Source organism: Schistocerca nitens, chromosome 9, assembly GCF_023898315.1.
Source record: "Schistocerca nitens isolate TAMUIC-IGC-003100 chromosome 9, iqSchNite1.1, whole genome shotgun sequence".
NCBI classification, from domain to species: domain Eukaryota; kingdom Metazoa; phylum Arthropoda; class Insecta; order Orthoptera; family Acrididae; genus Schistocerca; species Schistocerca nitens.
Window position 1 is genome coordinate 138,996,957 of NC_064622.1, and position 288,358 is coordinate 139,285,314.

Sequence of the window (288,358 nt, forward strand, 5' to 3'; positions counted from 1 at the left end):
ATATTATGAAGCCAAAATATACAGAACTGGCAGGACAGTCACATCAGAAAATTTGCCTTAACAGTAATTGCTGAATTACTTCATTACACAATCAGTCTATTTCTCAACAGTTCACTGGTAAATAATTTGTCTGCAAGTATTTTCAGAAACTATAAAAACCACCAGTACATTATTCAGATTAAATTAAATTTGGTCTATCTAGTATGTATACTCTGATTTACAAAAAAAAAAAAAAAAAAAAAAAAAAAAAAAAAAAAAAAAAAAAAAATCACTGCAGAATTTAAAACATTCACCAACCTATATATCTACATATTTACAAGCTAAAATCACTGACAAATATCACAATTCTGAAAGGAAGTAGTAATAAAAACTGTATCATTTTTGGTAGCTAGACATACTGGTAAGTTGTTCTACAAACAGCAAAAATACATTGTTTTATTTATATATACACGTACGTAATACCATACACACAAAACTTCCTAAGGCATTGGTCATAAATATACACAATATAATTCATTGGTCATAAATATAAAGAATATAATTCATCAGTATAAATTAAAATTGTAATTACATACTTCAGTAACTATTTGTACCACCTTGTGTATGTCTTTCAGTAAACAGTTGCAGCCACTTTATATCTCATTACACGAAGCAACTGTTGATTTGTCTAGTTAAAACTGTCTCATTTCAGTATAGTACAGTTTATTATCTGGTGAAAGGCTTGAGGAAAAAGTGAAATGATCAGTACTACAACATGCGGAACCACTTATGGCTCAAACTGCATGCGTGCACCCACCCTGCCTGCACCTGCACACACACACACACACACACACACACACACACACACACACACACACACACACTGAGACTATGTATGCTGGTACAATTTTTTAATCAAAATAGTTCAATATCTGGTACTATCAGTGCAATGAAAATTCACAAAAATCTAAAAATATCAGATGTTTTATACACATATATTTCTTAATATCAACTGGTATATAGCAATATTTGTACAGTTATGGAAATACGTACCAAGAACAAAGGTGAGAAAGGTCATCAAATATGCTCCATTATTCACCGATTCAAAATCTCTCATACATAAATGTTCAGAGTTGAAGAGTAATATCTGGCAACATGTAGGCACATAAATTTAATTGTAAATATACATAACTGATGCACAAATGCAGTATTATTTTTGTTTTAGGAAATTCATGTCATTTGGAGACACCCTTAAATGTTTATTGTGGGCTGACTACAAGGTATTTTTCTCTGCTTCCTTCACTTTCGTGTTTCACCAAAATGTCCATGTTCCTTTTATGTACTTTGGACTACTGGTTTTACATACACTAACCCACCTCCTATGTCACTTAAAATGGTATCTACATACACTAGGTACATTCCTGCTATGCACATTACTTCGTTTTGTAAAACAGTGGTCACAGACCTTTCTCCATGTCAAGCCACACCCACAGTGACATTTTGGCTGTGCTTGACAAGAAGAAGATCGCAATTTTTTGGCAATTGGAAGTGATTCCGCAACAACAGCTGCTGTTACAGAACGCAGAATTCTCCCTGGTTCTCTGACAGAACCAACAGTTGCTTTATGAGAGTCTGATGATGAATTCTGTGGCCACACTGACCTACTTGATGTGACCATCAGAGAAGCAGAAGGCCTTCTACGAGTCACAGCTGCATTTCGGCGTAGTTGTCCAACATGTGTGGAGGTCATTTTTCTTCTCTTTCCCCAGCGCTTCCCACAATTGTGCCCATTTCTTGAGCAACTCAATCCAGACTGAAAGAAAAAAATGGATGACATTTGTAATGTGATTCATATGAATCATAAAGAGCACACATTTCAACTGAATGAAATTTAACTATTGGTGATTATGAGACAACCACCAAGTTAGGAAGGAAAGAGAAAGTAGGGAGGGGGCAAGGAGTAGGGAATGGGGATACAGGAGAGATTGGGAGAAGGGATCTACGAGGGAGGGGAAGACAGAGTGGAGGAGGAAGGAAGAGTGAGCGAAGAAAGAAAGGTAGAGGGCATTGGAGAAGGGATGACTGTGTAGGAGGGGAAGAGTCAGAGTGGGCTGGAAGGTAAGGCAGTATAAAGGGAAAGGGAAGTGGCAGATACAGGTTTAGATGGCAGGGTGGGGGTTGAGGGAGGGGTCTCGTAGCTTTTTCCAACAAAGCTGTACCACTCTGTATAGTTCTGTACTCATAATTTCAACACCAAACCTCCCTGTAATAAATAGATTTCTTGTAGCATCTGCCACCGAGTTTTTCGAGAGCCTCTAATGCTCTCATACCTATTAAATGATCCTGTGACCGAAATGTGCCACATTTTGCTGGATTTTCCCCTAGCTCTTCTATTGATTCAAACAGGCAAGGGTCTTTGAGTGATTACCAAAGCATAAGATTTAGTCAAATGAGTGTTTTGTGACATCTTCCACAGGTGAACTGAATTTCGTTAATAAAAATTTCTTGGTTTTCCAGCCATGTCAGGTGGTTAAAAATCCACAAACTTTTGACCGAGCACACTTTGGTCATTATCAAGCAGAATGAATGCAGAGGGGCTGCTGGTATGCCCTTACATTATACTCTATCTGCTGGCTGTGACATCACTGGTGCTTGCAGCTTCACTGTGTATACAGACACATGTTGACTTATCTTTCAACCTGATGATCGCCTGATCCCATGTCATGCTGAGCTACAGGCTGCTATTTAGGGTGCCATCTGATATTATTTCAATGGCTTCTTTAATTACATAGTTCCAGAAGCTGTTAGTGTGAGCTACAGCAGAGGTCATCTCAAAATTGATCCATGACCTTTTCTATAGCCCACTGTTAAAACTAATGTTACCTTCTGGCACTGTTCTAAGTGTGCAGAGTTTGTCTGACGTAAGAGCCACCCCGGATGGTGTCTTTTAGACATCCTGTGTTCCAAGACGTGCCACAGCCGTAACTGATCCCAGCAATTACTGGATTTTAGTTGGAGGCTTAAGAATCAACTTGATTTGGTGGCTTTTTACCAGACTGCTTACCTTGGCCAATAGGGAGCCATACACTGACAAAAATTGTGATTCTTCTTCGAGATCACTTCGTTTGTTTGGTATGTGTTGAACTATTGCCTGAAGACCTTGCGTAGATGGCTCAGGTCATAAGGGCAGGTTACCTGCATCTGTTACGTTCTGTAACAATGTACCACTGTTTTTACACAGTGCACTGCACTTCTGCTATTACCATCTGCCACAGAAGTGTGCACGGGGGGGGGGGGGGGCCAAAAAAAAGTTTTTCTAGCTGTTCTGCGGCTCCGTGTCATATAAGACAGTCACGTGCGGAAGAGACACAAAATCAAGTCAATTTTCGAGCCTTCGTAAAAAAACGTGGCAATTACTTAAACCAGTTAGAGATATGACAAGTCTTGGAACACCTGAGTTCTACAAGATAACTTGTGAGTGTGACCAATCTTTTGTCCGACAAACAGTGTTCACTGTAAAATAATGGAAGGAGTATGGGAAGCTTTATCGCCTACACTACCCCAAATAGTTTTAGTTAGTAATGCTATACAGATCAAATCTGACAAAAACTGTGTCACAGTTTGCACTAACGGCTTCTGGTGCTGTGTAGTTACAGGATTTTTAAATAAAAATCACTGCTAACACCCATCAGAGAGAGTGTGCCTTGCAGCTCAGGGTGGCATGAGATCCAGGAATTATGAGGATGAAGCAGGCAAACTGAATGTGGAGCCAATGTATGGCCACATATGGTAATTCCACTAGCAGCAGTGACATCACAGCTGGAAAGCTGGAGTACATAGGGGCATACCAGGAGCCTAGAAGCTGTCATTACACTTGACAATGACCAAGGGAAGCCCAGTTGAAAGCTCGTGGTGTTTTAACCACTTAACGTGACTGAAAACCCAAGACAACATGAGAATCTGAAGTCTTAAATTACACTTCCTAAGTCATTCGATGTGAAATCCACCAATAAAAAATAAATAGAAACCTTGATGGTATAGCATTTTGTAATTTTTTGCCAGTTTATTCTGCCTATCAAAATAAGGAAATCCAAAATTATGAAGGTTTTCTGGACATTTCATTTTTTGATTGTTCATTTCTGAAGTTTCCGAAGTGTGGGATTTTAAAATGGCCACATGATGAAATTATTTGACATACAGATGTCAAATTTGTACCACTTTATTCTGTTTATTACAGGCTTTATAAATATGTGCTGTTTGACCAATTTCAGTAAAATGCTAATTTTTCCCAAACCAAACCACCTGCAAATTTTGAAAATTTCATGATCAGGTATTTTGTTTGTTTTGGAAAAAAAAAGTATGTTAACCATACACTACTACGTAATGTATGTGCCCAATTTCATGATGGCATTCGAAAGAGAACATATGGAAATACATTTTATTTTTCTGCTATTTGTATTGCTAACTGTATCTCAACTACACTTGCTTTGCAAACTGGTTCATAAAACTATTGTTAAAACGAAATTAATGAGTACCAATGAAGCACACTTCAGTTTATCATTTTAAAAATTGTACTAAACTATGGCATATAACAATTGACATAGATAATGTAAACATTATTATGCATTTTCCATTAACTTTTAATTTACTGTTGCTAAATTCGTATCTGTGGAACAACTGTGTGTGTGTGTGTGTGTGTGTGTGTGTGTGTGTGTGTGTGTGATATGAGTATATATAATAAAACAAAAACAATCATTTCTGTTGACAGTAATTCACTTCAATAGAGATGGATTGTTGACGCAGAACTAGCAAAGCACTGGCAAGGGAAAGAGAACCAGGTTGCTGTGTGGATGTACACGTCATTAAGTATATGTGTTCGGCAGAGATAAAGTGGCAGAAAAGTGTAGGTGTCATAATTTACAATACTTAATTACCCAATAAAATGTTGGAAGGCACATACTGGAATACAAGAAGTACCAAGCAGAGCCATCAAAGTGAAACATTATATCTGTTGTATTTCAGCATGTGCTGTTTAACATTTTATTGGAAAATTTAGCATTTGAATTTGCGACACTACCACATTTGTGCTAATTTGTCACCTGAGGAACTCCCTACAGAATGAAACCAGTGGCTTAATAAACACACATAAAATAAAAAAAGTCAAAGTGGCTTTCTAACATTCACATTAATCATTGTGGAAGCACAACATAATCAAATATTATCTCCCTCCCAATTGATTGATTGGTGTAAAGCATATACACCATCAGTCACTTTTTCTATGTGACAAATGATTAGTACGCACGGTGAGTTCATCTCAAAGCATATAGGTCACGAGTGAATGTCACACATTATTTCAAAGTTTTCTGAATAAAATGTATGTTAAAAGTTTCTCAAGACACCTCTCAAAAACTGAAATATTTTGATTTTCTGGTGATCTGTTAAACATTATAGACCTCTCTACATAAGAGTATTTGTGGATATGTTATAACAAAAGGGAAAATAAAAAAAATTGTAATAAAAAGCTGCAAGCAACTGAGATTTGAACTCATTTTCAATAAAAACCTTGTTAACAATACTGTCAGACATGATTAACACACGCACACTTCCGAGATTTTTTTTCTCTTTTTAAATTTGGAAAATTCAACTATGAAAATTTAACTTAATTAACTTCAAAATCAAGTTTTGAAAATATGAATAGTCACAGAATGTTAACTGTCTTGAAGAATGATAAAGTGGAAGGACTGCTAACTGTCAGCCATGACATTAATGCTTGAAATTCTTAGACTGTTAAAACATTTTTACATTTACATGGAAGAATATAAAATTTTTTCGATTCTTTAATAAATTATTTTCTCTAAAACCCCCATCCTGAATATTCTAAAAATTGCATGTTATGTTAGTTGGTGATAGTACTTATGGATTTGAGAAATTTTTACGTCAGAAATAACTACTCTCAAGGTAAAAGAAGTCCTGGACACTTAAAAATTTAAACTGATTGCTGATGTTGAGTGAATGTAATGCAAAATTGGTATATCTTAGTCAAAATAATTATTTGCAGTCTCATAAGTGGGTGGGAAAACAACTGTTCATTTTGTTCAAGAATTTTATTAAAAAAAATTAGATATATAAAACAGCTTTGTACATATATTTTTCTGTTTCTGCTATTATTCACAAATTTTTATTGTCTTCTGTCATGATTTTACTCCTTTATGATATTACATGAATTAAAACTGCTTACGCTCTAACAACACTGCACTGTTGAAATGAATTCATTTTTTTCCATCTGCTCCTCGTTGAACATGTATAGCCGAGTTGGATTCACACATGGACAAGGATGATCCAAGAAGACAGTACTTGGGAAATGGGAGCTGCACACTGACCTGCTAATGATGGCCATTTCAAAGAATTTGCTGGACCATAAGGTATCATAATGGTTACATCTTGCAGCTCATGCAGCAAAATTATCTGTCCCACCCGCCACTGATTGTAATACACACAAGAAATGAAGTTGCTCAGAACAAAGATCTCTGCATTTCACACAAAGAAACAGGATGCATTTCGTGGAGAACTGTTGTTGCAATGTACCGTATTTACTCGAATCTAAGTCGCACTTTTTTTCCGGTTTTTGTAATCCAAAAAACCGCCTGTGGCTTACAATCTAGTGCAAAGCAAGTGGAAGTTCTTAAAAATGTTGGTAGGTGCCGCCACAACTAACTTCTGCCGTCGAATATATGTAGCGCTACACAGGCATGCTTTGTAGGCACAAAGATAAATACTGGTGCCAAAACCTCTGCGTCATTAAAAAAAAAGTGGAAGACGAGCTTTTTTTTCTCCGCCCCGAGTTTTGACCACTGCGTTTTTATACATTATCCAACGAAGTAAATACAAATTTCGTATTGTTCATCTTCAAATGTAGCAGAATTTCAATGCACTACGAAAATCCGACTGGTAAGACTGTTTGGGATGTTTGTCAATATGGCCAACTCTAGGTTCTGAATTTTCTCCTACCTGTGAGAAGAGGTGGTTGCTAATAGGAACCTGATGAAATGTGAATCACATGCAGTATTCTCTTCACCATAAGAATAATTCGAATATAAACATTTTGCCATGTATTCTTTCGTGTTTGCTGCTATCTTATTTAAATCCTGTCTGCCCAATAAACTACGAAACTAGAGTGAGACAACAGCAAAAGTGGAAGAATATACATATCGTGTCATGTTTATATTCGTATTATTCTTATGCATAATAGTGATACTGTCAGAAATGAAACACGGCAACTGACTAGATTTTAAAATCTAAGATGACTAATTTCTGTGCAGAATTTGATGTACTAAAGAAGCGGCCGCAAAGATTTTCAAACGGAGAAAAATTTTCGCTAAACTCTCATTCAGAACATCCTCTATCATTAGGTTCTTGTTGATCATTATCAAAGAAAGCAGCAGTGTAAGTAACAACAAATAGCAGTCTCTTGCCATTGTTTCAATTGTAAGCGGCGGTAGCGCGCACAAAAGCAAGCCATGCCGCGAGCGGCGACAGGCCGTAAACACGCACTATCAGAATGCGACAAACAATGCATGACACAGTACAGTAATGCATTTTCAGCTTAGAGGGACGTAAACACCTATAACAAAGAAAACGGCACTTATCAGATCAAAGCAAAATAAGCAAATCGATTCAAACCAGTCGAAGCACGTGAAAAAGGAAGGGTACCCGTATAAATACGGACGGAGCGCCTGACGCATAGCAATGTCTACCTGGTATAGATTAACTGCTAAGCTTACGACTCAAACCGAACTACTGTAGCTGTATCGTCATTCATTCGACCTAAATTGTGTCTCATATTACAATGGATCAACTTTGTTTCGATTTGGAGGTGCGGCCTAAAACTTTTCTCTCCCCTCGAATTTCGAGTCTCAAATTTCAGGTGCGGCTTAGATTCGGGAATTTTTTTTTTTTTCCCTTTATTTCGAGTCTCATTTTTCAGGTGCAGATTAGATTCGAGTGCGGCTTAGATTTGAGTAAATACGGTATATGCCACTCTGGAATGTAACCCAGCAGTGACTAGACAGAATTCCTGCCGCTGGCTTCAGAGCAGACCAAACTTGTCTCTTTTTTTAAATGTTTCGTAGTAATTTTGAAATGGTCAGTACAAATATAATATCATCTCTTACAGCACAACAGTTTCATGTTGGAGATTAAATTCTGTCGCAAGATGTTTACAGGGATCTCCGAACCACCACACACACTTTTTCCAGGAGCTGTTGCTGACAATACACATTTTTTTTCTTAATTCTGTACAGTATTTTCCAAGCCCACAAAGATAAAAGTAGTTTGTAAAATGACATGCTGTACCATCCGTCACATACACATGGTTGCGAAATGTATGGCCTCTAGATGCTATGTCGTTAATTATCATGCTCATAACATGCATGTGCACCGTCATGATTGACGTCATCAATGATAATAGAAAAATAGTGTTATGTTCCAAGGAAGTGAGCAACACATGTGAATATAGACACTTGTGACGAATGCCAGTGGTCACTATGAACTTCATTCTGCAAAGAGAAGTACCAGTTCTCGGCAAAGTCGAAATGCTTCCCTGCAACACTACTAATTGTGAAACAAATAAGTTTCAAAAAAATATGTAATAAAATTCTAAGGGACCAATTTTTAAATTTGGGTTCTCCTTTTCATTAAGAGATATGCTTCTCTTACTGATCTTGTCATGTCTTTTCACTTTAACTTTTTCACCATTTTCTTTAACAGAGATAACATCAGTGTGATTAAGACTTTGTCTGCTGTAATTTTTGCCCTCGCTAAGGTAATATTCCAGAGCAACATTTAGCATATCATCTTGCAATGGATGCCCACAGTAGAAATCTGGTCATGCACCAATACCTTTTTCATTCTTTAATTTACTAGCTTTTGGAATTATATAATTTGATGCTTTATATGAAGGACCATTTAGAAATATTAATATACCCAAGACAATTACATCAAGAAGGAAAACTTTCAAATTTTTGTTTCCTTTCTTGAGTCAAAATACTTGCTACCCCCCCCCCCCCCCCCCCCCGGTCATATTAAAACCTGTTACTTCAATTACTATACAAAATGCTGTGATATAGTCTACCATAACATGTCTTGCTACGTTGTTCAAAAGCAACAGAAAATTAAGAACGTATTTCTCAGGTGCGAAAAAGGTGAATACAAAGGGTAATCAACACACCTTGCCATAAATCTCCCCTACTTAGTGGCTTTTCAACAGACCTATGATTTTGGAACTGGGCTCACGGAAGATAACATTGTGAATACACTGTGTTATCTAGTGGCTCTCTCTTCTAGTTCGATTTTGAAACCACTATTGTTTTACGTGGTTGTTAATTATTAATATGAGAGGGGCACATCATTCTAGTCAGAGCGAAACAATTTTTCATTTTCGACATTCTTGTTACTTTGCCACACTTGTCCTCAAGATGTTTAACAAAGAGTAATAGCTTTGTGGCCAAAAAGGAATCCCTGTTGGTCCTAGAGCAAACTGTATTGTGGGCAGTATTTCACCCCTTGTCACTTAGCCCTACATTCCTCCAATGGAGTAACCGAGGAGAGAAAAATTGTGGCGTCATACACTCCGCATTACGGTAATCCTTTCCTTCGGAAGAGACTACTGGGGCTGTGCAGCTCCCAGCAGAAGCAAGTTTGAGCCACTTCATCTGCGAGTCATCCAGCCTGGTGCCACAAATTCCAATCTCTCCACAGGCACCACAGCAATGGCTATATGGCTGGGCCACCATTGCCCATAGTCTCCGAGCTCCAGCCATGAAGGGCTCAGACTACTCATCAGATGGGGAATTTCCAATGCAGGTACCAATAGGAGGATCCAGGTGTGGTGTCAGGGGGCTACCACCACGCAGGTACCTGATGACCCCCCCCCCCCCCCCTCCCAGCCCACCCCAACTGGATGGCTATAGTTTTGGTTGTATTATTTTTTACTGGAAAGTAAGGGTACCAAGAAAGAAAGGCACAAAATGCAGAATGTACAGTGCATTGGGTGACCTACCCCAAACGATCCAAAATTCTATAAAATTTGGAAGAGGAATGGTAGGTCAAACACAACAATGGGGATCACAAAGTTAGGGTGAAAAGTTGTATTAAGTGCAGGGGGGAAAAAAAAAAACACGGGTGTCCAAAATCATAAACCAAAGAAGAGCCCCCTGGAGGGGGAAAGTATGGCAGCATCCTGGGGTGATGCCCCATTCTTCCGAAGTTTTGGAGAGGCACACCACTGTTACTGCTGGCATCATTGTGTTTGGAGCCATCGAGGACGACTTTAGGTCATGGATGATGGTGATTAAGGTACTCTCTGGCAGCTCAACAGTATGTTACAGACATACTGTGTTCTTGTGCTCCCTCTCATGTGGAAGAACCATAGAACTATTTTTCAATAGGACTCTGTTCGCCCACACATGGCACACACATCTATGAACTGTCTGTGGTGTTGAGGTACTCTCGTGGCCAGCAAGTACCTCAGATCTCTCACAGATACAACAAGTATGGGACCAACATGCATGTAAAGTTCGTCTCAATGGCAGTATCCGCAATATAAAGGACCAGTTGCTACAGTTGTGGACCAGCTTCCTTTGGAGAGAATACAACAGCTTAAGACACCCTTCCTAACTCAATTGGTGCATCCATCAAGGGCAAATGGGGTGGGTGCAATGCCCTACTGACAAGTGGGCTCATACTGCCAGTTTCTTTGCAAATTTGGCTTGAATTTGAGATATCAAACTTCACGTACTCTCTCAAATTGTGAAGTTTCATTACCTTCTTCCATTCTGGATGGTTCATTTTTACTGACACGCAGTGTGTATTTTAAGTATTTTCGAAAAACGTCTCAAATCATTCTACACAATGGTGCATATTTCTTTATTATAAACCTTTTGGACTCTCCCGGAAACATATATGAAGCATCTGCCTGATGTACGAGATATCAAAGATTCATCATCTTACATGGTCTATCACTGGCTTTTACACTTGAGGATCCCAATTAAAATGAATAATGATGTTTATAAATGATACAAAGAACACTACTAATTCATGAACCATGTAGTGCACAAATTTACAGACAGAAAACCTGTAATGGTTATTCACACACTGACTGTGTCACACTGTAAAAGGAAGGACAGTGTGTTTGAAACTAACTTTCTCAAATCCAAAAATTTTATCTCACTTGGAAAGTGGCGCAAACGTAATTACAACAATGCAATGTAATAACACTTCAAGTAAAAAAAACTGTACTTCAACTTCTTTTTAAATGATCCACTCGTTCTCTTACAAATAGCAAGGGATATTGTAAAATGCTGTATTGCTAACAGTCACGGCATAAAAATAATGATGGGATATCAAACAACACAAATTTATTTGCTAAATTAAAAAGTAAATGTAACAACATATTGAATAGTGGAGGCACTGAGTCACTGACAGGCCCATACACAAGGCTGAAAACTTGCTAGCTTTAGGATGAAAGTGTGTTCCATCATCTATCCGATCTACAAAACATACTGGACCATCCCTATCACATTCCCACTTCCAGACCCTTGCCACACGCGTCATTTCGCTGTGGAGGATCTAGATGCAAGACCTATCCAATTCATCCACCCAGTATACCCTACTCAATTACCATCACAGGCTTACCCCATTCCATCAGAGGCTGGGCCACCTGTTAAAGCAGCCATGTCACATCAGCTTTGCTGAAATTTCTCCACAGCACAATGTATGTGCATGTCCACCTGAACAAATGGCCACTGCCACACTGTGACTCAGAATAGAGTTCACCCAGCAGTAGAACAAGTTGCTGAGGACAACGTCCTCAATTTCAATGGCTGTTTCACAACCCATAGTATATGGAAACTTTCTTCAACACCTGCTTCTCTGAATTACATAGACAGCAGTTGTCCTTGCAATGCAACCTTTATTCTTGTAATCTTCCTGCCCACAAACTCCACTAGCCTCCGGCTCACGTTCACCTCTGCACTGCCTCAGCACCTTAATTTCACTAAGCCCACCCCCTCAACCTCTTCCTCACATCTCCTCCTGTACTTTCACCCCCTGCTCTCCTTCCCAATCCACTTCTCCAGAGCATCAGCAATGTGTGTTATACAAACTCACAAGTGTTGGTTCTCATGTGTCACATTCCTATCCTATCATGTGCACCTGCCACATACCTATTCTTATCCAATACATCTGTCGCCTCCCCCAAATTATCTGTCATCCTTCCTCAAACCTCCAACCCTCCTTTCTCCAGCCTCCCACTCTACCCAATAAAACTCCTCATTTCAGTCAACCTGCAGACGAACAGTTGCATGGGGGGTGGGGGTACATGCACACGCTTATGTGTGTATACGTACTCTAGCACAAGAAAAGGATTCAGCCAAAAGTTAGTAACTTTTCAGTCTTGTTTACATTCATATCAATGAAACAACACCTCTACTATTCGTTGAGTTGTTACCTTTGTTCTCAAGTTGTTTACATTCTGCCAGAACTTTCCATTAGTATACAAATGTACTCATTGTATTTTCTTACCTTCACTCGCGATGAGGTAACTGCATGTCTGTTATCAGACTCGCTTCCCAAACTGTGCTGTTGGTATGGAAATGATACGTTTGTTTGCTGGTCAATGGCCTGTTCCCAATTATTTCGTTGTGTTACAGGCATAACAAGAGATTGTGAAGCAACAGAGTGTCGCCTATAATCCCTAAGTTGCATTACTGATGACGTGAATGTCTTCCCATCAAGAGACTTACTCCTCCTAATGCCCTTATGGTTAACATGAGGAGAAATAATTAACTGATCATTGCTGGTGTGGTTTAGAGATGTTGCTGCCTGCAAGGCTGAGGAACATAAGGTGTCATGTGACTGGCTCCTCCTCCTCCTTTTCTTCTTCTTCTTCTGTGGAGTTGTAGAAGTAGCTAGTAACTGCCTGTCATCAGCATCAATCTTGGAGCTATTGTCATTGTTCAAAGCAGAAATATCTCTGCATGCATCAACAGACTTGCTTCTGCGATTCCTCTTAAGAATAACAGATGATGTGATTACCTTTCTGTTATCAGACTGGCTTCTCCTCCCTCTAAGTTGATTTGGAAATGAAGCAACCGATTGCCTGAGAACAGACTCTTTGCTCCAACTTCTCTTCCCATCTTTTGTACTGGCAACTAATCTTTCATTAATCTGACATTTAGTACTACTTTCCTGATTCACAGATGATGCACCATTTGTGTCTTCTGATAGGTTTCGCCTCCGCTTCTGTTGTTGAGATGATGATGCTGAAGCAAATGACTGTTCACTGTCTATGTGCCTCTTACAATTTCTGGTCTGCGTTTGAGAAACGTTCATTGTAGGTTCATCACCAGCATCTCCATTACACTTTTCCTGTTGGGCAAAATTTGTTGTGACTCTTTTCCTATCATATGACTGGCTCCTTATCCTCTTCTCTTTGGATGTGAATGTAGTAACTGTATCATCAGAATTCTTCTTACAGACTTCTTGGACTGAACATGAAGGTAACTTAAGTGTGTCTGCATCACTGCATAGCTTCCTAGAGCTCTTCTCGGGTAATGGGGGACCTGCATCTGAGAGAATATCATTAGGTTGGGGTTTCAAACTTTTCTTTTGCATTAAACGTGATAAAACCAGTGTTCTGTCATCTGAATGACTCCGTTTCCTCTTATGCTCAACAGTAACTGGTGAACTCATATTCTTGATACTATGTTTACCCCATCTGCTCCTGTGAGATGAAAGGACTGTGCTCGTATCCTCAGACTGCCTTGCCCACCATTTCTGTTGCACCAAATTTGAAGCAAATGGTACATTCTCATCTGAATGGTCTCTCATATTCGGGCGAGTTAAAAGTGAAGTAACAGCTTCTGTGTCATTCAATTGATTCCTCTTACTTTTCTGGAGTGGTTCCACCCTACTTCCCTCCAAAACAGTATCATTGTCGGCATTATTTAAAGAGCTGTTCGTTACAGTCTGCTGCCAATCCGGACAAAAATTCTCAAGTTTTGCTGTGTAGCATGTTGGAAACGTGGGAACCTGTTGTTTTGTGGTAGTGGTAGCCTTATTTTCATCAGAACACACTTTAATTTCCTCTACTTGTGCCGCAGCCAAAGATGTTTCATCTCTTCGCACTGAACGATTGTCCTTAATTGTCAGACACACAGGATCACTGAAACAAACAAAATACAACCTAATTAGACACAATAACTGTAAAAGAGTAACATGAAGTGCAGTTACTGCATATAGTTTTTTCTTTTTACATTCCTACAAATTACGGTTCTTTTAGCAAACTTAAAGGTTCCTAACATGCAAATGTTTTTGTATGTCCAACTCTGAAGATGACAACCTGAAAGTAATACACATGCCCAACATTTAAATTGAGTATATGCATAACTGGAAATGCAATGATAACACAGTATACTAAAATAATGTTGACAGAATATTCACTGATGAAAGGAATCAACAGAAATCTGATACAAAATTTTATTTTCCTAGTAAGCTGTCCTACCATGTGAATGGCAGCTGTGACTATCTTCAATCAAAGAATACATGGTAGATGTTATATTGGTGTGTTTTCAGCCAAACTGACAATTCCATTTTTGTGCTGAATATCTCTTGGACTAGCATATTAGTCATTTCAAAATTATGGGCCATTCACTGTTCCTCAACGTCTGGCTCCATTGCATACTGACTATCAGTGTACTGCACCTTAACAGAATTGGGTAATGGTAATGGTAGTGTTCTCTTATTTCAGGCATGAACATTATTGTTTGGTTGAAAAGGAACACACAAACATACACATATTTAAGAGAAAATATTTATTACATCATTTTTGGGAAATGGCAAAAGATCCATAGTATTTTCATGCCTAATGTTCTAAGCGCAGTTTTAACATACGGGAACCAGACTTCAGTGCTACAAAGCCGATTTACAGCAACAAGAATCCGCAACAGTGAATATATAAGTAAATGGTGTTCAAGGTTTCAGCAACAGGGACATGAAACACATGTTAGTAGCACTGTGTAACAATGATCTACATTTAGGATGATTACAATAAAACTACTAATCAGGAGACAGTACTAGACCTGGCAATGTACAATTAAGGGTTACATTTTCAGAATGTTCAGACGAATGTGTGACTTCCATGACTCCATAAAACACTTCATAATCAGTATTTGAAATTTCGAAATTACCAACCAAAACGTAACATAACAACAACATTTACAGATGAAAAGAAAGACAACATTCCCCTAAATTCACCAAGCTGCAATGCATTGGAGAGTCTAAGGGAGCTGTGATAAGTCCACAATTATGAAACAGGTAAGATTAATTTCATTAGAAATCAAACAAAATAAGTAAATCTAGTTGTCTTCTTGTCACAAAGTATATAATGAAAGACAGTTAAAATAATTTTTCCCTAACTTTTGGATCAAAACTGTGGTTAGGGGGTAATTCTGAAATTCAGTTCATTTTCGCAAAATAGCATCTGTAGGAAAAATGGGTATGTTTGTAACCACTGTAACTTAATTTATAAATAAATTTTATTGAACTGGCTTTTGTTGGGGGGGGGGGGGGGGGGGGGAAGAGAAGAGATCAACTACGATAGAAAACCATTACAATGCTGGAATTATGCTTACAAATATTACACATCTATAATGACAGCCTTTAGCCTTACCTAAACATTTTTGTAAATTTCATGATTTTTCACCATAATCACAAGTTTCATCATCTTAATTTTTGTTTCACATATCGTTCCTTATCATATTTTTCAACATTAAAAAAAAATCATAAGGATGTTAGCATATATAAACATATATAAATATAAGTGCTGGCAGGTCGACAGACACACAAACAAACACAAACATACACACAAAATTCAAGCTTTCGCAACAAACTATTGCCTCATCAGGAAAGAGGGAAGGAGAGGGAAAGACGAAAGGATGTGGGTTTTAAGGGAGAGGGTAAGTAGTCATTCCAATCCCGGGAGCGGAAAGACTTACCTTAGGGGGAAACAAGGACAGGTATACACTCGCGCGCGCGCACGCACGCACGCGCACACGCACGCGCACGCGCGCACACACACACACACACACACACACACACACACACACACATATGTGTGGATGGATGTGTGCCAACATACCACCTCCAAAATCTCCTGAACCTGTAAGATTTATTTTCCTAATGTGAGTGCAGATTCCAGATGCATTCTCCTAGAGTGAGACCATACTAATTTTTTGTCCATTGGGGGTGGGGGGGTGGGGGTGGGGGGGTGATGCTGTTGCAGGAGCGCATCATGCACACAGCTGAGTATGGACCAGCTAACGTACGTAGTGAAGGTGCAGCACACATACGTCAGAGGTCATTTCACGCGTATGTGGTGTCCGTGAACTCGGCACCAGTACACGGTTGTCGGGGGCCTATCGTATGTGCACAACATGCGTGTGTGGGACATAATTGTAAAACGTGCTTACCCGAAGTTTGTGTATCCTGTGCCATGCAATGGTTGGCCACGTACAGATGAAACAGTTTTGAACCATTGTAACGTGTTCTACTTTCATTGCCACAAATAGGATACAGACATAAAGGATTACGAAACGAACAGATTTGTATTGTAAATGTTACGTTATATTTACACAGACGTGTGTAGCTCAGAGGAGGGGTACTACATACGAATAGGACATAGACATTAATTTACATAATCCTGGATGTTTTTACAATGATTCTGAACTAGCATTTCGATATTTGGTGTGAAATTACTAGTCATTAGGTGCACTGCACCAGTCATATGAGCATCAGTAAGACCACTCCTAAGCTTCGATTTTGTCAGTTTCATTACGGAGAAAATACTTTCGCTGAAGTATGTTGTTCCAAAAAAACTATATACACGAGCGGTTATTTTAAGTAACAATGGAAACTGTTAACGTGTGAAACATTTGTAAAAGTTTTCCAAGGTTTCTGCAGTGTGAAACTTCTCCTTCAGCACACGTTTACATTGAAAGTCGATGAGATCCAACTGAATTTCGGAAGGCACATTTTCAACATTAACTGCCAAAGGAGTCACAAATAAATGACATCGCATTCCAGTCAATTTAAGTCTTCAAACCCACTAGAGACTGTAACATCATTACAAAGCCATCAAAAATTTCTTTGAGCCCCTCCTGCTCCGAATTGTTTTCACTAACAACTAGTCCAACGCTCGGGAAGTGTACACCCGACATTTCTGACAGTTGCTTTGCCCACAAAAGCAGTTTTCTCCTGAAAGCCAAAACAGTGTCAAACACTTTGCTAATTACCTTATTTCAACCTTGCAAAGCTTCATCCACACTATTCAGATGCTTGGTTACGTCAGATAAAAACGCATGGTCTAAAATCCACTGAGAGTCGTCCAATTCTTGCACCGGTTTTCCTTTCACATCCATGAATAACGCTGTATCTTTAGGTAAATTAAAAAATCGTTCTAAAACAACACCTCCACTCAACCAGCGTACTTCACAAAAATATGTAACATCGCCATATTCACACTAGAGATCTGCCAGGAACGATTTGAATTGTCTGTGTCCCAAATTCTGCGATCTGAGAATGTTAACTTTTTATAACCACGTCCATCACGCCAACTAGTTTGGCACATTTTGCTAGCAAATTATGACTGTGAAGAACGCAATGCATTGCTGGTAGTTCCCGCTGAACACTGACGGCTTTCACCCATTTTTTTGTATAAAAGCAATGACACCAGAATTACGACCAATAATTGCAGGAGTCGCATCTGTCGCAATCTATGAAAGTTTTTCCCAACACAGCTCGTATTTCTCTACTGTATGTTCAATGTGCGAAAATATATTGTTGGCCATTGTTTTTTAACGCATTGGCATTAAATAGAGGAGTTCCTCAATCACATTAAACTGAACATCAACTCCTCGCAAAAAGACTGCAAGTTGAGCAACATCACATACATCATCAGTCTTTTCGTCCAATGCTAATGAAAAGAACACCAAATCTTTGATCCTGTTCCTCATATGAACTTCCACATTGTGTGCCATTTCTACAATGTACCTGCAAACCATTCTCCGTGAAAGAGAAACCGTTCCAAAAACAGTAAGACATGCTGGGCACAAAACTGTTGTGACAGCAACAAAACATTCTTTCACAAATTCTCAAACGCCAAAGGGCTGTGCTGTTTTAGCTCTTATAAGAGCTACATGATAGCTTAGTGTCATCGCTGCATCATTGTGGATGATGAGGTTTTCGTACATTAAATATTTACACGAAAAGATAAAAATGATGGAAAATGCACATAACATATTATTAATAACAGTAATAATGTGAATCAAAGTCATAATTATCTACTTGTATTCGTAAGTCTTTCTCCTTTTTCCATTTCAGTTCGATAAGACTGGCTTTTCTTTCTTCATTATTGGAACAGACTATATCCTTCTCGTGAAGCAGTTGATAATGTCACTTCACATTGTACTTCTTCCGTGAAGACAATGTTGCATTGCAAATCATTTACTGAGGTCAGCTTTGCGTTCCAATAAAAAGTACTCTTCTTCCCACTGCGGATTACAGATCAAAGGACTTATATTTCAACGATTTTAACTCCTCCAAAGCCATTTTCCACCTACTAGTTCTGTTTTATCACAAACACCGAATGCGATAAAACGGCGGTAAGTAAACGGACCTAGTGGCTCCGCACGGTGCAGTGACGTACGTGGCTAGGCGAGTAGATGGTGGGGGTACTGCTGGCTGGTGGGAGAGCCGAGGGCAGGCCTTGTGGACATCTGCGAGCACCCATGGTTGCGAAACTGTATTTGCCCAGCCCTGGACTAGATTCTGACCTAACCTAACCTGCTTGCACCCGTCAACAACTGACGAATGAGATCGGGTGCACCATGACCAAACTGTCGTCTGATAGCATCTGATCGCAACAAAAAATAACCAACACTCATTCACAACTTATAGCAAAAACATCGCAACAGACACAATACTACACTAAGCATCTAAACACACACAGAATCAGCTCCCAGATGTATGCTCTACAAACTTATCACAGTACTACTTGACAAACAACTGTAATAAGGAGCTGGACATACTAATTCAGATAGCAAAAACAAAGCACATGAAATGGTGAGATGGCAATGGTTCTTCACAAAATAAAAACATTAATATATTTTATGTTAGTGAAGTTATGTGTGGTAAAATGAACCACATATGCATAGAAGAACAGAAAGAATGACATAAGCAAGAAAGAATGACATAAGTAACAAAAAACCTGAGATTAAAGATCATACCGTTTACACCAGTAACTTAAAGTGTGAGAAGTGTTGGTGATCCAAGCAAACAAAAGCAAGCAAGGAAAAAACATCATTACAGTGACCACTGAAGATGCTTTAAAATAAAGGGGAACACGTTTGGTTTTAACAAGACTTTCATTACAGTCTCAAAAGACAGTATTTAACTTATGTAATTAGTAATAATGAATAGTTTTTTTTTTCCTGCACATTACATTCTTGGTGCAAGTCTTCTGAAACTGCAATGATCTTACTTCAGTTTTCAACACTCTCCTACATTCCCATAACTTTCAACATACCTGCAAAGTGAATCTCCAACTTTTACAACACGACCAGCTGTATCTTCTGCCACAGAACTAGTGTCTCGCACTGCTGGAGGGACTACAGAGGCATCAACGTCACCATCAACAGGACTCCATGAAGGTTCATTTTTCACTCTTGCAGCTACAGGTGGAGGCCCAACCCATTCACCAGGAGTGGCAAATGGCAATCTGGAATTTTTATCAGTTTCTCTGATGCCATCAGCACAACGCTGCTGTGGCCCCTTTCGTGAAACCGAAGCACCAGCAGTTTGAGTGTTGCTAGTCTCTACATGTTCACAATTTTCCTTTACCTACAAGGACAAGCAATAGAAAATAGTTCATTCAGTTTACAGCAATTAAACTGGTAATTCAATTACTACATTCAATCACTGCAATAGGTGCAAGGAAGGCAGCAGGGGTGGACAGAATAAGCGGAGAAATACTAAAAAAAATTCTTGAGTGTGCACTGTGCCTGACCTAAGATTCCGGTTTGAGTTCTTTATAAATAATAGTGTGCTCTCAGATGAATGGAAAGAAGAGGTAGTAACACCTGTATACAAGGGTAGAGGAACAAGGGACAATATCAAAAACTGCAGACCAGTTAACCAGTAATGTAAGTAAAATATCTGAGAGACCATCGATAAATATAGAGGGTGTCCCACTTAAAACCAGCATGCCTCACATACCAGTTAATTATCTCTAATTGAATTTCCTGTGAAGTGGCAACAGTGTCTCGAAAGTTGGCTACACTGCATTTTAATGCAAAGTTGAGTGCAGCTGTGTGTGTTCACGCATCAGTAGTTGTGAGCAGCTCATGCAGTTAGAGAAGTGGCGCACTTTGCATTAGAACAGTGAATTGATACAGTAAAGTGTTACGTTAACACAGGCTCCATCAAGGAATGTAAAGAAATGTTTCAAGTGAAGTGTCCTGGTAGGAAACTTCCCATAACCAGCACTATTCAAGATCGGTACAAGATACAGAGAGTTGTAGAATCTGTTCAGAATGAGCAGAGGAATAGGTAACAGACACTGAGGAACCCTGAAACTCCAGGCAGAATTCGCGTGGACATTATAAGAAGTACCAGAAGTCAGGAAGGAGGTTATCGCATAAGGCTGGTGTATCTCTTACATTGTGTCATCATGCACTAAATAATATGAAAGTAACAGCCTTTCACGCGAGTGTTGTGCAATAGCCGAAATTTGAGTATCAGGAGATAAAGAGTTCATTATTACGACTGACTTTTAATATCACATGCTAATGGTTACTTCCACCCCCATGAACCATGGACCTTGCCGTTGGTGGGGAGGCTTGCGTGCCTCAGCGATACAGATGGCCGTACCGTAGGTGCAACCACAACGGAGGGGTATCTGTTGAGAGGCCAGACAAACATGTGGTTCCTGAAGAGGGGCAGCAGCCTTTTCAGTAGTTGCAGGGGCAACAGTCTGGATGATTGACTGATCTGGCCTTGTAACATTAACCAAAACGGCCTTGCTGTGCTGGTACTGCGAACGGCTGAAAGCAAGGGGAAACTACAGCCGTAATTTTTCCCGAGGACATGCAGCTCTACTGTATGATTAAATGATGATGGCGTCTTCTTGGGTAAAATATTCCGGAGGTAAAATAGTCCCCCATTCGGATCTCCGGGCGGGGACTACTCAAGAGGACGTCGTTATCAGGAGAAAGAAAACTGGCGTTCTACGGATCGGAGCGTGGAATGTCAGATCACTTAATCGGGCAGGTAGGTTAGAAAATTTGAAAAGGGAAATGGATAGGTTAAAGTTAGATATAGTGGGAATTAGTGAAGTTCGGTGGCAGGAGGAACAAGACTTTTGGTCAGGTGATTACAGGGTTATAAATACAAAATCAAATAGGGGTAATGCAGGAGTAGGTTTAATAATGAATAAAAAAATAGGAGTGCGGGTTAGCTACTACAAACAGCATAGTGAACGCATTATTGTGGCCAAGATAGACACAAAGCCCATGCCTACTACAGTAGTACAAGTTTATATGCCAACTAGCTCTGCAGATGATGAAGAAATAGATGAAATGTATGACGAGATAAAAGAAATTATTCAGGTAGTGAAGGGAGACGAAAATTTAATAGTCATGGGTGACTGGAATTCGTCAGTAGGAAAAGGGAGAGAAGGAAACATAGTAGGTGAATATGGATTGGGGGGAAGGAATGAAAGAGGAAGCCGCCTTGTAGAATTTTGCACAGAGCATAACTTAATCATAGCTAACACTTGGTTCAAGAATCATGAAAGGAGGCTGTATACATGGAAGAAGCCAGGAGATACTGACAGGTTTCAGATAGACTATATAATGGTAAGACAGAGATTTAGGAACCAGGTTTTAAATTGTAAGACATTTCCTGGGGCAGATGTGGATTCTGACCACAATCTATTGGTTATGAACTGCAGATTGAAACTGAAGAAACTGCAAAAAGGTGGGAATTTAAGGAGATGGGACCTGGATAAACTGAAAGAACCAGAGGTTGTAGAGAGTTTCAGGGAGAGCATAAGGGGACAATTGACAGGAATGGGGGAAAGAAATACAGTAGAAGAAGAATGGGTAGCTCTGAGGGATGAAGTGGTGAAGGCAGCAGACGATCAAGTAGGTAAAAAGACGAGGGCTAATAGAAATCCTTGGGTAACAGAAGAAATATTGAATTTAATTGATGAAAGGAGAAAATATAAAAATGCAGTAAATGAAGCAGGCAAAAAGGAATACAAACGTCTCAAAAATGAAATCGACAGGAAGTGCAAAATGGCTAAGCAGGGATGGTTAGAGGACAAATGTAAGGATGTAGAGGCTTGTCTCACTAGGGGTAAGATAGATACTGCCTACAGGAAAATTAGAGAGACCTTTGGAGAGAAGAGAACCACTTGTATGAATATCAAGAGCTCAGATGGAAACCCAGTTCTAAGCAAAGAAGGGAAGGCAGAAAGGTGGAAGGAGTATATAGAGGGTTTATACAAGGGAGATGTACTCGAGGACAATATTATGGAAATGGAAGAGGATGTAGATGAAGACGAAATGGGAGATAAGATACTGCGTGAAGAGTTTGACAGAGCACTGAAAGACCTGAGTCGAAACAAGGCCCCGGGAGTAGACAACATTCCACTAGAACTACTGATGGCCTCGGGAGAGCCAGTCATGACAAAACTCTACCATCTAGTGAGCACGATGTATGAGACAGGTGAAATACCCTCAGACTTCAAGAAGAATATAATAATTCCAATCCCAAAGAAAGCAGGTGTTGACAGATGTGAAAATTACCGAACTATCAGTTTAATAAGTCACAGCTGCAAAATACTAACGCGAATTCTTTACAGACGAATGGAAAAACTGGTAGAAGCCGACCTCGGGGAAGATCAGTTTGGATTCCGTAGAAATGTTGGAACACGTGAGGCAATACTGACCTTACGACTTATCTTGGAAGAAAGATTAAGAAAAGGCAAACCTACGTTTCTAGCATTTGTAGACTTAGAGAAAGCTTTTGACAATGTTGAATGGAATACTCTCTTTCAAATTCTGAAGGTGGCAGGGGTAAAATACAGGGAGCGAAAGGCTATTTACAATTTGTACAGAAACCAGATGGCAGTTATAAGAGTCGAGGGGCATGAAAGGGAAGCAGTGGTTGGGAAAGGAGTGAGACAGGGTTGTAGCCTCTCCCCGATGTTATTCAATCTGTATATTGAGCAAGCAGTAAAGGAAACAAAAGAAAAGTTCGGAGTAGGTATTAAAATTCATGGAGAAGAAGTAAAAACTTTGAGGTTCGCCGATGACATTGTAATTCTGTCAGAGACAGCAAAGGACTTGGAAGAGCAGTTGAACGGAATGGACAATGTCTTGAAAGGAGGATATAAGATGAACATCAACAAAAGCAAAACGAGGATAATGGAATGTAGTCAAATTAAGTCGGGTGATGCTGAGGGAATTAGATTAGGAAATGAGACACTTAAAGTAGTAAAAGAGTTTTGCTATTTAGGGAGTAAAATAACCGATGATGGTCGAAGTAGAGAGGATATAAAATGTAGACTGGCAATGGCAAGGAAAGCGTTTCTCAAGAAGAGAAATTTGTTAACATCGAGTATAGATTTAGGTGTCAGGAAGTCGTTTCTGAAAGTATTTGTATGGAGTGTAGCCATGTATGGAAGTGAGACATGGACGATAACTAGTTTGGACAAGAAGAGAATAGAAGCTTTCGAAATGTGGTGCTACAGAAGAATGCTGAAGATAAGGTGGGTAGATCACGTAACTAATGAGGAGGTATTGAATAGGATTGGGGAGAAGAGAAGTTTGTGGCACAACTTGACTAAAAGAAGGGATCGGTTGGTAGGACATGTTTTGAGGCATCAAGGGATCACAACTTTAGCATTGGAGGGCAGCGTGGAGGGTAAAAATCGTAGAGGGAGACCAAGAGATCAATACACTAAGCAGATTCAGAAGGATGTAGGTTGCAGTAGGTACTGGGAGATGAAGAAGCTTGCACAGGATAGAGTAGCATGGAGAGCTGCATCAAACCAGTCTCAGGACTGAAGACCACAACAACAACAACAATGGTTACTTGGACCCCTTGCTTTACTTCATGTCAGATGAGGCCTGGCTTCATTTGTCAGATTACGTAAACTACCAAAATTGCAGATAACAGTCAAAGGACAACCCACAAATTCTGCACAAAGACCCTCTCCACTCAAAGATAAGCATTTGGCATGCACTGTCCAGCATGCTTGTTATTGGCCCCATATTTTTCAATTGCACTTTGAAACATTGCAACATATTTAAGAGCTCTTTGACTCTTTCTACACACAATTAACATATGCAGACAAGCACGTCAGTAAAGGTCCCCAGACTTAACATTGTGTGACTTATTTATGGGGCACACTAAAAAGCAAAGTGTATGCTTACAACCCTCATACAACAGACGATCTTAAATGCAACATTACCACAGAAATTAATGTCACACCTGCAGAATTACAGCGTGTTTCTGGTAATGTAGTCACATGAAGTCAGCAGTGCCTGGACGCCCATGATCATGAGTTCCAGCATCTCTTCTAAACAAGTAACTGTTTTTAATGTTCCTTTTGCCTATTCTTTATTAGTTACTTCACTGTTACTTGAAAGTTGGATATAATGCGTACTGAATTTCTGTGGGACACCCTGTACAATAGAATGTTTGCAGGAAAGTGGGGCACAGGTTGAAGAGACAAAATGAATTCACAACACAGCTTTCATGTGATTCATAGCTAGTTGGCTTTCAGCAGGAAGTGGCTGACAGGACACGGCAATTTGACCGCACAGCCACTGATCTTTCAAAAGCTTTTGATAAGGTAAATGGCATGGTATTGCAAACAAAACTGCAAGGGCTGGGATGGAAGAGTAGTATGCTAGATGACAGAATATCTACAACACAGAAAAGAGAGTGTGAAGGTATGAGACTTCAGACCGGAGGTAGCGACAATAGAGAAAGGTGTATCACAAGGCAGTACATTATAGCCATCACTGTTTCTGATTATGAAAAAATGGCTCTGAGCACTATGGGACTTAACATCTATGGTCATCAGCCCCCTAGAACTTAGAACTACTTAAACCTAACTAACCTAAGGACATCACACAACACCCAGCCATCATGAGGCAGAGAAAATCCCTGACCCCGCCGGGAATCGAACCCAGGAACCCGGGCGTGGGAAGCTAGAACGTTACCGCACGACCACGAGATGCGGGCTTCTGATTACGACTATTTGCTCTCGATACAGTAGTTTACTAGGAAGTACAGAACTTTGAAAACTGTGAGATTCTGGAGAAAGGTTTTGAAGTCATCAGAAACTGAATCCCTAGAAATGGGACATTAGTAAAAGCAGAGAAGAGACTACCCAAGCAACAAAATAAAGAAAAATTGTGACTGATAGAAGAAGATTTGTTTATAAACAAACCTATTAATAGAAATGCTGGTGTCACATCATGTGATAAGCTGGTCCACGAGCTTAAATAAGAACACGTAATAGGCTCGTAGGTCACGAAAGATTGCCCACGCCTGTTACAGACAATAGGAAAAGGGTACATTTTATTGTACAAAAATGTATAATAATCTAGGGATATAATGTATTCACAAGATCTAAAACGTCATGTTCACCACCTTACTTACAGAATATTTATGAGCATATAAAATTATAAGTGGTATTGTAATATGAACCTTCAAATGACAAACTGAGTACATGAGAAAAATGCTGAAGACTGGCCACTTACAAGAATTTCGGGCCTAGAAAGACAGCCATTTATGTCATTATTTAAAGCATTACTGACACATATGTAATTGATGTATTGTAAGGAGTAACACACACTAAAAAAGATCAAGCTTTAAGATTAATTTTTCATGTTCACTTTAGTCTTTGACAGACTATAAATTTTAAAATAATTACATTTACCAAGAAAAAATTTACATGAAACTCAATACAGCTTTTTCTATCAAGGAATAAAACTGTACTATAAATTACCAAAAGAGATTAAGGGAATTGCAAAAATACACTTATTTAAAAAAAAACAGCTAAAAAGTACCTGTAATGCAATATATTTTATACATTGAAGGATTACTTAAACAAAACAGAGTTGGGGTTTGGTTAAAAAAAGTTATACAAATAAATAATAATTATAAAACATTCAACATTCCACATAACACCTTCACACTATGTTCTTTCCCTTTTTTCCTTTTCTAGAAAAACTTATCCCCAACCTATGGGTAGCACAATACTAACACCTCTTCCTCTTTCTGAGCTCAACATCTCACTTATTATAGAGGGATGCTGACTCAGTCTTTCTGGATAGCAAATGGGAAGTTGCAGTACAGAAAATGGCCCAGAGATCACTAGTGTGTGTGTGTGTGTGTGTGTGTGTGTGTGTGTGTATAAAGTGTTACGAAACAATGTGTGTATAGTGTGTGCAGTGACTGGTAGTGAGATATGAGTGAACAGTGTGGCATTACATTATCTAATAAGTTATTTGTAAAGAAAGTATTGTATACCAGGAGTAAATCTAATGATTGTCTAACTAGAAGTCTGTAAGTGTACGTGTATGTGTATACGAATTAGCTTATTTTAATTTATTTGGTATAAACTTGTAAATACTTTGACATGTCCTACAACCTTCTAAAAAGGGATCTACGGATGAATAAAGCTACTACTACTACTACTACTACTACTACACCAGAAAGTATCACCACCACCCTTTCAAAAAGCGCGAGTTGAGTTATTGAGCAAATTTATTCTTCTCAAGGTTTCAAAATTATTTCCTCACTCAAGAAATATGATGTATTTGTAGCAGAATTACAGCCAACTGTGAAGCCTAATGAGTACACACCCAAAATTATGTCATCATAATCAGTTATTGGCTCAGCGATTCACAACAGCAACTGTTAGGTTCGCTAATGTTTCTTTCTATGTAATTCTAGAAACTGACCACAGAAGGCAGCAACTGCCAAAGGACAGGTAGCGAGATGCCTATACATTGTTCTCCTATGAAATGAGTGCAGTTTTTGAGCGACAGGTGGCTCACATCGAGCAAATCGTGACCCAATTTATACTTGGGTGCAGTATTTTAAACACAGCATTGTGGCACAACTTATGTTCGGGCTTGGTTACCAATTTCTTAAAACTGTAAGCCAACATGACTTACATTTCTTATGACTACAATGTCAATGAGTCAAAACTGGAATCAGTTCTCATAGAAATACTCGGTTGTAACAATTTGTAGAGATGTAAAACAGAATAACCTCATAAACTCAAGTGTTACGTAAAGCAGGTGTCAGACTTCATTAGTAGGACACTTGGAAAATGCAATCAATCTACGAAGGAAATTGCCTAAACTCGTACAACCTACGGTAAACTATTTGCTGAACTGTATGGGACCCATACCAAATAACACTAACCAGGAATGTGTAACGCATAATAGTAGAATGAATGGTCACAGGTTTGTTTGATAATCTTGAATATGCTGAAAGACCTCAACTCATGGACACTTTAAGGTAGACATTAACTACTGCATCAAAGCCTACTTCCAAAGTTTCAAAAAACAGTATTATGAGAGGAATTCAAATAAGGTACTGTCAACAAACTGAACGACCTTGAAAAAATTGCTTGTGAAGTGCCAATGAAGTGTCAGACAGTGAAAGCTTGGGTATATACTGAGAAAGAAAATGTTTTAATCCAATGGATACACCAAGTTAGCTCTATGTCAATCACTCTAAGTGGAGCAGTAATTCAAGCTATGGCTCCAGAATGAGGAAAATGAAAACCAAAAACGTTACTACATCTATCTACAGATTAGTTCGATAAGTTTAAGGGATACACTGGAACTCTTCACACACAAATTGGTTTGTGAAGCCAAATCTCTGTATGAAGGCAATATTACTACAAGGAAAAATGGGGTGCTATGAAGAGTGCAGCATATTTAATGTAGATGAATTTGTACCCATTTTCAAACTTGTGCCTGACAAGTCTTCCACAATACAAAATAAAACTTTCCTTGGTGGAAAGCTCAGCAAAGACAGCGTGACGGTACTCACTTGTGACATTGCTGACATGATAGAGAAACAACATGATCACAACTGTTAAAGCTGCAAATCCTCAACACTACAAACATATGCTTAAATTGTCACCTGAATACACGAATCTGTGACAAGCCTTTGTTACATGGCTAAAAGCAATTATCAAAGGAAACTGCAAAACTATGCTTTTTATAGACAGCTGTCTATAAAAAGCATAGTTTTGCAGCAGTTGCGCATGCGTAATTTGTGTGTGTGTGTGTGTGTGTGTGTGTGTGTGTGTGTGTTCCACCCAATAAAATCAGAAAAAAAAACTTCCATTTATGGATCAAGGAATTACTAGTGATAAAAACTGCATTGTAAGCATCTCGTTCTCTGGAATCTGCAAAGCTACGGAATGTCTCATGCACTTATTTCAGCTGTGTGGGTGGGATCCTGCAGAACGAAGTCAACAAAAATATTTTTGGAAGGCCAGAGTTTTTGAGGTGGATTTGTTAGTCAATTGCAGTTTTCAAAAAAACAGTTTCTATAGCGTGCACGACTGACTACATACATTTTTTATAACAGACATGTGGAAGGATAGTTGTTGATATTGAAGATTCCAATGATGAAGGCTGGCAGGCAGGTCACAATAAGTTGGTGAAATTCCTTTAAAGACTTGTTTTCAGCTGGTGACAATGTTAAGCTATCTCAATGATGCAAAAGATGATTATGTTGACAAACAGAGATGGAATGCAAATATAAGACTGTTCCTTTGAAACATGAAGTCTTGGATGAGATTAGTATGGTATTCAATTAGATTGATTTGCAGATGCATTGAATCTGCTTGACATTAACTGTAGGCTTAACAATATACAAAACTTTTAACATTTAATTTCTGTGCTCCAGTAGTAGCAGTTTGTGTTATATTAAACAATTTGATTAAAATTTGTTTGTAACTGCACACATTTCTTTTATCTGCCATCTCTTTATGTAGATGCATATTTACATTATTTCTTACAGAAGTAGCTGCTATGGTGCTTTCTGCGTAAGATGTATCTATGCTTCAATATTGTATTCACACACACTCTTAAGAGTGTCATAGCAAAATTTTATTGCACACAAAAATTAAGTAGTGCAATTAACAAACAATATGTAAGTGAAGAAGCAGTGATATGTAGAGCCTGAAACTTTATAAACCACCCATCATGAGAAGAAATACTAACTTGTCAACATTTCAGGTACTTAACACTTTGCCGTCCGCACGTCTCGTACAAATGTATTCGCCTGGCACCGGCAGCACTAGTTCGGATTACTTGGCTTGTCGCCGGCCATTTTTGACATTATCGGGAGATTATAAATTGTTAAGTTTTACTAATCTCGTTGTTAGTTCTCTAAGATCACAACCCTGTTCCCCTACTTTCATCAAATTTCGAAGATATACACACGTAAATAAATACATAATTTGTTTGTTTCATATATTTGTTTATTTGCATTGTCTTTGGTACTTTATACTTCTCTTTCGTATGATATGCAGCAAAACAGTCTCCAAGATGTAACGCAGCTCCACAAGACTTGCACATCAAGTTTGTTGTTCTCCTTTTTTTGTTTTTGGAACATACATTGCAGTTCCTTCGTTTTCGTTTATTTGTTTTGGGAATAAGCATTAGCTGGTGTTGCTTTATGTGACTGCAAAGTCTGTCAACCGGATCATGAGATGTACGCGATGTGGCAACCCCCAAGTTTTGCTCATAAGCAGGAGCATGGTCTTTTATCCACAAATCGGACACTTTCCATTTTTAAAAGAATGGGAATTCGGAGACTGTTTTGGTCTGTATTGAAATATTGCCATGTGCGGAACACATTAAATAATGCGCAGTTAAAGAGGTACGTACATACCTTTTCTGACCATTTTATAGTTTTTCTATATACAGGGCAATAACTCAAATATTAGTCTGCCCTATCCACTCCTTTCATGTGTATGTTGTAGTCTAATACACTTTCAGGTTTTTTATTGTGTAATTGGTTTTTCTACATTTTCTTTGAGTGACAGTCAAAGTGACATTATGTATTGTAGATATCATTCGTATCGTTTTAGTTTTCGAAGCTCTCCATACCTGTGCAAGTACTTCACCTGTCAGTTTATGACAAGCTTCAAACACAATGACTTTTGCGTGCTTTAATTTTTCCGGAAATCCTATATTTTGCTGCATCTTTCCACAAACTCTAATTTTCTTTTCAAGTAACTTCTCCGCAAGTTCTACACTGTTACAATAATTATCCATGTAGAGATGATGCCACTTTCCATAAGTAGGTGTCGATAGTTCTACCACTGTTTCTGCTAAAGGCTGTCTAGCGCCGCTATATATCTTGAATGAGGAAATTTATCCCATACTCGAATCACACAGCACCCGAAAGAGTATGCCATATTTCGTAATTTTTGACAAATAGTAAACTTTAAAATTTAACTGTCCACGCCACAGTATCATTCCTTCATCAGTTGAAATGTTTTGACTTGGATTAAAGGTTTCTTTAAACTTTTTGGAAAAATAATCAATTATGAATTGCACTTTGAAAAGCCGGTCACAATTATCCGGTTTATTGTTGTTGTCAGAAAAATGTAAAAATGATAGCATTTGTCTGAATCGGTTGCGGGACGTTGTTTTTCGACATATTGGTGTGTGTGACACCAGATTTGTTGACCAATAATCATCAATCCTTGATTTTTCACGATTCCCATAAGGATAGCAAGCCCAAACCATTTTCTAAGTTCGGGTCCCGTAACGTCGACAAATTTGGCATTTTTTAATCCAGTTTCTTCAACTGCAATTTTGACTGAAGTACTTGTTGGTTTCGTTGCTAATATATTCAAATAGATCGTTCCCAATATACAGTTATACGATATCCTCAACGCTCTGTGTATCTTTTATGTTTGGACCGGGAGATCCTTCAAATTTATTATTGGTCCTAGGTAAATCAAAGTCTGACCACTGTGCAGTGTTGTCTTCCGATTCATCTGAATCAGTTGGCAACCGCAGCGTTCGCCGAATTCTTCTTGGACGTATTTCACTATCTTCTGGCGATTCTGCTTCACTTTCATATTTTTTATATTCAACGTGTCCTTCCCACTTGACCACGTCATCCATAACGTCAGCCAAGATGTCTGTGGATTCATCGTAAATAATCGTATCACCTCTTACCGTCTGCCATTACGGAAGGGCATATACTTGTTGACGTGTGTAACTTATTATTGCCTAAACAAAACACAAACAGAATGCAAAAGATACTAAAGTGCTGTCACCAATCACTGCACTATACTATGTCCACGACACCACTGTGTTGTCGCTGGCCACTGAGCGCTGCTATGCACACGACATAACTGTTGTGTCACCGGCTGTTGACCACTACTTCGTGCACGATGCCACTGTGGTGTCGCCAGATGGCATAGTATCAAGAGTAATCTTAAGCAATGAAATACTTAAGTGAGAAACATGAAACAGTGTTTCAAATCTCTACTCAAATTTGGGGGTTTAGAGTCATATGAACTATCTACAATCTGGCCATACTGACATACCTGCTTCACCACTGTCTTAATGTTAAAGCTGGGAATTGCAGAATGAATGTAAACAAAGACTAAAAACAATGAGCTATCACAATTATCAGCAATATGAATTTGGTGGAAGCAGTGATAGTGTTTCTACTATTATAAAATTTTTGTTGCGTTCATCTCTAAACAAGAATTTTATAGATACATCATTATAACTCTAATCCCCTCAAATTGTAGGTCCCTTAACTAGAGGGATGGGCCATTTCACAGGTTGGAGGAAGGGGAATAACTGTTCTTGTTCCAATACGACTAAATGTTTTATGTATTTATAATTCGTAAGAAACACGGAAAGTGTTTTATTACATTGAACAAAACTGTTATAAAAATATTGCAGGTGAAACTTACTTCCTCAAGGGGATGGTCTAACATTACTGCAATTACACTAGTGTTATCAGCTCTCATCTGATTTTCTGACCATCGTTGCAAGGCAACATCCACCAGCTTTCTTGCAGGGTTAATCCAACCAAGTTTTTTCTATGGAGGACAAAATAAAATTTTTATTACTCACATACAGAATTGTAGATATTTAATTGCAAAGTTACTTTGTGAAGATCATATATGTATATATGAATAACAAGGCACGTGAGAAATTGCCACATCATGAATGACATTTAAATATATTATTTCTGTGCTACTGACTGCATATGCAATGAATTTCATGGGCAGTATTCGCAAATGTTGCTAACTGCACCTACAAAAGTATACAATTGTACCACACACAGTACTAGAGATTTTGATATCAAACATCAAGATGCCAGGATCCACGAAAAAAATGCCAAATCATGTGTGAAATTGTAACACACTTATTCTTTACTGCTAAGACACTCAATCAACTCAACCTCAGAAAGTCCCCGACATATGGCAGCGTCTTTGACAGCTTTCAACTGTGAAGCACATATGGCTGTAGGCAAAAACGATAAGACATCTATGGAGCTGTGAGAGGTGTTGCCATAGGGACATTTACAAAATTGAGTTGTAGACACACAAGGCAGCTGTGAGTCAGCATACAAAAACCATCCACAATCATGTTTCTTAATTTTGATACGGTACTTATACATTTGTATATTATGCGAATTTCTTTGTATGACTACTTCACAATTTCGAAGGTGTTTTCACGAATACACAGAAAAAAAAAAAAATTTTTTTTTTCAATATTTCACTACAAACACAGTTCATTTTTTGCTTTCATTTCTAATAGAAAATTGGCACAACACTGCTGGGTTTGTCAGCTAGTATGAAATGAGTTTCACGCACTCTGCTCCGCTCCTCTCTCTCTCTCTCTCTCTCTCTCTCTCTCTCTCTCTCTCTCTCTCTCACACACACACACACATACACATACACATAAAAAACCAAATACTTCTACAAAACCCAGTGCTAAAATACAGATTATAACTACGCAATAGCAAAATAATATAAAGGGCGCAGGCTGATTACTTTGCACAAATATGAACACTAGCCATACTGAAAGCATATTAAAATCTCCTACTTAATAACCTATGTCTAATATTGTAGATTACACAGAACCTTAAAATATGATACACATTCATTTCAGCATCTCCTAAAATAGAGGGCAGATCAGTTGGTAATACAAATGCAGCCTTCGAATCTTGATTACAGAAATACATTCAATTACAATGTGATGTACAGTGATTGGTACACTGCAAGTGCTGCACGCTTGTGAGCCCTCTCATCATAGGAGGAATCCACGCATCCCGGGACAGTGCCCTATGCAATTGCACCTAGAAAGTACTTTTTCTTCCCCCCCCCCCCCCCCCCCCCAACCTCAGCTTGTTGTTCCTCAACTATAACCAACACTCCTCACACACAGACACAGGATCCTGCAGCTTGACAGCAAAGTATAAGCACATACAGAGGCAGACACAGAAAATTGCGTTCTCCACACATGCATCCGTAACTGCTTCATTACCCTCATTTTCCCCGTGTCCTGGTACCCAGCAGAATGACAGCTCCTTGCCCTGCCTCTGTAGGCATGTTGAGGATCATCTGAAAATATGTTTATGCTGGGTACACATGACAAATAACATGAAGGGCTCCGAGGGAGTTTGTGCAGATGAGGACTTCGGTAGCGTATCTGCTCCTCTGCCCTCAAGGTTGAATATACATTGTGAACGCACTAGGTACGCGAATTTGAGAGTACAGTCTATAAATAAAACATTGCAGCTAATGGAATTCTGCTTATACTTACCAGTGTAAACTACAACATACATGCAGTGTTCAGATAAAATTCTGTAGAACATATATCTCAAAACAGTCTGGGATTTTTTTTTGCACAATGTCAAATTTAAACTAATTCTGGCTCTCTTCATCAAGCAGGGTGGTGAACAACTCCAACTAACACAAATATGGTCTGCACTAAGAACCATTAGTATCTGCTCAGCACAAAGCCTGTCTGCCGTCGTCGCTTGTGGTTATTTGGTTATTTCTGAATAGTCACTCCACCGGAGGGCAAGCAATGGTATGGAATGCAGGTTACTTGCAGGCTAAACATGTCACAATATGATTATCTGCTACCAGTTGAAGAGTGGTGACTCACTAGCCTCAACACAAGATGCTAGAAATTAAGACTGATCTCATATGCCTCAGTTGCTGGCCTAATCCTCTCGTAGTGAACAGCACCGATGATTGTAAAATACAATGGCCTTGCTAAGCCGTAAAAGACAACTTAGCGTATCAATAAAATCCAGAAGGGTATCTGACTGTAGTCATTTTGTTATGTGAACCACTGTTTTGGGTACTATTAGGAGTGGACTTCATAAGGATAGTTTTGCATACTTTAATTACAATAACAGCAAAAATGATTATTCATTTAACAGAATCACATTGTCAGAAACTAAGGTTGGTTGGTTTGGGGAAGGAGACCAGACAGCGTGGTCATCGGTCTCATCGGATTAGGGAAGGATGGGGAAGGAAATCAGCCGTGCCCTTTCAGAGGAACTATCCCGGCATTTACCTGGAGTGATTTAGGGAAGCACGGAAAACCTAAATCTGGATGGCCGGACGCGGGATTGAACCGTCGTCCTCCCGAATGCGAGTCCAGTGTCTAACCACTGCGCCACCTCGCTCGGTAGAAACTAAGGAGATAACAGCAATTCAACAGCTGCAGGAACAGCTTTTGCATGCCCTTTCATAATTCTATAATATAAAAACAAGAACGCCATGATGACAGTCAATCTTTGGAAAAGGTAACACACATTGTAAGCAATACTACTGTCAAAAATCATAGCTGCCAGATTCAGTAATTTCCCCAGTAGCTCAGAGAGCTGAAATTGAATCGAAGTTTTTACAATAGGAGTGTTAAGAGGAGTTAGAACGGAAATTTTTTTTCACGTTTTTGGTTTTTATCTCATTATAAAATTTGAAATTTTCTGAATATATATATATATAAAAAACAAAGATGATGTGACTTACCAAATGAAAGTGCTGGCAGGTCGACAGACACACATGAACATACACACAAAATTCAAGCTTTCGCAACAAACTGTTGCCTCATCAGGAAAGAGGGAAGGAGAGGGAAAGACGAAAGGATGTGGGTTTTAAGGGAGAGGGTAAGGACTCATTCCAATCCCGGGAGCGGAAAGACTTACCTTAGGGGGAAACAAGGACAGGTATACACTCGCGCGCACACACACACACACACACACACACACACACACACACACACACACACACACACACACACACACACACATCCATCCACACATACATATGTGCGGATGGATGTGTGTGTCTGCGCGCGCGAGTGTGTATACCTGTCCATATACATGTGTGTGTGTGTGTGTGTGTGTGTGTGTGTGTGTGTGTGTGTGTGTGCGCACGTGCCCGCATGTATACCTCACATGGGAATTTTTTTTTTTTTTTTTTTTTTTAAATGTAATCTACAACGGTTGGAAATATTAAAATTTTTATGTGCATTACTTCGAGATGTAATAAAATCGGTAATTCTTTATATAGAAGCCAGTGGACTGCTGTGTTATACAGGTTAAATTACATGTTTGTATCAGTCATCTCCAGAAGAGGATGGGCATCAGGTTGAGGAAGTTGAAACAAAGTTTGAGAGACAAGAAACTTTCTGATGGTAAAACCATAAGTGGCAGGTTGACAGACAAAATGACTGATGAACTACAGCAGTATTATGGAATGGCCATAAGAAATAATACTGAGGATCTGTTGAAAATGAAGCAGGCAGTATGGGCTACCTTCTTCCACAGACTGTCAACTGATGAAACACCAGTACACCACCTTTGCCCTCCTGGACCTGATTCATGGTGCAATGCCCAGTACTCTAACAGTTCATACGGCCATAAACATTCCATCCCAGCAGCAGTCATGGATATCATAAAACCTATTTACAGAGACCTGGCAAATCCTGAATTACTGAAGAAGTGTCTGCATTGTCAGACACAAAATCCCAATGAATCGTTCAGTAATCTTATATGTACTCACTTAGCAAAAAATTTTTTGTTTGAATGAAGAAACTAAGGGGGGGGGGGGGGGCAGTGATGCTGTTATTGCTTTCAATGGTGGCAGTATTGATAGGGTGCAAGTGCTACAGCATTTGGGAATTAATCCTGCAGCAAACTTCATCACAGAACTTTAACAGATGGACAAGGTTCGCATTGACAAAGCAGAGTATGCAGCACAGTTGGCCACTAAGGAGTCCAGAAAGAAGAAAAAACTTGGAAAAAGATCAAGAGGATGATATACAGTATGGTGGAGGATGCTTCTGAGCAACTAAAAAGAAAGAATTAAGCATATATTAAGTGAGTTACAGTCTTTCAAAACTTTAGAAGCCGTTCCTGAAAATTAACATTTTCTGTTTAATTTTCCCCTAAATCTCAGAAACCACTTCGAGCAGAGTATTAAAGTTTTCAGTGACTAATAACATACATATTGTGAGTCTACTGAACTAAAAGAACAACATAAAATTATGTATAATTGAAATTATTTAAGATAAAGTACAAAAAGTACGCAAAATTTTAACCAAGTAATTAAAAAACCGTATTTCCGCAAGCAGTGGCTGTAATGCAATTATTGTAGTTCAGTAGACACAGAACACACAATTTAATGTCCTGTAAAAGTTTCATGTCAATGGCTACAGTGGTTCCTGAAATACATGGAAGCCAAGACACTAAATTTAACATGGTCAGGATAGGGTGTTCCAACTCCCCTTAATGCTTGTGACGAAAATGTCTACTGTGAAAATTATGAGTGTCTGTGATCAAAAGTAAATTGAAGAAAAGAAGGCAAACTACTGTTCTAGTACATAGTGTGTGCCGACTCGAAAAAGGAAAGGGTAACAAAATGGATTTTGCATTAAATGCGAAAGTTCAGTGGCTGCCACATGTAGATGGCAACAAATGAAACTCTTCAGTAGTAAAATGGGACACACCATATGAACCTGAGATATTTAAACAGCTCTTAATAATATGATGATGAAATGTATGTGGAATTAGTGACAAAACATGAAAAACCTATGATGTGCAGCAATTAGCTATAATAAATCTTGTAGGGAAAAGACATGGAGTTAGTAATTATCTTCATTGCTTTACTTACTGACTGACATCTTGCTATTTTTGTAGTCTACTTTTATTAGCAATGATTATGTTGCCATGTAACAGCAACTTACTCTTTCCGCATACGAGTTTTCATGTTTGTGCATACAATTCTCAAAATTTGTCTCGACACTTTACAAAACACTTTGCAGAGGAGTGGCACGGCTTTAAAAGGGTCAGTTATCTTGGAAGTCTTCTTCTAGTCCACCTGTTTGTTTAAGACTTTCATTTTACAGTGTGCCATACCTAAACAAGGAAGTTTAAATTTATTTATTCATTGAAAAAAGTTCTCTCTCCAAAAGGAGTTGTTCAGACTTGAAATGAAGCTGTGCATGTGTACGTGTCATAGACTTAATATTCTGTGATATCGAGTGTATGGAGCTAGGCCTTTCCCAGAAACAGGTGGTGTCTAAATTAAGCCTACCACACATTTTTTTCAAGTTTTGTCATTGTTCAAATGAAATATTCACCTTTAACAAGCTGCCAAATCTGTGGACCATCAAACACATGAGTCTTTATCTTTTCACATAACAGGCTAGGAAATGCCGAAATAATATGTATTTGAAACTCTGTCCTATTGAAAAAGCTTTAACAAATTGCTTCATAAGAGCCAGTTCCATATGCAGAAGTGAGAATATAATATTCTTTCTGCTAACCAAGTGGTTGATGTAGAATTTTTGGATCACCACGTTTCAGGTCAGATTTTAGCGGCCAATTTGACTGCACTCAATGCTTCTCATGAGCTTTGCTTTCCCCCAAACACAACTAACAGGGATACTTGGTTTTTCCATGTTACTGACCAAGGAGGAAACAGACCATTTTAAGGTCAATACAGATGATCCACTGGTGCATGTGGTACTGCAACCAATCAGTGACTATGTCTTCAAACTCATCACACAAGCAAACTCACTGGCCAATTGCAACTGCATCAAATAAATTTCCATTGTAGAGGAAAACACACTTTACGCTCCACTTCGAGCTAACAATGAACCACCACCATTCAGCTACGTTATAGGCCGAAATTTCCAACTCTTCCATTAAACAACACACATAGCGGTGACATAAATCTGCATCACTTCAATAGTACTGCAGTAATGCACTTACTCTTGATTGAAAGTAGGGTACCTCACCTCGTTTTTCAAGCAAGTTGTTCTCATGCGGTTTTGATGCTAACAGTTCTGAAGCTTTTTTGGATAGTCCCATATCTCACGCCAAATCATTCTACTCATGCTGCTGAAATTCATTACGAGTGGAATGATCTCAGTATCAAAATCTTCATTGTTGGAATCAATCTGATCTTCACCAGACCCTATTTCCATACTCTATTTTACATTTGTTTTTCTTGTTGCAGCCTGACTTTTCATTATACAAAAATAACAATCACTTGACAGGTCTCTGGGCTTTTGCCACATCATAAGTATACCAAATGGAAAGTTTGTCCAAACCATCAAATTGCTGAGAGATGAAGGAAAGACCACAACTATTGAGACAAGAGATGGTCAAACTCAGGACATATAAAAAATAATGTCTGGGTAAACAATGGCATAAAATCCTTGAAACAAGCATTTCTGTCCAGATTAACCACTGAAAACAATGACCCACCAGGTAAGGTGAAAAATATTATTATTACACTCACTGAGAGCAAGACGGGTTTTGTCAAAAGCTGTTTGTGGACTTTCGAATCCCAGAAGAGTGGAGATTATCATGAGGAGAAGTGCACCGATACTTCTGAGAAATAGTTTCAAGATTTTCTTCCTTGGCATCAGGAAAATCATAGTGACTGTTCTTGATAGCGCGCCATACCATTTTTGTAGAAAAGAGAAAGGTCCTAATGCGAATTCTAATAACCAAGATACATTAAACGGCTAAAATCTAAAAATCATCTCCCTTGAAGACGGTATGGTAAAGAACTAAAAGATATCATTAAAATAGTAGCGCACATGGAAAACACAGTAGATGAAATGGCTGAGAATGCAAGGAAAACTGTTCTCTGAATTACTCAGTATCACTGTGAATCACCAAGTTAGTGTGGGCCAGAGTCAAATGCTGTGTTGCAGCAAAAAACAGGACATAAAAAATTAACAAGTTCAAAAATTATTAGAACAGGCAGTGAGAACAGTAATTGCAGAAGAGTGGAACAAGTGTGTCCTTCATGTGATGAGAAGTGGGAAGCTTAAGCTCAAAATTGCATTATAAAGGAAAGAGAACAGTGCCTGTTAAAAACTTTCAGAAAAATAGTTCAAGTTTGACAGAATGAACTTATTTTTGTCATTCTTTAACCTTATTGTAACTAGTATCGTTATTAAAGTTGCTTGTATTTGAATCTACTATGCCATCTATCTGTTTATTATGCATTAATTTATTACATTATAGCCAAGGTTGGTAATACAGGGTTTCTCAAGAGTGATGTACACATTAGTATGGCGTCAGCCCAGAAGCCACCTGCACAAAGAATATTTGGCACTGTAACAACAACAACAACGTTGTACTATTGTACATATAAATTTTTTTTCTTCTGATTTTCGATAAATTAGTGTAATCGATATTCTGATTTCATTTCTTTTCTTTTCATGTCATTGTGTTAAGAAAACTGTAAACAAATTTCGATGTGAATATTAATGTTTATGTCAAATGTCAAACAATATTGTAACAGAATTGAAATGTAAGAAACGTTGAATCTGTTTTAAGATGTTAAAGTTGTAATTGTGCGTCTGGTCCATACATAGGCAAGGTATTGGGATATGTAGAATGCAAAACCTCTGGTGAATACCCTGTCTGTAGGGGAGCGGTAAAAGGTGGATGGCAGGCGAGCGCAGGAAAATGCACACGGGCGCTGCACGGCATAACGGGCTCAGCAGTAGTAGTCAGAGTTGGGCATTGGTCTGAGCCACACGTTCTGGATCGAGGAGGCTCTCCTGGAAGACGTAGTTTCATTGAGCCTCGGATGTGCCGTCCCGACGCCTATACAGCATGGCAAAATTCCATAGGCACTAAATGGAAAAGAATTGCGACGCTAAGAAGAAGCAAAGTGCCGATACATCAAGAGCCATTGCTGTGATTGTATGTGTGCCCTGTGCCTCGCCATCTCGCTGCCCGCCAACCGCCACATCGATACAAACAGGTTGAAACTTTTAAACCTGTATTCGTGTGGACCAGTGTTACTTTTGTTCCATACTGTTCCATAACAACTTAAATTTTACCAGAACTGTCCTATCATTTAATTATCCTCACAACTAACCTAGACAGGGTCCTTTCCACATGTTGTGCAATCCGAGTGTCCCGAGATGAAGATTTAAAGTTTATGTTAATAATACTTGCAGACCTAGCTATGTTAGAATGATGTTTAAAGAACTGTTTTGTTAATTAATCTATAAGTACAGGGTGTTTCAAAAATGACCGGTATATTTGAAACGGCAATAAAAACTAAACGAGCAGCGATAGAAATACACCGTTTGTTGCAATATGCTTGGGACAACAGTACATTTTCAGGCAGACAAACTTTCGAAATTACAGTAGTTACAATTTTCAACAACAGATGGTGCTGCGGTCTGGGAAACTCTATAGTACGATATTTCCCACATATCCACCATGCGTAGCAATAATATGGCGTAGTCTCTGAATAAAATTACCCGAAACCTTTGACAACGTGTCTGGCGGAATGGCTTCACATGCAGATGAGATGTACTGCTTCAGCTGTTCAATTGTTTCTGGATTCTGGCGGTACACCTAGTCTTTCAAGTGTCCCCACAGTAAGAAGTCACAGGGGTTCATGTCTGGCGAATAGGGAGGCCAATCCACGCCGCCTCCTGTATGTTTCGGATAGCCCAAAGCAATCACACGATCATCGAAATATTCATTCAGGAAATTAAAGACGTTGGCCGTGCGATGTGGCCGGGCACCATCTTGCATAAACCACGAGGTGTTCGCAGTGTCGTCTAAGGCAGTTTGTACCGCCACAAATTCACGAAGAATGTCCAGATAGCGTGATGCAGTAATTGTTTCGGATCTGAAAAATGGGCCAATGATTCCTTTGGAAGAAATGGCGGCCCAGACCAGTACTTTTTGAGGATGCAGGGACGATGGGACTGCAACATGGGGCTTTTCGGTTCCCCATATGCGCCAGTTCTGTTTATTGACGAAGCCGTCCAGGTAAAAATAAGCTTCGTCAGTAAACCAAATGCTGTCCACATGCATATCGCCGTCATCAATCCTGTGCACTATATCGTTAGCGAATGTCTCTCGTGCAGCAATGGTAGCGGCGCTGAGGGGTTGCCGCGTTTGAATTTTGTATGGATAGAGGTGTAAACTCTGGCGCATGAGACGATACGTGGACGTTGGCGTCATTTGGACCGCAGCTGCAACACGGCGAACGGAAACCCGAGGCCGCTGTTGGATCACCTGCTGCACTAGCTGCGCGTTGCCCTCTGTGGTTGCCGTACGCGGTCGCCCTACCTTTCCAGCACGTTCATTCGTCACGTTCCCAGTCCGTTGAAATGTTTCAAACAGATCCTTTATTGTATCGCTTTTCGGTCCTTTGGTTACATTAAACCTCCGTTGAAAACTTCGTCTTGTTGCAACAACACTGTGTTCTAGGGGGTGGAATTCCAACACCAGAAAAATCCTCTGTTCTAAGGAATAAGCCATGTTGTCTACAGCACACTTGCACGTTGTGAACAGCACACGCTTACAGCAGAAAGACGACGTACAGAATGGCGCACACACAGACTGCGTTGTCGTCTATATCTTTCACATCACTTGCAGCGCCATCTGTTGTTGAAAATTGTAACTACTGTAATTTCGAAAGTTTGTCCGCCTGAAAATGTACTGTTGTCCCAAGCATATTGCAACAAACGGTGTATTTCTATCGCTGCTCGTTTAGTTTTTATTGCCGTTTCAAATATACCGGTCATTTTTGAAACACCCTGTAAATAACAAAGGTCTGACAAAGTGGGAAGATAATTTTGAAATTGGTTTAGTAATGAAGTTTAATTATTTTGAGGCAGCTATAATGGTAATTAAATGAGCAGGAAATAAGCTAAAAAGAGTAGTAACTCATATAGTGGAAATTGAGTGCTTAATGATTTCAGGGTCCCCCCCCCCCCCCTTTCTTATTCATTTGAATTCTGAAGTGTTCTAAACTGATTAGACCAGCAAAGTTAAAACCAATACAAAAACCAAAATTTATCAGTGTTTTACATTTATCAAAATTGACATTGTGTGTGTGTTTCGAAAGTGCTATTTCTAGGGTAACCTATGCCCGATTTTAATCAGATCAATAGACAGTACGAAGTTTCGTAGTAAACATTATAGTGTAATGTTGTGTATTTATGGTTTATCCATATTGTTAAAGAAAGTGAAATTGTCAGTTCAGTAGATTTTCTGGTTCTAAAATTTACCATATTATGCAGTGTTACTACGTGCTGTTATGCTCGAACGTACATCAACTTGTACAGGGAAGAAACTCAGTTAATGCCTAATTAGGCTGGCGACCGTATTGTTAACAAATTGGTAACATCTTCTGTGTTGTTTCTTGTCCGTCCTGACGTGTAGTTGCATTTCGGACTTGCTTGACGTATCATTGTTATTACTGAGTGGGTGTAAGTCTGATTTGCCTCCATTCAGGAACACGCGGTCAATGTCTATACAAAAATCCTTTCTCTTAAGGTGAAGCCCGTCAACTTACTATAGTACAGGCTTTAAGGAGTATCGTGTGCACTAGCGCAGCGTTTACAGCACCACTGCTTTCACTGGAACAGGTGGTGGTCAATCACATGATACTGTTTCTGTTCTGTCCCAGCTCTTGGTGATATACAGAGAGAGAGAGAGAGAGAGAGAGAGAGAGATTTTGCCCTTGCAAGATCAACATTTAAAATGAGATGAAAGAAATACAAGTTTTTTCTTCTCTGAACACAAGAAAACATTCTTCATACAGAAGGCCCACAGTTTTGATACACCTTTCATACAAATACCATGCAGGTATTTAATGACCATTAAGAAAGAGGGTGTGGAACTGGAATATCAATCACAAATTAATTTGCATCCCAGATGCTCAAATCAGAGAATCCAAACACATACCTTTTTAATGAATTACGTTTTCCAACAATGGAAGACAAATTTTTGTTCATACTTGCCAAACAAAATTTTTGCTATAAAAATCTAATTTTTGACAGACAGAAATTAATTTACACACAGTAATGTAATACAGGGTGTTTTAATATGGACTTTACAACTTTTAAAATTCATATAAATTAACTCATGGTACCTACAAAGTTGATTGTAGTGTCAGTTTGTAATGAAACATATTAAGTTTTGTCTCGCGTTGTTTGCTAGTGCCAAACTGCACCGCAAGGGGTGCTAAAGATGGCTGCCTTCTCTGGACCTGAGCGTGCTAGCTGTGTGTTTTGGTTTGAAGAATCTAAATCGGCAATAACAGTCCAGCGTAATGTCTATGCCAAGTATGCTAAAGATCTTAATAGGCCTAAAAGTTAAAGAGTGGCATAAATATTTTATAAAAACAGGGAGCTCGGAAAGACATGGGAAGTCGTCAGGTCATCCTAGCACATCCGATGACGTCATGGAGCAAGTGAGACAACGTTTTGTCAGCAGCCTTACAAAATCGACCCAGCATGTATCTCACAAACTGCAAATCCCACATGCGACAGCTCGGAGTGTGTCAAGAAACCATTTGCATTTGAAACCATACAGACTGACGATCATACAAGCAATAAAATACACTGATACAATTGCTCCAAGAATTTCCCTGTGGATATGTTAAATCTATTACACAAGGATGAACATTTCTTGGACAAAATCATCTTTTCTGACAAGTCGACTTTTCACTTAAGTGACAAGGTCAACACTAATAATTGTAGGATTTGGGGTAGTGACAATCCACATCAAATGTTGTAACGTGTTTGTAATAGTCCTAAACTGAACATTTTTTGCACACTGAGCAAGAACAAAGTGTACGGCCCCTTGTTTTCCATGAAGGAACCATCAACAGGATGGTGTATCTGGATATATTTTAACAATATGAGGATGACCAATAACAAAATGTTTACTTCATGCAAGATGGTGCACCACTGCATTACCTGGCTGAAGTCCGGGATTTTCTCAGTGACAGCTTTCCAGATGCGCCAATTGCATGGCCCCATTTCCCAGATCTGACACCATTTGATTTTTTTTATGGGCTTCATCAAGGATATCGTATTTATACCTCCCATGCCGGCTTCTCTACCTGAACTTAGAGCAAGAATTTATGCTGCCACTGAGCAAGTTACACCTGCAATGCTACAGCGAGTCTGGGAAGAAACTGACTTCTGATGGGGTGTAGGCATGATAACCACCAGAAGCACCATACAACATCTTTAGTTTAAGGTAAAAAAGCTTTGTATGTTTCCCTATGAAAACACTAAACCCAGCTCTAGATCTTCTTTCAATAAACTTATATGTTTTAAAGTTATAAAGTACTTTTTGAAACGCCATGTATTTCTGGCAATAAAGATGGAATTCAACTTACGAAGTCAGGTTTCGGGTTTCCATCCAAAACAACATCTGCACTATTGTGTATTTCACAAGTTTGAATCACGGCTACTGCTGCATCAGGTGTGACAACGTTCCACAGACCATCAGTCCCAAAAACCAAACAGTGGTGTACAGAAACATTTAACGGTAAGACTATTACATCCGGATCAGGAGACACGACGTAAGTATTTGATGTTGGATTAAAACTCCATAAATCACCTGAAAACACAGTTTTCTGTCAGTCAGCAATGGGAAAACAAGTTCATAATGAAATAATGTTTGCATAATTACAAAAGCCAAAATTCAAAACTAACAATGAATAACATTGTGTATCAACTTACCAACTGCTGAAACACTAAATTACAAATGACTGAACAAACTCAAAAGCAAAGACTAAAAATTATTAACTATTTCACAAGAATGGTGAATAGGTAGAGGTAGTATAATTGAGTCAATGGCAATCTGAGATCCTGGAAAAGAAAAAAAGGAAGAAGGCTGTAACAAACAGTTTAAAATCTCCAATCAAACAACATTCCACTGCAGGCAATCAAAAGAACGAAGACATGTAATGAACTAAATGGAAGATTTGCAGAATGTATAGGTGATGGAGGGCACCAAAGGAAAATGCATGGCTAATGCCAGCCTGTCACTTCCAATAATCCAAAATTTTAATGTTGTTAATGCCTTCACTTTCATTTGTGCAGCTTCTCTAGGCTCCAACAAGTTCCGCGTTTATAGTTGTCACAATTCTTCCATTCATTCTATTGAGTTCTGTAAACAACTTTGTCACTTCCAGTGGCATCTTGCAAACTGATCAGGTCAGCTTGTCCAGTTAAGTTGATCCCTGTCGGGAACTTTGCAACTCTATTTGTGAGCACCTAGCTGGCCTTCTGTTCAGGGCAGACAGCAGCTGCGAAGGGGCCGCATTGAGTGTATGCAGCAGTTACCTGCGATACTGTGCAGTGAATAGATCTATGCATCAGTCAGGCAAATGCTGCAGCTCACATGTGTTTTGTGCAATTTGTAAGGTATTACGAGAATAAACTTTTTTCCTTCTTTAGGGCCAGCAGCATATGTGTGTCTGATAATTACATGATTATTAGAGTAGATACACTAAATAGCTGCTTATAATACGTAATCTTTATTTACGACAGACTGTTTTGGCTTTATTGCCATTTTCAAGTACGTCTAGATTGATGTGATGTCCATATTATGTCATTAGTGGATTGTTTTACAACTGTCACTGCTTTATTAAGATGGTAAATCATGTCAAGATGTTGAAAATAAAATGTTAATATGACATGACAGCAGTTTGACAGCTCCACTCTCAACTGTCAAACTGCTCTCACGTCGTAACTGTCATTTTATTTTCAACATCTTGACACTGTTTACTGTCTTATTACAGCAGCGACAGTTGTAAAACAGCCCACTAACAACGTAATATGGACATTACATCAATCTAGACGTACTTTAAAATGGTGATAAAGCCAAAATAGTCTGTCGTAAATAAAGATTACTTATTATAAGCAGCTATTTAGTGTATCTAATAATCATATATTATCGGAGAATACACTTAATTGTATATCAAATGTTGTGTTCTAGCAGTTCAATTGAATAGAAACAAGGGGAAGGCAGTTGAGTTCTCTCACACTTACACCATCCCCCCCCCCCCCCCCTTCTCTCTCTCTCTCTCTCTCTCTCTCTCTCTCTCTCTCTCTCTCTCTCTGTTTGTGTGTGTGTGTGTGTGTGTGTGTGTGTGTGTGTGGTTTTTTGTTTTCTCTCCCCCCCCCCCCCCCAAACTCTACAGTGAATTCTCACTTGTAACTGGTGCTGTCATGTCAACACTGTTCAACTAGAAGGCTAGTTTGCAGTTTATTTCCATTTTCATTGTTTTTGTGTTTATGTCCACTTTTATTTCATTTCAAACCATATCCAGTGTGACATGTAGTGCAAGCTTAATACCTGATGTGAAAAGGGTGCTTTTATTTGTTCAGTAAAAGGAATACTTTCACAAAGAGAAGGAAAACTCTAATTAGCTGCTGTTCACATTGGAAAGAGAGTGGCAGTATCTTCGAAAGCAAGCAAACACACTACTGTAACAATAGGGAAAAAACAGTACAATACATGCTGTGATGACACTGGTATTACAAAGCTGCAGATACTAGGAGAACGGTGATGAAGTAAGATGCATTTAGATGCACTAAGATGCATGTAGATGTGATGCACATGTCTGCCCAACACATTCCACACATGCACAATGGGATTCTAGTTGGGGGAATAGTGAGACCGCCCGTTTGGCGAATATGCTCGTTTCTAGAGCGCCTCTACCTGCGCTGTCATTCGCTGTCAACTGTATGACTAATGACATCACACGACTATTATAAAAAAGGAACATTCAGCAATTTCATCAAAACTGCTCGTGTTACTTCAGGAAGATGATCTTTTTAAAGGTAGCAAATTTTTATTTTGCATAAAGCTTGATGACATAGGTTGCTACTGTTCAATTATTAATGGGCGACACGCACTGGTGTGCAAAATGTAAGGACGAAAATAACTTTTACATGATTTGTCACTGCCAAGTAACACAGCTTGATGAAACTTTGACTATACATAGAAATAACTGTTACAGTATAGTACAGAAGGTAACAAAGAAATATGCAATGAGACGAATAGAAATTACACTTTTATTCAAAGGCCATAATTACACCAAAGTCACCACAAGTCATGTTGGTACCGCGGACATTAGAGGAGGAGGAGGAGGAGGAGGAGGAGGACGACAACTATGACGACGACGAGGAGGACGACGACTACGAAATTAGTGTTTTAACATCCCGTTGACAACTAGGTCATTAGATATGGAGCACAAGCTCGGAATAGGTTAGGATGAGGAAGAAAATCAGCCATGCTCTTTCAAAGGACCCATCCTGGCACTTGCCTGAAGTGATTTAGGGAAATCGCGGAAAATCTAAATCACGATCGCTGGACAAGAGTTTGAACTGTCATCCTCCTGACATTAGAAAAGGCAGGACATAGTTCTTAAAAGGGTGTGACATCACCAAGGAGTTGCAAAGCCTGCTCTGCAACACATTTCCTTGCCGGCCACAAGGTTAGTAAAGAGTTCTTGTGATAGGATATTCCATTCCTCCACCAATGCTGTTGAAAACTGTTGGATGGTTATTGGTGCATGTAGATATGATGGACATGTCTGCCCAACACATTCCACACATGCACAATGGGATTCTAGTTGGGGGAATAGTAAGACCACCCGTTTGGCGAATATGCTCTTGTTTCTAGAGCTCTTCTACTTGCGCTGTTCGATGCATCACGTATCATTATCCATAAAAACGAAATCGGGCACAAATGCACCCCTGAAAAGATCCACGTGGGAAAGGGGTACAGTGTCACAAAGACAATGACCAGCGACTGTACCATGTTCAAAGATTTTTAAGTCAATACCCACATGCAACATCATGCCTTCCCACATACTAATGCCTAGATAACCAAAACTACCGAGTTTGACAACGTTCTTGGGTGCATTATGCATTCCCACCTCTCACCATATAAGGTACGTGATGCACTGCCTAACAATCATTTTGGTGGTCTCTGTGTTGACGTGTTGCATTTTGTAATGCCCAGGGGACCACCATGAATTGCTGCGAGTGAAATTAATTATGTCATTTCTGGTCACTTCACTGTGTATGTCTTTCAGTTACCTTCTGTACTGTACTGTAGCAGTTCTTTCTATGTATGGCTCTAGTTTCATCGAGATATTTTACTTGGCCGTGGCCTATCATGCGAAAGCTACTTTCATGCTCAAGTTCTGCAAACCAACGTGTATAAATGGGAAGGACAGATATTGTTGCACGGGGATGCAAATTTCTGTGGAGGATGATGAGCATGTCATTAAATAATATTGTGTGGCTAGACAAAACTTATGTTATTGCAAAGTCATTCATTGTATACAAGCTGCAGTGGTTGAACACACGAGGAAATAGTTACAATCCCTGTTGGGGGGGAGGGGGGGGGGGGAACTAATTGTTGTTTTACTTGCAGGTATACCCGATAGTTAATGTTTCATTCGAGAAAGACTGATTACCTTCATGAAGACATGAATAGTCCAACTTCCCAGAACTGGTTTATGACAATTCTCACAAGGCCAGTTAGTAATTGTTATGGATAATGACCCTTATCTTTTTCAGCAGTTCACAATCAGAAAACAACTTTTGTAAGACATGGGCATAAAATTGCTTGGCTTCCTCCACATTAACATCATTTCAAAGCTATTAGAGGTGTATGGGTTCAACTAGAACAATACCTTGCCCTAAACAACAAAAAGTTCATCACTGAAATCGATAAATTTTCTTGTGGAAGATGTCAATCAAGTGACTAGTGAGAACTGGAAATTAGCATAGATAACATGAAAAGTGCAGATAAGAATGATTCAAAATCAGATCTCAACAGTGACGTTGGTAATGTTTTTCCATAACTGTAATTGCAATACGCTTAAAAGAAGATGATCTCACGAATGTCGCAGCATGCACAGTTTTTTCAGATTAAATGTATTAATATGCTGATAAATTAGTTGGCTGCACATTGTGAAATAAATTAAAATGGAAACAATAATGAAAAAACAAAATTGTGTATGATCCACAATATTGCAAAAACAGTATGCATTTCAAGCATTTCAGCATACTATATACCGAATGGTAATTTTCAATGTTTGAAGTTAATAAATTAGTACTAGTAACTGCAAATAAATATATGCACATAAATACAACTGATGTTGCATTGTTTATTTCTGCAACTCGAGTATGCAAACAGAAGGAACCAGGGTACTGTACACCATATGAGGCACTACTGGTCTCTGGCAGCATGAAGCAACCACAGTGCTGTACACCACATATGGAAATTTCGTTTGTTTTGTTTTCAGGCATAAAAACAACTAAGGTCATATGCGGCCATGTCTGAACCTTAGAACACGAATATGAAAAAAGGAGTTCAAAACAATTACATGTTCAGCCCTTTCAATAGAATGAAGATTAAATAACCTTCGCCATGTTGCTACGATGGATAAAAAGTAAAACACAGTCGACAGCCCATGCATTGTTTGCTAAAACAGCTGATGACTCAGACAGTAAACAGAACACAAATAGTTTTTTTAAAAATAATAATGATGATAAAAAAAGTGTACACAAAGGTACTACCGCTAAGTTCCATGTGAAGGTCAAGAAGCTTACAGCTATAGATCGAATTTGGAGTGCTATCCTTAGGAAACGAATGAAGTCAAAGGTAAGCAAGGACCACCGCTCGAAGACAAGGTGGTGATGGGTTTACACTCATCAGGAAAGTGGCGAGTAGCATGAAGTTTGCTACAGCAATAGCCGAAAGTGAGCTCTACGAGGTAGCAGAGAAGAAGGACGTGCCCCAAACTGGTGGGCAAAGGAATCATCGAAAGTGGCGGTATATGATGAGTGGCTGGGCATGGCAGACAAACGGCACGCATATCTGCTGAGGATAACAACATGCCGGTGTGACAGTGATAGTTTGGCCGCTTCTGCATAGACTCTCAACTGGGCCAATGTAGAAGGCGCCAGTGGCTATGTGGATTCGATGATGGTGGATTGTATTTAGGAGACACAAGATGGATGAAAGTGCAGATGGATAAACGAAACAGCCATAGCCTAGTTTCGAATGGACAAGGGATCGGTATAAATGGAGGAGGGTCGTCCAATCTACTCCTCAGGAAGTAATGGTTAGGATACTTAGGATATTGAGGGACCGGGTGCAGCAGGCAGCCAGGTAAGATGTGGGAAGACCAAGAACATCTTCTATCAAGCATAAACACCTGGAATTTCATATTTTCAGCGAACAGAAGAGGAACAGATGTGGCACGTAAAGATGGTGGAAGAAACCCATTGTGCCACCAGAAATTCATACAAACGGTTTTGTCAGTGGAAAAATTAAAGCCATTGTCGATCTCCACAAGTAAAGGTGATAGAGACAGCGCTGAAGGCACCACTCAAGGAGACAAGTCCGTGGAGAACTGAAATAGATAGCAAAATCATCAATGGAAAGGGAGCTGGTGGCAGACAGACCACAGTAGGGTTAATGGCTATAGCAAAGAGAACGACATTCATGACAGAGACCTGAGGAGCTCTGTTCTCCTGGATAAAGGTGTCTGACAAGGCTAAACCCACATGTACCTTACAAATTCATGTCTTTTAAAAGCTCCTGAAGGAAATGGGACAGGCACCCTCAGAAGCTCCACTTGTACAGAGTACAGAGTATACCACTCCTCCAGCAGATGATGTAAGCTTTCTCCAAATGAAGAAACACTGCAGTCTGGTATTTCCACAGAAAACTGTTCACGACATGGGTTGACAGAGTGACAAGATACTCAACTGCAGAATGGCACGCTCTAAATCCACGTTGTGCAGTGGTTAGTAAGTAGCGGGACTTGATCCACCCTATCAGCCGGGCATGAATCGTACATTCCATCACCTTACAAACACAGCTGGTGAGAGGAATGGGGTGGTAGGTACAAGGAAGGTGTAGTCCTTACAGTGCTTAGGTTTGAGTATGACAGTTGCTTTACACCGGTGTCTGGGAAACATTCAATCTGCCCAGATGCAATTGTACTTATGAAGGAGAAAGAGCTTGCATTCAAGAGAAAGGTGCTGCAACATCTGAATGTGAACATCGTTCGTTCCTGGGGCGAAAGATTGGGATGAAGCGCGAGCATGATCCAGCTCCTTCACAATAAAGGTGGCATTCATGATTCTGAAAGGAGAATGGTATCACCCTAGCCGCCTCCACATTTCTGATGTAGGAAGGCAGGGTGACAGCGAGTGGAGCTCGAAATCTCTGCAAAATACCAATTAAGGTGTTGGAGATAGCAATGGGGTCCACAGTGACATCGTCTGCTATGGTTAGGTAGAAAATTGGAGAATGGATGTTGGTCACAGAGAGCAATCAGAGTTTGGGCCACACAACGGAAGAGGTAGCAGAAATGGAAATTTTGGTCTCAGGCCGTGAGAACTGTTCTTACCAATCATTCACCTCATGGACTACAGAATGTACGCCAATTTACACACCTCTATCTTCATTTGATTATTTGATTATTACACACCGCAATAATTACACACACCTTCAGTTTCAAAGCCAGTACTACTTAAGTGCCCCACAGCAACTGTATCTCCAGTAATTTCTGAAGGAAGTGACAAGTTCTTCCCTGTGTACACAACCAAATTACAGTTTATATCACAATTCACCTCAGTTTACAAAATACTACTTACCCAATGACCTTGCAACAGCAAGAAAAGGTATTTCCTCGCAGGGTGGTGCAGAACGTGTCACAGGACCCGTATGGCAAACACGAGAACGATTCCAAACCACTCGACAAATTCCAGCTTTTATTTGCACCTTACCACCACTCCTTTCTATCCTCTTATATTCTTCTGGATCTTCAGGTTTGTGATCTCTAGTTAAGGGTTTCCCTCTCCATTCAGCTTCCCCTGGTAAAAGAAGAATAGTTGTACAAGGTACAAAAATACAGTTTTTTTCCTAAATACAGAGTGTGTGTGTGTGTGTGTGTGTGTGTGTGTGTGTGTGTGTGTGCATACACATATATATTGCCAAAACACTTTCAAAACAACAGTTCTTCCTCAGTGAAACTTTTCACTTGTTTCTGTGCAGAACAGTCTTGTTTGCAACACAGAATGATTAGTTTGTGTTGTACACATATGGCTTCAATTCAATCGTGCTGTACAGTTATAATGAATACCTCCTTTAGCATTACTGGCTGGTATCAAGCTCTAGCTCATAGGCTTAAGTACACAAATGAACAGATATATCCTCCTAGTAAGAAATATCAAATTCACATGTCATGCCCTTACTCGGTTAAAATTAATAGGTGCATAGGGAAGACCGAAAAATGAGGGGCAAGTTTCATGATGATTTCATTTAGTATGTGCATGAATGTCATGGAGATCTCGTCAAACTCCACTGGGAGACAATAAAAGAGAGCTGTTGAGATGTTTCTTGTAAATTTTCAATTATGTATGTTCAAGAATAATGAAGGAACACATTACTTCTTCCCATATATATCTTGCAAAACAGATATGCTCGTAAAATCAGAGAAATTCAAGTTCACATTTAGTGTTACCAACAATTGGCCTACCCAAACACCATTGGCAAATGCAGCAAGGAAGAGGGGAAACTGGCTTGCAGAGTAGACATGTTGATGGATTCAATACTACCCAATTGTGGGCACACCCACAAAATTAAAAAGAACAAAATGGAATGACAGTATAATAAAAACAACTACACGATCCATATTTTCATCACATAAAATGCTATTAAGGTAACAGAGTAATCACCAACAAACACCTATCAACATGAATGTTGAACACTAAATTAATGAGAGGCTTGTTACAAAAACGGGACAAGTCTCAAAACCAGTGGTGGCTCGTGAGTATACATTCTGGACATTCTCAAATTTTTAGATTCAGACGAATATAAGTGTGTGAAATTAATAGCATCTGCTGTATAACAATTATGCTTGTCAGTATATTTATACAACTACAGCCCCTGCCACTAATACTAACAACAACAACAACAACAACAACAACAACATGAACAACATGAACAAGTTGTTTGAAAAAAAGAAATAACCGTTTTTATGGAATTTCATTGTTTTGTGCAAAATTAAACACACTTTGAGGCAGGAATGATATAATGTTTAAGTACCCCATGTTCTCCTATTCGTATTTCTGCACCAACAGGAGTTTTAGTGCTTTCTCATTTTTTCAGACTAATGTAAAAGGTCCCTACCACAAGTATTAGTTAACGAATAACCTTCTCGGCTCAAAATGATTCACACTTATGTTGCACCCACAACTTACACTTATTGTACACTTCTATGTTAAATGTTCGCTTGTAATCATGCTCGTTTGATTTTGTCACATCCTCAGACAACGGATCTGGTCTGAGAGGCCCAACTTCCTCTGCGTCTAAGTTTTCCTGGTAATCTTTTCTGTCAGCACATAAAAAATATATTCAGCACTTAAAAACAGATTCAACGGAGTTCATGTTTACACTGCACACAAAAGCCAAACCCTGCAGTAAACAACCAACGGAAACAGAAACTGCCATTCACGGAAATAATTACAGTCATAGTACTGTCTACCAACATGGGCATGTGGCTAGCAAGTAGACGAGGTGCTGAGAACCATAACGGCCAAAAGCATACGGTCTTCCATCCCACATTGAAGTGAATACCAGAAAAACCAGTGAGACAGCTTTTCGCTTTTCGTGAACATTCATATGTACAATGTGGGCCTTGGGCCTACAGCACAGATTGACACCCCCCAAGATCAACAGATGTCAGATACATGAATAAATGCTACAGTCTCACAACTGACAGTGATGTGCTTTATGTTTCTCACTGCCTCAAATGGATTACTGTATGATAAAAACCAAAACTTAATATATTTCACCCCATTCAGAAACTCACAAAATAGATTTTTCTATTAGAATTTGAAATATACTGATGTCTGATATAATTTTACTACACAGAGTGAATTGGTATACCAGAGGAGTGTGCTACCGTCTAGCGGGATTAATGTGAAGCAAATGGGGATTAACTCTGTTGCAGTGTGCCACCATCTTGTGGCATTGATGTAAACTGGTAGCTGAGTAGTTGGGACCAGCTGTGCAAGCCGCCAACCATGCACATTGTTTATCAAAACCTTATGTATTTCGCCATAGGGCAATCACATCACGCCAATTGCACATGCCGAAAGCTCCTTAAAACCTGCACAACTGAAGGTGTGCTTGCTATCCCGATGCCAAGTTTCACAGATATCTAGAAGAACAGCAACGTAGCATTGTGCAGTAGATTTAGTGCGATGTATTTCAGATTACCACATCTGGGTTGTGACGGTGTGTAACGGCAGTCAAAGAAAAATAATGAATAAATACGCAAGGTGTCAGTAGTTAGGGTGTTCATGTGCTCTTACACAACAGCCGCCACTGAGAAAAACATACTTTTCTATCACCACCTATATTTCACAATGGAAATTGTTATTGCTACACCCATACATATACAAAGAAATACCCATTTGAAAATATTGCTCTTCCACAGAAAGCATACTAGTCTCTTATTATTTCCACGAAAGCCGGTAAGTCCAAGACGTTCCCATTGGGGGGGGATATTGTGAGGCGCAAAGGCAGAATACCCTACAACATTTTAAAGAGTTTAACAACACGACAGATAAAAGTATACTGGACTGATTACATAGCACCATATTTAAAGGAACACACACACACACACACACACACACAGGATTGCAGATGAATGATGTCGTAATCATGCAACTATATTTTCCTGAAAGTTGAAAACTGAAGGTAGGGATATTCCAATTTCTAACATAGCATTCCTTAAGTTTCAGCATGTCATACACAGCAAGATGTTGCAAATTGGTTACATGTCGCTCAAAGTGTTTTTTGTGGGATTTTAGGGCGCTCAACTACTGAGGCCATTAGCGCCCAGTCACAAATGTAAGTGCACATATAATCTGGTAAAACACAAGGGGAAGGGGGGGGGGGGGGGGGGGACACATCAGAAAGTTCTTACAAAGACGCAGATAAAATAATTAAAAGAGATGTCTTTGGACAAGTCTGTCAACGTAATAAAACGAAGAATACGAGCAGCTGTTCAAGCGTCATCAGCTAAAATTTCCTGTAAAGTAGATTGCAGAGACAGGACAACACGAGATTGATTAAAACGGGGACACGACAATAAAACATGGCGCACTGTCAATGCATGACCACAAGGGCACTGCTGCGCAGGGTCACCGGATAGCAGGTAGCTGTGGCTAAACCGGCAATGCCCAATCCGCAACCTGGCCAAAAGGACCTCCTCTCGCCGAGATGGTCGGGAGGAGGTTGTCCAAGCTGTTGGGAACGGTTTTATGGCCCGGAGCTTATTTTCTTGAAGTGGCGACCAAGTATCCCACCATAATGACAAGCCTCTAACAAACAACCCCACTAATGTCAGACGATGGGACACAAAAGGAGGCTGGCCAAGGCAGGAGGACTGCAGCCTTGGCCGCAGCATCAGCAGCCTCATTCCCAGGCACTCCTACATGGCCGGGAACCCACAGAAAGCTGACAGGAGAGCCACCCTCAATGAAAGAATGGAGGGACTGCTGGATCCGTTGCACCAAGGGATGGACCGGATATGGAGCTCCAAGGCTCTGAAGAGCACTGAGTGAATCAGAGCAGAGTACATACGATGAATGGCGGTGGCGGCGGGCATACTGAACGGCCTGATGGAGAGCAAAAAGCTCGGCCGTAAAGCTGGAACACTGGTCGAGGAGCCGGTATTTAAAGGTGACGGCCCCGATGACAAAGGCACAGCCGACACCATCGTCAGTTTTGGAGCCATCAGTGTAAATAAAGGTGTTACTGGCAAGTCGTGCACGAAGTTCGACAAACCGTGAGCAATACACTGCATCCGGAGTACCCTCCATCGGGAGCGAGCTGAGGTCAAGATGAATATGAACCTGTGCCTGGAGCCAAGGTGGTATTGGACTCTCACCCTCTCTGAAGGTAGTAGGCAGGGCAAAATCCAATTGTCGGAGCAGGCGACGAAAGCAGACTCTAGGGGGCAGCAGGGCAGACACATACAACCCATACTGACGGTCGAGAGAATCAGCGAAGAAGGACTGATAAGAGTGGGGAGGGGGGGGGGTTGGGCATTGACAACAGCCGCGAGGCATACCGACAAAGCAGTACGTCACGCTGGTAGGTCAAAGGTAATTCGGCAGCTTCAGCATAAAGACTCTCGACGGGACTAGTATAGAATGCTCCAGTCACAAGACGTAACCCCCGATGATGGATAGAGTTGAGACGGCGTAAGAGGGATGACGTAACCCCCGATGATGGATGGAGTTGAGACGGCGTAAGAGGGATGGCCGAGCAGTCGAGTAGATGAGGCTCCCATAATCCAGCTTTGATCGGGCTATGGACCGATATAAGCGAAGCAGGACAGTGCAATCCGCTCCCCAAGATGAACCACTAAGAACACGGAGGATATTACATAAGTGTACAACGGGCAGCCAAATAAGAGACATGCGGAGACCAACAAAGTTTCCTGTCCAAAGTAAGCCCTAAAAACTTTGTTGTCTCCACGAATGGAAGAACAACGGGACCGAGATGTAAGGATGGTGGAAGGAACGCTTTATATCGCCAAAAGTTGATGCAAACCGTCTTCTCTTCAGAGAACCGGAAGCCATTAGCCACACTCCATGAGTATAGGCTGTCAAGACAACACTGAATGCAGCACTCCAGGAAGCATGTTCTCTGGGCACTGCAGTAGATCGCGAAGTCATCGACGAAAAGAGAGCCCGAGACGTTGAGTGGAATGCAATCCATAATTGGATTGATCACGATGGCAAAAAGGGCTACGCTCAAAATGGAGCCCTGAGGCACTCCGTTCTCCTGGAGGAAGACGTTTGACAATACGGAACCCACACGTGCCCTAAACATTTAATGTGTTAAAAATGAATCAATAAAAAGGGGCAGGCGACCACGTAGGCCCCACCTGTGCATAGTGCAGAGGATAACTCCTCTCCAACAGCCTTCTCCAAATCGAAGAACACAGCTACCGTTTGGCGCTTTCGCAAAAAGTTGTTCATGATGAACATCGACAAGATCACAAGGTGGTCAACAGCGGAGCGGCGTCGACGAGAGCCGCATTGAACATTGGTAAGTAGCCGTCGAGATTCAAGAATACAAACCAACCGAGCTTTACCATGCGCTCCATCACCTTCCAGACACAGCTTGTAAGAGAAATGGGGCGGTAACTAGAAGGAAGGTGTCTATCCTTCCCGGGTTTGGGTATAGGAACAACGACGGCGTCACGCCAATGCATGGGGACTTGACCTTCAGTCCAGACGCGATTATAGGTACGAAGAAGAAAGCATTTGCCTGCCGGAGAAAGGTGTATCAGCATCTGAACGTGAATGGCATCTGGCCCCGGAGCAGAGGACCGGGACAGTGCAAGTGCACGTTCGAGTTCCCGCATGGTAAAGGGGGCATTATAATCTTCCAGATTCAGCGAGTGGAAGGAAGGTCGCCGAGCCTCTTCTGCCTCTTTTCTGGGAAGGAAGGGAGGGTGATAATGGGCGGAGCTTGAAACCTCCGCGAAAAACCGGCCGAAGGCGTTGGAGACATCCACAGGGTCCTCATTACCAGAAGTCAAGCCAGGTATCGAGGAGTGGGCCTTAATGCCCGACAACCGGCACAGGCCACCCCAGGCGACAGAAGAGGGAGTAAAACTGTTAAAGGAGCTTGAGAAAGAGGCCCAACAAGCTTTTTTGCTGTCTTTGATGACTCTACGACATTGCGCTCGGAGTCATTTGTAATCAATACAATTCGCCAGCGTAGGATGGCAGCGAAAGATGCGTAAAGCATGTAGTCTAGCACGGATAGCGTCTCTGCAAGCCTCATTCCACCAGGGGACTGAAACGCGACGTGAAGAAGAGGTATTACGAGGAATGGAACGTTCAGCAGCATTGATGATAACAGCCGTGAGGTATTCGACCTGACTGTCACAGCTGAGAAAATCTTGGTCCGGAAAGGTCGCCAGGGAGGAGTAAAGTTCCCAGTCAGCTTGCGGTATGTTCCTGCTCGAGGGACGTGGTGATGGGGTGTGGTGCAGGAGACGAACGACACAGGGGAAATGGTCGCTCGAATAGGTGTCAGAAAGGACATACCACTCGAACCGACGGGCAAGAGTGGTAGAACAGATCGAGAGGTCCAAGTGGGAGTAGGTAAGAGTAGAGTCTGAGAGGAAAGTCGGGGCGCCAGTATTGATGCAGACAAGATTGAGATGGTTGAAAACATCCAAGAGGGAGCCTATCTGACAGGATGCAGGAGAACCCCAAAGGGGATGATGGGCATTGAAGTCGCCAAACAATAAAAACGGCGGAGGAAGCTGAGCAATCAGATGCATCATGTCAGCCTGACTAACTGCGGATGACGATGGAGTGTAGACAGTACAAACAGAAAAAGTAAAGGTAGAAAGAATAATACGGACAGCTATTGCTTGGAGTGAAGTGGTCAATGGGATGGAATGGTAATAGACATCGTCCCGAACGAGCAACATGATCCCACCATGAGCTGGAATACCATCCACAGGGGCTAGGTCAGATCGCGCAGAGGTATAGTGGGTAAAAGCATTATGGTCAGTTGGGCGTAACTTCGTTTCCTGGAGACCAATGACGAGCGGACAGTGCAGGCGGAGGAGCAGTTGTAATTTCTCCCGATTAGATCGAATACCTGTTATGTTCCAATGTAACAGAGCCATCGCGAATCAGAGAAAGGGGGACCGAAACGGGTGGAGAGCTGGTCACCTCGACGGCCGCGGAGGGCCAGGTTTCGAGGGAACATCGCTACAACCGTCAGGGAGCGGATCCTGTTCCATCGAGTCGTTGTCAGCTGCGGCCACATTCCTGGGTTGTGCAGGAGGGGCAGCATCGTCCACCGACGACAGGCCAGCTGAGCGCCTGGCAGCAGAGCGTCCCGGCAAAACTGAGGATGGCCAGGAGCAGCGACTGTCGGATGGAGCATCAGACTAAACGCGCCAGGGTGGAGAGGGGGATAAAGACTTCTTCTTTGAGGCCTTCTTGAAAGACAAATGTGTCACAGCGATGGTGGGCTGTGGGGGCTGGACCCGAAAAAAGTCTTCACGCTCGGGGTCCTTTTTGGAATGCTGGACTTCAGAAGCCGGGGTCGTAACGTTTCCCCGATGGATGCCTGAGAAGAGGATCGCTTCTCAGGCGGCGGAGAAGGAGGAGGAGGAGGAGGAGGAGAAGGGTGGCCCCAGGGGCAGAGGGGGCAGGGGCTGCGAGGGAGGAGGATTTTGAAGGGAGGGATTTGGGAGGCGGAGGCATAGACCCCGGATGGGGTGAGGAGGTGGAGGGGGGACAGGATAGGGGTGAGGATACTACGGAAGGAGTGGACACGACCGAAGCAAACGACGTTGTCAACATCACGGGATGGAGGCGGTCATATTTCTTCCTGGCCACAGAATAAGACAGACAGTCCAAGGTTTTCAATTCTTGTATCTTCTTTGCCTTCTGATATGCGGGGCAGTCGAAAGATCTAGGTGAGTGGAGGCCACGACAATTGACGCACCGAGGTGATGGGGTGCATGTATGTCCCTCACGAAGAGGACGTCCACAATCGCCACAAAGGGGCTCAGCTTCACACCGTGATGACGTGCCCGAAGCGCAAACATCGAAAGCATCGCATAAGAGGCGGGACGTAAGGTTGCACGTCACACCGGTAGCACATCACCTTTACTTTCTCCGGGAGAACATCCCTCTTGAAGGCGAGGATAAAGGCCCCAGTATGGACGCGACGGGCTTTGGGGCCGCGCTGGACTCGCCGGACGAAATGCACGCCACAGCACTCCAAGGTTGGCCCTGAGCTCCTCAGGAGATTGCAGCAGGAGGTTCCGATCGAAAATAATCCCCTGCATCCTACTGAGCGCCAGATGTGGGACAATGGACACTGGGATGTCCCCTAGTTGGTCGCATGCCGCCGCCGACTGTGTAGCGGAAGTGGTCTTTATGAGAAAGGACCCCGAACGCATTTTACTAAGAGCCTCGATTTCTCCGAAGTTATCCTCGATATGCTGTACAAAGAACATGGGCTTGGAGGTGGCGAATGTCCCCCAATCGGTCCGAGAACAGACTAAATAGTGGGGGAAGTATTTCACCCCAGGAAGTGGCCAAGGGGGAAAAGACAGAAGTACCAGAACCAGAGACACAGACAGAACCTTTCCTCTTATAATACGCGGCCGCAGAGCGACCTGATGCTTGTTGACGTTTCATCTGCGTAACGTCCGCCCCGATACCACCCACTCTGACCAGGGGCTCTCCCCACGGGCGCCACCCAGCCTCAGCAAGGGCCACCTGGCAGGATGACCGTTGCCGGGAGTCCTGATGCCCCAGGCAGACAGGCATCTAATCCTCGGCTGATGTGGGGAGGGTGCAGCTCAGGTATCGGCAGTACGATCCCTGCGTTTTCAGGGGCTACAACCTAGAGGGTACATGATGACCCCACCACAATGGGCTGGCTACCGTGCTGGATTTTGGGTGCCATGGAAAGTCCATCATGATCATAGGTGCAGATGGGGATGCACTATGGGCGTAACTTGTGCAACCCATCAGGTGTTTAGGCCCAAACTGATCAACAGTGGGTGCAGTTACGATGCCGTTACGATGAGTGCGAAGGTCTTAGTGCACTGAGGACCGGTGATACACCACGTAGTGTCCTTCCCCAAAAGGCTCGTACATCTGTAGAATTTTGAAAAATGGAGGTCAAATTCCAATGGGGACCATCACATTGAAGGCTGAAATGGTTGAAACTCCTTTTAGTCGCCTCTTACGACAGGCAGGAATACCTCGGGCCTGTTCTTACCCCGGACCTGCAGGGGGGGCTCAAAGTGGTGTATCTAAGGTGTGGAGAAAGTACAGAAAGATGGGAAATGTGAACGATAGATATTGCAGTGATCGCCCTCGTATGACAACACCAATGCAGGATTGTTTCCTCGAACTGTCTACTTGCAGGTGAGTAACATCAACTGTCAGAAATATTGGAAATGACTTCTCCCAGGTAAGAAGGAGTCATATCTCTTGCAAAACTGCACCATTGCAGATTGGATTAATGTCATGTTTGCTGATGAGAACAGGATTGGTTTGTGACTGGACATTACATGTGTTAGGGTTTGGAGAAGCAGTAGACAACACCAGGAATGCTGAAATGTTCAAGAAGGCCATCTGTTTACAGGTGGAAGTGTAAGGCTCTGGATGGCAATAATAATGGGATGGCGGACCACCTAATTCCCATCTACAGCAATTTGACTAATCCCTGATACCTCTGAGAGCTCCCATAAATGATTGTTAAGGTCTTACAGACGTGAAAAAATGATTAAAATGGCTCTGAGCACTAGGGGACTTAACGTCTGCGAAGTTATCAGTCCCCAGACTTAGAACTACTTAAACCTAACTAACCTAAGGACAGCACACACATCCATGTCCGAAACAGGATTCTAACCTGCGATCATAGCAGCAGTGCGGTTCCAGACTGAAGCGCCTAGAACTGCTCGGCCACAGCTTACACATGTGAAGTCTGTGACAACTTCATCCTAGTCAATGACAATGCAAGACCCCATTGTAGTCTAGCAGTATCTCATTATCTTCAAAGATGCAGCACCAATCAAATGCATTGGCCAACAGAGTCCCCAGACATGAATGCAATTGAGCGTGCAGGCGTCCGAATCTTCTGGACCTCACTGATGCCACCACTGAGTGGGACCTCATACCCAACATAAACTTTATAGTCTCACTCAGAGCACACCTCACAGAGTGGAAGAACTCCTCTGTGTGTGGGGAGATCATATGCACTACTAAAGACTGATAATCAGTCATTGTAATCGTAATCACCACCATCACCATCGTGAGATAAAGATTTTAACTGTTTTTATTTTCAAGGAGAGAGCCTATTTTGTTTTGTAATAATTTTTTGTAACTAACCAGAACTGTTCTTGTCTTCAGAAAGAATTTGTTTGCTTTGTGGATAAGGTATTGCACAAACCTCAACGTGTGTACTATAAAATGTCATTGTAGTAAACACTATGACATTCCAAACTTTTGTTAAGGTGTGTATGTCTCATCAGTGGAGATTCATTTATCAGTTCTGATTAATGTATACCATGGAGGTTCCCTCTCACTAAGAAATGTTCTACAGGAAACGAGTCTATCCAGTGTATGGTCAACTATTATTTTAAACTTCTGCCATAGTTCCTCTACAGGCTCCCACCCTGAGCTGAAAGTTTCGAGTTTCTCATTGAGACATGACACTACTAATTTTTATCTAGTTTACTGTACATATTTACCTTTCTATTTGTTTCAGTTGTCCTTTGTATTTTTGTACTTACTGTTGCCACAGCTGCGTCAAGGTCATTGATACCAGTTTTGATGTGGACATCCTCAAACAGGTCAGGCCTATTTGTTGCCATTATATCCAATACATATCCATCACGAATGGAGTTCCTAACTATGTGTTCTACATAGTTTTCTGAGAAGTCATTTAGTAATGTTTCACACGATCTTTTATCATGCCCACTGCTAACAAAACTAATTTTTCTAATTAATTGTTGGATGATTAAAGTCTCCACCCTAGATTATAGTAAGTTCCCGGTTACATCAGGAGATGAGTCTGGTGGGCGACTGAAGGACTATTATTTTATGACCATCCCTCACACTGAGTCTTGTCCAAACAATCTCACATGCAGCCTCAATTTGTATCTTAGCGGATTTGCATTTATTGTCCACTGCGACAAACACACCTATTTGCCTATCCTTTCAACATATGCTCAAATTGTCCCCAAAAATTTCACTGCTATAAATTTCAGGTTTCAACCTGCTTTCAACGATTAATGTAGCAGAATATTGTCAAATGATCTTTCATGAAACCCAAATAAATTTTGGTCGTAAGTATAGGTTGTTAGTGGAACCAAAGCGATTGTCCAGTCCTTAGCGAATGAGATGGAATCTGAAATTGACGGCAGCAAATAAAAGCTGAAATACGTAACTCTGTTTTCAAATGTTCTTTTAGAATGAAAAACCCATGAGAAATACCACAATTTAAGCCTTGTACCATATGAATGAAATAAGTATTAGTGTCAGTGGTGTTCCAGATGAAGTCATCAAAATTGCACAAAGCTTCAGGGCCTAGTGGAATCGCTATCGCTATCGGAATCTATATTGAATTTGCGGCAGTTAGCCCCTTCAACAAAAAAAACGTACCCAGTTCTTGGAAAAAAGCGCAGGTCCCACCTGTCTACAAGAAGGGTAGTGGGAGTGATCCACAGAACTACTATCCAATATCCTTGAAATCAATTTGTTGAAGACTTTTAGAACATATTCCGAGTTTAAACATAATGAGGTATCATTGAACAGAATGACCTCCTCGATGCCAATGAGCACGGATTCCAAAAACATCAATCTAGTGAAACTCAACTCGCACTTTTCTCACATGACACACTGAAAGTTTTGGTTCAAGGGAGTCAAGATAGATGCAGTATTGCTCGATTTACGAAAAGCATTTGACTCAGTACCACACCTACACTTACTGTCAGAAATATGACCATATGGGATATTAAAAAAAAAAAAAAAAAAAAAAAAAAAAAAATACGTGACTGGATTGAGGCCTTTTGGTAGGGATGCGTGGCATGATATGTTAAATGAAGAAACAATGTCAGACGTAGAATTAACTTCAGGTGTGCCACAGGGATGGGTGCTGAGACTAAGTGTTCATGTTGTATATTAATGACCTTACAGACAATATTCATATTAGCCTCAGACTTTTTGTAGATGACGCAGTTATCTATACTGAAGTACTATCTGAAAGAAACTGCATAAATATTCAGTCAGATCTTGATAAGATTACAAAATGGCACAAAGATTGGTAAGCTGCTTTAAATGTCCAGAAACGTAAAACTCTGAACTTCACAAGAGAAAAAATTGTAGTATCTTGTGACTATAATATCAACGAGACAATTTTGGAATCAGCCAGCTCAATACAAATACCTGGGTGCAACACTTTGCAGGGACACAAAAAGGAATGACCACAGAGGCTCAGCTGTAGGTAAAGTAGGTGGTAGACTTCAGTTCATTGGTAGAATACTGGAGAAGCACAAGAAGGAGACTGCTTACAAATTATACCCACGACCTGTTCTGGAATACTGCTAAAGTTTGTGGGACCCATACCAAATAGAACCTAGAAGGGATACTGAATGTACACAACAGGACAGCACGAATTGTCACATGCTTCTAATCTGTGGCACAGTGTCACAGATGTAGTGAAGGAACTGAACTTAAAGACTGAAGACTCTTTAAGATAGACGTAAACTATACCGAGAAAGTCTATTCACAAAATTTCAAGAATCGGCTTTAAATGATGATTCTAGAGATATACTACAACCCCTTATGTATTGCTCACATAGAGGTGATGAAGATAGGATCAGTATAATTACTGCATGAACAAAGGCATTCAAACAATCCTTCTTCCCGTGCTCCTCATGTGAACAAAATGGGAAGAAACCCAAATAACTTGTACAGTGGCATGTACCCTATGCCTTGTGCCTCATGGTGGTTTGCATAGTATAGATGTAGATGAAAATAATGCAACAAAACACAGACAGTGACAGCAAAGCACAGATCAACAACAAAGCAGATGACAACACAATCAACACCAGTGAATGGTAAGCTGCACAGGTGGCTATGAACATCTGCAGTTCACTATGGCATGAAGTCTCTTGTCTGCTGCCAATCTGAACTAAAATCAGAACTAGGGAGTCCGCATGCCAAGTTATAGTTCCCACATAGCATGAACCCATAGAGTAAACAAAAAATACAAAAATTTCATACACTTTTCATATACACTCTGCAACGTGAAAATTTCATTCTGTAAACACTCCACAGGCTGTGACTAAGTCATGTCTCCGCAATATCTGCTCTCCAACAGGCTTGCAAATTTTGCAGAACTTCTGTGAAGTTTGGAACATAACAGAGGAAGTACCGGAAGAAGGAAAGCTGTGAGGACAGCTTGAGAGTCGTGTTTGGGTAGCTCAGTTAGTAGAACACTTGCCCACAAAAAGCAAAGACCCTGAGAAACAAGTCTCTACCTGGCACACAGTTTTAAGGTGCCAGCAAGTTTCACTTTGCAAATTGTTGTTTACTTTGACAGCCACATGACCATGAGCTCAACCCATATCTGCACATGTTGCACAATATCCAGGGATCAGCACAGTTGGTTACAAGCAGCTTCTAGTCACATGACAGCTTTTGATATCACTAAAAAGCTAGCACTGATATGTTCAAAGTTTCCAGGTAAGGTACCTATGAAGACCTCTTCCATAGTTTTGACAGCACTTGATTCTTGGCATTGAAAGTGTTTGTTCCTTTGATTTCTGCATCTGTAGTGGAGCTGTTTGGCAACATTACAGTGTTTTAGCACATTAAAGCACTTTCCTGCACTAATTTCATATTGTTTACAAAATAATATTTCCCCGCCAGTGCAGAAGAACTTCTCTCCAAAATCATGAACAAAACTGCTCAACGTCATGCTGTTGGAGCACTCCACTTTCAGCTTGTTGAACCAGATTGAGTCCCTGCGAGAGGCCTGCATGGGGGTCTTCCACACATTCATAGTCTCCTTAAGGGCACGCAGTTTCTTGTGCATACTGAGATTATGCCATTCCGTCTCCCAAAGCTGAAAAACCTTGATGCGTAATAATGATCGAAGGTCAGTTACAGGGATGCCGATCTCCAGAAGTTGTTTCTGTGTAGCCTGTTTGGCCAGCCTGTTGGCAAGTTCATTTCCTCGGATTCTGACGTGACCTGGGGTCCACAGAAACACCACAGAACAGCTGGACCATTCCAGGGCATAGACGGACGCCTGGATGGTCACTACCAAAGGTTGGCGTCGATAACTTGTAGGCTGCTCAAGGAGTCTGTACAGAGAAGAAACTACTCGCCAAGGCATGAGCTGATGCACTCAAGAGCACAAGAAATGGCAGCCAGCTCTAGGGGAATTATGGGAGGCACCAACTTTGACACATAAAGTACATAGCGATAGGAAATTTTGGATAAAAATCGGGAGCGGGTCCCCAAGACCCACTCATATAATGTAGCAAGGATATGATGTTGCCAGGTCGTGTCATACGCTTTTCGTAAATAAAAAAAGGCAGCAACCAGGTGTTGGCATCTGGAAAAGGCTGTTCGGATGGCAGACTCGAGGGAAACTAGATTATCAACCATGGAGGAAACTGCCCTGGCATGGAGCCAGTAGGTCACCTGACTACAGGACCCAACACAACTGCTGACTTACCATACATTCTAACAGCTTACAAAGAACATTGGTGAGGCTGACCCATATCAAGCAGGTTTTTACAGGGTTTGAGCACTAGAATTATGGTGCTCTACTGCCACTGCGATGGAAAGACACTATCGCACCACATCCGTTTAAGATGACAAGGAGATGTCGCTTATAGTCAGACGAGAGATGTTTGATCTCTGACTGTGGATCTGATCTGGCCCAGGATCTGTGTCGAGGCAACGTGCAAGGACACTGAGGAGCTCCCACTCAGTAAATGTAGCATTATAGGGATCACTGCAACGTTCAGTGAACAAGAGGGCTTCCCTTTTCATCCGCCGTTTGAGGGTGCGAAATGCTGGGGGATAATTCTCTGACACGGAGGCTCAAGCACAGTGCTCGGCAATTGCATTTGCATCAGTAGATAACACACCATTGATGTTAATGCGAGTATCAGCTGTCGGGGTCTGGTACCCACAAACACATCTGATCTTCACCCAGATATGGGAAGTTGACGTATGGCAACCAATGGTCAAGATGTAGCTCTCCCAACAAGCCTGTTTCTGTCTTTTATAAGCTGGCAAACGCGGGCACGGTGCTATTTACAAGCTATTAGGTGCTCTAGGGAATGGTGTCACGTATGTCACTGTAGAGCTTGCTGAAGCTCCTTAATGGCCTCAGCAATTTGTGGCAACCACCAAGGTACTGACTTTTGCTGAGGGCACCTTAAAGAGCAAGGGATAGCGTTTTCCGCCACAGAAACAATCGTTCTAGTGACCTGCTCAACTACCACATCGATGGTACCAAAGGGGAAGATCCAACGGTGACAGCAGAGGTGAAAGCGTCCCATTCTGCCTTGTTTAAAGCTCATCTTAATAGAAGTCCGGGGGAATGGCGCTGGGAGGAGCGACAGGAAGATGGGGATGTGGTCACTACCACACAAGTCATCGTGCGCTCTCCAGTGGACAGATGAAAGAAGTCTTAGGCTGCAGAAGGATAAATCAATGGCCAAGTAAGCGCCAGAGCCACACTGAAATGGGTGGGGGCCCCAGTATTTAAGAGGCATAGTTTGAGTTGAGCCAGTAAAGTTTCGACATCTCTACCTCGGGCAGTAAGCACAGTGCCACCGCAGAAGGGGTTACGGGTGTTAAAATCTCCTAAAAGTAGGAAAGGTTTATGGAGTTGTTGAATCAGTGCAGGCAATGCGTTCAGGGGCACTGCACCATCTGGAGGAAGATATATGTTTCACATATTTATTTCCTGCATCATCCTTATCCTGATAACCACAGCTTCAAGGGGGGTTTGAAGGGGCACAGAACCACTACATACCGAGTTCAGGACATACACACAAATTCCACCTGACACTATTATAGTTCTTGAAATATCCCCTATAGCCGCGAAGGGCGGGGGTCTACATTACCGAGAACCAGGTTTCTTGGAGGGCAATGCAGAAAGCAGGTGTACAGCTTAACAGTTGTCTTAGCTCAGCCAGGTGGTGGAAAAAACCACCGCAATTCCACTGGAAGATGACCGTTATCATCAGGCTGGGAAGGCATGAAGCATGCAAGGAGGCAAGTTACGCCTCGGAGTCACCTTCTGCCAACGATTGAGTATTTGTATCCATTCCTATTGTGGATGAGGCATCAGTGAGATTCAGATCCTCAGGGGATGCTGAGATCTCCACCTCATCCATGGTGCAGAATTGGTAGGGAGTAATGGTGCTGGGGCCACTGGAGGGTCCTTTCTCTTAGCAGACTTCTTTGTTTGCTCGCCCTCTCGCTTCTCTTTAGGAGCTTGCTGGGAGGACTTCTCTGAAGTAGCTTATGCACAGAGGAAGACAATGAAGCTCTTTGTCCAGCAGCTTTTGGCTCCTTTAGCCACTGGCGAGTGTCTGCTGTGGCATTAGTGGAGACGAGAGGGTCCCAAAGGACCCCTTCCGCACAAGAGGAGCCAGAGAAAGCTGTTGCTTCTCCGGCTGGGGGGAGGGGACCGATGTCCCTTGCATTTGGGGGGGGAGGCTTGCTCCCAAAGTAGGTACTCTGGGAGCAACGGAAGGAGATTTTCCCCCTACCACCAAGGGCACAGATGTATTCTGGAGGCCCAGAGGGCCCAATGTTCGTAACACAGAGTGTGGTACAACTGGTACTTGTGATGACGATGGTAATGTAGCTGCAGCGTATGTGGACGTCAACCAAATGGGGTGTGATCGTTCAAATTTACGTTTAGCCTCATAGTAAGTCAACCAGTCCAGGGTCTTTTACTCCATGATCTTCTGCTCCTTTTGGAGTACTGTGCAGTCTGGCGAGCAGGGGAAGTGCTGCTCTCCGCAGTTGATGCAAGTGGGAGGAGGTGCACAGGGAGTATCTGGATTCAGTGGACATCTGCAGTCTCAACAGGTGGCGTTGGAATTGCAGCCCGAATTTCCATCACTTAAAGTAACGCATAGGGGGAGGGACATATGGTTTGACGACACAGCCGTAAACCATCATCTTGACCTTTTCAGGCAATGAATCATCCTCAAAGTCCAAGATGAAGGCAAAGGTAGCAACCCTGCTGTCTTTGGGTCCCCTGTAAACGCGACGGATGAAATGAATACCCCACCATTCTAAATTGGCGCAGAGATCGTCGTAAGACTGTAAGAGGAAGTCACGATGGAAAATAATTCTCTGGACCATGTTGAGGCTTTTATGGGGTGTGATGGAAACAGGAATATCACCCAGCTTATCACAAACAAGTAATGCCAGCGATTGGGCTGGGGATGCTGTCTGAATCAGGACTGCACCACTTCTCATCTTGGACATCACTAGCACTTCCCCAAACTTATCCTCAAGATGTTCAACAAAAAACCGAGGCTTCATAGGTACAAAGGAGTCCCCGTCCATTCTGCTACAGACTAAATTCTGAGGCGAATATGGCTCTCTTCTTTCTGTAGCCCTATGTTCCTCCCATAGTGTAGTGATGGAAAGAAACGATTTAGGATCATATCTGTCAGCATTGTACTCAATCTTGCCCTTCTTAGACTCTGCTGGTGCGTATGGTCATCAGCAAGAGATGACTTAGTCCGCTTCATTGTGGGTCATCCACCCCGATGCCACCCACTTTGATCAGGGGCTCTCCTCACGGGTGCCACCCAGCCACAGCAAATGCCACCTGGCATGATGGCTGTTGCTGGGAATCCTGATGCCCCAGGAAGGCAGGCAATCTACTCCTTGGCATACATGGGGAGTTTACAGCTCAGGCATCAGCAGTGTGGTCCCTGTGTTGTCAGGGGACTATCACCAAATGGGTACATGGCTTCCCCACCAAAACAGACTGGCTACCGTGATGGATATTCGGCGCACAGAAATTCAATAGACATGGGGGCGAAAGAGGACAGGAGACAGTTGGCTGGTTGGTTTGTTTAAAGGCGGGAGAAGCGGCCACTCTAAGAGGTCATCAGTCCCTTGTTCCTAATAAAACAATGCCAAGTGTGAGAATAAAATGGACAAAACATATAACACAAAACGGAAAGAAAGAAAAAGCCACAAGAGCGAAGAAAGGCAATGAACACTATAAGGAATAAAAGAGAACAAGAAAACAACAGAGAGCTGCTAGGAACAGAAGAGAGTAAAACATGAAAGCAGATTACAGTGACTGGCCAACCACGAGAATAAAAAGGGAAAGCCAGCCACTCTGCAATACATTAAAACCACCACCCTAAAAGCACTACAGTGGAGGACATGCAGTGACAAAAGGACATGCGCTAAAACCTACATAGAAGTATAAAACCCACTCTCATGGATAAAACGTAAAACTAAAGCTGCTGTGGAGGAATTGTCACTCAACACCCAAGGCAGGGTGCTGGGAAAGTTAAAAGCCTGCTGCAGAGCGCCTAAAAGTGGGCAGTCCAGCAGGAGGTGGACGACTCATTTGGGAGCCACTGCGACACTGAGGTGGGTCCTCGCAACAGAGTAGGTAACCATTCAACCATGCATTAGCCACCTATGGCCAAAGTGGAGACGACAGAGGACAACTGATTCCCTGGAAGAGGCTTGCATGGAAAACTTCCACACATTCACAGTCTCCTTAATGACACGCAGTTTGTTGTGCGTGCTGTTATGCCATTCCGTCTCCCAAAGCCGGAAAACCCTGCAGTGTAAGACAGAGCGCAGGTCAGCTTCGGAGGTGCCTATCTCCAGAAGCATTTTTGCGTCGCCTGTTTGGCCAGCCTGTCGGCAAGTTCCTTGACAGGGATTCCAACATGACCTGGGGTCTTACACAAACACCATGGAATGGCGGGACTGTTCCAAGGCATAGATGGACTCCTGAACGGATGCTACCAGAGCGTGGCAAGTGTAGCACTGGTCAATAGCTTGTAGGCTGCTCAATTAGTCAGTACACAGGAGAAATGGCTCGCCAGGGCATGAGTGGATGTGCTAAACAGCACGAGATATGGCCGCCAGCTCTGCAGTGAAAACACTGCAGCCAGCTGGCAAGGAGTGCTGCTGAATATGTCCTCCATGAACATATGCGAAGCCTATGTAACCATCAGCCAATGAATCATCAGTGTAAACCACTTCAGAGCCCCGGAACAAGTCAAGAATCGAAAGAAAGTGACAGTGTAGAGCCACAGGGTTAACGGAGTCCTTAGGGCCATGCAAAAGGTCCAGACGAAGCTGCGGCCGAGGCATACACCATGGAGGAGTACATGAACCTTCCCTTTAGGGAAGGACTCCAGTTCAGAAAGAGGGGACCGCATGTGAACCGCAATCATTAGCCCCGATCTGGGCCGCCGATGCGGGAGATGGACTGCCGCGGACAGGAAAAGGAGACAGTAATTCGGATGTTCACTATGAATCTGTGCTTCGTAACTGGCAAGCAGTTGCGCATGTCTGATCTGCAGTGGAGGGACAGCAGCCTCCACCAGGACGCTGGTCACCAGACTCGTCCTAAAAGCTCCTGTTGCTAATCAAACCCCACAGTGGTGCACAGGGTCGAGTAAATACAATGCTGAAGGCACTGCCGAGCCATAAACCACACTCCCATAGTCAATTCGGGATTGGACAAAAGCTCTGTAGAGCTGCATCAGCGTACAGAGATCTGCACCCCAATTGGTGTTGCTCAGGCAACAGAGGGTACTGAGGTGGTGCCAGCACTTCTGCTTAAGCTGACGAAGATGAGGGAGTCAAAGTCAACCAAGCGTCGAAAACCAGTCCTAGGAATTGATATGTCTCCACTACAGTGAATGGATCATCATTCCAAGGTTAAGTGCAGGTCCTGGATGAACGGTACGATGCCGACAAGTGCATGACACACGGATTTGAGGCTGAAAACTAGAAGCCGTGGGCTAGAGCCCATGACTGCACCTTGTGGATGGCTCCCTGGGGGTGTCGCTCTGCAACAACAGTACTGGAGCAGCAGTGTGAAATGCAGAAGTCGTCTGCATACATAGAAGGCGAGACGGAGGGCCCGACAGCTGCTGCAAGACTGTTAATGGCCACTAAAAATAGAGAGGCACTCAATACAGAGCCCTGCGGGTCTCCATTCTCCTGGATATGGATGGAACTATGAGAGTCACCTACTTGGACACAGAAAGTACGGAGCAACAGGAAGTTCTGAATAAAAATCTGAAGTGGCTCCCGGAGACCACATCATACAATGTGGCAAGGATATGATGTCGCCACGTCGTGTTGTAAGCTTTAAGTAAGGCAAAAAAGATGGCAATCAGGTGTTGCTGTCTGGAAAAGGCTGCTCGGATAGCAGACTCGACAGGCACAAGAGCATCAGTGGTAGAGTGACCCTGGCGGAAGCCGCCCTAACATGGAGCCAGCAAGCCACATTGACTCCAGGATCCAACGCAACCGCCGACATACAATACGTTCCAGCAACTTGCAAAGAATGTTGGTGAGGCTGATGGGCCAATAGCTATCAACATCAAGCGGGTTTTTACCGGGTTTGAGCACCGGAATGATGGTGCCCTCCCACCACTGCTATGGAAAGACACCATTGCACCAGGTTCGGTTGAAGATGACGAAAAGATGTCACTTGTACTCAGATTAGAGATGTTTAATCATCTGGCTGTGGATGCAATCAGGCCCAGGAGCTGTGTCGAGCAATGTGCAAGGGCACTGAGGAGCTACCACTCTGTAAACGGGACATTATAGGATTCACTGCACTGCTTAGTGAATGAGAGGACGTTCCCTTTCAGGCGCCGTTTGAGTGTGTGAAAGGCTGGGGGGTAATTCTCAGACACAGAGGCTCAAGCAAAGTGCTCGGCAATCGCATTTGTGTCGGTACATAACTAGTCATTTATGGTAACACCGGGGAAAGTTGTTGGGGCCTGGTACCCGAAAAGACGTTTGATCTATGCCCAGACTTGGGCAGGTGACATGTGGCACCCAATGGTGGAGACGTATCTCACCCAACACTCCTCCTTCTGTTGTTTGATAAGGTAATGAACACGGGCACGGAGCCATTTAAAAGCTATGAGGTGCTCCAGAGAATGGTGCTGCTTACATCTACATCTACATCTACATTTATACTCCGCAAGCCACCCAACAGTGTGTGGCGGAGGGCACTTTACGTGCCACTGTCATTACCTCCCTTTCCTGTTCCAGTCGCGTATGGTGCGCGCTCTAATCTCTCTAATTTTACATTCGTGATCTCCTCGAGAGGTATAAGTAGGGGGAAGCAATATATTCGATACCTCATCCAGAAACGCACCCTCTCGAAACCTGGACAGCAAGCTACACCGCGATGCAGAGCGCCTCTCTTGCAGAGTCTGCCACTTGAGTTTATTAAACATCTCCGTAACGCTATCACGGTTACCAAATAACCCTGTGACGAAACGCGCCACTGTTCTTTGGATCTTCTCTATCTCCTCCGTCAACCCGATCTGGTACGGATCCCACACTGATGAGCAATACTCAAGTATAGGTCGAACGAGTGTTTTGTAAGCCACCTCCTTTGTTGATGGACTACATTTTCTAAGCACTCTCCCAATGAATCTCAATCTGGTACCCGCCTTACCAACAATTAATTTTATATGATCATTCCACTTCAAATCGTTCCGCATGCACACTCCCAGATATTTTACAGAAGTAACTGCTACCAGTGTTTGTTCCGCTATCATATAATCATACAATAAAGGATCCTTCTTTCTATGTATTCGCAATACATGTCTATGTTCAGGGTCAGTTGCCACTCCCTGCACCAAGTGCCTATCCGCTGCAGATCTTCCTGCATTTCGCTACAATTTTCTAATGCTGCAACTTCTCTGTATACTACGGCATCATCCGCGAAAAGCCGCATGGAACTTCCGACACTATCTACTAGGTCATTTATATATATTGTGAAAAGCAATGGTCCCATAACACTCCCCTGTGGCACGCCAGAGGTTACTTTAACGTCTGTAGAAGTCTCTCCATTGATAACAACATGCTGTGTTCTGTTTGCTAAAAACTCTTCAATCCAGCCACACAGCTGGTCTGATATTCCGTAGGCTCTTACTTTGTTTATCATGCGACAGTGCGGAACTGTATCGAACGCCTTCCGGAAGTCAAGGAAAATGGCATCTACCTGGGAGCCTGTATCTAATATTTTCTGGGTCTCCTGAACAAATAAAGCGAGTTGGGTCTCACACGATCGCTGTTTCCGGAATCCATGTTGATTCCTACATAGTAGATTCTGGGTTTCCAAAAACGACATGATACTCGAGCAAAAAACATGTTCTAAAATTCTACAACAGATCGACATCAGAGATATAGGTCTATAGTTTTGCGCATCTGCTCGACGACCCTTCTTGAAGACTGAGACTACCTGTGCTCTTTTCCAATCATTTGGAACCCTCTGTTCCTCTAGAGACTTGCGGTACACGGCTGTTAGAAGGAGGGCAAGTTCTTTTGCGTACTCTGTGTGGAATCGAATTGGTATCCCGTCAGGTCCAGTGGACTTTCCTCTGTTGAGTGATTCCAGTTACTTTTCTATTCCTTGGACACTTATTTCGATGTCAGCCATTTTTTCGTTTGTGCGAGGATTTAGAGAAGGAACTGCAGTGCGGTCTTCCTCTGTGAAACAGCTTTGGAAAAAGGTGTTTAGTATTTCAGCTTTACACGTGTCATCCTCTGTTTCAATGCCATTATCATCCCGGAGTGTCTGGATATGCTGTTTCGAGCCACTTACTGATTTAACATAAGACCAGAACTTCCTAGGATTTTCTGTCAAGTCAGTACATAGAATTTTACTTTATAATTCACTGAACGCTTCACACATAGCCCTCCTTACGCTAACTTTGACATCGTTTAGCTTCTGTTTGTCTGAGAGGTTTTGGCTGTGTTTAAACTTGGAGTGAAGTTCTCTTTGGTTTCGTAGTAGTTTCTTAACTTTGTTGTTGTACCACGGTGGGTTTTTCCCGACCCTCACAGTTTTACTCGGCACGTACCTGTCTAAAACGCATTTTACGATTGCCTTGAACTTTTTCCATAAACACTCAACATTGTCAGTGTCGGAACAGAAATTTTCGTTTTGATCTGTTAGGTAGTCTGAAATCTGCCTTCTATTACTCTTGCTAAACAGATAAACCTTCCTCCCTTTTTTTTATATTCCTATTAACTTCCATATTCAGGGATTCTGCAACGGCCTTATGATCACTGATTCCCTGTTCTGCACATACAGAGTCGAAAAGTTCGGGTCTGTTTGTTATCAGTAGGTCCAAGATGTTGTCTCCACGAGTCGGTTCTCTGTTTAATTGCTCGAGGTAATTTTCGGATAGTGCACTCAGTATAATGTCACTCGATGCTCTGTCCCTACCACCCGTCCTAAACATCTGAGTGTCCCAGTCTATATCTGGTAAATTGAAATCTCCACCTAAGACTATAACATGCTGAGAAAATTCATGTGAAATGCATTCCAAATTTTCTCTCAGTTGTTCTGCCACTAATGCTGCTGAGTCGGGAGGTCGGTAAAAGGAGCCAATCATCAACCTAGCTCGGTTGTTGAGTGTAGCCTCCACCCATAATAATTCACAGGAACTATCCACTTCTACTTCACTACAGGATAAACTACTACTAACAGCGATGAACACTCCACCACCAGTTGCATGCAATCTATCCTTTCCAAGCACCGTCTGTACCTTTGTAAAAATTTCAGCAGAATTTATCTCTGGCTTCAGCCAGCTTTCTGTACCTATAACGATTTCAGCTTTGGTGCTTTCTATCAGCGCTTGAAGTTCCGGTACTTTACCAACGCAGCTTCGACAGTTGACAATTACAATACCGATTGCTGCTTGGTCCCCGCATGTCCTGACTTTGCCCCGCACCCATTGAGGCTGTTGCCCTTTCTGTACTTGCCCAAGGCCATCTAACCTAAAAAACCGCCCAGCCCACGCCACACAACCCCTGCTACCCGTGTAGCCGCTTGTTGCGTGTAGTGGACTCCTGACCTATCCAGCGGAACCCGAAACCCCATCACCCTATGGCGCAAGTCGAGGAATCTGCAGCCCACACGGTCGTCGAACCGTCTCAGCCTCTGATTCAGACCCTCCACTCGGCTCTGTACCAAAGGTCCGCAGTCAGTCCTGTCGACGATGCTGCAGATGGTGAGCTCTGCTTTCATCCCGCTAGCGAGACTGGCAGTCTTCACCAAATCAGATAGCCGCCAGAAGCCAGAGAGGATTTCCTCCGATCCATAGCGACACACATCATTGGTGCCGACATGAGTGACCACCTGCAGATGGGTGCACCCTGTACCCTTCATGACATTCGGAAGGACCCTTTCCACATCTGGAATGACTCCCCCCCGGTATGCACACGGAGAGCACATTGGTTTTCTTCCCCTCTCTTGCTGCCATATCCCTAAGGGGCCCCATTACGCGCCTGGAGCTCCCAACTACCAGTAAGCCCACCCTCTGCGACCGCCCGGATCTTGCAGACTGAGGGGCAACCTCTGGAACAGGACAAGCAGCCATGTCAGGCCGAAGATCAGTATCAGCCTGAGACAGAGCCTGAAACCGGTTCGTCAGACAAACTGGAGAGGCCTTCCGTTCAGCCCTCCGGAATGTCTTTCGCCCCCTGCCACACCTTGAGACGACCTCCCACTCTACCACAGGTGAGGGATCAGCCTCAATGCGGGCAGTATCCCGGGCAACCACAGTCTTAGTCCGATCAGGGGATGTGTGGGACGAGCTGGCCGTCCCCGACAAACCCCCATCCGGACCCCCACAGTGATGCCCATTGGCAACAGCCTCAAGCTGTGTGACCGAAGCCAACACTGCCTGAAGCTGGGAGCGAAGGGATGCAAACTCAGCCTGCATCCGAACACAGCAGTTGCAGTCCCTATCCATGCTAAAAACTGTTGTGCAAAGAACGTCTGAACTAATCTACAGAGTGCACAAACAAATAGACAAAATTTAAACCGTTATTAAAATACAAGATTGCCTAGTAAATGCAGTAATGCTGCTACTTGCGCACTGCTGACACACTGCTCGGCGGCGGAAGGAGACTACGCGATTTTACACTATTCAGGTACTAAAACGCGATGCTACAACTCTCAAATACTATAATACGCCCGATATTTGTGAATTAAACAATGCAAGTACCTAAAACATGCAAAGAAATTAAGAATTAAACTATGTAACAAATGAGTGAGCTAGGAGTATATGACTTGCTGCTGCAGCTGCTTATCCAACGGCGGCAGGGAGCACACTGAAGAGCTCGTCGTAATTGCTTCAGCGACTTCCGGTGACCACCAAGGGACTGCCTTATGCCTCAGGCACCCTAAAGAGCGAGGGATCGCGTTTTCTCCGCAGAAACAATTGTGCTAGTCACCTGCTCCACCATCACATCAATGTTACCGTGTGGGGGAGATTCAGCGGTGACAGCAGAGGTGAAAGTTCCCCACTCTGCCTTGTTCAAAGCCCATCTGGACAGGCGTCCGTGTGCCTGACGCTGGGGCAGTGACAGGAAGATAGGGCAGCGGTCACTACCACACAGGTCGTCATGTGCTCTCCAGTGGCAGGTGGGAGAAGTCCTAAGCTGCAGATTGATAAACCAATGGCCGAGTAACTACCATGAGCCACACTGAAATGTGTGGCAGCCCCAGTATTTAAGAGGCAGGGGTCGATTTGCGACAGTAAAGTTTCGACATCTCTGCCTCAGCCGGTAGGCATGGTACCACCCCACAAGGGGTTATGGGCATTAAAATCTCCCAGAAGTAGGAAAGGTTTAGGGAGTTGATCAATCGGTGCAGCCAATGCGTTCAGAGGTACTGCACCATCTGGAGGAAGATATACATTCCAGAGAGTTATTTCCTGTGTCTTCCTTATTCTGAGAGCCACAGCTTCAAGAGGGGTTTGAAGAGGCACATGTTCACTATAGACCGAGTTTAGGACAGACACAAACTCCACCTGACACTCATTTATAGTCGCTACGGTTCCTGTAATATGCCTTACAGCCGCAGAGGGCAGGGGTCCGTATTGCTGGGAACCAGGTTTCCTGGAGGGCAATGCAGATAGGAGGTGTAAAGCTTCTTCTAGTCAAGTTGTGCCACAAACTTCTCTTCTCCCCAAACCTATTCAGTACCTCCTCATTAATTATGTGATCTACCCATCTAATCTTCAGCATTCCTCTGTAGCACCACATTCTGAAAGCTTCTATTCTCTTTTTGTCCAAACTAGTTATCGTCCATGTTTCACTTTCATACATGGCTACGCTCCATAAAAATACTTTCAGAAACAAATTACTGACACTTAAATGTATACTCGATGTTAACAAATTTCTCTTCTTCAGAAACGCTTTCCTTGCCATTGCCAGTCTACATTTTATATCCTCTCTACTTCGACCATCATCAGTTATTTTGCTCCCCAAATAGCAAAACTCCTTTACTTACTCATTTCCTAATCTAATTCCCTCAGCATCACCCGACTTAATTCGACTACATTCCATTATCCTCGTTTGGCTTTTGTTGATGTTCATCTTATACCCTCCTTTCATGACACTGTCCATTCCGTTCAACTGCTCTTCCAAGTCCTTTGCTGTCTCTGGCAGAATTACAATGTCATCGGCGAACCTCAAAGTTCTTATTTCTTCTCCATGGATTTTAATACCTACTCCGAATTTTTCTTTTTTTTCCTTCACTGCTTGCTCAATATACATTTTGAATAACATCGGGGATAGGCTACAACCCTGTCTCACTCCCTTCCCAACCACTGCTTCCCTTTCGTGCACCTCGACTCTTGTAACTGCCATCTGGTTTCTGTACAAATTGTAAATAGCCTTTCGCTCCCTGTATTTTACCCCTGCCACCTTCAGAATTTGAAAGAGTATTGCAGTCAACATTGTCAAAAGCTTTCTCTAAGTTTACAAATGCTGGAAATGTAGGTTTGCCTTTCCTTTATCTAGCTTCTAAGATAAGTCGTAGGGTCAGTATTGCCTCACGTGTTCCAACATTTCTACGGAATCCAAACTGATCTTCCCCGAGGTCCACTTCTACCAGTTTTTCCATTCGTCTGTAAAGAATTCGCATTAGTATTTTGCAGCTGTGACTTATTAAACTGATAGTTCGGTAATTTTCACATCTGTCAACACCTGCTTTCTTTGGGATTGGAATTACTACATACTTCTTGAAGTCTGAGGGTATTTCGCCTGTCTCATACATCTTGCTCACCAGATGGTAGAGTTTTGTCATGACTGGCTCTCCCAAGGCCATCAGTAGTTCTAATGGAATGTTGTCTACTCCCGGAGCCTTGTTTCGACTCAGGTCTTTCAGTGCTCTGTCAAACTCTTCACGCAGTATCTTATCTCCCATTTCGTCTTCATCTACATCCTCTTCCATTTCCATAATATTGTCCTTAAATACATTTCCCTTGTATAAACCCTCTATATACTCCTTCCACCTTTCTGCCTTCTCTTCTTTGCTTAGAAATGGGTTGCCATCTGAGCTCTTGATATTCATACAAGTGGTTCTCTTCTCTCCAAAGGTCTCTCTAATTTTCCTGTAGGCAGTATCTATCTTAACCCTAGTGAGACAAGCCTCTACACCCTTACATTTGTCCTCTAGCCATCCCTGCTTAGCCATTTTGCACTTCCTGTCGATCTCATTTTTGAGACGTTTGTATTCCTTTTTGCCTGCTTCATTTACTGCATTTTTATATTTTCCCCTTTTATCAATTAAATTCAATATTTCTTCTGTTACCCAAGGATTTCTATTAGCCCTCGTCTTTTTACCTACTTGATCCTCTGCTGCCTTCACTACTTCATCCCTCAGAGCTACCCATTCTTCTTCTACTGTATTTCTTTCCCCCATTCCTGTCAATTGTTCCCTTATGCTCTCCCTGAAACTCCCTACAACCTCTGGTACTTTCAGTTTATCCAGGTCCCATCTCCTTAAATTCCCACCTTTTTGCAGTTTCTTCAGTTTCAATCTGCAGTTCATAACCAATAGATTGTGGTCAGAATCCACATCTGCCCCTGGAAAAGTCTTACAATTTAAAACCTGGTTCCTAAATCTCTGTCTTACCATTATATAATCTATCTCATACCTTTCAGTATCTCCAGGATTCTTCCAGGTATACAACCTTCTTTTATGATTCTTGAACCAAGTGTTAGTTATGATTAAGTTATGGTCTGTGCAAAATTCTACAAGGCGGCTTCCTCTTTCATTTCTTCCCCCCAATCCATATTCACCTACTATGTTTCCTTCTCTCCCTTTTCCTACTGACGAATTCCACTCACCCATGACTATTAAATTTTCGTCTCCCTTCATTACCTGAATAATTTCTTTTATCTCGTCATACATTTCATCTATTTCTTCATCATCTGCAGAGCTAGTTGGCATATAAACTTGTACTACTGTAGTGGGCGTGGGCTTCGTGTCTATCTTGGCCACAATAATGCGTTCACTATGCTGTTTGTAGTAGCTAACCCGGACTCCTATTTTTTTATTCATTATTAAACCTACTCCTGCATTACCCCTATTTGATTTTGTATTTATAACCCTGTAATCACCTGACCAAAAGTCTTGTTCCTCCTGCCACCGAACTTCACTAATTCCCACTATATCTAACTTTAACCTATCCATTTCCCTTTTTAAATTTTCTAACCTACCTGCCCGATTAAGGGATCTGACATTCCACGCTCCGATCCGTAGAGCGCCAGTTTTATTTCTCCTGATAACGACGTCCTCCTGAGTAGTCCCCACCCGGAGATCCGAATGGGGGACTATTTTACCTCCGGAATATTTTGCCCAAGAGGGCGCCATCGTCATTTAATCATGCAGTAAAGCTGCATGTCCTCGGGAAAAAATACGGCTGTAGTTTCCCCTTGCTTTCAGCCGTTCGCAGTACCAGCACAGCAAGGCCGTTTTGGTTAATGCTACAAGGCCAGATCAGTCAATCATCCAGACTGTTGCCCCTGCAACTACTGAAAAGGCTGCTGGCCCTCTTCAGGAACCACATGTTTGTCTGGCCTCTCAACAGATACCCCTCCGTTGTGGTTGCACCTACGGTACAGCCGTCTGTATCGCTGAGGCACGCAAGCCTCCCCACCAACGGGAAGATCCATGGTTCATGGGGGGGAGAAATGTTGTAGCAGCGGCATTAGACGATCATACGCACAGGATGCATGCGTTCCAGGAGACACCGGCAGATGACATACCTCGGAAAGTGTCCACGACCAAATAGTTGAATTGCAGGTTGTGAAATAACGCCTCCCATGACTCAGTAGAAATAATTAATTATTTATGTCAAAGGAAAGATATATTTTGCGTTAACTAAAGTGATCATGTAATGCTGATTGAGTGTTAATGTCAAGCTTACTGTGATCGGCACAGCAATAACATCTCTGTTATTGCTATAAATTACGATGCGTGACCGATTTTGCGCTTTCTATTGTTCTAGCGCTTTTCTGTTAGCCTCTCTAACTAACAGATTCTATTTTGTCAGACATTTTAGCTCTAGTGAACTCAATTTCTTAATACTGTAATTATTATTTATGTTTTACGACTTATTATTCATCGCAATTACTGCTATATTATTATTTCTCACAGTGATTTCCTCTGCTGATGAGCATTCTAATTCCTAAACAGGAAATATTAAACTTTATTAACGATAACTAATGTTTGCCGTCAGTTGGCAAATTCCACTGTGTTTTCTTTGCAGATGATGTCTACCATGAAACAATTTTTCTAAATAATAACCTCAATTATTGTAAAAAAAAAGCTGTGGGGGGGGGGGGGGGGTATTTAGTAGTAAGATTTCCAGAGTCTCAGATACTCTGGATCATTAGTTAACCCCACTTCTGGACACTAATAAAAAAAAAAAAAATTCTTTGCAAAGTTTTAACCTGCTCTTTAAAAGCTAGCCATCATAAAACCAAAAACGATATGTTTACCACTGAATGACTGCTTCCAGGACTTCGCTATAGAAACTACAAAAGGTAAATTTCATGTTGCTAACTTAACTTTATAAAAGTTACTATTTACTGTCAATAGAAGTTATCTCAATTATAAAATATTCTCTCTATCTAACAAGATTTAACATTCATTCAAGTAATATAAATAGTTATATTTTAATATATCTAGAAACACAGATGTTGTGACTTACCGAAGCAAAGTGCTGGCAGGTCGATAGACACACAAACAAACACAAACATACACACGAAATTCAAGCTTTCGCAACAAGCTGTTGCCTCGTCAGGAAAGAGGGAAGGAGAGGGAAAGACGAAAGGATGTGGGTTTTAAGTGAAAGGGTAAGGAGTCATTCCAATCCCGGAAGCGGAAAGACTTACCTTAGGGAGAAAAAAGGACAGGTATACACACACACACACACACACACACACACACACACACACACACACATGTACAGACACAAGCAGACATATGTAAAGGCAAAGAGTTTGGGCAGAGATGTCAGTCGAGGCGGAAGTACAGAGGCAAAGATGTTGTTGAAAGACAGGTGAGGTATGAGTGGCGGCAAATTGAAATTAGCGGAGATTGAGGCCTGGCGGATAACGAGAAGAGAAGATATACTGAAGGGCAAGTTCCCATCTCCGGAGTTCTGACAGGTTGGTGTTAGTGGGAAGTATCCAGATAACGCGGACGGTGTAACAATGTGCCAAGATGTGCTGGCCGTGCACCAAGGCATGTTTAGCCACAGGGTGATCCTCATTACCAACAAACACTGTCTGCCTGTGTCCATTCATGCAAATGGACAGTTTGTTGCTGGTCATTCCCACATAGAAAGCTTCACAGTGTAGGCACGTCAGTTGGTAAATCACGTGGGTGCTTTCACACATGGCTCTGCCTTTGATCGTGTACACCTTCCGGGTTACAGGACTGGAGTAGGTGGTGGTGGGAGGGTGCATGGGACAGGTTTTACACAAGGGGCAGTTATTACAAGGGTAGGAGCCAGAGGGTAGGGAAGGTGGTTTGGGGATTTCATAGGGATGAACTAAGAGGTTACGAAGGTTCGGTGGACAGCGGAAAGACACAAACCTTTCCCCATATGGCCCGCACTTCTGTAGAATTTGGAAAGTGGCAAGTCAAACCATAAAATAGGACCTGAAGTTATAGGGCCGAAAAGTGAGACACTCCTTTTAGTCGCCTCTTACGACAGGTAGGGATACCTCGGGCTTACTCTAACCCCCGGACCCACTGGAGGGGGGGGGGGGGGGGTCATGTTTGTTTTCACAAAGTGTGTAACACTGCATCATGAAATACAATAAGGACTTACTAACAATACTAATGTGACAGATGCATATGAACAGAATCTGTGTTAATCTCTGCACACTGTTCTGCATGTTAGAGAGGAAACTGATTCTTAGTCATACTGTATGGTAGCTTTAGCATTCTTCCGGGATGTTGTTTGGCTTGTGGACTGCTCAACTTCGCAGCTGTCAGAGCCTGTATAAATTCCCAAACTTTACACAGTCCAATCTCGCCACTTTCATGAATGATGAGGACAACAAAAACACCCAGTCCCTGGGCAGGGAAAATCCCCAACCCGGTCAGGAATCAGACCTGGGACCCTGCGATTCAGAGGCAGCAACGCTAGCCACTAGAACCACATGTAGTGGACAGCATTCTTCTGGAATACACAACTCTCCCTCCCATAAGCAGTGCTTTCTTTTCAGTTTATAGGTTGTTTGTACCTCCCCAGCATCTTCTCTCAAGTACTATTATGTGAGCAGATTAATTAACTTTAAAGAGCTCACGTTTACACTATATGATCAAAAGTATCCGGACTCCCCCAAAAACATACATTTTTCATATTATGTGCATTATGCTGCCACCTACTGCCAGGTACTCAATATCAGCGACCTCAGTAATCATTAGACATCTTGAGAGAGCAGAATGGGGCACTCTGCGGAACTCACCAACATCAAACATAGTCAGGTGATTGGGTGTCACCTGATTCATATGTCTGTATGCTAGATTTCCACACTCCAAACATCCCCAGGTCCTCTGTTTCTGTTGTGACAGTGAAGTGGAAATGGGAAGGGACTCGTGCAGCACAAAAGTGTACAGGTTGACTTCGTATGTTGACTGACAGAGACCGTCGACAGTTGAAGAGGGTCGTAATGTGTAATAGGCAGACATCTATCCAGACCATCACACAGGAATTCTTAACTGCATCATGATCCACTGCAAGTACTATGACAGTTAGGCGGGAGGTGACGAAACTTTGATTTCATAGTCGAGCTGCTGCTCATAAGCCACACATGCCGGTAAATGCCAAACGACACCTCTCTTGGTGTAAGGAGCATAAACATTGGATGATTGAACAGTAGAAAATGCTATGTGGAGTTACAAATCATGGTACACAATGTGGCGATCTGATGGCAGGGTGTGGGTATGGCAAATGCCCGGTGAATGTCATCTGCCAGCGAGTGTAGTGCCAACAGTAAAACTCTGAAGCGATCATGTTATGGTGTGGTGTGGTTGTGTCTTTCATGGAGGGGGCTCGCATCTGTTGTTGTTTTGTGTGACATCATCACAGCACAGGCCTACACTGATGTTTTAAGCACCTTCTTGCTTCCCACTGTTGAAGAGCAATTCGGGGATGGCAATTGCATCTTAATGCACGACCTGTGGCAGAGTTTTTTTTTTTTTTTTTTTTTTTTTTTGTGGGGTTTAAGGGCGCTCAACTACTGAGGTCATTAGCGCCCAGTCACTGTTGTTAGAGCACATGGAATCTAGTAAAACTCAAGGGGAGGGGTAACACCAGAAAGACCTGACAAAGATGCAGATAAAATAAGTAAAAAGGTTAGATGTCTTTGGACAAGCCAGTCAAAGTTATAAAACGCAGAACACGAGCAGCTGCTCGAGCGTCATCAGCTAAAATATCCGGTAAAGTAGATGGCAGGGACAGGACAACACGAGATTGACTAAAGTGGGGACACGACAATAAAACATGGCGCACTGTTAATGCCTGACCACAAGAGCACTGCGGGGCTGGGTCATCGGAGAGCAGGTAGCGGTGGCTAAACCGGCAATGCCCAATCCGCAACCTGGTCAGAAGGACCTCCTCTCGCCAAGATGGTCGGGAGGAGGTTGTCCAAGCAGTTGGGAGCGGTTTTACTGCCCAGAGCTTGTTTCCTTGGAGGGATGACCAAGCATCCCACCACAACGACACAAGCCTCTTACAAACATCCCCACGAACGTCAGATGACAGGACATAATGTGAGGCTGGCCGAGGCAGGAGGACTGCAGCCTTGGCTGCAGCATCCGCAGCCTCATTCCCAGGCACTCCTACATGTCCGGGAACCCACAGAAAGCTGACAGGAGAACCATTATCAGCGAAAGAATGGAGGGACTGCTGGATCCGTTGAACCAAGGGATGGACCGGATAGGGAGCTCCAAGGCTCTGAAGAGCACTGAGTGAATCAGAGCAGAGTACATACGATGAATGGCGGTGGCGGCGGGCATACTGAACGGCCTGATGGAGAGCAAAAAGCTCGGCCGTAAAGCTGGAACATTGGTCGAGGAGCCAGTATTTAAAGGTGGCGGCCCCGACGACAAAGGCACAGCCGACACCATCGACAGTTTTGGAGCCATCGGTGTAAATAAAGGTGTGACCGGCAAGTCGAGCACGAAGTTCGACAAACCGTGAGTACCCTCCTTCGGGAGTGAGCTGAGGTCGAGATAAATATGAACCGGAGCCTGGAGCCAAGATGGTGTCGGGCTCTCACCCTCTCTGAAGGTGGTAGGGAGGGCAAAATCCAATTGTCGAAGCAGGCGACGGAAGTGAACTCCGGGGGGCAGCAGGGCAGACACATACAACCCGTACTGACGGTCGAGAGAATCGGCGAAGAAGGACTGGTAAGAGGGATGGTCAGGCATAGACAACACCCGGCAGGCATACCGACACAGCAGTACGTCGCGCCGGTAGGTCAATGGTAATTCGGCAGCTTCAGCATAAAGACTCTCGACAGGACTAGTGTCGAAGGCTCCGGTCGCAAGACGTAACCCCCGATGGTGGATGGAGAGTTGAGACGGCGTAAGAGGGATGGCCGAGCAGGCGAGTCTCCCATAATTCATCTTCGATCGGACCTTTTTTTTTTTTGTGGTTTTAGGGCGCACAACGTCAACGGTCATTAGCGCCCAGACTACTGTAGAAATGCACCGCGAGTCACAAGTTTAAAACAGCAACGAAACGGAAAACACGATGAAAGACATACTGACAGGCATAGGATTAAAAAGGAAAACAGCATAATCAAATGTCCTTTGAGAGGGTTGTCAAATTGATAAAATGAAGAACGCGAGCAGCTGCTCGTGGGTCATCCGCTAAAATGGCTTCTACAGTACATGGCAGGCCAAGATAGAGACGCAGGGTGTTAAAATCCGGACACGACGTTAAAATGTGGCGGACCGTCAGCAATTGCCCACATGGGCAGAACGGCGCCGGCGCAGCCGTCAGCAGATGGCGATGGCTGAACCGGCAGTGGCCAATTCGCAACTGGGCCAAAACTACCTCCTCCCGCCGACAAGGGCGTGAGGAGGACGTCCAAGCCACGGGAAGAGCTTTCAAGGCCCGAAGCTTGTTGTCTGGAAGTGCAGCCCAATCGGCATGCCACAGCGATACAATGCGCCGACAAATTACCCTGCTACAATCTGACGAAGGGACACAACAAGAAGCTGTCTGAGGCTGGAGGACCGCAGCCTTGGCCGCGGCATCTGCAGCTTCGTTCCCAGGGATACCGACATGGACAGGAACCCACATAAAGCTAACCGGAGAACCGACGTCCACCAGCTGCTGAAGAGAGCGTTGGATCCGGTGCACGAAAGGGTGAACCGGGTACGGATCACCGAGGCTCTGGATAGCGCTCAGGGAATCGGAGCAGATGACATATGCAGAATGTCGGTGGCGGCAGATGTAAAGGACAGCCTGGTAGAGGGCAAAGAGCTCAGCTGTGAAGACCGAACAATGGCCATGGAGCCGGTATTTGAAACTTTGTGCCCCAACAATAAAAGAACACCCGACCCCGTCATTGGTCTTAGAGCCATCTGTATAAATGAAGGTCATATTAATGAACTTCGAATGAAGTTCGACAAAACGGGAGTGGTAGACTGAACCGGGGGTAACCTCCTTCGGGAGCGAGCAGAGGTCAAGGTGGACGCGAACCTGAGCCTGGAGCCAAGGTGGCGTGTGGCTCTCGCCCACTCGAAAGGTGGCAGGGAGTGAAATATTAAGGTGTTGAAGGAGGCGACGAAAGCGAACTCCAGGGGGTAGCAGGGAGGAGACATACAACCCGTATTGACTGTCGAGAGAGTCATCAAAAAAGGAACGATAAGACGGGTGGTCGGGCATTGCCAGTAGCCGACAGGCATACCGACAAAGCAGTATATCGCGCCGGTAGGTGAGTGGCAACTCACCAGCGTCAGCATGAAGACTCTCGACGGGACTAGTATAAAACGCTCCGATCGCAAGTCGTAAACCCCGATGTTGTATGGAGTTGAGGCGGCGTAAGATGGATGGCCGTGCAGAGGAGTATACGAAGCTCCCATAATCCAGCTTGGAGCGGACGATCGACCGATATAGGCGAAGTAGGACGGTTCGATCCTCTCCCCACGACATACCACTGAGAACACGGAGGACATTGAGAGAACGGGTACAACGGGCAGCCAAATATGACACATGTGGAGACCAGCTAAGTTTCCTGTCAAATGTAAGACCTAAAAATTTTGTTGTCTCCACGAATGGGAGAGCAACGGGACCGAGTCGTAAGGACGGTGGGAGAAACTCTTTGTAGCGCCAGAAGTTAATACAGACCGTCTTCTCGGCAGAAAAACGGAAGCCACTGGCGACACTCCAGGAGTAAAGACGGTCAAGAGAACGCTGAAGACAGCGCTCCAGGAAACACGTATGCCGCGCGCTGCAATAGATGGTAAAATCGTCCACGAAAAGGGAGCCTGATACATCTGCTGGGAGGCAATCCATTATTGGATTGATCGCTATGGCGAAGAGAGCGACGCTCAAAACTGAGCCCTGTGGCACCCCATTCTCCTGGCGAAAGGTGTCTGACAGGACAGAACCCACACGTACCCTGAACTGTCGATCCATTAAAAAGGAACGAATAAAAAGAGGGAGGCGACCGCGAAGGCCCCATGTATGCATGGTGCGGAGAATGCCCGCCCTCCAACAGGTGTCGTAAGCCTTCTCCAAATCAAAGAACACAGCCGCGGTCGGGCGCTTCCGCAAGAAGTTATTCATAATGAAGGTCGACAAGGTAACCAGATGGTCAACAGCAGACCGGCGCCTACGAAATCCACATTGTACATTGGTAAGGAGGCGTCGAGACTCGAGCAGCCATACCAATCAAGAGTTAACCATTCGCTCCATCACTTCAGAGACACAGCTGGTAAGCGAGATGGGTCGATAACTGGAAGGCAAGTGCTTGTCCTTCCCCGGCTTAGGAATCGGGACAACAATAGACTCGCGCCAGCATGCGGGAACATGTCCCTCAATCCAGAGGCGATTGTAAGTACGAAGAAGAAAACCTTTACCCGCAGGAGAAAGGTACTTCAGCATCTGAATATGAATAGAATCAGGCCCTGGAGCGGAGGACCGTGATCGGCCAAGTGCGTTTTCGAGTTCCCGCATGGTGAATGGGGCATTATAACTTTCACGATTCGAGGAGCGGAAGTTAGGTGGCCTAGCCTCCTCTGCCTGTTTGCGGGGGAGGAAGGCAGGGTGGTAATGAGCGGAGCTCGAAACCTCTGCGAAAAAGCGGCCGAAGGCATTGGAGACAGCCTCAGGGGCACACAAGGACGTCATTCGCGACCGTCAAGCCAGAAACTGGTGAGTGGACCTTAGTGCCAGATAGCCGGCGCAGGCTACCCCAGACAACAGAAGAAGGAGTAAAACTGTTGAAGGTGCTTGTGAAAGCAGCCCAGCTGGCTTTCTTGCTTTCTTTAATAATACGACGACACTGTGCACGTAATCGTTTATAACTGATACAATTCGCCACTGTACGGTGGCGTTTAAAGGTGCGTAAAGCACGTCGACGAGCACGTAAAGCGTCTCTACATGCTGCGGTCCACGAGGGGACCGGTACGCGACGTGGAGAAGAAGTAGGGTGAGGGATGGAATATTCAGCAGCAGTGAGAATGACTTCCGTGAGGTGTGCGACCTGACTATCGCAGCTTGGGAATGTTTGATCCTGAAAGGTCGCCCTGGAAGAGAAGAGCCCCCAGTCTGCTTTGGAGATGTTCCAACTAGATGAGCACGGAGAGGGGGTATGCTGCAGGAGATGGATAACACACGGGAAGTGGTCGCTCGAATATGTATCAGAAAGTGCATACCACTCGAACCGGCGTGCAAGTTGGGGAGTACATATAGAGAGGTCTAAATGGGAATAGGTGTGAGATGTGTCCGAAAGAAAAGTAGGGGCGCCAGTATTGAGGCAGACAAGATTGAGCTGGTTGAAAAGGTCTGCTAACAGGGAGCCCCTCGGGCAGGATGCTGGAGAGCCCCAAAGGGGATGGTGGGCATTGAAGTCTCCAGTTAACAAAAACGGTGCAGGTAGCTGAGCAATAAGTTGCATCATGTCTGCCCTGGTAACCGCAGACGACGATGGAGTGTAAACGGTACAAATGGCAAATGTAAAAGTGGGGAGAGTAATGCGGATGGCAACTGCCTGCAGGCCGGTGTGCAACGTGATGGGATCGTAGTAAATATCATCCCGGACCAGCAACATAACCCCTCCATAAGCTGGGATACCTACCACAGGGGGTAGGTCAAAACGCACAGAGGTGTAGTGTGCCAAGGCAATTTGATCGCATGGGCGTAGCTTCGTTTCCTGGAGGGCTACGACGAGCGGACGGTGCAAGCAGAGCAGCAGCTTCAAGTCCTCTCGGTTGGAGCGAATGCTGCGAATATTCCAGTGAATAAGTGCCATCGTAAGAAAAAAGGGAAGATGAAAGAAGGGGTCACCTCGAAGGCCGCTGAGGGCCTGGCTTCGAGCGAGCACTGCCGCTGCTATCAGTAGACGGACAGTCAGCGTCCGTTGGGTCTATAGGTTCATCGGCCATCTTGGGAAGATGGCCGGGAGGGGGAGCTTCCTCCGCCGGTGAACGGCCAGATGTTTGGCTACCAGCGGTGCGGCCAGGCGAAACGGATGACGGCCTGGGGCGGCAACCGCTGGGTGGCGCAGGAGAAGAAATGCGCCGTGGCGGAGAAGGAGAACTGTGCTTCCTATTTGCCTTCTTGGAAGGTCGTTTGGTGGAAGTACTGGTCGATGGCTGGGAGGTTGAGGTACGTAGGAAGTCTGCACGGGACAGTTCCTTCTTGAAGGCCCGTGCATCTGACTTCTGGGTCTTCGTCTTAGCAGAAGCTGATGAAGGGGCTGGTGTCTGTGGGGTGATGGGAGGAAGAGGAGACGTCGACCGCGCGATCTTAGCACTGGCCGAACGGACGACCGTGGTGCTGAAGGTCAGATCGCAGGTCTGGGTTGCCACCTCCCTGGTAGTCCGAGGAGAGGCGAGGACAGTACTGTATTTCCCCACTGGGAGCAGCGTGGGCTTCCTACTAGCCAATAGCTTGCGAGCAGCCGAGGTGGACACTTTCTCTTTGACCCGAATTTCTTGGATACAGCGTTCTTCCTTATAGACAGGACAGTCGCGGGAGGATGCGGCATGGTCACCCTGACAGTTCACACAACGAGGAGACGGAGGTGGACAGTCACCCTCATGGGCATCCCTGCCACAAGTTACACATTTAGCCGCATTGGAACAAGACTGGCGAGTGTGATTGAAACGCTGACACTGGTAGCAGCGCGTAGGTGTCGGGACATAGGGGCGAACATAAGTAACCTCGTAGCCCGCTTTGATGCGCGATGGCAGCTGAACACTATCGAAGGTCAAGAAAAGTGTCCGGGTCGGTACAAGGTCATTGTTGACCTTTTTCATGACCCTGTGGACAGCCGCCACGCCCTGCTCAGCGAGGAAAGATTGAATCTCCTCGTCAGTCAAGCCGTCGAGGGATCTAGTATAGACCACACCACGAGACGAGTTCAAAGTTCGGTGAGCCTCCACCCGGACAGGGAATGTGTACAGGAGTGTGGCCCGAAGCAGTTTTTGTGCCTGAAAGGCGCTCTCAGTTTCGAGTAATAAGGTACCGTTACGCAACCTGGTACAAGATTTGACAGATCCGGCTATGGCATCGACGCCCTTCTGGATAACGAAAGGGTTGACAGAGGAAAAATCCTTTCCGTCCTCAGATCGAGAAACGACGAGGAACTGTGGGGCAGGCGGTAGTACTTATGTCACTGGTAGCTGGTCACGTTTCCGTTTTTGGGCAGAAGTCGAGAGAGATGGATTGAAATCCATTGCGGAGGAATCCCCCATGATTGCCAGCGTCTCCGATGGCGCGCTCCTTCCTTGTGGGGACCCTCTCAGAGGGCACTCCCGCCTTAGGTGAATGTTTACACCTCAGGTCACACCTCCCGAGAAACAGACGGAGGGACCAATCGGCATGGTCAGAAGGTATCAGCTCAGGCAATCACCCCTCCCCGGGCCTGGCCTGTACCAGGGGGTACGCGCGTGCCTTACATGTCTACCCAGGGCGGGGAATTACGCGTTACCCCGTCACCGGCTACGCGTGCGAACGCGTGGGTCGGCCTTCAGGCGCGCACAGGGAGGAAGGAAGAAGAGGAAAAAGGAGAGAGAGAGGGAGAGGGAGGGGGGGAGAGAGAGAGAGAGAGAGAGAGAGAGAGAGAGAGAGAGAGAGAGAGAGAGAGAGAGAGGACAGTGTCTCAAATGCCGAGGCGGAGACCAGAGAAGGCAAGGAGAAGGCAAGGAGAAGGCAAGGAGAAGGCAAGGAGAAGGCAAGGAGAAGGCAAGGAGAAGGCAAGGAGAAGGCAAGGAGAAGGCAAGGAGAAGGCAAGGAGAAGGCAAGGAGAAGGCAAGGAGATTAGGCAGGAGAAAGAGTAAGGAAGACAGTGAGGTGGAGAAGAGCAAAGAAAGGAACCAACCAAAGGAAGGAAGAAACGAGAAGTGAAAAAGCAAAATGACCGCAAATAGAGGTCGTGGAACCGTCCGTCTCCGGACGCAGGCGCTAACTACCCCCGTGAGGGGGAGGGACTCCTTTTAGTCGCCTCTTACGACAGGCAGGAATACCTCGGGCCTATTCTTACCCCGGACCCGCAGGGGGGTCGATCGCACTATGGACCGATACAAGCGAAGCAGGACAGTGCGATCCGCTCCCCAAGATGAACCACTAAGAACTCGAGGACATTAAGGGAACGTGTACAACGGGCCGCCAAATAAGAGACGTGCGGAGACCAACACAGTTTCCTGTCCAACGTGAGCCCTAGAAACTTAGTTGTTTCCACGAATGGGAGAACAACGGGACCGAGATGTAAGGACAGCGGAAGGAACGCTTTATATCGCCAAAAGTTGATACAAACCGTCTTCTCTTCAGAGAACCGGAAGCCATTTGCCACGCTCCATGAGTATAGGCTGTCTAGACAACGCTGAAGGCAGCGCTCCAGGAGGCATGTTCTCTGGGCACTGCAGTAGATCGCGAAGTCATCGACAAAGACAGAGCCGGAGACATTAGGTGGAATGCAATCCATAATTGGATTGATCGCGATGGCAAAAAGGGCTACGTTCAAGACGGAGCCCTGAGGCACTCCTTTCTCCTGGAGGAAGACGTCGGACAATACGGAACCCACACGTACCCTAAACTTTCGATCCGTTAAACAGGAATCAATAAAAAGGGGCAGGCAACTGCGTAGGCCCCACCTGTGCATAGTGCGGAGGATACCTCCTCTCCAACAAGTATCATAAGCCTTCTCCAAATCGAAGAACACGGCTACCGTTTGGCGCCTTCGCAAAAAGTTGTTCATGATGAATGTCGACAAGGTCACAAGGTGGTCAACAGCAGAGCGGCGGCAACGAAAGCCGCATTGAACATTGGTAAGTAGCCGTCGAGATTCGAGAATCCAAACTAACTGAGCATGAACCATGCGCTCCATCACCTTACAGACACAGCTTGTAAGAGAAATGGGGCGGTAACTAGAAGGAAGGTGTCTATCCTTCCCGGGTACGGGTATAGGAACAACGATGGCGTCACGCCAATGCATGGGGACCTGACCTTCGGTCCAGACGCGATTGTAGGTACGAAGATGGAAGCTTTTGCCCGCCGGAGAAAGGTGTGCCAGCATCTGAACGTGAATGGCATCTGGCCCCGGAGCAGAGGACCGGGACAGTGCAAGCGCACGTTCGAGTTCCCGCATAGTAAAGGGGGCATTATAAGTTTCCAGATTCAGCAAGTGGAAGGAAGGTCGCCGAGCCTCTTCTGCCTCTTTCCTGGGAAGGAAGGCAGGGTGGTAATGGGCGGAGCTTGAAACCTCCGCGAAAAACCGGCCGAAGGCGTTGGAGACAGCCACAGGATCAACGAGGACCTCATTACCTACGGTCAGGCCAGGTACCGAGGAGTGGGCCTTAATGCCCGACAGAGTAGAGTCCGAGAGGAAAGTTGGGGCGCCAGTATTGAGGCAGACAAGATTGAGATGGTTGAAGACATCCACCAAGAGTGAGCCTCTTTGACAGGATGCAGGAGAGCCCCAAAGGGGATGATGGGCATTGAAGTCGCCAAACAATAAAAACGGCGGGGGAAGCTGAACAATCAGGTGCATCATGTCAGCTCGACTAATAGCGGATGACGATGGAGTGTAGATGGTACAAACTGAAAAAGTAAAAGCAGAAAGAGTAATACGGACAGCTATTGCTTGGAGTGGGGTGGTGAATGGGATGGGATGGTAATAGACATCGTCCCGAACGAGCAACATGACCCCACCATGAGCTGGGACACCGTCCACAGGGGTGAGGTCATACCGCTCCGAGGTATAGTGGGTAAAGGCAATACGGTCAGTCGGGCGCAACTTGGTTTCCTGGAGACCAAGGACGAGCCGACAGTGCAGGCGGAGGAGCAGTTGTAATTCCTCTCGATTAGATTGAATACCTCGTATGTTCCAATGTAACAAGGCCATTGCTAGTCAAAAAAGAGGGGGAATGAGACGGGGGAAGAGCTGGTCACCTCGATGGCTGCGGAGGGCCAGGTTTCGAGGGAACAACGCTACAACTGGCGGGAGGCGGATCGTGTTCCATCGAGTCGTCGCCAGCTGCGGCCGCTGTCCCTGGTGGTGTAGGAGGGGCAGCATCATTTGCCGACGAGAGACCAGCTGAGTGCCTGGCAGCAGAGCGTCCCGGCGAAACTGAGGACGGCCGGGAGCAGCGACTCACGGATGGAGCGTCAGACGAAACACGCCGAGGTGGAGAGGGGGATAGAGACTTCTTGGAGGCCTTCTTGGAAGTCCGAGGAGGCACAGGGATGGTGGGCTGGACCCGAAGAAGGTCCTCACGCGCGGGGTCTGTTTTGGAATGCCGGTCCTCGGAAGCTGGGGTCCGGAACATTTCCCCGATGGACGCCTGAGAAGAGGATCGCTTCTCAGGCGGCGGCGGAGGGGGGGGGTGGCCCCTGGGGCAGAGGGCGCGGGGGCCACGGGGGAGGAGGATTTGGAAGGGAGGGATTTGGGAGGCGGAGGCAGAGGCAGAGACCCCGGATGGGGGGAGGAGGTGGAGGGGGGACAGGATAGGGGTGAGGATACCGCGGAAGGAGTGGACACAACTGAGGCAAACGAAGTGGTCAACGGCACGGGATGGAGGCGGTCATACTTCTTCCTGGCCTCAGAATAAGAGAGACGATCCAAAGTTTTGAGTTCTTGTATCTTCTTCTCCTTCTGATATGCGGGGCAGTCTGAGGATCTAGGCGAGTGGATGCCAGGACAATTAACGCACTGAGGTGGTGGGGTGCATGTATGTTCCTCACGAAGAGGATGTCCACAGTCGCCACAAAGGGGCTCAGCCTCACACTGTGACGACATGTGGCCAAAGTGCAAACACCGAAAACAGCGCATAGGAGGCGGGACGTAAGGTCGCACGTCGCACCGGTAGCACATCACCTTTACCTTCTCCGGGAGAATGTCCCCCTCGAAGGTGAGGATAAAGGCCCCGGTGTCGATGCGACGGTCTTTGGGGCCGCGCTGGACTCGCCGGACGAAATGCACGCCTCGGTGCTCCAGGTTGGCCCTGAGCTCCTCATCAGATTGCAGCAGGAGGTCCCAATGAAAAATAACCCCCTGTGTCCTATTTAGTGCCAGATGCGGGACAATGGACAATGGGATGTCCCCTAGGCGGTCGCACGCCTGGAGTGCCGCCGACTGTGTGGCGGAGGTGGTCTTTATAAGAACGGACCCCGAACTCATCTTACTGAGAGCCTCGATTTCCCCGAAGATGTCCTCAATGTGCTGAACAAAGAACATGGGCTTGGAGGTGGCAAACGTCCCCCCATCGGTTCGAGAACAGACCAAATAGCGGGGGAAGTACTTCGCCCCAAGCCGGCGGGCCTGTCCCTCCTCCCAGGGAGTGGCCAAGGGGGAAAGGGCAGGAGAACCAGAACTATAGACAGTACCTTTCCTTTTGAAAGACTCGGCCACAGAGCGACCCGATACGTGTTGACGTTTCATCTGCGAAACGTCCGCCCCGATACCACCCACTCCGACCAGGGGCTCTCCCCACAGGCGCCACCCAGCTTCAGCAAGGGCCACCTGGCAGGATGACCGTTGCCGGGAGTCCTGATGCCCCAGGCAGACGGGCATCTACTCCTTGGCCGACGTGGGGAGGGTGCAGCTCAGGTATCGGCAGTACGATCCCTGTGTTGTCAGAGGGCTACAACCTAGAGGGTACATGACGACCCCACCACAACGGGCTGGCTACCGTGCTGCATTTCGGGTGCATGGAAAGTCCATCATGATCGTAGGTGCAGATGGGGACGCACTATGGGCGTAACTTGTACAACCCATCAGGCGTTTAGGCCCAATTCGAGGAATAGTGGGTATGGTTACAACGCCGTTACAATGCTGAGTGCCAAGGTCGTAGTGCACGGAGGACCAGTGAAACACCACGTAAGGCGTCCTTCCCCAAAAGGCTCGTACTTCTGTAGAATTTTGAAAAATGGAGGTCAAACCCCAAGGGGGACCATCACATGGAAGGCCGAAACGGTTGAAACTCCTTTTAGTCGCCTCTTACGACAGGCAGGAATACCTCGGGCCTATTCTTACCCCGGACCCGCAGGGGGTCTGTGGCAGAGTGGTTACATGACAATAACATCCCTGTAATGTACTGGCCTCCACACAGTCCAGACCTGAATCCTACAGAATACCTTGGGTACGTTTTGGGATGCCAACTTCATGCCAGGCCTCACTGACTGACATCGATACCTCTCCTCAGTGTAGCATTCGGTGAAGAATGGGCTGCCATTCCCCAAGAAACCCTCCAGCAACTGATTGAACGTATGCCTGCGAGAGCGGAGGCTGTCATCTGTCATAAGGCTAAGGGTGGGCCAACACCATATTGAACTCCAGCATTACCGATGGAGGGCGTCACGAAATTTTAAGTCATTTTCAGACAGGTGCCCGGATACTTTTGATCACATAGTGTATATGGCGCACTTATTTTCAGTTTATTAAATGAGCATGCATTTGCTGCTGTTAAGTGAGCTCCTATCTTCAATAGGTTCCTATGAACAATGGTGAGAAGTCAATAATATTTAAGTGTGATGATGTCAGTGATCTTTGTAGTGTTATTGGAAAAGGGACTGGATTTGTAAATGTGGTACCATGATGGCATCTTTCGTTGACAGCGTATTGTGGAGCCACATAAGTAGCATGTAGTCGCTTGGTGGTGAACTTCTGAATGACAGGAAGTTATTGCATTTCTCTCACCATTAACTGTGTTATTGGTAGACTGCATAAATCTCTTCCATTCAGGAATTGCCGGCACTTTTAGAGTAAGCTACACTCCGTGGAACCACTTGCCACACATCCACAGAATATCTTCCAAGATGGGTGTGACTATCTCTGATTGTATGGGACCGATCATGTTCACATTTAAAATAGGAATCTGCTGTAACACATTGATTGACATATGCTAAATATCTTAAGTTCTAGAACACCTAGGTGACCTACTTCTGCTGCAGAGGGAGACAACTTAAGCCTCTGGGCCTCTCCAGATGTTTGGAGAGCTGAGACTGGGGTGACGCATTTGATACAACCTATGCTGTGAAAAGTATTCCACTCAGTGGTAACTGATACAGCAAAATTGACATGTCGAATACATACTGACAATCTGTTTGTTACAGTTGGGACAGACTCTTCACAGCAGTAGATTGCTAACAGCTCCAGCTGATGAATCTTTTTACACAATAGCTCATTTAGCAACTGCAAACAAGTGCTGATTTAATAAAATGAAAATAATTCCACTACATAGACATGAACACAAGCTCAGTGAAATAATTTTGTCTATTCACATAAAGAACTAGGGGAGGTATAGTTTGTGCAAAATGAAAAACACTCGTGGTGCGTGCGGTTGCCTTCCTTCAGAAGACCACTACAGCTGTGGTACAGGATGACAGTCAATTTCCCCTCTAGCAGTGTAGAATAGTACTTAGAGATTTACAATTCTATTCATAAGTGTTAATATTGGTGCACACATTTAACATTTGTTCTTAACTCTTTTCATTTAAAGGTAAACAGTAACTTCATACCATTAAAACAGTAGTCTTAATAACCTACACTTTTTCCATCACCTGTAACCCGGAAATGTTAGTCCTACAGAAAAAATAAATTGGGCTTTTTTATAGGAAATTTTATGTAGTTTAATTTTATATTGGGAAACATTTTCACTAGAAGCCGTGATTTTCAAATTATTTAAAAAACTTTATAAGCTCCCTCTCCCACGCCCATTGGTGGGGACTTTTTACTATGTTGTTCATGTCACTCCCTCTTACCTACATAAAAAAATTTGCAACTAACCCCCCCCCCCCCATTTCAACCTTTTTTTGTCTTTGTTGATGGGCAACGAAATGTTTTCAGCTCTGTGTTCACCAATAATAATATCCACTTTCAACTAGGCATTTTCAAGCAAGTAGGGACCCAACACACCCAATTAAAAAACTGCACACCACACAGTTACTTTTGGTCTATGAAGTGGACATCTCGGAGGTTATTTTCGACCTATATCTGAAATTTTGTTTGTTTACTGCACCTTAAAGATGAAAATTGGCTTTGACAGTAAAGAGATGGCACTTTAAGTGCACATTTTGAATAATATCCTGGCACATTCTCTGCCTTACTGTAGCTTAATTTTCCTGTCCTGATGCAGTGTGAGGGCGACCAGGAGTTGTCCTTTTCAAAGCAGAACTTGTTTCTCTAAAATTCTGAATCCCTGTGTAAATCATTTTCTTATCAGAAGGGGGTCATGTTGACCAAGACTGAAGTGGACACAAAAACATCACTGTGTTGCTATCAACAATTTTCCCATTTCTAATGAACTCCTCAACTACATGCATACATACAACAATCACCAGACCATGCCACAGATGACACTAAAAATGACACATAAACAGCTGATGACAGACATTCTCCCACCACTCTGCACTATTTCCTGACAGCTGTGTGGTTTCAGAATCAAAATTTTCAACACATTATTTCAGTACACAGTCAACTTCAGACCTACAATGACACAGGCCAACAATGGAAAAACTTTCCTCATTTCTTCACATTTTACAATTAAATTTATTAAATTTAGCAATTTTTTAAAGAATTTAACAGCTTTTATATAGTTAAAATAATTTAAAAAGGAGGTTAATGAATATAGATGATGTTGGTATCACTGCTGAAAAACATTTTCTGGCAAAAAAAGGTCGATTCTATTTTTGTGTTAACAGATGGTGTTTTGTTCACTGTCAACCTAACCTCACATGTACATGTGCTCTGTACAATGTCTAATCATAGTTCTAAAAACTCTGCTGACAGTTTTTGTTATATTTGTGGTGAATTTGTGATTAAAAAACACCAAAGAAAGATTACAGAATTTGTGAAAAAGGTTTATCTATTATCCTTTGGATCTAAACTTGGTAATGAAGATAAATCTTGGGCGCCACATAAGGTATGTTACGTGTGTGTTGAAGATCTGAGAAAATGGAGCAAATAGGAGGGAAAAAGCCTTTAGATTTGCTGTTCCTATGATATGGAGGGAGCCAAGAAATCATTCCGATGATTGCTACTTTTGCAGTGTTGATATTACTGGTCATAATTTGAAAAGAAAGGTGGTCATAAGCCATCCTAACCTTCCATCTGCCATCTGACGACCAGCAGTGCATGGTGTATATTTGACTGTTCCTGAACCACCAGATGATTTAAATTCTATTCCAACAGAAGTATTTTCTGATGTACAATGTGATTTATATGAACCAGATGATGATGAATTCCATTGTAATTCAGAAAGTCTAGAGCCCAAATTGTTTACTCAGACCGAGCTTAACGAAAGAAAAAGCTGAATTGCTTGGCTCTAGATTAAAAGAAAAGAACTTATTGGCAGCTGGAACCATCATATATATGTATAGAAAGAGAAAGCATCAATTTTTCAAGCTTTTTCAACATAAGGTGATTTAGTGTACTGTTCAGACATTCCCCATCTGATGAATGAGTTTGGTATTCAATACAAAAAGGAAGAGTGGAGGTTGTTTATTGATTCATCCAAAACTAGTTTAAAGACTTTTTTTATTACACAATGGTAACATGTATGCATCTATACCTGTTGGACATTCTGTACATATGAAAGAAAGCTATGAAAACCTAGAAATAGTGCAAAATAAAATAGGCTATTCTGCTCATGGTTGGATGATATGTGGCGATCTAAAAGTAACATCCATGCTCCTTGGTCAGCAAGGTGGCTTTGCCAAATTTCCATGTTTCTTGTGTGAATGGGAGAGCAGGGCTAGGAATCGACACTGGTGCAGAAAGAACAGCCTGTGAGGGAGTCTTTAAAACCTGGCGAGAAAAACATTCTATGCCAAAATCTTTTAGATCCAAAAAATGTACTCCTAGCGTCTCTACATATAAAGTTAGGCCTAATCAAACAGTTTGTAAAGGCTTTGCCTAACGATGGACCATGCTTTAAGTATCCCTGCCAAAAGTTTCCACACCTTTCAGAAGCTAAACTAAAAGAAGGCGTCTTTGTCGGACTTGACATTAGAAAATTGATGTTTGATGTTAACTTTGAATCCACAATGATCTTAAATGAGAAAGAAGCATGGGTATCATTCCAGTGAGTCATTACAAAGTTCTTAGGACATGAAAAATACCCAGAATAGGTTTCTATTATAGCTACAAAGTTAAAGAAGTTTAAAACTTTAGGATGTTTAATGAGCCTGAAAGTTCACTTTTTGAACAGTCACTCTGATTACTTCCCGGACAATATGGGAGATGTTAGTGAGGAGCAAGGAGAGTGTTTTCACCAGGTCATTTAAGTGATGGAAAAACGCTGGAACACCAACATGATGGGGGACTACTGTTGGTCACTTCACCGAGAAGTTCAGCAAGCGACTCATTGTAGAAAAAGCTATACAAGAAGCTTCAAAGAAAAAAGAGAAAGAAAATACAAACCAATTCCAGCTGACAAGCGAAACCTCTATTAACACATATCATTGTTTTAAGTAGCTTACTGTAAATACAAACCATGCTTATGTTGTAACAAAGTGTTTCACAAATTTTCCCATTTACCGTGTATCATAGGATTTTTATGCTATGTAATAAAAAGCATATTGCTCGAAAACTATGGGTGATACAAAAAAAAAAAAAAAAAACTAAGGCTAGATTTGGATTCAGCTCATAAAAATCTATAAAGATGAGCTATCAAAGGAAAACAAGTTTTCCAAAAAAAAAAAAAAATTTCATTTGCCTGTGTGACTAATAACAGCTACATTTTAACTTTATTGTTGATATAGCTTGAATAAAATAACTTTGTGATTGATAGGCTGCAGTGCCAGGGGAAAGGTGAAGGGGAGATGACAGCGCTGCTGGGCAGTGGGTATGCAGCCAGCCCCATTTGACAAGGCTCTGCTTGTACCTACAGAATGGCAACACAGCGAGCATGTGGTGCTTAAGAAAAAACAATTGGCCTGCAGCTGGCCTCTACCACAACTTTCTTATATGTCCATCACAAATGTAGTTTCATCTGAGTATACCAGCAAGAAACTGGAAAACTCTGCCAATTCAAAATAAAATTAAAAATATAACTTGGTAGACACCCTTTCTATGGGTTATCTGAATATTTAGATTCAGGTACTGGAAAGTACGCTTAGTTAAAACAAGTAGTTATATTCATTGTAAAGCGCCATGAATTGGTAGCAATGTACAGTAAACAAGACTCAGTATTTACGGAAGTATGTCTATGTTCTCTTTGGGAAATACCATTGCAACGAAGTTAATTCACTACTAATAGCACATAAACAGCAGCTCCCTAGTGTAACTCAGAAGGCAGCAACCGTTTTTTGAAAGTAGCAGCTTAGTTTACAATTTAATCAACTGAATTTAGATGAGATAAGCACAAAGAGCATCAAGCAGTATAGTGCTAATACAGCATAGAGATTATTTGTCTACTTTTTGTTTTGTCTCTTGTTAATAAATAACATGACTTATTTCACATCCCTAAAGGCTCTCCTTCTTAATGGGGCCTATGGAACACAATGTATTGTTGTATGGATAGTTGACTGACTGCAAACCGTGTCCTATGAGTCTTCCCTGGCAGCATGTCTCACTAAAGACTTCAGCTTTCAAGCCGCGTCAATTAAAAAAAATTCGAGCTTTCGATGGCTATTTCCACCATTGTCATCAGGAGTAAAACCACATACTGCTAGTGCTGGCATGTTTTTCCACTTATATAGGTACAATTGCAGCCTCTGGCACCAATCAGAGGGGGCCAGAATGATGAAGGTGTAGAAGGAGAGTTGGGCATCTCATAGCAGAACCGAACGAAGTCAGGTGGCACAAGGGACCGGTGCCTAAATTGAAACTGCCACTACCGCCTCCCTACAAGCGTCAAGCATCCGCCATTGCTTTTTTTCGACATCCAAAGGCCGCCCGCACACCCTACTAAGTGTGTACCACTGCTCTCTGTTAAAATTGCTGTGGGTCTTTCTAATCTCAGCCACCTACTTTATAACTGAATCCCAACGTGTTGCTGAATGAGCCAAGACTCTCATGTTTTCAAACTGTATTTTGTGTCCGTTTTCTGGGCAATGTTGAGTTATGACTCACTTGTCAAGCTCTCTTAATTTGTCACTTGTGCTCGGTACAATGCTCTGTAACTGTGCGAATTGTCTGACCTATAAAGATGCTGCCACATTCGCAAAGGACACCATAAACACTGGGAACACGAAGAGCTGTGTTGTCTGTAACAGCGTACAGCATATCTCTTATCTTGAGAGTGGGTCAGAACAAGGGTCTCAGTCCATGTCTCTGCAGCACATGTCCTAACTTCCTGCTTGTTGCTTCACAGTATGGCAGGAAAGCAGTCAGCTTGGCCTCTTCTGTCAATTCACAAGGACTCCTCCTTCAGTAGCACCATAAAGTGTTTGCAACATCCCTCTTGTTGTAGCCTTAGCCATCAATAGCTCAAAAATTTTATTTGAATCAATGCAGCCTGAAAATCGAGATTTTATTCAGTCACGCCACTGCGAAAGATTCTGAGGACACACATCTTTCCTCTACGGTGAGGACATAATGCACAGCAAGAGACTGCCGGAAAAATTACGGAAAAGGAAATCACATTTGCTAAGTTCTTTAGTCTTTAACATTTTTGCAACACTACTTGGATAAGGCAGTGACTTCACGTTTTGCTGTAGTTAAGCACCACATTCAAACTACTGCAGTGGACAGAAGTTTGAAGAGGACAAGTCAAACCATAGTGAGACAGTGAAGGGTGATCTTAATGCCGGAAACCTATTTGACTGATCAATTTTTGTCATCAACTTTGTCGCCATTCAACTGCAAGTGGGTGCATAGCCACAGCAGCACAACAGCATGTCAGTGTATGCAAAACATCTAAGCAATGTAACAAGTTTGACCACTTAACTCACGGAGGACCTGACATGGAGAATAATGAGGCCTATAGAATAGTTGTTAATCTCTCCAACCAAGAACTGGATGATGACTATGGCAGAACTGAGTAAAAGCCTAACTTTTCACCAGTCCTGCCACGTCTGCCAATTTCGGATACCGTTAGTTGAACAGAGCAGAGAATTTGATATCTCTTGTATGATGCAGCTAAAGACGTCAGACTAACCACCAGCTGTGTATTGGCAAAAGCTAAGCCACCGAAATCTAATATGAGCCACGAGAAACGATTTGGCTGATGTATATTGCACGAGAGCAAGGACTTGGTTGTCTTGCCAGCCAACGAAAGAAATGCTACTGTGGTTCTGAACACTGAAAACTACCACATGAAGGTGCTACATTTATTAGATGATGATGCATACCAGAAGCATCTTGAAAGAAGTGCATAAGGCGGGGAAGAGTTGTGTAAACCAACACTATAGATGACCACCAATAAAATGTGGATTCCACTATGTTTGTTATTGTCAGTTATTACTCACTGTGTTACGTCTATTATTTACTCACTGTGTTACGTCTATTATTTTACAGGTATTGTGTGATTTTTCTTTCAAGAAATATACGAGTATGTACCCTACAAACTGCCAGTGTCTACCGCAATTTTCTTCTTATCATCCATACTTTCTAATACATAAACTACTTTAGAGGTGCCAAAATCTACTAGAATAAATAAAATGCCTATAAAACACCACACTGTACACTGTACTTGTGGTGTGACAGTCGCAATTCCTGAAACTCATCGCCTATCGCCTCTAGCCTGTCGAGGAACACCACTGTCCCGAGGTCCATAATCCGCCCCATTATGTCACACACAAACAGAACCAGCCTGCAGGTAGATCAGTTGACACTAGATTCAATGGGCAGGGCTTGCCCATTAGTGGGAAACAATGGGCTTCAGATTGGCAGAAATGGCCTACAGTTTTGGAGTGTTGTGGAAGTCCACTCGTGTGGCCAGCTATTCATGTGTCACAGACACCATGTTGATAAAATGAGACCGCAGTGATTAATCTACACAACAGATAACTTGCGCAAATACTGTGAGAATCAGTATTAATGAGGATAGGTAGGAACTCACCATAAAGATGATTGCTGAGCTGCAGACAGGCATCTCAGCAACCATCGCAACCACAATCTCAAAACTGAAGTTTTGGGCGTAGCCTTTGTCAGAAAACAAGACCGCATACGTAATCTCACAATCTCTCAGATACAACTCATGCACACTTTACCGCTGACTCCGGCTGCTGCATCAACAATCTCTGAGAACCAGATCCAAACAAACCACTGTTCACATCTCCCTGTCTCTCATCGGCAGCTGCTAGGCTAGCAGCAAGAAGTGGATGCAGCATTGACTGCAAGCTGAGGGGAGTGGTAGAAGGAGAGAAGCAGTAAAAATGAGGGAATAGGTAGTAGCCTGTGACGATGCATGACATTTCATTTCATAAACAAATCATTTCATCTACTAAGAAAATGAGATTTTCCCAGTTTTCCCCCCAAATTTCTCTGATTTCCCTGACAAGTTTGGAATTCCCCCATTTCCAAAACTTGTGACAACCTGCTAACTCACCTTCCACGCATGCACCATTTGGCCCTTTCTGACTGGTGCCAGAGGCTGCAATCACGCCTACATAATCTGAAAACTCAGCGAGCACTGGCAGTCTGTGGTTTTACTCCTGACGATGATGGTGTGGATAGCCGTCGAAAGCTTGAGAATTTTATTCGAATTGTGGCTTGAAAGCCTAGAAGATTATATTCTGAATGCAACCTGGTCATTCTTATGATATTTGCTGGAAACTACCAACAAATCAACTGCAATGCTGTCTATGAACTTGTGTGGTTTCCACTAATGCTTGAAAAAATACTTTTGTAGGAAAGCTTGTGTGATTGCTGTTTATTACTTGTGACTGTGTTCCTTGCTTATCATCTACAGGTGAAAATAATCTATTCCCTTTTTCAAATCTTAATCATGAAATTAGTAATTTTTGCATACAAGAACAAGTTGAACATTATGTTTTAGTACACGAGCAGGCACCAAAAGTAGTAATTTCATTTAATAGGCAAGTTGAAGGTGACTCAAAGAGCCCCTTTCAGATCACTGTACAGAGACTACTCAGAAGGATGTAATTAGAAAGAGCAAATGATTACAGGATGGAATGGGACATCCCTTAATTGTGAAGGTAGATTAGAAAGATTGGAAAGAGAAATGAGCACATTAAGAATTAGATACAGTGGGAAATTATGCACTGCAAGGACAGGGAGAATCGATTTTCCGGCCAGGTGAGTATATGTTCGCCAACGAAGAAACCAAAGAAGGGTAATGCACGTAAGTCTAATTATTATCAAAAAAATAGGAATGTGAGAGTATTCAACAAAGTAAATGGATCGTCTCAGCCAAGAAAGACAAAAGGCCATGACCTACCATAGTAGTACAAGTGTGTATGCTTACTAGCTCGGCATGTACAAAGAATGGAAAAATGTATCAGTTTGGCACCCAACAGCCTGGAACGTGTGAAGGTCTGGCACCATCCCATGTATTACAGTAGCGAACATAAGTATTAATAACCTGTGGAAGTTTTATTGACAAAAAATGATAATTTTCTCGAAACCGAAGCTTCCTTCAAGTTCTAAACCAAGAGAAAAACACGTAACTCTGACCATCAACCAGAAACTTGAGATCATCACACACCTGCAGAAACACGAAAATACAAACATTCTGATGAATAGATTTAATGTTGGCTCATCAACCATTTAAGACATAGAAAAACAAAAAGATTAACTAATGGAATTTGCTTCTCAATCAGTAACACATGAAAAACTGGCCTCAGGGGGGAAAAAAAAATTTAAAAACCTGAACCTGGAACAATTCAACAGTGTACTATAGAAATGGCTCAGTGCAGTATGCTCCAGTGGAAATCTCAGGGTCAATGGTTATTTAAAAGCAAAGAAATTTGGATGAGTTTTACGTGTTACAGAAAGCAAATGCAATTTTTCTGACGGTTCGCTCAGAATCTTTCAAGTTTTGGCATGGAATTCAGACTTTATGTAACTGGAGAAAATTTCAGCAAGCCAAAACTCCTCAGAAAAGTACAATGATGAGTCTGAAGAAACAATCACAGGTAATAATGTAACAGCTGATCAGATTTACGATGTTGATGAAACAGGCCTGCTGTGGCAGTACTTACCACCGTCTACCTGAACGGTGAGAGGGGAAAGGCAGCTAAAGGATTAAAAAATGTGCTAAGGCTTGTGGAAGCCACCAAATAACTCATTCTGTAACTGGTAACTCTGGAAAACCAGAGGCATTTACGAACTTGCCTGTCCAGTATGACACTCAAACAAATGCTTGTGTGACCACAACCCTTTCCAAAACCTGTTTTTCATTATTTTGTGCCCAAACTCACACAAAGCTTCAAAAACCTTGGTCTACCAGAAGACAGCAAAGCCATCCTTTTGGACTATCACAAAGTACATCTGCCAAGTTAGTTACTGAAAACACACTTGCTACAGTGTGTTAACTGTAAGACGGCAGAGTTGTGAGGGGTGTGTGGGGAGAGGAGGAAGCAAGCATTGGCTGGCGAGGGGAGAGGAGCCGTTGGGGGGAGGGGACAAAGCACGCCTACCAGTTGCAGTGCTGGCACTACAAATTGTGCGTCATGCTTACACGAAAGCAGACGAAAGGCTTGGAAGTAAAACTCACTTTAAATGTTGTTCGTAAACGAAACTGAAACTGTCATGTACATTAAAATCTATATATATATAAAAATGAATGTATGTATGTTTGTCTGTCTGTATTTTGCGAGCATCGCTACGTAATACTGCGTTTCCTTCTAACCGTAGGCCTACCGGTAGGGGTTGTTGGCGACTCCCGAGATGGGCCAGCAACTGCCTCTTCACTCATTTTGATAATGTTTAGCACAACTGCACAATAAAAACATGCAGAACAGTACAGCGCAAAACAATAACGAAGCAGACAACAATGGCTACCTTGTACAACACAGTCAGCTACGTAATGTTGGCATCAGTCGAAACTGCGTGCCTACCGAAGCCTCCCGACGTTTACCGACTTCTACCGATTCAGGACTAGGGAGAGGTCTGCCATCTTAAAGTTTACATACTGTACACTTCTCTCATCTAACGTTAGTCTCTGATTCAACCAATAGTTCAAGAGGTAAACCAGAATGTTTAATGTTTTTATTGAAGCTCTTTCGTTTTCACATTTAAATGCTGAGTGTGATGTAACTGACTTTCAAAAAAAAGTTTAATGTACGAGATGCCACCTATGATGTCGCACTGTTTTGGGCTCAAGTACAAAAGGTTACTTTACAATGGGTCTGTAGAAAAATTTTGCCAACTGCAAATCCCACATCTGATTCTACACCGCATACTATAGATGAGGGATAACATCCCAAATCAGTGTTCGAAGTTTTGGATGTTGGAAGAAGTGTAATCAAAAACAATCCTTTCGAAAACATGTGAAGGGTCATTCCCTGTAAACAAGGAATCATTATCAAAAATTACTTCTTCTGATGGTATATTTTCCCTTGTTACAAATGTAGGTTGGACATTGAATTATGTTGGCAAGATTGATTTTTCCCTCCAAAACCTATTGTTTACTTGTAGGAGCCATTGTTTTGAAGACTATATTGTCGAGTTTGTTCATGCAGAAGATTTGATCAATTGCAAAGTAAGGAAAAAAAAATCATGAAATTTATAATAATCCTTTATGGTTTATATATCACTTTGAAGTGGATAACTTCTTATTCGTTTTGGTATATTTCTAGAAGCAAACAATTTAAGCATGATAAATACAAAAATATTTATATAACCTAACCCAAAATGTTTAACATGAGCTACCAAATGCAAATTCTTTTAAAATTTTCACAAAATACATTGAAGTACAGAAACTTATATGCCAAGCTGTCCTTCACATAAGTGTACCGATAATTTGGTGTCTAAAATTTCCTCCTTGAAACCTCCTTCTGGTATAGGATATTTAATTCACACAACATGAGTTACCTTTATTTATGTAACTTGAGTTACTATAGTTTTTGTTGGGGTAGTTATAATTCTGAGTAGTCAGATTGGTTCTGAATCACATACAACACAACTAACAATATATTTCAACATATTTAATGTTTTTTCATCTCCATATGCCACATAAAATCCCATACGGAATAGCTATTTCTACTTTACAACAATTTGCAATTTTTGCAGCATGCCTTTAAGTGCAGCTGAAAAGATTAGAACAAGAAGGCAGAAACTGAAAGATGAAATCACATATGAAGAGTATAAAATCACACAAAAGGAAACTGAAAAAATTAAGGAAAAATAAGCAGGAACAGGAAAAATGTTTGAGTAAAAGAGAACAAGAATGGATTGCTGCAGACAGGATTGAATGTTAGAGAAAGAGTTGCCAAGTACAGGAAGCAGCTAAAGGAAGTATCTTCAGCTACACCAAGTAGTTCTGCCTCACCACCATATAAAAATATGGTCTTCACTGGGAAAAGTCATATCAAAAGTGAAACGTTTACTTCCAGCATCACCCAGAAAACAAAAATGTGTTATTAGAAGGTTGTATCATACATTTGTTGAACCTTTAGAAGTAGAAAGAATCTTTAAATAAAAAATAAGTGATGAAATAAGTGCAGTGAGCAAATTCTATAAAAGGGATGACATTAGCAGCCAGGGCCCTGGACGTAAAAGATGTTGTGACGGTAAAAGCTGAGAAAGGTAAGAGTAAGATGCAAGTACGACACTATGTTTTCTTTGAAAGAAGCCCATGCAATTTTTTGTGAAGAAAATGGAAAATTGATTACCAAGTAAATTCACAGAATTAAGACCCAAACATGTCATGCTCGCCAATAAACTTCAACACAACGTGTGTCTCTGCAGATATCACGAGAATTTCATCTGTGCTATTAACTCTCTTCATTGCATAGTACCTCAAATACACCAGTAACTGGCTAGAATTTTTTCCATGTGCAGAGCCTACAGCCGACTATTGGTTGGGAAAGTGCATGAAATGTGAAGACTTATTAGCCAGTTAAACTTCCTGAAGAGCACTGCTACTTTAAGAGAGAACAATCAAAGGACTATAAGAGTGATAAGGAATCACTGCCTTCTGCAATGCCAACTGCCATGATGCAAATAGATTTTTCCGAAAATTTTACATGTGTAAGTCAAAGCGCACATTGGCAGCAAAATCAAATTAGTGCCATGATTTGGCAGTAAGGTACTTCTCACCCCTATGTGTTGGTATCTGATAATCTGAACCACACAAAAAACACTGTCATTCCCTATGTTGATAGACTTCTTGAGAAACTACTAAAAATGTTAGAGAAGTTAAAAACATACATATTGCAGAGGCTATAAAAGTTCAAAGTAAGAGTCATGCCAAAAGAATTACATGGAAGTACTTTGCAACTTCTCATGAGAAGGGGCCAGTGGATGGAATTGGTGGGGCTGTCAAACGCCAAGTTTTGTCTCCTGTGAAAAGCAGGAAATGTGTTGTAAACAATACAACAGATTTTGTAAAATCATTGTTGAATTCTTCTTATAATGTGACAGCAGTTCTTATGGGTGAAGAAGACTTTACCCAAAGAAGGAAAAAACTACATCTCTCAGCCTTAATCACGAACTGCATCCTTTCTTGAACGTTTCTAAAATTCATCACTTGGAACTCTATAATAATGTAGTTGTAGGAGACACCACTTAATCAGCTGCAGAGGAAAACACTAACAGAACAGAAAAACCACTAGATATAAAATTAGATGACTGGGTGGTGGTGAAATATGACTATTCATATTTTCCTGGTAATGTTACTAAAATAGAAAATGGTGAGTTTAAAGTTGATGTTACAATGAAAATGGGAAGTTTTGAAAGTGTTCAGAAATTAAGGATGAGATATACTAAATACAAGCTTGTTCAGAAAAGTGAACCAGGCTCCAAGTGTTATAAATTCCCGTGGTTATTTCAGGTTTGACTACGATCTTGAGACAAAGTAACGTGAATTACCGTATGTTGTAACATAAGTTACCTGTTCATTGTGTTTTAATATTTATTTTATTGGAGATTAAAGGTTTGGAACTTTGTTAAAATACTTATAAAATCTTCTGGTACTGTGTGTAAAACTTACAAGAAATGTTCACATAAAACAGAGCAGACTTTGTATATTCTTTATCATATGCAAAAGCCATTTCTTGGAAATGTAACATGAGTTATCAAGAATAATTATAAGATTTGGTTTTATAAATATGGTAAAGTAAAAATTAGTGTGATATAGGTTTATAGAGTATAAAAAAATATTTAATAGAAACATTTACTTCTGTTAATTGTCCAAAACTTATAATATAAACATCACTTTGTAACGTGAGTTACCATGGAATGACCCTGAAGAGGAACTCTTGCAGTGGATTCCAATGGATATCAAAGAAACTATTGAGCAGGCGTTAACTGATGAGGACATTATTCAAAGTGTAATCAACCTGTACACAATCTTACAGAGAGTGATTCAGACAAGTAAACAGAGAATCAGCTGTACAGGAGCCGCAGTGTCTCTAAATAAGTTCATTACTTTTTCTGTTTGTAATGCTAAATACAATGCCTGATTTACACATCATTAGAAGTAACTTTTATTCCTAGTAAAAACAATCTCTAAAACAAAAAGATACTTGAGAGTTTTCTTTTTTTAAGTCAAACTAAAATGTTGCAAAGTGCAAGTATGTAAAATAAACGTTTTGAATAAAAATCTGGCCTAATTTTTAGCTACGGTTATTAACCTATTGATTCTGCTAATCAACATTTTACTGTACGGCTTAGCATATACCAGTAGTAACAGTTACCGTCCAACAGACGGAGATTTTCAGTAATCCAGGACTGGGATGGTCCCAAATGTGACAGACTTTTACTGTATTGAGTATGTTAAGGAAGCTGAAATTTTAATTATCGTGGAACACAGGACTCCATTACAAGGGAAAGGAACAGAAGGAATAATATGTTAACACTAACATTTTGAAACTGTATTTTTACCATAAAAAAATCACTCTAGACACACATACTAATAGTACACCTTAACTTGGGCCCCACTATGATAGAAGAAAGTCCACAGACTTTGTGCCACTTTTGAATGTTTATGCTCATTGCCAACCTTATCTACATAACAGTATTGTATGCCTTGGCAATAAGCAGCCAGCATTAATATATTGTCGATTCACTAGTGTTGTTGTGGAATTCATTATTTAGTAGCAATAAGATCCCATATATGATTACTTACGCATTAAAGTAATGCTCATTTCTGTGATGCACTTTTCTTTTATAAACTGTAAGCTGGCTGCTGTGGGAGAAGGCGGCGGCAGCGGCAGGGCTTTTCCAAGCAGCCAATCACAAGATTCTGTTCACAGCATGCTCGCGAAAGTGGCCAAGTTAGGTGTATACAGAGTACCGGACACACCAAAATTTATTAGTTATGAAATGCTGACTGGCTTAAGAATTCAGGAAAGAAAGTTAGAAAGATGGGAACTGGCAAACTTTAAATCCAAGATTAGGCAATGACTGACGGAGGCAAAAGAAATACAATAGAAGATAAAAGGGTAGCTTTGAGAGATGAAACAGGGCAAGCAGCAGAGGTACTAATCAGCGAAAGTACACAGGCTTGGTAGAAATCTTTGAATAACACATGAGATATTAAAAATAACTGCTGTGACTAGGTGCAGAGGGTTCACACTTGGTAAAATATACATATCAGAATTTCATGTGACAGGTTGTACAGCACGACCACCATGAACCTGCAGAAGGATATCTCTCTTTTTTTTTTAACCAAATGTTAGCACCTTAACTGAATGGGCACAGAAATCTAAATTATTTTCTGGTCCATAAACTCTGGTGCCAATTGAGGTACAGGGTATTAAAAATAGGGAAACTTTGGTGCCCATTTGGCTTTTGTGGCAACTTTAGAGGCTAATATTATGGTAAACACATTTGTAGAAAAGTTGGTAAATTATTAGTTTTCTACAAATCAGACAGACAATATGCTGACAAATTATTATGTGTCCAGCTTCTTTTATTCTCTACCTATTCATTATTAAAATCAGAAAAATTGATCCAAACACAAGTTTTCAAGCCTGAAGAGCAATCATGCCATGGACACTGCTTTTCTAACCTTTGTCGTGTTCTACCTTTATTATGTCAGGAACAGTGCCTTGTTGAACTCTTTATTTTTTCTAAGCATTTACAGTTTTGAAGAAACAGCCTGAGACGAAACTCGGCAGAAGCTCATAAAGTCCCAATACTTGAGTAATAAGAAGATTCCCAAAAGCCACCGGTAGGCTACTGTTGCCAGCTTTAAAATGAAAGCGTTAACGGCTGCATGCAAAACAGAAATCACTTACATGGCTGCAACCATAATGAGATATCCCCAAAGACACATTTACAAAACTACATTACATGATTGGCTGAGGTAGGCACATGAAGCTGCTACACACTGGCCACTGCAATGATAGATTCTTCTTACACTGACTTTACTGAAGATACAGTCTGCACAGTTTTCAACAAATTTGAGCTGGGACAGCTACACTGCTCGACATGGAAGAATCTTTGCATTCTCAAGCCATTTTGTTAGCTTGTCCACAGGATCTCCAAAACAATACCTCTTCTCACCCACTAAAGCTTTTTCTTTATAAGTAAAAAGTAATAATATTTAGAAATATAACATCTAAGTATATGCAAATTTGGTGAGATAGTTTTAGATGAAAGCTGGGTCGACAGAAGCGTCCGACCCCACGCATCGGCTTTGACCCGTGACGTAAGGGTGTTGTCGTGTGTGACGTCATGACGGCGCGGAGTTTGGTTTGAGTGTGGCTGTCTCCAGTTCTGTTTTATCTTATTTTATTTAATTTTCTGATCTGTTCGTTCTATCTCGTGAGATTTTTTTTTAAATTTAAAAACACTTATTACTTATTTTAATTATCTGTTTCCTCCAATTTCTGTTTTAGTTTACTATATTTATCTTTCTGATCTGTTCGTTCTATCACGAGAGATTTTTTTTTTTTAAAGACAAAAAATACTAATCAGCTACTGAAGCACCTTTATCTTCTATGGGTTGCAGGGGTTACGACCCCTGGGGAGGTGGGTGGGTATTCATGAATGGCTGTCTTCACTTACACGTTGTAGCTACGCAAGGTGTCTAAATTTGTTTATATTTAGTTTGCCCCCCACCCAAAACACCCCATTTCCCGTGCTTGTCCCGTTAGTGTCATTAGGCTTCTTGTGGAAAGTGTGTGTGTTTGTTTTTGTTTCCGCCATATTTGTGACGTCATGGGTCAAAGCAGACGGGCGGGATCGGACGCTTCCGTATTTCCGTTCTCACACACCATTTGTGTATTGAACTGGGACGATGGGCAGAAAAATACTGATACTGGAAGATCCTTCCACTGTCCATAATACGGTGGTTTGCAATGTATAGATGTAGAATACACACAACAGCAGTAGCCTGGTAGAATTGATAAGAAGTAAATTCTCTATGAAATAACTATAGGCACTTCATATAGGCCTAGATTGGGAAATTTAGTCACAATTGATTTTTCCTCAATTTTACCTCATGCAGGACAAAAATAGTGTTTGGCAGAGCATTGAAATTTCAACATTTTGTGTGAGCACAAAACATTACACAGCTAATAAAAATGTCCCGGTCGCATTGCTATTGGTTTCAATTTTGTCTTTATCTTGCCTCTACCATACTGTTGTTATGCTGGTATAACATTTAGCAGTTTACTCTCATTCCTTAGCCAACATCTGCGCAAAATTACAAATTAACTGAAAATGGTCAGTTTGGGATCATTATCCAATTGACATAGGTTGACCAATTTTATTTCATGACGAAATTATTAACATAGGCCTATCTCAAAAGGCAGTACACATACTACATTAACAAATAAAGTGGTTTAATTTACAAATTTACCATCCACACTTAGCTTCGTCTACAGATAAGATATCCTATTGACAATTTTAACTGCAATGACAATTTGTAAATATATTCTAAATCACAGAGTATGGGCAATTCTGAAACTACTACTGAACAATTCATGCTACAATAGATGAATGGAAATCTCTTTCGGCTACACGAAGTATGTAATCGGCCGAATCAGAAATTTAATATGTAACGACTATACCAACGGCAAAGAGCAAATAGAATAGCAAATCGAGTGAAAACAGTTCGACGACTTTTTACTCCAAGTTTAAACATATATGAACTTAAAAAAACTAACTCGTTTAAATGCCATTAATTAACTAACAGATGACAGCACACATTTTCGTGAGACATCAGAATAATTACTTCAAGTAAGAATGAGTATGCCAGACATTTCATTCCCTCGTTCGAATCGCTGACCATTCCAGGAATGTGTGGAAATGCGTTGTGTGTTTGCAGTAAACAAAATGTTAGACCCTTTTTTGTAAAATAAACACAGAATACAACCTCTCCCCCCAATCACATTCGTACAACTTCGTGGCTAAAAACTTATTTTTGGTTGTCCTGCAATTCACTTGTCAAAATCAAGTCTAAATTAACTGATGCATGATTGTTTACAGGGAAACAATGAAATACAAACATACATACAGACAAGTTTTAAATTTCACGCATAGCCAAACGACATGTCAGCTTTATGGACACACAGTTTCTATAGTAGGTAGAGGAAGCACAAACGACGTCTAACTCTCTGTGAAACTAATTCGCACAGTGTAACAAAAGGAAATCAACGTTGAACGGTCCGAGAACAATCACTTCGTTGAGTAAAATTTTTGTTTTTTAAAACAGCATGTATAATTATTAAACAATGTTACTGTAAAATATCGTGGCAACAATAAGAAAAACTGAAAACCTTTTTCCTTATATCCAAGAACGACTCCGGAATCTCCGACGTGACCTATATACAATTTGCTTTTCTTGACGAAGCATATTGTGGCAGTTGTACCCGCTGTGCTAGTATGACCAGAAGGTGTCTTTCGCCAATTACCTGAAAACATTGTGAACATAAACTTCAGGCGGAAACAAGAGCGACAAAATGCAGGGAAGTAGAAAGAAAGATGTCGCACAACGCTGGAAGTGTTTAAGTCTTACCTACATCACGCCACATTGCTTCGTGAGTATCGAGGAATCCTTTCCTTATGGCTCTCTTAATACGAGAATCTTCATCAGACCAGAAATCTTCTTGTGCGATAATGTAATTCAGTAAATGAATTCGTGCAAACGTCGATGCTTCCTCACCACCATGGCCATCGAAAATACCAAAGTAAGCGTACTCTACGGAACCATCTCCGAGAGGATGATAAGCGACTGTGAATGTGTCTTCCATATAGCGACGGCCTCCTTGACTACAACTGGCCGTAACGCGCAAAGAAACACCCATACCAGTAGCCATGTTTCAACAACTTACACTGAAAACACACGCTATTTAATCACATACCAAACACACTCTCACGCATACACAGAAACACGTTGCATGACGGGAAGACTACGATAATGATGCGATTGGCAAATCCAAGTTTACGTAGCAGGAACGCCACGTTTTGTTGCCAACATAACGCCAACACTATTTATTTCAGTAGTACAGCTGTAAATCTAGCCTTGGTTTTCAATTATGTATTCAGTAAGATTCAGTGTCAAAATTGATTAATGTTGTTCAATTAGCATCACTGTGAATCGGTATTAACTCTGAAATACTCCAAGTAACGTTTTGTGAGTTTGTTGCGGTCGCTTCGTAGGTTGTCAGCATTTATGTCGGGGAATGTAGCTCGGTTTCAAATGGACGTATTTTGACGTGAGAGAAAACGTTGTCAAGCAAGTAAGTTTGGAATCTATATTTATATCTCTATACTACTTAGGCTTTCACTTACTGTTCTGTACTATACCAAAACCTAAATAACTGTTTGAAAGTTACAATGTCATTAGTCTGCTTTTAACGGAGTTATTATACACATATCTGCGTTACTATTTTGCTATGATGAGCTCCTGGAATGTCAAGAATATGAATTTTGGATATTTACCTTTGTTGTTGAGGCCACTGTTATGCCCATAGTGAAGAATATTATATATATGTTACTGTTAAGTAGAAATTATTCGAGTTTCACTCACTGTAAAAGTGGTGGAAGTTATTTTGTCTTGTACTCTGCACAGAGCACATCTTGTTATTAAAATTGAGATTTATGTAGTGAATCGTAGAATACCTTCTCGCTTGTAACCTAATGGGACTTATCTTTATCACAGTTGCTGAAAAATGAAACTGTTCCAACACCATCGTCAACAGTATCAATTAAAGCAACGTCACCTATGTACTATTCTGCTGTACATACATATGATATACTCCTTCCGTCTACTAACTGCCCTGCTGTTCATTTTCCGATGCGTTAATCGTGTAATCGTTCGTTGTGTGCCCCGATTCTTGAGTTTCGTGTGGTCAAAAACATTTTTAAAAAGGAACGGGGGGAAGGGGGTGAGATGTAGTGTACTTAGTCGTACTGTATTATTTGTATCTGTTAATGAGGACCAGTTAACAATCGTTTCACTTAGATATCTTGAGGTTGGTGGGAATGTTGCTGGAGTATATTACGTTAAAATATTTTCACAGAATTGGTGAGAGTCAGAACAGGTACCAGGGCTGGATGTGTGATTGGCTCCATCTCCAAATGTAGCTATCGAATATTATTGTGATTTTAAAGAAAGTCTGACACGATTTAAATATAATTCGGAGAATAGTGGAGATACACAAAAAATACCCATTCGGATGAAATATAGAATAAATGTAATTTCTTATTAAACACTAAACGTATACTCTCAAGTGCAAGTTGTACGATGCCCTATATGAAATATTGTCCGCGGAATTCCAGCGAACTATAACAGTTATTTATGGGGCAATAGGTTAAATTAGTGTGCGGTGGTATACACGCGTCAATCAAACCACTATTTGGTTGCATGTCGGAGGCAGTGTTATCTTGCATTACCGAGCCTATAAACATTCGAGGAAATTATACACACTGTGAGATGCCATTGCATTGTATTTAGAAAGCAAATGAGCCAGAAGAAATCGCGCGAGCAGGAAGTTCATAAATCGGTCTATCATCTACATCTTCATCTATACTCTGCAAACCACCGTGAGGTGCAAGGCAGAGGGTACGTCCCATTGTACCAGTTGTTAAGAGTTTCTTCCCGTTTCATTCACGTATGGAGCGCGAGAAGAATGATTGAATGCCTCTGAGCGTACAGTAATTATTCTAATCTCATCCTCATGATCCCTACGTGAGCGATACTTAGAGTCACCATTTAAAGCTGGTTCATAAAATTTTGTGAACAGTTTTTCTCGGGATAGTTTACCTCTATCTTCAAGAGTCTTGCAGTTGAGTTTCTTCAGTACCTCTGTAACACTCTCCCACAGATTAAACAAACCTGTGACCATTTGTGCTGCCCTTTCCTGCATACGTTTAGTATCCCTCTTTAGTCCTATTTGGTATGGGTCTCACACACTTGAGCAATATTCTAGAACCGGTCACACGAGTGATTTTTAAGCAATCTTCTTTTTAGACCGATTACACTTCCCCAGTATTCCACCAATAAACCGGACTCTACTGCCTGCTTCACCCATGACTGAACCTATGTGATCATTACATTTCGTACCCCTACGAATTGTTACACCCAGGTAATTGTATGAGTTGGCCGATTCCAGCAGTGACTTATTGATATTATAGTCATTGGATACCATGTTTTTCGTTTTGTGAAGTCCACAATTTTATATTTGTGAATATTTAAAGCAAGTTGCCAATCTTTGCAACAAGGTTGAAATCTTATCAAGATCTGACTGAATATGTATGCAGCTTCTGTCAGATAGTACTTCAGTATAAATAACTGTATCATCAACAAAAGCCTGAGCTTAGTATTAACATTGTCCGCAAGGTCATTAACATATAACATGAACAGCAGGGGTCCGAACACACTTCCGTGGGGTGCACCCGAAGTTACTACTACATCTGACGATGACTCTTCATCCAAGATAACATATTGCTTCCTCCCTACCAAAAAATCCTCCGTCCAATCATAAATTTTACTTGATTCGCATATGATCGTACTTTTGACAATAAGCGTTAAGTGTGGTCAGGGTCGGACGGCGACGTAAGGGCCCGATGGCTCCCCACAGGCCTTGGATAAGGGTAGATGGGATACTATCTAATGATAACAAAAATATACAAATTATTGATTTCCAGTGATATATATTATTAGGTAAATGTAGCTCAGGTTACCTATAATAAACAAATCAGAAGCTGGCCAATCAACGTTTATTTTGTTTCTTTTTTTAAGAGGAGAAGTTTCAACTAAGCTGTTAGTAACTCGATCGTAAAAGCTGCTGTTTTCGTCATCCTTGATTATATCCCACCATGTGTTTAAGATAATCAACGAATCCAACAGTTCTTGCTCTAGAAAAGACTGAAATCTCGTCTTAATGCCCTTCAGCGCCGAATATCATCTCCCACAAGTAGTGATGTGGGCCGAGCAAATGTCCAGTGGGCGAGACGTTTATAAATGGGCATTTGCCTGGAAATTTGCCCTAAACAGTTTAAATGCCCAAAATCTGGGCATTTATAGAAAAATTACTTATTAAAGTTATTACTGCCAGGATGTATCATTTACCAATTAAAAAAAGAAGTGGGATGATACTCCCGATATTAAAGGTTAGTAAATTTTTACACTTAAACCTACGTATTTATAGTGTTACCTGTTCTACTCTTTACTCTCGGTCTCTCTCTGTCGCACACGCACACACACACACACACACACACACACACACACACCGTGTTGAACAGCTGTGTAGTGGTAAGCCAGTTTAAGAAAACATTGTCCTTTGTGTAGGAAAATTTTCGTTACCAGTCACAATATTGTGACTGGTAGCGGAAATTTTTCCACACCCTATAAAGGACAGTCACGAGTTCAATAGCATCCACTATGGATAAAATTCACTTAATTGTCCTTTGTAAAGTAACACACGTTACAGTCCGTGTCAAATCTCTGAATATTATTGAATTGAAGAATGATGATAGCTAGTTAATATAAACTTTACTTTATTTCAAAAATTACTTGTAAACTTGAATGTTGTTTTACTTTTTTATTATGCACTACTTCAGAAATTGATCTAATTAAAAATGTAAAAAGTTATGTTTATAGTCCAATTTATTTCTCGTAATGACGCTCCCCTAACTCTCAAGCAGCTTTTTCAACTTGGTTATACAACCACTACAGAGGCAGTGTTGCAAAACACCTTTTCCAGTACAAAATATCAACTTAAATGTTTTTATAAGCACCGCTTTTCAGTTAATCTTTAAAATGCATAAATGCCTGGGCATTTATGAACTTTGGGCATTTGCCCTGGCATTTATCCTGGGCATGTGCCTCTACTTATAAATGCCCATGCATTTTACAGCACTACTCACAAGTCACTTGCGTGAACGAAATTGTGAGTATTACACAATAAGCAACATAGAAGTTGGAGTTACGTACTGATGTGCTTGTTATATTGTGACAAAAGCTTACATACACCTTGTATGCAACTTTGGCAGGCGTCTGATCCGCTTCGGGGAAAACAAATGGTGTCTTTGCACTTTGGTCTAAGACATTTTCGTTACGTTCGTCGTTTTGTTCCTCACTCTGAGAATTTGAGACATCGACGCCTTGTTGCCTAGGTGGAACGTGTTCATAACAAAGAATTTTCGACAGTTCATTAAAACTTTTTGCAAAAAGATTCTTTTGACAGCAATTCTCGATCTACAGACGTAATGCGTCATTAAGAATCCCACTTCTGATATTTCATGAAGTTCAGCAGATCCAAACAGGTGGCATCTTTCATTAATTGTTCGTTGCAACTGAATTTAGCATATATTTTCACTAAAACTGCGTTGATAATGGCTTTGTAGACAGGAAAGGAAAAGAATATGATCTCTTTGAGTCCGCAGACAGTAATGCCACTTCGTCCTCGCAGAACTCATCGTGTTTTTTTTTTTTTGTTTTTAGAGAGTCGCAGTAATAGCAGCGTGGTCTATATGTCGATCTCAGTATTTTTGACTTGCATTAATTCTTGAACTTGAGTGCAATCAAAGTTGCAGCTCTGAAGACGTCGTCAAAATTATGTAATTGTTTTCGCAAATTTATCTACAAGCTTTTGATAACCCCCGGAGCCTTAAGGTAGGCTAATGTAGGAGTTTGGAGACATTGGGTACCGAGATTGATAGGTCAAATATTTTCCCGAATGCGAAGGCTGTCAGTCTAGTTTCGAATTTCAAACGGGACTCCATGAATGCTTCGCTTGAAACGAAACTTTTGGCTCGAACTCTCCATGCTCGAAGCTATGGCACTCAAAGCTTGAGCGTAAGAGTGCGTGAAAATTAATTTTGGTGCTTCTTCCTTCAGTGTCGCTTGAAGAACAATAAACCTGCCTGCCATATTTCCTGCCGATCAAAGGATACACTAATAAGATCTTGCAAATTTCAGCCTATTTGGGCTAATTCATGAGTTACAAGAGCTCGATAAGCTACTCCTGATGATTTACAAACAGGAACCATGCTGATCGCCCGTACTTGTGGGATTCCATTCGTAACATGCACTCCGTCTTCAGGCCACAAGTAGCCCATCGGGACCATCCAACCGCCGTGTCATCCTCAGCTGAGGATGTGGATAGGAGGGGTGTGTGGTCAGCACACTGCTCTCCCGGTCGTTACGATGGTTTTCTTTGACCGGAGCCGCTACTGTTCGGTCGAGTAGCTCCTCAATTGGCATCACGAGGCTGAGTGCACCCTGAAAAATGGCAACAGCGCGTAGCGGCCCGGATGGTCATCCATCCAAGTGCAGGCCATGCCCGACAGCGCTTAACTTCGGTGATCTGACGGGAACCGGTGCATCCACTGCGGCAAGGCCGTTGCCCCCATTCGTAACATAGCGTACCCAAATTACAGCCTGATCAACAACATCCTGGCAAAAATTCACATTGAGGCTAAAAGATTTCGCCGTCTGGATTTCTTTGACAATCTCTTGTTCAACTTGACGTATACATATGTTTATTAATTTATTCAAAAAATGGTTCAAATGGATCTGAGCACTATGTGACTTAACTGCTGAGGTCATCAGTCCCCTAGAACTTAGAACTACTTAAACCTAACTAACCTAAGGACATCACACACATCCATGCCCGAGGCAGGATTCGAACTTGCGACCGTAGCAGTGGCGCGGTTCCAGACTTTTTTGACTAAAAGGTAATAAGACCACGCTTACCTTTTGCTGGCGCTTTTCTTTTCTTACTTTCAACAGTTACCTAGGATATGTAGGTTTTAGGAACTGGATCACACTTCGATAACAGGACAACTAAATTTAGAAAGTTTCCGTGATTCTTGTTTTGGCCGTCGTCGATATCCGTCAATGAGTACAAGGCTCCACGTTTTCCACGATAAGCAATACCTTGTTTAGATATATAAAAGGGGCGTTCAAAAAGAAAGTATTGACCCTGGCTGTTCAGACACTTGTCCCTCTGTGACACAAGCCGGTGAATGGCGGTTTCATAAAATTCCCGGGACTGCGATGTGAACCAGTTCCGCACGCACAGCTGGACGTTGTCGTCGGAGGTGAATCGTTTGCTACTCAGAAGAAGCCTTTTTAAAGGGACCAAAAATGGCGTAATCACAGGGAGAGAGGTCCGGACTGTATTAAGGCTGACCGAGAACCTCCCATTTGAATTTGTGCAGGAGTGCCGCGACCGTGTTGGCCGTATGAGGCTTAGCATTGTCGTGGAGCAGGATGAACCCACGGGTGAGAATGCCTGGTCGTTTTGATTTGATCGCTTGGCGAAGGGTGATCAAGGTTTGCGAGTAACGCTGGGCATTCACTGTTGTCCCGTGCTGCAGGAAGTGAATCAGAAGGGGGCCATCTGGGACAAAGAAGAACGCCAGCATAACATTTCCTGCACTCGTGTGGACGACGACCCTCAGTTTCAGTTGCTATCTAAATCACTACGTTTGCATGCGAAATTTCGGAACAGTTTTTCGCAGTCGTGTTTACGTGTTAAGGTCAGAAGTGGATTTGCTATCCCAGTTAAATATAGCGCCTGGAAAACAGCTGTTACAGTTTGATTAGTCAGCACTATCGCTAATTCTCTTCAGGTAGGTGAGGTGTAAACAGCTTCAGTCGAATATTTCTACTGAAGCTTCACTGTATGAAAAGTCGCTCCGTCTGTGTTAGCCGAAAATTTTTAAAAACAGTACGTAACCTCACAGCCCAAGCACTTTCAGAACCAGTTGCGGTTACACGGGAGCGAAAATCGATTGCGAAACTGGAAAACCGGCAGCTAGAAGCGGATTTCCAGTATCGATTTTGAAGTGTTTACCTGACCATCCAATTCGGTATTGAGAAATCGGGTTACGAAATCTGGTTTTGAGAGGCCCATACGAACGGTGTGATTTGCTAGGGACTAACATAAACGTTACTCATCAATAATATAGTGTTTGCAAATGCTTCATTTTCCGTACCAAAGCCAGATTTTAGATGCTTTTATTGCAGTTGTTATTCTTACCACGGAAACAATGAACTCTTGGAGTTATTGTTTATTTATTTGGCCTCCTGGCGCTAACGGCCATTTAGCCAGCTAAACGATAAATAAAAGACATGTAATACAACCAATAAATTGATGAAATAACAGTGATGCAAGTATAACAATATAAGGATTAACATTGTTGTGGCACAAATATCAATAAGGTTACACGTATGCGTTTAACAAAGTTGTTGAACATGCCGCGCATCAATTTCACATGGCACCACAAATTAATAAATATAACTAAAAAATAGGAACTCAACTCTAGAAATACAACTTTCAGAGCCTAAATCAAAATCTTACACACATAAAACACGCATTAAAATAACAGTTAACATACTTCCCACTGCTGGGTTATTATTACAAAGATATCTTGGCAGCTTGTCAAAATGTGAAAAGCTTTTTGGTATGTGCAGCATTATTCAAAGAAAGTAGCTCTCGTAGGAAACTCTACTTTCACATGACGTAATTGTAAAAAAGATTTGTCTTTGCCTCCCCCGTTTTGCACCTGCAAAGAGGACGTGAATGATTCCATCTTCTGCAATGTTATTAGAGTCACTGAGCGGGGTTGCAGCAATTCCAGTGCGGTGGAGGTGCATTGGAAAGTTTCCGTGATTGAATCTCATACGGCAGACAGCAGATTCATCCATCTAGGTAAGCGAAGATCGTGAAACCAGGGTGTACGGTGGATAACAAATTGAACTTAGGCGTAATATACTGTATTTACCTGAATGACTGAAATACGTTCCAGCCCTTTTGCCATTGTTGGAAGGCATTTCGCGTGACCAGAGGGTACAGTTCAGGGGACGGAGGTTTGAGGTCGGCGAAAGTTCTGGAGTGTGTGGCTTCCTTAGCAGTAATATCGTCTTCTTCGTTGTGAACTATGCGGCAATGAGGTTTAACCCACAGGAATTCTATTGTCTCCCTTTGGATCTCAGACTGGATGAATTGACAGATGATTTCCAACATGAAGTTGCTGGTGTTAAAATTCCGCGTCTTATGCCTTAGAGATTGTAGAACGGACTTGGAATCAGATAAAATCAGGTCCGTGGAAACATAAAAGGGGGCTGATGTATTTGAGGCTTCTAGTGAGGCTACCAGTGGCGGATACAGAAAAACTTCAAGGAGGGGGCGCTAAAGATATCTTGAGCTACCTTTACTTTTACTGTAATAAAAAATAATCAAGTCACATGCAAAGTATAGGAAAGTTTTATACTAGACAATGCCATTTTATGATATAAAAAAGTTACAACTGTGGTTCTCTTCCTTAAATGATTAATTCTACCTGCCTATTCTTCCTGGCAAATAGGTTAACTACGTCGTCAATACGACAATCAATGTCAAGGTGAGTGTTCAACAGAGCTAAGCCATTAAGTCGATCCTCCTTCATTGTCGACCTCAGCCATGTTTTTGTACGCAGCAATGTTGAAAAACTTCTTGTTACTGTAGCAATAAATAATTCGATTCAGTGGAGTCGACTGACGAAAGAAACGAAAGAGTAGCGTGCGGGCTGACTGGCCCCGCAAGGGGGCGAGGAGGCACGCCCCCTCATATGTCTCCGCCACTGGAGGCTACAGCTTCCGCAGAAAAAGGCGAAGTTTTCTTCGGCAGTTGAAACATTTTTGAGACATGTCTCTGTGAACAGGGAAAGGCACATCGCACATTTTCTCCCTCTCTTAATGTGGAGCCATTTATATGTAGAAAAACACAGGCCGTATCTGGTATACAAGGCACTTTATATCACGATAGATGAGTGGATTTTCCGTTAGTGACACACCGTCTGAATGTATACACACTTCATGAGAGAGGACTGAATAAATGTCCATATAGACAGATATCGAAATGGTGCTGAGTATTTCTGTTAACAGGTGGCCACCAAACTCAGGAGTGTGATCGGATAGTACTAACGGTTTTCCAGTCACTTATTACATGATTCATGTTAGGGACCCATGCCAACCGAGAATCAAAGGTGACGCTGAAGAATCGAGCCTACGATGACACTGGGTGACATACAGAGTCTAGAGCCATTTTGTCGAGAATATGTGGAGAGGAACGCTTGGAAAATACGACAAGCTGTGACTTATCAGCCGAAGCTTCCATTCCGTGCGCTCGGGTCAGCTTTTCTGGCGGGACGTGACAGAGGAAAATCCAGTTTCACATTCCGCAAAGGAATGCAAGGACAACAACGAACTACTCAGGATGGTTTGATAACAGTTGCTAAGAATGTGCCCTAAATATCACACTGGTGATGCAATTAAGTCCTTCCAGCATTTTTATTACATTATACAGTTTCCTTCATCCCAATACAAATTCAAAACGACGCATTACTGAACATCACTTTGTTGAGAAAAATGTTTAATTCCTTGCGTTCTTTTATTTCAGGTAACTAGAAATAGTTAATGTGGTTCTCCTTACATAATGTTCTGTCGCAGTCTAAATCATTTGGAGTCTAAATCATTTGGAATGCAGTAAAATAAAAAATGTCGTAAAATGTCTCCACTTTGGGCTTTGAAAGAACTAATACACTAATCAAACGAATCACGAATGAGTGCGCAAAGGTCAAATAATCGAAAAAGAATACCAGCGCCATTGTTCTTTCACGGACGGGGAGACAGAAAGACTAGTATTAAGACTGGTATGAAAAGGTAGTAGCGGAAACAGTTATCGGGCTCCCCAAGACCAACTGGATGACAGCTCCACCCAGACCTACACGGCAATAAAGAAAATTGATACAACTGACGAACTTAACAAGTTCAGCTTCCGAAGTTACTCAATAATGAATTATTGTAAAACATATGTACGCACTATAATTTTATTTTTTAAATTGGTGTAATTTACTTTCACTTCACTGTAAAACAAAAGCATAAGTATTTTATTGATTTGTACATTGACGAAATGTCTAGTGCCAGTAAAGCTGCGATATGTAGTGTTCTGGCCCCATTCAGTAAACAGACATCAGGAAGTCCACATGTAATCCACAGTGAGTCGTGCAACGGATAGTATGTTATAACCTATTTGCCTGTAACACTGTCAGTGGCGTTTTGCGAGCCTTTTGTTAAGCAAATGTGTGAATCATAGCATCCAAGCCTAGTTGCCTTATCAGGTTATATTCAGTTGCCAAGATCCCCAAATTTGTGAGACGTTGGTGATGCGTATTTGATCTGAGACGATTTTTAACACGAGTCAAAGTGCTGAATGACCTCCAGCTTCGGTTACTAGCCACTGGAAGACAGTAAAAGATGCGCAAAGCTATTCATTCAGATAAAAATCTTGAAATTTTAAGCTTGTACGTTTAATGGTTGAAGTTTTAAGTAATTCGAAGTTTTAAGTAAGAACTGTTACTTAATTTATTCTTCTAAATCTGTTCTGACAACATTATGTTATTCTTTGATAAATAGTTTTCATGCCTGAGCGACCCGATTGTCAGTAATCTTTGAGTATTTTCATAAAAACCCAGTTGTTTCATATAAAGTCTTCACTGTTTCATATCGGCTTTTCAAGTTAGACCCTAGACTGTGAACAATGACGTAAACACATTTTTATCTTGAATAAATGTTCGGAATTCACATAACTGTGTCACTACATTCGTAGTTTCATCATAAAATGATTTGCTCCTCTTTGTGCGCAATCTGGAAATTCAGAATCGATATTAATTGACACAAAGCTTTACACCTCGCCACGGGCTGTTAACACCGACATTGGACTGTTGATGATTGGAAACATGGTGCCTGGTCGGACGAGTCTCGTTTAACATTGTATAGAGCGGATGGACTTTTATGTCCTCCTCGATACTGTAGATTTTTGTACCATGGGAAGCAAGGGAGAGGATGTTGCTTGATGGTCGGTATCCTCTTTCTACAACACAACTGCACACATGTATTAACAGGGTTCTTTATTTACGAGAACAGGAAGATATTTATATCTAACCAAGTCCATGTGTTGTGGTACAAGGTCTTCCATAATAGTCCATATTAGCCTCACTGCTGGTGAAGTACGAGATAGTAACTGAGACTCACTGACTGAGAGACTGTCTGAAACTGCAACTGAGCCACCCAGGCCGCAGCGGCGATCTAAATACTTGCGGTCGAGAGGGCGTTGGCGGCTCATTGCTTGCGAGTCTGTCTTTGGCCTCTCTCCTGATAGGCGTGTTTGATCCAGCGCCAAGTATCTACTCGCAACCTCTTTGCTTGACCAGTGTGCTGGCGACAGCTTATGCCAGCACATGGACGTTTACAGGTAGGAGACATCCTCATAAATCCATGGACCCTGGATATCAGTAGGGGACTGTTAAATCTGGTGGAGGCATGTGCCGTTGGATTGATATGGGACCCCTCAGACATTTAGATACGACTCTGATGGGTGGCACATATGTAAGCATCCCATATGACCACCTGCATCCATTCATGTCCATTGTGCATTCCGATGGACTTGGGCAATTCCAGCAGGACAATGCGACACTCTACATGTCCATAATTGCTACAGAATGGCTCCAGGAACACTCTTCTGAGTTAAAACACTTCCGCTGCCCACCATACTCCACAGACATGAACATTATGGGGCATATCTGGGGTGCCTTGCAACGTGTTATTCAGAAGAGGTCGCCACCCCCTCGTATTCTTACGGATTTATGGACAGCCCTGCATGATTCATGGTGTCAATTCCCTCCAGCACTATTTCAGACATTAGTTGAGTCATGCCACGTCATGTTGCGGCACTTCTGCGTCCTCGCGGGGGCTCTACACGATATTAGGCCGGTGTATCAGTTTCTTTGGCTCTTTGGTGTAATATTAAAAAAAAAAAAAAGAAACGAATCCCTAGCAGTGAATGCGTTTCTTAGTTCGTAGTTTGCTTAAGGCAGAAAAACAAAAATAGCTACGACAGCTACAGTGGAGGAGAACCGCTGAAATAATATTCCCTGCTCTTTATTTATGGTGTTCGAGTTGCAGTCGGTGCACCTGCATATTATTCGTAACTACGCTTTAGACCCAAATCATAGTTACAGAAATGCGGATAAAACTCATTGACCTATACTAGGCACTTGTCTTCCTAGACAATGCAGTGGCAGCCGGTAACACTGCATCTTCGAAAGGAGAGCTTTCCCGATGCCATCCAGCCAGCACATCGTCTGAGCGACCGTATTCTGCCTGTCGCTAGTCTAACGGAGAGTTGGGAACATTGTAGAATATGTTTGGCAGCTCTGTGACCGTCGATGTACTTCCTGGTTTGGATCAGAATTATCATTGTAATTTCACTTCATATTTTACTGCAACGATGAAATATTCTGAATTATTCTCACTTAGTTTTGAGTTCAGGAAGCTCGTTCCAACAGGAACTGCAGCCTACTTCGCCATTCCGTTGTGAATTTACTGTCTCAGCCATATCTGGGACAACAAGGGAGCGCTTTTTGACGCAGTTTTATGCTAGCTTGGTGCTGCTTTGTAAAGCGATGTCATTGCGCTAACACAGGCAAGTAACATCAAATGTGGACTGCTTTTCATAGACTTCCATAAGACATTTGATCAAATGAATCACCATTGTGTGATAGACACAATGCGCCGAAAGGACTTCCTACAAAAAACAATCGGCATCGTCAGAAACGTGGCTATGGCATAGATCTCCGTTAATTTTCAACTAACAAAAAAAAATTTAAATAAAAAGGGGCATTACCCAAGAAAGTCCCTTATCAGTGCTGCTGTTCTTATATCTCTGGAACCTTTCCTGAGACAGCTACAGCATAGACTGACAGGCATTACCATTCAGGAAACAAAGACAGTGGGAGATACCTACGCGGACGATGTAGACGTAATCGTCAGAGAAAACGCAGAAGTGGGCGAACCACTTTAGCGAAGACAAGGGAGACAAGGCTTTTGGAATAGCACTGCCAACTTCTCTTTTAAAAATGATAGCAATAAACTGGCGGAATGTGACAAGGAGAATCAAAAATGGTTCAAATGGCTCTGAGCACTATGGGACTTAACTGCTGTGGTCATCAGTCCCCTAGAACTTAGAACTACTTAAATCTAACTAACCTAAGGATATCACACAAATACATGCCCGAGGCAGGATTCGAACCTGCGACCGGTCGCGCGGTTCCAGACTGTAGCGCCTAGAACCGCTCGGCCACATCGGCCGGCAAGGAGAATCAAGGGAGAATTGACTGAAAATTGTCAACGTAGCATAGACCAGTTCCAGAGAATACAGTTTATCAAAACGTATATTTTATGCAAGGTCTACTACATAGCACAGGATCTACCCATCCCATCGTTGAGGGCGAAGACGATCACGTGCACCTTGCGAAATTTCATTTGGAAACGGGAATTGTTTCCAGAGCCTGTAAAGGCAGCAACGTTGGATCCAAGCAATGGAGGAATGGGACTAACCGACATCAAGTCTAAAGCGATGGCACTGAATGTCAAACGAACATCGAACATAATGTGTAACAACCCAGGACGGGCCGTGAGTCGTGCTTGGGTAGCTCAGTTGGTAGAGCAGTTGCCCGCGAAAAGCAAAGGTCCCGAGTTCGAGTCTCGATCCGGCACACAGTTTTAATCTGCCAGGAAGTTTCATATCAGCGCACACTCCGCTGCAGAGTGAAAATCTCATTCTGGAAGCATCCCCCAGGCTGTGGCTAAGCCATGTCTCCGCAATATCCTTTCTTTCAGGAGTGCTAGTTCTGCAAGGTTCGCAGGAGAGCTTCTGTAAAATTTGGAAGGTAGGAGGCGAGGCACTGGCAGAAGTAAAGCTGTGAGGACGGGCCTTAGTCGTGCTTGGGTAGCTCAGTTGGTAGAGCACTTGCCCGCGAAAGGCAAAGGTCCCGAGTTCGAGCCTCGATCCGGCACACAGTTTTAATCTGCCAGGAAGTTTCAACCCAGCAAAACTATACGATCTTGTCAGGCCGGAAAGTGTAGAACTGGCGATCAGTATACAGAAAATAACTTCAGCAAGAAGCTTTTAAAATCCAAAAAACATTATAGGGGAGGCGATTTTAGAAGAAAGAGCGAAACGTGAAAGGAGAAATACCATAGTAACTAAATATGTCGGGATAGCATGGAATGTAGTCTGGCAAGACATCAGTAGTAATATTCCTTCGTCTGACGTGAGAACAGTGTGGTACAGGTTGTCAATAACATCATTAGCAGAAATGATCGTCTCTTTACCATCGGTTTAAGTGGCATTAACCTTCGCAGTAAATGCAACATAGCTGACACTATACCTCATCGGTACACGTGTGGCGATCGTATTATCAACTGGAGGTGGACCAGGGAGAAAACTTCCCAAGTAACAAGAACTTCCACAAATAATATACCGACTAACATTTTCTATAGACAAGAAGAAAACTGCTACCCTCAGGCGAAAAATATCGCAGTGATCTGGTTAATGGGCAAATACACAAGCTACATTTGTAACAGTATTGGAAGCGATGAACATCTTGAGTACAAAATGTATATGGAAACTGAATTTGGAAAAAAACTCTTAAGTGTCCTGACCGCAATAAGAAATATCGTAGCATACTCCAAATTGCCTCAATAGAGTGGGAATACGTTAGGGCTACGTGACTTGTGAAGGGGGATGGGTTGGGCAACGAAGCACTAGCACTGCTGCGGAGAGGCCCCCCTGCTTCTGCAGCGAGTTCCCTACCTTTACTCTCCCAAAAGTCACACATGAAAAACAAATCAGTAGTACAGCAGATATAAGAATATGAGGCAAACATCTGGTGTATGTTAGAAAGCAAATTTCTAAATTTCCTAAGAATGCTGTTAGGAGGCTGAAACTGACAAGAGTGACAAGGCAGGGAAGGACTTTGCAACTCTGCCACTCGAGACTGCTCTTCTGTCTCCCTAATGTACTCTGGGGAGACTAGGGCGCTTACATCAAGGATTTACGGAATGATTAACTTGGATCTGGACATAGATGAAGAGGAAGCTCAAGCTACAGGAGAAGAAAATGTGGCTGCTGAACTGCCACCAGTTGAGAGTGACAGTGAAGATGCCTCTCGAACGGGGGACATTGTTAAATTTGTTTCCGTGTGCTAGTGTTGAAGACTGAATGTCATTACGAGTTCTATGAGTGCTGTCACTGGTGACTGGGATTAGCTGTTACCATATTTATGTCATCTCATTGCAAGCTAATCATTTGTATTATTGTCTTTGTTTAAAAAAAAGTACGGCGAAGTGTTTGCTTTAGTTATCGATCCTAATCTCCTTGGAGACAAGATTTTTACCTCTTTTCTGAAAGAGACATTAGAGACAGACAGACAGTTAGTAAAAAAAAAAGGAAAAAAAATGTCCCAAGAGCACTTTTCCCCGTAAGTCTTGTCGGTACCTTGATTCTGTACCCTGTATATAAGCTTCTATCAAGTGTATTGACATAATTGTGGCACTGAATAGATTGTTACTGGATTTTGTTATTTGTTAAGTATCTTTTGCTGCGTTTGCATACTTTCATAGTAATCCTGTAACGCTACTTCAGTATGACTGTGGACTGGACGTAGAGACATACCATTTCGAAGCCGAAAGTGCGTATTATTCTGCTAATTCGTGAAGATTTTGGATACTTAGTTTTATTAATAAGTTTTTTTTCGTGACATTAGCATGATAAGTTGTAATTCATTTGTATTAGTGCAGTGCATACTAAATAGCGTTTTTTCCTTAGTTTGTTGAGCACAGCAGGCAAACATGTGAGATAAATAAATCGGCAGCTGTATAGTCACCAACGTTACGTGAAACAGTCTGACAATGTTTGGATAGTTTTTCGACTTCATATGTGTAGACAATATGTTGATAGGGCGTCATGTGCTTGCATTTTATGCTGTGTTGACAGGAAGTAAAGCTGTGCAGGTGTGCATAACGATGAGGCGAGGGGTCTCGCAAGTTCTATAACCGATTCCACCTTTTTCATGTCATTTCATTTCCTCACTTCTACGATTCTTTCAGGACCAAGGTAGATATATTTTATTTTTTGTTTACTCTTGAATGGAAAATATTTTCCGTGTATTTCGTGTAAACACATTGTGCTGGAATCACAGCTGTTGCCGTGTACATTTGTGGGGAAATGTTTTGATAGGATTTCTAACAAGTTTAAAGAAAGCGCATTTTCGACTCCCTCACAAAATGGTTATAATGCACGATGTCTTGAGAAAATATTGTACATTCAAGATTAAACACGAAATAGAACTGTATGGCTCAAATGGTTCAAATGGCTCTGAGCACTATGGGACTCAACATCTTAGGTCATAAGTCCCCTAGAACTTAGAACTAATTAAACCTAACTAACCTAAGGACATCACACACACCCATGCCCGAGGCAGGATTCGAACCTGCGACCGTAGCAGTCCCGCGGTTCCGGACTGCAGCGCCAGAACCGCTAGACCACCGCGGCCGGCGGAACTGTATGCAATTGGACTGTAAGAATCATAAAAGTGAAGAACTGGAGTGGAAACAAAGAGTCGGATTGGCTGTGCTGGCAGAAGGGGAATGTCCTTTTATTTATTGCTAGCTGAGTTCCCAGCGTTGCCTGGGTATGTGTTTATTCAAATTTATTAGTCTAGTAGTAGTCAAATTGCAGCCTGAGGGCCACATGCCGCACGAATGATGTATTCAAGGGGCCCTCGGTTCTCAGCCGTATTTTGTGATAACGGCGTCTAAAACTAACAGCTGAGGCAAAAACTTTAACTAATGTTAAGAGCTTGTTAAGAGTTTAGTTTTGTTGCTCTCTACCAAACAAAAATACTTACAGTGACAGTTATATTTCAAGATGTGGTTCATTTTAATCGACGTTGGTGAATACAGCCACGAGCTAAGTAAAGCAGGCCGCTTACCTCAGGAGCAGAGGGGTAAATAGCGCAGCCGCTGCTGGATTAGAGGATGTCAGAGGGGTAATGTTTAATTTTTTGTCATCCAGTGCTGACAACTCAATGGGTGTGCTTCAGTCGTACCGATCAGTAGCTATGGTATGAATTCTGATATAGATGGAACTTGGATTCGTGAATACGCATTATAGAGATGATCATCTTCAAATGCGGTGTGTATTTGTACCAATAAATATTAAAAATTGAATTAAGGTTGTTATAATACCGCACAATGAGTAGAGGAAAAACATTATTCTAAACAGTTGTGATCGTGTCTTTGTTAATCCATTTAAAAAGTAAGTTCAGTTACTGTTATTAATCATCCACTCACATAGTCAGCATAACATTTCACTTATGATGTGTGTATGCAGACTGAAGAGACGGATGAAAATTTGTACCAAGGTCAGGATTTGAATCTGTCTTTCTTGCCCAGTGGGGGAAGTGGCAACAAAACGACTATTCACGTTGGTGTGTAGAATATATGAGTCTGGCGACATACCATCTGACTTTCGGAAATGCATCATCCACACAATTCCGAAGACGGCAAGAGCTGACAAGTGCGAGAATTATCGCACAATCAGCTTAACAGCTCATGCATCGAAGCTGCTTACAAGAATAATATACAGAAGAATGGAAAAGAAAATTGAGAATGCGCTAGGTGACGATCAGTTTGGCTTTAGGAAAAGTAAAGGGACGAGAAAGGCAGTTCTGACGTTACGGCTAATAATGGAAGCAAGACTAAAGAAAAATCAGGACACTTTCATAGGATTTGTCGACCTGGAAAAAGCGTTCGACAATATAAAATGGTGCAAGCTGTTCGAGATTCTGAAAAAAGTAGGGGTAAGCTATAGGGAGAGACGGGTCATATACAATATGTACAACAACCAAGAGGGAATAATAAGAGTGGACGATCAAGAACGAAGTGCTCGTATTAAGAAGGGTGTAAGACAAGGCTGTAGCCTTTCGCCCCTACTCTTCAATCTGTACATCGAGGAAGCAATGATGGAAATAAAAGAAAGGTTCAGGAGTGGAATTAAAATACAAGGTGAAAGGATATCAATGATGCGATTCGCTGATGACATTGCTATCCTGAGTGAAAGTGAAGAAGAATTAAATGATCTGCTGAACGGAATGAACAGTCTAATGAGTACACAGTATGGTTTGAGAGTAAATCGGAGAAATAAGAAGGTAATGAGAAGTAGTAGAAATGAGAACAGCGAGAAACTTAACATCAGGATTGATGGTCACGAAGTCAATGAAGTTAAGGAATTCTGCTACCTAGGCAGTAAAATAACCAATGACGGACGGAGCAAGGAGGACATCAAAAGCAGACTCGCTATGGCAAAAAAGGCATTTCTGGCCAAGAGAAGTCTACTAATATCAAATACCGGCCTTAATTTGAGGAAGAAATTTCTGAGGATGTACGTCTGGAGTACAGCATTGTATGGTAGTGAAACATGGACTGTGGGAAAACCGGAACAGAAGAGAATCGAAGCATTTGAGATGTGGTGCTATAGACGAATGTTGAAAATTAGGTGGACTGATAAGGTAAGGAATGAGGAGGTTCTACGCAGAATCGGAGAGGAAAGGAATATGTGGAAAACACTGATAAGGAGAAGGGACAGGATGATAGGACATCTGCTAAGACATGAGGGAATGACTTCCATGGTACTAGAGGGAGCTGTAGAGGGCAAAAACTGTAGAGGAAGACAGAGATTGGAAATTGGAATACGTCAAGCAAATAATTGAGGACGAAGGTTGCAAGTGCTACTCTGAGATGAAGAGGTTAGCACAGGAAAAAAAAAAAAAAAAAAAAAAAAAAACAGGGTTATGTTTCCTACTCATCCACATTAACTTTAATTTTTCTGCATTTGGAGCTAGCCGCCATCATCATACCAACTAGAAATTCTGTCTAAATCATCTTGTATCCTCCTACAATCATTCAATAACGACACCTTCCTGTACACCACAGCATCATCAGTAAACAGCCGTAAATTTTTGCTCATCTTGTCCGACAGATCATCTGTGTATATAGAAAAAAAATATATATATATATTTTAATTTTACACGTCTGGTTCTGTAGGACCAAATTAAGGAGCACATCTCCATGGTCATGGAATGTGTCATTAAACGAAATTACAACATAAAATTAATAACAGATAAAATAAAACGCTTATGAATCCATAAAAAATGACAAGCCGTAAGTTTATGCTAACGCAGTCAACAATATAACACAAAAATCACTTTAATTTTTCTGCTTGATAGAATAGGAATGACCTGTGAGACAACTCTTCAGTTTCGATTTGAAAACGAGAAGACTTTTGAATTCTTGTGGTAGCTTATTGAAAATGCTGCAGTATATTGCACACCTTTCTGCACAAGAGTAAAGGAAATGCAGTCCAAACGCAGATTGGATTTATGCCTAGTATTAACTGAGTGAAAGCTCCTAATTCTTGGGAACAAGCTGATATTGTTACAAGAAACGACAGTAAAGAATATATGTATTGAGAGGCCAATGTTAGAATACCTAGACTAATGAACTGGGGTCAACAAGAAGTTTGCGAACTTACACCACTTATTGACCGAATCGCCCGCTTCTGAGGCAAAAATACCCTATGAGAATGGGAAGAGTTACCCCCAATAGCGGTGCTATCACAACTTACGTGGGGCACTCCTGATGAACACTCGCTGTCTTGGACAATATATTGAGTTCTATTACCTAAAAAGTCTTCGAGCTACTCACATATCTGGGACCCTAAATCACATGTTTGGTCCCTCGTCAGCAGTCTGCAGTTGGGCATTGTGATAGACACTTTCCGGAAATCAAGGAATATGTAAACTGCATGTTGCCCTCCATCCATGGTTTGTAGGATATAGTGTGAAAAGAGGTCAAGCTGAATTTCGCCCAATCGGTGCTTTCTAAATTCGGGCTGAGATTTGAATAGAGGCTTTTGTGTCTCAAGGTAATTTATTATATTCAAACTCAGAGTGTGTTCAAGAATTCTACGCAACCAGGTGTTAGGGATAATGGTCTGTAATTATGTGGGAACTTTCTTTTACCTTTCTTGTATACCAGAGTCACCTGCGCTTTAGCACTTGAAAATAGACTCATGAGCAAAAAACATGATAACAGCCTGTTTATTAGTGTCTTGGTTGACCTTTGGGACGCAGTACAGAAGTGAATGTGCATGGCATGAACCTGACAAATCCATGGTATTTTTCTGGATGTATGTGCCACTCTATGTCTACGCACAGGTCACGCAGTTCCCGTAACTTATACAGACAGGCGGTAAGAGGACACGGAGCTGGTGCCCAATAGCCTCTCAGATGTCGGGTCAGACGTATGTGGTGGACAAGACATCAATGTGAGTTCATTATCATGCTTTCCAAACCAATGTAGCATTGCTTTGGCTTTGTGTCACGATCAGTTATCTTACTGGCACATGCCATCACTGTCAGAGAAGTCATGAAGCGCGAATGGGCGCATGTGGTTCCTAATAACTTTCACGTTGTCTGCAGTTATCACAATGGCATCGATTACTACTATAAGGCCCATGGACCCCAGTTGAATGTCCCCCATTGCATTAACGGCCCGCATGTTCTGAGTAGCCATTCGCACAGCTGACATTGTATCGAGTCGCGACCATCGACCAATCATATTAAGCAACGAAATTCATCCGACCAGACGAGAAGTTTCCATTAAGTCATGATCCAATCTCGATGAAGTTGAACCCACTGCAGTTGTAACTGACAATGTCGTTCACTCAACATGGAAACACTTAGGGGTTGTATCTTGTAAAACCTGATGTTCAACAACATGTGCTGAATTGTATGCTCAGCAGCACTTGCATCTGCACCCGCATTGTACTCTGTCGTCAGATACGTCGCACACCACTGCCTGTAGCGGAGCTGGTGTAAGTTGATCCCTGACATTTGGCATCACTGTTGCCATCTTTCAACTGTGAAGTGTAAACGACTGCAGGCGAAAACAGTAGCCGTGTATAGAGATCCAGCAACGCTGAGACATAGCCGTAGAGACATTTACAAAACCGCGTAACGTGACTGGTTCCAGTGGTGTGCGAAACTGCTGCGCCCAGCCTAGCGCAACTGTCAAGAATCTTCTTACAGCAACTTGAGTATAGCATGTTATACAGGGCAGAGAAACCTCCAACCTCCATGTTCTGTGATAATGTATTGACATCGTACACCTAGCCACCTACTTGTGGTGTCACCATCCTTCAACCACTTTCAGTAGATGCTCACGATAGTAGTATGTTAGCCTGCCAATTTCGCTGTTTCTGAGGTACTCGTTCCAAGACGCCAGGCTATAACAATCTACCATCTATCAGAGTCGCTCATGTCAGTGGGTTTCCACATTTGCTGTGTGCATCGTGGCTATAATTTCATTCAGATCTCTTTTTTTTTATTTCGCATTCCCATAGCTAACAACAGAAAGTCTACAATTGAATAATAACCATGTCTTGAAAAGGATAGGTTCCTACTCACCATATAGAGGAGACGCCGCATCACAGACAGCCACAGCGAAAAGACAGCTATATACACACATCAAAAAAAGTCTTGCATCACCTTGGTTCCGAGAGTTCCGGAACTGTACAGAATATTGGAATAGAGATCAACATAGACATCATTTACGCCTTTTTTATTGCTCATGAAAACCTCACATTGCATGTTGTACCACCATACAGTGAGACCTTCAGAGGTGGTGGTCCAGATTGCCGTACGCGCCGGTACCTCTATTACCCAGTAGCACGTCCTCCTGCATTGATACATGCCTGTATTCGTCGTGGCATACTATCCACAAGTTCAACAAGGCACTGTTGGTCCAGATTATCCCACCACTCAACGGCGATTCGGCGTGAATCCCTCAGAGTGGTTGGTGGGTCACCTCGTCCATAAACAGCCCTTTTCAATCTATGCCAGAGATGTTCGATAAGGAAATCATCCACAATGTGTGCACGATGGGGGCGCGAATTGTCGTCCATAAAGACGAATACGTCGCCAATATGCTGCCGATATGGTTGCACTATCGGTCGGAGGATGGCATTCACGTATCTTACAGCCTTTGCGGGGCCTTCCATGACTACCAGCGGCGTACGTCGGCCCCACATAATACCACCTCAAAACAGCAGGGAACCTCCACCTTGCTGTACTCGCTGGATAGTGTGTCTAAGGCGTTCAGCCTGATCAGGTTGCCTCCAAACACGTCCCCGACGATTGTCTGGCTGATGGCATATGGCTCTTCTGATTTTCAGTCTTCTCGATGACTGTGCGAAACCGGGATCCAAGATTGCTAGACCTACCTTGATTAGTATGGGATCGTTCTGAATTAATCACTGTAGTTTTGCTGCCAGCCGTGCAGAACGCTTTATCACTTTTGCGGCAGTTGGTCTACCATATCGGATTGGTACTAAAAGGTTTTATTTTTTTGTTAGAATTTCCAGTTTGTATCCATACATACAGGGTGATTTTGTCCACCATGTACAAACCCTAGAAATACATCTATGGGAGGACATGGAACAAGAAAGGTCTGATGAACTTATGTCCGGAAATGCATGGTTTCCCTCCTATAGACCATATATTCAGTCATACTTTGTTACAGAGACTGCGGTCTAATATACGCTGTACAATGTAGCCACTGTTACAGTATGAATGCTTTCCTCCTAGAGGGTGGTACTGTTCCTCATACGTCATACCCCAGCGCCCTCTCCTGCCATAGTCATTGGTAACGTTGTCTCTGATTCACTGTCCTGTATGTGATACAGCGTTGTACATAATAGTTCCATATTCGAATCGAGAGAGCTTGGCAACATGGTGTTTACTTACGGAGAGGCAAATATCGGGCGGCGGGCGGCATGGTTGTATCAGTAGACATATCACCACCAGCAACAACCACAGCATTCAGTGCCTACAAAGATGTTTCGCCGTTTGTCTGAGACAGGGTCGTTTCAGGAAGCAGGAAATCATGAAGGACATACCCGAAATGTTCGGACACCAGACTTGGATGAAAATGTGATTAACACTGTGGAAGGCGACAGCCGTGTCAGTACCAGGCAGTTGGACCCTGGAGCAGCGTATTCATGCAGCCTTTGACACTGTTCGGATGCATCCTGCCCGAGGTGAACGTGTGAGACAGGAAATGCTACGGCGCGTATACGAGTGCGCTGAGGCACATGGAAACCATTTCAGCACATACTGTAACTGTGGCTACATGGTACAGCGCTTATTAGACCGCAGTCTCTGTAACAATGTATTATTGAATAAATCGTCTCTAGCTTGGAAACCGTACATTTCCGGACAAAAGTTCATTAGAGTTTTGTTGTTTCGTGTCCTCATCGATCGAACGTTGAGTTTGTACACGGTGGAAAAAATCACCCTGTATATATTTTGTTTTGGTTGGCAGGAGAGCCAACACCGTGGTACTAGAGGAGGCCGAAAGGCACGCGTTTTAGCTCACGCAGGCTGGCGTGAGGTCTGGAACAGGACAAGGAAATTAGAAGTCAGAAAAACGGACGTAGCTGGTGGAATACTTAACTTTAATCAGTTAATGAAGAACGTCGGTCTTGACGGTACATGAATCAATATCAATAATAACTGATAATGGCGCGTTGCTAGGTCGTAGCAAATGACGTAGCTGAAGGCTATGCTAAACTATCGTCTCGGCAAATGAGAGCGTATTTTGTCAGTGAACCATCGCTAGCAAAGTCGGTTGTACAACTGGGCGAGTGCTAGGAAGTCTCTCTAGACCTGCCGTGTGGCGGCGCTCGGTCTGTAATCACTGATAGTGGCGACACGCGGGTCCGACGTATTCTAACGGACCGCGGCCGATTTAAAGGCTACCACCTAGCAAGTGTGGTGTCTGGCGGTGACACCACATATTTCACTGCGACCGCTCATTGTGATGATTCGTGCACTTTTCATCTTCAGGTTAATTTTTTGTCAATAGCTTCATGTTTTTGTGTTCAAAGAATACATCTCGATATTAGTGTTGTACAAGTTTGTGACTGATGTGGCCTTTCTGCATTTTTCACAACAAACATGGCTGTTGTAATTTTGTTTAATGCCCAACCCTTAAGGAACTGTAGCAGTGTCGTACTGGTAGTACATAAGGATAAACGTCGCACCGCATGCCGTGAATGGACAGAAGCTGAGACAAAACTTGTAAGCCAATAATTAAAAAACAAGTTTGTAATTTGACGTGAGATAGAGAACATTTCCGTACGATAATTTTTATAATCATCAGTCACTTACTATTTTATATTGGCTTCGATGTTTTCTTTCTCTGCGAGGGAAATATCCACCCTTTTAATGTTTCTTTGATTGGTTACTAAATGTGCAGTAATGTACGCCTCCTTATCATGTTGCTGGAAATTCTGTTTCGTTCAAAAATTTGTTCGCTTCTTCGAGCCTGTTCTCCGTCTTAACAAGACCTTTACGAACTGAAATAATATTGTTTATAGCACCTTCAGCTAAGAACTTATGAACTAGTTTCTCGGTTGCTATAGGGCAAAGACGTCCTATGTTCTGCAACTTACTTTCCGATAGAAGCAAAATATTGCAATTGCAGTTAATATGTTTGTGCTATTAGATTTGGGGAGGCGGGTGCTTTTGGTCATATTCTGCTCTGCCAGGTCAGTGGAAATGAACTGCGGTATTTTGTTTTGCTTTCTCTAGCCAGGTTGGGATCCGGGGGAGGGCCATGCGAGGTCATTACCGCCTCCAAAGAAGAATTTACTAAACTATATTTTTATATGTGTATAATTTCTAAACTTTTTAGCCAGCTTGCGATGAACAGCGCAGCAGGAATAGGAGGGGTCTATCTGCATTATCGACTTTCGTTTGTCAGCTTTTCCTCATTCTTGTTTACGTTTTGGCGATGCAAATGTAATGCTTTTGTGAAAAGTTATTGCAGAATGGGTAGAATAAGGAAGTCTGGATATGAGCCCAAGTTTCGTGGAAATAAATATGTAAAAATAAACCACGGAACTGATAGTTGTGAACAGAGGGAAGAAAATAAGATTGAAAGTGAAGTCAGTGCGAGGAATGTTCGAGTAGAAAGTTTCTAGGCGCTGCCGGTTTTCCAAGTGCCACTCAAATGCGTGACAGTGAAATACATGGTTTGAACAGTGTTTCTACTTCTACTGACACAGACATTCTGATTTTCATGAGGTTATTACGTGAACTTGTTGTAGAAACTGTGGTGGAAATGTCACTTTGTACGAAGATGTGGGGAAAACCAAGGGAATTGTTTGTAACTTAGTTCTAAATGTTGGACATGTAAATGTACTGCCAGTACAATGTCATCTCAAGTAACCAGAAGCATACTATATGGAAAAAGTAAGATTAGTTCAAAATGGTTCAAATGGCTCTGAGCACTATGGGACTTAAGGGGCCCAAACTGACAAAATTTGACATTTTTATTTTATGTAAATTATGAAAATATCGATGTTTATGTTTTAATTTGGTGTTGGTTTTATTGAAATATTCGATTATTTACTATTTTAAATAAATATTTGAAAATAAGCTGTCTACAGATGCTGAACCAATACACAACCTGTGTTCCACTGAATGGTGTAAATACTTGAAGGCAAAAGAGGAGGGTAAAGAAGACACTTTCTCGCACAAAATTTCTATACCAATGCTGTTATGCTTGCCATGAAACCTGTGTTTCAGGATCTTGCCCAACCAGAGCTGTTCAAGAAATGTCCCAAGGGCAGAACACAAAATGCGAATGAATCATTTAACAATGTTGTATGGCCAGGGATACCAAAAAAATGTGTTTGTTGGAAGGTCAGTCTTTGAATTGGTGTTTTGGATGCTGTTCTTACTCTTAATGATGGCTATTCTGAAAGACTACAGGTTTTGGAATATCTTGGCGTTCATAAAGGTTACAACAACACTAAAAGCGTGATGGACTTGGACCAACTGCGAATCATGAAGGCAGAGATTGCAACAAACAATATGTCAAAAGAAGCCAGATCCAAGAGAAGGAGGGCAGCACTGGGTGAGGAAGATGAAGGAGGAGATGAGGATTCTAACATATTTTTTATGTATTAGTTAGCTATATATTAAAATTTTTTTCTTTAAACGCAATTTTATCAACATGACATTTTTCAGTATAATAGCCCCTTTTTCTCAGAAACTTCTGAATCTACATCAATGAATTATTTACCACATAACATAGATAGTACAATGATGTTGCAACTCTACTTTAGTAGTATTTACTGTAATAGTTAAAATTCAAGAAATTAAAATTGTAAAAATTTACACCAAAAAATTATATGTTTAGGGAAAAAATCATAACTTTTTTTTCCAGTTGTTATTTTAAAGTGATTGTCGAGCAATACAGTCACAAAACATGGGAGAACATGTGATAAAAACACCACATTTATACACTCAACAGTTCCTAAGAAAACGGGGCATTTATATAGCCAATTTAACATTGTCGAGATACGGCGGTACGATTCCCCTTAACATCTGAGGTCATCAGTCCCCTAGAACTTAGAACTATTTAAACCTCACTAACCTAAAGACATCACACACATCCATCCCAGAGGCAGGATTCGAACCTGCGACCGTAGCAGCAGCGCGGTTCCGACCTGAAGCGCCTAGAACCGACGGCCACAACGGCCGGCGGTAAGATTAGTGCATGCCTTAGATCTACTGGGAAAGTGCGAAGTTCAGGTGCAGTTGTTTGTGCAGTGATGAAATTTCACCGTTTGCCCAGAAAGTTTGATATTTACAAGACTACTGGTGCAGCTGTATCTGAGGTGAGTGACTCTACAATGTTGAAAGTAGCAAAAGAAATAGTTAACTTGAATGATATGAAATTTGACCCAAGGCGTTTTGCTGCTGGTTCTGGCAGCAGTTGGCAAAAACGTGGGCATACATACCTACTGTAAATGGCGTAGCGTCAGACTCTGCTTTTGATACTGGAAAGGTTCTGGGTATTGAAATAATTAGAAAGTTCTGTGACATCTGTAACAGAAATCCCACTACACAACATGTGCAAAAAGGACTATGATGGTTATAGTGAAGGCATGTAAGTAACTGGTGTTGCAAACATTTTCAAAAAGTCCGTGCAGTCAAAAGGTGTCCTGTATACAGACTATCTTGGGAAGGTGGACAGTAACACTTATCAGAATGTGGCAGAGGGTAAACCCCATGGGCCTACAGCCAAGTTATAAACTAGAGTGTACAGGGCGTTACAGAAAAGAATGGGATCACGACTTCTGAAAATATGTAAGGAAAAGAAAGGTTTTAAAGGTGGGCTGACAAAGGGTGAAATAGACAGGATCCAGAATTATTAAGGTATGGCAATTATGAACAGCTGCAACAATAGAGAAGCAATGGGAAGAGCTGTCTGGGCTATATTCTTCCACAAAATTTCAACAGATGAAAAACCACATCACCCTTGCCCACAGGAACCTGACAACTGATGCATATTCAACAGCCCAGTTACAGTGTCCAGTTATAAGCACAAATACTCAATTCCAGAAACTACCCTACTTGCTGTGAAACCCATTTTCAGAGATCTTAGCCAACAAGATTTCTTAAAAAAGTGCCTCCATGGTGAAACTCAGTACCTGAATTGTGTCATTTGGACAAGGATATCAAAAACTGTTTTTGCTAGAAAAGAAACGCTAAAATTTGAGGTTCATTATGCACTGGTGTGCTTCAATACTGGTGTGCCAGAGAAGATTGATGTGTTAAGAATCTTGCGAACACAGCCTGGCGTCAATACTGCAAAAGGACTGAAAAGCATCGACGTGGACCGTATCTGTAATGCTGAAATTTCTGCAGTAAATGCTTCCAAGGAGACCAGAAGATCAAAGAAAAGTAGAAAAGAAGATAAAGAGGAAGAACTTGAGTCACAGTATAGCCCTGCAAAGTTCTAATAGTGTGTCTGCATGGTAATGTACATTAGTTCCTTTTATGTAAAACTCTACTAAAGTTTTCTCAAAACTACTTTTTTTGATCTTCCTGTACAATTTTTCTCAAAAGCTAAGACTGCTAAACACGCCCGACTTTCAGTATTTCTTGTTAATAAAACGATGATTAATCAGATTAAAAACAGAATCTGTAGTGAAACAAGAACAAATTTACAAGCTCCGAGGTATTTATAAAAGTTATAATTTTTCGTCTTTTAGAAACAAAAAATCGCTGCTCATAACATATGTGTAACACAATAACAAACCCGTACGTGATTTTCAGATGATATTTCATCTGTATACTGTAAAAGTATTATATCTTTAAATCCACTAAGTTCTTCAGAAAGTGTACCTGACGTTTGCCCATTTTAACTCTGATTTCCTATGGGCGTTCCTTCGTGACCGTGTCCCCTTAAAAGAGTAATTGAAGATAGACGTTGACTGTGGATATTGTATCACAGCCACAGTCTCTTTGACTGTTCAGAGATGTGACAAAACCCGCCCAAAGATGTAAACAACCATGCATGAGCAGTGCCTGTTAGACGGAGAGGGTCCGACAGCCTATCAGTTCCAGTCATTCCACCAGGAAGGAGGTACACGGCACGTGTTTGTTGATCAACTATGCCTAGACGGTCAGTACCGTGGTTCGATCGCATCCGCATTGTTACTTTGTGCCAGGAAGGGCTCTCAACAAGGGATGTGCCCAGGCGTCTCGGAGTGAACCAAAGTGATGTTCGGACAGGGAGGAGATACAGACAGACAGGAACTGTCGATGATATGTCTCGCTCAGGCTGCCAAAGGGCTACTACTGCAGTGGATGACCGCTTCCTACGGATTATGGCTCGGAGGAACCCCGACAGCAACGCCACCATGTACACTCCTGGAAATGGAAAAAAGAACACATTGACACCGGTGTGTCAGACCCACCATACTTGCTCCGGACACTGCGAGAGGGCTGTACAAGCAATGATCACACGCACGGCACAGCGGACACACCAGGAACCGCGGTGTTGGCCGTCGAATGGCGCTAGCTGCGCAGCATTTGTGCACCGTCGCCGTCAGTGTCAGCCAGTTTGCCGTGGCATACGGAGCTCCCTCGCAGTCTTTAACACTGGTAGCATGCCGCGACAGCGTGGACGTGAACCGTATGTGCAGTTGACGGACTTTGAGCGAGGGCGTATAGTGGGCATGCGGGAGGCCGGGTGGACGTACCGCCGAATTGCTCAACACGTGGGGCGTGAGGTCTCCACAGCACATCGATGTTGTCGCCAGTGGTCGGCGGAAGGTGCACGTGCCCGTCGACCTGGGACCGGACCGCAGCGACGCACGGATGCACGCCAAGACCGTAGGATCCTACGCAGTGCCGTAGGGGACCGCACCGCCACTTCCCAGCAAATTAGGGACACTGTTGCTCCTGGGGTATCGGCGAGGACTATTCACAACCGTCTCCATGAAGCTGGGCTACGGTCCCGCACACCGTTAGGCCGTCTTCCGCTCACGCCCCAACATCGTGCAGCCCGCCTCCAGTGGTGTCGCGACAGGCGTGAATGGAGGGACGAATGGAGACGTGTCGTCTTCAGAGATGAGAGTCGCTTCTGCCTTGGTGCCAATTATGGTCGTATGCGTGTTTGGCGCCGTGCAGGTGAGCGCCACAATCAGGACTGCATACGACCGAGGCACACAGGGCCAACACCCGGCATCATGGTGTGGGGAGCGATCTCCTACACTGGCCGTACACCACTGGTGATCGTCGAGGGGACACTGAATAGTGCACGGTACATCCAAACCGTCATCGAACCCATCGTTCTACCATTCCTAGACCGGCAAGGGAACTTGCTGTTCCAACAGGACAATGCACGTCCGCGTGTATCCCGTGCCACCCAACGTGCTCTAGAAGGTGTAAGTCAACTACCCTGGCCAGCAAGCTCTCCGGATCTGTCCCCCATTGAGCATGTTTGGGACTGGATGAAGCGTCGTCTCACGCGGTCTGCACGTCCAGCACGAACGCTGGTCCAACTGAGGCGCCAGGTGGAAATGGCATGGCAAGCCGTTCCACAGGACTACATCCAGCATCTCTACGATCGTCTCCATGGGAGAATAGCAGCCTGCATTGCTGCGAAAGGTGGATATACACTGTACTAGTGCCGACATTGTGCATGCTCTGTTGCCTGTGTCTATGTGCCTGTGGTTCTGTCAGTGTGATCATGTGATGTATCTGACCCCAGGAATGTGTCAATAAAGTTTCCCCTTCCTGGGACAATGAATTCACGGTGTTCTTATTTCAATTTCCAGGAGTGTAGAATAATACTTTCGTGGAGCCACAGGACGTCATGTTACCACTCAAACTGTGCGCAATAGGCTGCGTGATGCGCAAGTTCACTCCCGACGTCCATGGCGAGGTCAATTTTTGCAACCACGACACCATGCAGCGCGGTACATCTGTACGAGGGACCCAACAACATGCCGAATGAACCACTCAGGATTGGCATCACGTTCTCTTCACCGATGAGTATCGCATATGTCGTCAACAAGACAGTCATCGGAGACGTGTTTGAAGGCAACCTGGTCAGGCTGAACGCCTTAGAAACACTGTCCAGCGAGTACAGCAAGGTGGAGGTACCCTGATGTTTTCGGGTGGCATTATGTGGGGCCGACGTACGCCGCTGGTAGTCATGCAAGGCGCTTTAACGACTGTACGATACGTGAATGCCATCCTCCGACCGATAATGCAACCATATCGGCAGCGTACTGGTGAGGCATTCTTTTTCATGTACGACAATTCTCGCCCTTATGGTGCACGTCTTGTGAATGACTTCCTTCAGGATAACGACATCGCTCGACTAGAGTGGCCAGCATGTTCTCCACACATGAACCCTATCGAACATGCGTGGGATAGTTTGAAAAGGGCTGTTTATGGACGAGGTGACCCACCAACCATTCTGAGGGATCCACGCCGAATCGCCGTTGAGTAGTGGGATAATCTGCGCCAACAATGCCTTGTTGAGCTTGTGTATAGTATGCCACGACGAATACAGGCATGCATCAATGCAGGAGGACGTGCTACTGTGTGGTAGAGGTACCGCTGTGTACAGCAATCTGGACCACCACTTCTGAAGGTCTCGCTGTATGGTGGTACAACATGCAATGTGTGGTTTTCATGAGCAATAAAAAGTGCGGAAATGAAGTTTATGTTGATGTCTATTCCAATTATCTGTACTGGTTCCGGAACTCTCGGAACCGAGGTGAAGCAAAGCTTTTTTTGATGTCTGTACTACAGAGCTCCACGTGCCACTACAGTAGGGACCGCGAACATTAGACTATTTATAACGCGGGCAGACATTTAAGCCGTCGTTTTTCCCATGTTCCTAATACGGCTGTAATGGGACGTACCCTCTACCATGCGCTAAGAGTAATTTGCATAGTACGAATGTAGCTATAGATCGGCATCGGCGCGCCGGCTTCAAATAACTGCTGCACAAAAACTGTGGTGGGCTGCCTACACACGCAGGCGCAGCCCACTTGGCGTGCTTATCGCTGAGGTAACTCGCTAGCAGAACTCGTTTAACTGAAATCCTATGTTACAGTTTTCAGATCATTTAACAATAGATTTTGTTGTACTTTATCAAGTAGCAAAAGTGTGAAATTTGGGTACCATTTAGGCGTTGTTATTACCGTATTACGCAAATATTGGACGGCGAGATTCAGATCTGAACAGTTGCTGACGTGCTTATTACAGCATGTTCTTACAACACCTAGGGACGCTAGAAAGAATACCTGGAAAAATATTCCGTATACAAAAAATAAAAAAGCCTTTGGAGATCCTACGGGTCGCGAGAAAGCTAGGGAAATCTAAAAAGTTTTATTTCAGCGCTTGCGTTACGCACGGCCGTGTCGCTCTGTCAAGCTTAAAAAATATGTTGTGCCGCACACGTTTTGTATTTGGATGAGAAGTTCAAATCCTTGTCTGGCAGTCTTGATATAGGTTTCCCGTAAACCGCTTCGTCAGAATGGCACCATGATGAGTCCGTAACAATGCCACGGCCTATTCCTTTCTCCTTCCTTTCATTCTGAGCCAGTCTTCAGTAACTACAGTTTCGGCAGAATATTGAAGTCTAGTCATCCGTCTCTCGTGTCACCAGAATTAATCGCCCAGGCATCTCACATAACACTCGGAATTTGCTAATGTAGCTATTATCTTTATTTAATATTGATTTAGAAAACGCCGTTGACAGTGTTGACTGCGGTACACTCTTTGAAACTCTGACGTTATAAGGGATAAAATACAGGACGTGAAACCGGAACGTAAAAGAGGAGCAGTTCTTGAAAAGAAAGTAAAGCAGCGTTGTAACCTATCACCCATTTTATTCCATCTGTACATTGAGCAAACAGTAAAAGAACCCAACAAAAAACTGAAAAATGAATTAAAGTTCAGGGAGAAGAAATAACAACTTTGAGGTTAACTGATAACATTGTAATTGTGTCACAAACGGCAAAGGAATTGGAAGGTCAGTTGTGCAGAATCTATAGCGTCTCGGAAAGAGGCTATAATCTGAATACAAATAAATGTAAACAAGGGTATTGGAATGTAGTCGAATCAAGTCAGGTGATGCTGAAATAGTTAAATAGAAAATGAGACGCCTAAAATAGTACACGAGCTTTTGCTATTTAGGCAGCAAAGTAACTGATAACGGTAGAGGTAAAGAAGACATGAAATGCGGACAACAGCAAGAAAATCTTCCCTTACAATATGAGTTTGATAATATCGAATATAAATATAAGTACTATGAAGCCTCTTCTGAATGTATTTGTTTGTAGTGTAAGCTTATGTTGATGTGAAATGTGGACGATGAAAAGGAAGACAAAGAGAGTGTACAGTCTTCTGAAATGTAGTGCTACAGAAGAATGCGAAAGATTACACGGATAGATAGAGTTAGCGAGGAAGAGACACTGAACAGAATTGGGGAAAAAAGAAATTTAGGGCACAACTTGACTGAAAGGTTGCTACGGCACATCCCGAGCAATCAGCGACTCGCCAGTTTGGTAATGGAAGGAAGTATGGCCGGACGCGGTGGCCGAGCGGTTCTGGACGCTTCAGTTCGGAACCGCGCGACTGCTGCGGTCGCAAGTTCGAATCCTGCCTCGGCCGTGGATGTGTGTGAGGTCCTTAGGTTAGTTAGGTTTAAGTAGTTCTAAGTTCTAGGCGACTGATGACCTCAGATGTTAAGTCCCATAGTGCTCAGAGCCATTTGAACCATTTTTTGGAAGGAAGTATGGAGACGTGTGAATTATAGAGGTAGACCAAAGACTTACTATAGTAAGCAAGTTCAAGTGGATATAGTTACGACGAAATAAAGACATATGCACGGGCTAGACTAGCTTGTAGAGCGGCATCAAACCAGTCTTTGCAATCAAGGATACAACAACAACAGTTGTATCTAAAGTGTATACATTGCAACCCACTGGCAGTCTGCGTCCGTATTCTGTGATCCTGCGAAAGCAGAACTCACATAACGACCATAGGGATCGCCGTTCCCTTTTGGTGCTACCGAGGGTCGTACGCGAACCCCCTCATGGACCAGGATTAGTCTCTCAGCTAATTTCAGCATATAAAAGGTTTGTATCCTGACATTAACTCATTATCGCCCGGACCAAAGAATGGATTTTTCGAAATTCTACCCTTAAGAAGGTCTTAACGGAACTAAATCGACACATGTGAAGGTAATATCCGGAGTACCACAGGAAGTGTGATAGGACCGTTGCTGTTTACAATATATATATATATAACTGATCTAGTAGAAAGCGTCGGATGATCTTTAAGGCTATTCGGAGATGGTGCAGTTGTCTATACCAAAGTAGCAACGCCAGAAGATATTAAGACTTTGCAGATCGACCTGCAGAGAATTGATGAATGGCGCAGCCTCTGGCAGTTGACCCTGAACGTAAATAAGTGAACATATTGCGCATGCATAGGAAAAGAAATCCACTACTGTACAGCAACACTGTTGATGACAAACAACAGGAGCGACCTTAAGTGGAGTGACCATATAAAACAGACACTTGGCGAAGCAGACACCAGACTCAGATCCATCGGAAATGTAACTCATCCACGAAAGAAGTGGCTTATAAAGGCGCTTGTTCGCCCGATTCTTAAGTATTGTTCATCTATCTGGGATCCCTATCAGGTAGGACTGATAGAAGAGGTAGAGAAGATACAATGAAGAGCGGAACTCGTTCGCCTTCTCACTGACACTTTTGCAGGAAAAAAAAACGAGGACACTCTTCAAAAACTGATCGGTAGGCTCGTCAAACAGCCCAACCTCTCTAAATTTTCCAGTGCCTACAACAGAAATATAATGTCGGAACTTACTGTTTCCTACGTGTTTAGTGAAATATTTCTTGATTTATACCCAAGCCTGCCTTAACTCAAACATTTTTGATTAAAAGTTGGGTCGAACGTCTATTTTCGGAGGTCGGGTCCAGTGCCTCTTGTTTTAACTTCGCTTGTGATGGACGAGGAAAATTCTCACAGAGATACTTGAAATATTCTTCATTTGTTTAGTAAATGGAATTTGTACAAAAAATCATTATTAAAATATTGAGTGTCAGTTGTAAAAAAAAAATGTGGATTATAAGGTCTTTTGTTGTCATGTTAAAAACTAGACGAATAAACTACTTTTTCTCTAACGCTCCTTCAATGTTGGTCTGTGTCACATATAAGCGTGGCTTCTGCATCGTTGGTCTGTGTCATAGATAAACGTGGGTCTGTAATGTGGGACGATATCAGCGTTGCAGAATAAACGTTAAGTCAAGTTCAAATCAAAGTTATGATCAGATTAGACCGTAACCTTTGAGTACTTTTTTTTAATGTATAATGAGATAACTCTGCTGTATATGATATATCTCTCGCATTGGTTCGCACAAAGTTCAGTAGTTTCAAAGGCAAACCGAAAGTAAGTAATCAGAATATCACTGTAAAATGTACCAAGGATAAGGCAATAAAGATCCATTGTCCGTTCCACGAGATGGGGCAGCTCATATACAGGTGTGCATCATGTGTAACTGCCAAATGACATAGCTCTGCGAAGCTCGGACGATATATATCGAAAGAATTGCTATAGTGTAGTACAGTACAGCACAATACAGGAGGTAACTGAAAGAAGTAGGCAGTGAGACGAACGGAAGTGACACTTTTATTCAAAGACAATAATTACACTGAAGTCACCGCGATCTTGTTTGTCATTGTTCTTGGGTGAATTACGTACCGTCACATGGCGAGAGATTGGAATGTAGTGTAGCCAGGAACATTATCTAACATGATAATTTTCGTAGTCCATAGTTTTATGGTGTGGACAGGCACAATGTTTCACGGGCGCACTGACCTCCAAATCTTTGAACACAGTACACTCACCAGCCGACGTTATTGTGGCACTGTGCTGCTCCTCCGCATGCGTCTTTTCACGGGCACAAGCGGCCCTGACTTCATTTTTATGAACGCCAATGCGCGACCACATCTAACAGAGCAGGTGGATGAGCTCTTGCAACGAAAGGATATTCGGCGAATGGGTTGACCTGCCCGTCCCCCCTCCCGCACTCCCACCCCCCTCTTAAATCCCATCGATCATCTGGAAGTTGAGTTAAGAAGACGTACTTCAGTGCGTTCACATCCAGCAGTTGTCAACCGCTCTGTTGGAGGAATGGAACGCCCCACCAGAAGAACCCCTAACCAACCTTTTGGATAGCATGGGATCACGCTTCAGAGAATGCATCGTCTTCCATGGTATCCACGTAACCTATTAAGAACCATGTAGTGTCCCGGGGACCTTTATAAATCGCGGTCACTTCAGTGTAATTATTGTCTTTGAATAAAAGTATAATTTTTGTTCTCTCACCGGGTATTTCTTTCAGTTACCTTCTTTACTATACCGTAGCAGTTGTTTCTACGTATGGACTAAGTTTCATCGAGCTGTATTATTTGGCAGTGACACGTCATGCGAAAGTTACTTTCATCCTTTAGTTTTTCACACCAGTGTAGATTCCGGCAGCTGGTTATAGTCTCTCGCTCCTTTTCGTTTTAACGTTCATCCTTAGCAGCACAACTATAAAATTACAGTGTAATAGCGCCTGTTACCTCCCAGTTCATCGTGATCAACTTCCTTTTCCCTTTCCATCTTTGTCTTCCGGTTTATTTCCATTATACAACATTTCTGTATTTTGATTCCAATTTTCAACTTTCTCTTCTTTGTTTTATACTTTTTTCATTTCTGAGCTCTTAATATCCGTGCAGTTGCTTCTCTTGTCTCCAAATATTTCTTTAATTTTTCTGTAGCAGCACTGTCTTTCCAGTAATCATGCATGCTCCTACGACGGCATGCTGAAAATTACTGTCTCCGAATTTTTCACGCGAAAACCCTTAAAGCCTTTTTAAATAAATCTAGCTTTATTAACTTTCAACATGCATATTTAAGGTTGAATACCAAGTACAAAGTGTTTGTTTTACTAATTTTTGTTTATTTCAGTCTAGTTTTCGGCTTATTGGGCCCTGTTCGGGAAATAACTGACTAGCTTGTGAAAGGGACAGTTGTTCTTTGGTAATCAAAGATTATAAGCAAAGATACAGCCCACTTGCTTAGAGTGTTGTGCATCAAACTGGTTTCTTGGCGTTGAAATTACACTATACCCAGTGGATAATATTAAGCACAATAAATAATTAAAATACACAGTGTTACAGGTTAAATGGTTATAGGGCTAAAGTGTGTGAAGTCTTTACATTGGCTGAGAAGCAAACTGAGCGCTCTTCATTTAAATTATGCAACAAACATTTTTTTTTAATATTTTAAATTAAACACATGGCAACTGATAATATAATAAACATTAATTAAAATGCACACTCTTAACAGTATTACAGCTTATATGTTGATGCATGTTTATTCATCATATCTCCATATTTATTTCTCAACGTAGTCACCCTTACGACGCAGACATTTCTACATCTACATCTACATTTATACTCCGCAAGCCACCCAACGGTGTGTGGCGGAGGGCACTTTACGTGCCACTGTCATTACCTCCCTTTTCTGTTCCAGTCGCGTACGGTTCGCGGGAAGAACGACTGCCGGAAAGCCTCCGTGCGCGCTCGAATCTTTCTAATTTTACATTCGTGATCTCCTCGGGAGGTATAAGTAGGGGGAAGCAATATACTCGATACCTCATCCAGAAACGCACCCTCTCGAAACCTGGACAGCAAGCTACACCGCGATGCAGAGCGCCTTTCTTGCAGAGTCTGCCACTTGAGTTTGCTAAACATCTCCGTAATGCTATCACGCTTACCAAATAACCCTGTGACAAAACGCGCCGCTCTTCTTTGGATCTTCTCTATCTCCTCCGTCAACCAGACCTGGTACGGATCCCACACTGATGAGCAATACTCAAGTATAGGTCGAACGAGTGTTTTGTAAGCCACCTCCTTTGTTGATGGACTATATTTTCTGAGGACTCTCGCAATGAATCTCAACCTGGTACCCGCCTTACCAATAATTAATTTTATTTGATCATTCCACTTCAAATCGTTCCGCATGCACACTCCCAGATATTTTACAGAAGTAACTGCTACCAGTGTTTGTTCCGCTATCATATAATCATACAATAAAGGATCCTTCTTTCTATGTATTCGCAATACATTACATTTGTCTATGTTAAGGGTCAGTTGCCACTCTCTGCACCAAGTGCTTATCCGCTGCAGATCTTCTTACATTTCGCTGCAATTTTCTAATGCTGCAACTTCTCTGTATACTACAGCATCTTCCGCGAAAAGCCGCATGGAACTTCCGACACTATCTACTAGGTCATTTATATATATATTGTGAAAAGCAGTGGTCCCATAACACTCCCCTTTGGCACGCCAGAGGTTACTTTAACGTCTGTAGACGTCTCTCCATTGAGAACCACCCAAAGAGAGATCAATTTGTTGATACCGTCGCTATGGAAAATGTTCGATTTTGTTGACGGAGGCACAACCGCACTTCTGCTTGCACCGCCTCATCACTATCAAATTGAAGTGCTCTAAGGTGCTGTTTTCAAAACAGATGAATGTCGGATGGGGCCAAGTCGGGACTGTATGGAGGATGATCGATGACGGTGAAGCCAAGGCGTCGGATTGATGCAGATGTCGCAGCGCTCGTGTGTGGTCTGGCATTGTCATGCTGCGTCCGCAGCTCGTGGTCGTGCGGTAGCGTTCTCGCTTCCCACGCCCGGGTTCCCGGGTTCGATTCCCGGCGGGGTCAGGGATTTTCTCTGCCTCGTGATGACTGGGTGTTGTGTGATGTCCTTAGGTTAGTTAGGTTTAAGTAGTTCTAAGTTCTAGGGGACTGATGACCACAGATGTTAAGTCCCACAGTGCTCAGAGCCATTTGAACCATTGCCATTGTCATGCTGAAGGGCAGGGCGCTCCCTGTGTGGAGGGTTGGAAGCTCGAGTACAGTACGCTGTTTGTCAACGACACAGTTACGTTACACACCGCCATTTTACACACTATAATTCGGAGCCCTCTAGCGGCAGAGGGTTTCAACTTGCGTAGGAGGAGAGGGAAGGATGACTGAGTGATAGGCAAGTGGTGTAATAGCTCAACCGATATTGAGAACAGAATAAAAAATTGGGAGAAATTACTTTTCATCATGCTTTCGGAAGCAAGGATGTCAAACCCGCAGCCAGCGGGTTGTTGGTAAAGTGCTCCCGGCCAGTATAACGATATTTGAATATCGCGTCATTGTCATCTTACGCGCATGAGTATAAAACACGGCTCGCAGTGAATATTTTGATAGGCGAGTACCACATGACAAACACAGGGAGTATTGAACGAGATTACACTCACGCGTATTTCAGATTTCTCTCCTCAGAAAGTGATGCAGTGGGGCCCATAGAGTAACCCTGTTTGAAAACGGGGTGCGCCGATGCGCATTCGAGCACGGACGATTAAACGGTCTTGACCAAAGGCTTTGTCAGTACAGTCTGTCGTCGTAGCTGTGTCGCTTTCCTTGCTAGATGTGCGTGACACATATCGGTACAAGTAACTACCATGCCATGACGATTTGTATTGGAGCTAACAGGAGCGTTCAAACAGCTATGTTACTGTAGCTGCTCAGTGAATGTATGTAAAGTGTTAATAAAATAGTGAGCGAGGAAGTTATTCATGGCCCATAGGCGTGATATTCATTACTATAAATAAGTAACACATATGAGTATGAATGCTTCTGTAAGACGCTTCCATGAAACGTTGTCACTCCCGTGTGGCGTTTCTACTACAGATGCTGATGGGACGCCCGAGTTGGTAGCAGTGCAGAATAAAGAGAAAAACATATCTCCCTCTCACCCTCGTACACCCAGCAGCTGCTGAGATTTACTTTCTCCTCGCCCCACCTCATGCGACACAGTTACGTCGACAGACTTGAGTCTTGTGCGGACTGATTTGTTTGGTGGATGAAATGAGGTTACATTTCCGTGTTGGAAAACAGTTATCAGTTTAGGCAAGTACTCAGTGTCGGCTAAGTTTATGTGAAGAACTCTGTTAAATTTTACTAAAACATTCTATTGCGCTTTCAGTTTTAACGATAATTCATTTATTTTAGCGCTTCGTATTCAGTATGTCTCTATCCAAACAAAGTGTTGGTAAAAATAAAAGAAAGAATCCTGACGATCATCGAAATTTCCAAGAAAATTGGTAATTGGAACTCTTGCTGTGAAGTAAATAGTAAAATAACCTTGAAATGCAATCATGCTATAAGCGTACGGAAGGAGTTACTGACTTGGCCAACAATTTAAGTATTCAGTTCAAAGGAAAATCATCTAGTTCAAACTCAGTTAAATCATGATAACCTCCCATTGTAACAGCAGGAACCGATCAAACGTCTGCACCAGACACTTGTCGTATATAGGCGTTGCTGACCGCAGCGCCGTACTCTGCCTGTTTACATATCTCTGTATTTGAATACGCATGCCTATATCAGTTTGTTTGGCACTTCATTGTCTCTTCGTGTAGTTAAGCAAAAATGTTTTATCAGACCTGCTTAAGTTAGGTAAAAAGATGCTAAGAAATGTCGATAATTAAGTTCTGTTGTCGTTGTCTTCTGTCCGAAGACTGCTTTGGTGCACCTCTGGGCGCTAGTGTATCAAGTGCAAGCCCCTTCATCTCCGAATTACTACTGCAACCTACGTCCAGGTGAACCTGCATACTGTAGTCAAGTCTTGGTCTCTCCGCCCCCCTCTCGAAACGTACACTTTCCTCCATTACCAAACTCATGATTCGTTGATGCCTCAGGATGCGTTCTGTCAACCGATCCCTTGTTTTTTAGTCAAGTTGGCCGGAAATTTCCTTTTTTCCCTGTTCGATTCAGTAAATCCTCATTAGTTATTCGATATACCGATGTAACCTTAAGCATTCTTCTGTTACGCCACATTTTAAGAGCTTCTGTTCACCCCTTGTCTGAAATGCTTAATGTTCACGTATGCCTTCAGAAAAGACTTCCTAAGACGTAAATTTATTTTTGATGTTAACAAATTTCTTTTTTCCATAAACAGTTTTCTTGCCATTGCCAGCGTGTTTTTTTTTTTATATCCTTGGTCACATGGGCCATCGTCAATTGGTTTGCTTCCCAAATAACAAATCACTTGTACGGCTGATCCCGGCGGAGGTTCGAGTCCTCCCTCGGGCATGGGTGTGTGTGTTTGTCCTTAGGATAATTTAGGTTAAGTAGTGTGTAAGCTTAGGGACTGATGATCTTAGCAGTTAAGTCCCATAAGATTTCACACACACACACACACACACACACACATAACAAATCTCAAAAATGGTTAAAATGGCTCTGAGCACTATGGGACTTAACATCTGTGCTCATCAGTCCCCTAGAACTTAGAACTACTTAAACCTAACTAACCTAAGGACATCACACACATCCATGCCCGAGGCAGGATTCGAACCTGCGACCGGAGCGGTCATGCTGCTCCAGAGTGAAGCGCCTAGACCGCACGGCCGCACCGGCCGGCCTAACACATCTCAATTACTGCTTTTAGTGTCTCGTTTCATTATGTAGTTCTGTCTCATTCCTTTACCATTGTTCTACTTTCATTGATGTTCATTTTGCAATCTCTTTTCAAGACTCTGTCCATGCCGTTCACCTGCTGTTGCCGTGACCTCCGCCTTCTTTGATGGAATTATCATGTCACTGGTAAATCGCAAAGTTTTTATTTCCTCTCTCTGAATTTGCGTTCGTTCCGAATTTGCCATTTGTTTCCTGTACTGCTTGCACTGTTTACAGATTGAATAACTCCCTTCTCAACTACTGCTTCCGTTTCATGTCTTTCGACTCTGACTGCAGACTGGTTTCTGTATAAATTATAGATTAGTTTTACCTTACTCTATTTTACCCCTGTAGTCACAGTTGAGCGCTAAGAAAATTGTGTGTAGATGACTGTATGACTAGAGACCTAAAGGCCAGTAAAGAAATTGAAAACTCAAGTTAGTTTGGCGGGGCCCCTAGGCGTGCAGGATCGCCGTTGAGCAAGTGGGCCTGTTATGCAGTGGGAGCGACAATCCCTCGGTGGCGGGCCCCGGCGGTGACGGCTGTCCCGGAAATCCAATCCCCGTGCGAGGCGTCGGCCTTGCCGCTCGGTGGCTGCTGCGCCTCAGCTCTCGACGAACCTCGCTCCTTCACGATGTAAACTGAAGCCCATGCAGGCTGATCACTCTGCCATCCAGGGCTACCAGCAGAAGGCCGATGGCCAGAACTGGACTCTGGCATTTTGCCGTACGAGGGCAAAGATATCCCGAGGTGTTGTTACTGCTTTTTTGCCATCAGTGTTCTCTTTGGTTTGATGCCGCTTGCCACGAAATCTCTCGTGTGCTAGCCCCTTCATCTCATATCTCCCACATTCGGTCTACGTACTCATAGATTTGTTATACAGGGTGGTCCATTGATAGTGTCCGGGCCAAATATCTCACGAAATAAGCATCAAACGAAAAAACTACAAAAACGAAACTCGTCTAGCTTGAAGAGGGAAACCAGATGGCGCTATGTTTGGCCCTCTAGATGGCGCTGCCATAGGTCAAACGGATATCAACTGCGTTTTTTTAAAATAGGAACACCCATTTTTTATTACATATTCGTGTAGTACGTAAAGAAATATGAATGTTTTAGTTGGACCACTTTTTTCGCTTTGTGATAGATGGCCTTGTAATAGTCACAAACGTATAAGTACGTGGTATCACGTAACATTCCGCCACTGCGGACGGTATTTGCTTCGTGATACATTACCCGTGTTAAAATGGATCGTTTACCAATTGTGGTAAAGGTCGATATCGTGTTGATGTATGGCTATTGTGATCAAAATGCCCAACGGGCGTGTGCTGTGTATGCTGCTCGGTATCCTGGACGACATCAAGTTCCTTATTTAAGGAAACAGGAAGTGTTCAGCCACATGTGAAACGTCAGCCACGACCTGCAACAAATGATGATGCCCAAGTAGGTGTTTTAGCTGCTGTCGCGGCTAATCCGCACATCAGTAGCAGACAAATTGCGCGAGAATCGGGAGCTCAAAAACGTTGGTGTTGAGAATACTACATCAATATCGATTGCACCCGTACCATATTTCTGTGCACCAGGAATTGCATGGCGAAGACTTTGAACGTCGTGTACAGTTCTGCCACTGAGCACAAGAGAAATTACGGGACGATGACAGATTTTTTGCACGCGTTCTATTTAGCGACGAAGCGTCATTCACCAACAGCGGCAACGTAAACCGGCATAATGTGCACTATTGGGCAACGGAAAATCCACGATGGCTGTGACAAGTGGAACATCAGCGACCTTGGCGGGTTAATGTATGGTGCGGCATTATGTGAGGAAGGATAATTGGCCCCCAGTTTATCGATGGCAATCTAACTGGTGCAATGTATGCTGATTTCCTATGTAATGTCCTACCGATGTTACTACAAGATGTTTCACTGCATGACAGAATGGCGATGTACTTCCAACGTGATGGATGTCCGGCACATAGCTTGCGTGCGGTTGAAGCGGTAATGAATAGCATATTTCATGACAGGTGGATTGGTCGTCGAAGCACCATACCATGACCCGCACGTTCACCGGATCTGACGTCCTTGGATTTCTTTCTGTGGGCAAAGTTGAAGGATATTTGTTATCGCGATCATTCGACAACGCCTGACAACATGCGTCAGGCATTGTCAATGCATGTGCGAACATTACGGTAGGCGAACTACTCGGTGTTGAGAGGAATGTCGTTACACGTATTGCCAAATGCGTTGAGGCTGACTGACATCATTTTGAGCAATTGTTGCATTAATGTGGTATTTACAGGTAATCACGCTGTAACAGCACGCGTTCTCAGAAATGATAAGTTCACAAAGGTACATGTATCACAGTGGAACAACCGAAATAAAATGTTCAAACGTACCTATGTTCTGTATTTCAATTTAAAAAACCTACCTGTTACCAACGGTTCGTTTTAAAAAATGCGCTCGATATCTGTTTGACCTATGGCAGCGCCATCTAGCAGGCCAATCATAGCGCCATCTGGTTTCCCCCTTCAAGATAGACAAGTTTCGTTCTTTGTAGTTTTTTCGTTTGATGCTTATTTCGTGAGATATTTGGCCCGGACGCGATCAATGGACCACCGTGTATACACTATCTGATCAGAAATATCCAGACACCCGTATGTAATGTAGAATTGACCACTACGAGAGGCAGGCCCGCCATTAAGCTTCCGGAATCCATACGCTGAATATTACTCGGGGACGCGCAAAGACCTGACAGGTCTTCCGTGCAGTTTACCATGTCAGTGTATATTTTGTTGATGTATGGGATTCCGTAACCAAGATGCAATTTGTTGTAATGAATTAAATAAATATCTTTCTTATTCAGAATTGTAAAAACTGCATGTTTTCGAGGATACAAGCAAATGTTTGCCCTTTGTTACAAAGTCTTGATGTTGTTGTGGCTTCAGTCCGAAGACTGGTTCGATGCTGCTCTCCATGCTACTCTATCCTGTGTGATCCCCTTCATCTAAGAATAACTACTGCAAGCTACATCCTTCTCAATCTGCTTGCTGTATTCATCTCTTGGTCTCCCTCAACGATTTTTACCCTCCCCCCCCCCCCCCACACACACTTCCCTCCAATACTAAATTGGTGATACCTTGACATCTCAGAATGTGTCCTATCAACCGATCCCTTCTTTTGGTCAAGGTGTGCCACAAATTCCTTGTCTCTCCGGTTCTCAAGTGGTTCAAATGGCTCTGAGCACTATGGGACTTAACTTCTGAGGTCATCAGTCCCCTAGAACTAGTTAAACCTGACTAACCTAAGGACATCACACACATCCATGCCCGAGGCAGGATTCGAACCTGCGACGGTATCGGTCGCGCGGTTCCAGACTGTAGCGCCTAGAACCGCTCGGCCACTTCGGCCGGCATAAATTAAAAAACAGTGAGTTTAATAAGTCATGGTGGCAAAATATTAACACGAATTCTTTATAGAATAATGGAAAAACTGGTAGAAGTAGACCTCTGGGAAGAACGGATAGGGTTCCGGAGAAATGTAGGAACAGGCGAGGCAATACTGACCCTACGACTAGTCTTAGAAGATAGGTTAAGGAAAGTGAAACCTACGTTTTTGACAATGTTGACTGGAACACTCTCTTTCAAATTCTAAAGGTGGCAGGGGTAAAACACAGGAAGTGAAAGACTATTTACAATTTGTACAAGAACCAGATGGCAGTTATAAGAATCGAGGGGCATGAAAGGGAAGCAGTGGTTTACAAAGGGAGTGAGACAGGGTTGTAGCCTATCCCTAGGTTATTTAATTTGTATATTGAGCAAGCAGTAACGGAAACAATAGAAAAATCTGGAGTAGTAGTTAAAGTCCAAGGAGAAGAAATAAAAACTTTGAGGTTTGCCGATGACATTGTAATTCTGTCAGAGACAGCAAAGGACTTGGAAGAACAGTTGAATGGAATGGGCGGTGTCTTGAAAGGAGAATATAAGATGAACATCAACAAAATCAAAACGAGGATAATGAAAAGTAGTCGAATTAAATAAGGGATGCTGAGGGAACTGGATTAGGAAATGAGACAGTTAAAGTAGTAGATGAGTTTTTTTTTATTTGGGAAGCAAAGTAACTGATGATGGACGAAGAAGAGAGGATATAAAATGTAGACTGGCACTGGGAAGAAAAGCATTTCTGAAGAAGAGAAATGTGTTAATATCGAATATAGATTTAAGTGTGAGCAAGTCTTTTCTCAGTATATTTGTCTGGAGCGTAGCCATGTAGGGAAGTGAAATAGGGGCGATAAATAGTTTAGGCAAAAAGAAAGTATAACCTTTCGGAATGTGGTGCTGCAAAGGAATGTTGAAGATTGGATGGCTCGATCACGTAACTATGAGGAGGTACTGAACAGAATTGGCGAAATAAGAATTCTGTGGCACAACTTCACCAAGAAAAGGGGATCGATTGATAGGACTCATTCTGAGACAACAAGGGATCACCAATTTAGTACTGGGGGGGGGGGGGCAACGTGGCAGGTAAAAATCGTAGGAGGAGACCAAGAGACGAATACAGTAAGGAAATTGAGAAGGATGTAGGTTGCTGTGGTAGTCAGTCGGAGATGAAGAGGCTCGCACAGGATAGAGTAGTACGGAGAGCTGTTTCGAACCAGTCTTCGGACTGAAGACCACAACAACATAGTGGAGTTGTTGACATTTCCCCAAACGGTAGACGATTTACGGTAGTAGCTATTCGCCAAATCTGCCACAGTAAGGAAATGGAATCCTTCAAGGTTGCTACTCACAAAAGAGGCTACGCAACATCGTTCGTCACGGAGTTACCAGAAAGTGCGTAGTCGGATGTGAAACTGGGAATCTCCTGAGAAACGGAGCTTGACTCAGAGTAACCACGGTCCAGGTCGATTTGGGACGCACTCGATTTGCTTACCCCACTTCTATTACTCAAGGCATTTCTGGTGGCACCGAGAAGCCTGTTGGGCCAGCAAAATGACAGAAGTGATTTTCACAGACACTTCATATGCGCCAAAGGTTGAAGTACGCTGTCAGAAGTACTAGTCAATCATAACTGATACTAATAACGTTAGTAAATGTTAAGGACATTTAAATTATAACAAAATTACCTATATTTATTTTGTATTGCATGGTTTCTTTTTAGACGTATAATGATCTACCAATTCCACTTTGTTTATTTCAGCTAATAATACTTCAGTTTTCTATCGCTAGTTATTTAACATATATACAGTATAACCTATTGAGTAAATAATGTTTTATAAATGCTCATGAGTCAGGACTGAAATGCCCTGGAGCGTAACTTCGACTTGTGATGTATGAATCACAGTAGATGGATGTCCAGGAATCATCCGATTGCACCTGCAGTAATTGAATACCGCAAAGTGAGATATTAAATTCCGATATATATAGTAACATTCAACATATTTCTTCTATAAGAACAGACACTGAGATAAAAGTCCTCAAACACTCGGCGTTTTTCCATTTTTCACCGCATTTGAAAAGCTGATATTTTTTTGACGAACTGTAGCGCCGTTGGTATTTGGTGCAAAAAAAGTGTAGTAATCAAATTTGTTGAGCATTATGTACTCTTTTCAAAAGAAATTAGGCGTATAAGAATGAACCATGAACTTTGCCGTTGGTGGGGAGGCTTGCGTACGTCAGCGATGCAAATAGCCATACAGCAAGTGCAACCACAATGGAGGTGTATCTGTTGAGAGGCCCAACAAACGTGTGGTTCCTGAAGATGGGCTGCACCCTTTTCAGCAGTTGCAGGGACAACAGTCTAGGTGATTGACTGATCTGGTCTTGTAACATCAACGAAAACGGCCTTGCTGTGCTGGTACTATGGACAGCTGAAAGCAAGGGAAAACTACAGCCATAATTTTTCCCGAAGGTTATAAATACAAAATTAAATAGGGGTAATACAGTAGTAGGTTTAATAATGAATAAGCAAATAGGAACGCGGATGAGCTACTATGAACAGCATAGCGGACTCATTATTGTAGCCAATACAGACATGAAACCCACAGCCACCACATTAGTCTAAGTCTATATACCAACTAGCTCCACAGATGAGAAGGAGATTGAGGAAATATATGATGAGATAAATGAAATTATTCAGATAGTTATGGGAGACGAAAATTTAATAGACATGGGGGCTGGAATTCGATAGTAGGAAAAGGAAGAGAAGAAAAAAATAGCTTAACATGGACTACGAGAAAGGAATGAAAGAGGTAGCTGCCTGGTAGAATTTTGCACAGAGCATAATGTAATCACAGCTGACACTTGGTTTAAGAATCATGGAAAAAGGTTGTATACATCGAAGAGATCTGGAGACACCGGAAGCTTTCAGATTGAATATATAATGCTAAGACAGAGATTTGAGTACCAGGTTTTAAACTGTAAGATATTTCTATGGGCAGATATGGATTCTGACCACTATCTACTGCTTATGAATTGCAGAACAAAACTAAAGAAGCTGCAAAAAGGCTGGAATTTAAAGAGAGGGACATGGATAAACTAAAAGAACCAGAGGTTGTAGAGAGTTTCAGGGGGAGCATTAGGGAACGATTGACAAGAACAGGAGAAAGGAGCTCAGTAGAAGACGAATGGGTAGCTTTGAGAGATGAAATAGTGAAGGCAGCAGAGGATCAAGTAAGTAAAAAGATGAAGGCTAGTGGAAATTCTTGGGTAACACAAGAGATATTGAATTTAATCGATGAAAGGAGAAAATATAAAAATGCAATAAATGAAGCAGGCGAAAGGGAATACAAACGTTTAAAAATGAAATCGGCAGGAAGTACATAATTGCTAAGCAGGACTGACCAGAGGACACGTGCAAGGTTTTAGAAGCATATTTCACCCAGGGGAAAGGTAGATACCGCCTACAGGAAAATTAAAGAGGTCTTTGGACAAAAGAGAAGCAGCTGTTATGAATATCAAGAACTCAGATGGTAAACCAGTCCTAAGCAAAGAAGGGAAAGCAGAAAGATGGCAGGAGTATATACAAGGGAGATGTACTTGAGGGCAGTGTTATGGAAATGAAGGAGGGCGTAGATGAAGATGAGAAGGAAGATGTGATACTGCGCGAAGAATCTGACAAAGCACTGTCTCTTAAGTCGAAACAAGGCCCCAGGAGTAAAACTTCCGTTAGAGCTACAGATAGCCTTGGCGAAGCCAGCCATGACAAAACTCTTCCATCTGATAAGCAAGATTTATTGAGACAGGCGAATTACCCTCAGACCTCAAGGAGAATATAGTAATTCAAATTGCAAAGAAAGCTGGTGCTGACACGTGTGAAAATTAAAGAACTGTCAGTTTAAAAGTCACGATTGCAAAATACGAACACGAACCATTTACAGAAGAATGGAAAAACTCGTAGAAGTCGACCTCGGGAAGATCAGTTTGGGTTCCGGAGAAATGTAGGAACAAGCGAGGCAATACTGACCCTGCGACTTGCCTTAGAAGATAGATTAATGAAAGGCAAACCTATGGTTACAGCATTTGTAGACTTAGAGAAAACTTTTGACGGTGTTGGCTCGAATACTCTCTTTGAAATTCTAAAGGTGGTAGAGATCAAATACAGGGAGCGGAAGACTATTTACAATTTGTACAGTTATAAAGAGTCCAGGGGCACGGAAGGGAGACAGGGTTGTAGCCTGTCTCCGATGTTATTCAATGTGTATATTGTGAAGCAGTAAAGGAAACCAAAGAACAGTTTTGAGTAGGAATTACAGTCCAGGGAGAACAGCAAATGACTTGGAAGAGCAGTTGAACGGAATGGACAGTGTCTTGAAAGGAGGATATATGATGAACATCAACAAAAGCAAAACGAAGATAATTGAATGCAGTTGAATTAAATAGGGAAAGGCGAAGCGTTTTGTTTCGATTATCGATTCCATTTCTCTCTCTCTCTCTCTCTTCTCTCTGTCCAGGTATTTCGCAACGCCGTTCTTGCCGGACGCTTGTTTTTATTTCAGAAGATTTGGATATTTAACTTTGTTAAAGTAAGTGGTTTATTATCTCCACATCCTATTAAATATAGCAATTAAACATTTTGGTGAGGTCGATCGGTTCATAGACTTCTTATAAATCAACAAACATGTGAATTGACTGGCGGTTCTGTAGCTTGAGGTTCCAGATCTGTTCTACACACGGTCCGCCTCATCGAAAGTACTATCTTCCATTTCGTCTATTGCACTAATGAGATAACGAGGGCTCATGTTAAGTCGTTTTTATTAGGTCGCTTTCCTGTCTGTCTGTTCGGTATGAATTTTGGAGTTGATTTTAAACTAACTTCCCGATGAGCTAGATACGTGAGACTTGGGAACATTCGGCATATAACAATGCAGTCTTAAATCAGTTCCGTGTCTGGTGTGTGGTGGAGGGTACTTTGTTTTTATGGCTGTCTGTTTGGTACGAATTTTGCAACTGATCTCAAACATATTTCGAGATGAGCTAGAGACTTGAATTTTCAGCATAGCTCAAAACTGGGTGACAGTGCAACATTAACTCGCTTTCTTACCTGGTATGCGGCAGAGGACACTTTATTTTTCCGCCTGGTTATCTGTTCGGTACAAATTCTATTATTGATATAAAACTAATTTCCCGATAAGTTAGACGTGAAACTTTCAACGAGCTGAGAATGCAATTAACGCGCTTTCTTGTTTGGTGTGTGACGGAAGGTGCTTCATGTACAATTGGTATTTCCCCTTTTTCCTGTTCCAGTAGCGAATGTTTCGTTGTAAGAGCGATTGCTGGTAAACCTTCACGTGAGTACGAGTCTATGTATTTTTTACCTTCACGCTCTTTTCGCAGGATATGCTATACGTATGAGGGAGAAATATATTGATTGATTCAGGTGAAGAGAAGCTGAAATAAATGTGATGTTTACCAAACGTAAAATGGCTCTGAGCACTATGGGACTTAACATCTGAGGTCATCAGTCCCCTAGAACCTAGAACTACTTAAACATAACCAACCTAAGGACATCACACACACCCATGCCCGAGGCAGGATTCGAACCTGCGACCGAAGCGGTCACGCGGTTCCAGACTGAAGCGCCTAGAACCTCTCGGTACCAAATGTCTCTGCTGTAAATTCATTAAAATGTTTGAAATAGGATGATAAGCTTCACACACACAAGATTAAAAAGCAAAAAAATATTTATTAAAATAAAGAAACTTCTTATTATAACAGCTTTTTAAAACGGTCTAAAAAGTGTAAAATCGTGTAGCCCATACAGATTCCGAACCATATACAGGCATAGTCCTGAAAGTCAGTGCTTGTGAATTTTTAATACGCATGACAATACGTGTAAAATTGAAAACGAAAAAGCTGGGGCGCGTGCAGTAGATAATAGCAAGAAGTGTAGAGAATAGTTGTCGCTGAGAAAAATCACACAACACTTGATATCATTGGAAATACAATACAGCTGTTAGTGACTTTGATGAACAATTCATGCATCAGTTATCTGTTGCATGCGCTCCACGTTTTAAATTTTACAGATACTGTCTTTGTTGTTGTTGTTGTCTTCAGTCGGAAGACTGGTTTGATTCAGCTCTACAAGCTATTCTATCGTGTGCAAGCCTCTTCGTCTCCGAGTAACTGTTGCAACCTACATCCTTCTGAATCTGCTTACTGTATTCATCCCTTGGTCTCTACGATTTTTACCCCCCATGCTTCTCTCCAGTACTAAATTGGTGATCCCTTGATGACTCAAATACGTCCTACCAACCGATCCCTTCTTTTAGTCAGGTTGTACCACAAATTTCTCTTCTTCCCAATTCTGTTCAGTACCTCTTCATTAGTTACGTGATCGACCCATCTAATCTTCAGCATTCTTCTGTAGCACCACATTCCAAAAGCTTCTATTCTCTTCTTGTCTAAACTGTTTCTCGTCCATGTTTCACTTCCACACATGGCTACAGTCCATACAAATACTTTCAGAAAGGAGTTCCTGACACTTAAATCTATACTCGATGTTAACAAATTTCTCTTCTTCAGAATTGGTTTTCTTGCCAGTGCCAGTTTACATTTTATATCTTCTCTTATTCGACCATCATCAGTTATTTTTCTTCCCAAATAATAAAACTCGTCTATTTTTTTAACTATCTCATTTCCTAATCTAATTCCCTCAGCATCACCTGATTTAATTCGACTACATTCCATTATTCAGTCCGGAACCGCGCTCTGCTACGGTCGCAGGTTCGAATCCTGCCTCGGGCATGGATGTGTGTGTTCTCCTTAGGTTAGTTAGGTTTAAGTAGTTCTAAGTCTAGGGGACGGATGACCTCAGATGTTAAGTCCCATAGTGCTTAGATCCATTTGAATTTTTACATTCCATTATCCTCGTTTTGATTTTGTTGATGTTCATGTTATATTTTCCTTTCAAGACTCTGTTCATTCCGTTCAACTGCTCTTCAAGTCCTTTTTCTGTCTCTGACAGAATTAAAATGTCATGGGCAAACCTACAAGTTTTTATATCCTCTCCCTGGACCTTAATTACTACTCCATATTTTTCTTTTGTTTCCTGCTTGCTCAATATACAGATCGAATAACACAGGGATAGGCTACAACCCTGTCTCACTCCCTTCTCAACAACTGCTTCCTTTTCGTGCCCCTCGGTTCTTATAACTGCCATCTGGTTTCTGTACAAATTGCAAATTGCCTTTCGCTCCCTTTGTTTTACCCCTGCCGCCTTTAGAATTTGAAAGAGAGTGTTCCAGTGAAAATTGTCGAAAGCTTTCTCTAAGTCTACAAATGCAATAGAGCTGTATGCCCTCGGGAAAAATTATGGCTGTAGTTTCCCCTTGCTTTCAGCCGTTCGCAGTACCAGCTCAGCGTGGCCGTTTTGGTTGATCTCACAAGGCTAGATCAGTCAATCATCCAGACTGTTGCTCCTGCAATTACTGGAAAGGCTGGTGCCCCGCTTCAGGAAACACGCCTTTGTCTGGCCTCTCAACAGATACCCTTCCGTTGTGGTCGCACCAACGGTACGGCTATCTGTATCGCCGTATATACGGGTATCTGTATACTGTCGTAGCTATTAAATAATCACAAGCACTAATTTTCAGGATTAGCTGTATCGGGTTAGGAATCTGTGTGGGGATAGGGGAAATTATTTTATACTTTCAAGTTCGTTTTAGAAACATGTTACATTAAAATGATTTTTTAAATAATTATTTTATACAAAATCCCTCCCTGTCTTCCCACCATTTTGTTTCCTGTTTTTGGCGCCTATGGAACAATTCTTATTTTTTGTTTCAGAAGTGCGCTCTGTTTGCTTTAGATAGTTTTTTCCACACACCTGAATTGTAGATGTCTAATAAATCTTCGCTATTCTGGTAGTAAAGTGTGCTGCCTGAGTATTTGCACCGAAGAATCGAAACATTATGACCAGTCCTCACCATTATTAAATGCCACCTGGTGGCGTTGCAGGCACGTGACGCGGCGAAAAAGTATATAAGCTGCGCAGTTACGAATGGGGACTTGTTCTAGCGATGATACGGACCGACAATGGGGATATCCACTGACATACACAACATTAACAAAGGGCAGCTTGTTACGGTCCGGCACCTGGGAACATGCATTTCGGATACGATGAAGCCGGTCGGCTGTTTGCGTACTACTGTCGTGAGCATTCTATGTAATGTGGTTGAAGGACTGTGAAATCACGAGTTGGCTAAAAGTTGTTGGAGGTCCACGTCCCATCACAGAACGTGAAGGCGGAAAGATTGCCTGCTCTAAAGAGCAGGATAGGTGGCGATCTGTGTCAGGCTGCGATGTACTACAGTGCTGTTGCATCCAGAAGTGTTCCAGAGCACATCGTTCAGCGCACATCCTTGTACATGGGGCTCTGTAGCAGACGACACCTGCGTCTTCTCAGCTTGCCTCAACGACATCGTCGATTACGGTTGAAGGGGGCACGAGATCCCCTAGATGGACCGTAGATCAATGGAAACGTGTCTCCTGGCCGGATGAATCACGTTAGTTGTTATGCCATGTCGTTGGTAGTGCCTTGATACTCCGTTGCATGGGCGAACGGCTGCTCGAAACATACACTGTGACATGGACGCAGGTCATTGGGAACAGTATTATGCTATGGGGATCATTCACTTGGGCTTTCATGGGACCTGTAATAGTCATCGAAGGCTTCATGACAGTTGTGGACTACGGGGACATTTCTGCGGACCACCTGCATCGCTTCATGCTTTTTGTTTTTCCCGACGGCAATGGCAGGATATCAGTTCCCTATCACAAGATCTGAGTCGTGGTACAGTGGTTTGAGGGGGTTGATGGTGAACTGAGATTGATGATTTGGTGACCAATTTTTGCCTTATTTGAAACCGATGGAACACATGAACCCGACGGAACACATTATGGACACAATCAGACGCCAGCTTCGCTCCGCCTCAAACCACTGGTTAGTAATGACGTGTGCGTAGACATCTGGTTTCACATACTTGCGAAAACCTGTAAAAGACCTGTCGAATCCATACCATGAAGAAACTCTGTTTTTTTTTTTTTTTTTTTTTTTTTTCCAAGCCCGCATCTCGTGGTCGTGCGGTAGCGTTCTCGCTTCCCACGCCCGGGTTCCCGGGTTCGATTCCCGGCGGGGTCAGGGATTTTCTCTGCCTCGTGATGGCTGGGTGTTGTGTGCTGTCCTTAGGTTAGTTAGGTTTAAGTAGTTCTAAGTTCTAGGGGACTTATGACCACAGCAGTTGAGTCCCATAGCGCTCAGAGCCATTTGAACCATTTTTTTTTTTTTTTTTCCAAACTTGGACCTACAGACGCTTAAGCAGTTGGTCATACCATTTTGGCTTATCAGTGTATGAGAGGTATTGTCCTTCAAATTAGCGTGTACCGGGCAGCTGGCCTTTCATTTTTTGTGTACGTGAGAATAGGGCAAATAAATGTTCCGTCAGACTAATGACATTTCATTTAAATTTCCTTTTGTGGGAAATTGCAGTCGCACCGAGTTTCTTGAAGAGATACATTTTGTCACGACAGTGTAAAAACATGGCGAAATGTATTCCTTCAACGTATTTGGTTTCAATTTTACGGAGACTCTGCAGCATTTCTCATTCTGTTTTTTACCATCACTTGAATAACTGAATGATCACATCGCTACGAATAATGAAAAATTCCGGATGAAAGTACTGTGAGTCAACAATGTGCGAGTGTAACTGGTGATAAGAATCCAGTGATAATCAGCAGCCTTGTCGCTGAAGAGATGCTGCTACTTTTCACAGTGATTCCATTATTTGTTGCAGTTCTTGTGTATGTGAATATAAGACTGGCTGGTAGCTGCAAACGTTAACTGTGAACTGCGTGTTTTAGCTGTGTCCTCTCACAGTGATATACAGCGTCCGACGCGTTCAAGCAGCGCTCTCGGCGGATATAATTGGAGGCAATGCAGCGAAAACTTAATTTCCGCTTGTCAGTTTTTATCTTGTTCTGTGTGGCGACAGCTGACTCCGTCCGTGTTCGTCATCGGCCCCGGCCACCATTAAAGATGCTGTCGGGCAAAGACTAACGCTAAACTCATTTTGTTCAGTTTGATATATTTACGGAAGTAATCTACAAGCTATTATACGGTGATCTCTTACTATCTGACATTAGGATCATCAGACCTGTTAATCGCGTTATTTGATGAATCTTACGTCTGCTGTAGAGGCACCTGCCCTAGGTACCTGGCTACTGACGGCCTCTGGTTTCCGAGAACCAGTGTTAAAGTTTTATGGGTACTTTCTATTCTCGTAACGTTCGTCGTATTTCGACTAAGCGAGCCTAGCGCAGCGACAAAGTACGCGGCTACCTGGCTGAGAGTACGGGTCCTGATCTTGCGTATATACTTTTTTTGAGTTTCATCGTACAGAATATCATTAAATAGTATATATTCTGAAAAATTATTAAAAAATAGTCATTTATGCCGTAGTAATTTCATTAATAAATCTATCACTACAGCAAACTTCTTTTCGAAAATGTATTTAGTTTATTGTAGAATATATTACAGAATCGTCTTATTCGCTATCGCTTGCTTCGCTCTCTGCGCTACAACAGGATTCCGGATGGTATTTGTCGTAGAAGCAACCGAAACACACATTCGTAGAGCACCATGCACATTTAATGATAGCCACTGTCTTGCAGGCACATGAATTTTTCAGAAGCGATATCGAAAAGCAGTTCACTTATTGGATTTTCTTCGATCATGTTCGATACGAACCACGTGCACTTGATCATTCCCGTGAAACCAGCTGCACTACATTGATGCAGAATTAAAGAATATATTTTAATAGAATCTTCCCTCCAAGTGATTTCGCTATTAGTCTTTACCAAGTCTGGAGCATTTCGTATTCTTTTTGTGAAAAATTTAAACTTACCTGTATAAGTAAACATCACGGCACTGGCAAATCCGTATCACCAGCATGGTAGCCATGAACCTTAGCCACCGCGCTACGCTCGGTTGGTCGAAACATGACAAACGTTACGAGTACTACAGATACCCATAAAATATCAACGATTTTCTCGGAATCTACGGGCCGTCGGATGAAAAGCCGCTAGCCAGGTACTCAAGACAGGTGCCTGTACAACATATCTAAGACTACCAAAAGTCGGTGAGTCACAGGTCTGATGGTCCCCTTGTAAGTTACAACAGTTACGTGTGCATATAGAGGTTCAGTTACATAACGTGGTCCCTCTTTATATTCTATGAGCCGGAAAAGATATGGCTATAAAGCTTCCGACAAGCTGTGCAACCCGATGTGACGAGTGCTTTCCTACTTTCTTCTTAACATTATTTATTTAATTCACTTGCTAAAATTAGGATCGTCCGTCCCTCTCCTACATCTGACCAGGCATCTTTAGTGTGCTAACTTTACAACATGCATACTACATGAAGAATCGTAACAATAACAATAGGTATAGCGTAAATGATATTTCACATACGTCGGTCACATTAATATTGTGTTAAGCAATAACCTCATTACATTCCTGTCGGAACTGACAAGGGAACCTCCCCATCGCACACCCCTCAGATTTAGTTATCAGGTGGCACAGTGGATAGGCCTTGAAAAACAGAACATAGATCAATCGAGAAAACAGGAAGAAGTTGTGTGGAACTATGAAAAAAATAAGCAAAATATACAAACTGAGTAGTCCATGCACAACATAGGCAACATCAAGGACAATGTGAGCTCAGGAGCGCCGTGGTCCCGTAGTTAGCGTAAGCAGCTGTGGAACGAGAGGTCCTTGGTTCAAGTCTTCACTCGAGTGAAAATTTTATTTACTTTATTTTCGCAAATTTATGATCTGTCCGTTCGTTCATTGACGTCTCTGTTCACTGTAATAAGTTTAGTGTCTGTGTTTTGCTACCGCACCGCAAAACCGTGCGATTAGTAGACGAAAGGACGTGCCTCTCCAATGGGAACCGAAAACATTTGATCGCAAGGTCATAGGTCAAACGATTCCTCCACAGGAAAACACGTCTGATCTATTCTATTCGACACTGGTGACGGCATGTGCTTCACATGACAGGAATATGTTGTCGACTCACCTAACTTGTACACTTGGCGAATGGGTAAAAAGATTCTTCTACTTTGCTCGATTTAGGTTTTCTTGTGGATGTGATAATCACTCCCAAAAAGTGATGAAAAGATTACGGACGGACAGATAATAATTGTCTGAAAATAAAAAAAATTAAACTTTCAACTCGAGGGAAGACTTGAAAAAAAAAATGGCTCTGAGCACTATGGGACTTAACATCTATGGTCATCAGTCCCATAGAACTTAGAACTACTTAAGCCTAACTAACCTAAGGACAGCACACAACACCCAGTCATCACGAGGCAGAGAAAATCCCTGACCCCGTCGGGAATCGAACCCGGGCGAGGGAAGCGAGCACGCTACCGCACGACCACGAGCTGCGGACAGGAAGACTTGAACCAACGACCTCTCGTCCTGCAGCTGCTCACGCTAACCACGGGACCACGGCGCTCCTCAACTCACACCTCCATTGATGTTGCCTATCTTGCGCATGGACTACTTAGTTTATATATTTTGCTTATTTTTTTCATAGATCCACACAACTTCTTCCTGTTTTCTCGATTAATCTGTGTTCCGTTTTTGAAGGCCTATCCACTGTGCCAACTTATAACTAAATCTGAGGGGGGTGCGATGGGGAGGTTCCCTTGTGAGTGATGACACCTGTGGAAAGTGAGTAATGATATTTGCTAGGTCGTGCTAGAAAGTAATGCCTCCGAACTTTAGAAGTGGAAACTGTTATAAAGCTTTAAAATAAAACGAACGTTACTAACATTCTGTAAGCGGCTTTGCTGCAGCGTATCTGCTACATGGCACGACTCCGATATGGATATACTCGTATAAGCACCGACATGTAGGCAGCGGATTAGTGTTGCATTCGTGTCTTCATGACGTGCGTGCGGAAAATGCGGAAACATGAATTATGGTTTCCAGAATGAGATTTTCACTCTTCAGCGGAGTGTGCGCTGATATGAAACTTCCTGGCAGAGTAAAACTGTGTGCCGGACCGAGACTCGAACTCGGGACCTTAAGGTTCGCCGAAGAGCTTCTGTGAAGTTTGGAAAGTAGGAGACGAGGTACTGGGAGAATTGAAGCTGTGGGGACGGGTCGTGAGTCGTGCGTTGGTAGCTCAGTTGGTAGAGCACTTGCCCGTCAAAGGCGAAGATCCTGAGTTCAAGTCTCGGTCCGGCACACAGTTTTTATCTGCCAGGAAGTTTCATGAATTATGGTGTTATAACTAAATGCGTCCAAACTTGCTTTTATTCTTTTCTTGATCGCCGAAGGAGAAACACCGGTAGACATCCATAGGCGAATGAAGAATCTGTATTGGGCAGCAAGTCTGTAGAAAAACACCGTTGTGGAGTTGAGCGCCAAGTTGCGCACTGGTCATGGTAACCCACGTTTCCATGTCGCAGATGTAATGCAGCAGTCACGCCAATTCGAGTGGGATACTCTCGGCCATCCGACCTACATTCCTGATCTCTTTCCAGCAGGTTATCACGCCTTCGCTCCCTTAGAAAAATCGTTGAAGAATCGACGATTCCCGTCGGGCGACGATGTACAGCAGGCTGTTACGGAGATGTTTACGCAACAGAACACGTTGTTTTACCAAACGGGTATCTTCAACCTGGTGCCTTGATGGTATGATTGCCTCAGTGCTATTTCGCCTGACTGGCATACCGTTTCTGAACTGTGCGACCTTCGACCGGAAGCTTTTTGATCGCCCCTTATAAACATTTATTCTCCATGTGTACATATTTCTTTCTCAACATACTCACCCTGGCGACGAACACATTTCTCCCAATAAAAGACCAGTTTGTTGCTACCGTCACTGTAGAATGTTTAACTTTGTTGACGGAGCCAGGACTTCACCTCTGCTTGCGCCGTGTTATAACTACCAGACTGAAGTCGTCGACGGTGTTGTTTAAGTTTTGGGAACAGATGGAAATTGGGTGGAACCTAGTCGAGATTGTGTAGACGATGGTCGACGATAGTGAACCCGGGGCGTCGGATTGTTGCAGATGTCGCTGCGGTCGTGTCTGATTTACATTGTCATGCTGAAGGAGAGGGTGCTCCGTGTGTGGACGAAATCTTCGAATTCGAAAATCGATTACAGCATCCTGTTTCTCATGCACCGACATAGTCACATTACACACCGCCATGTTACACGGCACATTTCGGAGCCTTCCAGCGGTAGAGGGCTATGCATATGCAGACATGAAGAATGAAGATTTAGGATGTCAATAACATGTTTTGTTTAAACAGCTTTGAGAGTCTTAACATAAAAAATTCTGAGGCACTACTTTTCAGCACATCTTAGCAACAGAAATGTTTGGCAACAGTACAGGTGGAATGAAACGTGAAGAAGCTGATTCGTCAGACAAGAGCGAGAAATAATAGGTTTATGTCAGCAGGAAAGATGACAGGAAGTACACGGAAATAGAGAGAGATTGAAACGTCCCCTTAGAAAAATTTATCAATTACTGTACTGGTTAACCCCTTACGTTATTTGATTTTCAAACAGCTGATCAAAACTGAACGTAATCAGACATTTCTCTCTTACTTATTCTGATCATCACTAAACTGACACAATATTTTTTAGCGCAACGCACTCTGACTTTCAATAATCCCTACAAAAGAATGGCCCTGACTAACAATAACCTATACCTTTCATGAATCACTTACCTCACAAACATCTTCGTTACTCAAACTACTGCAATACAGCGTGTGCCAATTCTGCCAGCTGAATAAAAGATTCTAACTACTGAAGGCACTAACTACTAATAGGCATAGTTAGCAAATGAAAGATTTTGATAGAGAACAAACAATGTATTTACCGTAATAATGGCCGGCCGCGGTGGCCGTGCGGTTCTAGGCGCTACAGTCCGGAACCGCGGGACTGCTACGGTCGCAGGTTCGAATCCTGCTTCGGGCATGGATGTGTGTGATGTCCTTAGTTTAGTTAGGTTTAAGTAGTTCTAAGTTCTAGGGGACTGATGACCGAAGATGTTAAGTCCCATAGTGCTCAGAGCTATTTGAGCCCACCTTAATAATGTTCAAAGTCATCATATATATTGTGGTGTCACCGTCAGACACCACACTTGCTAGGTGGTAGCTTAAATCGGCCGCGGTCCTCTAGTACATGTCGGACCCGCGTGTCGCCACTGTGTTATCGCAGACCGAGCGCCACCACATGGCAGGTCTCGAGAGACTGACGAACTCGGCCCCAGTAGTACGGACGACCTAGCAAGGCGCAGTTATCCATATCTGGAGAGAGTCTCACTTGTGTTCACCATAGAGATGTACAAGAAGAAATTAAAGATAAGTATATGAGAAGCTCCGTTCTTTTCTTATAGCTTTTACCACATATCCTGTTTCAGATTTAACGCAAGACGGCGTGAGTTGACGCGTGCCCTATCGGCTACTTCATTGTGGACTGGCTGCTCTTGTCAGTCCACAACATATATCAGTTCACGATATCCGGTATTTCACATTTACTCTTTCTGATGGACACACGTCCAGATCGTCCGCTCTCAAAATTGTGCCATCTCTCTCCCCACATCCACCAATGCTGGCGGCTCACCTCCAACTGCCCAACGCTACGCGCTGTTCACATCCAGCTGTCCAACACTACAATAGCGAATATTCCAGCAACGCAAACCAGCCACAGACTGCACACAGCACAGTCAGTGATTTTCCTACAGAGCGCTACGTGGCGTTACCAACATAAAAACCTAAACAGCCCACTTACAAGATGAAGAAAGCATGGATAATGCTGGTTAAGTGACAGAGATACTGGTTCACTTTTGGAGAGAAGAAAAACAGCTGATATCTGCTAGAAGGGAAGTTACGCCGATGATAACAGATAACCCTTTAATCTCTTCTTGATTGCAGAATCTTTTTTTATAAAACGCATTACTGTGCAATTTGTCCCAGAGTCGCATCGCTGAAATGGAGAAGGTGATGGAGAAATGTTAAGTTTTATGCATAGATACAGCTAACATGCTGTACATATCAGGTATGAATGATGATACGTTTTTGATTTGCGAATAAAAGTAATGAGGACACCAGTGACTAATGCATGTGGAAATTACGCCTCTCATCAGTCGCAGCCACCCTAATTGAACATAGGAAGAACTGCCGTGATTAAACACTTACCTTAAGCAACCATTCATGCTTGCCCAAGTGGTTTGGAGTTTTCAATATTTGTACCGTTGTGAATTACATCACAGTAGCAAAGTTTTGGCGAGATTAATGACTGGACTAATATTTATACTGTCCAGTCACATTAGTGTGACCACCTGTCAGAAGCCTCAATAACCACGTTTTAGACGGCCGTTGTGGCCGAGCGGTGCTACGCGCTTCAGTCTGGAACCGCGCGACCGCTTCGGTCGCAGGTTCGAATGCTGCCTCGGGCATGGATGTGTGTGATGTCCTTAGGTTAGTTAGGTTCTAGGGGACTGATGACCTCAGATGTTAAGTCCCATAGTGTTCAGAGTCATTTGAACCATAACCACGTTTTGCAGCGCGGACCGCTGCGAGACGTGCAGGAAGAAAGTCAGTGAGGTTCTGGAAAATACCGACACAGATCTGGAGCCTTGTCGACGCCAGTGCCGTGGCCAGCTGCGCTAGGTTTCTCGGGTTAGGATGCATGGCGCGAACAGCCTGATGTTCTCGACTCAGTTTAAATCTGGTGAGATTGGTGACCAAATGGATAACGGTAAACTCATCCCGGCGTTCTTCGAACCACGCAAGTGCACTGCGAGCTGTATGAGACGTTTAATTTTCCTGCTGGTAGATGCCATCTTCCAGAGGAAAAGCAAAGTGCATGTAGGAGGTGGACATGGTCCCCAAGGATAAATGTACACTCCTGGAAATTGAAATAAGAACACCGTGAATTCATTGTCCCAGGAAGGGGAAACTTTATTGACACATTCCTGGGGTCAGATACATCACATGATCACACTGACAGAACCACAGGCACATAGACACAGGCAACAGAGCATGCACAATGTCGGCACTATTACAGTGTATATCCACCTTTCGCAGCAACGCAGGCTGCTATTCTCCCATGGAGACGATCGTAGAGATGCTGGATGTAGTCCTGTGGAACGGCTTGCCATGCCATTTCCACCTGGCGCCTCAGTTGGACCAGCGTTCGTGCTGGACGTGCAGACCGCGTGAGACGACGCTTCATCCAGTCCCAAACATGCTCAATGGGGGACAGATCCGGAGATCTTGCTGGCCAGGGTAGTTGACTTACACCTTCTAGAGCACGTTGGGTGGCACGGGATACATGCGGACGTGCATTGTCCTGTTGGAACAGCAAGTTCCCTTGCCGGTCTAGGAATGGTAGAACGATGGGTTCGATGACGGTTTGGATGTACCGTGCACTATTCAGTGTCCCCTCGACGATCACCAGTGGTGTACGGCCAGTGTAGGAGATCGCTCCCCACACCATGATGCCGGGTGTTGGCCCTGTGTGCCTCGGTCGTATGCAGTCCTGATTGTGGCGCTCACCTGCACGGCGCCAAACACGCATACGACCATCATTGGCACCAAGGCAGAAGCGACTCTCATCGCTGAAGACGACACGTCTCCATTCGTCCCTCCATTCACGCCTGTCGCGACACCACTGGAGGCGGGCTGCACGATGTTGGGGCGTGAGCGGAAGACGGCCTAACGGTGTGCGGGACCGTAGCCCAGCTTCATGGAGACGGTTGCGAATGGTCCTCGCCGATACCCCAGGAGCAACAGTGTCCCTAATTTGCTGGGAAGTGGCGGTGCGGTCCCCTACGGCACTGCGTAGGATCCTACGGTCTTGGCGTGCATCCGTGCGTCGCTGCGGTCCGGTCCCAGGTCGACGGGCACGTGCACCTTCCGCCGACCACTGGCGACAACATCGATGTACTGTGGAGACCTCACGCCCCACGTGTTGAGCAATTCGGCGGTACGTCCACCCGGCCTCCCGCATGCCCACTATACGCCCTCGCTCAAAGTCCGTCAACTGCACATACGGTTCACGTCCACGCTGTCGCGGCATGCTACCAGTGTTAAAGACTGCGATGGAGCTCCGTATGCCACGGCAAACTGGCTGACACTGACGGCGGCGGTGCACAAATGCTGCGCAGCTAGCGCCATTCGACGGCCAACACCGCGGTTCCTGGTGTGTCCGCTGTGCTGTGCGTGTGATCATTGCTTGTACAGCCCTCTCGCAGTGTCCGGAGCAAGTATGGTGGGTCTGACACACCGGTGTCAATGTGTTCTTTTTTCCATTTCCAGGAGTGTATATTTGTGTTGTTTCATTGTGTCTTCCACAATGATGAGATCACCCAGGGAATGCCACGGAAACATTCCCCAGACCATACGGCTTCGACGATTGTTGCAGGGTGTTTGATTTCAGAGTTTCGTGCCGTACACGCAAACTGCCTTGTATGCGATGGAGCCGGCCGGAGTGGCGGAGCGGTTCTAGGCGCTATAGTCTGGAACTGCGCGACCGCTACTGTCGCAGGTTCGAATCCTGCCTCGGGCATGGATGTGTGTGATGTCCTTAGGTTAGTTAGGTTTAATTAGTTCTAAGTTCTAGGGGACTGATGATCTCAGAAGTTAAGTCCCATAGTGCTCAGAACCATTTTTTTGTGCGATGGAGCATAAACGTGATGCATGTGAAATGCCACCTGTGGCCACTCAGTGGGCGTCCAGTTGCGGTGTTGGCGTGCGAATTCCAGCCTTCGTCGCTGATGAACAGCAGTCGGCATGGGAGCATGGACCAGGGGCCTGTGCAGAAGTCCATAATCAACAACGTTCGCTGAACTGTCGTTGAGGAGATACTGTTGGTTGTCCCTTGGTTCATCTTGGCGATAGTTGCTCAACAGTTGCACGTCTGTTCGCCTGTACATATCTCCCCAGCCCTTGTTCATCCTTTCTTCTGTGGCCTCTGGTTTGTCACAGTTGCGTCGCCGTCAGTTTATTTTGCCATCCACACTGTACCTTAACCACAGGTGCACACGAACAGTTTACAAACTTCACAGTTTCACCATTGCCCGAAAGGCGATGGTAACGCCCTTTTCGACGTCAGATAAATCGCTCCGTTTCCGCATTACGACAATGATTTGCACTATTTCCCGCGCCCCCCGATATGCTTCATATACTCTCCACTGCTAGTGCTTCTACGAGCTATCGCCCAAAAGAGGAAAGGCCGCTGGACCTGTTGGGATACCAGTTCGATTTTACACAGAGTACGCGAAGGAACTTGCCCCCCTTCTTGCAGCGGTGTATCGTAGGTCTCTAGAAGAGCGTAGCGTTCCAAAGGATTGGAAAAGGGCACAGGTCATCCCCGTTTTCAAGAAGGGACGTCGAACAGATGTACAGAACTATAGACCTTTATCTCTAATGTCGATCAGTTGTAGAATTTTGGAACACGTATTATGTTCGATTATAACGACTTTTCTGGAGACTAGAAATCTACTCTGTAGGAATCAGCATGGGTTTCGAGAAAGGCGATCGTGTGAAACCCAGCTCGCGCTATTCGTCCACGAGACTCAGAGGGCCATAGACACGGGTTCCCAGGTAGATGCCGTGTTTCTTGGCTTCCGCAAGGCGTTCGATACAGTTCCCCACGGTCGTTTAATGAACAAAGTAAGAGCGTATGGACTATTAGACCAGTTGTGTGACTGGATTGAAGAGTTCCTAGATAACAGAACGCAGCATGTGATTCTCAATGGAGAGAAGTCTTCCGAAGTAAGTGTGATTTCAGGTGTGCCGCAGGGGAGTGTCGTAGGACCGTTGCTATTCACAATGTACAAAAATGACCTTGTGGATGACACCGGAAGTTCACTGAGGCTTTTTGCGGGTGATGCTGTGGTACATCGAGAGGTTGTAACAATGGAAAATTGTACTGAAATTCAGGAGGATCTGCAGCGAATTGACGCATAGTGCAGGGAATGGCAATTGAATCTCAATGTAGACAAGTATAATGTGCTGCGAATACATAGAAAGATCCCTTGTCATTTGGCTGCAATATAGCAGGTCAGCAACTGGAAGCAGTTAATTCCATAAATTATCAGGGAGTACGCATTAGGAGTGATTTAAAATGGAATGATCATATAAAGTTGATCGTCGGTAAAGCAGATGCCAGACTTAGATTCATTGGAAGAATCCTAAGGAAATGCAATCCGAAAACAAAGGAAGTAGGTTACAGTACGCTTGTTTGCCCACTGCTTGAATACTGCTCAGCAGTGTGGGATCCGTACCAGATGGGGCTGATAGAAGAGATAGAGAAGATCCAACGGAGAGCAGCGTGCTTCGTTACAGGATCATTTAGTAATCGCGAAAGCGTTACGGAGATGATAGATAAAACTCCAGTGGAAGACTCTGCAGGAGAGACGCTCAGTAGCTCGGTACGGGCTTTTGTTAAAGTTTCGAGAACATACCTTCACCGAGGAGTCAAGCAGTATATTGCTCCCTCCTACGTATATCTCGCGAAGAGACCATGAGGATAAAATCAGAGAGATTAGAGCCCACACAGAAGCATACCGACAATCCTTTCCACGAACAATACGAGACTGGAATAGAAGGGAGAACCGATAGAGGTACTCAAGGTACCCTCCGCCACACACCGTCAGGTGGCTTGCGGAGTGTAGATGTAGATGTATGAGTGGTTATTGCATGTTGACATCGAACATAGGCGGTGTTTTTTATTTCAGGTGTAAATATTTTTCTAAATTTTCGGGTGAATGTAGGCGATTTCATGCATGCTAGTTCTTGCCAGTTTAGATGCCCATCCGAGATTTTGCCGATTTTTTCTTTATATGCCCTCAAGGGCTGTGGCAGTAATCGTTTCACGAAAACGTTAACTGATCGCTTTGTCTTGTGATACGATGAGAACCTTTGGCTTCCTGCGGTTTAGTTTAACATCCAGGTTATGTACCCATTGTGATAGGGAACAGAGTTCGTCATTCATAACTGATAATGTAGTAAACAACGTTCACCAGAGCGCGGAACAGCCGTCCACCGGACTGAGGCACGACTTCTGCAGATCACGGCTGACTAATTGGGCGGCACGCGGGTTTGAGCGAGACTGCAAGATTCCATCCCAGAGGAACGTGCTTCTGTTTATCATATCGTCAGAGAACGGAGACATCGTAAGAGGCGATTCATCATGGCAGTTACTTCGGCGGACGGGCAACGCCATCTCCCGTGACCTCACAGATTATTACCGCACTTTCGTTCTCGCAGGTCAATGACCTGACAATGACGTTGAGGACGTTCTGCATGACCTTTCACCTACGGGCAAGGCACAAGGCGACGCCACATTCTTGGATGCCATCATGTAGGAAGAAATGCGCAGTGGCCCTGTCGCGGGGCGCGAGAAAAAAATTCCCTGGACCTGATGGTCTTCTGCTTGAATTTTACTGCACCTTCTGACCTGATGCAGGAAGTTTGGCGGCAGATGTGCTGCGAACTCCTGGATCCAGACTTTCGCGTGCCCCCCCCCCCCCGCCCCCCCGCCCCCCCCGCCCCCCCGCCCCCCGCCGCCCCCGCCCCCCCCCCCTGAATTTTTAGAGGGCATGATCATCCCTGTGCTAAAATCAAACGGGGGGGGGGGGGGGGGGGAAAGGGGGGTGCAGACCGCAAGACTTCCAGCCGTTGACATTAGTGAATTCGGATAAGACCTACAAACTGTTCGCCCGCGTACTTTCTGCTCGCCTCCTCGCTGTTGTCAAAGATGCCATTCATGCCGGCCAAACTTGTCTCGGAGGTGGCAGTAATATACACACGGCGTTGAACTCTTATAGAGATGTGGTGGCCCTCATGTCGGCATATGTCGGCATGCCGCTTAGAAGACAACCTCGTAGCAGTTGACCTAGACCACGCATTTGACCGAGTTGAGCACCATTTCTTGCAGGCTGTCTTGGAGAAGATGGGACTGTCCCCAATACCGTCTCATCCACGGAGCCCCTTCCACAGTCGTGGTCAATGGCTACCGTTCGCCACCTTTCACTATTCAGCGCTCAGTGCGACAAGGATGCCCTCTTTCTCTATGCCGTCGCCCTCGAGCCTGCACTTATGATCTACGACAGCGTTTAGAGGGTATTAGCCTCCCCAATGTGTATTTTAAATGTGCCTACGCAGACGACGTAGTTTTCTTGGCGAAGATATATACATACGGCGATCGCGTGGCTTCAGGGATACGGCTAGATGGCCGGAAGCCGTATCAACCTGCGGAAGTCACTATACGTGGATCTGGGCAGAGAATTGTACACCAGTGCCTGTTACCAACGTCCCGGCGATGAAATGTTTCGGAGTGACCTTCAGTGGGAACGTGCAGCTTACAGCAGCAAATACGTATCGCAGGTTACTTAATGTGATCTACACGCAAGTTCGTCTCCATACCTTTCGAACACTTGACTTGATCATGCGGGCATATTTTGTCAACGTCTGCTCCGCTCCGAAACTTAATCATTACACACACGTTCTCCCAATGGCCGCTACTGTAGCTGCTAAGTTCCAGGCGGCCTTCGGTCATTTCGTATGCGGCGGTAGAGTGTTCAAGAACCGTTACGAGACACTAAAGTTGCCCACACATGCAGGCGGAATTGGAATGACAAACGTGCACAACAGGACGCGTGCTCGCTTTCTGCGGATGATGCGTCGCCTACGTACTTCGGACAAGGACACCCTCACTGATACCCTGATTGAGGAGGTGGCCCCTCAATCTCTCCGGTCGCCGATTCCTGTTGGGCATATTGCGCCAGCACTGTGTAACATTCGCACCTATCTGGTCGACATGAGTTATCTGTTAGATGTCCTACCGACGACGCGGACTCATAGAACCAAAGGATTTCTACCGCTACTTTCAACGGACACTGCCTGCTAATCTGACTGAGCGCCGACATCCGGCGGTTGGCTAAGGGCCGGTGTGGAGTAACATACACTCGCCTTTCTTTCCCACCGCGGTGAGATCGTTGTGATATGTGATAACGACTGAAAAATTCCCCACCCGACGACGTTTATACATATCTTGCCGAGGATCCTCTCTGCCCCAGATGCGCCGCTGTCGACACCGACATACCCTGTTTTGTTTGTGATACGGCTGCTGAATGCTGGCTCCTCACACAGCGCATGTTGGCATTGTTGCTACGACGGACACCTCAGTCCGTGGAGCCCAGCGAACTGATCCATCCCGGCGTCAGTTACTAACCTGCTACTCGTATTAAAGCCACGGTGTGGGTTCAGGGTATGGCACTGTCATACTTTTTTAGTGAGTGCGTTGCATGGTTGTTAGATTTTTGGCACTATTTAACGAGCAACTACACGGTTTTACGGCGCGAGGCGTCGTATGGTTCGCTCTTTGCGAATTACTTGGGGTCATTGTTTACGCGCCCTCCAGACCATTGGGGTGTACCGGGTGTGAGAAGAGATTGAGATATAGCACATAATGGACTGATGAGAAACATGAACAGTAATTGTAGAGTGTTTCATCTTCGCTGAGCGAGAAGACGATTAGGACATCCCGCCGTCTGGCTGCTGTGGACAACCCCAGAAGAAGATTTAAAAAAAGATTACAAATAAAAACATAACAACGAAAAAATGAAAAAAATAAAATATAATAGAAGTATTGTACCCTTTCCTTTATCCTTTTCTTTTTCGTAACAATTTTTTTTTTTTTCGTTGGCGGAGTCTGAAGTGATGGTGAACAACCGTCCTAGATAGTTTTTAAGGTGAAAGTGGCGGTGGCACAAGTTTGTTTTTGTTTTTAGGTTAGATAGGTTTTTGGGGTAGTATGGGTGATAGGGGCCAACGCCTGAAGTGAAATAGAATGGTTACATTTGTGTTATTTGCAGTATCAGAAAAAACAACAAAAGGAAAAATATTTAACAGTAGTTTGGAAAAAAGTGGCTTGCGTTCGAGCTTCGTAAAAAAAAGTCGGCTGAGCACTTGCCCATGGAATTGGCTTGCGTTCGAGTTTCGTAAAAAAAAGTCGGCAGAGCACTTGGCCATGGAAGGCAAAAGTCCCGAATTCGAGTCTCGGTCCGGCATACACTTTTAATATGCCAGGAAGTTCCATATCGACGTACACGCCGCTTAATTATTTACGTTTGAAAGATACTCGTAAGGGCCAATGAAAAATATTCTCTCTTCCAATTAGTTATTATTCCTGTCATTTCAGATTATAGGAGTTGTATGAAATTTCTGTACTCTTTTTTCGGCTAAGTTTTTTTCGATGCTTATCTGTGTGTTTCCATGTTGGACCAAGTGTGCAGCGAAAGCTGACTTATTTAGGGTGTGGAGTCTGACAGTAACCATGTGTCGATGGTATGGTACCATTTTGGCTAATTTAAAATTTGGGGCACACAGAACAATTAAGTTTATAATTTCCAGACCTGTCGTATACTTCAGTTTTAAATTTAATCCGTAAAAAAAATTTGTCTTTCAGTTAATTGCTTGTGGAAAAAGTAATTTTGAGATTTTTCGCTCGAAATAAGTTTGCAGTCTCATATGACACTTTACCGGTGAATGGTATGCAGACGTATTTTGCAGAGTTTAGAGGAGCTATTTGTGCTGAAGTACTACTTGTTTTGGACTTAGAACTGTCTTTGTTACAATATTTGCTTTTAAGTCTATTGTGATGTTTAGTGATGGTGTCAGAGCTGTAATCATTATTGTGAACCTTTATTTTGATTGTTTTGAGTTATTGCAGTTCATCTTCAGTGTCCAAAGGGATTTTTTCCATTGGTTGAGCAATGCCCTATAATATGCAATTCTGTATTTCTCGGGGTGATATTGAGTTGCTAATGCTGACATCTGTTGTAGTGGGTTTCCTGTATATTTTGAATTTATGTTCACTGTTGTATTTACTACTTTTAGATCCAATAAATTTTGTGTCATTACCACTTTCTTGTTCAACAGTAAAAATTATGTTCTGGAGGAGTTTGTTAAGCTCTTTTGCAAACTGTTCAATTTCTTCTACTGCTCCATCAAATAAGTGAGTCATCCACATAGAATTTGTCGTATATTATTTTTTCTTTGTTGTCAAATTAACATTGAAAAAGAATGTTTCTAAATGTTTTATGTAAATGTTTGCTAGCAGGCTACCTAGGCAACTGCCAACTGCCAGGTCATCTTCCTGCTCATAAAATTTGTTATTAAAGCTAAAGTAGTTAAGGGATAGTACTAAGATTAGAAATCCAACAAACTCATAAATTTCAGATCGATTGACCTTTTTGATATTCAAGCAAGTTATTTTTAATTACTGAGATTGTTTCTTTTACTGTCATATTTATACAAGTTAACTATATCAAAGGATGCGAATGGCTGTGTTTGGTATGGAAATTTGTTTGATGTTTTCTGAAAGCTCATAGCTATTTACGAACTTCCAGCCTGCTAGAGTAGCTGTAGGTCAGCAACTTCTGTTAATCAGTGCAACGAAAAACCAGTCCAAAGTTGCAATTTTTACTTTTTTTATTCATTCGATGACTAGTTTCGGGCCAAGACCCAGTATTTCCGGAGATGTGAAAACCATGTCAAAAATGTACAACGAACAGATTCGGCGCATATAGATGACATGTTTCTACATCTTCGGAAATACCATTTTTGACTTCGTTACTATGATTTGAAAATGGGTCTCGATCCGAAACTAGTCATCGAGTGAATAAAAAAAAGTAAAGTTTGCGACTTTGGACTGGTTTTTCGTTGCACTCATAGCTATTGTTTACAAAAAAATTATCTTCAGATTTAAAGGCCTCAGTGAAAATCTCTTCGTGAATCTTTGGTTGCGGTCAAAGTTTTGTGGCCGAAGGATTCATTATTGTGTATTCAGATTTTTCAAATCATGTTAGGAGGAAGCTACTCTCTTTGAGGACTTCTGCAATTTTAGGACTGGATCGGAATTAATTTCTTTTCTGTTGTTGTTTATGAAACAATCTAATGTCTTATTTATGTAATCGTCTTCATATATTATTACTACAGAACTTCGTTTGTCTGGTGTAATACAAGTGCTTTATTCTCCTGGAGTTTCTTATTTATTACTCTGAGATCATTTGACTCTTCTGAAAATTTGCATTGTGCGTTTCTTGTTTCAATGTGTTACTGGATTAGTTTGTTTATTTTATTAACACCTGCATTTTATCGCAATTGTTTAATTTAGCTACGTCACATTCAATTTTGGCTTTAACAGTTACTTCTTTATTTTACTTGTTATGGGTTCAGTGTTATGTTTTAGAGCATGTTTAGCAGGTTTTGTTCACATTCAGTGAAATTAATAGTTAGTTGCTGAATTGATAACTCTATCGAAGAAACAGTCATCACCAGATGGTGTGTTATGCTTTCTTGCTTGAAATTAGGGCTGTTAATTTCTTCTTCCGTCTTTGTGGTATGATATGATGTTCTGTCGTAATGGAAACACTTACGTCATTTACAATATATATAAAATGCGCAGGAAACAGCAGGTTACGTAGTTCTAAATGCAATGCATATATCTGCCTCTTCAGAAGCTCTTTCAGTTTCTATGAGCTCTCTTCTCAGGTCGTAACCAATGCATTTCGCACTTTACCTTTGCTAGTTGTGCAGTTTTACTGTTGTTCTTGATGCTCACTTTGATATACTATTGAATCACTTTTTCAGCTAGATACTTTTTGTTAAATGATCTAGCAAGTATTATTTTCATTAGTTGAAGCTTGCACTTTCTGAAGTCATGCATAGTTCACTTAGTAGATAGAAAATTCTTCATTGGCCATTACCAGCCTTTTCCAAACCTAAATAATTAAATATGTAACTACATAAAAGTATCCATACTATGAAGTATCTTTAAAGAAACTCCACAAGTGTATCATATCTGTACACATATGGCGTTATTTGCCACATCAAATCAGCGGTCGATGTAAACAAATATAACTGCCATCTTGTATTTAGTTCAGTTCATTGACCGGTATGAACTGCAAAAGAAAATAATCTCTCTGCCTTATAATATCTAAAGGAGAGCTTTTCAGGAAGTAAGCACAATATATAGAGCATATATAAGTGTAAAACCGTGTAATCAGAAAAACTTTGTTATATTTTAGGACATAAATGTAAAACTTGCAAAGGAGTCAGTGCTACCATTTGACCATATGCTCAGGCCCGAAATCATTTCAGAAAAACTTGTGGCTGGTTGCAGTATGTCCTATAGTGTAATTCATGAAAATAGCTGCGGCGTTTCCTACCAAAATAGATAAAATAATAACAGCACGTTGCTTCTGTCTGTACATATTTGGTAATAACTTCACTATAGTTCACGTGTCCGCATATACCGCAAGCACGTCGGAAAGAAACGAACGCCAGATTAATCAGCTGGCTACATGCCTTTGTACACTGTAGAGCCAAAGAAATGGTACAGCTGCCTATATCGTGTAGGGCCCCCGCGAGTACGCAGATGTGTCGCAACACTACGTGGCAAGGATCTAAAGTAGTGCTGCAGGGAATTGACACCATAGATCCTGCAGGGCTGTCCGTAAATCCGTAACAGTACGAGGTGGTGGAGATTCTCTTCTGAACAGCACGTTGCAAGGCATCCCAGATATGCTCAATAATGTTCCTGACTGCGGAGTTTTGTGGCCAGCGGAACTCAGAAGAGTGTTCCTGGAGCCACTGTGTAGCAATTCTAGACGTGTTGGGTTTCGCATTGTACTGTTTGAATTTCCCAAGTCCGTCGGAATCACAATGGACATGAATGGATGCAGGTGATCATACAGGATGTTTACTACGTGTCATCTATCAGAGTCGTATCTAGACCTATCAGGGGTCCCATTTTACTCCAAATGCACACGCGCCACAGCATTACAGAGTCTCCACCAGCTTGAACAGTCCCCTGCTGACATGCAGGGTCCTTGGATTCACGATTCATAAAGTTATGTCCATACCCGTACACGTCCATCCACTCGATTCGTCCGACCAGGCAACTAGTTTACAGTTATCAACCGTCCAGTGTCGGTGTTGACGGGCCGAGGTTTCGGTGTACATACGCTGCAGCAAAACCCTTAAACGGAAACTTTTTTGATCGACGCTTATAGAAACTAATATTTTGGAATTCTCTCTCCGGTTTTGCTATCCTTCTGTTGAAATAATTGGTTTATCTGATGCTGGCTCTTGTACTGGTGGTCTCGGAGTACTTTGCTACCTGAGTGGTTGAGTGGCTGTTGCTGGTGTATAGTGCACAACTGACTTATCAAGGATAACTTAACAGGTCTCCACTATGTTCTGTAGGCCGAAGAATCTACAGCCGACCTCATCACTGATCTATCGAAGCCTCTGTTCTAGATGCTGCACTGAGCATTCGATAAAATTGCTTCGATCAAATCCTCAAAACAATGCTCCAAAGCGTCTGCTGTGCAGAAACCTCACGAATGTAGTTATAAACCTTCATCGCTTCCGCCAGTATCCACAAAGAAGAGACATCGATTTGTTGTAGAAACTTGGAACACATTCTGAGGTCAAATGTGATGAGTCATCTCGAACAGAATAACCTTCTCTTTGTCAACCAGTACGGATTGCGATAACATCGATCATGCTAAACTCACCTCGTGCTTGTATCACATGGCAGCCTGAAAGCCAGGGATCAAGGCATTCAGAAAGATGCAGTATTTCTTGATTCCCGAAAAGCGTTTAACTCAGTACGACATCTGCGTTTATTACCAAAAGTACGATCAGTTAGTCTATCAAGCAAAATTTGTGAATGTCTGCGGATTTCTTGCTAGGGAGAACACAGCGTGCTATATTGGATTTAGAGTCATCGGCACATGTAGATGTTACTTGAGGTGTCCCGCATGGAAGTATGTTGGGATCCTTGCTACTCATGTTGTGTATTAATGAACTAGAGGACGATATTAATAGTAACCCCAGAGTTTTTGTAGATTATGGACCTATCTGTAGTAACAGAAAAAACTTGGACAAATATTCAGCCAGATGACTACAAGATTTCAATATGGTGCGATGATTGGCAAACTGTATTAGATGCTCAGACATGTAAGATTTTGGTCTTCACAAAACAAAACAACGTAAAATACTATGACTACAATATTTATGGATTATGAGTTACGATTGGAATCGATCAGGTAATACAGATACCTGTTGTAATAATTAGTAAGGATATGAAGTGGAGCGATTACGTAGGCTCAGTCGTAGGTAGAAAGAGTACTGCGGAAATGGAATTGGTGTACAAAAGAACATTACTTACAAAACACTCGTACGACATACCCTAGGATATTGGTCAGGTGTGTGGGACCGTACCACTTAGGAGTAACAGGGTATATTGAACGGTTACAAAGATGGGCAGCACAAATGATCACGGGTTTGTTTGATAGCGGAAGAGTGTCACGCAAATACTGAAAAAGATGAGCTGACAGAAACTTGAAGAAAGATGCAAAGCCGCACGGGGTAGCCGCGTGATCTAGGGTGCCTTGTCACGGACCGTGTGGCTCCCCCCGTCGGAGTTTTGAGTCCTCCGTCGGGCATGGGTGTGTGTGTTGTCCATAGCGTAAGTAGTGTGTAGGATTAGGGTGCGATGACCTCAGCAGATTGGTCCCATAAGACCTTACAACAAATTTAAAACAAAAAATGCAAACTATCACGTGTAAGCGGTGAGGTTTTAAGAACTAACTTTAAGTGATGAATCGAAGAATATACTGCAATCCCCTGTGTATTGATCCTGTAGGGATCGCGAGGTCAAGATTAGACTCATCACTGGCATAACGTGCACAGAGGGTTATAAACAGTCGTTCTTTCCGCGCTCTATACGTGACTGGGACGGGAGGAATCCCTAATAACTGATACCTTAGGATGTACCCTCTGCTGCGCAGATCACAGTGGTTTGCATAAGTGGATGTAGATGCACAATGGTGTGAGAACCAAGGTGATCGATGTCGTTGGGATCAACAGGACCGACAGTGTGCAGCTGACTGCAATTTGAATAGCGCTCGGGATGGCCTTTTCTACCTTATATCAAAGGGACAGTGGTTCAGTTTGCTGAACGGAGCTCACTGCTGTCGTGGTCCGTGTCAGTGTCCCTGAAGTGTTAAAGGACTGGCTGCTGCCGCATATGCATTAAACAGGGACTCGCAGGGCCCAGGTTGGGACGATGTCGGTCGGTTGGGTCTCCGGAATGCGCGTGACAGCGAGGCGACCTGTGGTGCAGGGAAGGAGCGCGCTGTCGATCCCGGCGGGACGTTACGAGCACGCGCCTCAGCCCGCGTCACGTAGCGATGGGCGTGACGGCTCGGCAACCCAAGACGGCGCGGCGGGCCCGTGAAACCCTAGCCCGTGCCGCGGCCACCTTGTTCGGGACACCAGCCGACAAGGGCCGGCCCCCCGACGCAATTACCTCCGCCAGCAGTATCGCCTTACCCCGGCGCACGCGCGGGCCACGCACCCACAGCACGCGAGCTCCGTGTCCGCGCTGCGCCCCGCTGTACCGGCGATTTAAACCGCCTAGCGCTGATCTGCTGCTGTTGCCCCACCGCCTGCTGTCCGTTCTTTCTGGTGGGCGAGCTTTCAGTACCTTACGAATCTGGTGTCGACTCTTGCACAGACGTCAACGGTACCACCCCTCCGTAGTAGACTAGTTTGATGTGTACGCCCTCTAACAAAAAATCCCACAATACTCCAGCGCGGCTAATAGAGTACGAAAACACTATCCGATCAAAAAAATATCCGGACTCATATTGATGTCCATCCTTCGCCTTTATGATGGCTTGAACTGGGCTGGGTCTATTTCAGTGAGGTGTTTGGATGTCCAAACTGGAATGGCAGTCTATTCTTCCTCAAAAACAGTAACCAGAGAAGGTCGTCATGTTGCACACTGGGGTCCGAAGCGAAGTTAACGTTTTAGCTCAGCTCAGAGGTGCCCTACTGAGTTCAGCTCGAGACTCTGGGCAGGCCAGTTCATGTCATTCTTAGCATAAGTTACACTACTGGTCATTAAAATTGCTACACCACGAAGATGGCGTGCTACAGACGCAAAATTTAACCGACAGGAAGAAGATGCTGTGATATGCAAATGATTAGCTTTTCAGAGCATTCACACAAGGTTGGCGCCGGTGGCGACACCTACGTGCGGACATGAGGAAAGTTTCCAACCGATTTCTCATACACAAACAGCAGTTGAACGGCGTTGCCTGGTGAAACGTTGTTGTGATGCCTCGTGTAAGGAGGAGAAATGCGTACCATCACGTTTCCGACTTTGATAAAGGTCGGATTGTAGCCTATCGCGATTGCGGTTTATCGTATCGCCACATTGCTGCTCGCGTTGGTCGAGATCCAATGACTGTTAGCACAATACGAAATCGGTGGGTTCAGAAGGGTAATACGGAACGCCGTGCTGGATCCCAACGGCCTCGTATCACTAGCAGTTGAGTTGACAGGCATCTTATCCGCATGGCTGTAACGGATCGTGCAGCCACGTCTCGATCCCTGAGTCAACTGATGGGGATGTTTGCAAGACAACAACCATCTGCACGAACAGTTCGACGACGTTTGCAGCAGCATGGACTATCAGCTCGGAGACCATGCCTGCAGTTACCCTTGACGCTGCATCACAGACAGGAGCGCCTGCGATGGTGTACTCAACGACGAACCTGGGTGCACGAATGGCAAACCGTCATTTTTTCGGATGAATCCAGGTTCTGTTTACAGCATCGTGATGGTCGCATCCGTGTTTGGCGACATCGCGGTGAACGCACATTGAAAGCGTGTATTCGTCATTGCCATACTGGCGTATCACCCGGCGTGGTGGTACGGGGTGCCATTGGTTACACGTCTCGGTCACCTCTTGTTCGCATTGACGGCACTTTCAAGAGTGGACGTTACATTTCAAATGTGTTACGTCCCGTGGCTGTACCCATCATTCGATCCCTGCGAGACCCTACATTTCAGCAGGACAATGCACGACCGCATGTTGCAGGTCCTGTACGAGCCTTTCTGGATACAGAAAATGTTCGACTGCTGTCCTGGCCAGCACGTTCTCCAGATCTCTCACCAATTGAAAACGTCTGGTCAATGGTGGCCGAGCAACTGGCTCGTCATTGTCCAATGAATACCCATTATCACCTGCATTTATTCTTGGTGTAGCATTTTTAATGGTCAGTAGTGTAGTTTAAGTAGTGTGTCAGTGTAGGGACCGATGACCTCTGCAGTTTGGTCCCATAGGAATTCACACACATTTGAACATTTTTTGTGTTCATACGTTTCTGCATACAGCGTTTTCTGAAGTACGATAAGGGGACCGCATCCTATCCACGAAAAACTCCACCATGGTCTTCTTAACACCATCTGCTTCGTACTTCACTGTTGGCTCTACAAATTATGGCGGGTAATGTTGTCCAAGCATTCGCCAAACCTAAACCATTCCGTCGGATTATCACTGGCTATAGCCTGATTCACCAACTTAAATTACTTGTTTGCAGTGTGTTTTGCTTGTTTTCGAGAAGTATTACAGCGCGTATGTTGCTGCTTTTTTATTATAATATCGCATTACCTTTCTTTGTATCTGCTCCGAGTTAAGTCAGCTATAACGGATTCGTAGTTGTGCATACCTACCCAACATTGCAAGGACAATGTGAATCAAATAAGCCATATTTTTTGTCTCCAGGGCATCCCAAAGATCTTAGGCCTGATGCGCTATGTGATCAAAATTATCCGGACATTCCCAAAAAACATACGTGTTTCATATTATGTGCATTGTGCTGCCACCTACTGACAGGTGCTCCATATCAGCGACCTCAGTAGTCATTAGACATCGTGAAGGAGCAGAATGGGGCGCTCCGTGGAACTCACGGACTTTGAACGTGGTCAGGTAATTGGGTGTCACTTGTGCCATACGTCTATACACGAGATTTCCACACTCCTAAACATCTCTAGGTCCACTGTTTCCGATGTGATACTGAAGTGGAAACGTGAAGGGACTCGTACAGCACAAAAGCGCACAGGCCGACCTCGTCTGTTGACTGACAGAGACCGCCGACAGTTGAAGAGGGTCGTAATGTTTAATAGGCAGACATCTATCCAGACCATCACACAGGAATTACAAACTGCATCAAAATCCACTACAAGTACTATGACAGGTGGGAGGTGAGAAAACTTGGATTTCATGGTCGAGCGGCTGCTCATAACCCACACATCACGTCGGTAAATGCCTACGACGCTTCGCTTAGTGTGAGCAGAGTAAACATTGCACGATTGAACAGTGGAAAAGAGTTGTGTGGGGTGAAGAATCACGGTACAGAATGTATCGATCCGATGGCAGGGTGTGGGTATGGTGAATGACCAGTGAAGTTCATCTGCCAGCGTGTGCAGCGCCAACACTAAAATTCGGAGGCGGTGGTGTTATGGTGTGATCGTGTTTGTCATGGAGAGGGCTTGCACCCGTTGTTGTTTTGCGTGTCACTATTACAGCACGGGCCTACATTGATTTTTAAGCACCTTCTTGCTTCCCACTGTTCAACAGCAATTCGGGGATGGCGATTGCATCTTTCGACACGATCGAGCACCTGTTCATAATGTACGGCCTGTGGCGGAGTGGTTACACGAAACATCACTGTAACTGACTGGCCTGCACAGAGTCCTGACCTGAATCCTTTGGATCACCTTTGGGATGTTTTGGAACACCTACTTCGTGCCAGGCCTCACCGACCGACATCGATATCTCTCCTCAGTGCAACACTCCGGTAAGAACGGGGTGCCGTTTCCAAGAAACCTTCCAGCACCTGACTGAACGTATGCCTTTGAGAGTGGAAGCTGTCATCAAGGCTAAGGATGGGACAACACCATATTGAATTCCAGCATTGCCGATGGAGGGCGCCACGAACTTGTAAGTCATGTTCAGCCAGATGTTCGGATGCTTTTGATCACCTAGTGTGTAAATTTGTCGAATAAAATGAATCTTCGCTATTTATACAGGCACGAAGCATTTCTTCTGCTCAATTAGCACACACCACTAACTTTCATAAACTAAGAACAACAGGCTGTCACGTTGAGCCATTGTAACAATTCTCAGTCCTGAAATGGAAGTTGCAACAAACGTCACATGATTCCATTAGCTCAAGCGTCACTTTTCGGTAATGCTGCCAAACCAATTTCATTCTGGGTAGATTGATTTCTGAACTGTGCGGTAATTTCTTGTACAGGTCGGTATCATTTTTCAACAATTAAATTTGCAGAATATTTAAGTCACAAAAGAATAATCAGTATGCCGAGTTTTCAAAGACATCGAGAAAACAGTCCGGCAGCCAAAAATTAATTTCAATTTTGGATTCGGCACCCATTATTAGCATTCTTTGTAACAAAAACGTTGTTGCCGAGAGTAGTTGTAATCGATAACGGCCAGCTGTAAAGCTTAATGGCACCTCGTTTCCGTTATTACACCGTCGAATGATAACTATAGAGGCGACAGCACCAACCAGCAGCCTAATTGCTCAAATTAAGGAACAGGAGATACATCACGTCTTTGTGAGTACGTACTTGGAACAAAATTTCACTTCAGTCAGTAGTCAGTCTTTGGTGGTCCATCGAAGGCACGACTCCTAGAAGAAATTTTTCGCAGGATGGAACGTAGGGATTTTGCTTAGAATTTATGGGACCATGACACAACGGCCAGGATAACTTTGATATATGTAACAGTTATGGGTTTAAAAGGCAGAATTTTGTTACCTTCAGTTTCTCTCGCCAACATATATCTATCTTATTCCAGATCTTACGTAAATTTATTCTAGATGAGTACAGTTTGATAACGACTAACTGCAGCATCAAAGGACATACATTTCCATTACACTCTCTTAAAGCTTCTGTTCATTTCAAGAGAGTGTAAACCATGTGGATCAAGACTGGAATATCTCGCCGAATACAAAGATCGGACATAGATTTTAGTCTTAAAACATTCTGTACCTGTCAAAGAAACCCTGCTAGCTCTAATTGTGAAATGTTTGAAGCCTAGCCGTCAGCTTTTAAAGGGACATCGATTTAAACTTCTCGACCTGCGTGCGCAAGTTTTGATGTTAGAAAATGAAGAAAATCTGTCTTGCTATGTATCCGAGGAAACGGCGTACTACTTTTCAAGAAGAATTTTTGAAGTTAGTCCTTAGACGCTTTATGGCTACTGTCAACCGCGTTAAAGATGAGTTGATTTCGAGTCAAGCGTTAGTTGTAATTAGAAACACCTTTGCATGTTTCTTAATTTGTTTTCGTTGTACTATTGGAAGAGGTTTTCTGCCACAGACTGATGACCTGGGCCGGCCGGTGTGGCCGAGCGGTTCTAGGCGCGTCAGTCTGGAACCGTGCGACCGCTACGGTCGCAGGTTCGAATCCTGCCTCGGGCATGGATGTGTGTGCTGTCCTTAGGTTAGTTAGGTTTAAGTAGTTCTAAGTTCTAGGGGACTGATGACCTCAGATGTTAAGTCCCATAGTGCTCAGAGCTATTTGAACCATTTTTTTGCTGACCCGGGCGTTGTGGAGACCACCGTTTGAGTGGAGCTATTGAAGGTGAAAGGATTTCTCAAGAATCGAAAAGAACACTGGCGGAAACATTGGCACGGTCTGTAGTAGAGAACAATGCCGCCGTTCTTCTCGAACGATTCTGGGAAGTTGAGCTCAACAATGGCGTGAACCGGATTAGAACTCGACCTCTTCCGGTCATGCGTCGAATGCGTTAGATTCACTCTGCACTCTCTTTCGGTTTCGAAGAAACAGAGAATCTGCTGTAAAAGGAAAGGTTCTGTTGTCCTTAAATTTCTGTACAACATGCAGTCAAAGGACAGTATGCACACGATCTAGGATCTAGAGTCGTGGTTCTCTACCTTTTTTGTGACTGTATCCTTTTGACGGAGTTCAGCCTCTAATTATAATCATTTAACGAAAATAGAACAAAAATAGATAAATTACGCACTACTGACGTCTACAACAATACACAAAACAACACACAATAATACAATACACAAAAATACTATATTGATACCAATTATTATTATTATTTATTTTATGGCCTTCATTGGACCACTCTAGTCAAAAATACAAAGTTCTAAACAAGTTGTTACGTAGGGATACAATTTGGTTCAACAATAACTTAATATGATATTTAGCTAATATAATTATTAGAGTCTATTCTTATATGAAAGGTGTTTTGCTCTACTGTCTGCCCAATATTTCTTCATTCTTTCAGAAATTTTCTTTCTTTCTTCATCTGAGACAACTCTTCCTGTACTCCTTTTATTGATTTTCATTTGTAGTCTGGTTTGCGGGTCTTGCAGTATTCTGGTTTCCTCTGTCTTGTTTTTTAGGTCATCTACTGTAATTTGAAGTTCTTTTATATCTTCCTTAATTTCTGTGATCCATTTAATGTTGCTCTTGCTATTCCACAATTTTTGTATTATTTTTTTACTAATTCTGTTTTCTGGAGTTCTCATCAGATGTCCAAAGGATGAGATGCGTTTCTTCCTGATTGTGCTCATGATTGGTTCTATTTTCTTATATACTGTTTCATTTGATGCTGTTCTCCAATGCCCATTTGTTTTATACTGTTTATTTATACATGTCCTAATTATTCTTCTTTCTATTTTTAGTATTCTGGCAATTTCTGCTGTATTAGTTGTTTTGAAGGTAGTTTCAGCTGCATACGTTATTTCTGGTTGTGTAAGTGTTTTATAGTGTTTCAATTTTGCATCTATAGATAGGCTTTTTTGTTGTATGTAGTTTTGGTAATGTAATTTGCATAGTTCAGTTTTTTTATTCTATTCTGCCATGATGGCTTCTCATTTAGATTGTATGTTATTATTTCCCTTAACATAGACAAATGTAATGTATTGCGAATACATAGAAAGAAGGATCCTTTATTGTATGATTATATGATAGCGGAACAAACACTGGTAGCAGTTACTTCTGTAAAATATCTGAGAGTATGCGTGCGGAACGATTTGAAGTGGAATGATCATATAAAATTAATTGTTTGTAAGGCGGGTACCAGGTTGAGATTCATTGGGAGAGTGCTTAGAAAATGTAGTCCAGCAACAAAGGAGGTGGCTTACAAAACACTCGTTCGACCTATACTTGAGTATTGCTCATCAGTGTGGGATCCGTACCAGATCGGGTTGACGGAGGAGATAGAGAAGATCCAAAGAAGAGCGGCGCGTTTCGTCACAGGGTTATTTGGTAACCGTGATAGCGTTACGGAGATGTTTAATAAACTCAAGTGGCAGACTCTGCAAGAGAGGCGCTCTGCATCGCGGTGTAGCTTGCTCGCCAGGTTTCGAGAGGGTGCGTTTCTGGATGAGGTATCGAGTATATTGCTTCCCCCTACTTATACCTCCCGAGGAGATCACGAATGTAAAATTAGAGAGATTAGAGCGCGCACGGAGGCTTTCAGACAGTCGTTCTTCCCGCGAACCATACGCGACTGGAACAGGAAAGGGAGGTAATGACAGTGGCACGTAAAGTGCCCTCCGCCACACACCGTTGGGTGGCTTGCGGAGTATGAATGTAGATGTAGATGTAGAAGATTTTGTAGTAGTTCCTGGAGTTGGTTTTATGATAATTACCTTCTATAGAGTTTATAATATCTTTATGAAATCCTCTCTTGATTCTTCTAATATTTTGAGTGAATTTTTTCCTTTCATTTTTTAGGTTGATGGCATTTTCTTCAGTTTTATGTGTTTGAAACTTTAACCATGCTTGGTGTCTATCTTCATGGAATTTGTCACATTCTGATGTCCACCATGCATGTTTCCTTCGTGGGTTCAAGAGAGCTAGATTCTCTGCTTATTTTTTAAGATTAGGCGCTAGTTGTTCTAGATCATCTGTTAATTTGATGGTTTGTGTTATTTGTTGGTACTTATTATTTTTAATTAGCTGATGTGGGTCAAACCTCCTTTTTATTTTATTAGTTTTTCCGGTCTTCTTCTTTAACGGAGTGAATTTGATTTTAATTTTAACCATATAATGGTCTGAGCCTGTGTCTACTCTTCTCAGTACTTTAACATTGTGGATCTCCTTATGAAATCTTTTGTCCATACAGACATGGTCTAGCTGCCACTCGCCCTTCCTCCAGTCTGGGTGTTTCCATGTTTTAAGTTTACTTGTCTTCCTCTTAAAGTATGTTGATTTGGATATAAGGTTGTGTTCTCTGCAGAGTTCTACAAGTCTTTGACCGTTTTTGTTTGTAAATTTATGTGGACTCCATTTTCCAATTATATCTTTATAATTCCTTTCTTTTCCCAATATATTGATACCAATACAAACTGATAAAACTGTTTCCATTTAATGGGTGTTATGAAGCTGTTTTTTTGCCACCACCGTTTAATGTCAGGCTTGATGGAAGAAAGTTGAAGACGAATGTCAGGTTCAGCATTCTGTCTGTTGCAGTATTTTATCTTTTTAGCTGTATGTGCGGAGAAGCAGGTTTCTTACAAGTATGTTATTGGGGCCGGGAGAAGAAAAGTCAGAGCCTGTGTGGCAAGTTGTGGATATTCATCACGAACCGTACACCAGAAATCATCAAGTTATATTGTTTTGAATAATGATTCCATGCTTGAATCTGATCTCGTTTGACATGTTTTCTTGATACTGCAAATTCGATACAAAAGGGTTCTAAGCCCATGAGCTGATTTTCAGATTTGTGTTCTGCTTTTCAGAAAAATACGTCTGAAAAGATGAGAACATACTATGGAGACATCGGACCAATTCTTCAAATATTTCGTTTGGTAATTCTGGTGTCACACCAAAGAACGCATTCAGTGTTAAAAAGGTTTCTAGTTCTCTCTTTCCAAAACAACAAACCAGAAATTTATTCTTTTAAGGCGGTTATTTTGTTATTTGTACTGAAAACTGTTGTCTGTCTTCCTAGTAAAGATGTAATTCATTAGTGGTTCAAAATATATCTGCCACAAAAGCTAGTACGAACAACCAACTTACATAGCTGAAACGGTCTCATAATTTAAAACAAATGTCAGTCATAAAAGCTTGTAATTCATCTCTTAGTTCGAATAATCATGTTACTGTCTCACCCCGAGATAACCATTTTACCACGGTGTGGAGTAGTAGTGTTTTATGTCTGCTCCCCTAATCTTGACACAGTTTCGAAAACAATTGGCACTGAAGTTGGCGTGATTTAACGTAATTGATTATTGTTATTGCTTCATCAAGAACCAGCTTAGTTTTGGCGGCATCTTCTTTATCGTGAGTGCTTGTCTGTGCAGGATACTATGACTGGAACTACAGCTTGACACCTTACTTTTTATTAGTGATACCGCTCCTGTTGTTCATGGCCTTGGCCGCATTTGCACAAATATCAATACAATCGTTCATATCGAGTTGGTTTATTTAAAAAAAATGTTATTCATGTTAAAAATTTCTTTTTCGGTAGAGTCAGCGGGCAGCGATGTGCAAATAACCAAATCTGGACATTTATATGTATATCGTACAGTTATCAGCAAGATGGCCAGTCCAACAATATCAGTCGATTCATCTATGTGCAAAACGAATTTGTTGTGTTCAAGGCGAACAACTAGTTCTCGTTTGATATAGCCTGCGAAATTATGAATTCGACGCGAAACAGCTCTGTAGAAAGGTCCGTTGCAGATTTTTTTTATCTAGCATACACAGTGTTAACGTCTTCCACTCATGGTTTTATTAAATTCTCGGCAATAGTGTGCGCTTCGCCTGCTTGTGCTATGCGATAGCCTCCGTGGCTTTTTCTTTCACATTTTGGGTCAATTAATTAATTAATTAGTTTTTGACTTCTTAATAACTGTTCTTACTTATATATACAGGGCTATTACAAATGATTGAAGCGATTTCATAAATTCACTGTAGCTCCATTCATTGACATATGGTCACGACACACTACAGATACGTAGAAAAACTCATAAAGTTTTGTTCGGCTGAAGCCGCACTTCAGGTTTCTGCCGCCAGAGCGCTCGAGAGCGCAGTGAGACAAAATGGCGACAGGAGCCGAGAAAGCGTATGTCGTGCTTGAAATGCACTCACATCAGTCAGTCATAACAGTGCAACGACACTTCAGGACGAAGTTCAACAAAGATCCACCTACTGCTAACTCCATTCGGCGATGGTATGCACAGTTTAAAGCTTCTGGATGCCTCACGGTTTAAAGTTTACGGCCCCTTTTTCTTCTGCGAAAAAAACGTTACAGGACACGTGTATCTGGACATGCTGGAAAATTGGCTCATGCCACAACTGGAGACCGACAGCGCCGACTTCATCTTTCAACAGGATGGTGCTCCACCGCACTTCCATCATGATGTTCGGCATTTCTTAAACAGGAGATTGGAAAACCGATAGATCGGTCGTGGTGGAGATCATGATCAGCAATTCATGTCATGGCCTCCACGCTCTCCCGACTTAACCCCATGCGATTTCTTTCTGTGGGGTTATGTGAAAGATTCAGTGTTTAAACCTCCTCTACCAAGAAACGTGCCAGAACTGCGAGCTCGCATCAACGATGCTTTCGAACTCATTGATGGGGACATGCTGCGCCGAGTGTGGGAGGAACTTGATTATCGGCTTGATGTCTGCCGAATCACTAAAGGGGCACATATCGAACATTTGTGAATGCCTAAAAAAACTTTTTGAGTTTTTTTATGTGTGTGCAAAGCATTGTGAAAATATCTCAAATAATAAAGTTATTGTAGAGCTGTGAAATCGCTTCAATCATTTGTAATAACCCTGTATATACAGGGTGAGTCACCTAACGTTACCGCTGGATATATTTCGTAAACCACATCAAATACTGACGAACCGATTCCACAGACCGAACGTGAGGAGAGGGGCTAGTGTAATTGGTAAATACAAACCATACAAAAATGCACGGAAGTATGTTTTTTAACACAAACCTACGTTTTTTTAAATGGAACCCCGTTAGTTTTGTTAGCACATCTGAACATATAAACAAATACGTAATCAGTGCCGTTTGTTCCATTGTAAAATGTTAATTACATCCGGAGATATTGAAACCTAAAGTTGACGCTTGAAACCTCCGACGTTCAGTTGCGTGTTGTAACAAACACGGGCCACGGTCGGCGAGCAGCATCTGCAGGGATATGTTTACGATGACGACCGTGTTGACGAGTGTGGCTGTAGTGCACTGTTGTGGTTTGGTCTAGCTGTCGCAGTGTCCGTATGTAGCGCTTGCTGCTACTGTTATTCTGCATTCGTCTCCGCACGCAGACCAACTGTAGTACACCGTGTTACCAGACGTCTGTGATAGTGTAGTGTTGTAGTAACTGTGACCATGGTGTATTCGAACTCTGAAAAGGCGGAGATGATACTCATCTATGGCGAGTGTCGACGAAATGCAGCTGAAGCCTGCAGGGTGTATGCAGAACGGTACCCGGTCAGAGAGCATCCAACGTGCCGCACATTGCAAAACATCTACCGCCAACTGTATGCAACAGGTATGGTCGTAGCACGCAAACGGGTCCGTAACAGGCCCGTCACAGGAGAAGCGGGTGCAGTTGGTGTGTTAGCTGCTGTTGCCATGAACCCACACATGAGTACACGCGACATTGCGAGAGCCGGTGGACTGAGTCAAAGTAGTGTCATGCGCATACTGCATCGTCACCGCTTTCACCCGTTTCATGTGTCGCTACATCAGCAATTACATGGTGATGACTTTAATCATCGAGTGCAATTCTGTCAATGGGCATTAACAGAGAATGCGTTGCAGTTCTACCTGTTTACCGATGAAGCGGGTTTCACAAACCACGGGGCAGTGAATCTACGGAACATGCATTACTGGTCCGTGGACAATCCTCGCTGGCTCAGATAGGTTGAGCGACAGCGACCGTGGACTGTAAATGTATGGTGCGGAATCATTGGCGACCACCTCATTGGTCCTCACTTCATTGCAGGAGCCCAAACAGCTGCAACATACATCGCGTTTCTACAGAATGATCTGCCAACGTTGCTCGAAAATGTCCCACTGGAAACGCGTCGTCGTATGTGGTATCAGCATGATGGTGCACCTGCACATTCCGCAATTAACACTAGGCTGATCCTTGACAGGATGTTCGACGGGCGTTTCATGGGACGTGGAGGACGCATAAATTGGCCAGCCCGTTCTCCTGATCTTACACCTCTGGACTTCTTTCTGTGGGGTACGTTAAAGGTGAATGTGTACCGTGATGTGCCTACAACCCCAGAGGATATGAAACAACGTATTGTGGCAACCTGTGGCGACATTACACCAGATGTACTGCGGCGTGTACGACATTCATTACGCCAGAGATTGCAATTGTGTGCAGCAAATGATGGCCACCACATTGAACATCTATTGGCCTGACATGTCGGGACACACTCTATTCCACTCCGTAATTGAAAACGGAAACCACGTGTGTACGTGTACCTCACCCCTCATGGTAATGTACATGTGCGTCATTGAAAAAGACCAATAAAAAGGTGTTAGCATGTGGACGTAATGTGCTGTTCCAGTCTCTTCTGTACCTAAGGTCCATCACCGTTCCCTTTGGATCCCTACGTAATTCGGTGCTCTCCGATACACACGATCGAACAGCGGAGTGGTACTCAAGCGTCAACTTTAGGTTACAATATCTCCGTATGTAATTAACATTTTACAATGCAACAAACGACACTGATTACGTATTTGTTTACATGTTCAGATGTGCTAACAAAACTAACGGGGTTCCATTAAAAAAAACGTAGGTTTGTGTGTTAAATAACATACTTCCGTGCATTTTTTTTATGGTTTGTATTAACCAATTACACTAGCCCCTCTCCTCACGTTCGGTCTGTGGAATCGATTCGTCAGTATTTGATATGGTTTACGAAATATATCCAGCGGTAATGTTAGGTGACTCACCCTGTATATATATAAAGTGCTTCTTTCATTGTCGTTGTGGTATATAGTTTCTAAATGTTGGCGCGTCTTAGTAGGTACCATCGAACTATTCGAAAGTAACTTGCCACATACCATGCAGAGAGGTGAGCCGCTAAATTCAGCAAATCCGAGATTGGCATAAGGTTCGTCATACTTCCATTTTTTATCATTAATGAGTCGTTAGATATCTTACTGCTTGATACCATGGAACCTGACGCCATTACATCACGTTTTTGAAGCTCATAGTCTTGACTGAAAATTTTTGAGATTGATGCCGCATCTTGTTGCACTTAGCGAACCACCTTTGAACTTTTGATGTAAGATTTTGTTGCAACACCTTTAAGTCAACACTCTATTCTGTCTTTAAAAATCAGTAGTTTAATTTTACAATAATACAAACATAAAGTAATATCGCCACAAGATACAGTTTTACGACTGTAGTCAATAATAAACACAAACCGAATATGCTGCGGTTCAAGAGCGGTGCGCGGGTTCGGCATGCCGAATTGGACTTCGTGTTCCAAATGCAAACTTCAGTAGGAACTTTACTCTGTACTGCGTGGCGGGGCTTAAAGAGCCCCGGGCGATCAAGCAGATATGACGGAGTGACGGAATCCTTCATGGAAGTTTAAGGTGTTTGTGGAGGAGAGGGTTGCAGAGAGCGTAGTAAAATGTTCGCGGCGTGGTGTGCAGATAAGACCAGCGCAGCGATGGTGAGGGAGAGAGAGAGAGAGAGAGAGAGAGAAAGTGTCAGCACATCCACTGCCCGCGTGTTTAAAGATGAGTATCGAGTTACCACATACCTTCTCGTATTAGCTAAATTCTTTTGTTTTGTAGTTTTTAATCGTAGCATTATTGAAGATTTATTATCCTGTCAATAAAATTCTTCTGGGTTTGAGGCCGCATTATCAGCTACAAAATTCCGACGTTTCGGCGGCTATTGCAAGACGCCCTCCTCAGGGTGTATTGCTAACTGTTGAATGAGCATTAGTTTGGTTACTTATATACTATGGAGAAGTGCTGTCATTGCATATGAGGGTGAGGAGGAAGGGTATTAGGTGTTCTTTTATTGGTCTTTGCACTGCTTGTTGTCATTGGCGGAAATAGGCGTTTTCCATTCAAGTTTTCTTTATTGCTTTCCATTGGTGGAAATCGGTGAATAGGAAACTGAGGGCGACTGCAGCGTAGCGTTGTTTACTAATTGCCTAGTATCGAGGTTCAAATGGCTCTGAGCACTATGGGACTCAACTGCTGAGGTCGTTAGTCCCCTAGAACTTAGAACTAGTTAAACCTAACTAACCTAAGGACATCACAAACATCCATGCCCGAGGCAGGATTCGAACCTGCGACCGTAGCGGTCTTGCGGTTCCAGACTGCAGCGCCTTTAACCGCACGGCCACTTCTGCCGGCTGCCTAGGATCGACTAGGGCGCGTCAGCACTCAGTGTACGTCCGCCACTGTGGCCTACCGCGCGCCTGTTGCTTTGTGAGAGCTGTCGTTCCGCAAAGCTGTCACTGCTGGCAGTCGGTACCCGTCCTCTCTATTCATGTTGTCGGGTCGCTTGGCTATTTCTGTAGCCTCTCTAATCTTCCTCCTCAAACTAAACGGCGTTTTCGCCAGTACGCGGGCCTCTCGAAATTCGATCTTCATCCTCCACTGTTCTTGGTGTTCTGCCACCGCTGATTTGTTGTGTTGTTTGAGACGGATACATCTCTCGTGTTCAGATAACCTTGTGCTTATTGGACGCCCAGTCTCACCCACATACACCAGTCAACAGTCGCACCCGATTTCATGAGCTCCGGGGCATGAAACATGTCAATTATGTCTTTCGTCGAGCCCAGAACGTCTTTTGTTTTGTTGTTGCTATGACAAATCGGCTTAATCGGGCCGCCAGCAGTGTCAGCTTTGCGGAAGTACAGCTCCCGAAAAGCAACAGGCGCGCGGGAGGCCACAGCGGCGGACGTACACAGAGTGCTGACGCGCCCTAGTCGATACTTGGCAATTAGTAAACAACGCTACACTGCAGCCGCCCTCAGTTTCATATTCGCTGATTTCCACCAATGGCAAGCCATAAAGGAAACTCCAATGGAAAACGCCTATTTCCGCCAATCACATCACGCAGTGCAAAGACCAATAAAAGAACACCTAATACCCTTCCTCCTCACCTTCACATCCAGTGACAGCATTTTTTTTTCTTTATTGGATTTCGATCCCCCCCCCCAAGGGGGGGCTGGCAGCAGCCTAATATGCCGGTCTGCAGCCTACAGAAGGGTTATAAACATAATGAGCAGATAACAAACAATAAAAACATGCGATAAAATGGTAATTGTATAAAACTGTAACATGGTGAAAAGTTGCGGAAGTGGAAATGTAAAAACAAAGGGTTGCTATGCTGATTAAAACACACAGGAATTAGACAGGCACAATTAAAAACACGGCGACAGTCTGGTTTCTCTTCGAAAAGGTTAAAAAACACACCTGTATGGTGTTTGTTCACAACACTTAGAAAAGGGGACATACAACACTGAACACTGTACTATAGAGTAAACACGAAGGAAGATGGAGGGGGGGGGAGGACCCAGACAGATGAGGGGGGGGGAAGGGGGGAGGAGAGGAAAAGCAAAAGGGGGGAGCCGATGGAGGGGAAGAACACATAAAAGCTGAAGGGCAGAGTGGATGTGAGAAGGAGTGGGGAAGGCAGTGGAGGGGAAAGCAAAAGGATGGGGGGAGAGAATGGAGCCAAAGAAAGGGTAGGTGGGGAAGAACAGGATGGAAGGGGGAGGCAAGAGGGAGCCCAGGAGAAGGACATAAGGAGGAAGGGGGCGGTGGGGATCAGAGTTGATAGGAGGGATAAACGGAGGGAGAGAGGGCATCATCTGGGAGGGGGAGTTTATGGAAGCCACCTTGCGAAAGGACATGAAGGGTGTAGAGGTGGTGGGTAGGGAACACACAACTGTGAAGGCGCGCAGTGGGGTGGGGGTTGGAGAGGAGAGGAGCAACAAGGGGATGGGGGGATCAAGTCAGCAGGAGGTGTAGAGGACTCAAGTTTGAGGTAAAGGAGCAGACTGGGTAAAGGAATCAGGTCATAGAGGATCCACAATGGGGATGGGAGGCATATACGGAAGGTGAGGCGGAATGCATGGTGCTTGAGGATCTGGAGAGACTTATAGAATTTTGGGGGGGGGGGGGGGACAGATATACATGCAGAACGGGGATATCAGAGGATGGGAGAGATCAAGGATTTGTAGGTGTGTAGGATAGTAGAGGGGTTCAACCCTATGTCCGGCCAGAGAGGAGTTTAGGGAGATGGAGGCAGTTATGGGCTTTGGATTGCATAGAGCAGAGATGAGGGATCCAGGTGAGGTGACAGTCAATGGTGAATCCAAGGTAGGTGAGGGTGGGAGAGAGGGGGCAGGATGGGTGCAGATGGTAAGGGAAAAATCAAGGAGCTGGAAGGAGTGAGTGGTATGACCTACGATGATTGCCTGGGTCTTTGAAGGCTTTATTTTTAGGAGCCACTGATTACATCATGTGGCAAAAAGGTCAAGGTGGTTTTGGAGAAGGCTTTGGGACCGTTGAAGGATAGGAGCGAGGGCAAGGAAGGTGGTGTCATCGGCATACTACAGGAGATGGACTGAAGGATGGGGGGTTGTGTACCAGAGGTGGAGCAGATGGAAGAGGACAGAGCCCTGGGGCACACCCATGGAGGAGTAGAAGGTGCAGGAATCTGTGTTATGGGTGGTAATGGAGGAGGGGCAGTGGGAGAGGAAGGAGGCAATGGGATGGACATAGTTGATAGGAAGGGCATAGGTCTGGAGTTTAAACAGGAGACCGGAATGCCATACGTGGTCGTAGGCCTTTTCAAGATCTAGGAAGAGAAAAATGGTGGAGGGACAGGAGTTAAGCTGGAGGGAGAGGAGATGGGTGAGATGTAGAAGTTGGTTGTCAGCAGAGGTCGAAAGCCACATTGGGTATTGGAGAGGAGGTGGTGTAGTTGGAGGTGGTGATGGATGCACTGGGTAAGGATGGATTCCAAGAGCTTGCTGAACTCTGAGATGAGACAACAGGGCGATAGGAAGAGGCATCAGATGGAGGCTTGTTAGATTTGGGTAACATCAGGATGCGGGAGGCTTTCCACAAGTTGGGGTAGAAGCCCGTGGCAAGGATTACATTGTAGAGGGCAGCAAGGAGTTCAAGGAAGGAGGGAGGGCAGAGTTTCAGATGGTGGTAGGTAACACTGTCGTGCCCAGGGGTGGTGGTGTGTTTAGTGTGGAGTGTGAGGCTGATGTCCTGTGTAGTGATGGGAGTGTTAATTTCTCATGGGGGTGTGCCACCGAAGTGTTGGAAGCTGGGAGCAAGGGGAAGAGCGGAGGTATCCGTATGTTTGATGACATAGTGGAAGAGGGAATAATCAAATTGGGGATCATTGGGAGTGGAAAAGACATCGGCTAGGTGGGAGGCATACTGGTTGGCCTTACTGAGGTTTTCAGGAAAGGGACTGTCATCAAGGAGGAGAGGGTACTGCGCTGTAGGGCGGTTCCCAGTAAGGTGGTGGAAAGCAGGCCAATACTTGGAAGAGTTTATTGGGAGCGTGGCATTGAGCAGCGTACATGTCAGTCGCCAGGCACGGCGATTCTTTGCAGTAAGCATGTTGCGGATGAGTCATTGTAATTGCCGGTGATAGGTGAGTGTGTCCCAGTCATGAGTGAGGAGGAAGGATTGGTAGAGGCGGCGTGTTTCATGAAAGAGAAGGATGGCCTGTGGGATCAAAACTGAGCGGTGAGGGTGGATATCTTTGGTAGGGATATGGGTGGCTACAGCGTCAGACAACGTCCGGTGGAGGAAGGCAGCGGTTTGGGATATGTCGTCGGGAGAGTGGAGGGCAGGGTCATGGCGTTTGACCTGGGTGTGTATGGAGTCCCGGTTAGCTTCCCAGTTGGTGCAGGCGTAATCATGGACTTGTTTAGGAGGAATGTCAGGGTGAGGAATGAGGTGGTGATGGCGACCATCAGAGATAGTGAAGAGGACAGGGGCATGGTCGCTGACAATTAGGTTAAGGACTTCTGTGGTGATGTGCCCAAGAAGTTTGGGAGAGACTAGGATCACATCAGGAGTGGTGTTGGATTCGAGTCGGGTGTGTTGGCGGAGGGGAACCAGGTCTCCCTGGAGGGTGATGATAAACGATGCCACCACTGGAGTTCGGCAGGAGCACGGCTGTGGATATTGAGGTCTGCGGCAGGTCCTCCCTGAGGGAGTGGGCGGAAATCTGTGCCGGCTGGGAGCCTGTTATAGGTGGTGCAGTGAATGGTGGGAAGTCTAAAGATGGCGATGGGGTGACAGTTAAGTGTGAGGGAGAGTCGGGGGAAGTGACAACCGAAAACAGTGCAGGAGTGGGGTGGACAGGGAGGGAAGGGAAGATGGGGATGGGGTCTGCGGATGAGCTCCATGTGATGATGGTTGGAGCAGCTGAGGAGGAGGTGAAAATGATGGAGGTGGTAGGGTGGGACATGTTGGTGGTGTGCAAGTGGGGGGTGATGGTGGTGACGGCGACGGCGGCAGGGACAAGAAACGGCGGCGGCAGCGAGGACAGTGGCGGCGCCGAAGGACTGCGGCGATGGCGGCAGCAGCAGGCGACTCGACCAGGGCGTGGCGGCAGCCTCCCCCCCCCCCCCCCGCCCCCCGGCAGGAGGTGAAGGCGGTCCGGCGAATCCCTCCTGGCAGCGGCTGGACGACGACGGCAAAAGGGGTGGCCCAGTATCCTCGGCTGGGGGCGGCGGCGGCGGCGGCGAGCACGCGTCGTCGGCGGCGGTGGCGGACAAACGAACGACAGCGATGGCCGGCACACAGACGGCCGCAGCAGCAGGGGCAGGGGGCTGTTCTAAATGGCTCTGAGCACTATGGGACTTAACATCTGAGGTTGGTTCAAATGGTTCTGAGCACTATGCGACTTAACTTCTGAGGTCATCAGTCGCCTAGAACTTAGAACTATTTAAAGCTAACTAACCTAAGGACATCACACACATCCATGCCCGAGGCAGGATGCGTACCTGCGACCGTAGCGGTCGCGCGGTTCCAGACTGAAGAGCCTAGAAACGCTCGGTCACAGCGGCCGGCAGCTGTTCCAAATGCGTTGATTCCATCCTGAGTGTAGCTCAGGCAGTGTAATCTCCTCATTGGGAATCGAGGGGATCCACCCCCCGAGAATGAGTGACAGCACTCCTCCATAGTATATAAGTAACCAAATTGGTGCTCATTCAGCAGTTAGCAATACACCCTGAGAAAGGCGTCTTACAATAGTCGCCGAAAACGTCGGAATTTTATAGTTGACAATGCCGCCTCAAACCCAGAAGAATTTTATTGACTGTGACGACGGCCGCGGAAGCCTACGTTTACGTTTAGTATCCTGCTTGTCGCCTCATTTTTGCCTGTTACGCACTGAGAGGAAAATTGAGTTTCATAAAACCAACATTGATATATTTGTGCATCTACATCGATACTCTACAAATCACACTTAGGTGCCTGGCAGAGGGTTTACTGAATCAACTTCACAGTAATCCTGTATTATTCCATTCTCGAGCAGCGCGCGGAAAAAACGAACACCTATATAAATGATGACTAACTGAAACCCTCAGCTGCCGACAGGTGTTGTTGATATACCTCGATGTGGACAGCTGAAAATGTGTGCCCCGACCGGGACTCGAACCCGGATCTCCTGCTTACATGGCAGACGCTCTATCCATCTGAGCCACCGAGGACACAGATGAATAGCGCGACTGCAGGGACTTATCCCTTGCACGCTTCCCGTGAGACTCACATTCCCAACAGTCCACAATTCTACATATGAAATTTACCTTATAGATATTTGCCCATTCACTCATTACTCGCGCACGCTTTGGCAATTCCCGTAAGAGTTTGAGCAACCTGTGCGCATTCGCACAGATGAACGTCAATGGCTGGGTTGCCTTTAACTATATGTATATCTTTCCGTGCGAACTCTGATTTACCTTACTTCATAATGATGATAGTTTCTTCGTATATAGGTCGGCGTCAACAAAATACACTCCTGGAAATTGAAATAAGAACACCGTGAATTCATTGTCCCAGGAAGGGGAAACTTTATTGACACATTCCTGGGGTCAGATACATCACATGATCACACTGACAGAAACACAGGCACATAGACACAGGCAACAGAGCATGCACAATGTCGGCACTAGTACAGTGTATATCCACCTTTCGCAGCAATGCAGGCTGCTATTCTCCCATGGAGACGATCGTAGAGATGCTGGATGTAGTCCTGTGGAACGGCTTGCCATGCCATTTCCACCTGGCGCCTCAGTTGGACCAGCGTTCGTGCTGGACGTGCAGACCGCGTGAGACGACGCTTCATCCAGTCCCAAACATGCTCAATGGGGGACAGATCCGGAGATATTGCTGGCCAGGGTAGTTGACTTACACCTTCTAGAGCACGTTGGGTGGCACGGGATACATGCGGACGTGCATTGTCCTGTTGGAACAGCAAGTTCCCTTGCCGGTCTAGGAATGGTAGAACGATGGGTTCGATGACGGTTTGGATGTACCGTGCACTATTCAGTGTCCCCTCGATGATCACCAGTGGTGTACGGCCAGTGTAGGAGATCGCTCCCCACACCATGATGCCGGGTGTTGGCCCTGTGTGCCTCGGTCGTATGCAGTCCTGATTGTGGCGCTCACCTGCACGGCGCCAAACACGCATACGACCAACATTGGCACCAAGGCAGAAGCGACTCTCATCGCTGAAGACGACACGTCTCCATTCGTCCCTCCATTCACGCCTGTCGCGACACCACTGGAGGCGGGCTGCACGATGTTGGGGCGTGAGCGGAAGACGGCCTAACGGTGTGCGGGACCGTAGCCCAGCTTCATGGAGACGGTTGCGAATGGTCCTCGCCGATACCCCAGGAGCAACAGTGTCCCTAATTTGCTGGGAAGTGGCGGTGCGGTCCCCTACGGCACTGCGTAGGATCCTACGGTCTTGGCGTGCATCCGTGCGTCGCTGCGGTCCGGTCCCAGGTCGACGGGCACGTGCACCTTCCGCCGACCACTGGCGACAACATCGATGTACTGTGGAGACCTCACGCCCCACGTGTTGAGCAATTCGGCGGTACGTCCACCCGGCCTCCCGCATGCCCACTATACGCCCTCGCTCAAAGTCCGTCAACTGCACATACGGTTCACGTCCACGCTGTCGCGGCATGCTACCAGTGTTAAAGACTGCGATGGAGCTCCGTATGCCACGGCAAACTGGCTGACACTGACGGCGGCGGTGCACAAATGCTGCGCAGCTAGCGCCATTCGACGGCCAACACCGCGGTTCCTGGTGTGTCCGCTGTGCCGTGCGTGTGATCATTGCTTGTACAGCCCTCTCGCAGTGTCCGGAGCAAGTATGGTGGGTCTGACACACCGGTGTCAATGTGTTCTTTTTTCCATTTCCAGGAGTGTATTTTCGCATTCGTAGGAGAAAGTTGGGATTGAAATTTCGTGAGAAGCTCCTGCCACAAAGAGCAAAGCCTTTGTTGTAATGATGCCCACTGCAAATCCTGTATCATGTCCGTGACATTTCTTGATAATACAAAACGTGCTGCCCTCCCTTGAACTTTTTCGATGTTCTCCGTTAATCCTATATGGAATCTGATCGCTCGGTAGCTTCGGCTGTGCTCGCCATTGGATACCTCCAGTCCCGCCCACTGTTGCCATTAGCCGCCAATGAAATGAAATGATCGTGTGGCAGTGATGGCAGGGAGGCCCCATCTGGCGAAGTTCGGCCGCCGTGTACAAGTCTTACTTCAGGTGACGCCACACTGGGCGACTTGCGCGTGGGTGATGTGAGATGATGATGAAGGAAACACAGCACCCAATCCACGGGCGGAGAAAATCTCCAACCCGGTAGGGAAACTAACTCTGGCCTTCTGCAGATTTTCTCCGCGTGTGGACTGAGTGTTGCGTTGTCATCATCACTAACACGCGAATCGTCCAATCTAGTGTCACCTGAAATAAGATTTGTACCCGGCGACCGAACTTCCTCGGATGGGACCTCCCCGCCACACGATCATTTCATTTCATTGGCGGCTAATGGCAACAGGGGGAGGAACTGGAGGTACACAATGGTGAGCAAAGCATGAAGCTACGGAGCGAAGTTCCCCTGGTTAGTAGCAACCAAAAATTGGTTGCATAGTAGACGTCGATTGCCGTAAACATTATTGGCCTTTTGCGACCTTGCACTCAAGGTGTTTCTTATAAGTTCGTTTACTTGTATGTCCATCTCTACTTCCACCTTAATGCAACAGATCTTTTTTAAAAGACAGTACACAATCTCCCATTCAACTGTACACAAAAATGTAAACACAAATTAATTTCCTCCAACGAATTATCGTCCATCTACTCTCAGTATAACTACCAGAAAGATGACCAGTACACCTAAATACAGAACACACATCTGCCACAGCTCTGGTTCACGGCAACTCGTGCGCAGACAAATTTGCTAAATGGGCAGCTCACTGGCGCTAAATTATAACATCCATCATTACCCATAAACTAAGATAAGTCTACAGGTTCCCGTGGCTTCACAAAAGTAACTCTAAACAACTTGTACCCTAACTCACACAATTCACTCCGACAACGAGAGTGCTGAGCTGGTACGTACGTCTAGTTGCACAGCTTCACTCACTATTCAGCAAAACAAACTCTCTCAGCAAACCTTAGTGTTGTACGTGGACGAACACTTTCCGACGCAACGTGCTGTGTCGGAAAGCGAAACGACCACTTCCTGACACCAAATTGTTTAACTTCCGAACTCAGAGGAACGTCCGAGAGATGTGATTTGGGAGTGACGTGTAACTCACGCCAAAGCGTGCAGAGGAACACAGGCAAGTGTATCACTGACATTATTACATCGAAGCTACACAGCCGGCCTTAAGCTGTACTCAGCGATGGCGCCGTGCAGCGTGCGTGGGTCAGCGCCAACGCGAGCGCCGGACGCTGCGACGTCGACGTCCGGTTGGCCAGCCTTGCGGACGTAGCGCCCCTATTGGGGCCACGGCAAGTGGCCGCCGCCTGCGATAACTGTGCTCGTGGACCCGAACACGGCTCACTACTCCCTCAAGCGCGCCTCGTGGACCCCATGTAGAGCGCCGAGGGGAAGCAGACGGTCGCCGTCGTTGTTCTGAGTCTTAGCAGTTCCGGACGTCCGCCCAGGGCAGCTCATTCAGTGCGTGCAGACAGCTCTGAACCGGGGAGGCTGGCAGCTCTTCTGCTGCTCGCGTCGGTGCAGCTGCAAGGTGCGACGCGTCCCGCCACAGCAATAACGCGTTCGTGCAGCGGAGGCTGGAAGTAGCTTCAGGGATCAGAAGAACTGTATACCCTGTGTGGTGTCACCGCCAGACACCACACTTGCTAGGTGGTAGCCTTTAAATCGGCCGCGGTCCGTTAGTATACGTCGGACCCGCGAGTCGCCACTGTCAGTGATTGCAGACCGAGCGCCGCCACACGGCAGGTCTAGAGAGACTTACTAGCACTCGCCCCAGTTGTACAGCCGACGTTGCTAGCAATGGTTCACTGACAAATTACGCTCTCATTTGCCGAGACGATAGTTAGCATAGCCTTCAGCTACGTCATTTGCTACGACCTAGCAAGGCGCCATTATCATTTGCTATTGATCTTGTAATTCATGTATCATCAAGAGCGATGTTCACCAATTATGGATTAAAGTTAAGTATTCCAGCAGCTACGTACTTTTCTTGATAGTATAATTACTCTACCTGTTCCAGACCTCACGCCAGCCTGCGCGAGCTTAAACGCGTGCCTTTCGGCTTCCTCCAAACCCAATGAATTGGCTCCTGCCAATTCACAACACCCTGACTGAGCGGTCCCCTCACTGAAAAGACATATGAAATAATACACTACTGGCCATTAAAATTGCTACACCGAGAAGAAATGCAGATGATTAACGGGTATTCATTGGACAAATATATTATACTAGAACTGACATGTGATTACATTTTCACGCAGTTTGGGTGCATACATCCTGAGAAATCAGTACCCAGAACAACCACCTCTGGCCGTAATAACTGGCTTGATACCCCTGGGCATTGAGTCAAACAGAGCTTGGATGGCGTGTACAGGTACAGCTGCCCATGCAGCTTCAACACTATACCACAGTTCATCAAGAGTAGTGACTGGCGTATTGTGACGAGCCAGTTGCTCGGCCACCATTGACCAGACGTTTTCAGTTGGTGGGAGAGCTGGAGAATGTTCTGGCCAGGGCAGCAGTCGAACATTTTCTGTATCCAGAAAGGCCCGTACAGGACATGCAATATGTGGTCGTGCATTATCCTGCTGAAATGTAGGGTTTCGCAGGGAGCAAATGAAGGACAGAGCCACTGGTCGTAACACATCTGAAATGTAACGTCCACTGTTCAAAGTGCCGTCAATGCGAACAAGAAGTGACCGAGACGTGTAACCAATGCCACCCCATACCATCACGCCGAGTGATACGCCAGTATGGCAATGACGAATACACGCTTTCAATGTGCGTTCACCGCGATGTCGCCAAACACGGATGCGACCATCACGATGCTGTAAACAGAACCTGGATTCATCCGAAAAAATGACGGTTTGCCATTCGTGCACCCAGGTTCGTCGTTGAGTACACCATCGCAGGCGCTCCTGTCTGTGATGCAGCGTCAAGGGTAACCGCAGGCATGGTCTCCGAGCTGATAGTACATACTGCTGTAAACGTCGTCGAACTGTTCGTGCAGTTGGTTGTTGTCGTGCAAACGTCCCCATCTGTTGACTCAGAGATCGAGACGTGGCTGCACGATCCGTTACAGCTATGCGGATAAGATGCCTGCTAGTGATACGAGGCCGTTGGGATCCAGCACAGCGTTCCGTATTACCCTCCTGAACCCACCGATTCCATAGTCTGCTAAGAGTCATTGGATCTCTACCAACGCGAGCAGCAAGTCGCGATGCGATAAACCGCAATCGCGATAGGCTTCAATCCGACCTTTATCAAAGTCTGTAACGTGATGGTACGCATTTCTCCTCCTTACACGAGGCATCACAACAACGTTTCACCAGGCAACGCCCTTCAACTGCTGTTTGTGTATGAGAAATCGGTTGGAAACTTTGCTCATGTCAGCACGTTGTAGGTGTCGCCACTGGCACCAACCTTGTGTGAATGCTCTGAAAAGCTAATCATTTGCATATCACAACATCTTCTTCCTGAATGAGATTTTCAATCTGCAGCGGAGTGTGCGCTGATATGAAACTTCCTGGCAGATTAAAAAAAACTGTGTGCCCGACCGAGACTCGAACTCGGGACCTATGCCTTTCGCAGGCAAGTGCTCTACCATCTGAGCTACCGAAGCACGACTCACGCCCGGTCCTCACAGCTTTAGTTCTGCCAGTATCTCGTCTCCTGCCTTCCAAGCTTTACAGAAGCTCTCCTACGAACCTTGCAGAACTAGTACTCCTGAAAGAAAGAGTGAAAATTTCATTCTGGAAACATACCCCAGGCTGTGGCTAAGCCATGTCTCTGCAGTATCCTTTCTTTCAGGAGTGCTAGTTCTGCAAGGTTCGCAGGAGAGCTTCTGTAAAGCTTGGAAGGTAGTAGACGAGATACTGGCAGAAGTAAAGCTGTGAGGACCGGGCGTGAGTCGTGCTTCGGTAGCTCAGATGGTAGAGCACTTGCCCGCGAAAGGCAAAGGTCCCGAGTTCGAGTCTCGGTCGGGCACACAGTTTTAATCTGCCAGGAAGTTTCATATCTTCTTCCTGTCGGTTAAATTTCGCATCTGTAGCACGTCATCTTCGTGGTGTAGCAATTTTAATGGCCAGCAGTGTACAATCATGTGGCACGAATGGACGACTCTCGCTTGATCAAGAAATTCTTCCACTTCATCAACGGAACCCGACAATCCAAAATACGTTAGCCAGTAGACACCAAAGTGGCCTCACAAGAATCGGTATTGACCCACTGGCGACTACACGAAATAGGTACAAGCAGAAAATCAGTACACATAACTTAATTCCCGAGAAGCCAACAGGAAGGGAATTTGCCTGCTGAAAACGCGTAAACGGAAGATAGAAGAGATGCGCAAAGTGAAAGGGTGAGGAAGTTTTGTCAAGATAAGAAGAACAAGAAACCCACCGCAAAGTAATGGTTCCATGTGCTACTTTGAGGGTGAATGAACATATACAGCGTTTTTAATAATTGATATTACACACTTCAAGAGGTTGTAGAGGAGACTTAGCAGATAAAGTTTTACATAGGAACCCACATCCGGAAAAGTCATCCAACGACGCTCCAGAGCGTCAAAGTTATAGGCGCCGGCCGCTTGTAAATGTATGTATATACAGGGTGATTCAGTTATGGTTTTACAAAGTTTCTAGGCTGACGGAGAAAAATAAATATATCAGTTCGAGGTAAAGGTCCCTGGTTTGGAAACGAACGAGTCGAAAGTTGTAAGTGAAGCTTATAAGTGAAGGCCAAATGTCCAGTAAACATGGGCTCTGAATTGCATACCTGAGTAGTTATGAGCACTTGTTCATCTTCACTTCGTGAAACACATCTTCTCTATTGAAAAAGTACTCATAGCTCTTAAGCATGCATGTTAGAGCTCAAGTTTACTAGATATTTTTTCTTGTTTTAGTCCATACCTCCACCTCTGAAAATTGCCTACACTACAGTCTTAGCAATAACAGTACCGGTACATTTACTCCACATTACAGGTATTAGAAAGGTCTTCGATTATAACTTTCGATTCGTTCGTTTTACATTTATCATTCTCTATCATCCTTTAAAGTTTGTAACATCACGAAATCACCGATGTACATACATTTACAGGCGCCGGGGCCTGTAACTTTGACGCTCTGTAGCGTCGTCGTTGGAAGACGTTTTCAGACAAGGGTTCGCATGTAAAATTTGATCTACTAAATATCCTCTGCAACATCTATAAGTGTGTAACATGAATTGTGAAACATCCTGTATGTATTTAATGGTAATAATTTCACATGACTCAGTAGCATGGTGCAAGACTTTTATTGGATGCCACTTCCACGTCTGTCGTGTCCCTAACCTATCCTAGTTTATTCAGTCGGGGAAAAGGGACCTACTGTGTAGAGTGGAATCCGAACGACGTGTTGTTTCTGGTGAGAGATAAAGTGACTGAAAAATCCATAGTCCGACCAGAATTCGAACCGCGACGTATCGGTTTCCAGCTGGACCACCAGCTGTAATTTGGATAAATCGATTTACCAGGCAGATGCCGGAATGGTGCGTTTGAAAGGACATGGCGTTGTTTCCTTCTCCAGTCCAAGCTTGTATTCCGACTCTTAATTACCTCGTTGTCGATGGTACGTTAAAACTTTAATCTTCCTTCTTTCCTTCCGTTTCCAGAAATCAATCAAGGTGGTTGTCGCACGGTGCTTCCCTCCAAAACGACACGGCCGATCTGTGTCCCCATCCTTGTGATCCCTCTTTAATGAGCTCGTTATCGTCAGTGCAATAACTTTTTTTTTCTCTCACTCGGATTCCAATGATTACCACCTCTTCCCTAATGTGAAAAATGACAATTGTCACGACGTCTGGAAACCACGATGGACTACGCGATGCCATTGGAAAGTAATAATTAAGGTCGCTGATGGCATAATTCAAAACCCTGTGCAACATTCCAATAAAAGTCTTAATATGACACAGCAACAGGTCGAAATACAGATAAATGTCATTAAATGTGATATCATTTTCTTAATAGTCAAATTTAAGTCAATTCCGAAGCGCCCTCAAAGAAATAGGGATGTCAGTAACTAGGCATACACGTGTAGCTTTGGCAAAAGCTTACTTTCCGTCTCGAAAGCTTTTGAATCAGTCTAAACGCCTTTACTCCTGTCAGTTTCTGCTCTGTACACTTGTACCAGCATTACTGGCATGTCCACGTAGGACCGACCACATAAGACGGATTTGCTTAATCTTACTGTATGCTTTCGGCGCTTTTCCAGATTATCACTCCATGCGTATTGGTGTTTAACGTCCCGTCGACAACGAGGTCACTAGAGACGGAGGGCAAGGTCGGATTAGCTTTAACTTACTTCTACATCTGTCAGTGACTCCCCGTCCAATTTAACATTGTGCATCCTCTCTCCCAATAAATAATCCAGTCAAAAATTTCGTTTGGTAACGCTTACGAGCGTACTTTAGGATATAAGCGTTGGTGAGGCACTGGGTCAAATGCTCTTCGGCATTTAAAAAGCACTGCAGCTGCCTGATTTCCTCGATCCATTACTTTCTGGATGTCATGTGGGGACATCGATGTTGTTCGGCATGGAGCAAGCCATTCCATCTGAGATACAGTACGTGATTACGTTTGAACTCAGAATAAATTCTGATGTTCTAGAACATATGAGCGTAAAACTGGGCTGTAATCTTGTGGATCCTTACTAGAGACAGGTATCTGACCTTTGCATTCTTCCAACCAGTGAGTACTGTTTTTGGTCGAGCGATTTACGGTATAATGGGATGAACAGAGGGGCTGACTCAGATGATACACTACTGGCCATTAAAATTGCTACACCAAGAAGAAATGCAGATGATAAACGGGTATTCATTGGACAAATATATTATACTAGAACTGACATGTGATTACATTTTCACGCAATTTGGGTGCATAGGTCCTGAGAAATCAGTACCCAGAACAACCACCTCTGGCCATAATAACGGCCTTGATACGCCTACGCATTGAGTCAAACAGAGCTTGGATGGCGTGTACAGGTACAGCTGCCCATGCAGCTTCAACACGATACCACAGTTCATCAAGAGTAGTGACTGGCGTATTGTGACGAGCCAGTTGCTCGGCCACTATTGACCAGATGTTTTCAATTGGTGAGAGATCTGTAGAATGTGCTGGCCAGGGCAGCAGTCGAACCTTTTCTATATCCAGAAAAGGACCTGCAACATGCGGTCGTGGATTATCCTGCTAAAATGTACGGTTTCACAGGGATCGAATGAAGGGTAGAGCCACTCAATGACGAATACATGCTTCTAATGTGCGTTCACTGCGATGTCGCCAAACACGGATGCGACCATCATGATGCTGTAAACAGAACCTGGATTCATCCGAAAAAATAACGTTTTGCCATTCGTGCACCCAGGTTCGTCGTTGAGTACACCATCCCAGGCGCTCTTGTCTGTGATGCAGCGTCAAGGGTAACCGCAGCCATGGTCTCTGAGCTGATAGTCCATGCTGCTGCAAATGTCGTCGAACTGTTCGTGGAGATGGTTGTTGTCTTTCAAACGTCCCCATCTGTTGACTCAGGGATCGAGACGTGGCTGCACGATCCGTTACAACTATGCAAATAAGATGCCTGTTATCTCGACTGCTAGTGATACGAGGCCGTTGGGATCCAGCACAGCGTTCCGTATTACCCTCCTGAACCCCACCTGTTGCATATTCTGCTAACAGTCATTGGATCTCGACCAACGCGAGCAGCAATGTCGCGATACGATAAACCGCAATCGCGATAGGCTACAATCCGACCTTTATCAAAGTGGGAAACGTGATGGTACGCATTTCTCCTCCTTACACGAGGCATCATAACAACGTTTCACCAGGCAACGCCGGTCAACTGCTATTTGTGTATGATAAATCGGTTGGAAACCTTCCTCATGTCAGCACGCCGTAGGTGTCGCCACCGGCGCCAACCTTGTGTGAATGCTCTGAAAAGCTAATCATTTGCATATGACAGCATCTTCTTCCTGTCGGTTAAATTTCGCGTCCGTAGCACGTCATCTTCGTGGTGTAGCAGTTTTAATGGCCAGTAGTGTACATTTAAAATGATGAAACCCGCAACAGTTGCGTCAAAATAAGTTATTTATCGCGACTAAAGTCATGCCGTTACAGTGAGATCTTCAGTTAAGAAACTGTTCCCTTAAAAGATAGAAAACTTGTAATTAGAACTTGAAACAGGAACTACGGAAGTAATATAATGTTGATAAGCGATTGAGGTATACGGACCTTTCAATATGTAACGTCCTTAAAATCTGCGTAAGGGCCGGTCGGAGTGGCCAAGCGGTTCTAGGCGCTACAGTCCGGAACCGCTACGGTCGCGGGTTCGAATCCTGCCTCGGGCATGTATGTGTGTGATGTCCTTAGGTTAGTTAGGTTTAAGTAGTTCTAAGTTCTAGGGGACTTATGACCTCAGCAATTAAGTCCCATAGTGCTCAGAGCCATTTGAACCAATTTTTTTCTGCGTAAGGATAAATAACAGAAGTCCCCTTTTTTCCTGCACAAAATTGGCGTCATAAAGTACGCAGCAGTAATGGATCAAATCGCCGGTGGAACCAGACAAAGACGTAACTCTAGAAATAAAAATTGTTGAATAAGAATCGTCGTCATTAAACGCGGGAAAGAACCCTCAACCTAATCGAGCTTATGGGGCATACGTTGTAGGCCTTTTCATGTACAGCGGCCAGCACCACTAGTACTGCATAGACTAAATAACTTAAGCCCCATCCAAGGATGAACGCTCAGCAGGGTGTGCGCAGGGACGGGGGAACCGACGTAGGGGGCCAGAAACCACAAACAAACGCGAAAAACAACGACAAAGTACCAAACTAAGTCAATGTATAAATGCAGGTAAGCATTGGAAGATGGAGTAACCTCCGTCCGCAACAGAAAACCGGGATACAGATCTTAACAGCATTACAAGTAACCAGAAGACAGTACAGTAACGTAACACAGAATCACAATAACATGAGAAATGTTAAGTCACAGAAGGAGGATGGAAACGATGTCACGATAGGTATAGGGAAGGAGTAACTCCTCTGGTCACTCGTGGGTGTTTTGTGTAGCAGATCAAAATTTGTCTAAAGGGAATGCTGGCGTAATTCTAGGAGGGTGGGGGCAGGGTGACACATAATAAGTAAGTTAGCCACTTCTTCCTGTGCCTTTATATCACTCATTTTCCCAGAGCCACGAGAGTTAAACTGGGACAGCACTCCATGATCCCCATTTGCACAGGAACATTTCGAACGAAGTTAATCATTTCTGATTAATTTACTTTGTTGGTTTCACTTTCGGTTTCTTTGCAATCTTTGAATTATTGAACAGGCACTAACGTTGGTGCTATTGACAGCTGTAACGTATGACCAGAATTTCTTCGGGTTTTATGAAAGGTTTTTCGATAATATTCTGTTGTGGCCTTTGTTGAAGGCTTCACGCGTTAGCCTTTTGACAACCAAATGCGTTTCAATTATCATTTCTGTGTCTATAGCGTAAGCTTTGTTTTACACCTATTGTGCAGTAGTCGCTGTTCCTTTAGGGGTGTCTTTACAGAGATTGTATATAATGGTGGGTAGGTCCGCTCATGAACTGGCCATTCACCGAACGTTTGAGACCCGTCTTGTATTGCTGAGTAAATGGCTCGAACGCTGCTGCCGTGGAACGGCCGCAATCAGCCGTTTAATTGCGTTTCCAACAACAGTTGCCATCAATGGCTGCGCACAATTACACTGTCCTCTTTCGAGTACAGGCCATACGAGACGGCTGCGGCCGTGACTGCTGGCTCAACGGCGTTCCACTAAAAACGCTTCATCTTTAGTGCAGCAGTGCACGTCGTAGCACCGTATAATTGACGCGGCTCTTCAGTTAGGCCCGCAGAAAGCAAGTACGTCACCAGTATGCCTTCCTCCTCTTTCTTTACTTCCTCGGAACAAAAGTGCCTTTATAACTGAATCATGCCTCGTTTCTTTTAGGGTTTCGGATCTCAATCGGTAGAAGCGGTCTTATGGGATCACTTAATTGTCTGTCTGTCCAGTTACCAAAAACCCATTTTATCAGGGAGGGGTAAGCTTATCAAGGTAAAATTTTAGTCACAGGCCCTTGACTGTGTAAAAAATGGAAGTTTCTAAATCAGTGCTATCAAAAGGTATGGCCATTGAATCACATTTTGATATTCGAAAACTCACTCATCAAAACCTATAAAGTACTTCCCACTGCCGGAGAATCAGAAATTTGACAACAAGCGAAGTTTCACAGTAAAACGAAGGGAAAAAGATCCGAAAATAGTTAATTTGTAATTATATCACACGAAAATAGAAAATTTTTGTCATTTGCTATCAGACCGTCTGTCTTTCTATCTGTCCGTCCATCAGTTAATACCACTTTTTCTCAGGAACGTGTCGACGTATCATGTTGAAGGTCCATAGTCACTTGGTGGTATCATACATGTAAGCTTTTAAGTCAAAGCAGTCAAAAGATTCGGCCATTTACGTCACATATTTTGACACTCGAAAACTTCTCGTCGATGTAGAATCATAAAACTTGCCAAGAAGCTAGGTTTCACTGCCCAGCCGAAAGAAAAAATCCGAGAACCGTTAATTTACAGTTATATCATTCGAAAAATATATTTCGTATACCTTTTGTTATCCAACATCAGACTTGGAATTAATACATTCTCGATGGTCTTCGTACCCGTTGGATCGATATCTTACCGATATAGGTATCGATAACGGGCAAAAATCGTCCAGATTCTTGAATCCCGGAATGGATTAACTGTCTGTGGGCGTAATTATATTTCGTCGGAACCATCCCTGCGCGAGTCCTACTCGCACCTGGCCAACTTAAAAAAAAAAAAAAAAATATTTGAGATAGTTCAACCTATGCCTTGGCCAGTAAATTAAATGAAATGGCACAGAGTGTGTTACTTAATAATGAGCTCTGTGAGGGTACGGCCCTTAAAGCACCGAGCGATATCATTCACGCACGTGAGCGCAGTCGCGAGTCAGAGACAGGGGCTGGGGTCGGTCGGGGGGGGGGGGGGGGGGGTGGCGGATACCAGAAAGGTAGAGACAGCTGCTCGGCCTACACGTGCAGGGATTGGACTAAAATATGGAAACTCCGAGAAATGCATGCTTGAACATGAATGCAGATGCTACCCATGCCTGCATGTTGCCCTTTTGTATTGGACTACGAACGGCGCCTGTGCAAAATCCTTAATACGTTGCGTCAGTCGTGAGCAGAACAGTCTTCTGTGTAGTTGTGAAAGCATTATGTTGGAGTTAAGTGAATTCCAACGTGCGCAAATTGTTGGTGTTCGTATGGTGGGTGCCCCCGTAACTAAGGTAGCCGATGTGTCAAGGGCCACCGTATCGAAGATCTGTACCGCATACAGGCAAAACGGATAACATCATCCGCCAAGTCACAACAAGGAAAATTTTTAAAATTTGTGAATTTGTGGTAAGTTCCTGTGGGACCAAACGGCTGAGGTCATCGGTCCTTAGGCTTACACACTACTTAATCTAACTTAAACTAACTTACGCTAAGGACAACACACATACCCATGCCCGAGGGACGACTCGAACCTCCAACGGGAAGAGCCGCGCGAAGCGACAAAGTACCAAACTAAGTCAATGTATAAATGCAGGTAAGCATTGGAAGATGGAGGAACCTCCGTCCGCAACAGAAAACCGGGATACAGATCTTAACAGCATTACAAGTAACCAGAAGACGGTACAGTAACGTAACACAGAATCACAATAACATGAGAAATGTTAAGTCACAGAAGGAGGATGGAAACGATGTCACTCGAAAGAGGACAGTGTAATTGTGCGCAGCCATTGATGGCAACTGTTGTTGGAAACGCAATTAAACGGCTGATTGCGGCCGTTCCACCGCAGCAGCGTTCGAGCCATTTACTCAGCAATACAAGACGGGTCTCACCGCGCGGCACAACACGGAAGAAAGTGTGTGTTGAGTGATCGTGAAATACGGTAGCTGAAGAGGATTGTGACGAAATATAGGAGGATGTCACTGCAAAACTAAATGTCGCACTCGCGAACACTATCAGCAACAAAACAACACGAAGGGAACTCCAGAAACAGGCAATACAGAGCGAGCTGGAATTCCAAAAACACGCATCGGTGATGCAAATGCGTGTAACAAGGAAACGTGGCGCCGAAGGCATGAAGTCTGGACTGTGGAGCAATGCAAGGAAGTCATTTGGTATGATGGTTCTTGTTTCACACTGTTTCCAACTTCTGGCGGAGATTACGTCCGTAGGGTGAAACATGGCGTGGGTTCCGCGATGATTTGGGCAGTCTTATCGTGGTATTCCATGGGACCCAATGTTACTGTGCGAGGTCGCTTTACTACCAAGAATTATTTTGACTGATCAGGTCCATTCCGAGACACAGTCCTGGTTCCTGTATGGTGATGCTGTATTTCAAGACGATAGGGCCCCTGTTCACACAGCTCGCATCGCTCAGAACAGGTTTCATGAGCACGAGCATTAATCGTCGCGTCTCCGCTCACCACCATAGTCACCAGATTTCAGTATTATTGACTCTGCTGTCTAATTCGGAGAGAAGGGTGCGTGATCGATATCCACCACCAGCATCGTCACCTGAACTTGCGACTATTTTGCAGGAAGAGTGGTATAAGATTCCCTTGAAAACCACACAGGATCTGTATTTATCCATTCCGAGACAACTGGAAGCTGCTTTGAATGCCAGTGGACTTTCTACACCATATTAAGCAAGGCAATATGTTGTGCTTTCCGTGTTTCCATATTTTCTGGACTTTAGCTCTGTTTGCCAGTTAGGGACCTAGAAAATCTTTGCTATTAATCAACACGGTTGTGTTATTGTGTGTCGACTAGGCTCTGGTTAGGTGGGAGTTAGTGTGATATTTAACAAAGTTTTCTCCAAGTAGTTGTCTACAGCGTACAAATATTTGGAAAAATATTTTTTATGCCAAGAGTTGTACAATTTTATTTATTCTCTATCGGTTTCGGTACTGGCTTCCACCTTCACAGGAGATAATAATGTATATCAATTGGTCAAAAATACATTTCTGCCTAATACGGCAATAACATGTGACGAATTATCACAATAATTGTTCAAAAAATGGTTCAAATGGCTCTGAGCACTATGGTACTTAACATCTATGGTCATCAGTCCCCTAGAACTTAGAACTACTTAAACCTAACTAACCTAAGGACAGCACACAACACCCAGTCATCACGAGGCAGAGAAAATCCCTGACCCCGCCGGGAATCGAACCCGGGCGTGGGAACCGAGAACGCTACCGCACGACCTCGAGCTGTGGACACAATAATTGTTTCAGTGAATTTCCACTCTAGTAGATTTACACAATTGAAGCGTGATAACTTATACACAGATAATCTTAGCCGGCCGGTGTGGCCGAGCGGTTCTAGGCGCTACAGTCTGGAACCGCGCGACCGCTACGGTCGCAGGTTCGAATCCTGTCTCGGGCATGGATGTGTGTGTGATGTCCTTAGGTTAGTTAGGTTTAAGTAGTTCTAAGTCCCAGTGGCAGCAGTTAAGTCCCAGTGGCCAAGCGGTTAAAGGCGCTACAGTCTGGAACCGCGTGACCGCTACGGTCGCAGGTTCGAATCCTGCTTCGGGCATGGATGTGTGTGATGTCCTTAGGTTAGTTAGGTTTAAGTAGTTCTAAGTTCTAGAGGACTGATGACCTTAGAAGTTAAGTCCCATAGTGCTCAGAGCCATTTAGTTAAGTCCCATAGTGCTCAGAGCCATTTGAACTTTATATATATATATATATATATATATATATATATATATATATATATATATATATATATAATCTTAACATCAAATAAACACCACAAGCCCAGTCAGAGCATGCTCTGATAATTAGTCACGTGTTACACTAATAGTTGCAGTATTTGGCAGATATGTATTTTTGGCCAACTGATGTACATTACTATCTCCAGTGAAGATGGCAGCCAGTACCGAAACCGGTAGAGAGTAAATAAAATTGTACAGCTGTTGGCACAAAAAATGATTTTTCCAAATATGATACTCACCTTGAGTTAATTTTTAGCTGTGGTCAGATGACAGCATATGCCACCTGGGGGATAGCGGATGTACAGATAATGGTTTCAACGTTGTCTACCAACAGGAAGCGTAGTGGATGACTACATCTGTGTCCACACGTTAATAGGGAATGCTCACAGTCAGAAGGTTCGGGTCGAATTGTGGCCTTCCGAATGGCAGGATGGTCCTTTCGGAGAATTGCCACACAAGTCGGAGATGCTGCGTCAGTTGTGCAACGATGCTGGTATCAGTGGTCACGTGAACATTGTAACACATGTAGAGGAGGTTCTGGACGTTCATGCAGCACAGACGCCCTCCAGGAACGTCGTATTGTAAGAGCAGCTGTGGCAGATCGTACAGCTACCACAGCACAAGTAAGAGGGCTTGCGAGCACAAATAAAAGGGCCTTTGAACCCAGACGTGTCAACACGAACTGTGAACCCAGGCGTGTCAACACGAACTGTTGTGAACCGGTTATTACCACTGGGGCCACGGGCACGCAGAACTCTAGACTGTCTTTCACTCGCGCCACAGCGTCGACATTCACGACTCGACTGGTGCCGTCAGAGGAGCACTTGGAAGATGGAATGGCCGCCGTCGTCTTTAGCAATAAAAGCAGATTCTGCTTGCACGCAAGTGATGGTCGTTTGCGCATATGGCGTAGACCTGGTGAGCGCTCTCTCGTAGAGTGCATTCATCCGAGACACAATGTCCCCATCCCAGGCCTTATGCTCTGCGGTGCGATGAGCTGTAACTCTCGTTCACCATTGGTGTTTTGGAGGAGACGTTAACCAGAATGTTGTTAGACCCGTTCTTTCTCCGTTCTTGCAGCAGGAAGGTGATGCGTTGTTCCAACAGGATTACTGGCGGCCACACACTGCCTGTGAAACTCAACGTGCTCTGCAAGACGTGTAGCAACTTCCTTGGCCAGCAAGCTCTGCGGACTTGTCTCCAGTCGAGTACTTGTGGGATACAATGGGGTGAGAAGTGACTCGTGCGACTCGTCAACCAACAACTCTTACAGAACTACGTGAACAGGTCGAGCTGGCGTGGCATAACGTATCCCACGACAGTACCGTTAGGCCTTCATGGCCTGTTCGGGCGGAGTTTAGCTTTTTCAGTTTTTAGGGCAGTATTCGCCATCGATACGATCGACTGGATCCCAGAGTCAGCACCTGCATTGCCGCCCGTGGAGGCAACTCCACGTACTATTATAGGTGATATCAGAATGAGTGGATCCCTGGTACCAGCACACTGAACTCGCTTTCGGGAGGACGACGGTTCAAACTCGCATCCGCTTCCAGATATAGGTTTTCCGTGATTTTCCTAAATCGCTATACGAAAATGTCGCAATTGTTCCTTTGAAAGGGCACGGCCGATTTCCTTCCCCATCGCTGACACAATCCGAGCTTGTGCCCCGTCTCTAATGATCTCGATATCGACGGAACGTTAAATCCAATCTTCCTTCCTTCCTTCTGATACCTCGTACCTCAGAACCGCTTGTACTTTTGATTTGTAAATGAAATCAATTCATATACTCCGTATGCACTGTTGCAACAATAAATCTTGAGTGAGTTGGAAACCTCTAAAAGGGTGTGCTAGTTTTTTTCGGCAGTGTGTACAAACAGGCTGCGTCGTGAGGTTTTCGCCGGTTGCTGGAGGTTATTGCTTAGGTTATTTGGAACAGAAAATGTAAATACAGTAATGTGATCAGTTCCATAATTAAGGAGCTACAACAGAGTTCCGAAACATGCCACTGTGCATGGAGCGCTACACTTGTATTCACTGGCCACACGATCAGTCTTAGGTAGACAAATGCAGAGTGTGGTGCGTTTGTATAACAACCACGCTGTTGCTACTGCAGTTACTGTTTATTGTTATTGTTTCCTGTGTACAGTACACTTTGCGATGCTGTACAAGTTTTTGGGCTTCTGTGATGGTAATGCGAAAGCTGCTGTTGCCGAATATTACCTTCGGTATCCTAATCGTAGGATTCCGAGTGCCAAAACATTTAGTGGAACAAATCGAACATTGGTAGAAACTGGTATTCTTCCCAGTATTCGTATTCACATCGTGACGTTCATGAAGAGGAAAACATTCTTAATTTCATAGAGCACAGTCCTCGTTAAGTACAAGACGGTTAGCTACCCGATTGAACGTTTCACAATCTAAGGCATGTAGGATTCTTCATGAGAATGGACTGTATCATTTTCATGTGCAGAAAGTTCACCATTTAGAGTCACATGATTGTGCCAACCGTTTGACCTTTGTAACTGGTTAAAAGGAAATCGGCAGCTCTATCGCTTCATAATGTTCAGTGATGAGACAACCTTTACAAGAGATAGCATCAACAACGTGCATAACATGCATATCTGGGCAGACGAAAATCCCCTTTCCACGGTAATATCTCAATTTCAACACAGATTCAGTGTCGGGTGTAGTGTTGTGTGTGACCAGTTACTTGGGCCGTTTATTCTCCCGAGAAATTTAAATGGTCAGATGTACGGCAACTTTTTACGAGAAGACTTACCGCAGCTTCTTGAAGATATTCCTCTGGAAACAAGACGCCACACGTGCGTCCAACTTGACGGGGCACCTGCACACTTCCACCATGTGGTAACAGCTTATCTTAATCAGCAATTCCCGCATCGATGGACAGGTCGCAGGGGCCCTATCAACTGGCCTGCCAGATCCCCAGATATAACACCCCTAGATTACTGCATCTGGGGGTGGATGAGAGACATCACGTACGAGATGAAGGTGGAAACACGAGAAGAAAACACGAAAAGGATTGATTCAACGCATTTTCGATGCCGCAACATCAATAAGGAACGAGCATATGAAATAACGAAATGCTACTCGCGCGATTCACTCCCGTGCGAATCTTTGCCTTCAAATGCAGGTAGGAAATTTTGAACACTTGCTTTAAATCCACTCTGAATGCAAGAGACTGCTGCAAAATTGTTTAAATTAATTATAATGTGCATTCTTGATAGTGAAATCCTACAATAAAAGTTTTTTCTGCTATTTTCCTGAGTTTTTCAATTACTGTAGCTCGTTAGTTATGGATGTGATCCTATTACTTTATTTACATTTTTTGATCCAAATAACCTAAGGAATACCCTCCAGAAACCGGGGGAAAAGCTCGTGACACACCCTGTATAGTGAATTCTTTGACCACTATATTGGGAGCTCGTGCTATTTTCAAATAATTTAATCGCTTATTTACTTTCACCAGACAACGAATTAACGTGAGAACTTTTAAGCACATTAAATTTTATTAGTTAAAATTTAAACCCTTTGGTTGCGGCTCATTATTTTACGTAAATTGCACGTGTGTACAGCGTAGTAACCATTTTTCTGTTTGCGTCAAGAGTGAATTTATTCCTTTGTTTTATTTTAAAAGCGTACTAAAGCAAAGCCTTTATAGTCGCACTCTGGAGCTCGTTGTCTGTGCTAAAATGCTGTCTTCATAGCCAGCAGTTCATGTGAGAGAATAGACGAAAATTAGAGGAATCCAGGACGGGGCTATATGATGGGTGATCAAACATTTCCCACCGACTGCGCTGCATGAACGCCTTCGTTGCACATGCTGTGTGCGACCGAGAATTGTCATGAAGAAGGAAACGCTTGAGATTTACGTTATTTGGGCTGCATGACTCTAGGCGAAATCCATCAGCGTGCACTTCACACTTGGAGGGAGACATTTTTTTTCTAGACGCCTTTACGTTTTCATTGTGCGCTCAGAACTGAGAAGTGCGACATGGAGCGAGAGGCAGGCGTACTAGAGACACTGCACAAAGTTTCTCTGGATTTTCACTGTGGTTTTATTTTTGCGATCGATGGGATATGGGAAAAAATAGTCCTCGTAAGCAAAGGTCATATGGATATAAATATTAATCATATGCTACGATGTTGATTTAGGAGACGTGGTCTCAAAACTAGTATTGCCACAAGGGCATCGGCTTTTTCAGTTATGAATAGACTTGTCCGGAATTCGTATCCACTGTCTCGAATTTATGTTTTAGATTATCGTTGTAGATTACTGTTGTTGTTGTTGTTGTTGTCTTCAGTCCTGAGACTGGTTTGATGCAGCTCTCCATGCTACTCTATCCTGTGCAAGCTTCTTCATCTCCCAGTACTTACTGCAGCCTACATCCTTCTGAATCTGCTTAGTGTATTCATCTCTTGGTCTCCCTCTACGATTTTTACTAATGAACACGTATGGAACGACGTAGAAGACCCGCTATACCTTCAGAAACGAATTTTTCGATATTGCGACTGCAGGATTCGTCTTTAGGAGTGCGTCAGCACATTCATACGAACTATTTGTTTTTGTAGAATATTAGATTATACTGTGGGATTACCACGATTAATATGTCTAGTGCTAAATAAGGCAAAGATCGCCAACTCTTTTCTCCACTACAACCTCCATAACACATGTCAGCGCAAATCTGCGATGTTAGGCAGCGGTACGGTGACGTCATGAACCAACCTTTAAGTGGAAGCGTACGAACAGTTCAGCACGCTGACCTTGCTCAAACTTGAAACTTCTACTGGTGTCATTATAAGCCGCTGCTGATGTCTCGAACATTACGAGAGGGAACGTTAGGCGCAGAAATATATCTTGGAGGACGGCCTAATGCGCATAGAGTTAGCTAAGTAATTCAGTGCACACGTGAAAGCATGTATTTATGTCGCATTTGCAGGAAATAGTCACCGCTCTATTTTGCCTATCGGATTACTGAAAGTACCCTATACAGGCTCTCGCTTAGCGTAGTCCTAAAAACTCTATGGTCGAAAGAAAAGCGGCTGTTCGGAAGCGCCGAAGCAAGAATCTGACACGACGCCTCCAAAGAAAAGGGAAAGCGGACTGTTGGTGGCAAATACGGCGGAGACAGTCTTTCCACACACAGTACTGGCAGAAACGTGGATATACGGTAGTTACTCGGAACTGACTTCCTTCTCCCAAGCGCATGCCACTTAAGCAGTCGACGAATTCAGAGGATGTAAGGCTTTACATAGATACGGTGTTACACAATCTTTGTGGCCTAGCTATAAATTGTCATTGCAAGATGTAGACATGAAAATGAAGCGTTAGATGCAGACGAAGTACAACACGCGTCGGATGATCATTAGAGAACGATTCAGTAGAAAGTGTGCACTATTCAGCAGGTTTCACTCTAAACAGGCTCTTTTTTTTTTTTTTTTGTTCGTATCCTCTCTTTGGTTCGTGCTTTATTGACTCTTTGTTTATAAATTTTCAAATCAGGATTCTGTAATCTACGTATTGACTGGTTCCATAACCAAGCTCACATGGTCCCGCAGAACTTTCAAATAAATAAATAAAAAAATTAAATTAGGCAGAATAAGAGCGCAAAAAGTCGTCTAAACATCAGGTTTACAGTATTAGTTTGCGTGTTCAGTGGATACAAGCCGAACCCTACACCATCATACAGCATTTGCAACATATGTTGAATTATTTTCTCTTTCCCTTTATTCACATTCTTTGCTCTTCCTTCTCTCCTCTTATCCTCCTTTGCTTCTTCGTTACTCCTCCGCCTGCTCTTTTATTCTTCATTTTCCATAACGTTTACAGCTGCATCTCGTATCTCTACCTTCTACATGTTTGAAAAACTTCGATCTGCCGAATTTTCGCCGGCTCACATTCTAGCTCATTTATTAATAGTGGAGAGCCACTGTTTGTGTCCATCATAACGGGAGCGGGGTTAGATGTTTCACCAACTACAGGGCTAGTAATAATCTGTTGTTTCTCTGGAGTTCTTAACAATTCTGTGTTTTACGATAGCTCTGTCAATGGTATTCTGAGCAATTAAGTCGTCGTCACTCTAAACATCGTTTATGGACGTAGTTCATTAATATTCCGCAAAATTGTACCTGACTAGTCTTTAACTGCGTTTAAGACAAGCTTGCACAAAAGATAGATCTTATTTTTTTGAAAAATATTCACGTTCTTTCACAAGGTGCGTCACCTGCCTCAGAGTATAGAGTGTACTTTAATGTGTTACAAAACAGATCAATTCTAGTTTTAAATAAGTTGTGTACGAATAGTTCCTGTCTTTTTTTATTCCTCATTAATTTGTTTTGACAACGCCTAAAATTTTCTACTTTTCTAGGTTCTCCTGTACACTCTTTTTGGCAAGCAACAGTTGTGTTTCTTTTTCTAGGGCCACGTATCTTTAAGGTATCCGTTACCGCGCTATGGTAACTTTGAGCTTCACTTAATGTGGACGCTATTGGGAGACGTATTTTTCTTCTTTATCTTTCACCCCTACCCAAATGGGCCGGACGGGCAGCTGTTAAACTTGGTTCTCATCATCCAAATCCCGACGATCTGGACGTTGAACTAATGGAGGTCTTAATTGGGAATTTTTGGAAGGCCGGGTTTCAGCTCTGTCGTTCACCTGACAGTGGCGAGAAACCTTTCTGAATCCGTCGTCTCAACTAGGGCACTGGAACAATTTTTAATTTTATTCTTACAATTGGACATTGCCGACCACTATTCCAGATAAGAATTGCGTTGTGTGGCAGTTTTGGTGTCTGGCGATGTTTTCATCGCTGTGCTTGTGGCTTAAAGAGAAAATAATACTTACGGTGTGGTTGCCTCATGCAAAGCTGTAATAAAATATCTAACGAAATTTTTACGAACCACGGAGGCGTTCGTAGAATTATTATGCTGCGGAATAAGCATACGCCCAGATCGATCTAACGGGGGCATGTGTTTAGACAATCAATACAAGTTGATAAGGAAACTTTAAAAAGAAAGAATAAATAATGTTGTGGTTAATCAAATAAAGTGCTGAAATTTAAAACAATACTTTCAAAACAATGATGAAGGCAGGCGCAATGGTGCAGCGATAGGACCATAGCTTAACTATTATTTCCCATTTATTCTTTTTGTAGATAATCTTCTGATGTCTTGCAAAGGCGAAATGCGTCATTACAGCAATATTTTCGCAACTACTACTGTTTCATTCAAGAAAATCAAGAAAGAAAAACTCAGTTTACTCAGAATGTTTCCCGTGAATTCTTTCCCATTAGAGGCGCACATTGCTGTTAGGGTTGGAGTGTTTTTGGACAAGTAAGTCGTAATACATTCGTCAAGGTTATGTGAGATGCTTCACAACTGTTACCCAATATCTGTAGCGCACAATCTCGAAGATACAATTTTCTTTGCCCGAATGGAATATATAAATATTCCATGCGTGGTCAGGAACTGCGACAGAAATCGTTACCATTATTCTTAATTTGTGGAGCCATGTTGTCCGTAGTTGGTTTATAATAATAGAAGATGTTTCAAATCCATCTTTGCAAGTACAATAAAATGTATATTTTTGTCAACTAACGCGCTTCGTTTTATGGAAGTAAAACATTATCAGTGGTGGTATTCTATACCCGATTTTCGCTCACATAATTGATCATCTTCCGAGATAAGGACATAAACTATTTTACTAGGCAGGGGAAACAGATATTCTTAGTAGCCAGTTACCATCAGAACAAATACCAGTTTAATTTCAAGACAGCATACCGTACGTCGAAACTCATAGATTCGAACATTCAGGTTTTTATTTGAATATTCATATCAACGACACAATTTTTGCTGCCGGAGCCCAAACTCATACTTGTAAATATTCGCAAATATTGTCGTGTTTTTCTCGAAGCAAACGATAATACAGATGAAGACGATAGCAATCAGGTTCCCTTCGTGGTGCACTATAGTGGTTGTGCTATTGTAGTTATGGAGATACGAGTGTTTAAAGTGGTCACCATCACACTATGTTGGTCAGCAGGACATCTTGTCTCTTTCGCATCAATATACTTCTTATGGAGGGAAAAAAACTAAAATTTTTCTGATAAGTTCTCAAGCTTATGCGAATATTCTCGAATTCTCTTGAATACAACTTGGAAACGCCACATGTCGCATTGATCCGCATTCCAGCATAATCGTCTAAACCGTAGTAAAGAGAATCAACTCACCGAAAAAGAGAAAGAACAAAAAGGAGCAATGATTGTGTAAGCTTTTAAGTCTAGGAAAAAAAAGTAATAGTTCAACAAACAAATTTATGAATCCAAGAGGAAGGCGTTAACTACCCGACAGAATTCCTATATTCTTTCAATGTTCGGTGTATGCCCTCCCAAAAAAGTCTTATAGATAGCGTCATAGAGGCGGAAATATCAACTGTAAAACAAAAAGGCAAATCGGTATTCATACAACGATTCCCTCTCATTTCCACTAACTTACCATTCAGCTTCAAAAGGCTCGTATTTCTTGTAAATGTTGCGTACAGCATGACTATCAATAAAACACAGGGGCAAACATTCCAATGTTGCGGACTGAATTCAAAACGGACAGCTATACGTAGAGTGTTCGCGTGTTGGACAACCTCAAAACATATTCATCTTTTCACCCGAATGCAAAAAAATCAGATTGGTTTATAACAGTATTCTTTGAATAAGTTTGATGTTGTACAAATGAGATGATTAATGACATATTTTCCTCCAGTTGAGCAAACAAATGGAAAAAAGACCAAGAAAAGTAGTACTTTTTAGCTATTCATATATAAAAATAAAAAATAAAAGTGTAAATTTTGTAGTTGATTCAGTCTTCAGAACACTCACTTGTAAAAGAAAATTCATTCTACAATGTGGAAATACTCACTTCTTGGTAAAGATTTGTTGATACGATGCAGCAACTTCCTCACATCTCTTGGACTTCTTGTGTATGTTGATCTTACTGCTTACCTTACTGATGCATCAGTACTTTCGTCCCAGTTTTCGCTGAAACTGGCATTTGCATCTGTCATATCTTGCTGTAGCGGAGCCTTTAATACAACAACTAACGTTAAGATACCTTAACCGCTTTCAAAGGACGACCCTGTGCCGATTTCTCTTTTGTGTATATCCTTACGCCCAACTTCGCGCGATGCCCACTTGCATAAGCTGTAGATGTAGAGACCCCGTTTGAAAGGGCACGGCCGACTTCCTTCCCCATCCTTCCCTAATCCGATGAGACCGATGACCTCGCAGTTTGGTTTTCTCCCCCCCCCCCCCCCCCCCAAATCAACCAACCGTGGATGTAGATGTTCACTTGCACGTCTCAGTTGTTCCGCATCGTCTATGATTTAAATTTTACTATATCTTTTTCGACTACCACTTAATGATTTGAATTTTTGACCAACATTGTTTTCTGGTATGTAGCTCCTTCATCTTTATCCTGCTCCTGACCATTCGACTGCTCTTCACTTTGCGCTCTAGAGGCGAATTTTATCAGTTGACAAGTATAGCGCCACCCCTCCGTACGCCCTTTTCCAAAGAGGTGCTGTGAATATGGAGCGTATGCTGCAGGGGTAAGAAACATTTTTTTTTTTTTTATGGGAGGGAGTTCGACTAAAGCGGCTTGCTGAGGGAGTATCTCACAATGGGCAAGAAGTGGCGCTGCACGCTCACTTTCTCCGTCGCTTCACGGTAACTGGCTGCACAGTTTCTGTTGTAATTAGGGAACAAAGCTGGATGGAGCACTCTCGCTTTCCTCTGAGCACACCTTCCGTGAGAATATCCCCGGTGTTTCAGTCAGTCCATATGCCGTACCCTTCTCCATCAGAGAAGATATGTATCCGGCCGTCACCAGCGAAAGAGATAACATGGAAAACTTTCGCTAATGTGGACTAATGACTGAACAGGCTATTTCTACGTATATCTACGCGACATCTAAATCCACATGGCAGCTCTGCAGTTCACACTTAAGAGCCAGGCAGAGGGTTCTTGGAACCGCCTTCAGACTCTCTACCGTTACACACACTTAACATCTCGTGGAAAAAAATGAACATACAAATATTTCTGTACGATCTCTGATTTCTCATATTTTATTACGGTGATCATTTGTCTCTATGTACGGTGGAGGCAATAAAAAAGTATTTACACATCCAGAGGAGAAAGTCGGTGGTCGAAACTTCGTGAACAGATCTCGCCACAACGAAACACGCCTTTGTCTTAATGATTGCCACCCCAATTCACTTACCATATCCGTGACACACTCTACCCTGTTTCGCAATAATACAAAACGATCTGCCCTTCTTTGGACGTTTTCGATATCCTCCGTCAATCCTATCTCACCGAGCGAGGTGGCGCAGTGGTTAGCACACTGGACTCGCATTCGGGAGGACGACGGTTCAATCCCGCGTCCGGCCATCCTGATTTAGGTTTTCCGTGATTTCTCAAAATCTCTCCAGGCAAATGCCGGGATGATTCATTTCAAAGGGCACGGCTGACTTCCTTCCCCATCCTTCACTAATCCGAAGGGACCGATGACCTCGCTGTCTGGTCTCCTCCCCCAAAACAACCCAACCCAACCCTCCTATCTGCTAAGGATCCCATACCGCGCAGCAGTACCCTAGCAGAGGATGGACAAGCGTAATGTACGCAGGTTCTTTAGTAGACCTATTGCGTTTCCAAGCTTTCAGCCAATAAAAGCAGTCTTTGGTTTGCCTTCCCCACAATACCAATATATGTGATCGTTCCAATTGAAGTTATTCGTAATTGTAATTCCTGGGTATTTAGTTGAATTGATAGCCTTTAAATTTCAGTGATTTATCGTGTAATCGCAATTTAACGGATTTCTTTTTGTTCTCATGTAGATGACCTCACACTTTTTCTTACACACATCAAAAAAACTTTTGAGTCATCCCAGTTCCCAGAACTCCTGATGATAGTCGTTGACTGTAGATATTTTATCACAGACACAGTCCCTGAGACTGTTCAGAGATGTCACGAACGCGCCCAAAGATGTAAACAACCATGAATGAGCAGCGCCTATTAGACGAAGGGGATCCGACAGCCGATCAGTTCCAGTCATCCCACCCGGAAGGAGGTACACGGCTCGTGTTGTCTGTACTTCAACCATTCCTAGACGGTCAATACCGCGGTTTGATCGCGTCCGCATTGTTGCTTTGTACCAGGAAGGGCTTTCAACAAGGGAGGTGTTCAGGCGTCTCAGAGTGAACCAAAGCGACATGGAGGAGATATAGAGAAACAAGAACTGTCGATGACATACCTCGCTCAGGCTGCCCAAGGGCTAATACTGCAGTGGATGACCGTTACCTACGGGTTATGGCTCGGAGGAACACTTACAGAAACGCCACCATGTTGAATAATACTTTTCGTGCAGCCACTACTCAAACTGTGCGCAATAGGCTACATGATGCGCAACTTCACTCTCGACGTCCATGGCGAGGTTCATCTTTGCAACCACGACACCATGCAGCGCGGTACAGATGGGTCCAACAAAATGCCGAACGGACCTCTCAGGGTTGGCATCACGTTCTCTTCACCGATGAGTGTTGCATATGCCTTCAACCAGACAATCGTCGGAGACGTATTTGGAGGCAACCCGGTCAGGCTGAACGTCTTAGACACACTGTCCAGCGAGTGCAGCAAGGTGGAGGTTCCCTGATGTTTTGGGGTGGCATTATGTGCGGCCGACGTACGCCGCTGTTGGGTCATGGAAGGCGCCGTAATGGCTTTACGATACGTGAATGCTATCCTCCGACCGATAGTGTAGTCATATCGGCAGCATATCGGCGAGGCATTCGACTTCATGGACGACAATTGGTGCCCCCATCGTGCACATTTTGTGAATGACTTCTTTCAGGATAACAACATCGCTCGACTAGAGTGGCCAGCATGTTCTCCAGACAGGAATTCTATCAAACATGCCTGGGATAGATTGAAAAGGGCTGTTTATGAACGACGTGACCCACCAACCACTCTGAGGTATCTGCGCCGAATCGCTGTTGAGGAGTGCGACAATCTGAACCAACAGTGTCTTGATGAACTTGTGGATAGTATGCCACGACGAATACAGGCACGCATCTATGCAAGAGGACGTGCTACTGGGTATTAGAGGTACCGGTGTGTACAGCAATCTGGACCACCACCTCTGAAGGTCTCGCTGTATGTTGGTACAACAGGCAGTGTGTGATTTTCATGAATAATAAAAAGGGCGGAAATGATATTTATGTTGATTTCTTTTCCAATTTTCTGTACAGTTTCCAGAACTCTCGGAACCGAGGTGATGCAAAACTTTTTTTTTTATGTGTGTATTTAGAGACAAAAAAAAAGGTTCAAATGGCTCTGAGCACTATGGGACTTAACTTCTGTGGTCATCAGTCCCCTAGAACTTAGAACTACTTAAACCTAACTAACCTAAGGACATCACACACATCCATGCCCGAGACAGGATTCGAACCTGCGACCGTAGCGGTCGCGCGGTTCCAGACTGTAGCGCCTAGAACCGCTTGGCCACTCCGGCCGGCATTTAGAGACAATTGCCACTTTTCGTGCCATACAGATATCTTATACAAATAATTTCGCAATTGCTTTGATCTTCTGATGACTTTACTAACGTAAATGACGACATCGTCAACAAAAAATCTAATAGGGCTGCTCAGATTGTTTCCTAAAACGTTTAGATACACGAGGAAGCACAGAGGTTATAACACTTCGTGGGAAATGCCAGACATCACCTCTGTTTTTCTCGATGATTTTCCGTTGGTTACTACGTACTGTGACCTTTGTGACAGGAAATAACGAATCCAGTCGAACAACTGAAGCGATACTCCATAGGCACCCAATTTGATTAGAAGTCTCTTGTGAGGAACAATGTCAGAAGCCTTCTGGATATCTAGAAATATAGAATCAATTTGAGATCCCCTTTCGAAAGCACTCAGTACTTCGTGCGAATAAAGAACTGGTTGTGTTCTACAAGAACGATATTTTCTGAATCCGTGCTGACTGTATGTCGTAGCCCGTTACCTTCGAGGTAATTCATAATGTGCGAACACAGTATATGTTACACAACCGTAATGCAAATCGACGGTAGTGATATGGGTCGCATTCATCAGCTTACGCCTGTTTCCTTTCGTGAATATTCGTGTGATCTGTGCAACTTTCCAGTCTTTTGGTATGACTCATATGACGAGCGAGCAGTTTGATATTGCTCAGCATGGGGTTATTGTATCAGCATACTCTGAAAGGAACATAAATGGTATACAATCAGGACCGAAGATTTGCCTTTATTAAATAACTTAAGCTGCTTCCATACACCGAGGATATCTACGCCGTAGTTACCCCTGCTGACAGTTGTTCTTGATTCTATTTCATATTTACTTCATTTCCTTTCTTTAATAAATTTCGGAAAAGTGTGTTCCATAACTCCTCTGTAGTGGCGCTATCATCGGTAATATTACCATTGGTATGGTGCAGTCAAAGAATTGAAACGCTTGGAGAAGTTTGGTCACATTGTTATTTATGAACATTAATTTGTATCAGCAATAGTTTTCGCCCCTTCGTTGGAGATTTGTCTGTATGGTCCTACAATAAATGCATAAAATACATATACTTATTAAAGTGACTGCCAGTACACTAAACTATAGTTGAATTTTAAAACATTCTGTGACTTAACTCGTTTTTAAAATTTCTGCGGAGCAAGTCTTTTCAGTTGCGCCATGAAGCTCGCTGTTAAGTTTTCTCACAAGGAGGAAAATAGACCAAGTATGAGACCATTCCAATAAAATTTTTATGCCACCACCAAGATTCATCATTTCGTTCTCACAGGAGACGATAAAACCACCGTGTTTGTTCACTTGGTTAAACAATTTCTTAGTCTAAAAGAATTTGATGAAAGTTACTTCATCTCCCCAGTAACTAAATTAGTTCGAAATACGAAGAAAGCGTGTTGCTCAAGTTGTTGAAAAAACGATCGACCGTCGGTATTCTTTATTCAAACAAGCGTTACTATGTGAATTTTATCCATTATGGATGCATTTGAACTCGGTAACTGTCCCTTTATAGGGTGCAGAATAATAACCGCTATCACTTACAATATAAGGTAATTTTATTTAACAAGAGATCGGTTTCACTGCAGCAAGACAGATAGCAAATCAACAAATCATGTATTTACAAAATATTCTGTGACAATTGCCCACAGTTCTTACATGGAGGAGACAGGAAGAAGTTCCTCTATAAGATACTGGAAACACATAGATGCCTTGTAGCTAAATAACTGTTATAAATCCATTTCTACAACACACCTGAAAGAACATGCCATCGTGGCAACAGCCAGTAAAGACAACCCGCAGATACTACACATTGTCAGCAAAGAAAAGAAAATGAGTCCCCTTGAAGAGCTCCAGCTCATCACATCTCATTCTCAATGAACAAGTAGACCTTTCAGACAAGTGATGTTTACACATCTTTGATGAAATATTTAAAAATGTAAACTATATCTCACTGGTCCTCACAACTAGTAATAATAAGAAGATCTATACCATTAAACTCCTTACTTTATAAAATAATTTCATTATATTCTTGATTTGCATTATTTGTATAAAAATCCAGTTTATGAAAATAGATCACTTCACACTCACTCCGCACTTATTTGACAATGAGTATTTACCCCAATACAGTCGTCTGTCAGCAACCATTCTATATGTTAAAAATGACAATGTGGTTCCACACTCATGGAAAATTTTCATTTTTGTAATTTATAATATTTGTTATGTGCTGTTTGTGTGACATCTTTGTACTTTGTGGATCTAAGTAACCTCTTTGACCGTAACCACTGTGTTCTAACGTAAGCGCCTTGAATGTTGTGAGTGCATGTTCTGCATTTACTAACACCTAAAGTGCCACTACTATATGAAATGCGTAATATAGAATTTCCAATAATTACCATGGTGGATAATATACTGTCAACGTGTCAAAAATCGAAGTATATTTGTGAAAAACGTGAGAAATCTAATATGGAAACGATATAGGTATTTTATGTAGCCTATATGTAAAGTAAACTACATAGACCGCTATTTCCCCGTCCTGTGTCTAATTCACAATGTAATCATACAAACTGTTAACAGTTGTCAGTACGTTCGTGTTCTGCACGGAAGGTGGCGTTCCAATCAATGGTCAACAATGCCACCGATGACGTCAGGGCACCTATCAAACGGGGCACTGTTTGCCGGGTAGTCCCTTATCCACGACTGCTGTGTACTCAGTCACAGACTGTGCAGTATTGCACTAAGACGCCTGAGTCTCTGCGGTGGTGGACCATAGGAAGAATGGAAGCAGGAGAGTCGCAAATTGATGTGGCCCGATAGCTTAATGTGAATCGTTCTGTTGTTTCTCCGATGTGGCGACAGTTTATAAAGACCAAAACTGTATCCCAAAGTAAAGGACGGGGCCGATTGTTTATGACATCAGAAAGAGAGGATCGTTGTTTGGCTGTAAGGGCATGACGGTACCGCCGTAGTACAGCACTGCAAGGAAACTGGCATGTGACCTCGCAGCATCCACTGGACATCGTGTATCGAGGCAAACGGTGTACAGGATGTTTCGGCACAGTGGCCTGCTGTGGGGTGTACCTGTGACGCGTCTTGACAGAAGGGAACGTCTAGAGCGGAGTCGTCATTATGCCATCTGGACGGTCGAATAGTGGGCCAATGTTCTTTTCACAGATGAGTCCCGAAATGGTCTTGACAGTGATTCTCGATGGATTCGCATGTGGAAGGAGCGCGGAACCCGATTTCCGGACCCAAACACTGTGGAAAGAGACCGATATCGAGCAGGATCCGTAATGGTATGGGCAGGGATTATGTTAACCACACTAATACCTCTTCTCGGGGTAAATCGGCAAGGATGAACTATTGTCAGGTGTCGTGACGAGTTCCTGGGACCTCACGTGCGATTATTGCGAGCTGCTGTGGGCCCAGACTTCGTACTGATGGATGATAATCCTGCACATCATAGAGTACAGGTAGTTGATGTTCTCTTGGAAACGGAAAATACGCATCCTTGGCGTGGCCTGCTCGCTCTCCCGATTTGCATCCTATAGAGCATGTCTGGTATGCACGGGAGATTGGTTGCATCACGTCGGCTTCCACCAACCACTCTCTAGGACTTGCTAGCAGCTCTGCAGTAGGAACGGGCGTTATTGCAAAAAAAAAAAAAAAAAAAAAAAAAAAAAAAAAAAAAAAAAAAAGTGTTCAAATGGCTCTGAGCACTATGGGACTTAACATCTGAGATCATCAGTCCCCCAGAACTTAGAACTACTTAAACCTAACTAACCTAATGACATCACACACATCCATGCCCGAGGCAGGATTCAAATCTGCGACCGTAGCGGTCACGCGGTTCCAGACTGAAGCGCCTAGAACCGCACGGCCACAACGGCCACCTATTGCCTCAACATGAGATTGAAAATGTGGTGTCACCGCCAGACACCACACTTGCTAGGTGGTAGCTTAAATCGGCCGCGGTCCATTAGTACATGTCGGACCCGCGTGTCGCCACTGTCAGGATCGCAGACCGAGCGCCACCACACGGCAGGTCTCGAGAGACTTACTAGCACTCGCCCCAGTAGTACGACGACGTTGCTAGCGACTACACTGACGAAGCCTTTCTCTCATTTGCCGAGAGACAGTTAGAATAGCCTTCAGCTAAGTCCATGTCTACGACCTAGCAAGGCGCCATTAGCCTTAGATAGCTTGTATCTAAAGAGTCTCACTTGTATCGCCACAATCTCCAGATGTCTCATCAAGAACGATGTATACAAGGATGAATTAAAAGTTAAGTATTCAAGGAGCTACGTACTTTTCTTTATAGCATTCATGACGAATCCTGTTTCAGACCTCACTCCATCCTTCGTGAGTTAGCGCGTGCATCTTGGCCGCCTCTTTCAATTAGTGTGCGTGGTGTTGGCAAGTCTGCCGACACTACAGAAAACATCATTCACGGAATGCTCCATAGTTGTCTTGCTTGTATTGCAGCCAGAGGTGGTCACACCCTGTACTGAGCACATTAGCCAATTGTCAAAATGTGTGTGCAAATTATTTTAGTTGGAAAAAACGAAAAACATTTTTCTATTATGCGCGCTGCAGTTGTTTCCATTCTGTATTCTTTACATTTTTCTACTTTACTATCACCTGTCTATACTGTCTTGTGACAATCTTGCAAAATTTCCGTTTGTTGCTTTAATTTTCGACACTAGTGTACATCGCTTAACCACTTTCAGTTGTCTCCCTAGTCATCATCGTATTATCTGCTTTCTATTTGAACAGTGAACTCCAACATTGAGTTTAGAAATATGTAAATGAATGTAAGTCGCCTGAATAAGGGCACAAGAACGAAACAGGTAGTGTGTTAAATAAAATCACCTTCTATTGTAACTCGTATGCGATATTTCATGCGCCCTACGAGTGTTACTATTCTTTTCATTTCAGTTCTTCTATGTTCAACGCTCGAGTTGACGCAGGGATAAGAGGCTAGCCTCGTGGTTGCTCTAAATAGCATGATGAAAATACCGGCATGATTCCTTTGAAAGGAACACGACAAATTGCCTTCTCCAGTTGAAGTGTGTGTGCGTCTCTAACTATCTCATCATCGATGGGATTTTAAACGCTAATGTTGTTATCATCCTTTGTTCCACAGTCTCGTTTCAACAAACAACTATATCTGTGAGACACGCGTCACGTTCATCACTTGAAATTTATGGAAGAAACTGAGTATCTTTTAACGAAAACTCTATCCCTGTACCGTTTCCGAAACGTATTTCGAGCTCCGCTATTATCCTTCTCGCTGTGCTTGCACTTGGCGCATTGGAGGTCGTATCCATGTTCTTTGGTAGTTGTCGGTGGCGGAACATTGAGAGCGTTAAATAATAACGACGGTTATGGCTCAATCCTGCGTATTGCCGCTGCGATGGGGGGCGAGTCTTTCTGTTAAGGACAATAGCGGCGTTACTGTGCAAGAAGAATAGCCTCCGGAAGAATAGAATGGAGTCACTGCTGCAGAGAAACCGCGCCACAGAGGCGCGCGCAGCCAGCAGATGAATGAACCCGGGGGACCAGTGCCACAAAGAAGCGCTTGAATGAAGCAGAGCTGCGAGAATAGCGTGCACAGCTAGTGTTCTGCGCTGGCATACTAGTTCCACTGGAAGCATTTAAATCATCTTGTACCCCCGATTACATACACGGTCCAGTCACAGTAGTGAGACCACCGCATATGAACGACGTCAGTGTGCAATAACCACTCACAGATGGAATATGGCAGCACTGGTAGTGGAGGGTTTACAGGGTGTTATAAAAAGGTACGGCCAAACTTTCAGGAAACATTCCTCACACACAAAGAAAGAAAATATGTTATGTGGACATGTGTCCGGAAACGCTTACTTTCCATGTTAGAGCTCATTTTATTACTTCTCTTCAGATCACATTAATCACGGAATGGAAACACACAGCAACAGAACGTACCAGCGTGACTTCACTTTGTTACAGGAAATGTTCAAAATGTCCTCCGTTAGCGATGATACATCCATCCACCCTCCGTCGCATGGAATCCCTGAAGCAGCCCTGGAGAATGGCGTATTGTATCACAGCCGTCCACAATACGAGCACGAAGAGTCTCTACATTTGGTACCAGGGTTGCGTAGACAAGAGCTTTCAAATGCCCCCATAAATGAAAGTCAAGAGGGTTGACGTCAGGAGAGCGTGGAGGCCATGGAATTGGTCCGCATCTACCAATTCATCGGTCACCGAATGTGCAGGAGCTCCATGGTGCATGAGCCACATGTTGTGTCGTACTTGTAAAGGCACATGTTCTAGCAGCACAGGTAGAGTATCCCGTATGAAATCATGATAACGTGCTCCATTGAGCGTAGATGGAAGAACATGGGGCCCAATCAAGACATCACCAACAATTCCTGCCCAAACGTTCACAGAAAATCTGTGTTGATGACGTGATTGCACAATTGCGTGCGGATTCTCGTCAGCCCACAGATGTTGATTGTGAAAATTTACAATTTGATCACGTTGGAATGAAACCTCATCCGTAAAGAGAACATTTGCACTGGAATGAGGATTGACACATTGTTGGATGAACCATTCGCAGAAGTGTACCCGTGGAGGCCAATCAGCTGCTGATAGTGCCTGCACACGCTGTACATGGTACGGAAACAACTGGTTCTCCCGTAGCACTCTCCATACAGTGACGTGGTCAACGTTACCTTGTACAGCAGCAACTTCTCTGACGCTGACATTAGGGTTATCGTCAACTGCACGAAGAATTGCCTCGTCCATTGGAGGTGTCCTCGTCGTTCTAGGTCTTCCCCAGTCGAGTCATAGGCTGGAATGTTCCGTGTTCCCTAAGGCGCCGATCAATTGCTTCGAACGTCTTCCTGTCGGGACACCTTCATCTTGAAATCTGTCTCGATACAAACGTACCACGCCACGGCTATTGCCCCGTGCTAATCCATACATCAAATGGGCATCTGCCAACTCCGCATTTGTAAACATTGCACAGACTGCAAAACAATTTTCGTGATGAACACTAACCTGTTGATGCTACGTACTGATGCGCTTGATGCTAGTACTGTAGAGCAATAAGTCACATGTCAACACAAGCACCGAAGTCAACATTACCTTCCTTCAATTGGGCCAACTGGCGGTGAATCGAGGAAGTACAGTACATACTAACGAAACTAAAATGAGCTCTAACATGGAAATTAAGCGTTTCCGTCACAGGTCCACATAACATCTTTTCTTTATTTGTGTGTGAGGAATGTTTCCTGAAAGTTTGGCCGTACCTTTTTGTAACACCGTGTATAAGCGTGTCATGGGACACGTAGAAAACAATGCAGTCGTTGTCGTAAGGTAAAAACGGAACGATTAATCTGGCGTCCAGAAGAGCGTTATCATTGGCTTTCGCTCGAAGGGTAGGAGCGTTTCCGAAACGGCTCAGTTTGTTAACTGTCCGCGTGCCGCAGTGGTTAAAGTGTACCGTGCACGGTAAAATGGAGCTCTCCAAAACCGATGCTGAGGCAACTGTGGCGCACCTTGGGCCATTGACGACAGGGGTGAACGAGGACTGCGGAGATAGAATAGACGTGCCGTTGTTGACGCAACTGACTACTCAGACGAACCGAGGGGCTACCAACCTGCGTTTCCTCAAAGACCCTTCAACGAACGTTGCTATATGTAGGCGCTTGGTTCATGCACGAATGTTGAGGGGGGAGTCTTTCTGTTACGGACAATAGCGGCGTTTCTGTGCAAGAAGAATAGCCTTCAGAAGAATAGAATGGAGTCACTGCTGCAGAGAAACAGCGCTGCAGAGGCGCGCGCAGCCAGCACATGGATGAACTAAGACGGAATTTGCACGCCAACGCCGCAACTGGACGTCCACCGATTGGCGACAGACGGCGTTTTCAGATGAATCACATTTTATGCTCCATGGGATAGGTGGGCCCTGGCGTGTAGCGCGCTGCAGCAATCGTCGGAAGCACTCAGGCCGGAGGATGGTCTGGGGAATATTTTCGTGGCGTCCCGTGGCTGATCTCGTCATTCTGGAAGGCACCGTGGATAAATACAAGTATGCCTTTATCCTTGAGCACCGTGTCCACCCCTACATGCAGTTTGTTTTTGCCCGGCACGGTGGCATCTACGAGTGGGGCAGTGCAACGTGTCTCAGCTAGCACTGTTCGTGCGTACTTCTAAGGGCACCAGGATGTGTTTACCGTACTCCCCTGACCTCCAAACTCCCAGGATTTAAACAGAATCGAGAATCTGTGGGACCATCTCGATCGGGCTGTTCGCGCCATTCTTCCTCAAAAGAGAAACCTAGCACGGCTTGGCGCGGTACTGGAGCGGGCATGGCTCCATACTCCACCTCAGTGACTCCCTCTTCCTGTGCGTCTCGCATCGGTCCGCGCTGCAAAATGTTGTTATTCAGGTTTTTGGTAGGTGGTTACAGTAATGTGACAGGACAGTGTATTTAACATAAGGTTTATATGGATGTTTCCAGAATGGAAGACGAGACGAGACGAGATAGTGGCAGAAGTAAAGCTGTGAGACCGGGCGTGAGTCGTGCTTCGGTAGCTCAGATGGTAGAGCACTTGACCCCGAAAGGCAAAGGTCCCGAGTTCGAGTCTCGGTCGGGCACACAGTTTTAATCTGCCAGGAAGTTTTATATGGATGGTCTGTGCTAGGTTCAAAAACTGGTTCAAATGGCTCTGAGCACTATGGGACTCAACTGCTGAGGTCATTAGTCCCCTAGAACTTAGAACTAGTTAAACCTAACTAACCTAAGGACATCACAAACATCCATGCCCAAGGCAGGATTCGAACCTGCGACCGTAGCGGTCTTGCGGTTCCAGACTGCGGCGCCTTTAACCGCACGGCCACTTCGGCCGGCGTCTGTGCTAGGTCATCAGTGCCCACTGCCACAAGTCATGCAGCGCATTCTGTAAGAATAATTGAAACTATTGTAGAAGTATTACTTCTGGCCATGTTTGTAACTTCTTTGGTGCGCCGGTGCACGGTGATTTCCATAATTGTGCGCAAGATATAAGAGGTCTTTTGTTTAAGTGGATAATATGTTTTAATCCGTATATGTTAAATATTTTCTCTGCAAGTCAGAACTAGTGGACAAGTTATTTGAGTTCTTTTTATTCTGTGTATTGAAATATACATGAAATGTTGAAATAAACTCATGTTACGTATGTGTCACTGTGGACATTTAGCGTTGTATTTGTGAATGTTCGTGTGTGTGACGTTCAGGTATTTCCTTTTACTTTCAGTTTACGGTTTATGATATTCTTGAGGTTCTAAATAATCCCAGTGAAAGCTGTTTCTCTGAGCTCTACGACGGTGACCAAGAAATTCCGACAAATATTAGCAATTTTCATTGCGGCGGAGAAACTTTCTGTACTTCAGAGCTGTTTTTGATTCAGTAAATTTTGAGGATGTTCTAAAACAGGGGTTCTCATACTTTTTACCACTGCGTACCAACTGATGTTTTTTAAAAAATGGGCGTACCAGCACACAGTAGCTTGTTGACTTTTTAACGAACCCTGAAGGGGGGAAGGGGTGGTGGAGCGTAAGGTTGAGTGACGACTACCGCAGCGGTAAGGAGCAGTACGAGGGGGAGATAATTTTTGCACTCTTCCTCGATGTTGACACATATATGCTTCTTGCGTTGTACTGATCATTTAATATGTATGGCTTCACAAGCTGCGACACTGTCGCGAATAAAACAGTGACCCGTATATACAATAAGTTTCCTTTAATTTACGTCTATGTTCACAAACTTTTTGTTAATAGATTTCCAGTTTCGGTCTATAATGACCATCATTAGATCTGCAGCAAAAATGGGAAAAAACATAAATACACTCGCAGATTGTCTACAGCTTAAAAACAATAAAGAGACCATCATGAAAAGTAAATGCAAAATCAGCACCAGCATCGTCAGATGTATATTAATAACATCATATGCACGAGTCATGTTGACCAATTGCCCTCTAATCTGTGGGTTACTGTAAATCATATTAAGCTAATAACAGCGTACAGCAAATATTAATTGTTGAGTCCTAGAGGATTAAATGTCGTCTGTGATTACGACGAATGGACAATTTCTCTAGTCATGTAACAGTAGTGACACCTACGTATCATTAAAATTTCAGTGACGTAATGTCACAGACAAAAGTTATAGATCACCAGTCATATGATCACAGTTGTTTGAACCGTCACATTGGATACCTCCACAATGCCGTAAGATTTCGAGCATTGCGAGTCATTATACTGAGAATTATTTACACCAAAATAGTCGTAGTGCTGTTTCTCAGTACTTAGGAATTGCAAGTCATTGCTCGTTTCAGAGTTTCAAATTTGCCTTCTTGAATATTACGTTCAAAGTCTGTTACACGGCAGCATAGTTTAAAATTATTATTGTTTTTTTTTCTTCGAACACTTACATTTTAGCTTCCATGTTCTTAGTTTTTTTGTCGTCGTAAGTTCGAAAACTGGTGTGATGCAGCACTCCACTTTGGTCTATCCCGTGCGAGTCGCTTCATATCTGCGTAACTATGGAATCATGCATCAGTTTCAACCCGCTTACTGTTCAAACCTTGGTCTGTCTTTACCCTTTCTAAATCCGACGCTTCCCTCCATTACCAAATTAAGTACCTATCCCTAGATGTCTCAGGATGTGCCCCATCAACCTGTCCCTTGTGTTAGCCAACTTTTGCCATAAATTTCTTTTGTGTAGGATGCGATTCAGTGTCCCTTTAGTAGTTAATCGAGCTACCCATCTAATCTTCAACACACTTCCGTAACACATGTCAAACGCTTCTAATCTCTTCTTGTACGAACTGTTTTATCGTCCATATTTCGTTTCCATATAAGGCTACACTCCAGACAATAATTTTAAGAAAAGTCTTGCTAAAACTTAAATTTAGATTGCCTATTAAGAAATTTCTCTTTTTCAGAAGCTTTTTCCTTTACAGTGACAGGATGTATTTTATATCCTCCCTACTTCGGACATCATCTGTTATTTTGCTGGCCAAATATCTGAACTCATCTACTACCTGTAGAGTCGCATTCCTCAATCTAAGAAGAGGATCGGTTATATTAATACCTAATTTGAAGGTTGGATCAGTGCTGTTGTGGACGTTATAAAAATCAGATAGTCACATTTCGTTTGGTTTAATTACGCGTTTCGGTTTATGCATCATCATCATCATCATCAGATTAATCTGAAACAGTCCGTAAAGAACAACAAATAATACATAGTGGATAACAGTAGTTGCTGACCACTAAAAACAAGCAAGAAATGTATCAAAGTACAGTGTGAAAACATACCAAGGTTTGGGTGAACACGTCATACATAAGTATGGAGTCCTCATTCTTATCTGTAACACAGTGCGAAAATGAATCATTATGGCAGTTGCGCCGTTCAGCAGGACAACTAGGCCATCAGGTGACAGTACTGGTGAACATTAATAAAATGGTTCAAATGGCTCTGAGCACTATGGGACTTAACTGCTGAGGTCATCAGTCCCCCAGAACTTAGAACTACTTAAACCTAACTAACCTAAGGACATCACACACATCCATGCCCGAGGCCGGATTCGAACCTGCGACCGTAGCGGTCGCGCGGTTCCAGACTGAGGCGCCTAGAACCGCTTGGTCACTCCGGCCGGCGAACGTTAATACTTAAGACTTAAATACAATTACTATAATCCCATGAAAATGACGAATATGCTACCTAGGGGTCGTGTAAACTTACAAAACAAATATACATCACATTAAAACAATAAAATAAGTATTGTATTAGACCAAAATCAAATTTCGTGTTATAGAGGAGGGAAGCCAGTAGGGGGAGCGGCAGATAATGGTCGAAGAGACCAACTCATTATTAGAAAACACTTAATATGTTTAAAATAGATATATTAAAACACACGTTAACCGCTTGTATACATCAGACACATGATTTTTTTTTATTATGTACATAGTTGTCCAAGTAACGTAACCTCACAAATATCGAGCGAAGTTTGACAAATGACAGAAATCAAGTAAAACCGAAACATAGTAACATATGTAGGCAGAATTCCAGAAATATGCCCATAATTTTATGTTCAAGAAGTATCCTCGCGGCGTAAAGACTTTTGGGTTAAATAATTACATGAAAATGGTATTTCCATGTAATTAGTGTAAAATAACAGCATTAAAATGAAAGGAGTTGCAGCACGCAATAGCAATGACATAAAATGAGAATACAATCGTACGTCAGCCAAGGACCATCCAGGTGAGGGAAGCTGAGGCTGGATAATGAGCGGAGAGGGAGGACAGTGGGATGTGTTGGTGGACATCTGTTTAATAAAACCCAAACGTGTTTACCCAACTCGCGCCATATAAATCCACCGTAACTGAGCCACATGGGAACCCCTTGACGCCTATATAGTTAACTAAAAGCTTCGTAGAAAACACGTACCAACAATTGTTTTGCGATAGTTTATGTAGAGAGCTTATATGTATACAGAGATAGCCTACGACTACGTACGAAATATCCATTTAGAACCACAGAAAAAAGTGTGTATCATTTAAAAAGAATTCATACTGAAACAGGCCAACAGTTACGTACTCATTACTTCATCGGAAATTTTATGGAACCCCTTTCGTGTTGTTCCTACCTGTTCATTTACTATCTTTGTGGGGTCCCTAGATCGATGCACTACATTTCAATACCATTGCTTTACTTTTGTTGATGTTCATGTTGTAACTTCCTTTTTCAAGACACTATCCACTCTGTTCAACTGATCTTCCAAGTCCTTTGCCATTTTTGAAGGAACCAATAACTCCCATTCCCCTTCCCCCACCCCCACCCCCTCCCCAACTCCCCAACATTACTTAAGGGATCGAACCACTAGTAGGCGGTGATCATGTGCTAAAGTGCTACAGCCTGTTGTAAATATCACACTAAAACATGCCATTTCTCTTCGAATGTGAATAGGAAATCGGACTAAAAATACGCTACTTTTCTTCGAATGCGTGCTTGAATGCAAATGAAACAGACGAAACATATTTCGTAGCACTCTCTCCACGATAAGAAGAAACGGATGTCGAGTGCCGAAATAAAGGTCAGCTGCGCTATTATCAATTCAGAGAAGGGACACAGCTGTTTTTGTTTTTTTTTTTTTATTCTTCGTTACTTCTTATGCTTTGATACGCCGCCAACCCAGCCGGCACTAAGGCTGCTGCATTGCTCACAGCACTAGGTCAGTATTTTTTTTGAAACTACGTGTAAGGTATTGTGCAAGCAACATGGCAAATTCTGACGGTGATGTGCTTAAGAGGTCCTTTTCCAGTAGATCTTCGGAGGAGAGAGTGAGAGTTAAACGGTTAGGCAGACCTACTCCAAATTTAAATCTGACAAGGGGAGGGCGTCGGACGGGGCTCACTGATTTGGCTCAGATTTCAAGATCCAAAAATATTTCGCATGGGTAGGCGGTAGGAAAAGGTAAAACGCTCTCTAAAGATTTACGAGTAGTGCATCAGGGATTTTCAGTTCTGTGACAGTGGTCAAGTACACTGATTGGCAATTCGTCGGCTCGGGTTTGATTCTCACTGCTGGCACCTTTCTTCTTTCTTTTCATTTTATTTTATTCCTTACCTTTTTAAGCTTTTAATTAAGAAATTTAAATATATTTAAGCAGTTTAACTACTATATGTATAATTAATGTTGTCTGCAATTACTACCCTTGTAAGTCAAAAAAGCTACAGGTGATGTTAAAAAAAAGAAAAAAAAGAAAAAGACACGGATGTACGAGCAAAATTAGGATGAAAGTGTATGAAAAGCCTTGTTTCTGCGGATGTGATATTTGCAACGCAGTTTTTTGCTTTCAGTGTTTGTAGTTAGGGAACAGTGATGCATGGAACACGTGGGGAGTGAAAGATCTAGGGAATATTAATGCATTATTATAAAAAACATCACGGAAATTATAAACATATAAACGACATACTTTATCTCAGTGGATTACGTAAAGCTAATATCGCAGCGATGTTAAGTCGTGCATATCATGACGACATAGTGATACACCATCTGTATAGTTTTGTAATGTAGCAGATTGGCAAAATTTTGCACGAGTCGCTACTGAATCGAACTCCCATGTATAAAATGTCATAGCCAATGAACTGTGTGTCGTACATTGATGTTTTTTGCATGTACATTCATTGGTATTGAAATACTAACTGCAAAATGTGTTGTGAATAGAGGTAATAGTATAGACGTAATAAATTGAAGCGTAGTTCCTCAAGCTGAAGTTTTGCTGCTTGAACAACGAAAAAGTAATAAAATATAAACTTTTTTCCTTGCGTTACTTTGTGAACAGTGTCAGCGAAAAAGTTTTGAAGAAGTTTGAAGTATGTTTAAAGTTTGTTCGAAATCGCTACGTGCTCTTATTTTCAAATACTGTGTACACAATTGGGGTAATTTTCATGTCGCGAGCTACGCTGCCTCAAGACGTAAACACAGTTTCTAACTTCATTACTTGACTTACTGTGTTAAACCTTTAAATGAAGATGGTACTTCTTGATGAATAGATTACGACAGTATTTTAAATTTGTAAATTCGGTCAATAAATTAATTATTGAAAATAAAATTTTTGTTGCCTCTGAAAACCGTTAGATAGACAAAATGCAACTGACACCGTGCACCGTTCTAGCCGTTTAAAAATACATATTACAATGTTATTAGTAGACCTTCAGATTATATTATCTGAAGATCGTTCCGTACATGGCCAGATAAGCCCGAAAGGGTTACCCATGTTAGAACTGGACGTGGTCCTGATGCTCGCGTCTAAGATAATTTATTTGAAAATTGCAGAAGAAAAAAATACTCTCGAATCAGGAGATGGATGGAAAGATTACGCAAACACAAGAAGGAAAAGGAAACGCAGGGAGGGGAAAAAATGGTCTCTTTTTTTTTTACACTACTGGCTATTAAAATTACTACACCACGAAGATGACGTGCTACAGATGCGAAATTTAGCCGACAGGAAGAAGATGCTGTGATATGCAAATGATTTGCTTAGAAGAGCATTCACACAAGGTTGGCGCCGGTGGCGACACCTACAACGTGCTGACACGAGGAAAGTTTCCAACCGATATCTCATACACAAACAGCAGTTGACCGGCGTTTCCTGGTGATACGTTGTTGTGATGCCTCGTGTAAGGAGGAGCAATGCGTACCACCACGTTTCCGACTTTGATAAAGGTCGGATTGTAGCCTATCGCGATTGCGGTTTATCGTATCGAGACATTGCTGCTCGCGTTGATCGAGATCAAATGACAGCAGAATATGGAATCGGTGGGTTCAGGAGGGTAATACGGAACGCCGTGCTGGATCCCAACGGCCTCGTATCACTAGCAGTCGAGATGACAGGATCGTGCAGCCACGTCTCGATCCCTGAGTCAACAGATGGGGATGTTTGCAAGACAACAACCATCTGCACGAACAGTTCGACGACGTTTGCAGCAGCATGGACTATCAGCTCGGAGACCGTGGCTGCGGTTACCCTTGACGCTGCATCACAGACGGGAGCGCCTGCGATAGTGTACTCAACGACGAACCTGGGTGCACGAATGGTAAAACGTCATTTTTTCGGATGAATCCAGGTTCTGTTTACAGCGTCATGACGGACGCATGCGTGTTTGGTGACATCGCGGTTAATGCACAGTGGAAGCGTGTATTCGTCATCGCCATACTGGCGTATCACCCGGCGTGATGGTATGGGGTGCCATTGGTTACACTTCTCGGTCACCTCTTGTTTGCATTGACGGCACTTGGAGCAGTGGACGTTACATTTCAGATGTGTTACTACCCGTGGCTGTACCCTTCATTCGATCCCTGCGAAACCCTACATTTCAGCAGGATAATGCACGATCGCATGTTGCAGGTCCTGTACGGACCTTTCTGGATACATAAAATGTTCGACTGCTGCCCTGGCCAGCACATTCTCCAGATCTCTCACCAAGTGAAAACGTCGGGTCAATGGTGGCCGAGCAACTGGCTCGTCACAATACGCCAGTCACTACTCTTGATGAACTGTGGTATCGTGTTGAAGCTGCATGGGCAGCTGTACCTGTATAAGCTCTGTTTGACTCAATGCCCACGCGTATCAAGGCCGTTATTACGGCCAGAGGTGGTTGTTCTGGGTACTGATTTCTCAGGATCTACGCACCCAAATTGCGTGAAAATGTAATCACATATCAGTTCTAGTATAATATATTTGTCCAATGAATACCCGTTTATCATCAGCATTTCTTCTTGGTGTAGCAATTTTAATGGCCAGTAGTGTATAATGGAGGGCAGTCACGAAAGCAAACAACGTGTCAAATGAGCACAGTTCCATTGTGGTGACGCTGCTGAAAGACCGACAGCTCTCGCAGTCTCGGACACAAACGCGATCAACCTTTTTTTTCGCGGCTACAGCGTACGCGATGTATGAGATAGAGATTGGGGCCAAAATCGGTTCCGAAGGACGGACGAACCCGGAGCAAGAGTAAATATTCTTCGTTTCTTGATCGAGCGAAGATACCCCAGAAAGAAAATGTGAATCCTCCCTGCTGCCTTCCCTACCTACACAAGGCTCAACGCTCAGGTGTCCGTTCTTTGTGGGGTAGCCGCGTGGTCTTAGGCGCCTTGCCACGGTTTGCGCGTCGTCCCCCATCGGAGGTTTCAATCCTCCCTCGGGCACTGGTGTGTGTGTTGTCCTTAGCGTAAGTCAGTTTAAGTTAGATTAAGTAGTATGTAGGCCTAGGTCCCATAGAAACTAAATTTTCATCTGTCCGTACTTCGTGGGCTGGTTGTGCGCTGGTTATACATTGGTGGTTGGAAAATGGCAAGAATCGAACCACTGCAGTGTAAGTGTATTCAAACACACGTCCCATAGCCGGGGACATGAAAACTTAATTTTCAATGGAAGTGCATGTGAATCGGTGGCTTACTAATACGTATCGTTTGATGAAGATTATGAACATAACTTTTATTTTTCGTTACATCACTGATACGATCAGTTTTTTCTCACGTGTGTTGTGACAGCAGTCATGTTTATGTAACCTGCTTGCTACTGTTGTCACTTTTGTTTAAATTAGACAAGATATGTTAAATGGACTTAGAACTTGCTGACTGCATATCAATTTTTGTGGCAATATATAGCACACAGTTAGTTACCAAAATTTTATTCTCTAGTAATTGATTGTCCCTTTGGTACTGATTTTGATACGATAATATGTTTATAGCCTGAGGCAGTTAAAAAATTAATTTAATTTGTTTACTGTAAAAATATTCACATGTTTTCCTTTATAAATCCGCTATGTATTGTACATCAAATTACTACCCTTTCAGACTTTAATAGAGCGGTATGAATTTGTTTTGATTATTATGGGATTTCCTGGCTCGTAGATTGCTTCTAGTAGAGAATATATGTCTTAAGGTGAATTCACCCTAATTCTTTCCAAGTTAACTTACTCGTGGTGTTTAAATCAGTGGTGCTTTTGAGTTTAGCAAGGCTGGTGCTTTTAGCGTTAATTAATTGTACAGTCGAAGTGGTGTTTATTATAGTGTGGTGTGATTTTGGACTTCCTTTTCGGTTTCGATATATTGGTTTCAATTTTCGCTCTTTTTCGTTGATTTGGCGGCAATATTAATAACTTGGACACAAAGTGTCAATGTTCCTCAATAGTATTTATTTAATTGCTCGTTATAAACCGGTTTTCGGCTTTTTAGACCATCGTCAAATAACTTAATATTACCGTATTATTTGACGATAGTCTAAGAAGCCGAAAGCCGATTCATAACGAACTGTTAAATAAATGCTATTGTCCAACATTAATACTTTATATTCAGGTTATTCATATGTGTATGTTCCTACAAAAACCGACGGAATATTCCATAAATATTAGCAGCAATATTTCGATATTCAGAGCAAGAACATAGCAGACTTCATTTATACCTCGTAAATCTGCCATTTGTTCTCTTGTGTTTTATTGATTATGCTCAAATCATAATGAACTCTCTGCAAAGTATTCTCCTCGCTTGCCATTCTTTTCCAGGGTTTGCTCTAATTCGTTCATCGGTTGTGCGTTCTCGAGCCCGTGGAGGGTGGCTGTACAAACTCGCGGCTTGCACTAAGTTTCTTTGTACCACTTTGTGCACCCGTCAAACAGATTCCCACAAGACCCGTTGCGATCAGAATTTCCACTTTTTGTTACCACATGCTTCTGGCCACGACGACTTCCCTTCTGCGACGGCAAGCTTCCCAGCGATTCCCGTTTTCGGTGTAGTCGTTCCATCTTACCACAGTCGTTCTTCGGGAGTGAAAGCTTCCTATTTTGATGTGGGTGGACTGCCGCTAATGGTGCTAAAAACCGCCACCTTCCACAACACCTAAACATCGCCCGCACATCGTCTACTGCGGCCATCCACATTCCGCGGAACAAACACTGGTAGCAGTTACTTCTGTAAAATATCTGGGAGTATGCGTGCGGAACGATTTGAAGTGGAATGATCATATAAAATTAATTGTGGGTAAGGCGGGTGCCAGGTTGAGATTCATTGAGAGAGTCCTTAGAAAATGTAGTCCATCAACAAAGGAGTTGGCTTACAAAACACTCGTTCGACCTATACTTCAGTATTGCTCATCAGTGTGGGATCCGTGCCAGGTCGGGTTGACAGAGGAGATAGAGAAGATCCAAAGAAGAGCGGCACGTTTCGTCACAGGGTTATTTGGTAACCGTGATAGCGTTATGGAGATGTTTAGCAAACTCAAGTGGCAGACTCTGCAAGAGAGGCGCTCTGCATCGCGGTGTAGCTTGCTGTCCAGGTTTCGAGAGGGTGCGTTTCTGGATGAGGTATCGAATACGTTGCTTCCCCCTACTTATACCTCCCGAGGAGATCACGAATGTAAAATTAGAGAGATTCGAGCGCGCGCGGAGGCTTTCCAGCAGTCGTTCTTCCCGCGAACCATACGCGACTGGAACAGGAAAGGGAGGTAATGACAGTGGCACGTAAAGTTCCCTCCGCCACACACCGTTGGGTGGCTTGCGGAGTATAAATGTAGATGTAGATGTAACCTCCCGCAAACACACACCACATTACATCCGATTACATTTCACAATTACCCCGACCACTCTCCTCCCTCTTGGGTCAAAAAGTGAAATAATAAAAAAAAATTAAAGTTTGCTATGTTTTAAATGCTTTGGTGAAGGGAAATACACAAATTTCGCACATTTTTCGATACACAGAACAGCGGTTCGTTCTTACATAATTGCATATAACAAATATCGCACGCTACCCAAGATAGATTTTAATTACATACAAATCAAACTGATTCTTATGATAGCCTTTATTTAACCAGTAAGACAATCTTGTTTCGTTCAGCATAAAAACATGAACAACTAAATAATTCCACAAAAATGCAATAATACCTGATAATGTACTGCAAGACAAAACAAGAATGAATAGACACTTACAAAGTCACACATTACTTTTAACATGTAAATAAGGCTATAAACTACTAATTAGAGCTGCGCGGACTGGTCGCGCGGCTTGAGATGCCATGTCACGGATTGCGCGGCCCCTCCCTCTCTCGGGCAAGGGTGTGTGTGTTGTTCTTAGCATAAGTTAGTTTACGTTAGTTTAAGTAGTGTGTCAGTCTAGGGACCAATGACCTCAGCAGTTTGGTCCCTTAGGAATTCACACCCATTTGAACATTTTTGAACTAATTAAATACAGGCTGAAACTTCCTGGCAGATTAAAACTGTGTGCCCGACCGAGACTCGAACTCGGGACCTTTGCCTTTCGCGGGAAAGTGCTCTACCATCTGAGCTACCGAAGCACGACTCACGCCCGGTCCTCACAGCTTTACTTCTGCCAGTATCTCTTCTCCTACCTTCCAAACTTTACAGAAGCTCTCCTGCGAACCTTGCAGAACTAGCACTCCTGAAAGAAAGGCAAAGGTCCCGAGTTCGAGTCTCGGACGGGCACACAGTTTTAATCTGCCAGGAAGTTTCATATCACCGCTCACTCCGCTGCAAAGTGAAAATTTCATTGTGGAAATGTAGGCTATTTGCTTACCGACCTAAGGTCTTTTCTTGTTCAAATGAATTTTTCCCCGTTCTTGTATGTGGAAATAAAAAAAAATGTTCAAATGTGTGTGAAATCTTATAGGACTTAACTGCAAAGGTCATCAGTCCCTAAGCTTACACACGGCTTGACCTAAATTATCCTAAGGACAAACACACACACCCATGCCCGAGGGAGGACTCGAACCTTCGCCGGGACCAGCCGAACAGTTCATGACTGCAGCGCCTGAGACCGCTCGGCTAATCCCGCTTGGCTGTGTGGAAATAGTCCATTGTTTTAGAAAGATCAGTATTTAGTGTTCTTTTGTTTTTTTACATTATCCATCTATACACTCCGAACCTGTGTAAACTGTGTGTCAGACACTTTTTACTGAATTAAATGTTGAAGCCTGTTCCTCTTCCACTCGCGGAGGGAGCATGGGAAGACTTGTCGTTTCTGTGCGTCTCTGCCAGCTGTTATTGCCATAATTTTATCTGCACGCTCGCTACGAGATAGACACGTAATAATAATTTCGTGTGGCTCAATGACCGAGCGCAAGTCTTTCAATCGTACTCCACTGCGGCGGCTTACGTGTGCCTAATGTGCCCCAGTTATGCAATCAAGGAAAGCGAACTACAGTTTAACATGAAATACCTACATCATTGAGAGACGAAGGCTAGATTAAAGGCAGACGGAAAATTTCCGTGGTCCGATCGCAGTTCGATGCCGCGACCTCTCGCTTTACCATAAGACCACCAGGCCGGACATAGACAAGTTACAAGCCAGGAAGAACAGTCGTGGCTTCTGCGCTGAAAGATGAGTCTTGCAGTTTAGCAAGTACGTTCTTGAGAGATATACAGCGGATTGCTTCGAGTTCAAATAGTTTTTAAATATTTTTAGATTGGAAAAGCAACGGTAGCCTTTTGCTACGGCCGTGGGTTCCGTTAGAGGCATTAGGACAATTTCTCATAAAGGTCTTACCGATAGTAACTGTGCTCAAAACAGAGGAGAAATGTCATGAGAAAATGTCGTTGAAAAACTTTGGTGATTCATTCCTAAGGTCTTCCTCGCAAGCGATAGGTATGCCACATGCGCTCTGAAACATATTGCATTCTTTAAAACCAGGTATTTTGTTTGGAACAAATATTGTCAATCAGAGAATAAAAAAAGATTTACTTGCAGCCAAGTTACGGGCTGTGTCTGCCTCTCGTCCTCACAAAGTTCATTGAAGTGTCACAGTACTGCTTTAATTCGTCTGTTAGGCAGTTTTGCACTCAATTTCCGGTCTTTCACAGATGTTGAAAGTTTCGGCAAGTAGTTTGTCGCATGATTTCTTGGTGTTTACTATTTTTGAAAGCGTTCGAGCACTATGGTACAGTGGTAAGGCATTGGACTCGCACTCGGAAGGTCATCGATTCAGATCTTCGTCCGCCCATCCATTATGACATTTTTAGTAATTTTCCCCAAAATCGGTTGAGGCAGATGTCAGAATGATTGTTTTGAAACGGATAGTCCACTTCCTTAAACATCCTTCCCCTGTCGTAGTTTGCACTCCGCCTCTAATGACCTCGTAATCGACGGGGCGTCAAAACCTAATCTTCCATCTTTGTTTCTGACAGCATTGTTCTTAAGACGTACCACGCAACTTCAACGTCCATACTCTCAGACTACAGAACCTTAGCTGATGTATTAATTATTTCTACTGGTTTATACTGACTCGGGAACGGGCCTGATTATGTTTCTAGGCCTTTTGCTGCATTTCGTTCTTTAGATTTCTTACTCTTACGAATAATGTTTGTCGGAGCATTAAGAACGTCAATGAATCTCTCTTTCAGTGTAAGGTGTGTTTCTTACCTGCTCGTTCAACGCCTTGAATTTGGTGTCTTTAATGTTATCTTGGAAGAACTCCCGGAACAAGTATTTTAATTCTGCCATAGTGGGCTCTTTCTTGGCTAACTTCTGAACCTCTACAACACTTTAAAGGTCAAAATTTAAACTGTGACTTGATTTTTCCTTTCATATCATTGCTCCTTTATACCACTGTTCGAAACGTATGCTCACGTCTAGTCCATTTCCTTGCATACAGAGGGTCCGAGCAGGAGTGGTCAATATTTATGAACGTAACAGAACGATCATTAGGAGCGTAAGTGTCTAGTAAACATGGGCTCCAAAATTCTTGCCGGAAGAGCTATGAGCACTTGCTCACCTTCGCTACTGTGAAACACGTCTTCTCTATGAAACAAATGTTAGTAGTTCTTAAGGTATGTATTTTAGAGCCCATGTTTACTAGCCTTTTGTTTCTTCGAATGTTCGTTGCTGTGGTATCACTGAATATTGACCATTCCTCCTGGAACACCCTATACGTTCAACCAACTGATGTTCGTTACGTAGTAAAGGAGGTAAATGATTTGCATTGATGAAACAGTCTTTCGTTGTTTTAGCACACGTAAGACTTCTCTTGAGTGATTGATTGTTCTAAATAGTCCACTTTTCCTTCCTCTTGTAATTTTTCCGCATTCTTTCTTATTTTTTATTTTTATTATTTTTTTCTAAATTAAGGGGCACCTTATTCTCGGGGGCATTGCCCCGATCGCTTCAGCCTAGTTACCACCCTGCTATTATCGCTGGATGGTTTCCTTAGTTATGCGGTTTTTATTTGCTCCATATTCTCTCTAAGAGTAAACAACACAACGTGACGTCTTTTTCAACAATACAAGGGACCCTGTACGGGCCATGCCACTGCTTAGCAACAGTCTGAGACGAGGCGACTGGCGAACAACCTGACTGTGTCCGTCGTGACAGCAAAATCATAGGAAAAAGTTGAAGTGCCGCAGTAACAACTAACAAACAATAGCAGTCAGAAGGTAAGTCATCAACAGACAACTGAGCTCCGCCACAATACGTAGAACCCAAAATATGGGCGTCGAATCGAACTCACATTTCTGCGGACGCATACCATAAATTGTCACCGGCACGCATATTTAATGAATATGCAGATTTTTAACATTGCAATTGTATTCAGGACAATTTTATTTCGCAAATCAGTCATCCATACTGTTTATCAAGGTTTGTCTGAGGCAGTTTGTGTTGGAGTAGAATGATTTTTATAAATCTTATACTTACCAGAAAATCGAAGTACTACCCAACTGGTACATTCTCCTACGAAGCTTCCGCGCCAAGTAATCCCTGTATTCGCCCTTACATTCATTGTTCGACAAGTCTAACGTGTCACCATGGTATCTTGAAATACGCGTTTTCCATACAATAATGATAAGAAATAATGTTTTTATTAGATTTTCTAACTAGTTGGCTTTAAACCATAGGTTAAATGCGATTTGCAATTGTTTCTGCTTACGTTTGACTAAATCAGGTGCACCAGCGGGTGAAAACATGGTCCGATTCCACCCGTCCGCTTTGAGCCGTGACGACGTGTATGACGTCATTGGCTTACGTTGCTGAGAATGTGAACGGCCTGTTATGAAATGTTGTCTGCGCTTGTCTTAGTTTCTAGTGTAATGTATGATGTTTGTAAACTATGCTCTTTATTCCAAATGCGTGGTGATGTACATGGGTGTGGTTTTGGTGAAAACTCAAGAACATAGCGTCAATCGTCGACAGATTTTATTTTACTTTTTCACAAATATTTAGCTGTTTCTTTCTATATTTGGCACGATTTCTGAAGATAAGGTTAGCCAGGAACTTTCGAGCACAAGTTAAACTGCTACGAGGGAAACGATTAGTAATTGTAAATGTAATGTTATTTCTTACAATTATTTGGCTGCTTTTGTAATGTGGGAAGTTAAGTTTTTTTGAATGGCGATGCTAGCCAGGAACGTAAGTGCAATGCTCAAATGGTCGCATTGCACAAATGATCGCGAGTGAAATGAGTAGCAATGTTCTTGATAATTTAGGTTTCTATCAGATAATTTGCTTTTTTGTCTCAAATGAGATGTCATTGAGGCGTTCGTATTTGATTGAAATCGATTGTTCTTTTAGGTGTCGGGTTGTTGGTAGCTGTGAGTCACTCTTGTCGTGGACGTGTGTTTTTGTGATATCGTTTGTGGTTCAACGGGATTGAGTCTTTGGTATTTATTGTTTGTTTTCAAACTTTTTCATTTCCGCTTTTATTGAGATTATAATATTTTTGGTCTGTATTTTCTTTCGCTTTATTCTGGAGGAATGTGTGTGTGTGTGTGTGTGTGTGTGTGTGTGTGTGTGCGTGTGCGGATAAGCCATCTAGGCCAAGCGAGGAATTAGATTCCTATTGTGTGATTTTTTCTAGTTTATTTTAGACGAATTTTTTGTGCAGTTTTTCGTTTACGTGGGTTTTTTTTTTTTTTTTTTTTTTTAAGGTATCTGTTATAGTTGTTTTCGTTTGAGCTGTATAGGATGAGCATACATTGCGATTTCCATTGCATTGTGTGTGTGTGTGTGTTTTTTTAATATTTTCGTTTGCTTCGTTTTGGAAGAATTTTTGTGTGTTGTTTGATTATGTCCTTGCTTTGTGGAAGAGTATCTGGTATCAGTGCCTTCGTTTGAACTCTAAAGGTCAAGGAAAAGATTCGATTCCAATTGTGCAATTTTATTATTTCTATGTTCCGCTTATTCTAGACAGATTTGTTTATCTCATTTCTCTATTATTTTGTTGTTTTGGTGAGGGGATGTCTGGTTCAAATGGCTCTGAACACTATGGGACTCAACTGCTGAGGTTATTAGTCCCCTAGAACTTAGAACTAGTTAAACCTAACCTAAGGACATCACAAACATCCATGCCCGAGGCAGGATTCGAACCTGCGACCGTAGCGGTCTTGCGGTTCCAGACTGCAGCGCCTTTAACCGCACGGCCACTTCGGCCGGCGGGATGTCTGGTATCGCTGTCTTCTCCGTTTGAGCTATTTAAGTCAAGGGAATTATTCGATTCCCATTTTGTATTTTCTGTATATTTTCGTTTGATTTATTCCAGATGAATTCGCATGTCCTATTTTTGATTTTTTTTGTTTACTGTTGAATGATTTTAGCTTAATTAATTTTTTTTTTTTAAAGTTTGTCCCCGTCCCTCACTTCCGCGGTTGTTTGGTTAATTTAATTTAATTTGCTGACTGAAATACTTCGCGTGTTTTTTACGTTTATTCATGAGCATAATGGTCTATATTGTGGTCGCCATCTTGAAGAATGTAATCGGCCTGTTACTAAATGTTACGTGTGATTGTCTTAGTAACTAAGGTAAACGATCGTCTTCACTCGAAATATGACGTCACTGGTCGAAGCAGACGAGAAGAATCGGACCTTATGCCATTCCCGGATCAACTTTCGTCTTTGTGCCAGTGGAGATCGTATGCTCAGTCGCAATACACTGCGCTCACGTCTCCTTGGCTTCTCGTCTCCATAGAACCGCATCCGTAGAGGTCGCCGGAATTCGAGCAGCGAATTTATTGATTCTTTTCGCTGTCAACTTTAGCGATCAAATGCAAGCATGCGCAATAGGCCTGACACTATATTCGTCATTGTTTAATGTGGTATTTCAGTTTAATGATTTGTAATTTGTAGCGGTGCGTATTATTTGTACATGATCTCCTACGCCATTGTGTATGCTCTTATGACACACATGTATTAATTGTTTACTCTGACAAGAGAGGTCGTCGCAATATGATCGACTACTTGACACAATCTGTACGGTGATGCAGATTAAGGTCCAAGGAAACACATCCTACAACAATTAAACCTGATAGGCCCTCGATTGCGAGTAATCGACAAAAAAATCGGAATTTCGTGTGATGCTCAATAGGTTTAAAAATAGTAACAATCTACAGATTGATAGCGTAGTATAATGGTGAAGATACTAACCACACATGCAAAAGGCTGTTGGTTCGAATCTCGTCAGATACATGGCATTTCTTATCTATTTTTAAATTTTTATCGAAATGACTTTGATAACTATTTTTATTCAATTAACTCGTTTACGTGCAATTTCTTTCTTTTGTATTCCTTCGTCCCATCGTTTTAATCAACGTTTTAACTTCATTTTTATTTATCTGTTATAATGTTTCAGCTTTTAAAAATGCCGATCTGTCGCTTAAAAGACAAAAGATGAAATAATCTATATATCTTGAATGTGCAGTGTTGTCAGGAATATATTTTTCGTTACAAGATGTACATCTATTTGGCTGGCAGTCGTCAAGCAAACATTTAAAACGTGAATTCTTATTGCACTATGGACAAAATAACGAGAATGATGGTTTAATGGATTATCAGTAAAACGAAATTCGTGCAAGATGAGAAATGATAAATGCACTAATATGGGCAAAAATGTGAGATGACAAAATTGAAGCGATTAAATAGAAGTTAATACATAACAATAATCAAAATGACGTGAACAAGTATTCCAAGTGGAAAAGGACTGATAGGCCCTTTTTATTCATCATGAAAACTACCATACAGCGAGACCTTCAGAGGTGTGGTCCAGATTACTGTACACGCCGGTACCTCTAATACCCAGTAGCACGTCCTCTTGCATTGATGCATACCTGTGTTCGTCATGGCATACGATCCACATGCTCATCAAGGCACTGTTGGTCCAGATTGTCCCACTCCTCAACAGCGATTCGGCGTAGATACCTTAGAGTGGTTGGTGGATCACGTCGTCCATAAACAGCCCTTTTCAATCTATACCGTCCGAGCGGTTCTAGGCGCTTCAGTCTGGAACTGCGAGACCGCTACGGTCGCAGGTTCGAATCCTGCCTCGGGCATGGATGTGTCTGATGTCCTTAGGTTAGTTAGGTTTAAGTAGTTCTAAGTTCTAGGGGACTGATGACCTCAGATGTTAAGTCCCATAGTGCTCAGAGACATTTTCAATCTATATCAGGCATGTTCGGTAGGGTTCATGTCTGGAGAACATGCCGGCCACTCTAGTCGAGCGACGTTGTTAACCTTGAAGGAAGTCATTTACAAGATGTGCACGATGGGGGCGCGAATTGTCGTCCATGAAGACGAATGCCTTGCCAATATGCTGCCGATATGGTTGCACTGTCTGTCGGAGGATGGCATTGACGTATCGTTCAGCAGTTACTGCGCCTTCCATGACCACCAGCGGCGACGTCTGCCGCACAAATAATGCCACCCGAAAACAACAGGGAACTTCCATCTTGCTGCACTGGCTGGACAGTGTGTCTAAGGCATTCAGCCTGACCGGGGTGCCTCCAAACACGTCTCCGACGATTGTCTGGTTGAAGACATATGCGACACTCATCAGTGAAGAGAACGTGATGCCTATCCTGAGCAGTCCATTCGGCATTTTGTTGGGCCCATCTGTACAGCTCTGCATAGTGTGGTGGTTGCAAAGACGGACCTCGCGATGGATATAGGGAGTGAAGTTGCGCATCAAGCAGTCTGTTGCGCACAGTTTGAGTCGTAACATGACGTCCTGTGGCTGCACGAAAAGTATTATTCAACGTGGTGGCGTTGTTGTTAGGGTTCTTCCGAGCCATAATCCGTAGGCAGCGGTCATCCACTGCAGTAGTGGTCCTTGGGCGGCCTGAGCGAGGCATGTCATCGACAGTTCCTGTCTCTCAGTATCTCCTCCATGTCCGAACAACATCGCTTTGGTTCACTCCGAAACACCTGGACGCTTTCCTTGTCGAGAGCCGTTCCTGGCAAAAAGTAACAATGCGAACGCGACTGAACCTCGGTATTGACCATCTAGGCATGGTTGAAGTACAGACAACACGAACTGTGTACCTCCTTCTTGGTGGAATGACTGTAAGTGATCGGCTGTCGGCCCCCTCCGTCTTAACAAGCGCCGCTCATGCATGGTTGTTTGCATCTTTGGGCAGGTTTCGTGACATCTCTGAACAGTCAAAGGGACTGTGTCTGTGATACAGTCTCCACACTCAACGTCTAGATTAAGGGGTTCTGGGAACTGAGGTGATGCAAACCTTTTTTTATGTGTGTACCCTAACCACTACACTGCGGTAGAAGCTTGCGAATTATTACCATTTTTAGAGCTATAGAGCATAACAATAAATCCCGAAATTTTTTCGTCGATTACTTGCAAACCAGAGCCCATTAGGGTGATTGGCTGCAGATGTGATTTCTTAGACCTCAGCTTACATCACAGTATAGATTGTTTCAAAAGGTCGATCCCACCGCTGGGGACCTCTCCTTGTGAGAAGACTCACTCAGCAGTAGTTGACGGAATACGAACACCCACATATCCAAATACTTCATTCCTACGTTTAACACCAGTTGCACACATTCCTGTCGTTATAACATACAATTGTTACAAATTGCATTCCACTCTTATCTAACTCTGTACAAACCCACTATGGGCGAAGGTAATCGCCTATTCATGTTAGAATTTTTGAAGTTTATCTGACGTAAATGATGGAGTTTTTCCCGTGTCTAGTCAGATTGACGTTCCCATTTTTTTGCAAAGTAGTTTGAAGGTTTGTAATTAAGACAGCAAGCACGTGTAAGGTCATCACTCGGAGTATCTGACGAAGACGACTATGTTAGTTGTCGAACAGTTATGCGCCTAAACTGTTGTTTTCAACATTGGTTGACAGTTAGTGTTTTACAGCTATTCAGTTTCTCACTGGTAAGATACAGTTTAAATGTTTTCATGGACACAATTTTACGGTCCGAACTATTATATACCATGGGTGTTGAAACGAAAGCGTTATGCCAGATTGGAAGCTACACGAACTTTATTCGTCTTTAACCCTGCTGTTCTGTTCGGGTCTATATGACCCGAAACGAATATGAACGTTATTTTACATTATGTAAATACCAATATATATTTATGAAACTTTGTGACTTTGTCTGAAAATGGATGAGCAGCATGTGTTTTAAAAGGTTTTAAAAAAGTTTAAGAAGTTTGGGCTTCAACTGTAATAGTTGCATATGTAATGTTCGGGTCATAATGACCCGACACAAATATGTTTAGTGTAACTCGTATTTATTTCTAAAATCTGGAAATGGCGAAAATTATTTTTGTTGTGTTGTGTGGGAATAGTGACTGCATCATTCCAACTTACTCTCAACAATCACCTAAAGCTCCATGCGTTCACAACAATGGGCTTGTTTGTTGCTTTCCCCAGGAAATAATAATTGGCAGTTCTCAATAATTGGAATGCTTTGTTTCTGCCCAGTTTGACTTGTGACACCATGGCGATGAGACCATTGAATGATCGTGAGTTGGAAGAAATAGTAAATGCCTCACCAGATGAAGGATCACTTTCTGAGTTTGAAGATCACATCAGCAATGCATCTGAAAGCGAGTGTTCCGATGACAGTTACGACAGTCCACAGCCCATACAAAATAGTGTAGAGACTTTTCTTTCTAAAAATGGGAATATAGAATGGCAGTTGCATCCACCAGCACAACATGGTCGCCTACCAGCTTCGAACATCATCAAGAGTACCCCAGGAGTTACCAGGTATGCAGTCAGCAGAATATCTGATGTAAAATGTTCATTTGAAGCAGTATTTCACACAGCGCTTCAAAATGAAATAATAGAGATGACAAATATTGAAGGGCAGCGAGTTTATGGTGAACAGTGGACAGATATTGATGGTTCTGTTTTCCATGCATACTTAGGACTCTTACTCCTAGCGGGTGTATATCGATCTCATGGGGAGTCTACAAAAAGTTTGTGGGATAAAGATACTGGGCGAAACATATTTCGAGCAACCATGTCTCATGAAACATTCTGTAAGATATCACGTGTCCTGCGATTTGACAAGAAATCTACTAGAGAGGAAAGACGACGTACTGACAAACTTGCCGCAATTCGTAGTATTTGGGAGAAGTGGGTAGAGGTCCTTCCTAAACTGTATAATCCAGGAGAAAATGTTACTGTTGACGAGCAGTTAGTAGCATTTAGAGGTCGCTGTCCATTCAAGCAGTATATCCCAAGTAAACCGGCAAAATATGGGATCAAAATATGGACCATGTGTGACAGCAAAACTTCATACGTACTGAAAGCCCAAATTTATACAGGAAAGGTGAGTGGAGCGGCACCAGAAAGAAATCAGGGAATGAGGGTGGTATCTGATCTCACTTCTGAGTTACGTGGTCAGAATATCACGTGTGACAACTTTTTTACGTCGTACAATTTGGGGCAGCTGCTTCTGAAAAGGAAATTGACTATGTTGGGAACTATACGGAAAAATAAGCCGGAGCTTCCACACAAAATGACCAACAAGGAGGTACACAGCTCTTCATTTTACTTCACAAATGACACTACTGTGGTTAATTATATTCCTAAGAGACACAAGAATGTTGTACTTATGAGCACTCTCCACCATGATGCGGAAATCAGTGACAGGGCTGATAAGAAGCCAAAAATGATTTTGGACTATAATTCAACCAAAGGTGCTGTAGACACGCTTGATCAGTTATTAGGTACATATACATGCAAACGAAAAAGTAATAGGTGGCCAATGATAGTTTTCTACAATATTCTTGATGTTTCTGCTTATAATGCATACGTTTTGTGGATTTCGGTTGACCCTAATTGGAATGCAAGCAAATTGACTAGAAGGAGAATATTCTTGGAGGAACTTGGAAAGTCACTGATAAAAGAACATATTGCATCAAGAACGCATTTCCCAAGAACAGAAGATTCTTTGAGAATGGTCACAAGCATCCAAAACCCGAATGATGTGGGTGGTGTGTCAGAATCGGTAACAACAAGAAAATCTACAAAACGTGCACGCTGTAAGTTCTGTCCATCAAGTAATGACAATAAAACAAACATGGTGTGTGGAAAATGTAGTAAACATATTTGCAAGAAACATGTAACCTACTTGTGTCCACAGTGCAAGCAGTAAGAAAAGAACTGTAGTATTTTATAAGATGATTGTATTGAAAATTCTGTTGTTTCAAATTTATGTGAATACTTGTGCCTAAACTACAATCAGTAAGAAGAGAGGATTCTAAAGTTGTAGTGCTTTCTATGTTGGAATGTAATAAAAAAACTGTAGTGTGTTCTGTACTGTAGTGTGCTCTAAGATGAATATCTGTAATGACAACTGTCTGTTGTTAGAAAATGTCAATACTTACGTCTAAACTGTCAACAATAAGAATAGAAGTATGGAAAAACTGTAGTGCTTTCTAAGTTGAATGCCTGTAATGGAAACTGTCTGTTGTTTCAAATTTATGTGCATATTTAAATGAAAAATATCCCTCAATAAAGTTGTATGCATTGTTATTATTATTATTATTACCATTATTATTATTATTATTATTATTATTATTATTACTAACAAGGTACTGGAATAGAACAACAATGTCGATAGCTAAAACTGTACCAAAATTTATGTTTCTAAAGCATTTTGATATGTCGGGTCATATTGACCCGAACAGTATATATGTCAAGTAAAAGTGAACAGAACAGCAGGGTTAATATTGCTTAATGCAGCAGTCTTCCTTCTCGCTAAGGTTACCAGTACGCCAGGATAACTTACATGACTCTTACCTCATTAATTATTCATTTACGATAGATGGGAAAGCATGCTAAATTCCAAAATGTAAATAACGGGAAATCACATGTGCAGTCAGCGAAACAGCGAAAATATAATGGATCTAACGTTTTTCCTGTACTCCCAGCAGAAGCGGATAGTAAAAGTGTATCAGGACAAGTGTTTAATCTTCGAAGTTCACCATCTTTTACTGTTTCGCGTTGTATCGCCAGGAGTTGGTTCTCAGCCTCTTGATCTATATGCAGTAAGTATACACTCAAGCGCCAAAGAAACTAGTATAGGCATGCGTATTTAATATACAGAGATACGTAAACAGGCAGAATTCGGCGCTGCGATCGGCAATGCCTGTATAAGACAAGTGTCTGGCGCAGTTGTGAGATCGGTTACTGCTGCTACAATGGCAGGTTATCAATGTTTAACTGAGTTTGACCGTGGTGTTACAGTCGGCGCACGAGCGGTGGCACACAGCATCTCCGAGGTAGCGATAAAGTGGGGATTTTTCCCGTACGACCATTTCAGGAGTTACCGCGAATATCAGGAATACGGTAGAACATCAAATCTTCGACATCGATGCGGCCGAAAGAAGATATTGCAAGAACGGGACCAACGTTGACTGAAGACAATCGTTCAACGTCACAGAAGTGCAACTCTTCCGCAAATTGCTGCAGATTTCAAATGCTGGGCCATCAACAAGTGTCAGCGTGCTAACCATTCAACGAAACATCAGCGATATGGGCTTTCGGACCCGAAGGCCCACTCATGTACCGTCGCTGACTGCACGACTCAAAGCTTTCTTTACGCCTCGCCTGGGCCCGACATTGGACTGTTGATGACAGGAAACATTTTGCCTGTTCAGACGAGTCTCGTTCCAAATTGCATCAAGCGGGTGGAAGTGTACGAGTATGCTGACAACCTCATGAATCCAAGGACTCTGCATGCCAGCAGGGGACTGTACAAGCTGGTGGAGGCTCTGTAATGGTGTGGGGCGTGTGCAGTTGGAGTGATACGGCACCCGTGATTCGTCTAGATACGACTATTACAAGTGACACGTACTTTAGCATCCTGTCTGATCCCCTTCATCCATTCATGTCCATTGTGCGTTCCGACCGACTTGGGCAATTCCAACACGACAGTGCGTTACCCCAAACTGTAAAATTGGTACAGCGGGGCTCCCGGAACACTCTTCTTTGTTTAAACACTTCCGCTGGCCACCAGACTCCACAGACATGAACATTATTGAGCATATCGGGGATATCTTGCAACGTGCTGTTCAGAAGAGACCTCCATCCCCCTTGTACTCTTACGGATTTGTTGACAGCCCTGCAGGATTCAAGGTGTCAGTTTCCTCCAGCACTACTTAAGACATTAGTCGAGTTCATGCCACGTCGTTTTGCGGCACTTCTGCGTGCTCGCGCGGGCCCTACACGATATTAGTCAGGTGTACCAGTTTCTTTGGCTCTTCAGTGTATATACAGGGTGTTTCAAAAATGACCGGTATATTTGAAACGGCAATAAAAACTAAACGAGCAGCGATAGAAATACACCGTTTGTTGCAATATGCTTGGGACAACAGTACATTTTCAGGCGGACAAACTTTCGAAATTACAGTAGTTACAATTTTCAACAACAGATGGCGCTGCAAGTGATGTGAAAGATATAGAAGACAACGCAGTCTGTGGGTGCGCCATTCTGTACGTCGTCTTTCTGCTGTAGGGGTGTGCTGTTCACAACGTGCACGTGTGCTGTAGACAACATGGTTTATTCCTTAGAACAGAGGATTTTTCTGGTGTTGGAATTCCACCGCCTAGAACACAGTGTTGTTGCAACACGACGAAGTTTTCAACGGAGGTTTAATGTAACCAAAGGACCGAAAAGCGATACAATAAAGGATCTGTTTGAAAAATTTCAACGGACTGGGAACGTGACGGATGAACGTGCTGGAAAGGTAGGGCGACCGCATACGGCAACCACAGAGGGCAACGCGCAGCTAGTGCAGCAGGTGATTCAACAGCGGCCTCGGGTTTCCGTTCGCCGTGTTGCAGCTGCGGTCCAAATGACGCCAACGTCCACGTATCGTCTCATGCACCAGAGTTTACACCTCTATCCATACAAAATTCAAACGCGGCAACCCCTCAGCGCCGCTACCATTGCTGCACGAGAGACATTCGCTATCGATATAGTGCACAGGATTGATGACGGCGATATGCATGTGGACAGCATTTGGTTTACTGACGAAGCTTATTTTTACCTGGACGGCTTAGTCAATAAACAGAACTGGCGCATATGGGGAACCGAAAAGCCCCATGTTGCAGTCCCATCGTCCCTGCATCCTCAAAAAGTACTGGTCTGGGCCACCATTTCTTCCAAAGGAATCATTGGCCCATTTTTCAGATCCGAAACGATTACTACATCACGCTATCTGGACATTCTTCGTGAATTTGTGGCGGTACAAACTGCCTTAGACGACACTGCGAACACCTCGTGGTTTATGCAAGATGGTGCCCGGCCACATCGCAAGGCCGACGTCTTTAATTTCCTGAACGAATATTTCGATGATCGTGTGATTGCTTTGGGCTATCCGAAACATACAGGAGGCGGCGTGGATTGGCCTCCCTATTCGCCAGACATGAACCCCTGTGACGTCTTTCTGTGGGGACACGTGAAAGACCAGGTGTACCGCCAGAATCCAGAAACAATTGAACAGCTGAAGCAGTACATCTCATCTGCATGTGAAGCCATTCCGCCAGACACGTTGTCAAAGGTTTCGGGTAATTTCATTCAGAGACTACGCCATATTATTGCTACGCATGGTGGATATGTGGAAAATATCGTACTATAGAGTTTCCCAGACCGCAGCGCCATCTGTTGTTGAAAATTGTAACTACTGTAATTTCGAAAGTTTGTCTGCCTGAAAGTGTACTGTTGTCCCAAGCATATTGCAACAAACGGTGTATTTCTATCGCTGCTCGTTTAGTTTTTATTGCCGTTTCAAATATACCGGTCATTTTTGAAACACCCTGTATATGTAGAGAGAATGTTGACCATCTGTTGCAAGCGGCCTATACCTCATTAGCACCGTGCATGTGCAGCGCAGTACAGAGCTGCCTCCCACCGCTGCTGCAGTACAGCAGCCAAATGCGCACGTTACTTACGTTATTTGCGGCCTACGTCCGTCCCATACATTGATAGAGTGTAAACGCTTGTAGTGGGTGAGAATGCCACTAAAATTACCGACTGCTCGCGAAAGTTTATTCACAGAATGTCTGGCGTTAAGAAGAGGAAAGTAGATGCTGAATCTCGTCAGTTCCAGGAGAAATGGACTAATTATTACTTCTTCACGATGTAAACAATAGACATTTTTGCTTGTTGTGTAATGAATCATTACCTGTTGTGATACAATATAACATGAAAAGGTAGTTTTCTTCGAAACACACTGCTCAGAAACAGCTTCCAGGGCAACTGCGGAAAGACAACATTATGTTATTAATTTCTAGTTTGGACAAACAACAGCAAATGTTTGCCAAACGGAGGACATAGTGCGCGAATTTCGTTAAAACTTGTTTTATAGTAATCAGAAACATTGCCAAGTCATTAAAGCCTTTTTCTGAAGGCGAATTCGTGAAGGAGTGCCCCTTGGACATTGCAGACGTACTATGTCCTGATAAAAAGGAATTGTTTTAACAAACAATTTTGTCGCGTCGAACTGTCTCGGCGAACTGAGATGACGGCTAGTGACATTAAAAAAAAGTTTGTGTGATCGTGCTGCCACATTCGAAGCATTTTCCATCGCTTTGGACTAGAGTACTGATTTGTCAGACACTGCTCAGATAGCCAGTTTGGTTCGTGGCGTAGATGTCGACTGCAAAATAATGGAAGACTTATTAGCATTGCTGCCATTAAAAGGAACCACTACTGTTTAAGATGTTTTTCACGAAGTTGAAAAATCATCGAAACCTTCAAGCTGTAGTGGAGTCAAGTTCTGATTGAGCATCTGCGATGGTCATTTCACGAAAAGGTTTTATTGGCATATTAAATGAAAAATCTTCTGAACTAAATATTGAGAGAGAAAGTTTAACAAGTCTTCACTGCATTATTCACCAACAAAATTTGTGTGCGAAATCAATTAAAATGACACCTGTCATTGACGTGGTTACCACGAGCTTTAAGTCCCACGCACTAAATCACAGCCAATTCAAACGGTATTTGGACAACCTGCGCTCTGCACATGAAGATTAGCTTACAATTGGGAAGTGAGATGGCTGAGTATGGGAAAAATGCTAAAACGCTTTTATGATCTTCGACAAGAAATAGCAGATTTTATGGCTATCAAAGTGAAACCATTGGTCGAAATAAATAATCCCCAATGAATTTGTGATTTAGTATTTCTGGTTGACATCGCAGCTGATTTAAATGACTTAAATTACAAACTCCAGAAACAAGGACAGTTAATTTACGAATTAATCAGCCATCTGAAAGCTTTTCAGACAAAGATGTGCTTGTGGAAAATGCAGATGAGAGTTGGAAACAGTTACCAGCTTCCTACAGTGTCAACTCATGAAAATGTTGATTATGTTACTTATGCTGATGAGATGAAATCATTATTATAGCAATTTACCCCAAGGTTTTCTGATTTCAGGAATGAAACAGCATGTTTGCTATATTTGCTAGCCCATTAACATGTGATATAGAAAAGGCCCCAGCAGCCCTTGAAATGTAACTTATTGAACTTGAGAAAGATTTGTCTTTGAAATCTACATTTGAAGAAATAAACCTGGTCGAATTTTATAAAACTTATTTGACAGAAGAGAAATATAAGCAACTGAGATCAATTGCAAGAGGGAAAATTTGTCGTTTTGGAAACATACATAAGTGTGAACAACTTTTTTTCTCTTATGAAAACAAATACATGCAACACACGTACAAGGTCAGTAGACGACAACCTGGAAAATACCATAAGACTCAGTATCAGTGACATAAATCCAGATATCAACAATCTTGTGTTAAAAATTCAAATTCAGTGCTCACATTAATCTGCAGTTGAATATTTTTTAAAATCAGTAAACGACTGTAAACTCATTTATCAAGTGTAACGTTTCAGCATTCCTAAGGGCTGATGGCAAAATGTGTGTGTTCAGCGTACCGGATTTAGACAAAGCCGCCATGTTTCACATGGGGTTTCTGTGCAATCGCATGATCTTGAAAAGTTTTATTTTGGTGTATGAGTAATTATGACGAACTGTAAGGAACCAAGCCGCCGAATTAAAGTACGGTGCGAAAATAAATATAAACTTTTGAAGATGGGGTGTCGTGCATTGTCTCAGTCACGAACGAAAAAATTCCACCTTATTCCCTGAGCAAGCTGCTATCAAGCGAGGTGAGTTTCCTTTGGGCTGTATGGCCGAGTTTTGTATTTCACTGTGTGACAATATTTATATTCTCTCGAAAAGTTTAGGTTCAAATGGCTCTGAGCACTATGCGACTTAACTTGTGAGGTCATCAGTCGCCTAGAACTTAGAACTAATTAAACCTAACTAACCTAAAGACATCACACACATCCATGCCCGAGGCAGGATTCGAACCTGCGACCGTAGCGGTCTCGCGGTTCCAGACTGATGCGCCTAGAACCGCACGGCCACACCGTCCGGCTAAAAGTTTAGGAGTGAGTCAAAATATATTATCTGCAAACCTGCATGCCACAGATGTCTTCGAATGTGTTACAGGCGCTGCTATCGCGTCACATGAGTACTGTGATCTTATTGACTGTACGGTCTGTAAAACCTCTGCTGTCATTGGTGTGGCCAGTTTCGGATTTTTCGTGCAGTGTAAATAACATACGATTTGTGCTTCTCATTAGCAATGATACAAATTTTACACGGAAGTCAGAAGGCTCTGCCACGCTCAATACTATTGTCAATACGTCAATATAATGATCGTCTGAGGGCGAGTGGTATCTTATTGTTAATACTAGAAATATCGAGGAACAGTACTGATACCATCCAAAATAGTCTCGGTATTACCAACACCTATTGATACTGTGAGGACAATTATGTTCATCAAATCGACATTCAGTTCACTTGTTTACAGTTCTTTCTTGTATAAACCTTAGCATCTAATTCTGGTGTGGTGTGGACGCATTAGAATACTGCAGCTGTGGAAATTGTGGGTAATTTATAAGGAATTAGCTGCAACCAGTTAGTTTTATAGTAATTTATTTCTCCATTATGACATTTCAAGATGCCTGGCATTCCATCTTCACATAATTTCATTTGTTTACGTGTCATGAGCATAGTTTGTTTACAGACGGTTTTGCAGAATGAATGAAAACGTGAAGATTGGGTGAACACAAACTTACATTCAACAGTGCTGTTTTCGAGTCATAATTTGTTGGTGTGGTTTGTTGCGAAAGGGGTACCGCCTAAACATTAACGTCACAGACCTATTGGTTTTGACTTTATGTGTTAGAAGCACTGTGCTATCGCGTCATAAGACAATGGGGCACGCGAGCTGCAATATGTATGTGAATCCGGTCCACGGGTAACCAAAGGTTGCCCATTATAGCGCACGAGACTGCTTAGCCTTATAGCTCGGGTTCGAACCTTATTATCGTCCCATGTCCAGATGTGTTCGGTTTTAGCAGATGTTTGGACCACACTGGTTAAATTTACACGCGCAGCGGCCTAATTGGCTAATTTTAGTGATAATTAAGTAGGAAACGTTGCAGCGAACCGAATTTTTTCTTAACAATCATTCCTTAGCACAACTTACCTTGCAACTTTCTTTAAGACCAGGAGATTGATCCCAAGCACATCAACAACCGAAGTCTGTTGTTTCCATGTAGCGAATCGTGCTGCGAACTACAAACCAAGAGTTCTGCTCAATGGACAAACGTTGAGGTACAATCCTTTCTCAAAATATCTCGGAATCACTCTAGATAGAACCCTGAGCTACAAAGAACACATCACCAAGCTTTCTCGTAAAGATGCTGCAAGGAACAACATAATACATAAGCTCAGTGGTACCACCTGGGGAACCCCTGCTGACTGTCTGCGTTTAACTGGCATCAGGCTTTTGTACTCTGCTGCGTAGTACTGTGCACCTGTCTGGTTGGAAAGTGTACATGTGAAGAAGGTAGACACAAAACTTAACTACACAATGCCCTGCATTACTGGTTCCATCAAATCAACTCCATGCCACTGGTTACCTGTACTGAGTCACATCCCTCCACCTCACTTAAGGGGCTCCGGAAAGGCTCAAAATCATGAAAAGTTCAATTTTCACTTTTTTGCGTTTTCTGAATCTGCAGACTATTACCTTTTAATAGATATATAATTTATTCAATTCCGAAGACTACAACTATTTTTAAATTTTTTTTTGAAATGCGTTCTACATGGGCGTGACCCACTGTGGCGCTGTTAAACTGCTGTCAAATGGTGTTATTATTAACGTCCGTGTTCATCAGGTACATTTTAGTGATGTGAGATAAAGTATGTGTTGTGGCTAACCTGTGATGGTTCAATATATATCGCTGTGTGATTGTCGATTGTTTCATGTTTATTTACTCTGTCGTTATCTCGAAAATATTCGTAATTAATTCTGTTTCTTGAGTCTCTGTTTTGTTGAAGTATAATAATGAGTAAAAGTAAAGTTATTAGAAATCCTCTGAAGGCTTTTAAGAAAAGGAGAAATGTTGGAAAGCCAAAGGTATGTGTTATTACTGTAAACAATAAAGACGATAACCAAGTGAGTGAACCTAACCTCTCAAGTACACCTGCCCATAGCAGTCAAAGTAGGAAAGAAAATACTTCACAGAAGAAGCTTGGTTCAATGAGTGAAAACTATGAATGTTTTATGGGCGAATCGGATGTGAATGAAATATTTGATATGTCGGTTCTCAAAGGAATTTTTTCAAACTGTGTAAGATGTATTCATTGTAGTGAAGTTGGTCTGGAACTCTCCATAATAAAGCACGTAGGACTTGCTAGTGAAATACAACTGAAATGTGATAAGTGTTCATACATGACCACCTTTTGGAACAGTGTTGCAGTAACTGCAACTGAAGAAAATGGTAGCAAAATCTACGAACACAAGATTAGATTTGTTTATTCCTTGCGTTCAGTTGGTAAGGGTGCTACTGCAGGTGCAATTTTCTGTGGCATCATGAATCTTCCAAATCCCCCAACCAAGTTTACGACCTATAATAAATTAATAGAGTCTAAAGTAGAAGATGTCTGTATAGAATCTATGAAGAACGCTGTGGAAGAGGCGGTAATGGAAAATAATGGTAACAGAGATTTGACTGCAGCGTTCGATGGTACCTGGCATAAACGGGGACACACATCTCTTCATGGTGTAGTATCTGCCACCAGTATGTATACAGGGAAAGTTTTAGATGTAGCAGTAATATCAAAGTATTGTAGATGTCCACAAAAATATAAAGGTACACATGAAAATAATTGCAAAGCTAACTATAGTGGCAGTAGTGGAGGAATGGAAGTGGCTGGTGTTGCCAGTATATTCCAGCGTTCTGAGGCGTGTGATAAAGTGCGATATGTTAATTACCTTGGTGACGGTGATTCTAAAAGTTTCAAACATGTTCAAGGACTGAAGCCCTATGGTGATGATGTTGTAGTGCAGAAATTTGAGTGTATTGGACACGTACAGAAGCGAATGGGAACAAGACTTCGGCGACTGAAAGCTTCGTACAAAAAACAAAAACTCAGTGATGGTAAAGGGTTGGATGGGAAGGGAAGGTTAACTGACAGTGTAATTGACAAAATACAGAACTATTATGGAATGGCTATTAGGCAAAATACACAAAGTGTCGACGAAATGAAGAAGGCCGTTTGGGCTTTTTTTTTTTCATACTTCTTCAACCGATGAAAATCCCCAACATAGCTTGTGTCCCAAAGTAGAAGACAGTTGGTGTAAATATAACAAAGGATTGCTAACTGGTGAAGTGTACACTCATAAGCATAGTCTGCCTCATTCAATAATGGAGGTGATAAAACCTATTTTCAGAGACTTAGCAGCACCTGAACTGTTGAAAAAGTGTATTCACGGAAAAACTCAAAACCCCAATGAAAGTGTAAATAGTGTTATATGGTCGAGAATCCCCAAGACTGTATTTGTTGGAATAGAAACACTTCACTTTGGTGTGTATGATGCTGTTGCGACTTTCAATGATGGCAACATTGTAAAGTGCAAGGTATTTAGAAATATGGGAATGAAGATAGGTTCTAACATGGTACGAGCGATGCTTGCTTTAGACAAGGAACGCCTTCGTGCTGCAGACAGGGCTGTAAAGAGTCTAGAAATACAAGCAAGAGTAAACAGGAGGAGGAACAAGAGGAAGCTGGAGGAGGAGTTTGCAGAGGATGAAGATAATCCATCCTATGGACCTGGAATGCACTAAAAAGTTAATCCAATCTTTGTCGCTCGATTCCCAAAACTTTTATTTTCTCATACTAATTACATGTTTTCTAAGGATCTTCCAAACATATTTGTTTCAAACTTTCAGTAAATGTTACACAGTACCTTCTGCATAATTTAACACAGCCTTTTTCCAAAAAACTGTATATTTTTGAATATATAAATAAAAAATTGCAAAAAAATGTTGTGAATTTTCATTACAATTGAAAAAAAAATCATCTTTAATAACTGAACTAAAATTTTGGAAAATCCCTGTGTTAAGTTGTAGCCCATATTCCAATAAATAATCTGTAAAAAGTTCAACTTCCTACTTCAAATACTTTGTGAGGAAAGATGTAATTTATAAGCGTTATTTTAACATTGCAAGTATAGGGCGTTCCGGAGCCCCTTAAGGCGGAAACAAACTCTACTGAGGGAGGCCAAGAAAATCTCTGCATCACCTTCTCTACCACTGCACCAGGAATTCTGTCATCCGCCACAGCAACGATTGCGATCAAGAAGACCAGCAAGTGTTACTGCAGGACAACTCATCGCAGATAGTTTTGATCTAAATGAAAGCTGGAAGCATGAATGGTCAACAAAAACATTGGGAACTAGAGCCCATTACCTTGATCTCACAAAGAAGCCAAAAGGTTTTGACCTACCGAGGAAACTTTGGTGCCGCCTCAACAGGTTAAGGACTGGACATGTTTGTCGTAGCTACTTCAGGTACAAATGGGGCTTGATCAGTTCACCAATGTTTGAATGTTATAGAGAAGAGCAGACAACTGAACATTTAGTCTAACGCTGTCCACTTCATTCATACCCTGGAATTCCCGATGACTTGTTTACTCTCACACCCAGCTTAATTAACTGGTTGAAAAACACGGATTTCAAGGTTTAATCTTGTCTTATATGTATATTGTATAAAATCATTTGCCTTATATCAACTGTATATTGTATAAAATCTTCATACCATTAGATAGATAAACCTTGCAATACCGTTACAAGCTTTTCAAACGGTTTCTAGCCAGACTGTATACGCAGTTTCTAACTGTAATACTTGTCTAACCATGTTAAGCTTTTAACGTAAGATTATACCTGTTCGTAAGTAGATTCGGTCAGTAATTATATGAAATATTGAAAATCAAATTTTTGTTGCCCCTGGAAGCCGTTAGGTTGGCACCGTGCAGCCGTTTAGTAATACAGATTACAATGTTATCGGTAGACCTTAAGATTACGAAACCTGAAGATCCTTTCGTACATGACCATATGAATGTAAAAGGGTTATCCACCCTGAAATTGTATATGGTCTCGCCTCTCGCGTCAGGGTTGCGCTAGCGAAAATCGATGGACAGGCTGAACGTGAGGTTGCTGTCTAGCTAGCAGACAAGATCACTCTCGCGCTTATCACCGAAACTAGCTCAGTACCCAGCGTTGCCCGAGTATGTAACCATTCCAGTCTTCTGTTAGTCCATCTCCTCCTTCCCCCTCTGTTGAGCTCCTCCTCCCTCCCTCAGTGTCCATCACTCCTCCACTCAGTCCGTCGATCTCCTCCTCCCCACCTTCTCTCTCCATCACCAAATTATCACCATCAGTCCAATAGCAGGCTTGTGGTGCTTACCTCCAAAGTACGAGGTTGGTTTGAAAAGCTCTCGGAACGAAACAGAAAAAAGGTACTTACATCACTGAAACTTCTTTTATTTCTCAATGTAGTCTCCTTGTAGATTAATGCATTTGGTCCAACGATGTTCCAGTGCCTTGATCCTATCTCAAAAATGAGTTTCCTCCAGGCCTGCAAAATAGTTGTCAACTCCGGCTATCAATTCTTCGTTTAAAGTGAATCTTCGTCCACCAAGAAAAATGTTCAGATTTGGGAAGAGATGGAACTCTGACGGAGCCATATCGAGTGAAAAAGACAGGTGTGGCAACAACTCATACCTTAGGTCGTGTAATTTTGCCATGACGACGGCATATGTGTGCAGGCGCGCATTTATCCAGCGTCAAGAATCGCACCCATCTTGCAGAAATTTTTTTTGTTTCTGATTCTTCAGTTAAAATGTGATATAACCTTTCAGATGACATCTTGTAAGCGGGAGCAATCTCACGCACTAAATTGACGATCCTCCATGACCATTTTGTGCAGTTTTGCAACGATTTCTGGAGTAGTGACACATCTTGGCCGACCACTGCGCGGATCGTCATCTAAGCTCTCCCGACCAAATTTAAATTCATGTGACCACTTGGCAACAGTTGAATATGAAGGAGCAGTGTCCCCCAGTGTATTCTGGAAATCGGCATGAATGTCCTTTGCTTTCATACATTTGGTTACGAAGTACTTAATCACTGCTCGAATCTCGATTTTTTCCATCTTCGCAAATCACTACGCGGGAACAACAGAGCCACGTCACCACAGCTCTCTTCCAAGAGCACTGACGTTGCACGTGTTTACAGGCATCAGTCCAATGAATATCACGTGAACAACACGTTGTGCTAGCGCTGACCTCTCGTGGTGATTCCGAGAACTTTACAAACACCCTCTTATTTCTTTCCAGAAATTCGGAGTAGGAATTAAAATCCATGGAGAAGAAATAAAAACTTTGAGGTTCGCCGATGACATCGTAATTCTGCCAGAGACAGCAAAGGACCTGGAAGAGCAGCTGAACGGAATGGACAGTGTCTTGAAAGGGGGATATAAGATAAACATCAACAAAAGCAAAACGAGGATAATGGAATGTAGTCGAATTAAATCGGGTGATGCTGCGGGAATTAGATTAGGAATTGAGACGCTTAAAGTAGTAAATGAGTTTTGCTATTTGGGGAGCAATGTAACTGATGATGATCGAAGTAGAAAGGACATAAAATGTAGACTGGCAATGGCAAGGAAAGCGTTTCTGAAGAAGAGAAATTTGTTAACATCGAGTTAGATTTAAGTGTCAGGAAGACGTCTCTGAAAGTATTTGTATGGAGTGTAGCCATGTATGGAAGTGAAACATGGACGATAAATAGTTTGTACAAGAAGATCAAAAATCAAATGGCTCGGAGCACTATGGGACTTAACATCTGAGGTCATCAGTCCGCTAGAACTTAGAACCACTTAAACCTAACTAACCTAAGGACATCACACACATCCATGCCCGAGGCAGGATTCGAACCTGCGACCGTAGCTGTACAAGAAGAGAATATAAGCTTTCGAAATGTGGTGCTACAGAAGAATGCTGAAGATTAGATGGGTAGATCACATAACTAATGAGGTGGTATTGAATAGAACTGGAGAGAAGAGAAATTTGTGGCACAACTTGACTAGAAGAAGGGATCGGTTGGTAGGGCATAATCTGAGGCATCAAGGGATCACCAATTTACCATTGGAGGGCAGCGTGGAGGGTAAAAATCGTAGAGGGAGACCAAGAGATGAATACACTAAACAGATTCAGAAGGATGTAGGTTGCGGTAGGTACTGGGAGGTGAAGAAGCTTGCACTAGATGGAGTAGCGTGGAGAGCTGCATCAAACCAGTCTCAGGACTGAAGACAACAACAACAACAGTAAGTAGTATCTGTACCAAGATTGGCTGAAATCGAAGGCAAGCTTTTCAGCCGCAGCTTTGCCAGAGTATCCACATGTCACATATAGTCAGCATATTTCACACATAGTTTTCACCTCTATCTGCAGCGAATTTCGATCTAAGTATCGATTTCATGCAGCTCTATATTCATGGCGTCACATCTCCTGAACTATGTGTCGTACAGTGATATTATTTTGCGGGTACATTCAGTGGTATGTCTGAATACTGTCTACAAACATGTGTCGCGAATACAGTTATTAGGAAAGAAGTAATAAAACGTCAGACCTGATGCGGCGGGGTCATTGTATCAATAGCGGCGATAAACTTTTTTCGTTTCATCATCTTGTGGGCGTTATCGGCAAGGAAAAGGTTCGTGAAAGTTTGAAATTGTATGTAAAATTTGTTGCATGTCACTAAGTGCTCTCATTCTCAAATACTGGATGAGTAAATTCTGGATATCGGCGCGCTGTGCGCTAAACTTCATTTTCACCTCAACCGACCTCTTTTATGGATAGATTGTTCTTACCACGACAACGATTCTTTCCAAACAGTAAGTGAAAAGTGTACCAAGTTAGGCTGAAATCGGTACGGTGGTTTACCAGGAGCTGGAGATGCACATAGACATACACATACATTTTATAATATGTATGGATTAAAATTCATGTAGACTATTAATTTATCCTGGTTGGTTCATAGCATTGCCTTTTCTGTTGTTTTGTTAAAAAATTATTTTTATTGAAGTTCATTGGCTATGAAATCGATATGTCTAAATTACAGTTGTTTCCGCCGTTCAGGTATTAACCCAACAGTCATGTTCCAGGTTCTTAATCTTTAATTAATATTGATTAGCATGGGTAACAGATTCTATGAAAAGATCGTCTATATGCGTGTTATTAGGAAACTAGAAAAGAAAGAAAGTATCAACCGTTAACAGCCATAATCCATTTCCTTATATTCAATTACTGTTGATTAGAATGGGTGCAGGATTTTGTGAAAACGGTGCCTCTACGTATTATTAGTGCATTAGCAAAATTCACACCTACATATGTATTGTGCTCCGCAAGCGACCTCACGGCGTGTGGCTGAGAGTACCTTGTGAGCTAGTGTCACCCTTTTCCTCTTCCATTCGCGAGTGATTTCCGGGAAAAACGATTGCCGGTAAGCTTCTGTGTCTAATTTTACCTTCGTGCTCTTTTTGCAAGATGTACGTGGGCGGAAGCAATATATTGGTTGTCTATTCGAGGAACGTTTTCTCACGGAACTTAAACAGTAAACAGCGTCGTGATTGAGAATGCCTCTCGTGTAGCGTCTACCACTGTAGTTGTCCGATCATCTCCGTGAGGCTTTTGCGCTTATCAAATCAACCTGTAACGAAACGCGCTGTTCTTTAGATCTTTTCTATTTCCTCTGCCAGTCCTACCTGAAACGGATCAACGAATGGTTTGTAATCTACTTCGTTTGTTGATGGACTACTTTTCCTGAGGGTTCTTCCAGTGAATATCAGGCTGGCATCTGTCTTACTGGCGATTGATTTTATGTGGTCGTTCCATTCGAAATCGCTCCACACGCATACTCCTAAATGTTTTGTGAAAGTAACTGCTTGATTGTTATGCGATTTTGTAACCATACAATAAAGGTCCGTTCTGCCTATGTATTCGCAATATATACCATTTTTTATGTGGAGAGTCGATTTCCATTCCCTACGCCTCACTGAACATATACACGCTTCACACTCACAGAACATTTTAATTTTTGCCTGGGGCAATTTTTTCACCGAAGGACAGTGTCCCAGAAATAATATGGTACTAATATCCCGATTCCGACCAAGGTTTTCCGGAGGTTTCCCTTGTTTCAAAGGCGTATGCTGCAACTGGGTAGACCCATTTATTTCCAATTGGGATCCCCCATTTGTCCCACTATCAGCTTATCTGATACTTGGCTGAAAGAATCGCGACACTTCAACGGGCTGAATCTCGGACAGCCTGCTGCACTTCTAGGAGGGAAGAATGAAAGGAGTTAACAGAAAAAAAAACTTGTCTACGCCAGACATCGGTCATCTGCTGACCTTCCTGCAATTCGCTACAGTTTTCTAGCGTTGCAACTTCTCTGTGTACGTCAGCATCATCGCCGAAAGTCTCACGGAACTTCCGACGTTATTTGCTAGGTCATTTATACATAAAATATGTGATCAAAAGTATCCGGACACCCCAAAAGACATACGTTTCTCATATTATGTGCATTATGCTGCCGCCTACTGCCAGGTACTCCATATCACCGACCTCAGTAGTCATTAGACATCGTGGGAGAGCACAATGTGGCGCTCCGCGGAACTCATGGACTTCGAACGTGGTCAGTTGATTGGGTGTCTCTTGTGTCATACGTCTGTACACGGGATTTCCACACTTCTAAATATCCCTAGGTCCACTGTTTCCGATGTCATAGTGAAGTGGAAACGTGAAGGGACACGAACGGCACAAAAGCGTACAGGCTGGCCTAGTCTGTTGACTGACAGAGACCGCCGACAGTTGAAGAGGGTCGCAATATGTAATAGGCAGACACCTATCCAAACCATCACACAGGAATCCAAACTGCATCAGGATCCGCTGCAAGTACTATGACAGTTAGGCGGGAGGCAAGAAAACTTGGATTTCATGGTCGAGCGGCTGCTCATAAGCCACGCATCACACCGGTAAATGCCAAACGACGCCTCGCTTGGTGTAAGTAACGTAAACATTGGACGATTGAACAGTGGAAAAACGTTGTGTAACGGTGGCGGGGTGTGAGTATGGTGAATGCCCGGTGAACGTCATATGCCAGCATGTGTAGCGCCAACACTAAAATTCGGTGGCGGTAGTGTTATGGTGTGGTAGTGTTTTTCGTGGTGAGAGCTTGCACCCGTTGTTGGTTTGTGTGGCACTATCACAGCACAGGCCTACATTGATGTTTTAAGCACCTTCTTGCTTCCCACTATTGAAGAGCAATTCGGTGCTTGCGATTGCATCTTTCAACACGATCGAGCACCTGTTCATAATGCACGGCCTGTGGCGGAGTGGTTACATGACAACGTCATTGTAATGGACTGGCCTGCTCAGATTCCTGACCCGAATCCTATAGAACACCTTTGGGATGTTCTGGAACGCCGACTTCGTGCCAGGCCTCACCGACCGACATCGATACCTCTCCTCTGTGCAGCATTCCGTGAAGAATTGGCTACCATTGCCCAAGAAACTTTCCAGCACCCGATTGAACGTATGCCTGCGATAGTGGAAACCGTCATGAAGGCCAAGGGTGGACCAACACCATATTGAATTCCAGTATTACCGATGGAGGGCGCCACGAACTTGTAAGTCATTTTCAGCCAGGTGTCCGGATACTTTTGATCACATAGTGTATATATTGCGTAAAGTAATGGTCCTATAACACTCCACTAGGGCACATCCGAAGTTTCTTTTGCGTGTGAAGACTTCTCCCCGTTCAGAATGACATACCGAGTTTTGTTTGCTAGAAACTCCTCAGTCCAGTGACACAGTTTTTCTTAAGGGGGGTAGGACGTCAAACGGACCGCTTGGAGCAGGAGAGGCACCACAGGACATTTTAATTTCCACTGTCTATACTTTTACATTGCAGTAGAAGTTCGAAAACATAACAAAATAATTTTTTTACATGTGAAATTTCATCTTTTTTTCACTTACTAATGGCAGCATTTGCTGCTATAGTTACACTTTTCTTCATAAGTAAGTGAGATTCTTCGATGAATTGTGCACAGCGTACAAACCATACTTAAAGGTGTATGAAGCTCTAGAATTTTCGAAATCTATTAAAAACTGTGGTAAAAATTGAGATAATTAACTATAAAATTTGTGTTTTTCTTAAACATGAGGTTTAAAGTATAACAGTTCATTCGGTTTTTCATAAATTAAGTAAATTCTAGACTTTCATACACCTGTGAGTATGGTACGCATGATGTGCAAAATTCATCGAAGAATCTCTCTAACTTATGAAGAAAAGTGTACCTATAGCAACAAATGGAGCCATTAGTAAGTGAAAAAATGATGAAATTTACACGTAAAAAAATTATTTTGTTATGTTTTCGAACTTCTACTGCAATGAGTGTGAATCCTGAATCCTTTCTGGTGATGCTGACAAAGTTTTATGAATTTATTTGTAAAAGTATAGACAAAGGAAATTAAAACGTCCTGTAATGCCTCTCCTGTTCCACGTCGGCCCGTTTGACGTCCTATCCCCTTAATTCCGTTCGCTCATATTTTGTTCAATAGGCGGCAGTGCGGAACTGTACCGAACACCTTCCGGAAGCCGAAGAACATGGCATCTATCTGTGCGTCTGTATCTACTGATTTCTGCCCGTCGTGAACGAACAAAGCGACCTCGGTGTCACAATAGTTGTTTTTGGAACCCATGTTCATTCTTACTGGGAAAATTATTAGAAACTTCAAGGGTGTGTTACAGGTACTCTGCAGATTTTCCACTGTTTCCCTAAATCGCTTTAGCCATATGCAGAGACCGTTCCTGTGTGAAGCACACGGGAGATATGGGAAATACCATTCGCCATTCTCTCCTAAGTGGAGCCTGTGTTCTGTCTCCATGACCTCGGCATGAGGCTTTAAAACACGTATCTTCGCTCCTTCCTGGAATCCACATTACAGTCTGGTGCTACGGGTACAAGTAAAACGTGGTCGTTTCCGAGTGATAAAAGGAGGGGAGGAAGCACATGCACGTCCCGTCGGCGTCCGGCGGTGACTCGGAGGAACCTGTTTGCTGACGTCACCGGCTTTAAGTGTTTGCCACTCTGGACGCCCATAAGCCGCGCGCGAGCGCCCACTCGCCGCGGCGGCGGCCTCCTTGAAGTCGGGCAGCTTCCCTGAATCCCGCTCCAGTTCCGAGATTATCGCCGCGATTTGGGCTGTCAGTCGCCGATAAGATAGCCTGTTACTTGCCGTGATGGAGCACCTTCTGCCCAGCGGCGGCTTTTCAACATTCAGACTTGCACGCGAAGACTGTCCCGCATATTCTAAAGTAATCGCCAACTGAGAAAGAAAGCGGCTTCCGACGTCCGACCAAATACCGGCGACTTGCGTCTCGTGTCGTTTCTTCGCATGTACCGGAGGACGCAGGAGTAAAATACAGGGAGCGAAAGGCTATTTACAATTTGTACAGAAACCAGATTGCAGTTATAAGGGTCGAGGGACATGAAAGGGAAGCAGTGGTTGGGAAGGGAGTCAGACAGGGTTGTAGCCTCTCCCCGATGTTATTCAATCTGTATATTGAGCAAGCAGTAAAGGAAACAAAAGAAAAGTTCGGAGTAGGTATTAAAATCCATGGAGAAGAAATAAAGACTTTGAGGTTCGCCGATGACACTGTA

At 43.1% G+C, this 288,358-nt stretch overlaps 1 protein-coding gene and 1 pseudogene across 2 annotated transcripts; both read right to left on the minus strand.

Annotated features, from left to right (window-relative positions):
• Nucleotides 1-274: 274 nt before the first annotated feature.
• On the minus strand, nucleotides 275-115,767 carry LOC126203400 (uncharacterized). Of its 2 annotated transcripts, XM_049937706.1 has the most exons (8): nucleotides 115,396-115,767; nucleotides 115,157-115,291; nucleotides 52,140-52,358; nucleotides 44,840-45,063; nucleotides 32,093-32,221; nucleotides 19,619-19,932; nucleotides 12,559-14,200; nucleotides 276-1,792 (listed from the first exon to the last, which is right to left on the minus strand). In XM_049937706.1, exons 1-8 carry the CDS (start codon nucleotides 115,694-115,696, stop codon nucleotides 1,364-1,366), a joined length of 3,393 nt encoding a protein of 1,130 aa, XP_049793663.1. In that variant the 5' UTR covers nucleotides 115,697-115,767; the 3' UTR covers nucleotides 276-1,363. The 2 variants fall into 2 exon arrangements, with proteins under 2 accessions (XP_049793664.1, XP_049793663.1); XM_049937707.1 differs by lacking the exon at nucleotides 115,157-115,291 and having other exon boundaries at nucleotides 275-1,792.
• Nucleotides 115,768-121,115: 5,348 nt separating this feature from the next.
• On the minus strand, nucleotides 121,116-121,233 carry LOC126204559 (5S ribosomal RNA; annotated as a pseudogene).
• Nucleotides 121,234-288,358: the final 167,125 nt, after the last annotated feature.

Coding starts and splice junctions, on each gene's coding strand:
- LOC126203400 (XM_049937706.1), bottom strand. CDS start 115,696: ATGGCTACTGGTATGGGTGTTTCTTTGCGCGTTACGGCCAGTTGTAGT. Junction 19,933..32,092: donor TAGACCATCCCCTTGAGGAA/GTAAGTTTCACC, acceptor TTGTCCTTGTAG/GTAAAGGAAAATTGTGAACA. Junction 1,793..12,558: donor TTACCTCATCGCGAGTGAAG/GTAAGAAAATAC, acceptor TTTTTCTTTCAG/TCTGGATTGAGTTGCTCAAG.